The 227,149-nt window shown below is 46.7% G+C and overlaps 2 protein-coding genes and 1 long non-coding RNA gene across 7 annotated transcripts; 1 reads left to right on the top strand and 2 right to left on the bottom strand.

Annotated features, from left to right (window-relative positions):
• Nucleotides 1–1,698: 1,698 nt before the first annotated feature.
• On the bottom strand, nt 1,699–3,984 carry LOC125081648 (uncharacterized). Its single transcript, XR_007121767.1, has 3 exons — nt 3,727–3,984; nt 2,209–2,253; nt 1,699–2,042 (listed from the first exon to the last, which is right to left on the bottom strand). It is a non-coding gene; the product is annotated as an uncharacterized LOC125081648 (long non-coding RNA).
• Nucleotides 3,985–58,636: 54,652 nt separating this feature from the next.
• Nucleotides 58,637–217,506, top strand: ZNRF3 (zinc and ring finger 3). 4 transcript variants are annotated; one of them, XM_047697347.1, is made up of 9 exons: nt 58,637–59,178; nt 155,519–155,644; nt 204,848–204,922; nt 205,330–205,461; nt 207,088–207,198; nt 208,037–208,204; nt 210,000–210,102; nt 210,832–212,592; nt 213,983–217,506. In XM_047697347.1, the coding sequence occupies exons 1-9, from the start codon at nt 58,879–58,881 to the stop codon at nt 214,021–214,023; spliced, it is 2,817 nt and encodes a 938-aa protein (XP_047553303.1). In that variant the 5' UTR covers nt 58,637–58,878; the 3' UTR covers nt 214,024–217,506. The 4 variants fall into 4 exon arrangements, with proteins under 4 accessions (XP_047553303.1, XP_047553304.1, XP_047553305.1 ...); XM_047697348.1 differs by lacking the exon at nt 58,637–59,178 and adding an exon at nt 65,899–66,393; XM_047697349.1 differs by lacking the exon at nt 58,637–59,178 and adding an exon at nt 66,400–66,510.
• A 390-nt stretch (nt 217,507–217,896) lies between these two features.
• On the bottom strand, nt 217,897–220,640 carry C12H22orf31 (chromosome 12 C22orf31 homolog). 2 transcript variants are annotated; one of them, XM_047697352.1, is made up of 3 exons: nt 220,602–220,640; nt 219,385–219,831; nt 217,897–218,480 (listed from the first exon to the last, which is right to left on the bottom strand). In XM_047697352.1, exons 2-3 carry the CDS (start codon nt 219,700–219,702, stop codon nt 218,043–218,045), a joined length of 756 nt encoding a protein of 251 aa, XP_047553308.1. In that variant the 5' UTR covers nt 219,703–219,831; nt 220,602–220,640; the 3' UTR covers nt 217,897–218,042. The 2 variants fall into 2 exon arrangements, with proteins under 2 accessions (XP_047553308.1, XP_047553307.1); XM_047697351.1 differs by lacking the exon at nt 220,602–220,640 and adding an exon at nt 220,259–220,283.
• Between the last annotated feature and the right edge of the window lie 6,509 nt (nt 220,641–227,149).

Here is a 227,149-nt window from a genome sequence, read left to right as displayed (position 1 = left end):
AGCTGACTTTATACATTTAATAATCAGGTGGGAAAAGACTACAAACTACCATTTCTGTTCTCTTATAAACTTTTTTTTTTTTTTTTTCATGAAAACAGCCAAGATTTATGTGGTTCTAAGAGCCAGTTGGGTAAAATATAGATGAAACTCTGGTTTGGTGAATAAAGGGGAGATGAGAAAAGAAAAGCTTTAAGAGAGGAGGAAGACCTGGAATTGTGTTTGCTTCAGAGAACATCGGGACAGAGGCCAACCATCTTCCATTTCTAGACCCTGTGAGGATGGTCATGACAGCCTGGGGGACAGAAAGGGGGGACTGGGGGCCTTGGCTTGTGAAATGGATGGACATAGGGTAGGTTTTCAACTCTAACACATACTCGTTCTAACACATACGAACCCTCTGACCTTCAGTTTCCTTGTCGGTAAAATGAGAATCAAGTGTTGAACAAGTTAATGTCTTGAACACAGTGCATGACACAGGGAAAGCATGAACTGAGTGTGTGAAGTGTTACAGTTGCCAAGGGCCACCTCCCCTAATGTGTCTTGGCATTCCCATATTCTGTCTCGTCTACCATTCTTCTCATCCTTCCTCCATCTTTTGCTATTTGATAGCCAAGAAGTTTGACAGGTCCCAGAAGGCTAAGCAGAACAACTGAGAGTCCAAGTCTTTAAAATAAATGTCCAAGTATAAAATTTAGTCACTGGTCATAAGCTGCGACAGAGTCCACAAAGAGGAAAAATGGCACAGCAAGGAACACCAGGTGAGTTTTCCCCAGTTGCTCCCTCCCCCACCCTGAGAACAAAATGCCCACTTGACCCCTGGGTGGTCCAGACCTGGACAGGCTGCCGGTGATCTGCCCTGTTAACGTGACCTGGGATAACATTCCCAGCAGAGGGCTGCAAACATTTGCTGAGCACACACACCTGTGACCCATGGTGAGATTGGGGTTGAGTTTGGCTTACGCCATAACTGGGGGTTGGTGGCTTGTGGGGGCTGTTCTGCACAGAACAGGTGAGGAAAAGGAAGTTTGTTTTTATTTTTGTTCTTTTTAAGATTTTTATTGGGGTGCCTGAGTGGCTTGGTTGATTAAGCATCTGCCTTTGGTTCAGGTCATAATCCCAGTGCCCTGGGATGGAGCCACAAGTTGGGCTCCCTGCTCCATGGGGAACCAGCTTCTCCCTCTCCCTCTGCCTGCCGCTCCTCCTGTTTGTGCTCTGTCTCAAATAAATATATAAAGTCTTTTAAAAAGTTTTTTTTTTTTTTCCTTTGAGAGAGAGCATGAGGAAGAGCAGGGAAGAGGGAGAAGCAGAATCTTCACTGAGTAGGGATCCCAACAGGGGGCTCGATCCCAGGACCCGGAGATTATGACCTGATCCAAAGGTAGATGCCCAACCCACTGAGCCACCCAGGCTCCCCGAGGGGTCTTTTAGATTCACCTTCCAGGGGACCAGATGACTTTACAGCTCAAAGTGTCTGTGAGTCTAATTTTTCTTACCTTCTGGAAGAGATAAAGGAGTAAAGAAGATTGTCCTGGGTATAGCTCTGGATGGGGAATCACATTTTTCAATTGAAGTGTCCTGAAAAATCAGAATTGCTCAGGCTTACAGGAAGTGGATTGTCTGATTCTACGTTTTACTTGCATTTTGGGGGGGAAAAATTGACCACAAAGTTTTCTTAAAAGGATTCCCTTGGCTTTTTTTTTTAAAGATTTTATTTAAAATCAGACCAAAGGGAGCGGCTCAACCAACTGAGCCACCCAGGCATCCCAGGACTCTCTCGTCTTGATCAACCAAGTGTCCCCGCCCCATCCCAGTTTCCAGCAAGAAGAAATTGACAATTTGCCTTTGTATCGACTTGGGGTTCTCCTGGAAATCTTCACCCTACACCTGTGTTCAACCATTTGTATTCAATGATTTTTACTTGGTTTCCAGAAGTTGGGTGTCCACAGGCAATATACTGCTATTTCCACCATTATGATCAGATCCATTGCCAGAAAACCCAGGGGCTCTGGGCTACCTTTATGTTGCTCTCAATGGAACGGAACCTGGGAGAGCAAAGAGATAAGTAATTCATTCCACATTATTACTGCAGTCAGCCCTATGGTGGCACCGAGGAGCAAGGGCCATAAGGAAAGTCTTCATAAAGGAGATATTTGCATGGTCTTTGAAGGACGAATAGGAGTTTGCCCAAGATTTTAATTTTTCTTTTACCTTGGGCTCTTCTCCCTGCTAGAGAAGACAGATGCCACCTGGCCCCTGAGAGAGAAAAGCGGTAATAGTTCATCTGGTGCTAAAAAAGATCTGAAACTAACACAAAATAGATACTCAACCTTTAACATCTGCTAATATGCTCAAATCTAAGTGTATGAGGAGTTCCTTCTGAATTTCTGTGTACTCATTTTGACTCTCCCAGGACATCCCTTGTCCCTCCCATCCTCTTATCCTCAGCACTCTTGAAAATGTCCTTAATATTTCTTATTTAAACTACAACTTTTCGAATTTAAATATCTTAAAAAAAAAAAAAAACTACAACTTTTCTTTCAAACTAGAGGCAGGACTCTTCTCTCCTGCCATCCGCTCAGGTCATAGGGTCACAGTAATCCTTCCCCTAGTGCCCTCCAGCCTCCCAGCTAGCTCTTACTCGTGGTCCACAGTTCCAGGTCTCTGAGCTCTGACTTTAGCTACGACCCTTGCCAAAAGGATCAAAAACAAAATTGTTAGTCAGAATTTCCTCTCCTTCCCTGAATTTTTCTTTTTTTGATTGAGGGCCATCTTTACTGGAAGGAAATACTTTATACACTATTTCTTTCTCTTCCTTTCTTCTTTTCTTTCCTTCCTTCCTTCCTTTCTTTCCCTCCCTTCCTTCCTTTCCCTCCCTTCCTTCCTATCTCTCTCCCTTCCTTCCTATCTCTCTCCCCTTCTTCCTGCCTCCCTCTCTTCCTTCCTCTTTTTTTTTTTCTTTCCTTCCTTCCTTCCTTTCCCTCCCTTCCTTCCTTCCTATCTCTCTCCCTTCCTTCCTCTCTCTCCCCTTCTTCCTGCCTCCCTCTCTTCCTTCCTCTTTCTTTTTTTCTTTCTTTCCTTCCTTCCTTCTTTCTCCCTTCCCCTTCCCTAATTTCTGATTCTACTTCTGCAGTGGATGTGAAGGCATCTTACCACCATGGTGTTAAAATATATGTATTTGAAAACCTTAAAACAAAACTAAAGGTTTTCAACTGAGCCTGGGTGGCTCAGTTGGTTAAGTAGCTGACTTCGGTTCAGGGCATGATCCCAGGGTCCTGGGTTCGAGCCCAGCATCAGGCTCCCTGCTCAGTGGAGAGCCTGCTTCTCCCTCTCCCTCCGTCTGCTGCTCTGCCTACTTGTGTTCTCTATCTCTCTGTCAATTAAAATAAAAATCTAAACAAAAAAATAAAGACAAAACAAAACTCAAAAAAACTGGAGGCAGGAATATGAGAGAGAGAATGTGGGGGAGCCTTTCTTGCCTCCCCCACACTCAGCCTACCCTTGTTTGGCTTTAAATTCTGCAGTCACTCCCCCTCTCCCGGGTCCTGCTCTGCCTCTTTCTCTAAAGTAGCCAGAAGGGACCTGAGGGTGACTTTAGTCACTCTGTCTCTGAGTCCCAGAGAGAGGCTAACACTTGGGATCAGGAATTGGCACAGGAGCTCAGGATCCTGAGACTGTGCTGCCTGGATCCAGCCAGCCTCCTCGCTTTGCACAGCGGAGGTAGCTGACCTTTTCCATTTCATCCGCTTTTTTCTCAGCGCCCCACTTGGCTTGGCAACCACAAATCACCACGGTTTCCTCCTTGGCATTTCTTAAATGTGGCCCACTTAAATGAAAAGGTCAGAAGAGAGAGGCCCCGTGGACTTTGAAACGTTCAGCTTGCCTTCTGGCCTGGGCCACCGGCTTGACAGGTCCCGCGGGCTCCCCGGGGAGAGGGGGCAGCTGATGAAATCCGCCATCCGGAGGACGCCCTGCGCCCTCCCTCCCTCCTCCCCCCTCCCTCCTCCCCCCTCCCTCCTCCCCCCTCCCTCCTCCCCCCTCCCTCCTCCCCCCTCCCTTCCTGAAAGCGCCCTTGTTTGCGTATCCGGGTTCCAGAACAAGAACCTCCTGTTGCAAATCGATCTGGGAGGTAACATTACGGTTTGAGTGGATTTGCTTGGAGCTGTAGGCAGCCGCCTCCCTGAGAAAGACAGAACCTGTTTTTACTGATTAAAATCTCCCTTGTTTGTTCGCTTTCTACCTCTAAAAGTTCTTGGAACCTTTTTCCAGGAAGAAGCCAGGTGGTAGGAAACCAGAGTAGCCACGGACAGCAAGCCTTGTTTTTGTCCTTACGCTAAAGCTTCTTTTATTGTCAAGTAAACAAGTGCAAGGCTGTGCGGACTAAGGGACTAAGCCGATAGTAGGACTGACAGCCCATGAGTATGGGGCTCTGTGCCAGGCACTGCCATCCCTTCTGTCTCTCATTCCTGCATGGTAAGCCCTGGCTCCGTTTCTCAGAGGAGGAAGCTTGAGAGGTGAGGCCCAAGGTTACACCACTCACGGGTAGGAGAACTGGGATTTGACCCTCAATCCCTGCCAACTTCATATATGGCCTGATTCCTAGAGGTTGCACTGGTGGGAAAAGGACCCAGGCCTGGCTCACTGCTTGGAGGCCCTGAGGCTTCTGAGGCGACCCCCACTTTCAGTGATTTGCATTTTATTAGACAGAAACTGAAAACTGAAGTCAACAAGGTGTCTGAAACCAGCAAAAGAACGTTCCTTTCAGTGTTGGTTGCCATTCCTTTGTTGGGGAGTAGATTGGTGGGGCCGAGGTAATGTTTACTGGGCAAACAACAGACTGGGAGCCAGGCAGAGCCCACACCTAGCCCCGGGAGGCCCAGGCACAGCCTGCAAGGGCCCCAGTGAGGCCCTGCTTTGAGAGACAACCAGGAGAATGTGCCCCTAGAAGCCAGGAGCCCAGAGCCCTGGTCCTGGTGCTGCCATTATTATTATTATTATTATTATTTAAGATTGCATTTATTTATCTGTCAGAGAAAGCACAACCAGGGGGAATGGCAGGCAGAGCAGGCAGAAGGAGGAGGAGACCCAGCTGAGCAAGGAGCCTAATGTGGGGCTCGATCCAGAAACCCTGGGACCATGACCTGAGCTGAAGGCAGACGCTTAACCGACTGAGCCACCCAGGCGTCCTGGGGTGCTGCCATTATTATCACGTGTGCTTCTCAGTTCCTCAGCTTGATGAGGTCGAGCTCCAGTGTGGCTGCCGGGAACAGTTTGACCTGGGCAGTGTGGCTCAGCAGTTGGTTGGGGGGAGGTTAGAGTCCAGTCACAAACTCTGTGACTCTAGACAGGTCCTTAACTTTTTTTTTTTTTTTAAGATTTTATTTATTTATTTGACAGAGATCACAAGTAGGCAGAGAGGAAGGGAAGAAGGCTCCCTGCTGAGCAGAGAGCCCGATTTGGGGCTCGATCCCAGGACCCTGGGATCATGACCTGAAGACAGAGGCTTTAACCCACTGAGCCACCTAGGTGCCCTAGACAGGTCCTTAACTCAGAGACTCTGTTTTCCTATCATGCATCTAAGAATCATAATAGAACCCACCCCACAGGGTTGTCAAGACATTAAGTTAGAATGCCCAGCAGGGTTCTAGAATATATTGCCATGGCCACAAGGGTCCTTTCCTTTGATTTTGTTTTGGTGGGGAAATTGAAATTCAATTAAAACAAAAGTTAACAAACTAGAAGGAGGAGGACGAGGAGGTGCAGACAGAGGTGAAGGAGAAGTTAGAAGTTATAGCTAAAATCTAGGGGCACCTAGGTGGCTCAGTCAGTTGGGCGTCTGCCTTTGGCTCAGGTCAGGTCCTCGGTTTGAGCCCCTTGTGGAGGTCCCGGCTCAATGGGGAGCCTGTTTCTCCCTCCCTCTGCTCATGCTCTCTTTCTCTCTCAACTAAATTTTTTAGAAAAATCTTGGAAATTATAGTTAACATCTTCCAGTTAAAGCTTAGTTTAGTGCTCCTATATAGGAAACAACACATTGGGAATTATTAGCGATTCTCTAATTCTGCAAATATTCACTGAATGCTTGACACTAGTTCTGTGGATCATAAAAAGATATTTATGCAGGGACCTTTCCCCAAAGAACCCCCAGTCCAGAAGGAGACACACAAAAATAGCTATGACAGAGAAGTCATAGGGTCATGCAGGGATTAGGAATCTGCTGTGATGCCTCAGGAAATTCTCTGGAAGCCCAGACACAGCAAGACTCCTGGGACAATGTGGACCTTGGGGTCCATGTATAGCACACTTTCAGTCCCAACTTTGACTCTGATCAGCTGGACGATCTTGGACAATCGACTTCACGTCTCTGAGCAATTTCCTCCTCTCGTGATGATTAATTTTATGAGTCAACATAGCTCAGCTGTAATATCCAGGTATTCTTTTAAAGAGTAATCCAGGCTTTGCTCTGAGATATTTTGTAGATGCAGTTTAACGTTGACGAAAGGAGAGTATCTGATGGGGCCTCATCCAATCCAGGGGAAAGGCTTTAAAGCAAAACTAGGTATCTTTGAAGAAGAAGAAATTTCACCTATGTTTTTGTTTCATTTGTTTGTTTTTTAAGATTTTATTTATTTAATTGACAGAGAGAGTGAGAGAGGGAACACAAGCAGAAGGATTGAGAGGGGAGAAGCCGGCTTCCTGCTGAGCAGTGAGCCCGACGTGGGGCTTGATCCCAGGACCCCGGGGTCATGACCTGAGCCAAAGGCAGACGCTCAACCCACTGAGTCACCCAGGTGTCCCAAAATTTCACCTATGGATTGCTATGTTGACTCTTGCCCAAAGTGTCTGGCCTGCCAGGCTGTGCAAAAATTTCAAACATGCCAGACCCACAATCATATAAGCCAATTCCCTGAGATAAATCACATATATGTAGATCATACATCATATATATAGCGGGTAGATATGATATGTGATTATGTCATATATATACACATATGCTATATGATACATGCATCACATATCTATGATAATATGTAAAAATGTCCTACTGGTTCTCTTTCTCTGACCGTAGGCAAGCAGAAATGCTACTTCTCTTTCCGTTCCTTGACTGTTCCCAGCATTATCTGTCCTCTGCTCCTCTCCATTTCCCAACACCTCATCATGAAGGCACAGAACCTGGAGATGGAAGGGCCCCTAGGGGCTGTGTAATTCATCCTCCTTAGTGTAGAGGAAGATATTCAGATGGAGAAGCCAAGCGATTTGTCCCAGGTCTCAAAGACTATATTGGAGGCATGGGGCTAACATGTAGGGCTGACCTTGCAGGGTTGGCAGAGAGTAAGGCAAAAGAGGCACTTCCCTCGGGTGCAAAATTTAAGGAGTGCCCCAAAAGTCAGTAATCAAGATGAAACATATTTTTAAAAAATTATATAACTATTTATTTGACAGACAGAGATCACAAGTAGGCAGAGAGGCAGGCAGAGAGAGAGGAGGAAGCAGGGTCCCCACTGAGCAGAGAGCCCGATGCGGGGCTTGATCCTGGGACCCTGGGATCATGACCTGAGCTGAAGCCAGATGCTTTAACCCACTGAGCCACTCAGGTGCCCCAAGATGGAATATATTTTGATACAATATTTATTTTATGTATTTTTATGCAATTTTTAATGCAATATTTAAAAAACCTAAGTTAATGAAAAAAATCTGTGATGTACAAAGTATCACATTTTTTGTAAAGATTTTTTATTTATTTATTTGACAGAGAGAGATCCCAAGTAGACAGAGAGGCAGGCAGAGAGAGAGAGAGAGAGGGAAGCAGGCTCCCTGCTGAGCAGAGAGCCCGATGCGGGACTTGATCCCAGGACCCTGAGATCATGACCTGAGCCGAAGGCAGCGGCTTAACCCACTGAGCCACCCAGGCGCCCCAAGTATCACATTTTTTAAAGCCTTTTTTTTTTCTTAAGATTTTATTTATTCATTCATGAGAGACACAGAGAGAGAGGCAGAGGGGGAAGCAGGCTCCCCATGAGCAGAGAGCCCAATTCGGGACTCAGTCCCGGGACCTGGGGATCATGACCTGAGCTGAAGGCAGATGCCCAAACATTTGAGCCACCCAGGCACCCTTTTTTAAAGCTTTTTAAAAAGATTTTATTTATATGAGAGAGAGAGAGCACGCTCACAAGGGGGAAAGAAAAAGGGAGAGGGAGCAGATTCCCTGCTGAGCAGGGAACCTGACACAGGGTTTGATCCCAGGACCCCGAGATCATGACCTGAGCCGAAAGGCAGACCCTTAACTGTCTGAGCCACCCAAGCACCCTCACATTTTTTAAAAAGTAAACTCCATGCCCAACGTGGGGCTTGAACTCATAACCCTTAGATTAAGAGTCATATGCTCTACCAACTAAGCCAGTCAGGCGCCCCACAAACTATCATATTTTTAAATCAAGAAGGATCATTATTGGGGTGCCTGGGTGGCTCAGTGGGTTAAGGCCTCTGCTTTTGGCTCAGGTCTTGATCCCAGGGTCCTGGGATTGAGCCCCTCATCGGGCTCTCTGCTCAGCAGGGAGCCTGCTTCCTCCTCTCTCTCTGCCTGTCTCTCCGCCTATTTGTGATCTCTCTCTGTCAAATAAATAAAATCTTAAAAAAAAAAAAAAGGATCATTATTGTTGGGTTTTCCTTTTGCTGTAGGCGCTGACGTGGTTGGCACTTTATGGTTGCTCATGTCTGGTGGCGTCTCTATATTAGACCAGGCTTTACATGCTACCCCAGTGTTCGTGATAACTGTGCATGTGGTTTCCTCTGCCCGTCAAAACCTCTCATAGGTGGCCGCTGCCCTGGTGTGTCCAGGACTGAGTGGTTTCCCAGAACTCAGAACATTTAGTGGGATACATTGACATAGTCACAGGAAACCATTGTGGTTGGTTGTTCTGTCAGAGAAGGAAGCAGGGACCTGATCGTATGCACTTTTGTGCCCCTGAGCCATTGGGTTACACCGAGTAATATTGATCAAATTTGCCCTTTTTGGCAGCATACCTGGCAGGCACTCAGTACTTCCCTAATCAGTTGCTTATCTGAGGCACAGAAAGGCTGACAGTGACTGGGCCAGGACCCACTGGCAAATCCCTGGTGCTCCAGCCCCAAGCCTCTTGGCCTCCCCAGTGTCCTGCCTGCTGCTGCTCACCCATGACCATCCTCCGAGATTCCGGAGATATGAATCCAGTGGAGGCTTTTTTGCCTAAAATCTACCCAGGAAGCTGCACTCCCCTCCCCCCTCCATTTTTTTACAAGCAAATACTCTGCCTTTTGAAACTTTCTGTGCCTTAGACAAAAATAGGCATTTGGCTTCAAGGATCATTATATCGTGCCTTCAGCTAAGGACAGACATAGGAACATTCTAGGCAGGCCACTCGACAAGGTTAGCTCTGTCACCTGGAGCAAGACCCCTGATGGCTTTAGCTCTGAATGTCTTCAGTGACCAAATGAAAGGCTTGGACTCATTGTTCTGGGACATAGCAGGGTGCGTCTGTGACCATCAGTATTGCCATCTGTGAAGTCAGCACCGTATATTTTAAGGTATTTATGAGGATTCAGTAAAGTAATATATAGAAACCACCTTGCATGGTCCCTTGTGGGAGGACATTTGTTTTCTGTCTCTCATTCTCCTCTGAATCTAAAACACAGTAATTTTATGATTCCACTTTTATAGTTAGTAGGAAAGATATTTCACTCATTTATTCATTTATTCCAAAATGTCTAATTGTTCACCTACTATGTGCCAAGCATAACCCTAAGTATTAGGTGCTAAGGCTATTGTGGTGAGTAAGGACCCAGTTAAAAAACATCAGACATTATCTAAACATTGCATCTGCAATGCAAGACAAGACCTACCCCCCAAACCCACAAAAACCCGGTAATAAAGTGCACCCACACGTCAGAAATCATCCCTATGGACTGTTTCAAATGAGTTCTGAGTAGACGCTGTTTAGCAGGTGGTCAATGTTCTCCCAAGTGGCTGCTATTCTTGTGTTTCAAACACCTGCTGCTGTTTGCAGGTTGCTAACATTTACTTTGGTCTTTATGTCAATGCCATTTGCAGAAGGAGCCAGCTGTGGGGCTATTCTCTTTCAACATTGCCACTGAACTGGGCTTCGTCCATAGGAAAATAAACATCACTTGCGTAGATAAGGCTACCGCAACCTTCAAGACGGATTCGAGCAGGGACCTTCCGCTTAAGAGGAAGAGTAGGCTTCATCTCGCTGGCAGTGAGAAATGTCCTTCGTGGCTTAGTCATCTGGCTTGATTTTACTTTACCTAGCATTGGTTTTGTCTTTCTCCCCTCTTTTGGAGCCTTGTTTTGGTAACTCCTCTCTCCTTGTGAGGTTTTGCCAGACAGTTGCGAACTGATGAATCATAGATAGTAAAGGTTAGACGGAAAATGGACTAGTGGTTGCCAAGTGCTAGGGGTCGGAAGAACTGGAGAGTGAGTACGGAGTGGCGACGGGGTCTTCTCTCCCGCCAGTGATGTAAAAGTTTTGGAACTAGATAGGGGCGGGGGCTTCACAACATTGTGAATGTACTAACTGCCGCGGAATTGTGTACTTAAGGCAATGTGAATTTCAGCAAAATAAAAAACAAACAAAACATTATGTTAAGTGAAAGGAGCCAGATCCAAAGGAGTACAAGCTGTATGAATCGGTTTATATGAAGTTCAAGAATAGGCTAAACTGATCTATGGTGATAGAAAGCAGAAAAATGGTTGCCATGGGGCTCAGGGCACTTACTGGGGTGATGAAAATATGCTCTATTTTGTTTTGGACAGTGGTTACAGAGTGTATATGCTTGTCCCAAAGTGTCAAATTGTATGTTAAGATCTGTGCACTTTTTTTTTTTAAGATTTTATTTATTTGACAGAGATCGCAAGTAGGCAGAGAGACAGGCAGGTGGTGGGGGGGAGCAGACTCCCCACTGAGCAGAGAGCCCGATGCGGGGCTCAATCCCAGGATCCTGGGATCATGACCTGAGCCAAAGGCAGAGGCTTTAACCCACTGAGCCACCCAGGTGCCCTCTATGAACTTTTTAAAAGACTTTATTTGTTTAGAGAGAGAGAGCACAGGAGCAGGGGGAGGGGCAGAAGGAGAGGGAGAGAGAATCTTTTTTTTTTTTTTTTTAAGATTTTATTTATTTATTTGACAGAGATCACAAGCAGGCAGAGAGGCAGGCAGAGAGAGAGGAGGAAGCAGGCTCCCTGCCGAGCAGAGAGCCCGACTCGGGGCTCGATCCCAGGACCCTGAGATCATGACCTGAGCCGAAGGCAGCGGCTTAACCCACTGAGCCACCCAGGCGCCCCAAGGGAGAGAGAATCTTAAGCAGTTTCCTCGCTGAGCACAGACCCTGACACAGACCTTGATCTCACGACTCTGAGATCATAACCTGAGTTGAAATCAAGAGTCAGATGCTTAATGGACTGAGCCACCCCGGCACCCCAAAATCTGTGCATTTTATTGATGTTGATTCTACCTCATTTAAAAAATAAAAATGCGGGACACCTGGGTGGCTCACTCGGTTAAGTGTTTGCCTTTGGCTCAGGTCATGACCTCAGGGTCCTGGGATTGATTCCCAAATCAACCTCCTTGCTCAGCTGGGAGTCTGCCTCTCTCTCTGCCTGCTGTCCCCGCTGCATGAGCTTTCTCTCTCTCTGGCAAATAAATAAAATATTTTTTAAAAGAGAAAAAAATTTTTAAGTTGAAAAGGAAAGGTGAATATCCTAGGGAAAAAAAAAAAGGCAAAGGATCTGGCAGTAGCTGATTCAAGTTTCCCGGAGCCATTTCATTCATTTTTAAATATATTACACCGAAGAACTACCTTCTGTTACTTCGTTGTTTCTTTTAAGAATACAGTTTTTGGAGGGGAGGAGGTTGCGCTACTACTCATGGGCTTCTGGCTTTTGTACATTTTATTCCTGATAACTTCATGTACTTTGGGCTAAAGGAGCCTGGTCTCAGGCCATGACCAGGTGTTGTCATTCCTTGGTTCGGTGGTCACGTCCTCTTGCCTCGTACCTGGTTTGACTCTTGACTCATCTCTTTGCTTGGCCTCTTGGTAGTTGTGTGACTTGAGACAAGTTACTTAACCTCTCTCGAGGCAAGGCTTCCTCCTGGGGGAAAAGCAGTGATGCTGTCTCCCTCGAAGTGCTGTTGTGAGGGTGGGCTAAGCCAGTGCCCAGGGCCTGGCACAGGAAAGGGCAGAGACAGCATGGCTGGGTGAGTGGGATTGCCATGTAAAATGGAGCTTGTCTGGTTACCTTTGAATTTCAAATAAACAACAAGTAAATTTTAGTATACAATGGTTATGAATTGACTGTTGGTCCCCCACACACCCTCCAAATTCATATGTTGGAGCCCAAACCCTCAGTACGGCTGTGTTTGGAGGAAGTAATTAAGGTGAAATGAGGCCTACGATGAGGCCTTGATCCAACAGAATTAGTGTCTTCATGAGAAGAGACACCAGAGAACACTCACTTGTTCCCTCTGGGCCCCCACACCCTGCACAAAGAAGTCATAGGGACACACAATGAGAAAGTAGCTACATGCAATCCGGGAAAGCCCTCATCAGAAATTGAACTGGCTAGAACCTTGATCTTGGACTTCCCAGCCTCCAGACCTTTGAGACCCAGCCAAACCCACTAATCGAGTGTTAGGATGGAATAAAGATTTTCTTCAAACATTCGAGGACTCAAAAAATGTATCTTGAGGGTGCCTGGGTGGCTCAGTCAGTTAAGCGGTTGCCTTTAGCTTGGGTCATGATCCCGGGATCCTGGGATCAAGCCCCACATCGGGCTCCCTGCTCTGCAGGAAGCCTGCTTCTCTCTCTCCCACTCCCCCTGCCTGTGTTCCTTCTCACTGTGTCTCTCTCTGTCCAATAAATAAATAAAAAGACAACCCAACTAAAAGTAGGTAAAGGATCTGAGTATTGTTTCTCCAAAGAAGACATACAGATGGCCAAAAAGCACATGAAAAGATGCTCAACAGACTTTCAGGGAAATACAAGTCAAAAGCACAATGAGATACTACTTCACACCCACTATAATATAAAAGACATAATAACAAGTGCTGATGAGGATAGAAATTGGAACCAACCCTCACAACACGGCTAATAGGGGCAGTGTTTAAGGTGATGCAGCTGCTTCGGAAAACAGCTTGCCAGTTCCTCAAAACAAACAGTTATCATATGACCTAGGGATTCCACTCCTAGGTATATACCAAAGAGAAATGAAAATATGTCAAATTTTCTTTCTTAAGATTCTATTCTATTTAAAATTTTTATTTATTTATTTGATAGACACAGAGAGAGAGAGCATAAAGCAGGGGCAGTGGCAGGCAGAGGGAGAGGAAGAAGAAGGCTCCCGGCTGAGCAAGGAGGCTGATGTAGGACTCCATCCCAGGACACTTGGATCATGACTTGAACTGAAGGCAGATGCTTAACTGACTGAGCCACCCAGGTGCCCCTAAAGATTCTATTTTATTTTATATTTTAAAATAAGATTTAATTATTTAGAGAGAAAGAGCAGTGGGGAGGGACAGAGGCAAAGGGAGGGGGAGAGTCTTAAGCAAACTCCAAGCAGAGTGCAGAGCCTGACTTGGGGCTCGATCCCAGGATCAGGACCTTGAGCTGGACCAAAAGTCAGTTGCTCAACCAACTGAGCCACCCAGGCACCCCTAAAGGGTTTTAAGTAATTTCTACAGCAAATGCAGGGTTTGAACCCACAACCCCAAGATCCAAAGTGCAGGCTCCACCCAGTGAGCCAGCCAGGGGCCCCTGCACACACATTTTCATGGCAGCATTATTCGTAATAACCAAAAAGTAGAGACAACCCAATGTCCATCACACGATGAATGGATGAATAAAATGTAGCATATTCATACAATGGAATATTATTTGGCCATAAAAAGAATTGAAGGAGTGCCTGGGTGGCTCAGTGGGTTAAAGCCTCTGCCTTCTGCTCGGGTCACGATCCAAGGGTCCTGGGATCAAGCCCCACATCAGTCGGGTTCTCTGCTCCGCGGAAAGCCTGCTTCCTCCTCTCTCTCCCTGCCTGCTTTTCTGCCTACTTGTGATCTCTGTCAACTAAATAAATAAAATCTTAAAAAAAAAAATTGAAAACAGGGATTCGGGATGTTTGGACATGCATGTTCACAGCAGCATTATTCATAAATAGCCAAAAGGTGGAAGCAACCTGAGTGTGCACCAAAGGAAGAATGGATAAACAAAATGTGTCATATACATACAGTGGAATATCGTTCAGCCTTTATTTATTTTTTTTATTTATTTGACAGATAAAAATCACAACTAGGCAGAGAGGCAGGCAGAGAGAGAGGGGGAAGCAGGCTCCCCGCCGAGCAGAGAGCCCGATGCGGGGCTCGATCCCAGGACCCTGAGATCATGACCTGACCCGAAGGCAGAGGCTTTAACCCTTGAGCCACCCAGGCACCCCTCGTTCAGCCTTTAAAGGGAAAGAAATTCTGATACATCAAGAACGAACCTTGACATTGTGCTAAGTCCATCACAAGCCAGAATATGATTCCTCTGATGGGAGATACATAGAGTAGCCAAGGTCACAGAGGCAGAAAATAGAATGATGATTGCCTGGGCCTGAGGGGAGGGAGAATAGGGAGCTGTTTGATGAATACAGAGTTTCAGTTTTACAAGATGAAGAGAGTTCTGAGATGGATGGTGGTGATGGTCGCACCGTGATGCGAATGTACTTAGCATTACTAAACTGTACACTTAAAAAATGGTTAAGAAAGCGTTGCCTGGGTGGCTCAGTGGGTTAAGCCTCTGCCTTTGGCTCAGGTCATAATCTCAGGGTCTTGGAATCAAGCCCCATGTTGGGTTCTCTGCTTAGCAGGGAGCCTGCTTTCCCCCTTCCCCTCTCTCTGCTTGCCTCTCTGCCTACTTGTGATCTCTCACTGTCAAATAAATAAATCTTTAAAAAAATGGTTAAGACGGTGAATTTTATGTTATGGCTATTTCACAATGATTACAGATGAATGAATGTAGTACTGATACGTGCTACAGCACAGATGACTCTTGAACACTTTACGCTGAGTGAAGGAAGCTAGTCACAAAGGGCCACAGTCTATGATTTCATTTTTATGAAATGTCCATAACAAGCAGGTTTCTAGACAGAAAAGTGGTTGCCAGGGCCTGGGATGGTGGTATGGTAGGAGGGGTCAGGAGGGTAATTTTATATGTCAAGCCAGTTAATTGTATGGAATGTGATTATATCTAAATTAAGCTGTTAATAATGTATGTTGGATATGTTTAAAAAAGTGAAGGCCGGAAGTGCTTCATGAGAATAAGGAAGTATTCCAAGAAAGGAAGGCATGGGATCCAGGAAATGGGGGCTCCCACATAGGATGCGATTGGTTACAAGGGAATCTGAGGAGAAAGGTGGTGTCAGGCCAAGAGAGCAAGCAGTCTGCATTGGGGCAGGAGGGCTCTAGATAGGAAGTTAAAAAAAAAGATCTATTAAGTGTTTGGTAAAAAAAAAATCAACACACAAAACACAATAGATACACAGAAAAGTAAGGCAATGAAAAAAACAAGGCAGTTATCAATTACAGGAAAAACAGGTGTAAAATAAAAAGTTTAATTATCGCATACGATGCTCTTAGCTGTGAATAATGACATCATGGTAATAATGCACACCATTAATAAAAATGGTGACATAAAATAGATTGGGAGAAAAGGGGAAGTAGAAGTGGTTGTGAAAAGAGAATTAATTCCTCATGTGGAAGTCAGTTAATGAAGTCAAAGATTGATAATTGAGATAGAGCAATGGCTCAGTCGGTGGAGCATGAGTTGCTTGACCTTAAGGTTGTGAATTTAAGCCTCACATGGGGCAGAGATTATTTAAAGATAAAATCTTAAAAAAAAAAAAAAAAGAAAAATGAAGATGACAAAACAGGAAGTCATAGCAAAGAAGTTCCCTCTGAGGGGTAAGATTGGGGAGGAGGAGGGGGAGGGGGAGGATAGGCAACCTGGATTTTGTTGTAATCCTTTTAATGATTTTATCTATCTATTCATTTATTTTAGAAAGAGAGCCAGTGTGCGTGCATGTGTGGATGTGGCAGCGAGAGGAGGGGCAGAAGGAGAGGGAGAGAGAATCCCCAGCAGATTCTAGGCTGAGCCAGGAACCCGATGTGGAGCTCAGCTCAGGGGTCAGTCTCACAACCCCGAGCTCATTAGCTGAACTGAAATCAAGATTCGGTCACCCAACAGACTGAGCCACCGCAGTGCCCCTGTTGTAAGCCACTTAAATCTGCCTTGACTGAAAACAAAACAAGCTTTATGGACGTTTTTCAATATATTTGAACCAATCTCTACACCAACGTGGGGCATGAACTCACAACCCCAAAATCAAGAGTCGTGTGCTCTAGGGAGCCAGCCAGGTGCCCCTTAAATATATTTAAAAAAATGGAAACCTAGAACCTGTTGAACTCTTTGGCATGCCCATTTCCTATTCAGGAAACATGGGGTTAATTTTAGAGCTCAGAGCACCTAGAGGGAGGAGACAAATGAGAGAACTGGAAGACAGTTGTCCTAGTAGATAGAGGACATTCTCCTCCACCTTCCCAGCTGTGTCTAGTGCCTGGGGCCTTCTTCAGGAACCAGGACACTGGGCCTCTTTTCCTGCCCCCTTTCACCATCTGAGGTTATGGATTCCAGTGGCAACGCCCAGAATGCTCTTGCCCTCCAGTCCCTGTATTTCTGGGAATCTTTACAGCACTGCTCTCCAAACTTGCTGGCCCATCTTGCTTGCTCTCAGGTGCCCAGCCTTGGCTTCCCATCAGATTCTTGCCCAACTCCTACTTTCCTGAACTTGACACTTGGGACTTTCCCTGGTTTTCTCACTCGAGCTCAGGCTCTAATTCCTCTGACACTCCACCCACCACCCCAAAGCTGCAGGCCACCCCACCCTCAGCCCAGCCCTTGGAGCCCTGGCCTGGGCAGAACCCAGGATCTGCCTGCACAACCGAGAGGAAACGTCACGCTGAGGGAATTGTCACACGTGTCTGTAGTCTCAGGCTCCTCGCAGGTAACTTGGGAGAAATGATTCTTACTATGAAGATTCAAGATGTCTAGAAGTAAGAACCATGTCGGGCACAGGGTAGGTTTAAGGAGATTATTAGGTAAAGAAACACTGAAGTAGAATTTCGAGCAATGCCAGGAAACAGCAGCGGATAGGTGGCTTGGTGTGGGTGAGGGCAGCCACTCGGAGTGAGTGAAGATTTCTGGAAGCAAAAGGCAAGCAGAAACTTTTAGATTTCAACAGTTCTGAAAGAAAAAACACTACACAACAAAACATGGCTGGGTCTATAACTGAATGGTCTCCTACGCCCATCCCTGGGGCCCTGACACTTTTGACCACAGCCAGAGACATGGACACTCCTCATCTTTAAGTACAAAAGAAAAGACCGTATTTACCCAGGATTCCTCCTCTGTCTTGCTCTCCCTTCCATTTCAGAACATCCCCAGTCCCCTGTGGCAGGTCTGAGCTTTCTTGTGAACTCCTCAATTGTGCCTTGACCTTCAATGGGCTATACGACCTTTTGCTTTACTTTCTCTAGAACCGACGTCCTATATTTTGTGTCCTCCTCATGGTCCCATCATTTAAGAACTTGATGTCACTGTTTCCCTGGGGAAATTCCTACCGACTCAGAGCTTCCTTGATTTCAGGACTCTTTTATTAACATCTTTTCATTTCACTAACTATTTCACCAAAAAGAGCGTCTAAGTATAACGTGGATGACTGTATTTAACTTTTGCAGGCACTTTAGCTTGTTTATTTCCAGAAACGCTGCTCGGAGGGCTGGGGATCTTTAAACCACGTTAAGATATTTGACTTGGATCCGTTTTTCACGGGAAGCTGGTACTTTACTGATTCCAGACTTTCAGAATTCACAGTTGGGTATGATTTTTTTTTTTTTTTAAAGGTGGTGGTAGGGAAGGTTCCCCACGATAGGAACAATTGTCCGTTACCACCCAAAAAGAGTAGGAAGGACACATTCTCAGAATGTAGAATGACCTTTCAATTTAGTACATTAATCTTTTTTAAAAATGCTCTACATTGTGCTTATTTTTCTCATTTCTCTGCTCATCCTGTGGTTTGGCCACTAGGAGCAAACCAGCGAAGGCGGGTGGAGACGGCACCGCAAAGAGCTGCAGGGCCATCTAGTGGCCACATGTCCACACTGCAGTGCAAGTGACGCTGTTGCTGCCAATCCTGCCCCCAAATGGAGAACTCACACCTGGAGTTTCTGGCATTAAGGATCAACCCTTGGGGCGCCTGGGTGGCTCAGTGGGTTAAAGCCTCTGCTTTTGCATCGGATTCTCTGCTCAGCGGGGACCCTGCTTCCCTTCTTCTCTCTCCTCCTGCCTCTCTGCCTACTTGTAATTTCTGTCAAATAAATTTAAAAAAAATCTTTAAAAAAAAAAGGATCAACCCTTGCTACTTTACAGCATTTTTGAAATTCGTTTTATAAATGTTCCTACAGCCTTGGACTTCAAAGGATTGCCTCGCTGTAAATCTGAAGACTGAGCTTCCAGCCATTGAACGGTGATTCTGAGCGGTGTTTCCTGGTTCAGACAGGCCTGGGTTAGAATTTGCTGTCTGGGTGACTTTAGGCAAGTTATTTAAACTCTCTGACCTTCAGTTTCCTCTTGTACAATGGATATAGTGGGCAGGCTTGTTCTGAAGATAAAGAGAAGCATGCATGTCATGTAATTTTGGCTGTTCCTAACATGTAAATGTTGCTATTGGTTTATTCAACGCTTATGGAAAGACGGTGTAGCCCAGGAAAGGGACAGAAATTCACCCACCCAAATACGCCCACATAAAAGACTTCATAGGAGATTCCTGAGCAGTATCCCAAAAATCCTTCATTTCTTCTCAATAATGTTTTATAGGTTTGTTGGTGGTTTTTGTATAAAGATCATGCACAGCTTTTTTTTTTTTAAGATTTTATATTTAAGTAATCTCTACCCCCACTGTGAGGCTCGAACTCACAACCCTGAGATCAAGAGTCACACGCTCCACCAGTGAGTCAACCAAGAGCCCCATACACACATTTTTTTATATTGATTTCCAGATATTTTAATTTTTGATGCCATCTTATAAGCACCTTTTTACATTTCATTTTATAACTGGTGCTATGTGTAGAAGTCTGTTTTTTGTATTGATCTGTGTCTAGCAAACTTGCTAAAGTAACTTATTTATTCTGATACTTTATTCTTAGATTCATTTGGGTTTTCTCTGTGCACAATCATGTCACTGTTGAATAATAGCAGTTTTACTTCTTTCTGTCCAAGCTTTTTGTAATGATTGCCCTCTTGCATGGCCTGGGGCCTTTAGGACATTGGTGAACATCTGTGATGCAAGCGGGCATCTCTGTCCTGTGCCCTATCTCAGAAAGGAACCTTTGAAAATTAGCATTAACTCTGTTTGTAAGGGTTCTTAGTGGATCATATTTAATAAGATCTCCTCTGCTTTCTGGACCTTTCAAAACAATGATTTCCATAGCTAATACTGGAGGTAATATATTTCCAACTCTGAACAGTGATTATCAGGGGCTCCCTGGCTGGCTCAATCAGATCATGTGACTCTTGATCTCAGGTTTGTCAATTCAAGTCCCACGTTGAGTATAGAGATTACTTTAAAAAAAAAAATCTTAGGGGCACCTGGGTACCTCATTCAGTTGAGCACCTGACTCTTGATTTCAGCTCAGGTCATGATCTCAGGGTTTTGAGATTGAGCCCTGCGTGGGGCTCTGTGCTGGGTGTGGAGCCTGCTTAGGATTCTCTCGCCCCTTGCCCCCCCCAACCCCTCACTTCCTCTTAAATAAATAAATAAATAAATAAATAAATAAATAAAATAAACTCTTAAAACAGGAGTTATATCAGGATAGGAGTGTGGGGAGGGGTTGTATGATATTACAGGCAAGTTTTACTTTCTAAGAGAAATTATTTTAGCATCTGGATCATTTACAGTGAACATAGATTTTTCTTGTCATCAGCAAAAAGAAAACCACAGGACAATTCAATGAATCCAGTAAAAGGTAATGAGCATCACATAGTAAGATAGATGAATCCCAGATACGGCTTTGTGTCCAAGTACATCTTTTTCACTAATTTTTTTCTCATCGTCACGTCCCCAGTCCCTGCTGAGACTGTGTCTCCCGAATTCACACTCAATGGCAGCATATACTGAGAGCTGGTCTCTGAGGCCGATGGTCTTGGGGGCCCTGCCCGCCTGCAGAGGCGGGAGCACCTACCTTCCAGCTGCCCTGGGTGTTGGCTGCTAAAACCTCACGGCTCCATCCATCTTTGGAGGATTCTCTTAGCGAATGGGAGCTGCCCTGCCAGGAGATGCCTGGGAGGTGACACACACAGCCAGCTCGGGCGGGAGGCCAATGAATGACTAACAGGGTGGGGTACAAAGCCCGGCTCCCCGGCCTCAGGGCAGGACAAACCCCGCAGTGTAACAAATCCCCAGAGCTCCCCGCGGGGTCGGGCTACAGCTGGACCTCTCCAGAAAGCTCCTATCTACTTGGCTCCTTCCCCCGGCTCTGTCCAGCTTCCCTTGCTTCTCCACAGGCTTCTCCCTGGGGCCCTTGCTCCCTCAACCCCTTGCAGGCAAGTCCCCACCTGACTCAGTCTCTGCTTCTGGGGAGCCCAAATTTAAGGCCCCAAGAGTGGGCTCGCCTTGTCCAGAGCCCACCTGTCCCCTCGGCGATTGGGGGAGGGGACACAGAGCGCTGGGAAGGAACGGGGCCTCTGAGGCTGTCTCACTTCAAAGCCAGGATCCGGAGCTACGACTGTGTGCCACTCTTCACGCTGCCTGGAAAGTTTCTGCAGTTTTAAATTGCAACTTTTCTAAAAGCCAGAAGGGGGTGCGTGTGTGGGCTGGGGGCAGGGCATGCGACTCCTGATCTCAGGGTTGTTTGAGCCCCACAACAGGTGTGGGGATGACTTAAAAATAAATAAACAAGCGGGCACCTGGGTGGCTCAGTGGGTTAAAGCCTCTGCCTTCAGCTCAGGTCATGATCTCAGGGTCCTGGGATCGAACCCCATATCGGGCTCTCTGCTCAGCAGGGAGCCTGCTTCCCCCTCTCTCTCTGCCTGCCTCTCTGCCTACTTGTGATCTCTGTCAAATAAATAAATAAAATCTTTAAAAATAAATAAGTAGGCATCCAAATAAAAACATAAATAAATAAATAAATGCCGCAAGAGTTGTCTTCCTTCATCGACACAGCTTCTAGGAGGCTGCAAGGCCCATACTGAGCACCCAGGCGGGCGGCTTCCCTCACAGCCTTTCACGGAGTCTAAACCGTTCGCTTTGACTCAGCCCAGACCAGCAGGTCAGTGGTGAAGGGGTGGCAGCCGATTATTCATATGAAAAAAAGAATTGGTTCCCTAGGTCACACCAGACCATAAATGAATGTCAGATGTGTCAAAGCTGTCTAAATGGGAAAAAATGAGGGGCTCCTGGGTGGCTCAGTCGGTGAGGTGTCCGACTCTTGGTTTCGGCTCTGTTCGTGATCTTGGGGTCGTTCGATCCGCCTTGGTGTAGGGAATCCTCGCTTGACAAGGGGTCCGCTTGATTCTCTCCCTCTCCCTCCCTCTGCCCCTCCCGCCTTTCCTACTAGCGTACTCTCTAAAATAAGTAAATCTTAAAAAGGAAAGAAAGAAAGAAAAGAAAAGAAAAGACAAAGGAAAAGAAAAGAACATCAGGCTGGAAAGGCTCTCTTAAATAGGATGCAAAAACTGCAAGCCTTTGAGGAAAAAAAAATTTAATACGATTGTATCAAAATTAAAAGTATCTGTGTGACAGATGGCACCATAAAATGAAAAGCGAAAGGCTTGATGGTATCAGATGGGGGATTCCAACTTACTACGTACGTGATTCTCACTCATAGGCCTTCTGCCTGGAGGGCTGGCTCACCCGTGAGGCCATTTGCCACACTTACCCTCATCCCTGTGGTGTGACCACCCATAACGCGCAAGACCCTGAGCTAGGCGAGACCCCCAAAGGCTGGGCCAGGTAGGAGAACTGGTGAGGCAGCTGGCTTGGACCCCGTTGAAGTCATTTTCACTTTGCTTTTCTGCAGAACCTGCCAAAGAGCTGTGTTAAAGGAATATCTGACATGGAAGGTACCCTTGGCCTCGGTGTGCAGGAAGAAGTACACCTGAAGTCCCGTGTCCTCAGCTTTCTTAGGGGAGTGAGGAATGGGCCCCAGCCGAGGGGTCTAGAACGCTGAGGGGCCATTGTTGCTTTTTATTCTGGAAGAGGGTGTATGTCAACGCCTGTCTGACTTATAAATTCAAAACTCCTTGCTGTGCCACAGTTCCCTGTCATTTCTGTGTCTTTTTTTTTTTTTTTTTTTTTTGATAGAGAGCCACATCGAGAGAGGGAACACAAGCAGGGCAAGTGGGAGAGGGAGAAGCAGGCTTCCCAACAAGCAGGGAGCCCAATGCGGGGCTCGATCCCAGGACCCTGGGATCATGACCTGAGCCGAAGGCAGATGCTTAATGACTGAACCACCCCGGTGCCCCTCAAATCTGTGTCTTATTTCTCACTGCCCAAGAAGGCATTCCAGAGGTTTCCATTTAGCAGGACTGGCCTGGGCTACCACAGGCGATAGGTATTTTCTAACTGAACTGAAATCCTCCATTAGAATAAAAGGAAGCTGTTGTACTTCCTTTAGTCTGTGTTTCTCTGGGGTTGTTTTGGGCCTTACATAGAACACCCGAATAGTCAGCCCATGCTCTCTGCTTTTTGTGGGTCCACTTTCCAAATCCTCCAGCCTTCAAGAAAGGAGGGTGAGGTCTTAAGGCCAGTGATGACCATGACAGCATCCCTGATCTCTATTCGTTTTTGGTGCTAACTCTGATCAAAATACATTAAAAAACAACAACAACAACAAAACAACAACAAAAAAACTAATTTTTTAGAATACTTTTAGATATACAAAGAATAATTGCAAAGATAGTACAGATCGTTCCCACCCAGCCCACACCCAGTTTTCCTCTTTTTTAACATCTTATATTAGTTACAATTAATGAACCACTATCAAAACATTATTAGTAACAGAAGTCCATACTTTATTCATATTTCTTTAGTTTTTACTTAATGTCCTTTTCTGATCCAGGATTTTATACAGGATGCTGTATTACGATTAGTTGTCGGATCTCCTTGGGCTTCTCTTGGCAGAGACAGTTTCTCAGACTTTCCTTGTTTTTGAAAATCTTGATGGTTTTGAGGAGTAATGATCGGGTATTTTTTTCTGATGATTAGACCAGAGTTAGGAATTTTTAGGAGGAAGACCACAGAGGTAAAGTGCCATTTTCTTTCTTTTTTTTTTTAAGATTTTATTTTATGTATTTTAGAGAGAGTGTGTGCATGTGAGCAGGGGAAGGGGCAGAGGGAGGAAGAGAATCTCAAGCAGACTCCCCACTGAGCATGGAGCCCAACGTGGGGCTTGATCTTACATCCCCAAGATCATGACCTGAGCCAAAGTCAAGAGTCAGACACTTGGAATGCCTGGGTGGCTCAGTTGGTTAAGCAGCTGCCTTCGGCTCAGGTCATGATCCCAGCGTCCTGGGATAGAGTCCCGCATCGGGCTCCTTGCTCGGCAGGGAGCCTGCTTCTCCCTCTGCCTCTGCCTGCCATTCTGTCTGCCTGCACTCGCTCTCTCTCCCTCTCTCTCTGACAAAAAAAAAAAAAAAAAAAAAAAAAAAACTTAAAAAAAAAAAAAAAAGAGTCAGACACTTAACTGAGCAAGCCACCCAGGTGCCCCCAAAGTGCCATTTTCATCACAGTCTAACAAGACATGACTCATCTTTTTTTTTTTTTTTTAGGATTTTTATTTATTTGACAGCAAGAGATCACAAGTAGGCAGAGAGGCAGGCAGAGAGAGGGGGAAGCAGGCTCCCTGCTGAGCAGAGAGCTCAATGTGGGCCTAGATTCCAGGACCCTGAGATCATGACCTGAGCCGAAGGTAGAGGCTTAACCCACTGAGCCACCCAGGCGCCCAAGACTTGACTCATCTTAATGTCACCATTGATGGTGACCTTGATTACCTGGGTGAGGTGGTGCATGCCAGCTTTCTCCACTGTAAAAATTCTCTTTATGCCTGTCTTTCCATACTGTAATCTTTGGAAGGACGTCACCGTACACAGCCCACACTTAAGGAAGAAGGAGTTACACCCTCCCTGAGGACAGGGTAGCTACACATTATTTGGAATTCTACTGCATGGGAGATCTGTCTTGTTTCTTTTTTCAATCACTGTTTCAGTATCGACTCATTGGTATTTACATTATCCTTTGGGCTAGAATCTAACACTACTACTTTGTTTTATTGTTCAATTTATTGTTCCAGCTTTGATCATTTTGATCTGTGTCCCTTTGACATAGCTCCATCAGTGTACGATTGTTGCTAGGTCCTTCCTTATCCTGTCACTACAAGACATTTCAGGCCCATTTGTATATTTCTTGTCCCAGTCCTATAATCAGGTACTTCTCCAAGGGGCTCTGGTTCCTGTACTGGGATAATGGTATTAGAAACCAAAGTCTGGACTCAAAAGGTGCTCAGTCATGGTACTCTTTATTGTAGAGATCTTGGGGTTACATTTTGGAACTTTTAATTTTTGGGGGGGCAAAACCAAGTCATTTGTTACTAAAGATGATCCCTCTGTGCCTAATGAAAAAGTGCTTGTAAGCTCCCACGAAACTATAGTTGTATGGCTGCATTTTTCAGACATCAAAAATGAAGTATGTTTCTTTGCTTTTTTTTTTTTTTAGATTTTTATTTATTTATTTGACAGAGAGAAATCACAAGTAAGCAGAGAGGCAGGCAGAGAGAGAGGAGGAAGCAGGCTCCCTGCTGAGCAGAAAGCCCAATGTGGGGCTCGAACCCAGGACCTGGGATCATGACCTGAGCCGAAGGCAGCGGCTTAACCCACTGAGCCACCCAGGCGCCCCTGAAGTATGTTTCAAATCAACATGTTGTACACCTTAAACTTACACAATGTTACATGTCAATTATATCTCAGTAAAGCTAGAAACAAAAGTAAATAAGTAATAAATTTTTTAAAAATGAAGTGAATTCAGGAATTATTCACAGAGCATTTCTTTTTTAAAAATATTTGTTTATTTTTAAAGATTTTATCTACTTATTTGTTGGAGTGAGAGACAGAGCACAAGCAGGGGGAGTGGCAGGCAGAGGGAGAAGCAGACTCCCTGCTGAGCAAGGAGCCCAAGTGGGACTTGATCCCAGGACTGTGGGATCATGACCTGAGGCAATGGCAGATGCTTAATGGACTGAGCCACCCAGGTGTCCTTCTTCTTTTTCTTTTTCTTCTTCTTCTTCTTTTTTTAAGATTTTATTTATTTATTTGAGAAAGAGAGAGAGAACGAGAGAATGAGCAGGGGGAGGGGCAGAGGGAGAGGGAGAGAGAAAGCCCTTGCATAGACTTCCCACTGAGTGAGGAGGCCAATGTGGGGTTCAGTCCCAGGACCCACAGATCATGACCTGAGCCAAAGGCAGATGTTTAACTGACGGAGCCACCCAGGTGCCCCTTCACAGAGCGTTTCAGTTACTAACCTTCAAAAGGTGAAAGCAGGATGGAGGAATTAAAATATCAACCTCTATCCATCTAACAAGTATTTTTTTTTTTTATTTGACAGAGAGAAATCACAAGTAGGCAGAGAGGCAGGCAGAGAGAGAGGAGGAAGCAGGCTCCCTGCTGAGCAGAAAGCCCGATGTGGGGCTCGAACCCAGGACCTGGGATCATGACCTGAGCCGAAGGCAGCGGCTCAACCCACTGAGCCACCCAGGCGCCCCATCATCTAACAAGTATTTATGGATCCCTTACTCTGGGCTAAGCAGGAAAAATTCAGGATGAAAGGCTCAGTGTATCAGTTTGGATGATTTTGTTAACAAGTGACAGAACTCTACATAAGGTAGCTTAAACAAACAAGCAAAAAACAAACAGAAACAAACAAAGAAACATTAATGATTCACATTAACTAAAACTCTAGAAACGGATTTCAGACAGGAATGGTTCCAGGCCCTTGAAAGATCTCACAGTGGCTGACCCCATCCTTATTTACTTTCCCATGTGCATTGGCCTCATTCTTATCTATTCACAGATGGCTTTTCCCGTGTGGTCTGGGAAAATGGCAAGCAGCCCCAGTCCATATTGTCTTTATGACTTATGATCTTAGAGGAAGAGAAGTCCCTGTCTCCCAGTTTCCTTCCATCGAAGCTCAGGGAAGACTCTGACTGGCTCTCCTGGGCTCCCATAAGGAGGCCTAAACCATTCCTTGTGGCCATGGGGGTGGGTGTTCTCAGGGTCCACCCTAGATCACATGCTTGGCACTCGGTTGGGTGGTGGTGGGAGAGGGACAGAGCATTGTGAATGAGAGCCTTGCCTGGACCACAGGAGGTGGGAAAGGGTAGGCTGGCAGGGGAGAGCATTCCAGGCATTCAAAACAATAGCTGTCATCGGCTACAATAGCTTTGTAGCTCGCATGGGCTTTAAAATAATTCCTCTCCCCGCTGGCCCCAGCTTCATTACCTTGCTGTGCCCTCCCATGGGACTCTCTACTCCCCATTTCTTCCTTCCTTAACTCCTTCCTTCCGTCCTTTTTCTTTTTAAAAGATTTTATTTATTTATTTGACCTAGAGAGACACAGTGAGAGAGGAAACACAAGCAGGGGCAGAGGGAGAGGGAGAAGCAGGCTTCTGCCGAGCAGGGAGCCTGATGCGGGGCTCGATCCCAGGACCCTGGCCTCATGACCTGAGCCAAAGGCAGACACTTAACAACTGAGCCACACTGGTGCCCCTCTATTCCCCATTTCTGTATCTTTCCTGTTTTACTGTTCTCTTCCCCACCAGACCAGAAGCTTGGGTAGGGCAGGGATAGTATCCATTTCCTTTACCACAGAATGCCCAGTGCTCACCGGGATGAAAGAATGAGCGATGGCAACCCTATGCATGTAACTGAGGAGTTACAATGGGAAGATAAATCCGAGCGCTCGTCACCGGTAAGACCAAGGCCACGGTAAGGACATGGACCAGTTCTCCTAGGGAGCACAAGGAGAGAGTTGCCGCCATGTCTGGACAGGGGTCCTGTTCAGGAAAGGTAGAGGGGACATTTCTCTTTCTTTCCTTTTGTCCCCCTGCCTAGCACATGGACCACCCCCCTTTCTGTGTGTATGCAGTTCCTTACTATGTAAGCCTTGGAAGAACCCACTTTCCACCCCAGAAACTCCAGACCTCAGATACTGGCTTACCCTTGCCCCTAAGCATCCAGGCTTGGTCGCCCTATTGTAAGTGAGGCAATATCTGCTTCGCAGAATCCCTTCGATGACTACATAGGGCTCGAAAAGCACCCAAAACAATCCCGACAGACACTCGACCCTCAATGATTGTGACTCCCTATTCCATCCTGGGGAATGGATGCAGGGGAGAAGAGCACGGGACATTCAGGATGTGTGTTTGAACGTCAGACCTGTTTCTGTTGGTATTGCGAGGGGATCTAATATGTTGTGGGGGGGGTCACGAAATTGCATCACTTAGATCTTCTGCTGGGGGAGCAGGGTTGACTGGCAGACCCACGTGCTTCCCTTCTGAATTCACCCTGTGTTAGCTTTCCCACCAAGGCTTCCCAGCAGATGACCGAGCAGAGTGTGGATACTGCTGTCCATCCATAGGAGACATGGGATCCTTGCAACCCACCAGTTTGGCTCTAGGACTCCCTATGGGGCTGACTGAAACTGTACCAAAACTGGATAGTAATCTGAGACTCCTCTTACCCAGTCCTCCTCCCTCCCCCTTCTGTCACAGGTGTGAGACCTGCATCAAGGTCTAAAGGCTCTCCCTGCCTTCTCTAGTCCTGGCCCTTTATTGTCCACAGGTGTTTCTCCCATAAATCTAATCCCATCCTGGTGTCTGCTTTTTGGAGAAGATGAACTGATATACTTGTATTTTGGGAACTTTTTGTGATGGAAGCAGGCATTGTCCAGGACGTGGCAATCCTATTAATTAACTCAACTTCACCAGAGAAATGTCTCATCACCACCAGCAGGTAAGTGAACGTTTAGGGGCCATGGGACAGAGATCAGAGATCTTGCCGATGAGATGTGAACAGATGATGCTAAGAGGGGCTTTTGGATACATTTTTAAAAAGGGGGTAGACCAGGCTGGCATGTCTTTCATTCTTTGCCTTTGCCTGGAATGTAGAGGAGGTGCTGGAGATGGAGCAGCCATCTTGTGACCATGAGGGGATGAGCCCAAGTCTGACAGCCCACACACTTGGGGTGAGGAATAATGGAGTGGGAGATTCTGCGGGCATTGAGAACCCACCATTACAAGCGCTAAGCTCCCCACACCTCTGGACTTCTTATTACATGAGAGGAATAAGAGCCCTGTCTGGTTAACCCATTATAAGCTGGGTTTTCAGTTATATGGAGCCAAGGTGATTCCTAACTTGTACAAGGCTTGAGAAAGAAACGTGGGGAGATACAAGTTTGTCAGAGGAGTGAAGAGAAGGAAACAGAGTTGATGAGGCTGGAGGTACATACAGGGGCCAGATCACAAAGTCTTTGAAGACTTGCTTAGGAACTTGGGCTTTATCCCAGAGGCTTTTCCTTGAACCTGAATAATGTGTAAGTGGGCTTTTTTTTTTTTTTAAAGATTTTATTTATTTATTTGTCAGAGAGAGAGAGGGAGAGAGAGCAAGCACAGGCAGACAGAATGGCAGGCAGAGGCAGAGGGAGAAGCAGGCTCCCTGATGAGCAAGGAGCCCGATGTGGGACTCGATCCCAGGACACTGGGATCATGACCTGAGCCGAAGGCAGCTGCTTAACCAACTGAGCCACCCAGGCGTCCCAAAGTGGGCTTTTCTAAAGGGGGGATGGGAACCCTTCTTCCTGACCCTCTCTCCACCATAGTATTCACTGGAAGTACTTTTATTGTAATGTAGAAACGTAACACTAGATACAAACTCCTTACAGAACCATGGAAGCAAATTGACAAGTAAAAATTGCAGTTGTCCACCACTTAATGTGACAGGTGATGTTGTTTTGCTGAAACTAATTACCACTTAAAACAAGGGGAGGATGCCGGGTGCCATGGCGCAGTTCTTTGAGTTTAGCCTGTTTATAGGACTCAGGTCAGGCTGGCCCTGTTTGCCCACAGCTTTTCTCCATGTCAATATTTACAACAGCTCATCTTAGTAGTGTGGGCTCCGAGTCACCTGCTGTGGTAGACCACGGGGTCTGCCACTTACCAGCTGTGAGCTTTGAGCCGAAGACTTCACATCTCTGAGCCACGGTTTCTCAAAAGCAAAATGGTGGTGATAATACCTGTCTCACAGGGAGACGGCAATGAAGTAGTTCGTGTAAAATACTGAGCATGATGCCCTTGTCCTCGTGGTAGTGTAAATGCTAGAAGAAAGAGAGAGCGAGAGAGGAGGGGAAGGGGGTGTTTGGAACACTCCACAGTACACCATGCTGGGATGGCACCAGACTTCACTTAATGCAAATATAAATTTTAAATATTAAGTCTGACTCTGTTCTTTTTTTTTTTTTTAAAGATCTTATTTATTTGACAGAGAGAGAGACAGTGTGAGAGGGAACACGGGGAGTGGGAGAGGGAGAAGCAGACTCCATGCTGAGCAGGGAGCCCAATGCAGGGCTCAATCCCAGAACCCTGGGATCATGACCTGAGCCAAAGGCAGATGCTTAATGACTGAGCCACCCAGGTGCCCCGATTCTGTTCTTTTTTAATTAGCCCATGGTGATTAAAGTAGTGCTATCTCCTTGGGGCGCCTGGGTGGCTCAGGGGGTTAAAGCCTCTGCCTTTGGCTCAGGTCATGATCCCAGGCTCTGCTCAGGAGGAGCCTGCCTCCCTTCCTCTCTCTCTGCCTACCTCTCTGCCTACTTGTGATCTCTGTCTGTCAAATAAATAAATAAAAATCTTAAAAAAAAAAAAGGTAGTGCTATCTCCTCTCTATCATGATTGCAAACACCAACAAAAACTTGGGCATTGCAATGCTCATTAACTGTGTTCACCAAAATTTCTGCCTCTCTGTCTTCTGAGCACCCATGGGCTCAAAGTTGTGAGCTGGGCCAGACCATTTAAGGGCTGGTGTAAGATTTTTTTTTTTAAAGATTTTATTTATTTATTTGTTTGACAGAGAGAGAGTACAAGCAGAGGGAGCAGTAGAGGGAGAAGCAAGCTCCCCACTGAGCAGGGAGCCTGATGTGGGGCTAAATCCCAGGACCCTAAGATCATGACCTGAACTGAAGGCAGTCATTTAACAACTGAGCCACACAGGCTCCCTGGTGTGAGAACTATTTCCCTCTGTCATGGCAGCCAGAAGTATTCCAAATAGGGGCTACTTTGATAACATCCTGGCATTTGGAGGCAAGTGACATGGAGCAAAGCATCAGCCAACATAGAAAGGATGTGTAGCACGAGATAGCGGTAAACTTTGATTGTTACAAAACACCGAGTTTGGGAGCTGTTTGTTACTGAGGCATAATCTAGCCTATCCTGACTAATACAGACACCAACTTTGAATGGCAATACTGTCATTTATTGAGAATGTATATATCCTTTGGATGATCCAGAATGTGTTTAGATTAAGTTGTTTACATTATTAAAGCAAAACTCTTAAACATGCTTAAAATACTTTTAAACGTGACCTTGTAGGTATGGAAGAAAATATCCCTATTCCTAAGAGATGTATTTTTAAGGAAATGGGAGTAAAATGTTTTCATATTGGCAACTTACTTTCAAGTGGTTTGGCAAAAGTGAAACAGAAAGATAGGACAACCCTGAAAACGAATAATACACTCTGTGTTAACTAACTCAAATTTAAATTTAAAAAAGAGAGGGCAAAATGTTAACGATTTGCAATTCTAAATGAAAACTATATAAACTGCTCTTTCCACTTCTCTGTGGGTTTGAAATTTAAAAAAAATATAGAGAACTCAGGGAGTCCCCCAAAATATGTCATTAGCTCCAGGTTTGAGAAGCAGTTCTAGCCAGTGGGAGGACTAAAGCATTTTCACTAGAGAAGGGACAGCACCAGATTTTTGATCCAAAAGGTTAGTTTGGCAGCTGAAGAACCTTCTGGAATGGGCTGGGGCCTGGGGTGATCTAGGCAAGAGTTGAAGTGGGATGGGGAGGGGACAGTGGATCTGACACACCTTTGGGAAATAGAATAGACAGGGCTTGGTGACAGCTTATGAGTGGCAGAGCTGGGAGCCAATTGCCTTCTTCCAAAATCTGTTCTCATGGTAGCCACACCAACCACCAACCACATGGGGCTATTGAAATTTAATTAATTACAATTAAAGAAATTAAAAATTCTGTTCTTCAGCCACACGGGTCACATTTCAAGCACTCAGTGGCCATCCCTGGCTACTGGCAACAGTATTGGACAGTGCAAATACTGCCCATTTCCATCATCACAGAAATTCTATTGGAATAGGGTGGTCTACACCTTTCCCATTTTATTACACTGCTTCCCCTACCCATTCTCAAAGGAGTGATATGGTTCCCTGTTCTCTAGAAACTTCCAGACCACCAGGTAATCAAGTGACTTTAATACAATGTAGAATTGTGTCGAGATGCAATAACAGAATGTAGAGAGCTTTCTGTGGGAGTTCCGATGAGGAAACCAGTATTTCTGGGAGAAAGTAGCATTAATGGAGTCTTACAGGTGACAGGAAAACAGAGACGGTCACTTGAACCTGATGGAGCAGGGTCTTTCCCTGCCTCCTTGAAAGAAAGATTGCAGCTGGCCTCTTGCCTCTGTCAGTTCTCCCCAAATTGATCTATAGCATCAATATAATCCCGATCAAAATCCCAGCAGGGTGTGTGTGTGTGTATGTGTGTTTGTGTGAGTGAGTGAATTGGCAAACTGATCCTAAAATTTATACAGAGATGCAAAAGACCCAGAATAGCCAACATAATAGCAAAGAACAGAGCTGGAATACAGACACTACCGGATTTTGAGACTTTCTGAAAAGCCTCAACAAATTACACAATGTGGTACTGGGGCAAGGTGGGCAAACATATCAACACATAGAACACAGGATCCAGACCCCCACGTCAATTGTCAGCAGACTTTAACACAAGTGACCTTGCAGTGCAGTCGGGGGTGGGGGTCGGGGGAAGCTGGTCTTTTCAATAAATGATACGGGTAAATTTGAATTCTGTATGGAGGAAAATGAACCTTGACTCATACGTCATCCCATACAGAAAAATTAATTAGAGATAGATCATAAAGTTAAATCTGAAACAAGCATCCAGAATAGGAAAATATGTCATGAACTTGGGATAGGCAAAGATTCCTTAAATAGGACACAAGAAAGCACTAACTATCATAGATTAATGATTAGGCTATCATTAAAATTAAGATCTGCCATTTGTCAAAAAATAACATTAAGAGAGTGAAAAGCTAATACCTAGAGAACAGGAAAATATATCTGGAAAAAACCTCATATCCATATATAAAGAACACCTACAAATCAATAAGAAATGGCAGATAATCCTTTTTATTGTGGTAAAATATATATAAATATATATATTTTACATATAAAATATATAATATATTATAATATATATATATATAATTCACCAATGTAAATTTTTTGTTATCTTTTTTAAAGTTCTTACTTTTTTTTTTTTTTTTAAGTTCTTACATTTTGGGGCCGTGTGGGTGGCTCAGTGGGTTAAGCCTCTGCCTTCAGTTTAGGTCATGATCCCGGGGTTCAGGGATTGAGCCCCACATCGGGGGGAGGGTCTCTGCTCAGCAGGGGGCCTGCTTCCCCCTTCCCCTCTGCCTGCCTCTCTGCTTACTTGTGATCTCTCTGTCTCTCTCTCTGTCAAAAAAATAAAATCTTTAAAAAAATAAAAGATTTTACTTTTTATTTATTTTTTAACTACTTTTGTTTAAAGATTGTATTTATTTACTTGAAAGAGAGAGAGGGAAGCATGAGCAGGGACAGAGGGAGAAGCAGACTCCCCACTGAGCAGGGAGCCAGACAAGTGACTCGATCCCAAGACTCTGAGATCACAACCTGAGCCGAAGCTAGACGCTTAACAGACTGAGCCACCCAGGCGCCTCATACTTTTAAATTTTTTTTAAAGTAATCTCTTCTCTCAATGTAGGACTCGAAGTCACCACCCTGGGATCAAGAGTCTCATGATTTACCCACTGAACCAGCCAGGCACCCCACCATTGTAAATTTTAAAGTGTATAATTCAGTGTCATTAAATACATCCACAATGTTGTGCAACCATCACCTCTGTCTAATTCCAGAAGCTTTTCATCACCCCAAATAGAAACTCTGTATGTATTACCCTGTCACCCCCGTTCCTCCTCCCCTCATGCTCTGGTAACCACTAATTTGCTGTCTCTATGGATTTCCCTAGTCCAGATATTTCATATAAATGGAATCAAACAATAAGTGGCCTTTTGGAACTGGCTTCTTTAATTTAACATGATGTTTTCAAGGTTCAGTCATGTTGTGGTTCATTCCTTTTTTTTTTTTTTTTAAAGATTTATTTATTTATTTGATCAAGAGAGACACAGTGAGAGAGGGAACAAAAGCAGGGGGAGTGGGAGAGGGAGAACCAGGCTTCCTGTCGAGCAGGGAGCCTGATGCAGAGCTTGATCCCAGGACCCCAGAATCATGACCTGAGCCGAAGGCAGACGCTTAAAAACTGAGCCACCCAGGCTCCCCTAGCTCATTCCTTTTTATGGCCAAATAACATTCCATTATATGGATATGGTATATATATATACCCATTTGGTGTAGTCATTCATCAATTGATGGATGTTCAAGTTGTTTCCATATTTTGACTATTGTTTTTTTTTTAAGATTTTATTTATTTGTCAGAGAGAGAGGAGAGCGAGCGAGCACAGGCAGACAGAATGGCAGGCAGAGGCAGAGGGAGAAGCAGGCTCCCCGCAAAGCAAGGAGCCCGATGTGGAACTCGATCCCAAGACGCTGGGATCATGACCTGAGCCGAAGGCAGCTGCTCAACCAACTGAGCCACCCAGGCGTCCCTATTTTGACTATTGTTAATCGAGTTGTTATGAACGTTTGTATACAAGTTTTTTAAAAAGATTTTTTATTTATTTGACACAGAGAGAGATCACAAGTAGGCAGAGAAGCAGGTGGGGGTGTGGGGGGAAGCGAGCTCCCCGCTGAGCAGAGAGCCCGATGTGGGGCTTGATCCCAAGACGCTGAGACTATGACCCAAGCCGAAGGCAGAGGCTTAACCCACTGAGCCAACCAGGCGCCCCCGTATACAAGTTTTTATACAAATGTGGTTGTATGTTTTCAATTCTTTTGAGGATATACCCAGGAGTGGATTTGGTAATTCTATGTTTAACTTATTGAGGAACCACCAAAATGTTTTCCACGGTGGCTACACCATTATACCTTCCCACAATGTACAAGGGTTCCGATTTCTCTCTGTTCTCGACAGTTTTGTTATTTTCCCTTCTTTGTTTTAATGGGCATCCTAGTGGGTGTGAAGTGATATATCATTATGGGCTTGATTTGCATTTCCCTAATCACTAATGACATCAAACATCTTTTCATGTGCTTGGTGGCTATTTGTATATCTTCTCTGAAAAGACATCCATTCAAGTTTTTTGCCCATTTTATAGTTGGGTTGTTTGTCTTTTGTCATGGAGTTGCAGGAATTCTTTATACATTCTGGATACTAGGCTCTTACATATGATTCGCACCTATGTCCTCCCATTCGACAGGTAGATAATCCATGGTTTCAACATGGGCAGAAAAACTTGCACAGATATTTCACAGAAAAGAATATCAAAATGACCAATAAACTATATGAAATAACCAATAAAATATGAAAAGATGCTCAACATCTTTTTTTTTTCCATGACAGAAGTGTAAATAGAAACCATAAAAGGGTACCACGACAATCTCACCAGAATGGCTAAAACTAAAGAGACTGACTTACAAAGCATTGATGACGAACAACCAGAATTCTCTTATTTTGTTGATGGGAAGATATATTGATACCACCACTTCGAAGAAATATTTGGCAGTAGTTACCAAATCTAAATGTAAACTCTATGACCCAGCAATTCCACTCCTGGGCATATACCCAACAGAAGTGAATGTTATATTTACCAAAGGACATGCTCAAGAATGTTCTTTGCAGCGTTCTTCATAATAGCCTCAAACTGGAAACAGCCCAAGTGTCCATCAACACGTTATCAGATTCCACTGCTATAAAGTTCAGAAACAGATCAAATTAACCTGTACTGATGGAAGTCAGAATAATGGTTACCCTTAGGTGAGAACTAATTGGGGGCAGGGCATGAGGGAGCATGCTGGAAGTGTTTCAGATCTTGATCTGAATGGGTGTTATGTGAGTCTGATATACGTCAAATTCCTCGAGCTATACCCTGGCACCTTTTCTGTAACACTTTAGTGGAAGGACCGTATCCCCTCCCACTGTCCTGATGCCCCAACCCTGCCTTGTTTCTCTTCATGGTAATTATGACTACCCAGCTGGCTTAGTCAGCTCTGGCTGCCGTAACACAGTGCCATACACGAAGAGGCTTACACAAGAGAGAGCTACTTTCTCACAGTTCTGAAGGCTGGGAAGTCCAAGATCAAGGTTCTTGGCTGATTTTATCTCTGGTGAGAGCTCTCTCTGACTGTGTACTCACACGACCTCTTTGTGCACTTGGGGACAGAGAGAGCAAGTGAGTGCTCGCTGGTGTCTCTTCTTATAAGGATACTGATCCTATCAGATCAGGGCCGCACCTTTATGACCTCATTTAACCTTAATTAATCCCTTACAAGCCCTATCTCTGAACGCAGTCACACTGGGGCTTTGGGCCTCAACTTAGGGATTTGGGGTGGGGCAGGAGATGCAAACACTCAGTCTGCGAAGCCAACATATGTAGTATTGACTTGTTTAGCATTCATCTCCCCTCATTTGGAATCTAATCTCCCTGAGGGTAGAGATTCTGGTTTGGCTACTTTGGCATCCCCAGCACCAACAACAGTGCCCAGCAAGGAAGTTCTATGAGTGTTTGTTGGATGAATGAAAGAAGGTGGATAGGATTGTGGACATAGTGCCAAAGGCTACTAATCCGAGGGTCTGGCATGTGGGAATATACAATAAGTGATAAGGGACACCATGATCATCATCATGCCTTCTTAAGCCTTAGGGTACTCCGTATATTAGCCAAAGTTTCTGTCTTCAAATAATTTACATTCTAGAAGAAAGACTTGTTATGTGCATTTTGCTGTCTATTTTATAGCGTGTACTAGGTTGGGTCATTCTTTTTTTTTTATTTTTATTTTTTTTAAGATTTTATTTATTTATTTGACAGACAGAGATCACAAGTAGGCAGAGAGAGGAGGGGAAGCAGGCTCCCCGCTGAGCAGAGAGCCCGATGCGATGCGTGGCTAGATCCCAGGACCTTGGGATCATGACCTGAGCTGAATGCAGAGGCTTTAACCCACTGAGCCACCCAGGCGCCCCCATTCCTTTTTTTTTTTTTTTTAAGATTTTGTTTATTTATTTATCTGAGTGAGAGAGAGAGAGAGGGAAAGCACAATCAGTCAGGAGCAGCAGAGGGAGAGGGAGAAGCAGGTTCCCCACAGAGCAGGGAACCCAATGGGGGGCTCGATCCCAGGACCCTGGGATCATGACCTTAGCGGAAGGCAGACGCTTAACTGGCTGAGTAACTCAGGTGTCCCGGGGTCATTACTTCTTTCAAGAAAATTATTTCCTAGTTTATCATTCTGCTAAGCGGTCTGAACACCGAAGATAAAATTTAGGACTTGGTTCTAGTTTTGACTTCACCACTACATCGCCATATGTTCTGGTGATTCCCTTTCCTTCCTCAACTTCCTTACTAATCTGTTAGGATTAGTGTCCTTATAAGAACTTGAAATAAAGGGTTTTGATCGAATTAAGATCTCTGAGATCACTTTGCGGCTGGAAAATGTTACAACTCCCCTAGTGTGCTGTTTTTGTTTCCGCCACCAGGGGGCAATCCAACCAGAGCATTGGCACGCATTCTGCTATTACAGTTCCGGCTATTTGATAAAGGGGTTGATGCGGAAAACTGACTGCTCTCTGCTTTGGTTCCTCGACCTCTTCTAAAAATCTAAGCTGGCAAATCTAAGCCTTCAATGGCTGGCCAGAGACTCAACCTTCCATCAAAGGGAACAGAGCTGGATCACCCATGAAATCTTGGATCCATCATTTTTCTATCTGTCATGGTTCATGATTGTGGTTGGAGAGATGGCATTTGAGTAACGAATTGCCTGTAAATGGCAAACAGACATCCAGAAGAAGGAAAAACTGAGATATAGACTGAGATTTTCTTTGGAAAAGAGAAGGGTTGAGTAATACTGTCTTGCTATGATGTTTGGATGAGAACCCTCCAAGTGGTGGGAAGGTCTCCTGCATAGAGTCTGAATGCTAGGAGAACTGCAGTGAAGTCCCAGCTTGCCCCGTGACACACGGTGTGATCTTGGGCAGGTGGCTCCCCCTCTGAGTGTCAGTTTCTACGTGTTAAAGGAGAAAAGAGACATATAATAACAAATGCGTTTCCTGTATGCCTTCCCACCACCTCCTGTGTCTGGCAGGTAGCTCTCACAAGAGCCTTTTCCTAGTGAGTCTAGACATGGCTTCAGAATCTTTTTCTTTTTTTTTAAAGATTTTATTTATTTGACAGAGAGAGAGAGATCATAAGCAGGCAGAGAGGCAGGCAGAGAGACAGGGGGAAGCAGGTTCCTTGCTGAGCAGAGAACCCGATGGGGGCTCCATCTCAGGATCCTGAGACCATGACCTAAGTGGAAGGCTGAGGCTTAAATTGCTGGGCCACCCAGGGGCCCCTCAGAATCTTTTTCAGGAGTTGGCCTGTGAGGTAAAACATTTTTGCCTTGTCTGTTGACCTTAAATTATTTCTAAAAGTCCTTCCAGTGCCAGCATTTTATGGTAATGGGGTTTTAATAGCACAGACCTTTCTACATTGACCAGAAGGCTGGTTCTGGGTTGTTTGGGACAAAATTTCAATGACTTTTTATCCTGGGTGGAGACAGGAGAGTTTTTGCTTTACGGGACTATAATGCTTTGCAGGGGTTGAGGACTATGGTGCTTATCCCACTGACTTAGCAAAAAACTTTTACTTGTGTGGAGAGGTTGGCCAGCTCGTTTCAAAGCAATTAAGAAGTAGGGTGGGGGAAAGGGAAGGAGAGCATGTACTCATCTTTGCTTTGCCCTTGACCTTCAGAACTTTGCTTGGAATTTTCAGATCCAGGGGCAGAACGTGGTACATTTAGGCACAAAGATCAGGTTCTTCCAAATAAATTTGGAACTAACTTGGGCTTCATTCCTGGAAGATGTCTCCATTCTCTCATATAGCCATATCCACTTGAAAATGGGTACAAGATGGGGCATCTGTGTGGCTCAGTTGTTTAAGTGTCTGCCTTTGGCTCAGGTCATGATCTCCACATCCTGGAATCGAGTCCCACATCAGGCTCCTTCCTTAAGAGGGTGTCTGCTTCTCTCTCTCTCTCTCTCTCTCACCCTCTGTCCCCCCCACTCAGATAAATAAGTAAGTAAATAAATACATAAATAAAATCTTTTTAAAAAATGGGTACAAGAGGGGCCCCTGGGTGGCTCAGTGGGTTAAAGCCTCTGCCTTCAGCTCAGATCATGATCCCAGGGTCCTGGGATCGAGCCCCACATCGGGCTCTCTGCTCAGCAGGGAGCCTGCTTCCTCCTCTCTCTGCCTGCCTCTTTGCCTACTTGTGATCTCTGTCAAATAAATAAATAAAATCTTTAAAAAAAATCCGTTTTAAAAAAAAATGGATACAAGAAAATGTGTCCTCTTCATCCTTTTGCTGGACTAGAAGTCAGACCTGGGTTCTGTTCTCGGTCTCACCCTTTACAAGCTGAGTGACTAAACATCACAGAACCTCAGTCCTCCCACCTGTAAAATGGGGGTAATTATACCTGCTCTACCTATCTAATGGTAGGAGGGTCAAATGAGATCATAAAGCTAAAAGTACATTGCAAAAGGCAATGTAAGATACATGATATGGAATTTTATAGGGACCATCTGGGGACATTTTTATCATCTTGCACTCAGTCAAGGAACTCAAGATTTTGGAGATCCTATGCTAGGAGGAAGGTACATTAGGGCAACCTTCCAGAGGCAATATGAATCAAAAGCCTTAAAAACGTGTGTGGGGCTCAAACTTATAACCCAGAGATCAAGAGTTGCACGCTCTATCAACTGAGCCAGACAAATGCCCCCATAATGTTAAATTAAAAGTGCCATCTCGGGGGCAGCTGGGTGGCTCAGTCAGTTAAGCCTCTGCCTTCAGCTCAAGTCATGTTCTCAGGGTCCTAGGATCGATCCCCGTGTCAGGCTCCTTGCTCAGTGAGGGAGTCCACCTCTCCTTTCCCCTCTTGCATTGCTCTCTCCCTCTTTCTCTCTCTTCCTCTCCCTTCTCTCAAGTAAATAAATAAAATCTTAACTTGCTGAGCCACCCAGGGGCCCCTCAGAATCTTTTTCAGGAGTTGGCCTGTGAGGTAGAACATTTTTGCCTTGTCTATTGACCTTAAATTATTTCAGTTGGTAGCTCAGTTGGTAGAGCACATGACTTTTTTTTTTTTTGAGCATGTGATTCTTGATCTCAGAGTCTGAGTTTGAGCCCCATGTTGGATGTAGAGATGACTTTAAAAAAAAAATGCCACCTCAAAGACTATACCATCTAGAGTGCCTCGGTGGCTCAGTTGTTAAGCATCTGCCTTGGGCTCAGGTCATGATCCTGGGGTCCTGGGATTGAGCCCTGCATTGGGCTCCTTGCTCAGCAGAAAGCCTGCTTCTCCCTCTCCCACTCCCCCTGCTTGTGTTCCCTCTCTTGCTGCTCTCCCTCTGTCAAATAAATAAGTAAAATCTTAAAAAAAAAAAAAGACTATACCATCTAATTCCATTTGTATTTAGTTGAAAATTGGACAAAAGTCATTTGGGGTAACGAAAGCAAGATGCTGGTTACTCCTGGGGGGAGGTAGGGCAGGGAATAGGTATTAAGAGGGCTGCTGGGGGGCAAGATAATGTTCTGTTTCTTGATTTAATAGCAGGTTACCTAGATGTATTCATTTTGTAAAACATAATCTAGCTGTGTCCTCAGGATTTTTGCACTTCTTGGCAAGTATATTAATCTTCAATAAAAAGTTTACTAAATGATGGGCATGACACTGCCCCCAGAAACCTAACTTTCAAGGATTAATTTTTTTAGGGGCACCTGGCTGGCTCAGTTGGTGGAGCGTGCAACTCTTGGGCACAGGGTTGTAATTTCAAGCCCCACATTGGGTGTAGAGATAACTTAAAAAATCTTATTTTTTAAAAGATTTTATTTATTTATTTGACAGAGATCACAAGTAGGCAGAGAGGCAGGCAGAGAGAGTGAGAGGAGGAAGCAGGCTCCCCGTTGAGCAGAGAGCCCGATGCGGGACTCGATCCCAGGACCCTGAGATCATGACCTGAGCCGAAGGCAGCGGCTTAACCCACTGAGCCACCCAGGCGCCCCTAACTTAAAAAATCTTAAAAAAAAAAAAAAAGAGTTAAGCTTTTAAATTAAAATATTTGTTAAGCAAATACTGGTGATAACTAGTTTAGATTCAGAAGCGTGCCCCTTACCTATAGTGTCTTTTTTAAAAAAAGATTTTATTTATTTTTTTTAAAGATTTTTTTTTTTAAGATTTTATTTATTTATTTGACAGAGAGATCACAAGCAGGCAGAGAGGCAGGCAGAGAGAGAGGAGGAAGCAGGCTCCCCGCTGAGCGGAGAGCCTGACGCGGGGCTCGATCCCAGGACTCTGAGATCATGACCTGAGCCGAAGGCAGCGGCCTAACCCACTGAGCCACCCAGGCGCCCCTTTTTTTTAAAAGATTTTATTTATTTATTTGACAGAGAGAAATCACAAGTAGGCAGAGAGGCAGGCAGAGAGAGAGGAGGAAGCAGGCTCCCTGCTGAGCAGAAAGCCCGATGTGGGGCTCGAACCCACAACCTGGGATCATGACCTGAGCCGAAGGCAGCGGCTTAACCCACTGAGCCACCCAGGCGCCCCTAAAAAAAGATTTTAAAAAATGCATTCATTTGAGAATGAGAGAGCATGAGTGGGAGAGATGAGGCAGAGGGAGAGGGAGAAACAGAATCCCTGATGAGCAAGGAGCCTGATGTGGGGCTCTAATCCATGACCCTGGGATCATGACCTGAGCCAAAGGCAGATGCTTAACCCACTGAGCCACTCAGGTGCCCTTCTTTTATTTATTTATTTATTTATTTAGTTAGTTAGTTAGTTAATTAGTTAGTAGGCTCCACCCCCAGTGTGGAACCCAACACAGAGCTTGAGCTCATGACCCTGAGATCAAGACCTCAGCTGAAATCAAGAACCAGATGCTTAACTGACTGAGCCACCCAGGTACCCCTTTTGTTTTTTTTTTTTTTTTTTAGAGTTTTATTTATCTCTATACCCCATGTGGGCCTCAAACTCACAATCTTGAGATCAAGAGTCTCATGCTTTTCTGACTGAGCCAGCCATGTGCCCCTATAGTGTCTTTTTTTTTTTTTAAATACAGTCACTACAGTTTTCTTTTTATTAGAATTTACTTGGTAAATATTTTTTCCATCCTTTTATCTTTTTGATAATTTTTTAGGATAAAATTTACTGGTTTAACTATTTTGAGTGTGCAATTAGTTCAGTGACAGTAAGTACATTCACAGTGTTGCACAGCTATCATCGTTACAGTCCCCAGAAGTTATTTATTTATTTATTTATTTATTTATTTATTTATTTATTTATTTTAAAAGATTTTATTTACTTATTTGACAGAGAGATAGAGAGCACAAGTAAGCAGAGCGGCAGGCAGAGGGAGAGAGAGAAGCAGGCTCTCCGCTAAGCAGGGAGCCCGACATGGGGCTCGATCCGAGGACCCTGGAATCATGACCTGAGCCGAAGGCAGCTGCTTAACCAACTGAGCCACCCACGTGCCCCCCCAGAAGTTTTTTATTACCCCAAACAAAAACTTTGTACCCATTAGGGAATACTTCTTCAGCCCCTGGTAAACATTGTTCAATCTTCTGTCTCTGCAAATTTCTGTCTCCCATGTCTTTGCCTATTCTAGGCATCCAAATGGGACAACATAAAATGTGTCCATTTGTGCCTGGTTTATTTCACTCAGCATGATGTTTTCAAGGTTCATTCCCAGTTGCAGCACGTGTCAGTATTTCCTTTTTTTTTTTTTTTTAGACTGAATAATATTCCAGGGGCGCCTAGGTGGCTCAGTTGGTTAAGCAGCTGCCTTTGGCTCAGGTCATGATCTCAGGGTCCTGGGATCGAGTCCCACATCGGGCTCTTTGCTCAGCAGGGAGCCTGCTTCCCCCTCTCTCTCTGCCTGCCTCTCTGCCTACTTGTGATCTCTCTCTCTCTCTCTCTATGTCAAATAAATAAATAAAATCTTAAAAAAAAAAGACTGAATAATATTCCCTTGTGTGGCTAGATCACACTTTGTTGATCAATTCATCTGTTGATAAAGATTGGGTTGTTTCTGCTTTTTGGTTATTGTGAATAATGCTGCTGTGAATGCTGGTGTACAAGTTCCTGCCTTCAGTTCTTTGTGGGGATAGACCTCGAAGTGGAATTGCTGGATCATGTAGTAATTTTATGCTTTTTTTTTTTACATTTACCTTTTTTTTTTTTTTTTTAAGATTTTATTTATTTATTTGTCAGAGAGAGAGAGGGAGCGAGCATGAGCACAGGCAGACAGAGTGGTAGGCAGAGGCAGAGGGAGAAGCAGGCTCCCCGCTGAGCAAGGAGCCCGATGTGGGACTCGATCCCAGGACGCTGGGATCATGACCTGAGCCGAAGGCAGCCACTTAACCAACTGAGCCACCCAGGCGTCCCTACATTTAACTTTTTGAGAATCTGCCAAGCAGGTCCAATTTTACCTACCCCCCCCCCCCCCAAGCAGGGCAAGAATGTTTCAATTTATCTACATCCTCACTAACACTTGTTATGTTATAATTTTTGTTTTTGTTTGTCTTTGGATTTTTGTTTGTTTTTACAGCTATCCTATTGGGTATGAAGTAGTATCCCTTTGCGGTTTTGACTTGTGTTTCCATGATGTTACTAAAGACAGGGAGAATTGTTTCATGTGCTTGTTGACATTTGTGTATCTTCTTTGGTAGCTTCTCCTTTAAAAAAAAAAATTTTTTTTTTTTAAATTTATTTGACAGAGGTCACAAGTAGGCAGAGAGGCAGGCAGAGAGAGAGGAAGGAAAGCAGGCTCCCCGCTGAACAGAGAGCCCGACGCAGGGCTCCATCCCAGGACCCCGGGATCATGACCTGAGCCAAAAGCAGAGGCTTTAACCCACTGAGCCACCCAGGCGCCCCAGTAGCTTCTCCTTTTTAAAGTATAAAATATTTGACAGACCAGGTTGCCTGGCTGCCTCAGTCAGTAGGGCACATGACTCTTGATCTCTGGGTTGTAAGTTTAAGCCCCATGTTGGATGTGGAGGTTACTTTTACAAAGTAATTTAGATTTTTTAAAAAAGATTTTATTTATTTATTTGACAGAGAGAGACACAGTGAGAGAAGGAACAAAAGAAGGGGGAGTAGGAGAGACAGAGCAGGCTTCCCCCAAGCAGGGAGCCCGACGCGGGGCTCAATCCCAGGATCCTGGAATCATGACCTGAGATGAAGGCAGGCGCTTAACAACTGAGCCACCCAGGTGCCCCAAAGTAATTTAGATTTTTTTTTTAAGATTTTACTTATTTATTTGACAGATCAGATCACAAGTAGGCAGAGAGGCAGGTAGAGAGAGAGGGGAAAGCAGGCTTCCTGCTGAGCAGAGAGCCCAATGGCTCAATCCCAGGACCCTGAGATCATGACCTGAGCCGAAGGCAGAGGCTTAACCCACTGAGTCACCCAGGCACCCCAGTAATTTAGATTTCAATAAAGATTTTTTAAAAATCTTTTTTTAAAAGATTTTATTTATTTATTTGACATAGAGAGAGAGAGAGAGATAACAAGTTGGCAGAGAGGCAGGCAGAGAGAGAGGGGGAAGCAGGCTCCCCACTGTGCAGGGAGCCCAATGTGGGGCTCCATCCCAGGACCCTGAGACTATGACCTGAGCTGAAGGCAGAGACTTAACCCACTGAGCCGAAGGCAGAGACTTAACCCACTGAGCCACCCAGGTGCCCTTAGATTTTTAAACAATCTTTAAAATATATTTGACATGCCAAAAGATATAAGGAATAGTACAATAGACACCCATGTTCCCACCACATGGCTTAAGAAATAAAACATTCCTTGGGATGCCTTGGTGGCTTAGTCGGTTAAGCATCTGCCTTCAGCTCAGGTCATGGTCTCAGGGTCCTGGGATGGAGCCCCACATCCAGCTCCCTGCTCAGCGGGAAGCCTGCTTCTCTCTCTGCCTCTGCCACTCCCCTTGCTTGTGCTCTCTCCCTCTCTCTCTCTCTGACAAATAAATAAAATTATAAAAAATGAAATAAAACATCCCCCAAATTGCATAATCTTATCTGTACCCTTTCTACTCAGTTTTCCCTGATAAACTTTATCTCAAGTTTGATGGTTATTATACTCATGCGTATCTTTATAACCTTATTACACCTAAATATATGCCTCAACAAGAAATAGTATTGTTTTTGCACGTTTGTACAGCTTATTTAAATGAAATGCTATGGTGTGTGTCTTCTCCACCTTTTTATTTAGCAAATTATGAATCAACCAGGTTGGCACACTCTGTGTGCCCTGTGGTATTTCATGGTGACAATGCCACATCTATTCATTCTTCTCTCTCTCTCTCTCTTTCTAGATTTTGTTTGTTTGACACAGGAAGAGAGCACAAGCAGGGGCAGCAGTAGGCAGAGGGAGAGAGAGAAGCAGACTCCCCACTGAGCAGGGAGCCCAATGCAGGGCTCCATCCCAGGACCCTGGGATCATCACCAGAGCTGAGGGCAGAAGCTCAACCCACTGAGCCACCCAGGGACCCCTCCATTCTCCTTTAATGGTCCCCTTTCCCCCAATTTTTTGCCACTGCAAGCAGTGTTCCCTGAACATTTTTGTACCTGCCTCCTTGTGCGCATGAGCAGGATTTTTCGCAGCTGTGCCTGTAATTGAAGGGCTGTTGGAGATCCAGCATCTCTAGCTTTACCAGATCCTGCAAAGCTGCTCTCCAAACACACTGTGCCAACTTACACGCTCCCGGCAATGTGAGTGCCCATGACTCCACACTTGGTATTGTCAGATTTTTACATGTTTACCAATCTGATGGGGGGAAAATGGGTCCCGTTGTGGTTTTAACTTCTTCTTAACTGTTTGTGAGTTTCTCCACACATTTATTGATTGTTCAGGTCGCCTGTTCTATGGATTGCCAAGTTGCGTTTTGCCTCCTTTTCTATGGGGTTTATCTGTATCCTGATTATTTTTAAAGATTTTTTTAAATTTATTTATTCGACAGAGAGAGATCGCAAGTAGGCAGAGAGACAGGCAGAGAGAGAGGGGGAAAGCGGTCACCCTGCTGAGCAAAGAGCCCGATGTGGGGCTCGATCCTAGGACCCTGAAGATCATGACCTGAGCGGAAGGCAGAGGCTTAACCCACTGAGCCACCCAGGTGCCCCTATCCTGTTTATTTTTAGATGTTCTCTATGCACTCCTGCTATTGCAGGAATCTTCTTCCCATCTATGGTTCATGTTCCCTTTTTTTTTTTTTTTAATATTTTATTTATTTATTTGACAGACAGAGATCACAAGTAGGCAGAGAGGCAGGCAGAGAGAGAGGAAGAAGCAGGCTCCCTGCTGAGCAGAGAGCCCAATGCAGGACTCGATCCCAGGACCCTGAGATCATGACCTGAGCCGAAGGCAGAGGCTTTAACCCACTGAACCACCCAGGCGCCCTAAGATAAGTGTATTCTTTTTTCTTTTTAAAGATTTTTAAAAATCTTTTTAAATATTTTTAAAATCCTTTTTAAAAAGATTTTAAAAAAGATTTTAAAAATCTTTTTAAGATTTTTTAAGATTTTTATTCATTTATTTTTCAGAGCGAGAGAGAGCACACAAGCAGGGGGAGTGGCAGGCAGAACAGGGAGAGGGAGAAGCAGGCTCCCTGCTGAGCAAGGAGGCTGATGCGGGACTCCATCCCAGGACCCTGGGATCATGACCTGAGCCGAAGGCAGATGCTTAACCAGTACAGCCACCCAGGTGCCCCAAGATAAGTGTACTCTTAAAACAAACAAACAAAAAAAAGTCAAGTGTGTTCTTGATCCCCATCACCTATTTCCTCCATCCCCCTACCTACCTCCCTTCTGATAACTATCTGTTTGTTCTTGATAGTTAGGAGTCTGTGATTTGGTTTGTCTCTTTTTTTCCCTTTGTTCATTTGTTTTTATTTCTTAAATTCCACATCTGAGTGCAATCATATAGTACTTGTCTTTCTCTGACTGACTTCACTTAGCGTTACAGTCTCTAGATCCATCCATGTTGTTGCAAATGGCAAGACTTCATTCTTTTTAATGGCTGAGTAATATCCCATTATATACACACACACACACAGACACACACACAGACATACACACACACACCATATATGTGGTATATATGGTCTATATACCATATTATATTTATATATTAATTTATTTATATATAAATGAAATTTTATATATATACATACATATGTGTGTGTGTGTGTGTGTATATATATATATATATATATATATATATATACACACCACATCTTTGTCCTTTGTCTATCAATGGACACTTGGGTTACTTCCATAATTTGGCTGTTGTAGATAATGCTGCAACAAATGTAGGGGTACATATATCCTTTCGAATTAGTGTTTTCATATTTTTTGGGTAAATACCCAATAGTGTGATTACTGCGTCATAGGGTAGCTCTATTTTTTTTTAACTTTTTTTTTTAATATTTTATTCTTGATTTCTTTTTTTTTTTAAGATTTTATTTATCTTTTTGACAGAGATCACAAGTAGGCAGAGAGGCAGGCAGAGAGAGGAGGAAGCAGGCTCCCTGCTGAGCAGAGAGCCCGATGCGGGCTCAATCCCAGGACCCTGGGATCATGACCTGAGCCGAAGGCAGAGGCTTTAACCCACTGAGCCACTCAGGCGCCCCTTTTTTTTAACTTTTTGAGAAACCTCCATGCTGTTTTCCAGAGTGGCTGCACCAGTTTATATTCCCACCAACACTGTAGGAAGTTTCCTTTTTCTCCACATCCTTGCCAACATTTATTGTTTCTTGAGTTTTTTATTTTAGCCATTCTGACAGGTGTGAGGTGATGTCTCTTTGTAGTTTTGATTTGCCTTTTCTTGATGATGAGTGATGTTGAACATCTTTTCATGTGTCTGTTGGCCATTTGGATGTCTTCTTTGGAGAAATGTCTATTCATGGGTTCTGCCTATTTAAATGGGAATTTTTTTTTTTTTTTTTTGCATTGAGTTGTATAAGTTCCTTATGTATTTTGGATACTAATCCTTTAGCAGGAATGTCATTTGCAAAAATCTTCTCCCATTCAGTAGGTTGCCTTTCACTTTTGTTGATTGTTTCCTGGGCTGTGTAGAAGATTTTATTTTGATATAGTTTAAATGGTTTGTTTTTGCTTTGGTTTCCCTTGCATCAAGAACATATCTAGAAAAATCTCGTTACAGCCAATGTCAGAGAAATGACTGCCTATGCGCTCTCCTGGAATTTTTAAAAATGTGACCTTATTTGGAAAAAGGGTCTCAAGTTGAGATCATCCTGAATTACCTGGGGCAACCCTAAATCCAATGACAAGTGTCCTTATAAGAGACCGAAGATGAAAAGACACAGAGAGAGAAGAGGAAAAGGCCATGTGAAGAGGCAGGCAGAGATTGGAGGGATGCAGCTGCAAGCCAGGGAACTCTGGAAGCTACCAGAAGCTGGGAGAGTCAAGGAAGGATCCTCCCCTAGAGTCTTTGGGGGGGTGCATGGTCCTGGTGACCCCCTGATTTCAGATTTCTGCTTCCCACAATAGTGAGAGGATATAGTGCTGCCGTTGGAAGCCACCAAGTTTGTGGTAGTTTGTGATGGCAGCCCTAGGATGCTAATACAGGCAGGAAGCTGGAGGAGGAAGCCTGAAAAGCTGATGGACAGGGAGCCTAGATTGGAGGGCCAGAGAAGATGAGGTGCGTGGTGGGATGAAGCCTGTCCAAATCCCAAAGCCAGGAGGCCAGCCCACTCCTGCGGGTCTAGGAGGGAAGAAGGAAACCGTATGTAAACGACAGGGTCACACTGGAAGGACCCTGGGCTCCAGTCCTCAGTGGAATGAATAAATCCACTCCAGACACCTGAGGAGAGAGGCAGTAGGGGCCCCGAAGAGGCTCAAGGAGGCCTGGGCAGTGAGGGAGTGAGCATATCAGCTGCTGCAATGGACCAAAGACAGGTAGAATCACCTCAGAGAGAAGCTAAGGGCTAACCAGAGCATGACTAAAAGCGGGGCGGGTAAGGTCAAGGGGGCAACGAGGCAGGGGTAGGTGCCAGCAGGCTAAAGGACAGTTCTGGGACAGGGCAGTGGGAGGGCTCTCTGTGTCTTTGGGCTTCTTTGATCCCTGGGCCACTTTGGCAGGGACAGAGCCTTGAGCACCAATGGGGTCATGTCTGTTTAAACAAAACTAAACACTGGAGGTAAATTATTAACTCACTGAAAAAACAAAACAGGAGTGTGGACCATATCTCCAGCCCCAGGAGTCTCATGGAGGGTAAGAAGTCCGGCTTGCGAGGAGGGGTCCCCCTAGGCTAATGCAAGCATTTCCTGAGCAAGCGGGTTGTGATGCCGGGCACTGGGAGCACAGATGTATAAAGACAGTCAGAACCTGCCCTGGGCTCAGAGCTGGGGGAACTGGAACTCACAGCCATCATGAGCATCCACAGGTCTGTCACTGTGCCCTCCACGGCCCACGCCTCATCTCATGTCACCTTCATGCCAACCCTCTGAGTGCTACAAGGATTGCCTACATTTGTCAGACCCAGGAAACCCAAGCCCAGAGAGGGAGAGAAACTGCCTGTCTGCACAGCTTGTCGGTAGTGGACAACAAACAGAGCTGGCTTCAGCATAAAGGAGACCGAATTGTTGGGATTCAGAGTGGATTTAGGAACCTAAGGACCGTAAACAGAGTTGGGCTTCTGAGAAAATAGGGGGCAGGAGCAGCAAGGCCAAGGCAGCCACTGTGCCCTTGTCTCTCTCTTTCTGGGAGTGCAGAGTCCCTGTCCGATTTGTCACTGAACACTTATTTTATTCTTCCCTCTGTTTGGGGGATAAGAGCAAGGGTTCTGGTATCAGAGCTGGGTCCAGACCTGGCCTCATTATGTATTACATTTGTGACCTCAGGCAAGCCATTTCCTCTCCACTTCCTCACCTATAAAATGGGGATACTGTGGTCCCATGTGGGGATCCAAGGAGGAACAGACACAAAACCCTAGACACAGTGCCTGGTTCATAATAAATGTTCAATCAGGAGTCACTGTAATCACTTCATGTGGTAGGAAACAGCCTCTCTAGCCCTCTCGGCTCTAGCACTACCCATCAACTTACCAGTCCCCTGGCTCTGACTTCTTCAGCCAGAGAACCAAGCACAGCAAGGGAGAGTGGCAGGGTCCTTTTGTTCAAGCACAGTCTTGGGTATGTTTATCATGCGCCAACTGTATGGAAGGCCTTTTGCCAGGGATTTCCTACCTAAGTGAAAGGCATGGTCTTTACTCTCAAGGAGTTGAGTGGTTTGTAGGAGGAAACAGACACGGAAATGGATGAATGTTGGGCAACATGACCCAAATTCTAAAAGAGATCTGCTTAAGGTATGATAAGAAAGGGAAGGGGGCAGAGAAGCATCACCCCACCCCTGGGGAGCCTGGCAAGGAGAAAGCAGCTACTGCATCTGTTTCTGGTTTTGTGGGTTCTGCCTGCCCAGCATCCATTCAACCCTTCCTAAGGGGAACCAGTCATCAGCCAATCTCTGTCCATGTGGTTAAAAGGGACTGATCATGTTCCCTGCTCCAGAGAGGGGCAAAGGGCCCAGGTTTCGCCAATCAGCATATTCCATCCCACTGGCTACAGTGATTGGTTCAGTGAGGTGTGTCTACCAGCTCTGGCCAATGAGAGTCAACGCATGACTCGGGTTGCAGCCGAGAGGAAAAGAAGCTCTCTCTTCCCAGTGAGTGTTGGCAGCATAGATAATATGAGCCTGGAAGAGAGGGGCCAAGGTGCGGAAACCAAGAAAAATGACATCTCAGAGGAAAGCAGAGTGAAGAGCTAGAGAGAGAGAGAGAGAGAGAGAGAGAAGACAACTGATAACATTTTCTGAGCCCTTGAACCCAGCTATGTCTGGAACTAAAATTATCCTTGGACCTTGCAGTTGTGTGAATCATTAAATTCCCTTTTTTGCTTAAGGCAGTTGGAGTTGAATTTCTGTTATCATTAGAGAAAGGAGTCAGTCTCTTTTATCCCAGACTTCCAGTTTTCTTTTTTTCAAACAATTCTGATAACAGTGTCTTCTGTACATTCCTTATTGTTGTGTCATTGAAGTTCATTCCTTTTTTTTTTTTCTTGAGAGAGAGTGAGAAAGAGAGAGTGAACAGAAGAGGGGTAGAGGGACAGAGAAAGAATCCCAAGGAGGCTCCATGCCCACTGTAGAGCCCAATGCTGGGCTTGGTTTCATGACCCCGAGATCATGACCTGACTGAAATCAAGACTCAAATGCTTAACTGACTGAGCCACCCAGGCATCCCCATATCATAATTAAAAAAAAATTTTTAAAGATTTTATTTATTTATTTGACAGAAAGAGAGATAGAGAGAGAGGGATCACAAGCAGGGGGAGTGGGAGAGGGAGAAGCAGGGTTCCCATTGAGCAGGGAGCCCAATGCAGGGCTCCATCCCAGGACCCTGGGATCATGACCTGAGCCAAAGGCAGACACTTAATGGCTGAGCCACCCAGGTGCCCCCCCTTTTCCTAATTTAAATGTTTAAACATTTTATCATGGAAAATTTCAAATGTATATGAAAGAGAGAATGGTGTAATAGAGTTTTAAGTCTCCAACAGCCAGCTTCGGTAATTATCAACATCTGGCTAATCTAGGTTCATCTTTACACACACCCACACTCCCTCCCCCAGTGTATATTTTAAAGCAAATTTAGGCTCTTGTATGATTGTCCATAACTTGCGCTCTGTTGATGTTGGTTTCCACGCTTTGGCTTTTATGAATAGTGATAAAATGAAGGTCCCTTATAAATAAATCTTTGGGGGCACCTGAGTGTCTTATCTGGTTGAGTGTCCACCTTTGGCTCAGGTCATTATCCTGGAGTTCCAGAATTGAGCCCCATGTCGGGATCCCCACTCAGCGGGGAGTTGTCTTCTCCCTCTCCCTCTGGTCTCCCATCCCAGCTTGTGTTTTCTCTCTCTTGCTCACTCTCTCTCTCTCTCAAATAAATAAATAAAATCTTTTAAAAAAATAAATCTTTGCATGCAGGCATAAAAGTAGCTGAAGAATCCGTTTATATGAGTGAACTTGTTTGATCTAAAGGACAGAAAAAAAAAATTACCGGCAAAAAAAGGGTGGATGCAGTCCAAATGCTAATTGATTTTACCCAACTGTCTTCTGAAGGAGATGCCCCATTTCCCACTCTGTGTCACCAGGTTTTTTGGCAACTTTTAAACTGCATTTTTTAAAAAAGATTTTATTTATTTTTTGACAGACAGAGATCACAAGTAAGCAGAGAGGCAGGCAGAGAGAGAGGAAGGGAAGCAGGTTCTGTGCTGAGCAGAGAGCCCAATGTGGGGCTCCACCCCGGGACCCTGGGATCATGTCCTGAACCAAAGGCAGAGGCTTAACCCACTGAGCCACCCAGGCGCCCCTCTCATTTTTCTTGATTTGGAATATTTTGTGTGTGTGCTGTTGGGAGGGTGAAGTTCTGGAGATCTCAAGCTAAAACTGTGTTTGACTCAACTGCTTTGAGCAAAATTTGGGTTTCCTGACCTACTTCGACTTCAGAGTTTCTTTGGTTTTACGTTGTGTGTGTCTATTCCCTATTGTCACTGAAGCTATCACTGACAGAGTCTCCTTTACTGTTAAATTTGTCAGGAGTCTTTTGTTTTAAGGGTATATCCAGGGGTTCAAAGGATGAAGCCGGTGTCTTTACCCTTCTTATTTGTCTCCTCTTGGCTTGTCTCTGCTTCTCTTCTACAGCAGCAACACTTTCTATGTAGTTGTGGAAAACAGCTACAAACAGCTTAAATTTATCAAATCCTTGCATTTTGAGATCCCACAGAAGACAGATCTTCTCTCCCCAGTTTTCCAATGGATCATATTTCGGGGAAAATAGTGATTGGCCTGGCTTTGGTCACGTGCCTACTTCTGAGCCATCACTGTAACTAGGGCATGGAAAACTTTGATTGGCCATTCAGGGTCACGTGCCCACATATGCCCGGAAGCTGAGCTCTGTGATTGACAGCTGGGGAGAGATGAGGTGAGCCGGAAAGAGGTGGTTACCCATAGGAAGGGATGAGGTGTCAACAATTCCTGTTTGATACCATCTCCCTGCAAATGGGTGTTACTTTCCTCCTAGTGTAAATGGAGTGTACCTTTCTACACCCTCACTCAAACTCTCTCTTCTCTCTTGTTAACTCACCAATGTGCTAAGCCACCCTTTTGTCTACAGTTGGACAAAAGCAAGTGACTGGTCGTTAATTTCTTCCAGTGTTTTCTCTCAGTCCTTTTTTCCTTATTTTCAAATAGAGGTATAATCAATGCAACCTGTCTTATCTTTCAAAGCTCCAGTGACCCCTCATCCACTAACAGCCTTTCTTGGTCAAGTAGGCATGCGATTACATTTCCACTTCAGTTAAATATTGCATCCTGAAGACAGGTGCCTCTTGTGGCCTCTGGTGTTGCCCACACACACAACTGTCTCCTTTATATAGTGCAGTATTTATACTTCTAAGATCTAGGAATTGTTTTCCTCTTCCTCCGCCTTCACAATCTAGAAATGATAGTTTTATGACCTGGTCTAATCAGCATCTACATTGCCAGACTCCTCTTATGTGTCTTTTTCACCAAAAAAATGCCCTTGTAGGTGTGTTTATTTGACTCCACACAGCAATACAGTTTAAAAAAAAAAACTTTTAAAAACCAAGAAACACTAAAAAAAAATATATATATATATACATATTTTTAAATATATAAATATATATATATTTATATATATACATATTTTTAAATATATAAATATATATATTTATATATATATAAAATATAAAATATAAAATAAATAAATATATATTTTAAATATATAATGTATATATATATATATATTTTGCTTCTTTTGAACAAATCACAAGACCTGTGAATCCTGGGCCCACATTCCCCAGAGCAACAATGTGTGGTAATAACCCTCTGGATGGGCCATGTGTTCCTAGACCACCACTCCCAAGGGTATTCCTGCCTGAGGCCCCTTTGCCATTTACCATCTCGTTGCTAGTTATTTTTGCTTGCACCTGGCCCACCTCACTCAGTCACATTCCCGGCTGGGCCCCTGGAGCATTGTTTGAGTTTGTGACTCCTGGTTGGGTGGCCATTGCAAATCAGGGACAGGTTGAAGCAGGGTTTAAACCACTGATGAATCGGGGCCCAGATTGGCCTTCTGCCTCAAGGCTCAAAGTAGACATAGATTGATGGTATAACTTCAAAGGCGGAAGAGACACTTCTAAGAGTTTTGAACGAACTGCCGCTACTCGTCTGTATAACATCTATTGTACCTTTCAAGAGAATCATACGATGTTTAAATACAATAAATGAAAGTTTCCAGAAATAGATATAAATACTGTGGAAGAATGCTAGCAAGTCTTAAATTTGAATCACCTTAAAGAGGCAAGACGAGATTCAAACTCTTAGAATTACATGGTAAAATAAAGAGTACTTTATCATCACCCTTTATGATTTCTGTGTCCTGTATAGTAATAAACGTTTGCAGAAGGAGGGAAGGAGGGAAGAAAGGAAGAAAACTCCCTGACTGCAGGGATTGGCTCATCCAGTTTTTTTTTTTTAATTTAGTTTTTATTTGTAAATGATTAGAAGAAGCTGCAAAAGTCGTATGGAGAGGTCCTGTATTAGATGTTCCTAATGCTAGCATCTAACAAAACTCTCAGCCAATCCCTTTTCTTATTCCAGTGGCACATATTAGATGTTCAATAAAGTTTATTAAATGAATTCATTTGCATATAGAAAATGAATGTGATTTAGCAGGCTACTCTCTTTTATTTTATTTCCCTTGAATAGGTAGTATTTGCACATAGAGCTAATTAAATAAGTACAAAGGGGAGACAGGAAAAAATAGGTCTCCCTCCTTTACCAGCTTCCCAGTCACCCAGATGTATTTCCAGAGGCCACTGTTTATCCATTTCTTTCTTTCTTCCTTTCTTCTTATTTATTTATTTATTTATTTATTTATTATTTTAAAAAAAGACTTTATTTATTTGACAGAGAGAGAGAGATCACAAGTAGGCAGAGAGGCAGGCAGAGAGAGAGGGAGAAGCAGCTCCCCGCTGAGCAGAGAGCCCAATGTGGGGCTCCATCCCAGGACCCTGAGATCATGACCTGAGCCGAAGGCAGGAGGCTTATCCCACTGAGCCACCCAGGCAACCCTCTTTCTTTCTTTCTTTTTTAAAAGATTTTATTTATTTATTTGACAGTGATCACAAATAGGCAGAGCAGCAGGCAGAAAGAGAGGGGGAAGCCGGCTCCCTGCTGAGCAGAGAGCCTGATGCGGGGCTGGATCCCAGGACCCTGGGATCATGACCAGAGCCTAAGGCAGAGGCTTTAACCCACTGAGCCACCCAGGCATCCCATCTCTTTCTTTCTTTTTTAAAAATTTTAATTTATTTATTTAATTGACAGAGAGCGAGAGACAGCGAGAGAAGGAACGCAAGCAGGGGCAATGGGGAAGGGAGAGGCTGGCTTCCCAGAGAGCAAGGAGCCTGATGGCAGCTTGATCCCAGGACCCTGGGATCATGACCTGAGCTGAAGGCAGATGCTTAATGACTGAGCTACCCAGGCACCCTATTTATCCATTTCTTATGTCTCCTTCCACACAGAGTTAATGTTTGCAAACCCTCACGTACCTGTTGTCTACTTACCCAGCCCTGTTCATTGTACTATAACACATGCACATTTCTTTCACTTAGCAGTACATATTGAAGATCATTCTATAGAAGTTCATAGAGTGCTTGTTTATTTTTTAAACGGCTATTGAATATGAGTCCTATATATTAACTGAATGTACCATAATTTATTTAACTAATTCCCTATTGATGGGCATGTTGGTTGTTTCTTATCTTTTACTATTAAAAACAAGACTGCCATGAATATCCATGTCTGTTTTTACTTAGCACAGACGGAGTCTCTTTAGGTACTAAAGGATATGTTTATGGATTTGAAATCCCTATACTTCCCTCTTTGGTCATATAAATAGAACATTGATGGTGGAACATTTCCCAAAGCTTTGTGGGGTTTTTGGCCTAAGTCAGTGAGATTTGCCAAAGGTCTGGCAGCTTTAACTGATTCTGATGCACCCGTTCTTCGTTATTTTCATCTGACCTGCGTCTGATCAGTAGAGAAAAGAACAAGATAAGTTACACTCAGGATGGCCTAACTAGGGATGAGCCATTTAAAATAATGAATGGGTTTGACTTCTCTTCACTCCTATCACTCGATCCAGTCCTTGCTCCTAGCCAATGGGTCTTATCTCTTATTTGAAGTTATTTCCTATCTCCCCTCACTGCCCATCAGATTTTGGTAAAACTTCATTACTCAGGGGCGCCTGGGTGGCTCAGTGGGTTAAGCCTCTGCCTTCGGCTCAGGTCATGATCCCGGGGTCCTGGGATCGAGCCCCACGTCGGGCTCTCTGCTCTGCGGGGAGCCTGCTTCCTCCTCTCTCTCTCTGCTTGCCTCTCTGCCTACTTGTGATCTCTGTCTGTCAAATAAATAAATAAAAAACACACAAAAAAAAACTTCATTACTCAGTAAGTATCTCCATTCCTAAACAACTTTACAATGGGTGAGAGATGAATTGTGTTACCTTTGTGCCGCTGGCCTGTGTTTTATTGACCATGTATTTCTTTAAACAGAGTTTTAAAAATTGAACTCGGTTTCATTTTGACCCTTGTCTGGGTTTTCGTTGCAGAGGGGAAGGACTGTTGCTCTTCTCCACATTCAGAATTTATTTTGGTCCCAAGAAGTCCAGTGCTCCTAAGCAGCTGTTAGTTAACAGGCTGCCCCAAATGTCTGAAAAATGGGAGGGATACAAAAATGATGAGCTTATCACTCATTCATTTAGTCATTAATTCATGCAACAAATATGTATTCAGTGCCTACTCTGGGCCAGGCAGCCTTGGCCTAAGTCAGTGACCGAGACAAGATCCTTGCCAATATAGAGTTTGCTCTCTGGCATGTGTGTATTTGGGGCGTGGAAGAGAGACAAAAATAAGTAAGCAAATCATTTAGTATGTTAGAAGGTGATAAATGCCACAGGGGTGGGGAGCGGGGGTCAGGTCAAGGAAGATTGGGATTTGGGGAGAGGGGGCACCCTGTCATTTTAAATATAGCAGCCTGGGTCCTGAGGGTGTGATATTTGAACTAAGCCTTCAAAGGGCAGAGAATAGCCTTACACAGTAATCTGCGTATGTATGTATGTGTGTGTGTGTTTTCATGAAAATACCACTAATGACTTTGAAATTCTTTAAACAACTGTATTGAGATATAATTGACAAACCATTAAATTCATCCTTTTACAGTGTATAATTCAGTGGGTTTTAGTATATTTACAGACTTGTGCAACCATCAGCATTATCTAATTCCAGAACATTTTCATCACCCCCAAAAGAAACCCGTTAGCAGTCACTACCCATTCCTGCCTCCCTCCAGCCTCAGTCAGGCAACCACTAATTTACTTTCTTTCTCTGTAGATTTGCCTATTCTGGACATTGCATCTAAATGGAATCATACACCATGTGGTCCTTTGTGACTGGCTTCTTTCACTGACCAAAAGTTCTCAAGGTGCATTCATATTGTAGCCCAGTACCAGTGCTTTGTTCCACTGTAGGGATATACTGTTTTTGTTGACTCGTTCATCAGTTGATGGTGACTTTGAATTTCAAATACTGTGAAGTGTCATAGGTGGGCTGTAGTAATGGACTTCCCCCTTAATGACTGGACTGTTCCATCTAGGGGGAGTTTCCTGAGCAGAAACTCTGGGTGGTCCAAATGTGGCAATGCAGATTAGTGGATTTTTTTCGAGTGTATTTTCTATTCCACATTTTGCAAACTTTTTTTCTACTTTAAAATGTAACCTTGGTAAATTGTTTACCCAAGACAATACTCATTGAGTTTTCTTTTCGTCTTTTTAGTATTTTGGGTGTGGTAGCAAATAGAAGCAGATCATCCTAACCAAATTATTTGCGGATATCTGAAGAAAGCCATTTTGCTGAGAGGAGGAAAAGTCCACGGAGGAAGTGGGAATTGAATCTCAATTTTGAGGGAAGAGTTTGATTTTCATAGGACTAGAAGAGGACGGAAAAGGCACGTTCCAAAGGGGGGCGGGGACTTGAAAAGTTTATCTCCTGGGCGACTGGGGGCCCCCTGGACCCTGGAGCATGTATTTGCTACTTTAAATTTGCAGCCATCATTCTGTGCATAAAGACTGATGGTATTGTAATACTCTGGCCTTCTGCACACGGAGAGACTCAAAGTTCCAGAACCCTCTTGGGCGGGTGTTTGAGTTACAGCTTCTGGGCTGCAGAAGGATGAAGTCCATCAGAATCCCATGGTTAAAAGGCTCCCACCTCCGCCCCCCAAGTTGAGTAACTGTCTTAGCGACACTGGGGCAAGAATCAGACGGGTCTCGAGAGGCAGGGCTGAGCTGCAACCGGCTGTGACCCGCGGGGGCATCTGCCATTCGATCCCAGAGGCGGGGGGTGAGGGTCGAAAGCCGGGTGCGGGCTCCCGGGAACTGTGGATTGGGGCCGCAGAGTCGGGAAGGACAAGGCCCTAACTACTGCACGGGACCAGGAGGCGTGGAGCCTCCAGAGAGAACGCAGTCGCCTGGCAGCAAGATGCTGTCCGGGTTCCCGCCGAACTCTGGCAACCGCGACGAGAAATGTCTGCCGCTGGGGGCGGAGCGCGGATGAAGGGGTGGGGCTACAGCGTGGGGGCGGAGCGAGGATGAGGGGGCGGGGTACAGATGAAGGGGGAGGGGCGGAGAGAGGCCAATGGGGCGGAGCAAGACGGTAGGCGGAGCGAGAACAATGGGGTGGAGCGCAGGCGGTCGTCGAGGGGCGGGGCTGGGACGAGGGGGCGGAGCGATCCGGGGGCGTGCCCGGCCTTCGGGCCGTCCCCCGCCGCGCCCGCCCCGCCTTCCCGCTCCCCCTCGGCGGCCGCGGCGGTCGAGTGCGGGGAGGGAGGGGAGAGCGGGTCACGACGTTGCCGGGGCGGGGATAACCCCTCACGTGGAGCAGATGAAAGGGCCGCGGCGCGACGGCCGGGGGAGCCGAGCCGAGCCTGCGACCCACAAAGCCGCCGCCGCCGCCGCCGCGATGGGGCTGTGAGGCGTCCGCCCGCGCTCGGTCCTCCGCCGGCCCGCGACTATGCCCGGCCGCGCCCGCCCTCCGCGCCCTCCCGCCGCAGGACCATGAGGCCGCGCTCGGGCGGGCGCCCAGGGGCCCCGGGCCGCCGCCGCCGCCGCCTCCGCCGCCGCCCCCGCGGCCCCCGCGGCCGCCGCCTGCCGCCGCCGCCGCCGCTGCCGCTGCTGCTCGGGCTGCTGCTGGCGGCCGCGGGGCCCGGCGCGGCGCGGGCCAAGGAGACGGCGTTTGTGGAGGTGGTGCTGTTCGAGTCGAGCCCGAGCGGCGACTACACCACCTACACCACCGGCCTCACGGGCCGCTTCTCGCGGGCCGGGGCCACGCTCAGCGCGGAGGGCGAGATCGTGCAGGTAGCTGCCCGCCGCCCGGGCCCCGCGCCGCCGCAGCCACAAGATGGCTCCGGGGGCTGCGCCCGCCGACCCCGCCGCGGGCTGGCGGGCGGGCGGGCGGGAGGGGCGGCGAGGAGGTCGGCTGCATCCCTCCCCGGCCGGCGGGCGGGACGCGGCCTCCAGGGCGCCGCAGCGGGGGGCGAGTGCACGTGGGGACTCTGTCTCCTGTGGGTCCGGGGGGCGGGAGGGGGACCCCGGGTCCGGATACCCACGTTGGGGCGGCCCCCTTGGGCCGGTTGGGCATTTCGGTTTGCCTCAGGTGGAAGTCCTGGAACTACCTGTTGAATGCCAACTTTGGAAAGAAGAGTGATGAAGGATGGGGTGGCTTGTTTCAGGTCACAGGCTTTGCTTTCCATCCTTGCGTGTTCTTTTTGAGAGTAGTAGCCAGGTTTGTCCGCGGACTGCACATTAGGTTCTTTCCTGGAGCCTGCCGCCAGCTTCACCTGGGCGCTGACCCCCCTGCAGGGCTCTGGACAAGCAGCAGCAGGCAGGGAGGCAGGGGGAGCTGGCCGAGGAGTGGGGATCGCTAGTGCCCTGGAGTGGCCGGAGAAGGCAGCCTTCGCTGCGTGCCTCAGATTACAGAGGGTGGGAGGGAGACTGCCTGCCCGCTCCTGGGCCAAGGACTTCTGCGGAGGGCCTGGAAATCGGGAGACAGGGTCGCTCACTGACAGGGCCTCCCCACCTTGCTCCCAGTGAGAGAGGTCTGCATTCCAAAGGGAGCTGGCGAGGCAGAGCTTTTAAGCCGTGCCTACACTTTGGAGGAGGGACTGAGTTGAAGCCTCTGCGGTTGCTGAGCTGGGTAGATGCCTTCCCGCTTCCTTGGCTATGATTTTATCAACTTGTTAGTAGACTGCCAGCGCACTTATGGCGGTTAATATGCATGCCTCGGATGCGGGCGATTTGAAATGGTTGGCTTGATTGGAGCCTTTTTGGAGGTGATGGGATGGCTGCAGGGCTCTGAGCTTGGGGCCTTCTGTACTTTACTCTTGGATGACTTATGAATGAAAAGAGGGGAACTGTACGGATGATTGCATGGCAGCCTCTTCCTTTCCCCTGCGGTGGTGCATACTCAGCCCTGTGTGGATAGGACAGGGAGCTGTGCAGCTTGGCTCCTTAGAGGTGTGTCCTTACAAAGATGGGGGAGGCACCCTTGCCAGGCATTAATCAGCAGCATTGCCTCACAGGGCTCTTATCCCCATCTTAAACTTCTGCAGGGTAAATACAAGGGGAAACACATGTTTGAGTCCTGTGACACATATGTTAAAGGCTTTGGACTTTTTTCCTTGGTCTTGTTATAACTATGGTCTTTAATTTATAAGCTTTAGAGAAGATGGTCTACTGAAGATTCCTGCACGTTTTAGTGGCGGTCTTCAAGAATAGTTTGAATCTTAAAGCCTGCTCCTTGTAGCTCCTTGTTTCTCTTTGAGGCTTTCACTGTGCCCTGATGGCTTTAGAAATGTTTGATTTACAGCTTTCTAAGAGAAAAGATGTTTTAATGTGGCACTTCACTTTTTGAAGGAGACCTTTGAAGTTTGCGATTTTTATCTGCAGTGTTTTAACTTGTACTCTTTCTCCACTGTAGTTTGTCTGGCGGGTTATCCATTATGGTTAGTGCTGGGCTTTGAGATAATCCTGGGTTCACCGTTTAATTCAAAATTAGCAGTTTAAACACACCATTTGTAGCTATTTTATCCTTGTGAGTAGAGCGGGAATGTATGAATTTGGCAGAAGGAATCTGTTCTCTTTTGAATCTTTTTGAAGTGCTTATCTAACTCTTTTGCAGTCCATTAGCTTAGTGCCTCCCCAAATTAAGTCAACACTTGCTCAGTAAAGAAAAATGACTTAAATGGTATTTAATAAGTAGAACTGTTCAGCAATCACTAATAGGTGTCCTTAATTCCTTTACAACTGCACAGTGTGTTGGTGAGTTTGAGCTGTCTGAATAGTCATTTCTTGCTGTTCTTACTCCATATCTTTTTTTTTTTTTAAGATTTTATTTATTTATTTGACAGACAGAGATCACAAGTAGACAGAGAGGCAGGCAGAGAGAGAGAGGGAAGCAGGCTCCCTGCTGAGCAGAGAGCCCGACGCAGGACTCGATCCCAGGACCCTGAGATCATGACCTGAGCCGAAGGCAGCGGCCCAACCCACCGAGCCACCCAGGCGCCCCCTTACTCCATATCTTTAATAACTTTATTGTGGGGGCCTACTTGCCGAACCTCTCAAGTGCAGAAACGGAGCTCAGCGTGGCTCTCAGGGCCATGTGCGTACAGAGGCTGGCACGCTTTTATTAGTTCTTCGAATACTGCTCCAACTGAAGTAACTGGCGTGGTCCCTGTCAGCCCTGAAAAATGATTTTGTAAGGGAAGCTGGTGTTTCAGGACTGCTGGGAGGAAATGTAACATTTTGTATGAAAAATGACAATGTAGAAGAAACAAATTGATATTCAGCTTCAGATTAATCATGTTTTTTCGTAAGCACTTTATTGAACTTCTCAAACCTTTTATTTGCTATCTTAAAATAATCGTGCGTGATTTGCTCTTTAATCTCTTATGATCTTCAGAGCTGAGTTCATTTTCCGATAACTAAACCTAAACAGTGGCACTGAAGCATTGCTTTTGTTATTTCCAGTGGGGTTCGGTAGTGCTGTTGTTCATGGTTAAGGGGAGAAAAAGACCCGTTTGGGAGTTTCTTTACTTTAAGCGTTCTAAGATAGGAAATTGGTTTGCATGACTGTTTTTCCTCCCTCCCCATTATATACAGTGACAAAAGATACCTTATCACAGTCTGGTTTGCCCCAGATACTTCTAATTAGAGTACCTGTTGGTCATTTGCATGGATTAGGGGAAGGGAGGCCTGGTTGAGAGAGAGAGAGAGAGAGAGAGAGCGAGAGCGCGAGCGATAGTAATTCAAACCTTGGGATTAGTCACCAGGATTCTTGGTTCTCTCCTTGTGCATTTTAGGCTTAAATAACTTTTCCAAGGTCACCAGTGTGCTCTCTTAAGAAGAGAGATTTTTTTTTTTTCTTTTTTGACATCTTCATCTGTGAAAGTAGTGGAAACAGTGTGTGGATATGAAATGCTGTTAATTATCTTATTTATTCATGCAGCACTGAAGTCCATTTGCTCCTAAGTGTCAGGCATAGAGTGGGAGTGCTGGAGGAATTAATTACAGCTCTGTCATTCTGAAGTGTGGAACTTTAAAGCGCTCTTAGACATATTGATACATATTTCAGCTTTGAACCAATTTGTTGCTATTATGAGATCATTATCTGAAACTTGCAGACTTGGCTGCGAAACTCACATGGTTAGTGATGTTAAATAAAGGCCTGATTAAGCACTGGCCAGTGGTATGTGGATTGGTTAAACAAACAAAGAAAATTTGCATCGCTAGAGATGAAAGATTGGTTTAAAGTGGAAAAGCATTTTTCCCCCTTGAAGTCAAATATTTAGAAATGCTTAAAGAAATTCATTTGTAGAAGGACGCTGAATGATAGGTTTTGTATAACTTTAAAATTGGCCTTTCTATATCCTGGGATAAGTGTTGAATGGTCTTGAAAGCAGAGGAAAGTTGAGAACATTTAAGAACTAAGCCAGTGCCTTTAGCTGTGAGGGGTTGGTGGAAGCCGGGTGGCAGGTTAGAAGGGCTGAGGGCATCCTTAAATATCCAGTATTAACTAAGGGCATCACAGGGAATAATTTTAGGAAACTAATTCCTCTGCCTTGTTTCCCTGTCAGTGGGTTTCTGCAGTTCAGTATTTGATCAAACACTTTTCTTTTCATCTCCGTTTTAAGTTAAGGGGCCTGCCTCTAAAAATTGACTTGGCCTCATAGAACAATGTGTGCTGGCAGCTGACCTGGATTTACACAGAAAGAGATTGCCGACTGTCTTGTCAGAAGGGCCTTCATAGGTTAAAACAAGCATTTGATTTGGGAGAAAACATTAGGGCTGTGTTTTGTGACCTTATGAATTCTTAGGGTCTCTTATTTTCTGCCCTGTTCTCTAAGATCCCACGGGAGCTGTTAATGCAGCGCTGAATGGAGATGCAGATGGGAGTGGGAGGTTTAAGTGTGGAATCTGCAGATCAGAGGGGAGGTGGTGATGGCCTCCATTTATGGTGTACAGGGCACTGTGCCAAGCACATGTGTTTACTCATCGCCTCCTGACTTTAAATGGAATTAGCAACTACTGTTAACCCATTTTACAGATGAGGAAACTGAGGCTGAGAAAGGCGATTTGACTTATTCCAACCTCACCCAGCTAGCAAACAATAAAACCTGGGTCAAAACCCAAGTCTGTCTGCCCCCTTGCTCCTGTTTTTGCCAAATAAATAGAACTTGGCTGGTTAGGTTTGGGCATTAATTTGAGTCTAATTACTTTTCTTTTTCTTTTTTTTTTTTTTTAAGATTTTATTTATTTGACAGAGAAAGACACAGCGAGGGAGGGAACACAAGCAGGGGGAGTGGGAGAGGAAGAAGCAGGCTTCCTGCCGAGCAGGGAGCTCGATGCTGGGCCCGATCCCAGGGCCCTGGGATCATGACCTGAGCTGAAGGCAGACGTTTAACGACTGAGCCACCCAGGCGCCCTGAGTCTAATTTCTAAGAATCGAGTATAGGGGTTCTTAACCTGAGGGTCACAGACTTCCAGAGAGGGCCTCTGAGCCCTTGGAACTATATACACAGTTATACACACAATGCACTTGTGAATGTGCTCTTCTGTTTTCCTGAGAAGATACACAGTTTTGCCTCTTGGGAGTTCTCTGATGCCCCTTCTTCCCAAGAGGAAAAAGAGAAGCACTGATCTAATACCCATCATCAAAGAGTCCATTACTAAGAATCTGGAGTCACGTGGGGCTCTGGCTGGCGAGAGTTGTAGAGAAGTCTACAAGTTCGTGTGTCTCTATAGGGTATATTCATCTGATAAATGTTTACCAAAACCCTATTTTCAGACACTTTATTGCTGTTTTTTAGAGTCCACAGTCTCTTACAGAGACAGACATGTGTATGGATAAATGATAATCCTTCCCAAGAGGGTTTCCCTGTCGAACTGAGTCCTTAGTTCCCAAGACATCCATTGTCTATAATGAATTAACTTCTCTCCTGGGCATCCATCTGGTACTAGTTAAATGCATTATCCTTGGGTGAAGTGAGAAAATAGCCTCTCAAAGAATTTTTGCATTTAGTGCAAGAAGGTGGCGATCTGAAGGCAGCATCTGGGAGAACAGACTATAAATGTGTTCCTTTTCATCATTTCCTAGAAAATGAAATGGAGCATCTTTGGACGTTGAAATGCCTTAAAAACAACTCCTCACACTTTCTTTTGTGGACCATGGCCCCATGGTCATGGTCTGTTTGTTTTTGCTCTTCCCAGGATCCATCCCTGGGTCCCCAGTGTCTGCCACTTATCAGACACTTAAAAGTTGGTGAATGAATGATGGATTTAGAATGGACATCAGGCAGGCAAGGGGATTGGAGTAACTTCCTTTGACGTGGCAGATACATTCTTTGATGATCTTTCCTTTTTGGTTGATATTTCCAGAAAGTTGCTTCATTAGAGTGGACCTCTGTCTGGTTGTGGTGGCCCCACTGGTACCATAACTGCAGGCTGTGTGAGAGCAACCTGTGTGTGTGCATGTCAAGCGGCAGGACACCTGGCATTAATAAGGGTCTGTAGATGTCCTTTGCTTGATAAAACACAGAGTACTGGGAAAACTGTAACGTGGACAGCCGTTAACAGATGGACAGAAATGCACGAAGAACGGTTTACAGCCCAGCCCCAGTGTCCGTAGAAATGACAGTCAAGGCTTGGTATTCAGAACCCTCCTTAATCTGAGTCTATGCCATATGTGAAGACTTTGCTTCCTGTTGGTGTTTCCCAAGTCTGGAGAATGTGGCTTTACAGTTCATGACCAAAATGACATTTCAGTCAATCTTGATAATCAGATGAACAGATTCAGCCCTTTAATGTGTGAGATAAGGAGATCCAGAGAAGTGGAGTGCCTTGCCCAGGGCATGTGGTGAGTAGAGATGACCCTGATAACGGTTTGGGTCTCCAGACTCCCAGGCTTGGAGCCTTTCTGTCCTTTTCAGCGACACTTCAGCTGAGCGCAGAGATGCAGACATGCTTCAGAATCAGGTGTATTGTTGGGGAAAGCCAGGCCTTCTTACGCTCTACTTTGGGTTTAAATGGTTGCTTTTCTTTTCTTCTTTTTCTTCTTCTTTTAATTTTTATTTATTTGAGAGTGAGCACAGAAGCTGGGGGAGGGGAAGGGCAGAGGGAGAGGGACCCGGAGACTCTGGGAGTGGGGAGCTGGGCTGAGCAGGGAGCTTGACACGGGGCTCGATCCCAGGACCCCGGAATCAGGACCCAAGCCGAAGGCAGACGCTTAACTGACTGGGCCAGCCAGGTGCCCCTAAATGGTTGCTTTTCTCCTCTGGTTTAGATTTCGTGACTTACTCAGTCTTTCCCTCTGTCAGAGCTTTAGAAGATAGCTACTGCTATATATCTGTGCCACTCTGCTTCCCGCGTGTCAGGCTCTGGACTCAGGGCTGTGCTCACACTTAGTGGGAGAGCTAGACAGCCTGCCCCAGGTTTTCAGATGAGGAAACTAAGCTCCGAGAGTGAAGTTACTTCCGACGTCACTGAGCACATCTGGGGTAGGGCTGAGATGCAGACCCGAGTCTGGGTGATTCTAAGCCATTTCTGTTTTTACAAGACTGCTTCACCTGGAGCTTGCTTGGGATGAGATGATGGTAACTGATGGTGCGATTTGGAGTTGGGAATACCCAGGAACACTGACCAAGAAGTGAGTCTGTAACTTCAACTGAGAAGACGTTCTACGCTTACAGAGATTTATTGCCTGCCTTCCTTCTCTCGTTCTAACTCTTTTTTCCCATGAAGGGCCAATCTGCCAAGTTTGGGAAGAGGGACCAGTGACTTGAAGTATACAGCTGTCACTCGATGGCTCGTCCGTTGTTTTTTGGCTCTTGAGAAAGTTGGAGTGGCCATAAATGTTCTGGCCTTTAAGGGATTTCTGGGGTGAGACACATCTCCTCCCTGTGGCTGACTTTTTAGAGCAGTTCTGAAGTCCGCTTCGGTTTCTCCCACGTTCTGCACCTTTCTGACTTTGCACAGACTGCGCGCTCGTTTGATGTAAAAGATGGCAGGAACCTAAACGTGCGTATTCTCTCTACTCATCCCGTCCCCCTCGCTGTGAAAACTCACTGCAGGTGCTGTGCTCCTTCTGTCGACAGACATCCACTGCTGCCTTCTGTCCACCAGACCCTGGGTGAGGTGAGGTGGCAGGTGGGGCCGTGAGCAGGACCCTGTCCCCACCCACAGGCAGCTGAGTGTCGGGGGCAAGCCACACAAACCCCAGGTCTTCCGTGGCAGGACGCATCTACAGGAGACTGAGGGAGCAGCTGGAGTGGGGGGCAAAGTTTAGGTCTGGGCAGCTCATTCTGAAGAAACATGGATAGGAGGACATAGTATGTGGATTTGAGCCTTCTGGCCTTTTCCTAGGCGTTGTTAACTCCCTTTGAGGTTAAAGCTGATAACCTCTTTGTGGAGATGTGCCTTTTTATACCTGTCAAACAGGATAGGGAGGAGGTAAAGGGTAGAGGTTCTTTGTTCCATTTGTAGCCTGAATGAGATGTTTTAAAGTCTGTCTTCTAGCAGCTCTGTTGACTCATGTTAGTATGAAGAGAATGAGGTCAGCTGCCCTATTGTGGTTCAAGGGAGAGCATTTTATTTTTATTACCCTTAAGATGTGTTTTAAGACTTGGTATTTAAAAAAAAGAAAACACTTGGTATTAATCCCTTTCTCTCTCCGGCAGTCAGTGTGATATGGTTGTTCAGAAACTCAATGTGTAGACTTAATTTGGTGGAAATAGACTTGGAGGATCCTACCAGTTTCATGTAAAAGTGTATGTGGGAATGGGGATTTCCGTGGTGAAGCTGCTGCATTTTAAAAATAAAAGGGGGGGCAACCTGGGTGGCTCATTCAGTTGAACTTGCGTGGCTTTTGATTTTGGCTCGGGTCACAACCTCAGGGTTGTGAGATAAAGCCCCACCTCGGGCTTGCGCTGGGCATGGAGCCTGCTTAAGATTCTCTCTCCCTACCCCTACCCGCCCCCAGCCCTGCCTGCCTCTCCCCACTCTACAAATAAATAAATAAACAAGTAAATAAAATAAAGGGGATGCCTGGGTGGCTCAGTCAGTTAAGTGTCTGACTCTTGATCTCAGCTCAGGTCTTGCTCTTAGGGTCATGAGTTCAAGCCCTGGTGCCTACTTAATAAATAAATAAATAAATAAACCAAAAGTCACGCTCAATTGGGTGTGTGTAAGATCCTATCCAGTGCTGTAAGAATTTGATTAAAATTTGATTTTTTTACTTGAATTCGAATCCGGTAACTTGTCAGCAGACATTTATTGAGTTTCTCCTGTGGATACAATGTAGAGAAGAACATAGCCTTTTTTCCACCCATGATATAGCATGTGCTTTTCAGATGTTTCTGAGATTTCTCCCATACAAATTTGGACAGTTGAAATTTGCCCCAGAGGAAACTGAGGCTGAGAGGCAAAGTAAGCCACAGAGGCCACAGAGCTAGAATTGAACTTGGGTCACCTAGAGCCAAAGCTCACTGACCTGCTTGCCTGAGGACTTGGTGTATTCTGGTAGATAAGGCAAAGATGTTAGAATCTATTCATTTTACATTGCTTCCAGCCAGGGCCAAAATCTTCCTTAAAAAAAAAAAGAAATCTGTAACTTATAATTTTTTTAAGGTTTTATTTTTAAGTAATCTCTCCACCCAGTATGGGGCTTGAACTCACAACTCTGAGATCAAGAGTCACATGCTCTACCGACTGAGCCAGCCAGGTGCCCCTGTAACTTTTTAGTCATAAAAATCATACACACTTATTGCACAATACTTGGAAGATACGGAAAAGTATGAATGAAAAAAATGAGTCCCACTACCTAAAGATAGCCTCTGTTAACCTTGTGTGTTCTGGTGAAGCTTTCCTTTCATTTTCCTGCAGTCTTGGAGGTATTCTAAAAAAAACGGTGAGAGAATATTACGTGGTGCTTATAACCCTTCATTCGCCTTGAGTATTTTCCTGTGGCTAAATGCTCTGAAACCTTTTTAGTGTCTGTGTAACATACTCCTTATTTTCCATTATCCTAAGGAGTGGCTGTTCTCCATTTCTTGATAATTTTCTTAGGGTGAAGTTCTAGAATTAGGACTGTGGGGTCAAGTGGTATAAACATTTTGAATGTTCTGCAGAGGAGTGGTTTTAGTTTAGGTTCCGCTGCCGGGTTGGCATACAAGTTTCCACCTATTCCTGCTCATAACAGGTGTAGCATCTGTTTCTAACAAAAAAATCCAGAAGGGCAACTTCATCCATATGAAAATCTGTGCATTTCGTTAGTGAGTAGTAAAATACTGGCTTTTTTCCTCTGCCACGAGGATCTGAGTTATGACAAGTGTCTGTATCAAAGGGAAGGTCCCCGGTGTGGTCTCTGGGTCCTCCCTTGTAGGTGCATCTGAGCGTGATTCAGGAGCACCAGGCTGCGCATGTGCTTTGGGCAGGGAGAGGGCGGCTGTCCTCGCAGATGGCGGTGCTCAGAGGTCTTGAGAGCGCTCTTTTGTCCGCGCACCCTGCGGCCCCAGATTGTGGCCCAGGAGGGTGCTGCTCCTGCAGCCACTGTTTCGGGCCCTGCCACTTTCCTGTGGAGCAGGCTTTCTGCTTCTGAACAGGCTAGGTTCCCTATGAATCCGTCCTCTCACTCGGAGTGACGCTGTCGGTTTGCGGTGGGCAGAGATGCAAGTAGAGCCAAGAGCCAGGTCCGCAGACATGCATTCAGACAGCAGGACCAAGGCTGAAAATGGCTTCCTGGTATTTTCTTTGATCCCTGTTAAAAATCTAGACGTTTTACATAAAAATCCAGGGCTGTGGCTCTTCTTGCAAAATGAAAAGATCGGGCAACATTGGGTCCCCTTTTCTGCACGGCAACCGCCCAGCTTGCCCCGTGGAGTAGCAGCCGTGCCCTTCAGATAGGACACGGGCCCTCCCGTTCACCCGCTCTGTCGCGTCGCTTTGGTTTCCTTCACTCCCTGGGAATTACATTTACCTACGCCTGGCCCCAGTGGGCCCTGGAGTTTGCCATCCTTTCTCTGAAAGTTCTGAAGCTGAAAGCATTTTTTTTCTTTTTAAAGATGTTATTTATTTATTTATTTATTTGATTGTGTGGGGGGGTGTAGCTCGAGCATGGGGAAGGGCAGCAGGAGAAGCCGAGTCCCTGCTGAGCTGGGAGCAGATGTGGGGCTTGATCCTAGGACCCAGCGATCATGACCTGAGCTGAAGGCAGATGTTCAACTGACTGAACCACTCAGGCGTCCCAAAGCTGAAAGCGTCTATGTCGTGCTCTGAGTCTCCTTTCTTTCCCTCCTCAACCAGGCATGGTGTCTGATGCCCGTTTGGGGGAGTATGATGATGCCTCACGGGATCCCGTGAGCCTCTAGTTACATTGCTGGGGAAGGCTCAGTGGCTCTGTGTGACCAGAGTGCTCTTTTTGCCTTGGGACAGGGGCTTTCATTTTTTTCTTGTTCTTCTCGAAGGCTGATGTTGTTTGACCTGTGTTTCCATGAAGATCTTTGTTCCTCTTCTCTTTTTTTTTTTTTTTAAGATTTTATTTATTTATTTATTTATTTTTAAAAGATTTTATTTATTTATTTGTCATAGAGAGAGAAGCGAGAGTGAGCACAGGCAGACAGAGTGGCAGGCAGAGGCAGAGGGAGAAGCAGGCTCGCTGCCAAGCAAGGAGCCCGATGTGGGACTCGATCCCAGGACGCTGGGATCATGACCTGAGCCGAAGGCAGCTGCTTAACCAACTGAGCCACCCAGGCGTCCCTAGATTTTATTTATTTACCTGACAGACAGAGACCACAAGCAGGCAGAGAGACAGGCAGAGGGGGGGGGGGGGGGAAGCAGGCTCCCCGCCAAGCAGAGAGCCCGATGTAGGGCTCGATCCCAGGACCCTGGGATCATGACCCGAGCCGAAGGCAGAGGCTTTAACCACCCAGCCACCCAGGTGCCCCTCCTCTTCTCTTTTTGCTCCTTGGTTTCTTTTGATCTCTAGAGTTCCTGTTTGAGCTGGAAATGCTGTGGCTCAGCTGTCCTTTTACAGTGAGGGGACTGCGGGGCTTCCAGCCTTTGGTCACAAGAGAAGCTATGATTAGAAGTGTGGTCTTGGGGCTCCCCAGTGCTGGTCTTTCTCGGACAGCGTCCTACTCCGCTGGTTGAGTTCCAGAAAATCTTCCAGGTGCCTGGTGGGTTAGGGTCTGCGGTGTACTTTGACCTGTATTATTATCTTATTTCTTCTCTCAGCTGGGAGTGGCCTTCCCTGGATTCTGCCCCAGAAGGCCAACTGCCCTTCAGGTTGTCCCCATTGCCAAGGTTTGTCCCATACTTGGACATAGACTTCTTTTCTTTGTACCTAATTGTACACTTTTACTTAAGTGCCTATGACACATGTGTTCAGTGCTTTTATGCAATTTTAAGAAATGACACGAGGTACCCAGAGATTTTTCATCTTTTCAGAAAGTGCCTCAGTGTTGGAGTCGGTGGTAAGTAAGACAGCCAATGGCATGTAAAAAATGTTGCAATCTTGACTTGTAAAGTTTTTTCAAAATCATAATCAAGGTAGCCTGTGGCCAGGTCACAGGGAAATGGTGTGCTCCAGACAATGCTTGATTTCCTCTTTCCTTGCTGACCTTCCCTCTTCATGCCTCACATTCTCACTCTTCAAGTCAGTTCTTCCTCTCTCCACCAGATTCATTTTTCGATTGGTAACCTTGGATCTCATCACAGCCTTGATCCAAATCTTTCAGTTCCGTCCCACTGTTGACTACCTAGCTGAGCGTGCAGGTGACCTGGGCCTGAAGTCTCCCTCTCATTGTTGCCTCTGGGCTGCAGATCTGGGTCCTTTGCGTTCCACCTTTGTTCCCTGAGTGGGTGCTGGGTTTTCCTTTGTGCCTCTCATCCCGAGAGCCCCTCTACTATAATACATTTTTACGCCCCCACATTCCCGACCCCGCCTTTCCCTCTCCCAGGGCTCTCACCTGCACTGGGGTCACATGTCCAGGCCTTCCTATCACACGTTTCCTGTTCCACCAGTGTGTTCCTTTGAACCAAAATGCTCTGTCCTTCACTTGGCAGTAGGTCTTAAATTCCTCATCGTAGTTATTCTCTTGTTCATGTTTTCTTTTCCCCACGAGATCACAGCTCCCAGTAGCTAGGGATTATGTCTTACTCATCCCTTGCAATATGACTCAAATATTAGCTGAATTGAAATCCTTCTTCTAGATCATACTACTTAGTGATGGGGATATCAGTGTGGCCAGAAAAAGACTGGGCTTGTTTGAGGGAGAACTTTCTATGATTGTAGAAACAATTCACAAGCCACTTGCAGACATGGGTGTGTCCTAGGGCTATTCCAAATAGTTGGGATGGACCAGACTGGCACAGTAATTTCACCTTGCCCTTGCTCTTTGGGTCCGGAAAAGGAGGTGTGGCCCTGGGGATTATGCCATCTTTCATTCCTTCCAGCCTGGTGTGTGACTGCCTGGGTATGGTGTCCAAAGCATGCTGGAGAAGAGACTGTCTCAGCCTGATGGCCAGACTTCGAGGGAGTGTGTTTTATTTAAGTTTGGTTAATATCTTGGTGACACTTAGAAAACGGGTACTTTTGAGGAACAGCAAAACTTACATGTAGCTCCAGTATGTCCCGTCGGAAGCAGTGGTACATGGGTCTTTACTTAAATTTGTACCGTATCGTTAAACCTCATTTCTGCCCGCCTTGGGAAGCTCTGGCATGGGCCTTAATCCTGTGTTTTAAGCACTGGGTGGGAAGCAGAATTTTCAAGGACTACAGTAGTATTTCTAAAGAGGCCAGCAGGCTTCGTGTGGAAGAAATTCCAATTTTAATTTCACGAACATTTGATTTGCTGCTCTTTATGGGGCCCACTATGAACATCTGGAAATTATTCAGTTATTGCTTGGTTATGGACATGTTGGCATGTTGAGATTATTTTTTGGTTATCATTGCTGTTTTTGTGGGATAGTGGCTATCATCTGGGCCCTGGGACCTTCTGGAAGATTCTGGGGTCTATCTATGACATGTTATAGTTCACTTATACGAGAGGGTTTCCTTCCATGCCTCTTCAGGGCATATCCAGGGCATGTTCCAGTGTCCATCCGTAAATGCCATCCAGGGAGTTAAACAAACAGCTGATGTGTAGTTGTGGACTTTGGGTGTTACTAGGTTTACATCTCTGGGACACACATACACTGGCCTGTGGCATTAAATGTGCCATGTGGGTGATTTCAGGTTCCAGTGGCAGTGGGAATTTTTGCATTTCCTGACTCTTGTGTTTAAATCTGCCGTCTCAACATTGCATCACCATAAGTTTTCCCATTTAATGAATATTTATGTTGAGCCGAGTTCTATACGAATGCTCTGGTTTCTGCCTTGATTATAGCTTGCCGTGTACTGTGGCCAGGAGTGCCCTACAGACAACAGAGTTGGCACACGCCTCAGCATGCCAAGCCCTGGCGGATGTGGTTAGGGACCACGGTGACTGGTGCTTGGGTTGCCATGCCAACCTTGTTTTTGGAAGGGGGAGGCTCTAAAACGGCAGTGGGATGGGGGCAGAATGGTTTTGAATGCTCTAAGGAAAAGGATTTCCCATAGGTGCCCCTGCAGGAAGATGTCGTAGAAAACTCTAGAATTCTTACTACATGCTTAGAGAACGTTAATGAATTTTCTTAATTTACTTTTGCCAGGCTGTTTGTATCTTCCTCTTGCGAACTTGTGGATGTTATATGACAAATATGTGTATGTACGTATATATGTATCATATTTATAAATCTCATTGGCACATGTGTTCCCTACTTGCTGCAGGGTGAATAGGGAATCTCCTATCTCCCAATACTACCAGTCTCCTCCTCTCATGCCCTACCAACATCCCCTGCCCTCTCTGATAACTCTAACCTAGTGATAGCTGATTGGAGGAGGGGGAGGAAAAGAAGAATGAGGCAGGGAGGGTGGTTGGGGGACTGTCCCTCTCCCAGCTCTTTATCTTCATTCCCCTCTTTTCCCCATCCCAAGAAGGCCTATCCTCTCCCCTACTTATTCTCCTTATTCAGTAAAGACCCTCCTTGTGGGTGCCGTCACCCAGGGGTGGGACCTTCAGATGCCTAGCTCTCAAGTCTTGGCAGGCGGAGTTGGGGACAGGAGGAGGAGGAGGGTTGTGTCCCGGGCACCCCACACTAGAATGCTGTTTGCCCCTTTGCAGATGGTGCCCTGCGTGACTAATTCTGCGGTGCTTGGTCTTACACAGTGACATGGTCAGGAAGGGTCTAGTAAGCCAGATGGGGGCCCAGACTGGCAGAGCAGGGGGGGACTGGCGGGCACCATCAGCTGTCCTAGCATTTCCTGACAGGAGGAGGGCTGAGCTACCGGAGGCTGGGACCTTCACAGGCTCAACAGCTCAAGCAGTCTTCTGTTGGCCTTGCCTTCAAGGCTCAAAACAGGAAAACAACCCTCCTACCCCCACCCCTTTGAAAGGAAACTTACCATTTTGGAAGGGGAGGCTGATCGCACATTGCTTGCTGACTTGGGGTCAGCTGTGTGACTTCCATTAGATTGGATCCTCCTTCAGGGCAGGTCCGGTGTATCTATCATCTGACATTTCTCCCTGACTCCAGCCTGAAGGGTCTTATTGTGTGAATTAGGAAGAACTTTACTTCCTCAAGATACCTTATTTCTGTTTGCCCTAAATTGGTCCTAATGTGGGTCCAGCACGACCATGGTTATGAAGGCACCCCCTGGAGTTCAGTACACGAGGCCGTCTTGTGGGAGCTGATGTGGCACCTTTGTATATGTCCTTCCTTCTTTCTTCCTTGTTTCCTTCTCAGTAATTCTTATATGCTGCTTCTGATTTCTGTCATTTGTTCCTACAAAACGAGGGAACCATGTTTGTTAGAGCTGTGTGCAACATTAGGAAACAAGATACCAAAGGGACATAAGAGTTTAGTATGCAGATTCTTTTTTTTTTTTAAGATTTTATTTATTTATTTGACAGAGAGAGAGATCACAAGTAGGCAGAGCAGCAGGCAGAGAGAAAGGGGGAAGCAGGCTCCCCACTGAGCAGAGAGCCCGATGCGGGGCTTGATCCCAGGACCCTGAGATCATGACCTGGGCCGAAGGCAGAGGCATAACCCGCTGAGCCACTCGGGTGCCCCTAGTATGCAGATTCTTGACCTCTGCTCTGGCTGCTTTTCTGCTCTATATTAGTTCTTAAGAGATGAGCTGACCTGAGTGGGGTCCCTAAACCTTGGGTGCCTTAGTAATTACATGGGTAGGCTTTTTGTGGAGCAGAAATGACACCACCGTTTTATGGGCAAAGACACACATGTATTCCAAGAGTTAATTTTTGAACTCTAACCTGCTTTGGGTATAAGTTCCCCTTAGTTCTGTGTTACAGGGACGTCCTTGGGCCAGCTGCATTTGGGAGGATTGGAGAGGACACTTCTGTGTCATTGACCATTGACAGGGGTGTTAGGAGCAGCTGTTTTCAGCTTTGCTACTTAGGGTTCACCAGGTTCCTTAAAGCAAGTTACAAATTTTGCAGAAGGAGTGGTCCTGGATTTCCTTTGCTGGTAGGAGAGACTGCCTTGGGTTTGAACCCAGTCACCTGCTATGGAAACGTAGCTTTGCCTCTCTGGGTCTCAGTTTCTTCATCTGTCAAATGGAGGGAAATATTTCCTTGAGTTGTATTAAATGAGCTACTCACAGCATGTAGTTTTAGTGGTGGTGAGGCTGCTGACGGAGAAGATGCTAAACATTGTTTCAGGACGTTCCTTGTGCCTAACCTGCTGTAGTTCCCAAGTGGTTGAACATTTTTATTCTAAAGTGGTAGTTTAGCAAGGTTAAAGAATCTAGAGGTGCTACTTCATTGAGAAGAAGTCATAGCACGGCTATCTTTTCTAACGTGCTCTGTGTCTCACCACTTCGACGGTAGCTCTGCTCCCTAAGTGGGGGCCCATGGGCTCCCCAGAGTGGCATAGGTCAGCACTATGCAAGAGGCTCAGGAAGCTCGTTCCTCCCTGGTCCCCACTTCCCGGTTTCACCTCTGTTCCCTGGGAGGTGCACTTTGCTGCAGCTTCATCTGCTAACCCCTGCACCCTACACCTAGATCATTGTCCTGACCCTGAGCTCTGTCGGTTTGGGGCCTGTGGGCGCACACGCGTATGTGGGAGCTGCAAGGCCTGTGTACAGAAGGCTGGGTTTCTAGGCCAGCCTGCCTGTTGTTCCCAGGCCACATGGCCTACATATGGGCACGACTGCTCCGAAGGAACGCTGGGTGGTTGATTGCCCCTCTGGATCTGGCCAGGGCACATGGAATGTTGTGATACGCTAAGGCTGTGCTCTGGGGGCCTAATTATGTGGGGCCTGTGGCAAGCACAAGTGACTTCAGCACTTGGTTTGATCCAGTGTGCAATTTTGCCAAAGAAAATGCTTGATTAATCTTAACCCTCAAATTAGACACATTGACTTTTCTAAAAATGGGAATGATAGGAGTGCATTGTGGGGTTTTGTGTGTGTATGTGTTTTAAACTGCTCCCCCCCCCCCCCCCCCCCCCCCCCCGCCAAGACTGGGCTGTGCATTCCTCTCCTTGAATGGAGAAGGTAGTTTCCATCTCTGTCTACCCCCTTCTCTCACATTCCTGAGACTGGGTGCTGGAAAGATGCCCCTTCTCCTCTTGTGCAGGTGAGCTTTTCTCCTTGCTGTCTCTGAGGTTCCACATTTTTCTAGGTCAAGACCCAAGAATCTTGCTCCTGAAAGGATCTTCTGTCCTGATGGAACTTTCCTAACTGAGGACTCTTCCTGGTTTCCTGAGGCTTCTGATCCAGTATGGGTGCAGGGAAATCTCTGGGTGACTTCCTGGAGTGACCTTGAGCATGTCTCAGGAGGCTCAGCTGTAAAGTCTGGTGTGGCACGCGAGTGAAGGAGCACAGCTCGTAGATGAAGGGCTTCCCGCTCAACACTCTAAGAGTGTCGTGGCTAAAGGGCACACTCATAGGGTAGGATGAATCGGATGGTATTAGAAAGTGAGCCTGCTCTTATCTAGTCCAAGTAGAAAAAAAAATGCCTCTAAATAAGCAAGCAACCTAACCTCATCTCAGAAAACAATTCGGAGGTAGCCTTCTCTTTTCTCTCCACTCAGCCTCTGCCAGCGATCTGAGGGGACCTGGTGGGACTTACCGGCTTTGAAGTCCTAAGGTGCTATTTTAATACTTTTCTTTCACGTTGCAGGTTTTGAGGCTGATTTAACTAGATTCTGGAGGGAGCTTACTTTACACCGTTCTTAAGAGCCCGGACAATCTTGAAAGAGTTAAACCCTAATTAGTTCATTCCTCAGGTATTTAATGCCCTTATTAAAACTCAACTGCTCGCTCACTTTTTTCTTTAGTGAATCAGATTTCTTGAGGAGCTGAGCCCTCACTCCTCAGATCACAGGCTCACATGTTGAAGCTGGCAGTGCTAGAGGCTAGTTCCTATCTGTGTGACAGCATTTTTAATTTAACAGGACCGCCTTTGATGTTCCCAAATATTTATAGGCAGCTTTAGATCATTTCAGTGTGTGCTTTCTTTTTCTTTTCTTCTCTCTCTCTCTTTTTTTTTTTTAAACTGGAGCAAAAGTTCTTCCTCATGCAACAGGCTTCCTTTTATCCTGTTGGTTTATTTTTGTTTCCTTTGCAGCTTTGGCGAAAGTTCTCTGGCTGCATTCACACAAGGCTGACCCTTCCTTTAGCTTCTTTGGTAAAGGCCACCTCTCTGTATCATCCTGCCTGCTTGAGATTGCTTAAGGCACTTCTGTTCGCCCCTTGACTTTCTAGAGGCTGAGATTTTTCGGATTTGGCTCAGGAATCTGCTCTCTGGCTGACCCAGGAGCTTTCAGATCAGTGTGGAGACCCGGGCAATGTGTGTGGAGGTGTCTCTTAATGGATGACCAGGCTGCGATGTCCTACCCTACCCGTGCGTGTTGACCGGGCCTCCACAAGTTATGATTTATAATGGAACTTCAGCAGATTCTGTCGTCACTGGGCAGGGACCACAGCGAGGCAGAACTCTCTCCCGCTCTTTGCAGGCTTGCTCCATTTGGCTCTGCGCGACCTGTGGGCTGAAAGTAATAGAGAATTCTAGCCTTCAATCTTGGGGATGGGAAAAACAGAGTCGCGATGCAGGTCTGTCAGACCATTAAGAAAAAGGAAAAGAAAACTTTGTACCAATCAAAACAAATTACAGAACAGAGGACGGTGGATTCTCCGGCCTGGGCTCTGGGTAAACATTCCGCTTGTGAAACAATCCAAGTTATTGAACTCTCGGCTGCTGTTACTTACCTGGGCCTGTCCGACAGAAGCCTGGAACTTTCCATGGCTGCTGCCATCGTTGCTGGCTCTGCCTCCTACTACACAGGAGCCTTTTAGGGCTGAAGGTCACGTAGGTGGTTGGTGGAACGTTTGAACGAACGAATGCGTTGTTAGACCCTGCCCTTGGGGCCTGGCGCTGTGTGTCTCACTAGATCCTCGGGAGGATTCTGAGTTTCACCCCTCTTCTTTGAAATAAGGACGCCAAGGAGCAGAGAGGTTTTAGCACTGCTAGCGAATGGAGGGCTGGCCCGGAGCTCAGGAGTGTGTTTACAACCTCACCGTAAGGCATCTGAGACTGGCAGATCCAATGGCGTCCTGCGAACACCCCTTACAGCTAAGAAAACCTCTCGAGGCTGAAATCTACAGTGTGTTGCGTTCTGAGAGTTCAGAGCTGACCTGGCTGTTGCCAAGCAAGGGACACAGAGGTCGAGAGCCCTGGAGCCAGACAGGCCTACTGCCTTTGATCTTGGCCAGGTCACCCAACCTCCCCGAACCTGGTTCCTCATTTCTAACATGGGACACTAGCTTGTACCTCTCCCTCCAAAGGAGTGTGAGGATCCAGTGAGATAATACACGCGAATTACACAGTAAATGCTTCACACATGTTGGTGCTATAGGATCGCCACCCTTGAGGACTTCCCAGTCCTGCAGGAAAGAGAGTCCAGGAAACCAGATGTTAGACGGTCAGGTTCAGCAGGTAAACTTGGCAGCTATGGCGGAGAGCTGTGCTGCTGCTTAGCAGGGGCTCAGGGCAGAGCCACTGGCTCGGATTTTGACTCTTTCATCTTTTCATCCACGTACTGAGGGCTTACTCAGTGTTCGGCAGTCTTGGAGTTACCCCATTGCCTCCCTATCCCCTCCCCAAAGTTCCCTTTCCCTTGGGGGAATTTGAGTTAAAATGTTAATTGCCACCTGGAGAAGGATTTCCTGAAGTAATTTTCACATAAAACCCCCCAGATGCTAAATGGCACAGCCACACTCCATTTGACAATTTATCTTGCCTGGCTTTGTACTGTCCTTCAGCTATTATTTTAATCTTATCTAATTTTCCCCTAATTTTTCTGGTCTCTTGTACATGAGAACTTGACGGTCCTTGAGAATGTGTGAGCGACTTGCTGTGGGAGCAGGTGGTGATCTTTTGTTCCACACAGTGCCCAGATGGTGTCCGTGCCTTCCCGTGGTCTGGTTCCATGGGGATTTGTTGATAAGATTTTGCTTTGATTTGGTTTTCAAACTCAGCACCATGTTCAGATTTGGTTACGGACACCGTAGGGTTTTTTTCTCTGCAGGGAAGTTTCGTTGCTGTCATTGGCTGTCTTGAAACATAAGTCCCATTCTCCACACCCCCCCCACTCCTTTGAGAGCTGTGGGGACGATTATACAGGACACTTTTTAACTGTCCCTAGCACATGGTCCAGAGCGGACGTTAGCATACTTGAACTTGTTGAAATGGTTGATAGGATATTTAACAAAATATGTTATTTTAACAAAAATGACATGTGAACAAAAGATCCAATGAAAGTCTGTTGGCTGTTGTCCTTATAGACTTAAGGACCCAGGTAAACCTTTCTCTCAGGTAGATTTCAGGTCCTTTTTGTGTCTCTCTTGTTGAGTTAGTGGGTATTTGGTGGAAGTGGGTATTTTTTCAATACACTGTTGATTGGAAGCTAAGATGTTGCCTTAACTACTTTTGGACCTTGAAAATAACGTTAACTTTTTTTTATTTGGCTCTGAGGGCACCACGAGAGTGGGTCATTTTATATTTACCTTCGGTACCCACACTTTCTTTAAGCAGCGTGTTTAACTTCACATTAAAAGTAGCTTATATTTGGGGCGCCTAGATGGCTCAGTGGGTTAAAGCCTCTGCCTTCGGCTCAGGTCATGATCCCAGGGTTCTGGGATCGAGCCCCACATCGGGCTCTCTGCTCAGCAGGGAGCCTGCTTCCTCCTCTCTCTCTGCCTGCCTCTCTGCCTACTTGTGATCTCTGTCTGTCAAATAAATAAATAAAATCTTTAAAAAAAAAAAAGTAGCTTATATTCAAGCCTCTGCCTTCGGCTCAGGTCATGGTTTCAGGGTCCTGGGATAGAGCCCCACATTGGGCTTTCTGCTCAGCAGGGAGCCTGCTCCCCCCACTTCCTGCCTCTCTGACTACTTGTGATCTCTGTCAAATAAATAAATAAATAAAATCTAAAAAAAAAAAAGTAGCTTATATTCAGGGGCACCTGGGTGGCTCAGTGGGTTAAGCCTCTGTCTTCGGCTCAGGTCATGATCTCAAAGTCCTGGGATTGAGCCCTGCTCAGCAGGGAGCCTCCTTCCTCCTCTCTCTCTGCCTACTTGTGATCTCTCTCTCTGTGTCAAATAAATAAATAAAATCTTAAAAAAAAAAAGTAGCTTATATTAAGCTAAAACAACAATTGATTGAAAGGATAGTTCAGAAGAAGGGTAAATGAGAGAGAGAAGGCAACATGTCATTGCATTTGGCTGTAGGTCAGCTCCATAGAGTTAACTGAGAATTAATTGAAGCCCAGATTTCTTTCCTGAGACCCCTGAACAAGCTTATGTTTATTTGCCTTCTTTGGTCATCTTGGTGGCATCCTTCTGTCCCTGGGTCCACGGTGCATGCCGGCCATACTGTGGATAAGGCAGTTGTGCCTGGGAGCACATCTTGAAGTAGTATTAGGTACTGTGCAAATCACCTTTGGAGAGGGTAAGTGGGCTGTCATTAGCTAGTGAAATTTGGGCAGAAAGAAGTCTGAGACAGTTGAATTAGGATGCCCAAGGCCTGCACGGGGGTGATGTTTGCGTTTTCCAGCAATACTTACGGGGCATCAGTTTGCCCCATAAGTATGGGATGTTCTGCCCCACCCTCGATCAGAAGTAGGAATGGGAGCAAATCTGTTCTGCTTTCACGCTCCTTCCCCAGGCTTAGCTGGATTGCTAGATGAGTGGTCAGTCCCATGCAATCTGTTTTGCTCGAGAAAGGGAAAGCCTGCATTGATAATACAGTGATAGGACCCGTGATTGCAGTTTGGGTTTTTAAAATTGGTGATTAGATCTGTCTGGGTAGGGAGCAGAGATGAAGTTAATGGTCTAGTGGAGATCACTGGTTCCCAGGCAAGGGCCTAGTGGCTCCAATGGGTTTCTTAGGCATACTTTGTCTGAAGAACACTTTTTGGTTTTGAATCACTTCCCAAAACTCTGAAGTTCTCCCTGATCTTAACTCTTTGTGGAAACTTGCCCTCTGGGAATGGACAGCGACCAGGAGCCACCTGCCTTTGAGTATCGGCCTGTCCCGGGGGTTTCCTGTTGGGTTTGCTAACCAACCCTACCACTGGCTCTGCCATCAGACCAGGATGGTTTTCGCTGTACTAATTTTCTCAGAAAACAATCAAACTAAAATTTGCTCTTGCTGGTACAGAATGATTGTGCAAAGCAGGTCTATGTGCTTAGATTCCTAGAAATGTAGTTTAGTGAAAAGGAGAAGCCACCTTCTTTTTGGCTCATGTACTTTCCTCATTTACGCAACGAATTTGGTGAAATCTGGTTTTTATCTAGGAGCCTCAGTTTCTCCATTACACTTGGGATCTGCAAGGTCCTGAGGGAACACAGTGAAATAACTTCATGCTTTCTTCTCCCCTGTGGATTTGAGCTATCCCAGTCTCTTCTTTGTGGTCCGTCATGTTCCTGTATTCTTGGTATGAAGGCGAGGGAGTCTGCAGTAGGCTTTGGTTGCTTAAAGGTGTGTTTGGTCAGGCTTAATGCCCTCTTTATGTTTTGATGGATGTGGAGCATGATGTCTTCTGGGTAGTGTTCACAGAATCACTGCTGGCTCTCCTGTAGGGGTGGGCTCATGGGCAGCTGGGAGAGAGGAAATTTGTCCCAGAGCTGGTGGTATTGTAATGTGTATGGGCTGAGTACCCCGGTGCAGGGGCTGAGGGAAAGCGCCTCAGAATGTTGGGCAGCAGCCTGGGGGTGGGCCTTCATCTGGATTTAAAGAAGGCTGGGCTGGGATTTGCCCCTGCCTACACTTGGGTGGAAAGCACTCTTTGCTAAGACGAGCCTATGATGGCATCTGATGGGGCTTTCTCTAGTGGATCTGGAGGCGGCCTGGTGGGGAGTACACGTACTGTGGCACTGTGAGGAGTAAGGTGAGGCCGAGCGAGGCCGTGGCTGCAACATAGGGGACCTGACCTGCTCCCTGATATGCCACTGCAGTGGGACCGGGAGGAGCCAGCCTCTCTTGGAGCCTCAGCCCCACATCTGTAAACTGGGTGTGGGGGTTGGGTGAGATTCCTGGAGGCCGAGGGGAGGATCGGTATGGCCAGGGGCTTCCTGCAGGGCAGGAAGAGGATGGGGGGAATCACTCAAACTAGAGAATCGGGGAGGGAAGAGAACTTCAGAGGCCACTAGGGGTTGGACTGGGGGAGAGGCCCTGCATGCCAGGCAAAGGTGTTCGCCTTTTATTATAGAGACCTGGGGGCCTTACAGCCACCTGTGGTAGATGATGTCCATGTGGACGGCCAGATTTTTTTTTGATGACGGACCTCCTTGGCCCCCTGTTCCCCAGCAGCATGGTTTGTAATCACAGTAGCCCAGGGCCTCAGTCGGGGGCTGTGCTCTCCTATCCCTAGGGCAGCCTGGAATGTAAGGGAGTAAGTAACGTTCTAGTGACAACCTTGAATTCAATTTATTAAAGATAAATAAATTACATGCCAACTTTGGCCTTTCACTGTTATTAGTACAAATTGCTCTCCACCCATACATTCAACCATTCATGACACCTTGAGGAAATGTGCTGCTGTGGCCTCCCCACCCTCCCTGGGATTTTTATATACCATGAGTGTGTAGAAATTTGGGGAGTGATTCCCCAGCCGCTTTTCAGGTTCTGGCCATGACCCTTCAGCTGGGGCTCCATCTGTTGACAGTCCTGGGTTTCAGAAGGGAGATTTTGAGGTCCGTTAGAATTAGGCAACAGAGCAACTGGCCGGTTTGGGCATTTTTCTGGTTATTGACAGGGCTAACTGTGGCTTCTGATGAATGAGGAATATATTTTTCTAAATGCAGCCATTGAGCCAAATGAGCCACACTGGGATAAACTCTGTTTGTTTACAAATTATGTAAGAGAAAGGCCTGGCCATTAAATTCTTCTGGGCCAGACTTCTTACCCCTCTTCAAAGTTGTAATCAAATTTAACAAACCCTTTCCACAGGAACCTACTCCCTCCTGAGAAACAGGAGCAGATGCTCCTGGGAGACCTTTAGCAACTTTGGAATGTTTAATGTAGAGATATGTAACCAAGGTGAAGTGGTTCCAGAAACATTTGCTTACTCTAGCCAGGACCAAAGCACGAGTCAGCTTTTTTATTTAGGGCAAGAGGTGCAAAACGAACTGGGCCAGGCGGGATTTTCTTTAGAATGTTCAGTTTTCTGTTTTCATCTTCCCTGCCTCTCCTACTTTCAGCCCCTTGTGACCTTTATTCCTTTCTGCTCAGTAACTTTTTTTTTTTTTTAAGGCTTGATTCTTATCTCTCAGCTCTGCCAGATTACATCTGGGGATCAAGGAGCCCTCCTCTTAACCAAAGCATTCAATTACTGCTTCTCTGTCTCTAGGAAAGATGTCAGGTGCAGAGCAAACACTCCAGGGGAGGGAGGCTGAGGCTGCCTTGCCTTTGTTGTTGTTCCAGTAAGACAGTTCTTTTGGGGATTGACAAAGGCGATCTAGGCTCAGAGACACAGTTTCCTAGCTCTTGCTGACTCGAGTCTTCACTGGTGGTTTGATTTATTTGGCTTGGGAGTGTTGTGAATTTTTAGGATCCCGGGCACCCTTGTATTAGAGTAGAGATACAGTTTCTAAGACCAAGTGCAGATTTCTCTGGATTTTGCCTCAAGATGAGCTTTTCTCAAGGTGTCATCTGAACTCTCTCGCCCTACAGAATGCTTTAGAGAGGGTTCTGTGGTGAGCGGACTTTGACAGTGCTGCTTATTCCATCTTGGAGATGTAGATGGCATAGTAGTGAATTAATGGCTCTGAGAAATCCTGCTGAAAGGAAATCACCTGAACTCCTTTCCATCTGGCATTTCTCAAATATACTTGATCACAGGACTCCTTTTCTCAAATACCTTTGAGCTGGGGAAATTCCACTCTGGCTAGCTGGTATTAGGTTGGTTAGGGTCCGTGCTGGTCCAGTTGGTGTCCCGTTGGATGATGAGCTCGGAAGGCTAAGGGTACGTTAATTCATGACTTCCCACAGGGCCCTGGCACATGATCATCACCACCATGGCCTGAATGCCTTTCACCTGTGATAGGGCTGCTGCTTCTGTTTTAGCTCAGCAGGTTTGTAGTCTTCTCTGTACCTGGGTGAAGGGTAGGGAGTTGTATGATAGTCTAAAAGAACCAAGAAACACTGACTTTTTAAAAAGTATATTTATTTATTTGAGAGCAAGAGAGGGTAGGAGGTTGAGGGCAGAGGGAGAAGTAGACTCCCCACTGAGCGGGGAGCCTGAGTTGGGGCTCCATCCCAGGACCCTGACATCATGACCTGAGCCAAAGGCAGATGCTTAATCAGCTGAGCCACCCAGGATCCCAGTAACAGTGTGCCCCCCCCCCCCCCAAGGAATTTAGTCTACTGGGTTAGGGAGATTCATGGAGTTAAGCAGAAATACTTTGCAAGCCCAACATCTGTCCTCTGGGCATTTGTGGAGGGTCCGGGGAGGCATTTGGCAAGCTCTGGGGACCTTTTGCCATTTAGGAAGCCATGGGACCTGATGAGCAGTGGGGAGACAATATAGAGGTGTGCCCCGGCAGTCGGGAAGTCTCAAATGACTTTTCATTAAGCTTGCTCCTGTTTTTAACGCATGTTCACAGGTAACAGTCTCTTCAGTGCTCCCCACAGAGTTGGATGAAATGTGTTTTTAGGCCTCTGGGAGAACTCTCGCTGGCTGATCTGCCAGTGTTGTTAAAATCCTGGGTTTGGGGACGGCTGTCCTCCCCAACTCTGACCCTGAGGCTGTGAGGTTTGGCTGCGAGGTTTAGGGTGCCTTCTCCCTTGGGGATGTTGGTCTGAGTTGAATGGATGTAGATTTTTCAGATTTGTCTGCCTTGGTTAATGCACAAAAGACGGAATGTGCTCTTCAGGCTCTAGCTGCCTATAGGAAGAATGTGACATGACCAGGGCTCAGATAGTACCCCTGTGAGGTGCTAAGGGGAGGCTCCAAGATGAGGAGTTTAAATTTTTTTCCAAATATATGTCTTATTTTACGGAGTGTTACTTAGGGCTTTTCTTCCTTTCCTTTCTTTTTTCTTTCCATTCCTTTCTTTCCTATCCTTCTTTCCTCTTTCCTTCCTCCCTTCCTTCCTTCTCTTTTTAAATTGGGGTTGACCCACCTGATGGCTGTTGGCAGCAGCTAAGATCTCCCTAGCCTGGGGCACCCAGCGTTTTGCCTCAGTACCTTTTTTTTTTTTTTTTTTTTTTTAAGATTCTATTTATTTACTTGATAGGTAGAGATCACAAGTAGGCAGAGAGGCTGGCAGAGAGAGAGAGAGGAGGGAGCAGGCTCCCTGCTGAGCAGAGAGCCCTTCAGGGCTCGATCCCAGGACCCTGGAACCATGGGACCATCACCTGAGCCGAAGGCAGAGGCCTTAACCCACTGAGCCACTCAGGTGTCCCATCCTCAGTACCTTTTGATGAGATCCCAGGCTGTGCTGTGGGAAGGGTGGTGCTCAGCCTCTTCTCAGCCCAGTCCCCACCCCCCTTAAGGAGCCATCCTCTTCTTGGCACGGTGCTGTTGTCAGAAGACTTTTCCTTACACTGAACTAGACTGATGCTCCTTGCTTCCAGTTCTGCCTTCTAGAGCCTATCAGTGTCCTAGGGCTGCCAGAACAAAGTACCACCGACCTGCTGGTTTAAACAACAGGAATTTATTTCTCACAGGTCTGAGGCTAGAAGTCTGAGATCAAGGTGTCAGCAGGGTTGGTTTCTTCTGAGGCCTCTCTCTTTGGCTTGTAGATGGCCATCTTCTCGTGTATGGTCTTTCCTTTGTAACTGTGTTCAAATTGTCTCTTCTTATAAGGACACGTGTCAGATTAGGGCCCATCCTAATGACCTTGTTAACTTAATCACCTCTATTTTTTTTTCCTTTCTTTCTTTTAAAATTAACATATAATGTATCGTTAGTTTCAGAGGTAGAGGTCTGGTTCATCAGTCTTATATAACACCCAGTGCCCATTACATCACGTGCCCTCCTTAATGTCCATCACCCAGTTACACCACCCTCTCCCCTCCAGCAACGCTCAGTTTGTTTCCTATGATTAAGGGTCTCTTATAGTTTGTCTCCCTTTCTGCTTTCGTCTTGTTTTATTTTCCCTCCCTTCCCCCATGATCCCCAGCTTTGTTTCTTAAATTCCACATATGAGTGAGATCATATGATAATTGTCTTTCTCTGACTTATTTCTCTCAGCATAATCCCCTGTAATTTGATCCACGTCATTGCAAATGGCAAGATTTCATTTTTTTTTAAGATTTTATTTATTTGACAGAGAGAGAGAGAGCAGGCAAGCACAAAAAGGAGAGCAGCAGGCAGAGAGGGAGGGAGAGGCAGACTCGCAAGCAGGGAGCCCGACATGGGGTTCAATCCCAGGGCCCTGGGATCATGACCTGAGTCAAAGGCAGATGCTTAACGACTGAGCCACCCAGGTGCCCAAGATCATTTTTTTTGATGGCTGGGTAGTATTCCATTGGTTCTTAATCCCCTCTTTAAACCCCATCCCCAAATAGCCACACTCTGAGGTCCTAGAGGCTAGGACTTCAACATATGAATTTTGGGGTGACACATGCCAGTCTGTAACATAGAGTCCCCACCTAAGATATGATAGCCCTTCACATCTGTGAAGCTGGTTATCCTCTGTCACCTCCTACCTACACCAGGAAAACCAATAAAATTTGTTTTCTCCTTGCTGAGTACCCTTAGTTCTTTCTGTTCATCATATAAGATGGTTTTGGGGTCCCTTGTCCTCTTGGAGCCGTCTGGACTTGCTTTAGCTCAGGTGAGACAAAGCAGAGTATCTGGACTGCTTCTGATATTCCCAGATAGAATTCATTCTAGTATCTGCCCCAGCAAATGGTTTTGGTGATTTTCTGAAAAATTTTAAGAGGCTAAAAATAGGCCTGTAAAGTTTTAGTAGCAACTTTAAGAAATCCATCTTTAACTGTGACCGTTGACATGTGCGCACGTACACAAACATGAACACTCACGCGCAACCCTCCCCTCTTCTCCCTCCCCCCCGTGAAAGTGGTGCTAACCATAAGTCTTCTCTGACTCAGGCATTTTGGTTTAGAGTTAAGTGCCCAGGGTCTAAATTTATTTACCACTCTTTGCCCTTCCTCATACTTCCCCAGTTTTAGGAAAGCCAGCGGGGATAGTTATTTCAAAAGAACAAATGAACGTAGAGATGTATTTATTCTTTTGAAGTGTAATTACTGTCTGGAGAGCCTAGAAGTAACTCAGTCACTTGAATATAATTCCTTTTAGGTACACGCTCTTATGTCAAGCTGTAGTGTAATTAGATTTAAAATTATAAGGCACCCTCTTCACTTTTGGAAATTGTTTTCCTTTTATTGTCCATCTCCTGCGCTAGAAATTGCCGAAAAGTCTTATCTGTTTTGTTCTCTGTATTTTCAGCACTTAGGAGAGCAAAGTTTAAAAAAAAACACAAACAAACTGTTGAACAAGTAAACAAATCCTCTAGGTCGGTCATCTCCTGCTTGATCAGGAGGATCCTGTTGGGTCTCAGAGGCCTAAATATGGCAGAAATGGCATCTTGGGGTTTGGGGGTGACTCTGGCCGCTTCCCCTGCTGCTGAATTATCGAGCTTCCCGTGAAGAGACCCCTCAGTGCTGTTCACTTTTCTGCTAAACTGTGGTGTGTAAATCCTGATGGATCATTTTGACAGACTTTCTCCTCTCTAGATAGCGGGAGACCCTCTCAGAGTCCCTTTGAAGATGCTTTGCCCACACCACCCAGGATTTCCAAACTGTAGCCCTGAGATGGCCTGAGCTCTGGCCCCACACAGCTGTTATGTCCCCTCTGTTCTGGAGGCTCGACATTAAAAACACCAACTATTTATAGCATACTTTTCAGTGTCTGTAAATTACAGGATGCTCTTGCCAGTGGGACGGGGCGGACACCCACCTGCCTGCCACACTCTCATTGCCCAGAAGCTTGCAGCCAGGTGGTAGGAGCTGAGCCCCACCTGAGTGTTTCCGGGGCCTCACCTGGTGGAGGCCGGCTGGGATGCCGCAGCGTTTCCAGGAGAGCCCGTGGAGGACTCCAGTAGAGTCCTCCGAGGTGGAGTGGCTCAGGATTTAAAAAAACAAATACCCAAAGACACCGACGTCTGTGTGTTCTTGAGAGAAACCTATGCTGCTCTGACTGCCAGGTGCCCAGGTGGCTGTGCTGTCAGTGGTCTGTGCAAGGACACCTGTTGGGCTAGATCACTGGGCGGGGAGGAGGCGGGAGTGTCCCATGCAATGTACATGTCCTCTTACCTGGAAGGATCCCTCACATTTCAACAAGGTAACTGAAGAATGGTGACTCTGAATTTGGGATCCAGTTAATCTTTGCAGAGGGAAGAATTTTAGGAGTGTGGAGAAGCTCATAAAAAGCCCTGATAGAGTCTGGGGACTTCATTCTTCCCTCCGCTGCCCCTTGGGGGAAGATTTCCTTGTCTGCCATGCAGGCAGGGTGTGTGGGAAGGGGGGCCCCCCCCTCCTCAGGGCGCTGTGTAGAAAGGGCTCAGCGGCTAGAATGCCCCCCATCGCCACCCCCCCACCCCTGCCCTGGCTGCTAAGCCTGAAGGAGATGGACTTTCGGGGGGCAGGGTTTGTTGTGCTGGCCTTTGGGCCCTCCAGTTCCTCGCTTGGTTCAGGGAGGGACAGGGAGAAAGAGGCCTGTTCTGTTAGCTGGAGTTTCCATTGAAGTGCTAAGTGCTGGATCCTTTGAACCTCCAGCCGGGGAGGTATTTATAACTAGCTGTTTGCGTGCTTAGAGGAACTGAGGCCCTGCCTTTCTGTAGTGGTTTAAGAGCCGTGCCCTTGGTGTGGGCTGAAAGGGCAGGCCCGGCTGAGTGTGGGGACTCATGCTCAGCTCCCCACGACCTTGTTCTCCTCCCCCCTCCCCCCGTGAGGCCGGCAGCCCTTTCAGGGTTAACGTCTCTGCTTTGGAAGCAGCTGGCCAGTTTACACTCCTCCCTGAGCTGTACAAAAATACTTCCTTTGAAGTGTTGGGAGAAGCGGTGAAGGGTAAAACCTGGTGAAGAAGGAAACCTGGAGTGGGGCTCGAATGCACGTCTCTTCCCGGAGTCTCTTCCAGGGAGCTTGCTGTGGGCCTGAGGTCCCCCCACCTCCTCTGTAACCCACTCGGCTGGTTGGTTCTCCTCTCAGATCTCCCAGCTTCCAGCCTGGGTCACAGCTGGCTTTCTCTGTGGATATGTTTGCGTTTCAAGCCTCCACAAGAGGAGTATTTCTCAACAAGAGAGAGCTAGGATGCCGCTGCCCAGCTTGGCAGCAGGAATCCCTCCGACCACACGGCTCCCTGGGGCTGCACTGGGGTGGGGGTGGTGGTACCCCCAGGGTACGTGTGAAGCTGAAGTGTTTCCACTTGGTACTAAGGCACCCAGCCCTGCTCCTTGCCCCCTGCTGGCCTAGGGAGGCTGCCACTGATCCAGTTTCTGATTCCAGATCATAGCATTCCCGCTTTCCAGCGGAAAGTTCTGAGTTCTGACACTTGCCACTTACCGAGACCCAGCATGATGCTCTGACTTCCCTTAACCTCGGTTCCCTGGGAAAGCAGGGCTGGCTATTCCTGCCACAAATTTGCCGTAAGGATCAGTGGAAAGAAAGGGTTGGGGGCACCTTGAGAAAGTGCAAGACACTTCTCTAATGTAGGGCTTGCTGCTGAGCAGAAATGGCATTTGGGATAAAGGGGCCAAAGAGAAGAATGCCAGAGCAGAAATGAGACGGAACAAAGCTTGAATGTCTCCTTAATCCTTGAGTATTTGCAGCCGAGGAGGGGTCGGGGTGAGATGGGAGGAGAGGCAGCTGTTAGATTCTGGAGAAGAATGCCAACCTGTTTCTCCCCACAGATGGGGCCACACAAGTTCTCTCTAAACTGAGGTTTGCAGTCCCTCTTTGCTTGGAATGCCCTTATCATACGGATTTCTTACATCCTGTTCCACTACTCCCTAGCTCTCTTCGACAAGGGGTGAGGGTCACACCGTAAAAAAAGCACATACATGGTTAACATTTCTTGCTGACTTGTACCAGGCGTTATGTTAAGCACACAATGTGAACGATCTCCTTTATTCCTCATCACAGCCCTGTGCTGTGAAGTGCTGCGGCCTCCGTTTTATAGGCGAGGGGATGGAGGCTTGAAGATGTGAAATGACTTACCTAGGGTCTCACTACTTGCTGATGACAGGTACGGACATACAGACCCAGTCAGGCTGATTTTAGACCTCTTACCCTTAAAGGCTGTATGTTACAGTAAGTGATGGAAGATGACATTTACCTCTGTGTCTCAACCCTGGTGAGAAACTTTTTAAGGAAGGAAGTGGATCATGGAACTAAGTTTGTTGTGAGAGTATGTTCATGAGTTGACTCTTAGCTTATCGGTTATATTTGAATAGACATCAGTGGTTTTAGCCTTGCGGTTTCTGACGAGGAACTTTTCTAACTTTGAGCTTTTTGTGTTGTCTTTATAACATAAAGGCTTTTTTCTTTCCCTGGGAAGGAGGGAAGATGGTTGCAGAGCTCTGTAATCGTGGCTTTCTTGTAGTTGAAGATCTATATGTTGTTGATCAGTGGGCAGCTGGCGCCTCTAGGAATCCTTAGTTGTAGCCTTCAGTCTTTCCCCAGCCTGGATCCACACTTGGCACTTACTTCAAGGGACTTGACATCCTATCCTTGACCTTCCTCAGCCGGCAGGGGAGGGAGGGAGCAAGCTGGGAGAGCCTGAGTGGTCCCCCCGCCCAGCACCTTGCACATGGGGCCAGACCCCAGGGCCACACTGGCAGTCCACAATGCCTCTCCTTTTCACCTGAATTTCAAACAGGAGGGTAGATGAAAGGAATAGAAATGACAAGTCAGAGGAGTAGGAGGGTTCTCATTTGCAAATAGTTTCTTTTGATCTTCACCCCTTTGTTAAAACACACACATACACACCCCAAAAAACCCCACAACTGGTAGCCTGAGCACATGGTTTGCTCTAGTTCATCGAGGGGCAGTCATTTCTCCCTTAGCAGGGACCCCCCCCACCCCTGCGATCTGTTTCACTTAGGGCCCCATACCCTCTCTCCCATTGCAGCTTGGCTACCAGATGTCACGCTCCTCTTCACAAATCCTTAAGAGCTTTTTTTTTTTAAATTTAATTCTTTATAGGATGGAGTCTAAACCCTGTATGTATGTATGCATATATGTATTTAAACCCTGTTTATCCTAATATTCTACAACCTTTGGCATTTTGCTCGCAGTCCATCTTTGTAATTTGGTATCCTGCTGTTCAAGCCCTCACTTTCCAGTTCCATGGCTCCTTCAGACAGACTTTGGTCTTTATTTGCATCTTTGCCTATATTCTGTCTACCGCCTCCAGGAAGCTCTCCTGGACTGTTGCAGTGCTTAGTTAACTCTGCTGCCTCTGAACTTGATTGAAACAACCTGGTCTGGTCACTAATTTGGCTCTCATAATATGTCTTTTGTTGTTGTTGTTGTTGAATCCGTAGGTGTGTCTGTCTCCTTACTAGATTGTGAGCCTACTGAGGTCAGAGGCATGCCTTCTGAACTGCTTTATATCTCACCAGCACTCCATAGGGCCCAAGTCCGGCGCTATGTAAAGGAACGAAAGGACTTGATAAATGAGTTTCCAAAATGAAATGATTAGTAGGTTTGTATAGGGTCTGTTGCTATTGCTAGAATTTATGTACTTTTAAATCAGGAGTTGAATGAATCAGGAAATTTGTGTACATTTTTTTTTAAACTATGTGTGACCTTACAGGGAAATTGTCTCTAGAAGTGATTTCTGACCTAGACCCCTTTCAAGAGGAATGTTAACACATACATGGCTTTTAAACCTGCTATTCTTGATATTTTGTTCCCTAGTGAGCTGCCCTTTATTTTCAGGTTTTTATTTCAGCATTTAAAAACATGCAGCTCGTTTCTCGAATCTCTGCTCACATTGTTACAGCTGTGTTCTTAAGAACATCTCCAATCTTGTGAGCTATTACGATTTTGTTTCCTTGACCTCTTTTATGGTTTTGTGGTCATGCCCTCAACTCTGCTGGGTTTAGGTAGGTTGATGGTCTTCACTGGAATTTTTAGTCCTTCCCCTGCCAGGGTGGATCTACCTGCACAGGAAGGATTTTTTTTTCCCCCTCTCTACCCTCTCCCTGTCCTTTCTTCTTCCTTCTGGCCTTGAACACACCTAGCAGTCCTGGACCACGTCTCTTTCCCAGTTAACTCTTTGGTGGCCAATCAGTGTGTGGCGTGCTCAGCTGCCTCTGGGTGGAATCATGTTTGTATCCCCATATACCATTTCCTCCTTGGCTGTTTTTCCATTCTTGCTCCCCTGTTAAGTGTGCGGCAGAAGAGAGGTGGTGACATCACAAGGTTGCCGCTAGTATCTCTTTATTTTTAAAATATACGGACAGGGGACTTATCCAAGGTCACTGGGCCCTTATGGAGCTAAATTGGCCTTGTGAGGCCGCCCAGTGATGTGCCATGGCCCATGATGGCACCACACGGTGGCATTGGGAGTCTAGTGGCTGGTTAGGTGCCGCTAGTAATGAGGGAATGAGTTGTTCAAATGAAGCAAGCTGGAGTGCTTTTACTCTAGCAGCCATTTCTAATCTGATTACTGAGAGCAACAGATTTTGAGGGTGGGATATTTCCTCCAGGCTCTGCTGTGTGTGTATTTTTCTGGAGAGATGGGCTCTCTAATATTCATCTCTCTCTTAAAGGGGTCTGAGGTCCCCAGATGATGAAGCAACCCCTGCTGGGGGTAACACTGGATGCCCCTGCAGGGTTTGCCCTGAAGAAGCTGGCTCTTTGGGCCACAGCCTTCTTGGTAGGTCCAGTGACAGCCTCAGGGGCACAGTAGGAAAGTGAGTGTGCCCTTCCTTCACCTCATCCAGTGCCAGACTTTTTTTCCTTCATAAATTAAAAGTCTTTGAGGAGTATAACCTTTAAAAATAGCAAAGCGTTTGTTTCTTTTTCATAGTTCTTATTATAGAAAATGTTACATGTGTTCACAAGTAGAGAGAACCACGTCTGTGGTGTGCCTCTGCAGTCCCTGTCACCCAGTCACCGTCACTCTGAAAGTTGTCAACTCCTGGCCCCTCATTTCATCTGTGCCCTCACTCCCCCCACCACCACCATGGTATTTTGAAGGAAAGGCACCCATATCATTCTTTTTTCCTCTGAAGATTTCAGTACCTCTAAAAGACAGATTTTTCTTTCAAAATGTAATTCCAGTGCTCTTCCCACAAGAGGTTAATGCGAAGTTAAGGATGTCCCCTCCAAAGGGACAGCCCCCTCCCCCGCCAACATAAGCGTTGGAGTGTGTACTTGAGCACCAGGCAGGGGTTGGGGGCAGCCTGGTATGGGGGTTGGGTACTGGTGGAGCCGGAGCTGGTTGGGGTCCCAGCGGGCCCTGGCCGGGCGATCCAGCAGTGGATGGTGGATCCCCGCGTGGGCGCCGCGCTGGTTTCGTCTTTGCCTGGGGCGGGAACCACAGGATCAAAGGGCGCCGCACACTCGGCGCTTCAAAGCGCCCAAGCCGCCCGGATTGATGCAGAGAATGAGAGCGCTCTGCTGATGTAATCGTAGCTTGTGAGACAGGTTCTTTTTTTTTTTTTAATTTAAACAAAGACACCCCTGTTTGTTTAGAGAGGTGAAGCGTATGCTGCGGAGGACACGCGGCATCTGGAGGGTTCCACTCTGGGCTGATGGGTCTCTGTAGGGCAGGAATGTTGCAAGTGGCCGGTGTTTTACTAGATGGCCTTGCAGAGTTTCCTGGGAAAGACAGGCTGCTTCTGTTCAAGTAGCTGATTTTCTTAGGCTGGTGGGGTTTATTCCCCAGTGAGCCTCCCAGTGATTTTGAAAGCAGCATCCCCAGGTGGGGAGTCAGGCTTTGGAGCACATCTGGGTGAACCAGGTGAGGAGACAAACTACAAAGTAGGCAAGGGGTGTGTAGGCTGCCTTTTGTCATTCCTGTCTCTGACTCTAGGAAGGAAGCTCATCCATCCTTCATCAATGGGTGAGAGGGGCTTCGCTGAGGCTGGAGAGTAGGGCCGGCCCAGCTGGGGGCTCCCCAAGAATATGGTTGAATGTGCTGCACCTTACCTGAACATTCCTCAGCTTTTGTAAACATCACAGACACACCGGGCACTTGCCTGCCTCAGTCAGTAGAGCATGCAGGTCTTGATCTCAGGGTTAGAAGTTCAAGCCCATGTTGGGTATAGAGATTACTTTAAAAAAAAAAAAATCACAGGGGCACCTCGGTGGCTCAGTGTGTTGAGCCTCTGCCTTCCGCTCAGGTCGTGATCTCAGGGTCCTGAGATCGAGCCCCACATCGGGCTCTCTGCTCAGCAGGCATTCTGCTTCCCCTTCTCTCTGCCTGCCTCTCTGCCTACTTGTGATCTCTGTCTGCCAAATAAGATTTTATTTATTTAATTATTTAACAAAAACAAAAAAAACAAAAAAACCCAAAAATCACAGACATGTGGGAACATTCAGAAAATCAGCCAACTTAAGCCGGTGCCCCTGCCTTTAGTAGTTTTTTTGTATACACATTGGTGAAACCCTGTGCCATATTAACCTCCATGAGTAAAATCATAGCCACGTTCCATTTTCTTACTTAGAATTATAGACAAACAGCTACAGACAAAATAGCCCCCCAACCTGAGCCAGCTTGTTAGCCCCACACCAGAGTTTAGCATCAGTGGGATCCGAGGCACTTAACCAGACTAAGTCATGGTAACTAAAGTTTACTTTGGCATCTTAGGGCCATCCCAGCCAAATCCAACATGTGTAAAACCTGGTTTCTCTTTCTTCCCCCAAACCATTTCTTTTGGTTTGTCTGTTACTTAAGCTAAAAATTACCTGCTGTCGTTCTAAACTACCTGGCCTGGTCCCATGATGCCTCTGTCCATGCACATTGAATTGTCTGCAAGTTCCTTGAGGGCAAGACTGGGAGATTTTTCCTTTTAAAAAAATTACATAATCGATTGCCCCCATTTTCTACAAAAATGCTTCCCCTGTATTTTTTTTTTTAAGATTTTATTTATTTATTTGACAGACAGATCACAGGCAGGCAGAGAGGCAGGCAGAGAGAGGGGAGGGGAAGCAGGCTCCCTGCCGATCAGAGAGCCCAATGCGGGGCTTGATCCCAGGACCTTGGGATCATGACCTGAGCCAAAGGCAGAGACCCCAACCCACTGAGCCACCCAGGCACCCCTCCCCTGTATTTTTTTAAGAAAAACTTCAGACATGCAGGAAAAGTGAAGGGGTTTTACAGTGAATACCTATATTCCGCCATTAATATTTTACTAACTGTATCACATATCTGTCCTCTGTGCATGTGATTGATGTGTCTTTAATATTTGAAACCCGAGCACATGTATTTCCTGCACATGGTAGGCACTCAAGATGTTTCGATGAATGTGACAGTTTTTTGAGAATCCCTTTTTATTCTGTTTCTATCGCTTTTAGATCCAGCTCACTCACTGGGCTCCTTCCTGTGCTCTTGGGAGCTTGTGACTTTATTCAGGCACTCAAGGGAGAACTCAGGGGAATGCATGGCTACTGGACCACCTGGGGCACAGAGTTTGCTTTAGAGACCCTGTTGTGTTTCAATGACTTCCTCCCTCTTATTTCCTAGAGCAGAGCCCATTGCCCTTCCTTCATCTTGTCCCTCCTTTGCCTTCTGGCTGTGTGACCTGGCTGCAGTGAACACGGCCCATTTTGTTCACAGACTGCAGGATTTTGTATCGTAAGGAACTGCTGATGTGTTTTAAACAAGCTTGTCTGGAAAATCTGTAGTTTGAACAGTATTATGTTGGGGTTTTTTTCCTTTTTTCCCCCAATTGAATAAAACTAATAAGTCATATTTCTTTCTTTCTTTTCTTTTCTTTCTTTCTTTTTTTTTTTTTGAAGATTTTATTTATTTTGGAAAGAGAGAGCAGGAGGGGTAGGAGCAGAGGGAGAGGGAGAGACCGAATGTCAAGTAGACTCTGCTCAGCACCAAGCCAGACACAAGACTTGATCCCCCAACCCTGTGATTATAACCTGAGCTAAAATCAAGAGTCAGATGCTTAACTGACTGAGCCACCCAGGCATCTCAGCAAGTCATCTTTCTTGAAATATCAGCAATGAACTTGTGATTTGGGGGTAGTTTCACTGGATTTGGCAAAGTCAGCTTGTCCTCTGACCTTTTCATAGACAGGCTTTAGCTCTCTCTTGTGCATCTGCTCAAAGGATCCCAGAAACCTATATTTTGACTTCTGTGTAAAACAAATAGGTTTTGCAAAGTTGAGATGAACCACAAACTGTTGCACTTAAGCCGGCTTCCCATGGACTCTTCTTTTGCTTTGCTTTGTATATCCCCTTGTTAAGTTCATGTGTATGTGTAAAGGCTTTTTTTTTTTTTAAGATTTTATTTATTTATTTGACAGACAGGAATCACAAGTAGGCAGAGAGGCAGGCAGAGAGAGAGGGGGAAGCAGGCTCCCCGCTGAGCAGAGAGCCTGATGCGGGGCTCTATCCCAGGACCCTGAGATCATGACCTGAGCCGAAGGCAGAGGCTTTAACCCACTGAGCCACCCAGGCGCCCCAAGGTTTTTGTTTTTAATTAGGGGTGTGTGTGTGTGTGTGTGTGTGTGTGTATACACACACATATGTGTATGTATGTATATTTACATATATCTGTATACATAAACTCTATGCCCAGTGCCCTGAGATCAAGAGTCACATGCTCTACCTGCTGAGCCAGGCAGGCGCCCCTGTGTATAAAAACTTTTCAGAGTAGAAGCATTTTCTTCATTGTTGTAAACAGGAAATGGACAAGGCCTACAAACTTACCTGATTCTTATCTGAGTCTTTCTCTTCATAGAATAGGCGAGCTCTTCCTTCCTCAGGTGACAGTCATTCCTTCCCTGCTTAAGGGGTTTGGGCTCAGACAGGTGTGTGTGTGTGGTGTGTGTGTGTGTGTGTGTGTGTGTGTGTGTATGTGTGTATTTGGAGAGTGATCTGTCTCTGCAGTGCTCCCGTGGTCTCCAGGGTGCCAGGAGGCCTGTGATGTGGGTTGATAGTGGGCCTGCTGACTGACTGTGCCTTTGACGCTGCTGTCCTGTTTTATGTTGCTGTCACTGTAGAAGGCAGTGACATGGTTAACAGTGGAGCTAAGACCACCATCTCCAGTCTGATTCTGTTTAGAGACCTTTTTTTTGGTATTTGTATAGTCTACCTTCATGACCAAATGACAATTGTGAGTTGGTTTGTGTCTCCCTACCCCCTTATCTTGGTCTGTATTTCGTTTCTACAGCTCTTTTATTTTGAAGTCTTTAAGCCCATAGAAAAGTTGAATGAATAGGTCGGTGTGTGGCAATATATTGACAATTGCTCAATTTGTCCTCTCTCACACATTTGTGTGTGTGTGTGTGTGTGTGTATTTCTCTGTTTTGGCTGACCCTTTTTTTTTTTTAAGATTTATTTATTTGATAGAGAGAGACACAGCAAGAGAGAGCGCACAAGCAGGGGGAGTGAAAGAGGGAGAAGCAGACTTCCCACTGAGCAGGGAGCCTGATGATGCGGGGCTTGACTCCAGGACCCTGGGATCATGACCTGAGCCGAAGGCAGATGCTTAACAACTAAGCCACCCAGGTGCCCCTTGGCCGACCATTTTAAAATTGCCAGATCATGACATTCTATCCCTCAGTGCACCAGCGTACATCTGCTAAGACTGAGGACGTGCTTCTGACCACTATACTATCATATCTACGAACTTGACACATTTAAATTTCACATTTTAATTGTCTCAGAAATGTCTTTTATAGCTGGCTTTTAAAAATCCAGGCTCTGGGGCGCCTGGGTGGCTCAGTTGGTTAAGTGTCTGGCTTCGGCTTGGGTCATGATCCCAGGTCCTGGGATTGAGCCCCTCATCAAGCTCCCTTCTCAGAGGAGTCTGCTTTTCCCTCACCCTCTGCCTGCCATTTCCCTTGCTTGTGCTCTCTCTTGTGTCAAATAAATAAATAAAATATTCTTTAAAAATCCAGGATCTATTCTAAATTCTTCTCTAGTATTTAACATTTTTTTTTTTTTTTAGAAAAAAGATTTTATTTATTTATTTTAGGGAAAGAGCATGTATGCAAGTGTGGGGAGGGCAGAAGGAGAGGGAGAGGCAGAGAATCTCAAGCAGGTTCCCCACTGAGCACAGAGCCCAGTGTGGGGCTCAATTTCATGACCCTGAGAGGATGACCTGAGCTGAAACCAAGAGTTGGACACTTAACTGACCGAGCCACCCAGGCTCCCTGATACAGTATTTAACTTTTAAAATAGTTATGTTGTATAGGTGCACACAGTGTGGTGCTTAACCAGAAGCAAAAGAAAAAAAGTCTTATCCCACAGTCCTACTACCACAACAAACCAGTCTCACTCTTCCACCCCTTCTGGTGTTCTTTAAAAATGAAGCTTTGGACAGATTTTTTAGTTCATTTTTATAACCATCCATGAGGTAGTTGGAGGTATCATGGGAATGTGAAAGAAAAAAAAAACCAAAAACCCTGACCAATACCGTTGTGCTGTTTTACTCCATAAGCAAAAATTGTGGTCTTTGAAAATTCTTGCTTAGAGATTTGGAGTTTTATTAAGAATACCAGGAAGCCAGTGGCCTTTGAGTAATGTTTGAATCAAAGGGAAGAGATCAGCTCTTCCTTTTGTTTGTTCAAAGGCCGACTTTTTTTGAGGATGGAACAGCATCTGTAGGTCTCAAGACTCCTTTTTCCCAGGTGGTTTCTCCATCTTGGCACTATTTTCACTTGCAGCTGGGCCATTCTAGGTTGTGGGGGGCTGTCCTGTGCACTGGGCGATATAACAGCAGCCTAGGCACCTGCCCACTAGATGCCAGGAGCAAATTTCCCTCTCAGTTATGACAACCAGAAATGTGTCCAAACATTGTCAAATGTCCACGGGTTGAATGAGGTAAGGCAGGCTCAAAATTCCCCTTAGTTAAGAACCATTGCTCTAGAAACTCTTCAGGGTTAATTATTGAGTTGAGGTTGAATGTGCTTTCTCTGGAGGGATGTTTCCTTTTTTGACTGTTAAATTATTATAAGCCCTGTCCCAGTGTGAGAGCTCAGAAATTTCTAGATGTTCTTGGCCAAGGGATTGAAAATCAGTTGGTGGATGACAGTTGTCAGGGTGTATGTGCCTTTCATGATTTTCACACTTTAGTGGGGGTCTTGTTATCTGATATTGTTGGGACCTGCAGGTGGTTGGGTAATTGAAAAAGGTCAGTTAAGTTGAAGCAGGGAATGATTAAAAAGGAAAGATAGTTTAAAATTATGTTTTAGTTACAGCCCGTAAGTGGACATTCAAGCCCAGGCTATTGTGAATGGGACCACTCATTTGTGTTCCATAGAGTCTTGCTGTAGCCATACCCTTGATCTATCACTTAAAATTTGCAGGTTTTCTCCCCTTCTTCTTCCTATTCTTTTCCTTTTCCTCCTCCTCCTTCTAAAGATTTTAGTTATTATTTGACAGAGAGAAACACATTGAGAGAGGGAACACAAGCAGGGGGAGTGGGAGAGGGAAAAGCAGGCTTCCTGCTGAGCAAAGAGCCTGATGTGGGGTTCGAACCCAAGACTCTGGGATCATGACCTGAGCTGAAGGCAGATGCTTAATCAACTGAGCCACCCAGGCGCCCCATAATTCATTGTTGTCGTCTTTTTTTTTTTTTTTTTTTGCAGTTCTTCTTTCTTTTCTTTTTTTTTTTTTTAAGATTTTATTTATTTATTTGAAAGAGAGACAGTGAGAGAGAGCATGAGCGAGGAGAAGGTCAGAGAGAGAAGCAGACTCCCCGTGGAGCTGGGAGCCCGATGCGGGACTTGATCCCGGGACTCCGGGATCATGACCTGAGCCGAAGGCAGTCGTTCAACCAACTGAGCCACCCAGGCGTCCCACAGTTCTTCTTTCTTAAGTGATGTGAAAAACTTGTACAGCTATCAGTTCTAGAATTTTGCTTCTTTCCCCCCTTATCTAGTCTTCGAAAGTTGCATTTAGTTCTTAGCCATTTTTTTTTAAAGATTTTATTTATTTATTTGACAGAAATCACAAGTAAGCAGAGAGGCAGGCAGAGAGAGAGGAGGAAGCAGGCTCCCTGCTGAGCTGAAAGCCCGATGTGGGGCTCGAACCCAGGACCTGGGATCATGACCTGAGCCGAAGGCAGCAGCTTAACCCACTGAGCCACCCAGGCGCCCCAGTTCTTAGCCATTTTTTAAAGTCGTTTGCCTTCGTTGACTCTTTCTTTCCACAGTATTTGACTTAGTTTCCTAGGATAAAACTCTATTTATTTGTTTATTTATTTATTTATTTATTTTTAAAAAGATTTTATTTATTTATTTGACAGAGAGAGTTCACAAGTAGGCAGAGAGGCAGGCAGAGAGAGGAAGGGAAGCAGGCTCCCTGCCGAGCAGAGAGCCCGATGCGGGGCTTGATCCCAGGACCCTGGGATCACGACCTGAGCCGAAGGCAGAGGCTTTAACCCACTGAGCCACCCAGGCGCCCCTATTTATTTATTTTTGCATCATTTTAGATTTAGTCCAGTTAAATGCTTAGAGCAGATGGAGTTGGCATACACAGATCTAGGAACAGGCAGAGCTTAGCCAGTCAGAGCAGGGCTGTGTGGAGGTCCTAGACAGTGTTTTCCTGGCCAGGAGCCTTCAGTGGAAGCAGGCACCAGTTAGTGGTTCATTGGGCAGGTCTGTTCAGAACCCCAACGTTATTCTAAAGTGCACATAGAGGGGTGCCTGGGTGGCTTGGTGGGTTAAAGCCTCTGCCTTCGGCTCAGGTCATGATCCCCAGGGTCCTGGGATCGAGCCCCGCATCGGGCTCTCTGCTCAGCAGGGAGCCTGCTTCCTCCTCTCTCTCTCTCTGCCTGCCCTCTGTGCCTACTTGTGATCTTTGTCTGTCGAATAAATAAAATCTTTAAAAAAATAAATAAAAATAAAGTGCACGCAGAAGCTCCTGGAGGAGGGTGGTGGGCTTTCTGAGTGTGTGCTCTGTTAGGAGTCGGAGGATCCGGGGACAGACTCCTTAGTGGCCACAAACCTCAGGTTGCTCATTTGTCAAGTGGAAAATGATAGTCTTAAGTACCGGGCAGGTTATCCTGCAGGTCATACCCAGTCACATAACAGGACATGCCTATGTAAGTGTTCCACGTGACGCTGGTATGTTATTAATGAGCCAGCTACTGCTGACCCCGAGATCGGATCTCCGCTCTCTCTTGCTCTTTGATCGCAGACCACTTGGATCTCTACCGTGAGAACTTTTGGTCAGATTAGGAAACGGTGCATTTTGCTTAGTGCAAATTCACACTCATTCCCAGGGAAATGGCTTTGGGATTCTGCTAATGGGGAAGGCAGGTGACGAAGGTGACAAAAGACCCAGGTGCTGATGGCTGGGTCTTTGTCATGGGTCTTGCTTGAATGCAGGTTACTGGCTTCTCAGTGATGAACCCTCAGAGCAGGCCAGGCCGAGGGTGGGAGGACCAGGGACTTGGCTGAAGTATCAGGGGCAGCCTGGGTTCTCAGCACTGTGTGTTTGCCCCTGCTTCAGTGTGTTATGCAAAGTAAGTGATTTGGGGACTGCACCACCCTGGAGGGAGAGAAGTAATGTGCCACTTTATAGTGTCTTCTGGAAAGTAAGGCATTTTTCTTTCTTTTTGCCAGGATGCTCCTTTTATTCTTTCATCAGCAGGTGGTGGAACTGTCTGCCAGGGCCTTGTGCCATTGAATGGTTAGAAACATCTAGCACTGATGTTTTTACCTTGAAGGACCCTTTGACGTAGACTGCCCAGACAGACTGGGCCTGTGTGACGTGGAGCTAATCCGGTTGCTTTTTCCCCTATTCCCTTGCCGCTCCTGAGGAAGCCAGAGTTGGCCCAGTAGGGGAAGGTGTTACTTTGTGAGTTCTTATGTAACTTGAAGAAGACTGACGTGAAGGAGCAGTTTGCATCAGGGAAACCCTAGGGATTACTGCACACATTCTCCTTTTAGGCCAGCATTAGTGTTTCGGCATGGAAATTGACAAGGGGGAAACAATCACGGAGGCCACAGCTTTGTTAGGGAACCTCACCAATCCGTCCGTGCCCGGCACTGTGTTATGCAATAGGGATACCGCAGTGGAAAAGTCAAAAATTCGTGCCCTCACGGAGCCCACACTGTACTGGAAAACCTAGCTCCTAGCACATTGCCATTCTGGAATTCGGGGGGACTCTTCCTGCCCAGTTCTATGGAGCTAGACATGGGAAGAGAATGTGTGGTTGAGGAACAGCTAAGCTTTGGTCAAACGGCAAAATACCTGTGAGGCTTCTGTTGTCAGAGAAAGCAGAAGGTGTGAAGGGGACACACCGAGCTTGGTGGCACATCACTGCAGGCAGCCTGGGAAAACTAGGGTAAGGACAGTGCAGGTCGGTGGCCAGGCATGGGACTAGAACAAAGACCGTGAGAGGGACAGGTGTGGTGTGTGGTACCTATAGCTGGGACTCAGCTAAGAACCTTACCCTGCTCGAGTAGAGAGCCCTGTTCAGCTCTGCGCTCTCATAACTGAATGCCTGCTTGAAATCCGGGATGAAAGCAAAGAGACCTGGAGATCTGCCCGGGGCAGTGTGAGGTGGACGCGCTGATGCTTATCTTAGCTGGGAGAGGCCTGGCCCTTCTCCTGGGCTTGGTTTCCTCACCTGTAGAATGAAGCCTGCATCTCAGTGGTCTCTCCTGGTTTGAATTAAGCACGTGCGCCTGTGTGTGTGTGTGCGCGCGCGCACACACACACACACACACACACACACACACACACACACACCATTGTTGAATAAGAATGTAGCCAGTTGCCTCTTTGATCAGTGACCTGCATGAATGTCTGAGACCTGGCTCTTCGTGGTTCCTGCCACCTTTGGAGTGAATGCAGAATGTCTGTGCTGCAGATGACTGGGTCCCTCCTGGCTCTCGCAGACTCTCAGGCAGGGTGAGAGTGTAGTAGCCACTTGGTGACCCCAGGTCGTCGTGTGAGCACACTTGTAACTGTCTCCAAGCTGCTCTGTCCTGCTGTCACTCCAGCTGAGAGGCAGGACTGAACAGAGAAAAAGGGCTCTCGCATCTGGAACCCCTAAAGCCTGGGCAGGGCTGATGCTGTGTTTCCTTCGATCCTCTTGGGTGTTGCTGGCTATGATTGGTTCCCCTTACAGAACCCTCATGGAAGAAATTCACCGGATATCTTTCTGTTCATCAGGAGCTCTGCCGCCTTCTTTTTACCTGTCGTAAACTTCAGTATACATCCTCTCTGAGTTATGTTGTTCCTTCACCCCCCTTCTCCTCAACTTCTTTCCTGTCCCTCCCTCTGCCTTAAAGAAAGAGGCCAAAACTTTTAATTATATGGAGACAAAGATTGCCATGGTTTATTAGAATGAAGTGTGGTGGGTGTGAGTTCCGCAGCTAAATCTTCCAAAGTACGTCATTGGACAGTTTAGAATATAGACTTCCTTTTCACAGCAAAGCTGTATTCTCGTGGCTTGCTGCTTAAAAGATATTACTTAGTGCCCCCAAATAAATGCATTCTTCTCACCTATGCCCTAAATCTACCCTGACCTTTCCTTTCTTCCCCTTAATTTCTGTAGAAATTATTGGAACCCACTTATAAAAAAACTGGGAAGTTGTACATTATAGTTGTTCAAAAAATGAATCCATTCCAGTTTGAGCAGTAGTACAATAAGTAAAAGGAGTTTTAGGTGTCTTTCAGATTTTTTAAAAAGAACATTCCTGAGCCTAAATGAGGCAGTCAGCATTCTGGGCGAGCTCTGGGTCCATGAGCAAATGTCCGAGGCATCTGGTGGGCATTGTAACTCCGAAGGAGTTAATGTTACCCCTTCCATGTTTAAATATTAACCAGAGGGCTTCCTCTGCCCTTGTCTGTTATCAACAATTACTTGGAACATTTTCTGGCAGTTGGGCTTTGTTTTTCCTCCGAGGAGATGCTTAAACAGGATGAGAATAGACATTAGGCCTCAACAAAGGAAGATTCTTGATTATGTCCAAAGAAACTCTGGCCTTGTGGGCACATAGGGTTTGCCTTCTTAATATTAGGTAACCTCCTGTCAACACTCCCCACCCTCCTGAACACACATGCACGTGTGCGCGCGCGCGCACACACACACACACACACACACACACACACACACACATACAGTTACCTGGATTGGGGGAGAGAGCAGTAGTAATGAATTTATTGTGTAACAATGAATGGTACCTCTTCTGTTTGGGACACTCATTAAAGTCGCTTTGTGGAGACAGAGTGATGGCAAGGTGCAATTAAACACAGTCGAGTGCTTTCTGCCTAAGAAAACAGAGGTATTAACTCTCTCCAGGTCACTCATATTTGGGGGGAAAAATAAGGAGGGTACGCTGTACTGCAGATGTGTTCCTTTGGTTATTAACAAAAGGCCGGGTGACCCAGAAACTTAAACCCCGAGAAGAACAAAAGTACTTTCAGACTTACAAATGGGAAGATCTTGGAGGCTCTTGAATAGTTTCCCTGGAGAGCTTTCTTTGCTACCTCGCTGCTCGGGAGCTGTGGCGTCTAATAGCTTCTCAGCCTAGAGGGCCCCATAAAATTTTAGCCTGTTTCTATATAGAGTGCTTTGGAGTGGCCATTTCTCTCTGCCTCTTACTTACTCTCAAATACCCTCTGGAAAAAGAGCTGATGAGGTGCATTGAGACTTGGCATCAAAAGCCATTCATTGATAACTATCACTCACCCGTTCTGTACTGTTGGCCTTAAATGTTGTTTAAAAAAAAAAAAAAATCGTTTCTAGGAATTACTCCTGTAATGCAAGAAGACCTATGCGTGAAAGTCTGACCAGTGGAAAAGTATATAAATGAAAAAAGCCCTCCCACCCTCCTCTTCTTCCTGTAGATTCCCCTGTGGCGAGCTGGGTGTCTGGCTTGTCTTTTCTGTGCATTTATCTGTGCCCTCTTTTCCTGGACGGGCTGATCCAGGCTTCTCGGAGTGGAGCAGAGGACACTAGGTGCGCCCTAACCAAACCTCATTACGGCTTACAATGCTGATGATAATCACACTCCTGGGTGTGATTAGACGTGTGGGGTGCTCATCTTCAGCCCCTGGGTTTCAGGCCTAGTGCAAACTCCAGATATCACCCCACTTTCTGGATACGGCTGCCACGATTCTTGATTCTTCCCGTGTTGTTCTAACCGGGCTCTTCGAGAATGGAATTTGGGAATCTCTCCATTCCTTCAGCTTTGGACATGAGCGTGCCGCCCTTGCCCACGTGCCTACCCTCCGTCCCTAGAGGAGCCATTGTGAGAGCCCTAGTCCCATGACCTGCTCTGACTGCCCAGATGATGCCCACCTCTGCGACCTCCCATGTAACAAGGCCCCCTATTTTCGTTTCCAATCACTCTGCTTCGATCTTAGCTTTGCTTTTCCATGGCTTTGGGTTTTGGGTGCTCTCTCTGAGTCCTTGGTTCATCTCTGTTCATTCTGAGTTCTTCCCTGGAGTATACTCATCAGGCTCCACTTCTTGAGGTCAAGACTGCTGTCTTCATACTGTTGGAGACTGGCCCTGTGGGGTGCCCCAGGTCAGCCTGTCATTTCCTCCCATCTCCTCCAGGGTTTGTTGGATTCCAGTCTTCACTGGCTACAGAAAATTATTTTCTCCAGTTCCACCACTATGGCTTAGGATAGAATCTGCTTTCCTGAACTTAATATAGGGTTACTTCCATCAGCAGCAAAGTATTCTCTTAGGGTCTCCAAAGAGGCCATTCCCACCTGAATTCCCAGCCACCTCACCAAGGGGTTAGAGGGAAAGGGCCATTTGATCTTTTTTGCTTCAAGAAGCACTGCTCATGGGCCCAGTTGGTTGGATGTCTTACTCTTGATTTTGGCCCAGGTCATGATCTCAGGGTCCTGGGATCCTGGGGTGGTGAGCTCCCCCCACTCAGCAGGGAGTCTGCTTCTCTTCCTCTCCCTCTGCACCACCCCCAACTTGTGCTTATATGCACTTTCTCAAATAAATAAAATCTTAAAAAAATTTTTTTTTTAAAAAGCACCGCTTATACTTTCCATCCTTCACCATTCCTGTGCATAGAACCCCTTGGTATGAGGGGAGTTGGGGGGAGGGGCAAACCAAAGGCACAGAGGTGATTTGGGAAGCCAGACTCTGTTCTCTTCGGCACAGGTGTCTGCGCATCAGGCTGTCATTCCAAAGCACTGCTTCCATTCACCGTGTTGCCTTTATTGCCACTCCCTGATCACTGCTGCTCTTGAACTCACGCGGAAGTCTTTGAACTACAGGTCCCCAATCTGGGAGAACGGTCTCTTGTCTTCGCTCCAGTTTCATTCTCCTTGTCCTCCAGCTGCTGAGTCCTGACCTGGCAAAGCCATGACTCAGACTGAGACCCCCAGTGATCTTACTGGCCAGGTCCGTCTCTAACTGTCCATCCTGGGTTCCCGTGGCTGTCATGTTCCCTTACCTGCATGGTCTCTGTCTTGATGACATGCTGTCCCCTAGCCCAGGGGTATGTCAGTGGCAGGCCCTGATGCCTCGTCCCCTTTCTTGGGATCCCGAGGTCCATTCACCAGTTGCCCAGGCAGAGCAGTGGGCTTAGCATCTGGGAATGTGGCTCCCACTCCCTGGGCCCCCGGGGGTGCTCGGAGGAGCCCCTTGGTCATGGGTGGCTGACTTCTGATTGGTTTAGTTTTGCTCCTCCTCCTCCCCTTGGCTCTAGAAGGTAGTAATTTTTTTTTTTAGATTTATTTATTTATTTGACAGTAAGAGAGAGATCACAAGTAGGCAGAGAGGCAGGCAGAGAGAGAGGAGAAAGCAGGCTCCCCGCTGAGCAGAGAGCCCGATGTAGGGCTCGATCCCAGGACCCTTAGATCATACCTGAGCCGAATGCAGACTCTTAACAACTCAGCTACCCAGGTGCCCCTGAGGTGGTAATTTTTAAGGTGACTTGGGTCTCTGTGCTTTTCTTTACTGCGGTGTTCACAGAGCTCACTCAGCCGACAGGCAGCCCCTTGAGAGCTTCTGAAAGTAGAGCTGAAATGCAGACCTCATGGGTCTACTACACGAGGTCAAAGTCCTGCCCTTGGAAGGGAGGAAGCCAGCTGGGGATTATAAATACTCCTGGACCAAGGAAGAGGATCAGAGGAAGACGCGAGGGGCCATTCCAGAGGCAGGACTGGTGACCTAGTGTGGATCTTACTCATCTGAGCTGCTACCACATACAGATTTAACTTCTTTTTTTCTTTAATTGTGAAGATGAGTCTTTACCTCTTCAACTATTAGTTTTCATGCCCTGGCTGGTGCTATTAATGTAAAATTGAGACTGGAGGCCATAAATTTGGAAGATGAAGATGATAAACTGCCAACAAACTTTTCCCTTCCAATAAAATGGTGGGGTTTTTTTTGTTTTTTGTTTTTTGTTTTTTTTTTTAAAGAAATCTCACCATGTCAGGCTCATTTGTCTGAGGTTTGTCTCTGAAGGTATCCCAGAGGCCCCCACGGAAGCCGACTTGGGGAGCCGGGGGTTGGACAGAATAGGTCAGCTTGGGCTGGGCCTGGCCGGTGCCTGCATCCCAGTGCATGTATTGTGTGAGGGCTTGGGTCGGGTCCAAAAATCCTTTTCGTCCATCAGCCCACTGACCCCCTTTCCAAGTTCCATCGTTCTGTTGTTTTGACTGTAAAAGTGACACCTGTTACAAAACCAGTTTCTGTGATCTAGAACAGTGTTCTTGAACTTGTGTGTGCATCAGCAGCATCTGATCCCACCTCTGGAGTGTCTGATTCAGAGGCTCTGGGGTGGGGCCTAAGAATGTACATTTCCAGCAAGTTCTCAGATGCTGTGGCTGCTGCTGCTGATCTGGTAACCATCTTTTGAGAACCACTGATCTAGAATGTATAAGGAAATGAGCATCAGCTTCGGTCTTTCCTGTGGGAGCCATTGTTAACCCTCTAGAGTATAAGGAATATATAATTATATATATGGACATACCCTTTTCTTTTCTTTTCTTTTTTTTTAAGTAGGCTCCACGCCTGGCCTGGAGCCCAACATGATGCTTGAACTCCCAACCAGGAGAGCAAGACCTGAACCAAGACCAAGAGTCAGTTGTTCAACCAACTGAGCCACCCAAGCACACCCAGATGGATATATTCTTAAGAGCAAAGATCACTCTGTGCTACACATTGCTTTAAAAAAATAACCTTTTTATTTTAGAACTGTTCTAGATTTATAGATAAGTTGCAAAGGCAGAACAGAGAGTTCCCTGTATATCCTGCATCCACTTTCTCTAATTGTTCATCTTACTTAATAAGGTACACTTGTCACAACTCAGGAACCTTAATAAGGTACACTTGTCACAACTCAGGAACCCACACTGGTGTATTATATGAATGAAACTATATACTGTTATTACTTCTAATGAAAATGTATATTTTCATAAGATTCAAGTATCAGAACTGCACAGTGGCAGAAGTGAAAGACCTTTTCCCCTCCCGTCCTACTCCTTCTGTATTTCAACGTATTTTTCTAGACACCTGTGTACATGTAATTATATGCATGTACATGCACATGCACACAGACACACACACATCTTATTCCAGAACATGCTTTTTCATTTAAAAATGATGTCTTGGAAAGTTTTCTTATGTCAGTGTATCTAGATCTGCCCCACTGTGTTTTAATGGATAGCACATGTGGTTTTGTACCCTTCTAAAATTTAGTAATGTCTTACCAGTTTCCAGATTTTAAATCTAGTACATTAGAGGTGAAGTCTGGCATCCCTCCCTTTTATCTTCCATTTGAGGTTAGAGACGATTTGCCTACCTTTGTGGAGGACTTAGCATGTTCCAGGCGCTGGCGTGCATTTAGCACTTATCATCTGACACAGTTATCAAAACAACCTTAGGAAATAGGTATCCTTATTATCCCTATGAACAGGTGTGGAAGCTGAGGGTCAGGTAGGTTAAGTGAGCAAAACCCCTATGATGGCTTCCTGGCTAAAGTAGGCTCTCTGCGGTTCTGGGGGCCGCGAGACATGCACTCAGGGTGAACATTGCTTGTTTGTTCAGCTCTCCTGGGTGCCACACCCTGTGCTAGAATCTGAAGTGAGGATGTTCTTAAGGAACTCGATCTGGATGGGGAGACATGCATTTAAACCATTAAGTATGTAAGTATTACACTGGAGGTTTTAAGTTACTGGTGGGTTTTTGATGCCTTAAAAAAAAAATGCACGGGAGGAGGGTCCTGTGTGCCTGGAACTTCTGCAATGTGGATAGAACAATAGCGTCAGACTTGACAGTCGGACCCAAGTTCACGTTCTATGTCTTACGTGTTAGCTGAGTGACCTTCTAACCTCTCTGAGTTTTCATATTGAGTATCTTAAAAAAAAAAATCCTCTTTATGGCTCTTATTAAGGCTAAACAAATACACATTAAGAACTAGCTATTTTTATGGTTCACAAATAATAAATATATATATGAAGTATTTTACAGATTTAATGAGCTTGATAAATACACATGTGGTCACGCCCACCACATGAGTTTCTGGGTGGAAGCTCAGCTTTCAAAGTCCTTGGACAGTTCCAGGTAAAAATGAGGAAGAAACCAAAGCCCACAGTCTCTTTTATCTTCCAAGACCAAATCCTGGAGTCCTCCCGGAGCCCCTGAGGGTCCCCATCTTTGCCTCTCAGTCAGATTCTCTTGATGGGCTTTGCTCTTGGCATTTAACCCTCCCTACCGTCTACATTTTATTCTGTTCGCGCCTTCTGTCCTCTGTGTAGCTACAGTCTCTCTGGAGGGCAGAATCTGTGCTTTTCATCCTCGTGTCCCCTGCGGTTTAATGGAAACACATTAAATATGAGTTGCAGAACCAGATGCTAGAGAAAGGGCTCACATGCTACGTGCCAAGACGGGCTGAGCTTGAACATTATGGTTTTGGAAGAGTTTTTTTTCCTCTCCCAACCACCTCCCCCACCCCAAGGTTTTTAAAACCTTAGTCTTTTACACCCAAACTTGAATTTTTAACATAGAAGGGTCACTGAACATTTTGTTCAACGAGATTTTTAATGAGTTGTATCATGATATATGAGTAGTCTGCTTTATGAATTAACTTAATCCTCTGCTCTTTGACTGGGAAGAAAGATTTATGTTGATTTCTTCCCCCCACTTAGAAAAGCAGAACAAAATCTCAGCAGGCCTACAGCTTGTGTAGCCAGAACAATTCTGACCAGGCTGCCACAGGTTGGATAAAATGCAGTTTGCTCTTTTCCTTCCCTACGTATGCTTGGGGTGGAGAGCATCCTGGCAAGGATTCTGGGCCAGTGAAGCTGGAATAATACCATAAAAAAGTTTCGGTTGAGGATGAGACTAAGTAAGTTCAAGGAAAGACCTGTTTCTCTGCTGTGTAATGGCTTGGAGAAGTTTCTAAGTTTGTCCTGGGGGACTGGTAGTTTAAAAATGTTCCATGTCAACCTGAGCTGTCTAAGTAGTCTGGAGAAGACATATGGCAGTGTAATTTTTTTTCCTCCTTTCCTTGGAAAATCAGCTGAATGTCACACATTGGTCAGAAAGTAGGCTTGAGGGCGCCTGGGTGGCTCAGTGGGTTAGGCCGCTGCCTTCGGCTCAGGTCATGATCTCAGGGTCCTGGGATCGAGTCCCGCATCGGGCTCTCTGCTCAGCGGGGAGCCTGCTTCCTCCTCTCTCTCTCTGCCTGCCTCTCTGTCTACTTGTGATCTCTCTCTGTCAAATAAATAAATAAAATCTTTAAAAAAAAAAAAAAAAGAAAGAAAGAAAGAAAGTAGGCTTGACCTGTCGAGTATGTGAAACTCTACTCTCTTAGATCCAAAGAGCAGGATTCCTGTTTCTGAGGGGCAGTCACAGCCACACTAGGTCTCTGCCCATCTTTTTTTCTCTTGCTTTCTTTCTTTCTCTTGCTTTCGGAGTTTGCTCCCCCTAAAAGAGCCAACTATTCAGAAAACTTAATCATAGGGTCTTCTCCATTCAGACTTAATCTGGTCATTCAGAGGCCCTTACCCTCCCCATCAGAGGCTGACGGCCGCCTGGCCTGGGACCATGGAGGCCTTCCTCTCGGCCTTCGGAAGGCTCAGAGGGCAGGAGCGAGTCTGATTTGATGGGAAGGGGCTTGGGTTGGGTCTCTTAAACTTAATCTCTGGTTGTGAACTGGAAAGGACGCCATCCAGTAGCCACTTCACTATCCTCCTTCATTCACCATGGCCGCCAGAAGCTTCTAATGGTTTCAGCCAAAACAAATTTATAAATTATGATATACAACAGAAATTTATTTCACAGAGGTTATTCATTTTATGGATAGATGTTCCTTTCCGGGCATTTGAATCACCCTCGTGAATTCCCACCCCCTTTTTTTGGTCTTCAGTTCTCTCACGTGTTTTAGTGACAGAAGTGTCTTCAAGTAAAAAGTGTCTACATCTGTCCTCGCACTTTTGTTCTTCCTGTGACACTAATGGAACAAGTAGAGGTAGGGTTCTCAGAAACCTTGTCACCTCAAAAAAGCTTAGTTTGAGGTGGCGGCGGTGGGATGAGGAGGCCCTGGCCCACGGCTTTGGTGTACCCTCTTGTCTATTAGCTGTGTGGCAAAAACATGTCTGGAGGAGAGCAAGTTTATATTTTATTGATTTGAATTTAGGAGACTTTTTAATTTTTATTGTTTCAGTTTCATGTTTACTCTTTTCCCCTTGGCTGTGGATGTGTGCCGAGACAGTCTTGGCGTAGCGAAAGCGCCATTTAAATCTTGTTTGATTTTTGGTTTTCAGCCGGTGCATTTTACAGCTGCAAAATATGGTGAGGACAGATCCATTGAGAAAAACAGATTGCGCAAGTCTGCAAACTTGTGCGAGTGTGTAAGTGGGAAGAAATTACCCGTCCCGTTTTTAGCTTTGCCTTTCCCGTGAGAGATGGTTCTGTTACACAGCTTCATGCCTGAGCCTTTTGTGTGTGTACGCCAAGCCCCATAGAACCTCTCACCTGTTTCAGGAAGTCCTTTTGAGGGAACCGTACCTTCTTTGAGGGCCTGAGCACTTTCTCACCAGTGATACAGAGTGAGCAAGCTGGGGAGGAAATACTGGTGTGTCCACCTGCTCGGGGGCCTGACTCCTGTGATGAAGACCCACAGACACCGACAGACGGACAGCTCTTTGGAAGAGAAGAGAGACCCAGCGCTTTGATGGAGCGTGCCAAGCCATTTGGTGGCAGCCAGAACCTGAGTTAGGAATGAAGACCAAACTTTTAGCCCCTCTCCTTCCTGGCCCTGGATCGTGATGGTTGTCGCCCATCAGAGGAAGGAGCCTCAGGCTGGATTTGGGACACAGGGCTCTAGATAAGCTAGGTGACGTTGGGCAAGTCTCTTAATGTCCCAAGTTCTTTCTTCAGAGTGAAGGAATGGGACTTGATTCTCTAGCCGTCTCTTTCCTCCGAGTCCTATGTGATTCCCAGGGCCAGTGCTTCCCGTGGGGTTGGAGATCACAGATACAAAAGGGACTATTTGAGATGTCCTTTAGAGGCTGTGAAGTCTGTTAGCTCTTGTGTCTTTCACCTGGAAAAATGAGGGCAGCTTCTACCCAAATTAAGGGGTGCCCTCAGGTTCTTCTGTTCAGATTCCATGGACGAATGGTAGATTCCCTCTTCTGTATGGTAGCTGTTGCCCTGTTGGGAAAGAGGCATTTTAGACTAAATATTTAGAGATTTTTCTACCAGGAGGTGATCATATTTGTACTGAGATGGTGCTTCCTGCTGGTACTTGCCATTTTACTACTAATGGCTAGGTTTCTCTTTCCATAGCTGTGGCCTTTATTTGGCCATCTCTCAGGTATGCCAAGAGATTTGACTAGTGCTTAAAAAGGCAAGTTCAAAAAACGCTATTTTCTGTATCCCTTCTCCCCCCTGCTTTTCCCCTTGGTGAACAACAGAAAACTACCAGATTTTCTGTTCCACTGGGCAGCTGCCGCTGGTCTGATGTTTTTCTCTTCCCTTCCTCCTCCTCCTGTCCCCCCTCTCCCGGAGGCCCCCCTCCCGGCCATTCTTGCTCCTCTCGGAGGGGAGCTGTACCTTTGTGGTTCTTCTGCAGCTGCTGAACTTTGATGGGGACATGCTTGCTGCCTCTACACTTGCTTCCCGTAGCAACCGGTTCTTTGAAGATGACCTCTTGCTGTTTGCCTGTTGTCTCTCATGTTGGATTATAGATGAGAGATTTACCAGGCTGGGGGTAGGGGCCTGCTGTTAGCACATTTCTTTTAGGGTTCCCAGCATCCCTCAGCCTGTGTTTTCCCTTTCCAGGATATGAGGTTGGGGGGGGGTGGTTTGTATGTGAAGGGTATACTTGTGCTGAATCAAAGCAGTTTTAAGTTTGTAGGACGGTGCTCTTTGTGGGATAATTTGGAAATATATGCTGAAGTGATTCCTTACTGAAGCGGTGTGATGTATCTCTCCTTTTTAGTCTAATTTGATTACACGCATAGGAGGGGGAGAAGGACCATTTGTTCGTCTCCGTGCCCCCCAAGTGTTTGTGTGTTGGCATTAAACTTGCTTCGTGATGTAATCTGAGCTCTGGGAATTGCCAGATTGCTTAAATCTCCGCATATTTGCACACCCCAATTATCCCCCAAAGCATCGAGTTTTCTTTCTCTTTAAAGTAGCAAAATCCCCCCGATGTGTGGCTCCTATCCTGCAGGACAGTTCCTGGGGTGCCGTGCACAGCTAGCATGTGGATTTTCGTTTCCCTCAGTGCCCTTGCCTTGGACGGGGTGGGGACAAGGAGGGAATGACAACATTGTGGGACAGCAAGGATTCTGAAAGAACCCTTGATCAGAACAAACACTAGCCATTTTTTTTAACCTATCCCAAGTGGCAAAGGCTAAAATAATACCAGCAACCTTCGTAGTAAAAAGGTACAAGAAAATAGACACTTTTATGGACTGTTGGTGGAAGGGTTATTTGTAGTCATACATGTATCAAGGGTTTTAAAATATTTATTTGTTTAAAAGAATTTTTTTAAAGATTTTATTTATTTGACAGAGAGAGATCACAAGTAGGCAGAGGCAGGCAGGGGGTGGGGAGCAGGGAGCCCGATGTGGGGCTTGATCCCAGGACCCTGAGATCATGACTTGAGCTGAAGGCAGAGGCTTAACCCACTGAGCCACCAAGGTGCCCTAAGATTTTGTTTATTTGTTTTAGAGAGCACAGCAGGAGGGGCAGAGGGAGAGAGAGAGAATCTCAAGCAGACTCTGTGCTGAGTGCAGAGCCTGACACGGGGCTCGATCCCACGACCCCAAGGTTATGAGTTGAGCCAAAACCAAGAGTCAGATGCTCAATCAGCTGTGTCACCTAGGTGCCCCAAGAGCCTTAAAATATTTATGCTCCTTGACTCAACAGTTTTTCTTCTAGGAATTTATCCTAAAAAAATAATTAGAGGTACATATCAGGATTCGTGTGTGAGGATATTCACTAACAAGTTACTTATGATAGAAAATTGCCAACAGGGCACCTGGGGGCTCAGTCATTAAGTGTCTGCCTCCATCTCGGGTTGTGATCCCAGGGTCCTGGAATCGAGCTCTGTGTTGGGCTCCCTGCTCGGTGGGGAGTCTGCTTCTCCCTCTCCCGCTCCCCCTGCTTGTGTGGTCTCTCTCTCTTTCTCTTGCTGTCTCTCTATCAAATAATTAAATAAATAAATCTTTAGGGGGAAAAAAAAAGAAAATTGCCAACAATGAGAATATTTAACAATTAAAGGCTGACTGAGCAACAGTACTTTGGTCATATAATTAAGTACTATGCAAACATTAGTATTGTTTGAGAGTATTTAATGTCAAGGGAAAAGGTCATAAGTGAAAAAAGCAGAATATAATGTAATATGTCATATCCTACTTTTGTTTAATTAGAAAAATTAAGAAAAGTTGTATGGCATGCATTGGAAAAAGACTATCATGAAATCCACCCTCCCCTGCCATTTTTTCTCTAGTAATGAGATATTGTAGTATGTTATATTCCAGATTCTTCAGTGATCAGGTACTACTTTTATCAGCTGGGAAATTTTTTGAAAATGGATTCTTCACCCCTTCAAAGTACATTGTTTTCACTTACTTTATTTATTTTTAAAAAGATTTTATTTATTTATTTGAGAGAGAGTGAGAGAGATCACGAGCAGGTGGAAGGGTAGAGGAAGAAGCAGACTCCTGCTGAGCAGGGAGCCTGATGCGGGGCTCAATCCCAGGACCCTGGGATCCTGACTGGAGCCGAAGGCAGATGTTTAAGACTGAGCCACCCAGGCGCCCCTGTATGTGTGTGTGTTTAATGCTATCGTCACTTTTTGGTAGGAGAAATGGCTTTGTGCCTTTAAGAAGGTGCAGTTTTATCCAAAAGGAAGTTATATCCCTTAGCAGGAACTCAGTAAAACAATGTAAAACAATGTATCATCTTTTTGTTTGGATGTGATGATGCCTCAAAAAGAGGCATAATGTGTATGGCCATTGGTATTTGGATCAGTGGACTGTCCCATTTGCTAAAGGTGGATGAATGGCAGTAGGCTTTGGGAACCCTTCTGTTTGCTATGTTCAAAGCACTAGTTTGAGTTTTGAACCCTATCTTTATTTGGAAATGTTCATGGTTTGGGAAGAATGAGAAGCATTAGAAGATGATGGTTCTAATGAGCAGGATGTCTAGGGGTATCAGAATGGTGGAAGAGGATTTTGGGGAGTGAGGGGTGGGTTTCATTTGTCTTTAGTAGGAGTGAGTGATGGCTGCTGAGGGTAGAAAAGTCTGTACTGTCTGTACTGTCTGTTGAGGTGAACTTGAACCATGGAGACTGTTTGAGTTAGTGGATAAGTAGCAATGAAATCATGGGCTGTCAAGCCTTATGCTTCCTCAGCCCTCATTATCACCAATTACTTGGGAAACGCATAGGCTGGGTGGAAGATAAATACAGTGGCCATTCCCTGAGAAGGCTTTGAGAAGCCAGTCCAGAATGTTGGCATGTGGGCTAAACTAGCTTCTCTTGGGCTCATTAGGGCTGGGAGATCGTGACATGGGCCAAAGGCAGATGCTTAACCAACTGAGCTGTCCAGGAGCCCAGGACCACAAAGAGGTTTTCTTCATGTGGGTTGTATCTATTGACATTTGCCATGAAATGAAAACAGAAACTTTAAAAATATTTAATTTTTATGGGGTGCCTAGGTGACTCCATCAGTTGAGTGGACAACTCTTGGTTTCAGCTCAGGTCGTGATCTTGGGGTCCCAGGATCTAGCCTTATGTCGGGTTCCATACTTGGTGGAGAGTCTGCTTATGGATTCTCTCTCCCTCTGCTTCTACCCCACTCGTGTTTTCTCCCTCTTTTTCTCTCTAAAACAAGTAAACAAATCTTTAAAAATATTTAATTTTTAAATTAATTTTTGTAATTTTTAGATAGATTTATTTACTTTTGAGAGAGAGAGAGATCTTGAAAGCGCAAGAGCGAGTGGGGGAGGAGCAGAGGGGGAGAATCCTCCAGCAGACACACCACTTAGCACAGAGCCTGAGACAGGGCTGGATCTCACAACCCATGAGATCATGACCTGAACCAAAACCAAGAGTCAGATGCTTAACTGACCGAGCCACCCAGGTGCCCCAACTTTTAAATTAATTTTTTAAAATAGTGTATTACATATTAATTAAAATTTGTAAACACAACAATATTGTTTTGGATGATACATTGAAAAGAGTGGCCCCGTTTTAAATTTTTGTAAATCTCTTTAATGTCTGACTTAATAAGAAGGTTGGATTCTAATATCTACTTCCTCACACTGACTGTTGTAATATGCTTTGGTTGAAGTATATGAAGAAAATCTGGCCTTGCACAGATACGTAGTTGAAAAAGGGAGGGGTGTTTTATTGGTTCTTGAGATAATTTTGGATATTCTTTGATACTATATCAAAACTTGATGGGAGGTAGTTTTTTTTTTTTTTTAAGGTTTTATTTATTTATTTGACACAGAGAGCGAGAGGGAGAGAGGGAACACAAGCAGGGAGAGTGGGAGAGGCAGAAGCAGACTTCCTCCTCAATGCGGGGCTTGACCTCAGGATCCCTGGGATGATGACCTGAGCTGAAGGCAGACGCTTTTTTTTTTTTTTTAAAGATTTTATTTATTTATTTGACAGAGATCACAAGTAGGCAGAGAGGCAGGCAGAGAGAGAGGGGGAAGCAGGCTCCCTGCTGAGCAGAGAGCCCGATGCGGGGCTCTATCCCAGGACCCTGAGACCATGACCTGAGCTGAACGAAGGCAGAGGCTTAGCCCACTGAGCCACCCAGGCAGACGCTTAATGACTAAGCCACCCAGGCACCCCCAGGAGGTAGTTTCGTAAACGTTAGATGGAATGTGAAACCTGAAGCCATATCAGTGACCTCTTCCTATTCTTTTACATTGAAATCCCTTGGTCTCTCCTGTACTTTAAATGGACTTTTAAATGAAGTGATTTTGTTTTCTTGGTCATTGGTCATTTGGGAGATACTCATTCCCTGAGTCATGCAGGTCTTCCAGATGCTGACATATTGTGTAGTATTTAAAAAATTGCATTTGTTGATATCTCACCTATCTCGTTAGGAAAGTTTTTAAGTCAGTTTTTTCAGGCTCATGATGATAGATACAAATTTCTCAAAACCCTAATTTTGCTTGATAATTCAAATGTTATCATTGTTAACAAATACTATGAGTTGTTTTCCTTGAAATAACAGACTTACTCATTTTTGAAAAAATGTCTGCCCTGTACTCATCAATATAAGGGTACTTTTTCAGCTGTCTTAAGTAAAAACGCTCTTTTAATAAAGTGGCTAGTTTAGCTTGCAACTCCCAATTGTGCAAATGATTTTTCTTGAGGCAGCTGTCGTCATATTGATATACAGCAGAAGAGCTTTATGCCTGTTTCTCATTTTGTCACCCAGAATATTAAAAAGCATGTGCTTAGGGGGCGCCTGGGTGGCTCAGTGGGTTAAAGCCTTTGCCTTCAGCTTGGGTCATGATCCCAGGGTCCTGGGATCAAGCCCCGCATCAGGCTCTCTGCTCAGCAGGGAGCCTGCTTCCCCCTCTCTCTGCCTGCCTCTCTGCCTGCCTCTCTGCCTACTTGTGATCTCTCTCTCTCTGTCAAATTAAAAAAAAAAAAAAAAAGCATGTGCTTAGGAGTTGAGAGCTAATAAAATGAATAATTATTACTTCATCAGTGTTCTTCATGGACATTATTTTTTTTTTAAGATTTTATTGATTTATTTGACAGAGAGAGACAGAGAGACAGGGAGCAGAAGGCAGAGGAAGCAGACTTCCCGCCGAGCAGGGAGCCTGATGCAGGGCTTGATCCTGGGATCATGTCCTGAGCTGAAGGCAGACGGTTAACCAAGTGAGCTACCCAGACGCCCCTTCATGGACATTCTTTAGGAAACTTTTTTTTTTTTTATTATTACAAGTGTACAATAATCAAGAGTGCACTTTGGTACCACTGCTTTGATTCATGCAACAATAGCTCTTCCCACGTATCTTTCACACAATTAGGGCAAATGTCGGCATAACTCTAAAAGGCAGATAATGTGTTTTTTTTTTTTTTTTTTAAAGATTTATTTATTTTAGAGGGAGAGCATGTGAGCAGGCAGAGGGAGAGGGAGGGACACTCTCAAGAAGACTCCACACGGAGTCAGTATCATGACCCTGAGATCATGATCTGAGCCAAAATCAAGGGTTGGATGCTTAACCTGCTGAGTCGCCCAGGTGCCCCAGTATCTTAGTATTATTACAAAAATAGTTTTGTCTTCATAAGGTCTCTGAAAAGATTTAAAGATCTCACCAGGGGCTTGCAGACTAGACTTTGGGTACCACTGGCCTAGGTGGCATTTAATAGAAATTGGGATGAAATAGTTTTGCAGGTGCTTGCCTCTCTGTTATCTGAGAACATTAGCGCAGACCATTGTGATGGTCGCAATATATATTTTTAAAGTATTATACACCCGTGATTGCATCCTGAGCCTTTAACAATATTCAGAATCACAAAGCCATTACCATCGAGGCACCTTTGAAAATAAAACGCCTCCCCATTTTCTTCTTCCCTTTCTTTTTTTTTTGTCCATCATCACCCACCTTTGCCAAACACTGGTGTTCCTTATTCCATGGTTTGGGTTTGAAAAGGCTGTGGCTCTTGAGGGCCCTCGTCCATGTCTTTCTCAGGACACTGCTTACTCTGAAAACCCAAGCCTGGTGTCTAGTTCAAGCCCAGGCCAGGGGCAGGCAATGACCTGATCCTTGCCATGTAAATCCTCACTGAATGGCATGAGACTCAAACTTAGCAGCTCATGGAACTGTGAGGTGAGCCCCGTTTCCCGGCCAGTTATGACTCGCTCTAAAGCCATAGCCGGGCCATTAATGTATTTTGGGTCTTGTCCTCTTTTATATCTTGCCAGACTCTGAGAGTCTACCATACAGCTACTGGCCACAGGCCTCTGCCAAAATGTTCTATGAATGTATCATTTTACACCTCATTTTTCCTTGTTTCCCTCTGTGATGGCGCCTTGCCTGTGTTTCTCTCCCACCTCTTTCCACCCACTTAAAGAAAAATTATTCATTTAACTTACTCCTGCATTGTGATACGGACTTGCAGCTTCTGTGGTTACTCACTGTGAAAGAGATGCTGAGGAATGAAAATGCTCATATCTCCCTGTAGGGCCCTTCCTTTCTCAACCCCCAGGAATTCTCTTTAGGGCCCTTTTATGGGTTGAATTGTGTCACCTCCAAAATTCATATGTTGGAAGTCCTAACCCCTGGCACCCAGGGGGAGGGTGGGAATGTGATCTTATTTGGCGGTAAGGTCTTTATAGAGGTAATCAAGTCAGAATGAGATTATTGTGGGACCTGATCCAGTATGACCCGTGTCTTTATAAAATGGGGAAATCTGGACATAGACACATACACAGGGAGGACGCCGTGTACAGATGGGAGGCAGTTATAGTCGTGATGATTCTACAAACCAAGGAAGCCCCAAGATTGCCAGCAAGCCACTGGAAGCTAGGGGAGAGGCCTGGAACAGGTTTTCCCTCACCTTGATCCCCAACGTCTAGCCTTCCTGAACTATGGGACAATCAGTTTCTGTTGTTTAAGCCTCCCAGTGTGTGGTACTTTGTTCGGGCAGTGCTAGGAGACCAACATTGGCCCCAAGGCTGACTGCTTTCTCTCCAGGCCCCACAGTCCTGTTATTCACCTTGGACCTTTGTTCTCCAGATCGCAGCACAGACATCCTCCCAGAGTTACATGTGCCCCCTGCCTGCTCAGAGCAAGGGTCCCTTAGTCTCCCATGAATGAGGAACACAGGGTTGAGGGTGGCGTCTTCTGGAAGGATGGATGGAGATGGTGTGGGACTTCGCTGCCATCCCTTCTGCTCATTCCTCTTCCCCCAGCATTGATTCGAGATGTTGAAATCTAACTGGCCTCCACTTGCTCCTCAGTCCTGTGGTGCAAGGAGCGTTGAGCCAGCATGGGGACAGTTGGCTTTGTTTTCTCCAAGTGCTTTCTCCATGGGACCCTCCCGTGGGTTCCTAGCTGACCGCTTCTTTGCACCGCACAGCTGGGAAAGGTGGCCAAGAAAAGCGAGCTGCTGGAATGCTCGGGGCCCCAAAACATTGCCCTTCGTGGTAGTTTGGCTCTTGCCAAGATGTCCTTGTAAAACTTTTATGAAGATGTTGTTGTACTTGCATCGGAGGTTGAAAATTGCTGTTAACTCTGCTAAGTCCCGTGTCCACCAGGAATGTGGGACGCTGAGGAAATGCCTCTGGCCCTCCCTTCTGGATGGGCGCTCGACTGCAGCAGCTGCCTGCCCAGAAAGTTGAGCTGGATGGATGGATTAAGGGACATCAGCTAGGCCTTTGTTTAAAAATATTTAAAATATGTTTGAACCTCCCTTTTATCAACAAAGAACAGTTCCTTTCAGCAGAGAGAAGTTTTTCACTTCCACATTTTTTTGCGATTTTGTTTGGTTCTTTTGTATACTCGGGACTTCGGAAAAGTGTCCCCATTCACATTTTGAAAACCGAGTACAAAAGGCGTGCATAGTTATGTGCTATTTTGCTTAAGGGAAAAGAGCAGTTTACTTCTATTAAGAACATAATGTTTATGAAGATAATCTTCTCTGGCTTGCGTTAACTTTTTCTGGTGCTGAGTTTTGACATTTGAGAAAACGTGTTTGAGAATGTATGTATTTCATACTTCTTCGGGATTAGGTGTTCATGGGGATTAATTAGTACTAAGAGTGAACTTTGGAAGTTATCAAGAAATAAACAGAAAATAGGTTCCTATGTCCAAGTCTGCTGGGTCTTAGAACCAGGAGTGTTAACCCACTCAGAGTCCTTGACGAGTAGGCATTTGGAGTTAAGTGTCAGAATAAGGTAGCATTTTCCTAAAATAAGATCCAGTTTTTTTCCCCCTTCCTTCTTCTGTGATGATCACAGGTCTGTGTATCAGGTTTCTGCTTCACTTCAGATCTTCTCTGGGCATTTGCCCAGTGTTATTAGAAACCTGAGATGCTTCTCTGCATACATGCAGAAAGGGCCAACATGTTGCACAACTCCAGGGGCCCCATTCATCTGGAGAGTGCGTGGATTAGCCCAGGGTGTGAAGGGCTCCGGCTGGAGCCTGGCCCGGTGCAGGTCCGCTCACTGGTGCCACCGACAGGAAAGGCCTGGTGGGTGGAGGTCCCTGCTTCTCAGGCCAGTTAATATACCGTTGTTTTTAGAAGTGGACCCCAACCGCAACCCCTGATAATCTGTGTCCTTAAACCAAATCATTCATCTCAAGGAGGATTTGTCCAACTCTGGCTTATGGCTTTGCCCTCCGGCCACTATCTCAGCCACAGCTTGACAGGACCGAGGCCACAGCCCGTGAAAGATCAATCTGGAGAATTATTAGTTGTCTCTTAAGATTGCCTTAGACTTGCTGGAGGGCCAGCCCTCACGTTTAGATGAGTGTACTTGCATTTCTTCATTTTATACCCTTCTCCTACAAGTCATCCTCTCCTTCCATTGATTCTGGAGGCTGGCATCCGAGTGAAGACGATGAGGGGGGCTTGAGATAAGCATTCTAAAACATTTCCAAAGTTTCAGGACTTCAGATTGAGGTTAGTGATATGTCAGCAGTCACCGAAGTTCCACTCTATCCGGAAAGGATATTTCTCTCCAGCTAGTCACATGTCCTCTGATGATCAGACGTTGGACACGTGGCACCTCTGTCTGGAATCCAGTGAACTTGCCCTATTTGGAAGTGAGAAGTTCTGGGCGAATAATGGTGATTTCTCAGAGTCCTCCTCTGGAGAGGCTTGAGAAGCAGGGAGCTGGGATCCACTTGCCTTGTGCTGGAATTCTTGCCTTGGCACTTCCTGGTGTGTGACCTTGGGCAGGTCACCCACCCTCATCGGGCCACAGTTTACTGCTCTGAAAATGGGATGATGTCGGACCAAGCGGCAGGGTTGGTTTAAAGATCAAATATGTTCAGTGATATAATGCACTTAGAACAGGGCCTGGCGCTCTGTGTGTTTGTGTTACATAGTGTCCTTTGAACACCTTCACTCTCTGCCATGTCTATATTGTCATTTATGTTGTATATGTGTATATATATTTAAAGATTTTATTTATTTGACACAGAGAGAGAGAGAGACAGCAAGAGAGGGAACACACACAAGCAGGGGGAGTGTGAGAGGGAGAAGCAGGCTTCCCGCTGAGCAGGGAGCCTGATGTGGGGCTTGATTCTAGGACCCTGGGATCATGACCTGAGTCATAGGCAGATGCTTAACCAGGTGCCCCTATGTCGTTTATATATATATATATTTTTTTAAGTGACTGCAATTCTAAAAACCAAAGAAAGTGACTTATTTTGGTGATCCTTAGATTGTCTTTTTTTAATATCCTGTTATCTCTCAAATTGGAATGTCTTAAAATTCATGGCTTGTTCTGGGTTAATTTTTTTTTTCTTGTTCACTAAAAGATGTGATTGATAGTGTCTTAGATTTGGCGAGAAAGGTATTTTTTTAAAGGAAACTGTAGCAAGAGTTTGTGCTGGTTATCTTTTCTAATTCATGATAACACAAATAGATGTCTGTTGCTTCTAGAAGTCCACCTGTCTGCCACCTAGAATCTTCTATGGGTCAGTAGTGGCTCACGGCCTATGCTTTGGGAAATACCAAGGGCCATGAGTGAATGCCGTGAGCACGGTTTTCAGCTCACGTTCTGTGGAACAGCTTGGAGGCTCCTGCCAGGAGCAAAGAGCCACAAGAAGTTGCTTCAGATTCTCTTTACCTGGCATTGGCCCTGCTTTTGCCCATCTCAGAAATTGGAGTTTTGGTTACGGGTTGGTTTTCAGAAAGGGCTTCCATTACTGAACATGGTTTGAAACCCAGCAATAAGCCATCCTTCCATTTGCCTCGTGCTCAGTCTGCCCAGGTCCCACAGGCTGGACAGGATGGGGATAAAAAGGATTCTCTCCATCCCTAGGAGAGGGAGAGCACATTGGCCCCCTGGCCGAGGGGAGGCAGCTCTGTCCACCGCTAGAGCTGGTATTGAGTACCACCGAGATGGCTAGAGACAGGGATGTCTGGCCGCCAAATATCGCCCTCAAGGAGGAAGTGTGTGTTTTGCAGGCTGATTTCTGGGATGGAAGTGAGCTGGCAGACTGACGTGTGAGGCCTCTCCGGACATAGAAGGGATGGGACTGGAATGTAGTACGGAAAAGGGGAGGAGTGATAGATACTTCTTGCTAATACCTATAGAATGTACATCATCCTGGTAGATGGAAGTGTCTGATGGCACTTTTTAGATTTTTCTGAGCGGCCTTTTATTTCCATTTTCTTGATTTTCCTTCCTTCCTTCCCTTCCTCCCTCCTTCCCCTTCTTCTTTTTTTTTTTTTAGATTTATTTATTTATTAGAGCACCGTAGAGAGAAGAGGGAGAGGGAGAAGCAGGCTCCCTGGTGAGCAGGGAGCCTGATGTTGGGCTGGATCGTAGGACTCTGGGATCATGACCTGAGCGGAAGGCAGACACTCAGCTGACTGAACCACCCAAGTGCCCCAAGGGCTGTTGCTGTCTATGTAAGCTAGTGTGCAGAATGGAGAGTTTGGGGAAGCTAGTTTTTGCCTTTTCTCCTATAGCAAGCTTGTCTACAAAGTTTGTCTCTCAGTCCTTTATTATTTTTTTCAGTTTTTAAAAAAAGATGTTATTTGTTATTACTTATTATTTATTTGAGAGAAAGGAGCATGACTGGGGGAGGGGGATTGGGTAAAGGGAGAGGGAGAAGCAGGCTCCCTGCTGAGCAGGGATCCTGGGACCATGACCTGAGCCAAATGCTTAACAGACTGAGCCACCCAGGCACCCCTCTCTCAGTCCTTTAAAGTCTTTTAAAGTCTGACAGAGACAATTTCCCTGCTAGCTTCTTGAACCTTGAGCTGAGCAAAAAATTACTTAATTGCCCAAAGCAAATATACGAGGTTACTATGGGGGCTTGCCCGTATTCCCGCTTAAATTTTATCTGCGAGAGAGATGGGAACGAAGCGAGGCGTTCCTGCTTCTTTTTTTTTTTTTTTTAAAGATTTTATTTTTATTTATTTGACAGAGAGAAATCACAAGTAGGCAGAGAGGCAGGCAGAGAGAGAGGAGGAAGCAGGCTCCCTGCTGAGCAGAAAGCCCGATGTGGGGCTTGAACCCAGGACCTGGGATCATGACCTGAGCTGAAGGCAGCGGCTTAACCCACTGAGCCACCCAGGCGCCCCAGCGTTCCTGCTTCTTGATCCTTGCATTGTGTGGCATCCTGTGGGGGCTCCGTTGCTTCAGGCCTGGGTTGTAAGCTGTCTAAGGGGACGTGGGAATCAAGCTAGGTCAGTTCTGGAGGGAAAATAGGGCCCAACGGCCATGACCCCTTTCCACCCTAAAATGTGTTTAGCCATAAGGGTCTTGGCAACCAAGTGGGATCCTAGGGCACCAGGATTGACTTGGCTACTTCCTGCCTCCTGGCACATCTTGATTTGTTGCGAAGGTGGGTTTGAATTAGATCTAGAAGACAGAGTGTGCCTAGAGCAGTGTAGATTAACATGGAGCATCTTTGGGCTGTATGTTTTGGACCCAGGAGAGCGCTTTCCAAATTCTGTCTTTGCTGAGGGGCTTTGCAGTTTTAAGACTGTGCTTAAAGTGGTGGCACTGGTTACAAGATAAGACTCCCAGTTACAAAATTCCAAGCTGAGGATTATCATCTGCAGCCATTCTGCAGTGGGGTCCTTGGTGTGACTCCTCACTGTGTCGCTCACAACTCTGGTCACAGCGCATGTCGCTCAGAGGGTACCCAGTAAATTTATTGAACAGGTTCATAAACTTACAAGTGGCTTGCTGGTTAGGTTATAATGCTCAGTCTTTCTGAGATCTTGTCTGTTACATTGCGTCGGTGACATTGAACCCCGCATCCCCCTGAAACGGTGTCATGTGTAGCGGTGGGAAGCAGGCATTTGTTGTACTCGGTTTTGCAGTCTGGACAACTTTGGGGGCAGGAGGGGCAGTCAAGAAGGATGCCTTGAGAAGCAAATGGCTCTTCTCCCCAGTTGTTAATTAGAGCTGAGGTTACAATTCCTTGTGGTGAGTTTTGTTGTTGATGAAACATAATAACCAGATGACCTGTCAGCCACTCTCTGAGGGCTTACAGGCTGGCAGTAAATCAGCAGGCAATAAATCAGTGATTGATACATTTAGAGATGGATAAAACAGTCGGTTTTACTTTCGTTTCCCTGAAATCCAGAGAAGGGGGAAAAAGTAATTTATTTTTCCTCTTGGGAAAGACAGGTATATGACACAATGGTTAAGACTGACAAGTCGGGGTCGGGGCGGGGGGGGGGGTGCCCTGGTGGGGAGGAGGGGAGTCCCAGTGGGTTGTTTGAATGTGGGTCCAGCAGACGCTCTGTTTCTTTGAGTATGTCACCCCCTGAGCCCGGCTCCTCCTCATGGCATGAGGGGCAGTCATATCTGCCCAGCCCACTTCACAGTGGGGAAGCAGATGGGACCGTGTGACGAGTTGCAAGGGCTGTACCCCCAAAAGTGCTCACCGCTGCCAGGGCAGAGGATGTAAGAGTGGCCCACAGGGGGCTGCAAGGACACAAGGAGCCCTAGGCTTGTGACTGGCCCCATTCGCTTCTCCTCCCCTCCTTGGGTATTGATTCACCCAGTTCCCTTCGTTTGGCGTATTTCCCAGTTTGGCTTCTCTCTTAGTTCAAGGTAAACAAGTTACTGTGTTCAAAACTGAATGGGTTGTATCTGGTACATTCTGTCCTTGGATCTTATAGCAAGGACTAAATGGTACTCTGGGAGCTTGGCAAAGTGAGTACGGGCTTCATCACCAGAGAAGAACGTAGTCGCGTGGGAAGGCGAAGCCCTGGGGGAGAGTGCTGCTTTCTGGTCCCTAGTATCGCACTGATCACAAGCGCTAGTGAAAACTACCTTCTGGTACTCACTCTGCCATCCTTCCCAAGGGAAGGCTGAGTTGCTTCTCAAATTTCTCTTGTAACCACTGGGATGAGAGTTCTGGTTTGGTTGGGGAAAACAAAAAACAAAAATACAGGCTGATCTTTTCGGAGGAAGAAGGAAGCTCGTTTACATGAGCCTCTGGTCCAGCAGCTCGTGGCTCCCCACAGGGGCAGTGAGCCCCTAGCAGTGGACCGGACCGGTCAACGAACGCTTTGCTTTGCCCCCTGACGGCCACGCCCCTTAGCTGCCACCCTGTCGCCCCGTTTCCCTGTCCTGGAAGAGCAGCAGGGCAGTTCAGGATGGAGATACATCTTTGGCCTGCGTCGACCTCTTTCAAATAGGATTACACTCTTCTACAGCTAAGAAGTTACCCATTCTTCAAGGGGCGTGCTTACATCTAGAAGTAATGGCATCTTATTACCATAGTAATATTAGAGCCATATGCAAATGCCATTTCTGTAAATAAAAATAAGCAAATAGTGGCCATTTCATGCTGTTCCAGCATTTCTTGAGAGTTACAATTTCTGTCATATAGTGTCAATTGCAGATAGAAAGTGGGAATCCTAATTTGAGTATGTTCCTCGTGTATACCTGTTTTTATTTTTGGTCTAGGCAAGTAATTTTCATAGAGTTCTCAGAGGTTTGCCTTCATCAGAAGCACCTGGAAAACATGTTACAAAACCAGAGTCTGTGTCCCAGTCCCAGAGGTTCTGATTGGGGTTATGTGTGTGGCTGGACTGCACGTTTTCTCTGTGAGGTAAAATTTATATGGAGTGAAATGTACCAGTCTGAAGTATATTATCCTGCAGGTTTGGATAAATTTGTCCCCTTGTGTAATCCAACCTTATCTTTTTTGTGAAAAGAAATTTCACCCCAGAAATTTCCATTGTGTCCCTTCAAAGCCAATCTCCACTAGACTGCATTTTTAAAAAGATTTTATTTATTTATCTGAGAGAGAATGAGCAGTGGGGAGGGGTAGAGGGAGAAAGAGAGAAAGAGAGAGGGAGAGAGAGAAGCAGACTCCCCGATGAAGAGGGAGCCCGATGCGGGGCTCAAGCCTAGGACCCTGAGATCACGACCTGAGCTGAAGGCAGATGCTTAACCGACCGAGCCACAAAGCCGCCCCTAGACTGCATTTTTAACACTGCTCCAGGGCTTCTAATAAGCTGAAGCCAGAGGGCCACTATTAATTAATGAACAACAACAGCACAGCTTGGACGTTAAACCTTAGCAGAAAGGGTTAGGGATTGGGGTTGCCATCCTGAATTTAAGGTTATTGAATTCTATAGCTCTTGGATTGTACTGATAGGGACTATATTTTTATTATTTATTTATTTATTTCTGAAGTAAGCTCCACACCCAGTGTGGAGCCCAATGTGGGGCTTGAACTCACAACCCTCAGATCAAAACCTGAGTCAAGGGGTACCTGGGTGGCTCAGTTGGTTGGGCTTCTGCCTTTGGCTCAGGCTTTGATCCCAGGGTCCTGGAATTGAGCCCCGCATCAGGCTGTCTGCTTGGCGGGGAGCCTGCTTCCCCCTCTCTCTCTGCCTGCCTCTCTACCTACTTGTGATCTCTGTCAAATAAAATCTTAAAAAAAAACAACCACACCTGAGCCAAGATCAAGATTTGGTTGCTTAACTGTCTGAGCCACCCAGGCACCCTATGGGGACTGTTTTTTGTTTTTCTTAAAGATTTTATTTATTTATTTGAGAGCATGAGCATGAGAAGGGAGACGATCAGAGAGAGAAGCAGACTCCCTGCTGAGCAGGGAGTCAGATGTAGGACTCGAACATGGGACTCTAGGATCACAAACTGAGCCAAAGGCAGCCGCCCAACCAACTGAGCCACCCAGGCACCCGGGACTGTATTTTTAAAAGAGACCATTTGAGGGTTGGTTAAGCTTCTGCTTTTAGCTCAGATCATGATCCCAGGGTTCTGGGATCAAGACCCATGCTGGGCTCCCTGCCCAGCTGCGAGTCTGCTTCTTCCTCTCCCTCTCCCCCTCCCCCTGCCCCCCTCTCTCTCTTACTCACTTTCTCTCAAATAAATAAATAAAATCTTTAGAAAAGAGAGTTCGGTGACTTGGTTAGAAGGAAACTGCATAACAAAAATAACCACAGCCTGGATAGCTTATAAACAACAGAAATCAATTCCTTACAGCACTGGAGGTTGGACGGCTGAGATCAGGGTGCCACCATGGTCTGGTGTGCATCTTCAGGGTCACAGACTTCTGGTTGTGTCCTCACGTGGCAGAAAGGCTGGGGAGCTCTCTGGAACCTTGTTCATAAGGTGCTAAGTGTGTTCGTGAGGGTTCCACTCTCATGACCTGAGATCTGAATGCTCCCCTGGGAGTATTTTGGGGGTAAGCACCCCCCCAAAAGCCCTACCACTAATGCTGTCATCTTTGGGGGTGAGGAATACGACATTAAGTATGCTGGAGGGACACGGACATTCAGACCACAGCAGAGGCCATCGCCTGCCAGGCTCTTGTTTGCCCTGCCGCCTTCTTGGAGGGGGTCCCCTGTAGTTCCATGGTTAGAGTTTCCCAACTACCCATTCTTCTGTGGCTGTTCCAGTCATTCTAAGTGTGGGTGACCTCTCCATCCTTGGCTTCTGCCCAGTGACTCATGTGAGCGCACAGTCTCCCTTTATGATGCTGCCATTTATTTTTCGTAACTAAAGGTCTGTCCTCTGACATGCATGAACTCATTTGATCTAGGGCCAATGGTTGACGCCTCCGCCTCCCCTGGGGAGAGAAGGCACATGCCATAGTTCAGCCTAGAAGAGTCTGAGTGGAGTGGGCATTCACAGGGTAGGTGTTCAGAAGTGGTAGTGAGCTCAGGGATTCTGAGAATGGAAGGAGGCAGTGGGACTAGAGTCAGACCAGGAAGAGTGCATGAGGCCAGGAAACGGGCATAAGGACCTCCAAAGGACTTAGAGGAATTTATGATGACATCTTGCTTTTTATTCTAAGTAGCATTTGATACTCTTGGGCAGTCTTTGCCTTTTCTTTTCGTTTCTAGAAATTCTGTGTATTAGATGGGGCAGGTGGTTCAGTCCAGCTTCTTGTTGAAAATTGAGGTCCAGAGAGAAAAAGTGATTTGCTCACGAGTACATAGCAAGATTAGTGGCAACCTGAGTTTCCGACCCACGCAATCTCAAGTTACTGGTGTCACCTGACCACCCACCAGTCTCTGACCCCAGAACACCTTCATAGCTGGTTCCCTGCTGTGTTTGGTTTTGTTCTGCCCTGCATGACACTACTTAAACAAAATCTTTTTAAAACAACATTTTCCCTGTAACTGGTAGCATCAAACGTGTTTCTTTATCTTCTAGATTCAAGCTGGTCTTAACTTTTAATTTGATACTTTTAAGATAACTTGAGGAGGACAAGGGAAGAGGTTGCTTGAACTTTTGTTTTCTTTTTCTTTCTTGAGATTGAAGGGGAGCATTCAGATCTCAGAGTCTGAAGTTAATAGAGTAGTCACTAGCCAGACTAAATTAAAATTAACTAAAATTAAATAAAATTTAAAATTTACTTCTCCCCTTGCACTAGACACATTTCAGCTGCCCAGGGGTCACATGAAGCTCGTGGCTCCTACGTCAGTGCAGGACTAGAACGTTGCCATCATTCTAGAAGGTTCTTTTGGACAACGCTGGTCTCAAGCGGCAGTCTCAACTGAGTGAGTGACTTCTCCATAACCTCATCTCCAAACCTCCAACTCTGACTTCTCCATCACCTCTGACACGAGTGCAGAGAGAGGAGATGAAGTTGTCTGTGGAACTGACACATGACTCACGCCACGTTCTAACATTCTCTGGTTCATCTCCTGAAAAGACATGAGCAGTCTCTTGTTTTTCACAGAGATGGAAAACCTCTAACTTTAGCTGTTACTCTGACTCTTTATAGTGGTGCTCGAGGTACTCCTGTGTCTGGGCAGCGTGCTGTGGTAGGATCTAGAACCAGTTGGTATCATCTGTTGCATAGTTACACAGTTATGTGTGGCAAAAAATCCACACATTTTCAGCGTGGCGATAGCTGCCGGTGTTTGGGGAGGCCCCGCAGGGGAGGACAGCAGCAAAGACCTCGTATAGAGAGTGAGCTGCCATGTTGACACCTCTGCCCTTAAGAATGTTCTCTGTAGGGACGCCTGGGTGGCTCAGTTGGTTAAGCAGCTGCCTTCGGCTCAGGTCATGATCCCAGCGTCCTGGGATCGAGTCCCACATCGGGCTCCTTGCTCGTCAGGGAACCTGCTTCTCCCTCTGCCTCTGCCTGCCATTCTGTCTGCCTGTGCTCGCTCTCTCTCCCTCTCTCTCTCTGACAAATAAATAAATAAAATCTTTAAAAAAAAAAAAAAAAAAAGAATGTTCTCTGTAGGAGCGCCTGGATGGCTCAGTGGGTTAAGCCTCTGCCTTCGGCTCAGGTCATGATCTCAGGGTCCTGGGATGGAGCCCCGCATTGGACTCTCTGCTCAGCAGGGAGCCTGCTCCACCCCCCTCCACTGCCGCCACCCTCCCGCCCCCCACCCTGTCCCCCCTCCCCGCCTGCCTCTGCCTACTTATGATCTCTGTCTGTCAAATAAATAAATAAATAAATCTTTAAAAAGAATGTTCTCTGTGGCGGCTGCTGGTCTCTGACTGGAATGGGTGCGTGGGTTCTGTGAGTCTGCAAGAATAAAGCCCTCAGTGTGGAGTTACAGGAAAGATACTACTCTTCGAGGAGACGCGTTGAGCTAAGCTGTTTTATGTGAAATCGGCTTATGCTGTGACTATCCTTTAGGAGGGGCGAGCCAAGGAAGGTTCTTGTATACCTGAGTGTGCACACTGCCTCTGACTGGATGGCAAGACATCTCAAGGGCTCTGCTCTAGGTTTTAGTCTTTTTTCTGCCAAGATCCGGGTTTACAAAGCATGGAAAAGAACCACTTTCATCCTTGCTGTCAAGACAAGGCGCTCTCTCTTCCTGGGGTTTCCATGGCCCAGTTCTGAGCTAGACTAGAATCAGCAGAAGAGAGGTCCCTTTTCTCTCCACTAGGTCATCACGTACTTAGGAATTACAAGCCGTTCTTCCTGACTGCGGCTGTTGAATGTATTTATGTAGAATACTAACCGTTTAGAGACAGAGCATTTTCATTGCCTCTGAATGTGTCTTGTCCCAGCTTTCAATCCCTTCCTCCACGTTAGCCCCACACAGTCACTGATCTGCTTTCTGTCACAGTAGATGGGCTTACACGCTCCAGAATTCCAGTATGAATGGAACCATGTATTATGTACCCTTTAGTGAGGAAAGGGGAGGAATTCTAGGTGAGTTCATTCAGCATGATGATTTAGAGGTTCATGCGTTGTGGCATGTGTCCGGGTTTTTGTTGCTGAGTCGTAGTCCGTTCTCTGGATGTTCCCCATTCCATTTATTCATTTACTTGTTGGTAGACCTTGGGTAGTTTCCATTTTGGGGCCATTACAGATAAAGTTGCTGGGACTATTTGAGTACAAGATGTGCATGGGCAGATGTTTCCATTGCTCTTGTGTGTAAATATCTAGGAGCAGAATGGCCGGGGCAGCTGGTAGGTCTGTGTTTTACTACATAAGAAACTGACAGACTGTTTTCCAGAGTGACTATGCCACTTTGCATTCTCAGAAGCAGTGTATGAGGGTCCCCATTGCTGACGTCCTCGCCAACCCAGTCTTATTAGTGCTGAAATTTTAGCCATTCTAGGTGGTGTGTAGTAGTATCTCTTTGTGGTTTTATTTTGCATTTCTCTGATGACTGGTGGTGTTGAACATCTTTTCATGGACTTATTTGCCATTCTTCTTTCTTCTTTGTGAAATCTCTATTTAAATCTTTTACCCATTTTTAATTGTTAAGCTTTAAGAGTTCTTTATATATTCTGGATTAAGCTTTAAGAGTTCTTTATATATTCTGGATATTAGTCCTCATGCTTCTTTTGAGCTGTATAGTAATTTCTGTATCTTTGCAGTCAGGAAAGAGGGCTTAATCTTTTTCTTTTCTTTTCTTTTTTTTTTTTTTTTTTGAGGGCTTACTCTTCATATTAGTGTTTAAAACTGAACTCCCTCCTAAACAGCCCTATTCTGTCATTCTTCCTTGTCTCAGGTAATGGCAGTTCTTTTTTTTTTTTTTTAATTTTATTTATTTATTTGACAGAGAGAGATCATGAGTAGGCAGAGAGGCAGTCAGAGAGAGGGGGAAGCAGGCTCCCTGCTGAGCAGAAAGCCAGATTCGGAACTGGATCCCAGGACCCTAGGATCATGACCTGAGCTTAAGGCAGAGGCTTAACCCACTGAGCCACGCAGGGGCCTGGTAATGGCAGTTCTATTCCTTGCAGTCATCCTTGACTCCTCGCTTTCTCCCCCACCTGCCTCCAGTTCATCAGCCAGTTCTACTGGCTCTGTGTTCAGATTCCAGCCCCTTTCTCTTCCTTGTACTTCTCTACCCAGCCCACTATCATTTATCCTACCAATCACTGAGAGAGCCTCCTAACAACGTTCCAGCCACCCTTCCACTTCCTGCCCCTGTCCCCATTCCATCTTTCCCCAAATGTAGCAGGTAGAACAGTCCCGTGAAAGCATAAGTCAGACCTTGTTGCTACTCTGTTCAGAATTTACCACTAACTTATGAAGGCCTATGGAGTCCTTTGTGGTTTTGGCTTGCTGCAACCTCTCCCCTCTTCTCCTGCCTCTCTCCACTCGCCTTTGCTCACTCTGTTCCAGCCATGCTAGCCTTCTTGCTGCTCTTCAGGCATGCCAGGCCTGCCTCGGGTTTTTGCACTTGCTGGTCCCTCTGTCGGGGAGAATTTCCGGACCCCCAGCCGTGACCCTCCCCTTTACCTCTTTCAGTCTTGGTTTAAATATCGCCTTCTGCTCAGTGTATAAATTTAATTTTGGATCCCTTCCCTTTACCCCCTTGGCTCCAAACACCAAATATAAAAAGAAAATTAAAGATGTAATTATGCTCAGAAACATATCTGTGAAAAGAAATAGAACAGAAATACAAAGCAAAGATTGATGCCGAAGGCTAAGTCCTGCTCACTATGAGTCTGGTAGTAGGCGGTGATGTGCAGAGCGCCACTCTGGTGGGGCATTGGGAACTAAAAGTAGCCCATGTGGGGAGGGGACCGGAGCCAGACTCACTGCTTCAAACCAAGGTCTGGGCTGGCCTGCTCCAGCTTGAAAGGAGGCTAAAAATATCTAAGACAATTACTGCTCAGAATGAAGCCTAGGGCAGTGGGAAGAAACATACAGATAGAACCTTGAGCCTGCTCATGGGCAAGGTCACCTGGAGTCCTGATGACTGAAGCTTCCTAGTGTCGTTTATATCCTGGGGGGCCTAGTCTGTCAATGTAAGACCTGTTCCAGGCTTAGGGATCCTGGGAGATCCCTAACTTCCCCCAACCACAAAACCTTGGGAGAGGGTGGTACAGAGAGTGCCCCCTCATTCCCACTATACCCCAACCCATCCACTGGACGGCTGTATGGGTTGCAAACGAGAATTCCAAAACATCTAAGGAAAACCAACTCTGCTAAAGATAGCCAACACAATCAACAGTGAGATTAATTTGTTCAGGATTAAATGAAAAGAGAGCATTCTGACAACAACCCTAAAATGCATGTTTTGAATTATCAGAGATGAAAGAAGGAATTCCAGCTATAAGAAAATATGAAACACAATGGGCAGAAAGAAAGTATTAATAAGTGGGTAGAAAGTGAATAAATCACAAATGATGGAAATGAAAAATAGGCATTGAAATGTAAATCTTAATAAATGAAACTCCACACGGCACAAAGGTGCAGGTAGGATTAGTGAATTGGACCAAGGATTCTACCCAGGATGCTGTGAGGAAGATGAAAACTATTTTGACAGAGTAGTTGGGTGACCCTGAGCCTCTAACCCAGATCTGATAGGTGTTCAAGAGGAGGAGAGTCGGGGCAATGGCAGACAAGGACTACTCAGAGAGATGCAGCCTGAGAACTTTCCAGAAGCAAAATAGTCATTAGTTTTCAGATTGAAAACACACAGAAAATTGCTTTGCTTAACAAGATGAATTAAAATAAATCCACAGATCCACCCCCAGACACGTTGCAAAATAGACATAGGGATAAAGCAAAAACCTCCAAAATAACCCAAAAAAAGAAGACAGAAAACCTGTGAGGGAATAACAGTTTTAAGGTAGTCTTTGTCCTATCTAATGTTCTACTTTTACTTCACCACAAACCTTAATTCTAAATACTAAGGCAGTGGATTATTGTGTACACCCCAATTAAAAGGTTTGCTCTTGGGGCACCTGGGTGACTCAGTTAAGTGTCTGCCTTTGGCTCAGGCTATGATCCTGGGGTCCTGGGAGCGAGCCTCGGGGCTCCCTGCTCGGCAGGGACCTGCTTCTCCCTCCCCTTTTGCCCCTCCCCCACTACTTGGGCTCGTGTGTGTGCGCGCGTGCGCGCGCATTCTCTCTTTCTCAAATAAATAAATAAAATATTTAAAATAAGCTAAAGGTTTGCTGTCCGGCATCCTAAATTTAGTCTCACTAAGTGGCAAAGGGACCTGAGTTTGAGTGCCCACTGTCTGTAACACATGGTGTCGGAAATCTACAAGTTGGGATGTTTCTTCCGTGTCTTATAGATAGATGAAGCACCTTGAGGTTCAGAGGGGCTAAATGACATGCTCAGGGCCACGGCTGAGAGGGACCGAGGTCAGGCTGTGACCCAGAGCCCGTGTGTACTCTGTCCCCCTCTCCTCAGGGTGCTAAGTCAACTCAGCCGGCGCCGAGGGACCTGGAGTTTGTTCTTTAAGCTAAGGTGTAAGTTAAGGGTCTCTTGCTGGAGCTTCTGTTGTGGCAGCTGTTCTTTTTTGCTAGGACTGAGTGGTCCCCTAGCTTCTGGCTGCGGGTAAGCTGCATCCTGATGGCGATGGAGAAGACTATATGGTTGTTCTCCTATCCCCACAGACTAAACACCTGCTATACTCCCTAATTCTTTGGCCACCTTCCAGGGGTTTTTTGTTGTTGTTTTTTTAAGTGACCAATTTCCTTGCTGTTAACATGTTGCTAGACTGAGTTCGTGCACTTACAGATTGCTATTATGTATTCATTTTTTTTCTTCAGGTTAGGAAAACCCGCAGGGATTGGTAATTTTCTTCCTGCCAGGATGCGTTTTGGAACCTTGTTGAATTGCAAACATTTACTTTTTTATATCTTTTCCCATCAGTTAGACGAGGACAAGCTCTGCAGAGGTAGGAACCACACTTTTGCTAGTCAGGAGGTCGCAAATATATCTGAAAGTAGAGAGGCAACATATTCGAAGGATCACTGATTGATAGGGTAGGTAGACTGTGCTCCAGATGGGGATGCTGTGGGTGGATTGATTATGTAATAAAGTCATCAAGCTTTCTTAAGAAATCAAGGGATGGGGCGCCTGAGTGGCTCAGTGGGTTAAGCCTCTGCCTTCGGCTCAGGTCATGATCCCAAGGTCCTGGGAATCTCTGCTCAGCAGGGAGCCTGCTCCCCCGCCCCCCGCGCGGTCCCCCCCCCCCCGCCTCTCTGCCTACTTGTGATCTCTCTCTCTCTCTGTCAAATAAATAAATAAAAGCTTAAAAAAAAAGAAAAAAGAAATCAAGGGATGGGGATACAGAGCATTAATATATCTGATACTTGAGCATTTGCAAACTCGCCTAAGAAATAGCTGTTTTCCTTTCCTTTCCTGAGAGGTGTGACCACCACCCCTGACTTTGAAATTCCCTCCTTTCCTTCCTTCTCTCCTTCTCTCCTTTCCCCTTCCTTCCTTCCTTCCTTTCCACTTCCTTCTTTCCTTCCTCCTTTCCTTCCTTCCTTCCTTTCTTCTTTCCTTCCTCCCTCGCTCCCTCCCTCACTTTCTTCCCCTCCTTCTTCCTTCCCTTCCTCCCTCCCTTCCTTCCTTCATTCCTTTTTTAAAGATTTATCCATCTATTCTAGAGAAAGAGAGCAAGTGGGGAGGGGCAGAGGAAGAGAATCTTCAGGCAGGCTCCCCGCTGAGCACAGAGGCCCACACAGGGCTCCATCTCAGGAGCCTGAGATCATGGCCCCAGCTGAAACCAAGAGTCAGATGCCTAACCGACTGAGCCACCCAGGAGCCCCTGAATTTGTTATTTTTGTTTCATTTCTGTTGTCACATGTGTCTCAGTTGGTCTAGCTTTTGTCTGAATGTGTTACTTATGCTTGAATATTCCTGAATTTGGGCCTTTGCCCTGTGGAGGCAGGGTGTCCTAAAACTCAGTTTGTCCTCCTTAACTGTGAACTTGGTGTGTCTGTACTCTGAAGGCTGGGTCCCCCATTACTTCTGCTGGCCCTTGTTCTCTAGATAGCTGCCAGCCTCTTCTCTTTGTCTCAGTTTTATTTTTGTTTTCGTTTTTGTTTTTTTTTAACTCAAGCTCAGCCAAGTAACTAAGGCACTATTAGGACAGGAACCGTTCTTAACCTTTGGATTGGATGAAACATGTTCCTTTCATTTCAGCGGCACGAAAGTGATGGGACTGCATTTGCGGAGTGCCCCGGCTCATAGGCTGTCTGGGTTTAGATCCCAGCTCTGCCACTTGACTTGTGTGTGACCTTGCACAGACCACGGAATCTGACTTGGGTCCCTCGTCTATAAAATGAGAGTACTAAGAATGCCTGCCTCCGAGGTTGTTAGGATCGAATGAGTTCACACCTATGCAACTGGGATAGCAGTGCCTAACCCAGAACGGGGCAAGCACTCGACACATGTCAGCGGCCATTATTCTCACTGCCGATGCTTAGGTGCTAGGCACTGCTCTGGGAATTTAATGTGTGTCATCTCGAATCTTCACAACAACCTTATAATGTCAGTATTGGTATCCTTAGTGCGTGGATGACAAACGGAGGCAGAAAGCATAGGAAGTTCCCTCCGGAGGCCTCGGTCTGTGTGGGGCACCAGGCTTTGCTTTATTGCCCTGGACCCTGCTGCCTTGTCTTCTGACAGGCCCTGGAAAGCAGCCCTGTCCTCTTGACCTAAACTCCGGTGCAATCAGAGTGAGAGTCAGGTGCACACTCTTGTCAAACACACAAGACAAGACAAGGCCAAGGCCTGACTGATGCATTGGGTAAAGGTACAAGGAGCCACTTTTAAAGATTTTTTTTTTAAAAGATTTTTATTTATTTGACAGAGAGATCACAAGTAGGCAGAGAGGCAGGCAGAGAGAGAGAGGAGGAGGAGGCAGGCTCCCTGCTGAGCAGAGAGCCCGATGCGGGACTTGATCCCAGGACCCTGAGATCATGACCTGAGCTGAAGGCAGAGGCTTTAACCACTGAGCCGCCCAGGTGCCCCCCCGCTTTTTTTTTTAAAAGATTTTTTTTTTTAAAGATTTTTATATATTTGACAGAGAGATCACAAGTAGGCAGAGAGGCAGGCAGAGAGAGAGAGGAGAAGGAGGCAGGCTCCCTGCTGAGCAGAGAGCCCGATGTGAGGCTCGATCCCAGGACCCTGAGATCATGACCTGAGCCGAAGGGAGCCACTTTTAGATTCAAACAATGTATCACGTAGACAGCAAAAGGGAGGTAGTTCCCTGTGGTCTTGGTCCCACACCAAAAAAGTTCCCTGTGGTCTTGGTCCCACACCAAAAAAGTTCCCTGTGGTCTTGGTCCCACACCAAAAAAGTACTACCATGAAACAGAAGGAGCCGATAATCTCTCTGCTGCAGGGGCAGGGCAAGAATCTCATCCCCATCAGAACGCGGGAGGTGATGAGAAACTGTCTCTTGACAGCCTCCCAGGGAAGACAGGAGGCGATGGGAGATGGCCTTGAAGTGCACCTCACATTCTCCCACTCTCCGTGTCCTCTCTTGTTCATCAAGAATAACCGGTGTTCAGGCCTCTGTCTGTGGCCATGTCTGCAAGAGAGGCTAGGCTGAGCTGTTCCCTTCTCCTGTCTGGCCCAGAGGCCCACTCTCTCCTCCTCTGACCTGAAGTGTCTCGGCCCCTTTTTCTGCCTTCTCTCCCCACACGTACCAAGGCTAGTGAGCTTTCTAGGAATAAATGTCAAGTTCACCTAACTGGATAAAGACCCTTGAAGATGGAGACCCACCTCAAGTATAGTTTTTTTGTATCTGTTATAGGCACTCATGCAACATAGCCTTGCCCTCGCTTAGAAATACCATAGATACAGGTTTCTTTATTGTGAATGAAGACCCACCTGGTTTCTTTAGTTGGTAGCCTTGAAATCAGACACTGAGAAAGTCTGTCCATCAGTCAGACACCTAAGCACCGAGTAGTGGAAGACTCCAGAAGCCTGTCCCCATTGCCCCCCCGCCCCAGTCTGACAGTCACTTCCCTAGAGCCCTAGAACGTTGGGGTGGGGAGGTAGTAACCCAAAGCAAAGGATCTTGATTAAAAACAAAAAGTCCAGAGGGCCCTTTTCATCATCCATCTCTGGTATCAAATGCCCAGCACTGTGCTAAACTTTCAAGGTGTCCTGAGTGTGGGTTTAGGGAGTGGCTTTAACGAGATCGGCTAAGGGCAGACCCAGACTGGGTTATGACCCCCCTCGTCCACTCTTCCTTGAGCAAGAACTTTTATAGCAGGTTTATTTATTTATTTTTTTAAATATTTTATTTATTTATTTGACAGGGAGAGATCACAAGTAGACGGAGAGGCAGGCAGAGAGAGAGAGAGGGAAGCAGGCTTCTTGCTGAGCAGAGAGCCCGATGTGGGACTCAATCCCAGGACCCTGAGATCATGACCTGAGCCAAAGGCAGCGGCTTAACCCACTGAGCCACCCAGGCGCCCCTTTATAGCAGGTTTAATAGAGCATAGGTAGCTTAATGAGGTGAGGAATGGGCAAGAAACTGTCCTAGCTTGTGCTGATAATGCCTGATCTCCAAGGAGCCTGAAGCACAGCTTAGACATTATCTCCTGAATCCTCCCCAAACTCCCATGGGGTAGGCAAGTGGCAGGCATTCCTCTTGCTCTCGGACCAGAGAGAATGGAGCCCTTATGTGACTTGCCCGAAGTCATACAGGGTGGCAGAGCCCGGCGTATAATTTATTGCTTTTAACTCATGAGCCTGTGGTTTCCTCTGCTCCCTATCCCCACCTCCCCTGCTATTAACAGGCTACACAGGAATATTTAATCAGGTGATTTTCACCAAGTGGCCCTTCCTGGCTTGGAAACTCACCAGGGCAACTGGAGAGCAGCAGGGATGGAGTGGGGTGAATCTGCGGCCTATGGGTTTTGCTAGTGAGTCCTCAGGGAACCCAAGGCGCTCTTCCCCTCAGTGGGAGTTCTTGCCCACTCACTGGGGTCCTGCTTTCAGTGCATTCCTTTGATGGGTTTCTTGCTTCATTACATGGCCTTAGGGGTGTCAAATGGACTGGTTCCATTTTCCACCCACTCCCCTTGAGGGAGTTCTTATTCTGTTTTTTTGTTTTTTTTTTTTTTTAAGATTTTATTTGTTTATTTGACAGAGAGAGATCACAAGTAGGCAGAGAGGCAGGCAGAGAGAGAGAGAGGGAAGCAGGCTCCCTGCTGAGCAGAGAGCCCGATGCGGGGCTCGATCCCAGGACCCCGAGATCATGACCTGACCCGAAGGCAGCGGCTCAACCCACCGAGCCACCCAGGCGCCCCTCTTATTCTGTTTTTACTCTGTTCATGGTGGCCTTGGGTCTCTGGTGAGGGCCCTAATTTACCCCTTGACCTTGTAATCCTAATTTGTTAAATGTGTTTGCTTATCCATCTCGCTCAAGTGATGCAGGTGCCACCCTGCTTTATGGATGAGGAAACTGAACCTCAGGGCTGTGTTCTCATCACACCATGCCACTGATGGTAATTAGAGCCTTGCCCTACCTTTTTTTTTTTCCTTTTTTGACTTGTCCTTTATTTGCATAACTCTTTAATAACCGCTTTTATTGAAATAGAATTCATACACCATACAATTCACCTGTGGAAAGTGTACATTTCAGTGTTTTCCCAATATTCGCACAGTTACACACCATCACCACAATCCGCTTGAGAACATTTCCATCATCTCTGAAAGAAACCCTGTACCTTCTAGCTTCTGCCTCCCTGGCCTCTCATTCCCTTACCCTTAAGCAGCCACTAATCTACTTTCTGTCTTTCTGTCTTTATGGATTTCCCTATTCTGGACTTTCATATGAACAGAGTAGAAGGTGTGGACTTTTTTGACTGGTTTCTCTCACTGAGCGTGATGTGTTCAGGGTTCTTCCCACGCCGTAGCACACATCGGTACTCTGTTTCTCTTTTTGTGGCCAAATATTCCATCGTATGGGTGGATCACATTTTGTTTACCCATTCATCTGTTGATGGGCATTCAGGTTATTTCCACCTTTAGGCTCTTATAAATTACGTGACGATAAACACCCATGTGCAAGTTTTCGTGTGGACTTAGGTTTTCATTTCTCATGGGTATACAGCTAGGAGTGAAATTGCAGGGTCAGGTGGTAACTTTATAGGTTAATCGTTTGAGGAACTGCCTGACTGTTTTAAAATCAGCTTTACCGTTTTACCTTCTTCTTTTTTTTTTTTTAAGATTTTATTTATTTATTTGACAGAGACCACAAGTAGGCAGAGAGGCAGGCAGAGAGAGAGGAAGGGAAGCAGGCTCCCTGCTGAGCAGAGAGCCCGAAGTGGGGCTCGATCCCAGGACCCTAAGATATGACCTGAGCCAAAGGCAGAGGCTTTAACCCACTGAGCCACCCAGGCGCCCCCGTTTTACCTTCTTGCCAGCAGTGTAGGGAAGTTCTGATTCTTCCACCTTCTAGATAGCACTTGTTACTGTTTGTCTTATTATGGCCATCCTAGTGAATATGAAGCAGTCTCTCATTGTGGTTTTGATTCACATTGCCTTGATGGCTTGTGATTTTGAGCAGTTTTTCACGGGCTTATTGGCATTTGCATCTCTTTTTTGAGAGAAATATCCATTCGGGTCCTTTGCCCATTTTTTTATAAAGCGGACTAACTTGTCTTTTTATTCTTGAGTTGTAAGAGATTTCCTTCAGTATTCTAGTCCCTTCTCAGACATATGATCTGCATGTGTTTTCTTCCACTCCATGAGTTGTCTTCCTACGTTCTTGATGGTGTCTTTTGCAGTATAAAGAATATTAATTTTGTGGGAAGTTCAGTTGGTCCGTCTCTTTGGCTGCTTTTGCTTTTGATGTCCTTTCGGCCCACTTCCCACTTGCCAGGCACATAGGCCTGCTTAGCGTGTAATGTGCATGTATACACACATAGTGGCCATGATTAGCAATGGCCTTCACATGGGGAGACCAGGCTCAGGGGTTATGTAACTCTTCCAAGGCCACACAGAAATTAAGAGGCAGTGGTGGGATCCACCCTGGCCAGTGGCTTTAAGCCGATGTCTGACTCCACGCTTCTCTTCCATGGTGGCGTCAACACTGAATGTCAGGCTCCCCTCTAGGCTAGACAGTGGAGGGCCTGCCTGCTCTTAAAAAATGGGTTAAGAATCTTCTCAAAACAGTTGCTTGGTGAGTGTCGAATTATTCCTCCCATTTTATTTTCTATGTTTTTCCAATTAAAGAGACCTTCTGAATAAAACTGAACTTAGGATCTTGATTGGGAAGTAACGAACCTGCCTCTCAAAGGCCTGCCTAGCTTTGCATTCAGAAAACGACTCAAGATTACGGCAAGCTGGGCGCCTGGGTGGCTCAGTGGGTTAGGCCGCTGCCTTCGGCTCAGGTCATGATCCCAGGTCCTGGGTTTGAGCCCCACATCGGGCTTTCTGCTCAGCAGGGAGCCTGCTTCCTCCTCTCTCTCTGCCTGCCTCTCTGCTTACTTGTGATTTCTCTCTGTCAAAATAAATAAATAAAATCTTAAAAAAAAAAAAAGATTACGGCAAGCTGGTCTTATTCCTTCTACTGGTTTCTTGCAAGGAATTCCTCAGATCTCAGGAGTTACTGTCTTTATTTTATAAAGAACCCCCCCCTCCCCGGACTGACACTTTATTGTAATATTTGGGGATGTATATTTTTGGGCGTGAGGTGAAAGGATTTTTTGCCTTGGTTTTGGTTTGAGTCTTTTTGTCCACCTGTTTTGTGTGCATTGAAGAAAGGAAAAGGATTATTCTGGTGTAACTTTGTAAAGTTTTTTATGATCAGGTGTTCCCATTGAGCAAGCTTGAAGTATTGGGATGATCAGAGCTAAGCTGCTGTGTTTAGATGGATTAGAACAGTGCTTTTTATCTATTTCACCCTATGGGCCGGTTTACAGTAGGTTTCCCTTGTGTTTTCTTGCTGAGCCCTTGTAGGCACTCGTGGTGCCTGGCTTCCCAGCTCATGCGGAGACCTTTCTCCAGAGCGCTCTCACTTCTGCTGGACCAGCCCACTGGAGGCACGTTGTCATGGGAAAGCAACACATCTGTCTGAGCGCCCATTTCCGCTGAGCCCTGCTGTGTGTTACTTTGAAACTGTGTTACACATAGAGCTGATTTAGTGGAAAAGCCCTGGTGAGCTTGGATTTCACTCACCTGTTGTATCAGTGTTTGTAGATACATTTTCGATTTTTTTTTCCCCCAAACTGCTGATCAGACAACACTACAGCAAGGGAGGGCTCCGATCTTAATTGCCTTTTCCTGCCCCGTGTCCAGCCCAGGGTCAGTGCTCAGCAGATGTTGGTTTACATGAATACTGTTCCAGAATCTAAACAAGGAAAACCTCCCACTAGCCTTACTCTCTAATAACCCACCAACTTTTTCAACTCTGTTTGCTTTCAGTTTCTGCCCATTGGCAGGTGGTGCTTTCAATAGGCTTCCTTTTGCACACAAATTTTTCTTAAAATCTCACACATGATGCTTTTCATACTATGTTCTTGTCATCATCATCTTCTTGTGATTATGTAATTGCCCCATAAATTATGCATGTCATTTTGCTTGATTATATAGTATGGTCAGTTGAGCAATTTTTCTTCGAAGTGTTCACAGCTTGGAAGAGGACTGGCTTTAAGCTTTTACTGTGTAAAGTTTCTTCTTTGGTTTAGAATACAGCCTCAGGATCTATTCTAAAAAGGGGATTCTGGGGGAAAGAAGAACCTAAGGAGCTTGGGCTGTTTTGCATATTGCTAGACCGATGGGATTCCCCCCCCCCCCCCCCCCCCGCAAATTGAGCCAATCAACACTGTGGTCAGGTGTTCACATGTGTCTTTCCCTACAGTTCTGTCCTGTCATTTCTGTTTACTCTTTACTCTGTTGCCTAGCATATAGAAACACTTTAGGAATACATTGTTCTTTCCGTCCATTTTGTTGCTCATCTAGCTTGTTAATTGTCCTAAAGGAATTGCCCCAACTCCTGCTGCCTCATCATTTCTCAAAATAACTTATGATAGATCAAACTTCTCTCTGTATTGCTACCTACCTGCCCAGCAGAATTTAATTAAATGATTCCTTTATAGAGCCGGATGTTAGTCCTGGTTTGTATCATATTAAGATCTTACGAAAAATTTAAATGTGTTTTTGGAATTTTTTTTCCACTTGCTTTATTCTTCCGGTTTCAGACCAGCTTCATGTAGTCTTATTTTTTTTTTTAATTTTATGATTTTTTTTAAAAAAAGGTTTTATTTATTTATTTGACAGAGAAAGAGAGGGATCACAAGTAGGCAGAGAGGCAGGCAGAGGGAGAGGGGGAAGCAGATTCCCTGCTGAGCAGAGAGCTGAGGCGGGGCTTGATCCCAAGACCCTGAGATCATGACCTGAGCTGAAAGCAGAGGCTTAACCCACTGAGCCACCCAGGCACCCCAGCATCATGTAGTCTTAATGATTTGTTGTTTTCTAGTATTCTCTTCTCTTCTATTTATTTATTTAAGTAGCCTCCACACCCAACGTGGTACTTGAACTGATGACCCTGTGATCAAGAGTCGCACGTATGACTGAGCCCACCAGGTGCTCATATGGTATTCTGTTTCAGTCTGGAAGAATGAGAATTCCACTTTTACCCTTTCCTCTCCAACATCTTTCCTCTTGATTGGGTAACTGTTGTGTATAAGCATCTAATCCTTACCTTTTTATAATAACAATAATCAATGGGGCCCCTGGCCGGCTCAGTCAGTAAAGCATGAGACTCTTGATACTGGGTTGTGAGTTCGAGTTTTGTGTTGGGTGTAGAGAATATTAAAAATAAAATCTTTAAAAAAATAAAGTCTTTAAAAAAAAAAACAACACAAAAAAACAAGGAGCGCCTGGATGTTATAGTTGGCTGGGTGTCCAACTCGTGGTTTCTGCTCAGGTTGTGATCTCGGAGTCGTGAGATCGAGCCCTGTGTTGGGCGCCACCCTCAGCATGGAGTCTGCTTAGGACTCTCTCCCTCTCCCTCTGTCCCTTCCTCTCCCCCACCCCATTCTCTATCTCTTTAAAATAAATAAATAAATAAATAAATCTCTTAAAAAGCCAATCAAGGATCCTTTATTACATTGCCTTACAATTTAAAGTAAAACTATGTCCATGAATTTCTGTGTAGAGATTAATACCTGTCATCTGGTAGCCCTTTGATGAGTTACCACAAGTTACTTTAAGAATGGATGTAGAGGGGCTCCTGCCTGGCTCAGTCAGTAGAACATGGGACTTTTGACCTTGGGGTTGTGAGCTGGAGCCCCACATTGGGTGTAGAGATTACTTAAAAAAAAAAAAAAAAAGAAAAAACATGAAAACCACACAAAAAGAGTGGAAGTAGAATTAACTTTTCCTTAATGTTTTCAGATGTTTTCCTCTAGTCTCTTGGATATTTTTCTAAAACTTTAACTTGCAAAACATCTCTATTTGAAATTGGAAATGCAGTTCTAAGTGGAGGTTTGTAAAGTCAGACAGGAGATACACACAGAGCCATACCTACGTTTCAACATAATTCTCCAGTAGGGGGGAAGTTCTAGGGGGATACAGGATAGTCAAGTGAGAAAGGGACTTGAAATCCTTGTTGCCTTACCTGACTTCTTAAAGCAACTTCTCGGTTGTTCTTTCGGTACTACAGAACCTGATAGGATAGAGGCTGTTCTTGGTTTTTCTCTACAAAGTGACACCCACTGCAGGAGACTTGAGCTTAGTGATTTGAAAGCCAGAGCCCTCAGTGGAGAAGTGGGAGAAGGGCTCGTTTAATCCTCAAGCAGTTCCCAGTTGGGAAATTCCAGCAAACAGCAATAGCCAGCTCCTTTTTGGGTCTGGACAGGTTTCTGTCCCCATTGCTATGACCACATTGGGGCGGGGGGCATGCTGTATTCAGGTACTTCTGGATTCTAGATCCAGAAAAAAAGGCTTAAACTGGGTTTGTTCAGAAAGCAAAGAGAGTTGTCTCTTTGCACATAGAGCAGAAAAAATCATCCCTTTGATTCAAGAGAAAAATAGGTGGGGGCTGTCCTTTTCCATCCCCTCACATACATTCTAAGTCCTGATTCTAGCCACCACACCTTTTATGAAAAGGTCCAGGGGCTGTTGTATCAGGTAAACCTCTGTCCCACAGTGACACCCTACCCTGGCTGGCAGTGGCCAAAGGACAAAAGGAAGTAAGTTTCCCTTTTAAATCCCCAGGAATTTTTTTGATGAGATAATATTACAGAGTGAAATGTCTCTCCCGCTGTTAGTTCAGTGTTTGGCTCCTGTGTAACAGTAACCCACTTAGAAGCAGGCAGCCGTTTGGAAGTTATTTTAAACTTCGAGCGGAGTAGAGAGATATTGTAACCCTGGCTAAGAGCACCCCCCGCCCAGGTTTCAGTTTTGTCCTTTCAGACGTGTGGAAAGTGCACCAGTCTATCTCAAGGATTTTGTACTGAAAGCTTCTTAAAGAGTTGGTCTTGGTTTCAAAGCTTGGCTTGGTGTCCCATACTCAAGGGAACATAGTTCTCTTCCTCCAGATATTTAACCTTGTCTGGCATGGTGTTTTTGGCTTTGAAGTTCCCATAGATGCTTTGTCCATTAACAAAACCGGGAAACCATGATAGTTAGCCTCGTCGGGCTCTTGAGAAATTTGAAGATCGGTCCATCTTCATATTTCAACATAAAACCAGATGTTTGTTATCCGGCCCTGATGATGGTCAGGTACAGGCATTGTTTCTTGATAGTCATTCTGATTTAGCGGCTCCTTATTTGGAAACACAAGTAGGCTATTCATTGCCTCTTCTAAAGGTTATAGGATCTCTGTGTGTCTGGGGGAAGATCGGGGCTTCTCAAAACAGTCACCCTGGTTACTGTGTCTGCCATCTCTACAACACCCAGATCCACGTCACACTCTGGTGCCACCTGGGAGTTATTTTTGGTTGCGGGGGTGGTGATGGCTGCTGGTTCTTTCTGCACCATGTCTCCCTGAGTCATCCCTGTGCTGTGTTCCCAGCATCCTCAGCGCAGGCCCTGGATAGCTCCCAGAGCAGCCGTCCCAGTCCGAATCTTCCTCCGAGGACCCTCTGTCTTCTACAGGATGCTCCTGGGGTCTCTCTTCGGCCTGCTGGAATGCTTCCCCATCAGGACCCATAGAATCTGGGGGAACACGTGGAGGAAGGGTCTTCTGTCCAGCAGTGCATAAAGGTTTTTAATCAAAGCGTGTGTGTGTTTATATAAAGGCAAAGAGTACTTCATGACTTACGATAAAAAAAGAACATTGCTCTGTTCCACCCTTTGCCATCCCTGACTGCTCTTCTCAGGGGCAACTATTTTCAATTATTTAACTGGTTTCTTCTGCTAGTTGTCTCTGCAAGCATTTCTAAAATTCTGTGAATTATTTCTAAATAATGTGCTTATAACTGCTACCTCATACTTGGGGGTCCATTAAACAACAAGAACAACAAAATGTTTTTTACTTCCTACTATGGAAAGTGGGAGATTTTGTCCTCTTATCCCCTTCCTCTGTTCCCTTCCCTTCTCCTTTCTCCTTCCCCCTACATCCCATCTGTACATTTTTCCAGTGTAGCTGCATCGCAATTATGGTTTAGATCAGGGTTTCTGTTATTATGGCCGTCCCTCTCTTCAGGCAGGCCACGCAGACCATCCCCTGCTTAAGGTTTACAGTTCTGGTGTAACTTTTTACATTTTTTTCTGGAGTTAATAATTGTCCCACCATGTGCCATTACTTCAGTTTGCTATATGGTTATCACTTTTTGTTCTCTTATGCAGAATTGTAAAACTCTTGTCAGTATCATCAAGCCCATTGGGTAATGACTCAGGTTGTTGTTTGCTTTCTCTTTTGGGTGTGTGGGGAGGAGGCTCTCCTACAGCTGGTCTATGGCTGTCATCCTGGGGACATCATCATTCTCCATTTCTCTTCTCTTTTGGATTCCCCGTGCCCTGGAGCCCATGTCTAGCTGGAGCTTGGTTTATTCTTTTGTTTTGTTGGAGCGGACAGTGGCTTCTGAGATCAGATGCGGTTGGAAAAATTTATGGTTTTACTTTTGGGGAGGGGGGCACATCCTCTCTTCTTCCTTCTCCTCCACTGCCCTTACGAAGCACTGTCAAGAGCCTGCCTGAGTGAAGGACGGAAGCGTTATATTCTCTGTATGTAGGAAGCCTTAGCCACCTCTCCATGCTCAGCTACTGTCCATTGCCCAGAAATCTTTTTTTTTTTTTTTTTTTTTGTTCCGAGGATGTCTTTGGTGACCTGGTAATCAGTGACTGTGAAGAGTCAGGTGGTTTAAAGTTTACGCAGCATTTGATTAAATCCTGACCCGTTTGCCCTGGTCCCTCACTTTGCTGAGCACAGACCCAAGTGGCATACCAAAAAACAAAGCATGAGGCATGGCATCAGGCCTGCCTCCAGCCAAAGGCTGTTCTGCCAGCCGTCCTTTATTGAGGACCTTGTTGGGGTGGAAGGGGACCCCTGTAAGTCTCTCCTAGAAGCAGGTGCCTTTCTTAGAGGGGACTCTGAAAGAACTGTGGCAAGCACCAGACAAAGCTTTTGGGGGGACATGGTATTGGAAGCAGCGACCTATATTGGTGCATTCAAGAAAGCTGAATGGAAGGGGTAGAGTGAAGCCGGCCTCTAGAGTATTCTAGGCAAAGGCATAAAGCATGAGCAAACGTGACAAGTCTAGAGGAAGTGAAGAATATAAGGGCTTTTCTACTGACGGAGTATTTACTCTGTTACTCTGATTATATGTTTTATCTCCTTTAATCCTCTTAGCACCCTGTTAAGGCAGACCATACTGTCCCCATTTGACAGGTGAGGAAATCGAGGTTTATAGAAATTGAGTCATCTGCCCAAGTTGATGTGCCTCCGAAGAGGCAGGAGTGAGATTTAAACGCAAGATTGCCTGATTCCAAAGCTCTCATTCTTTCCACCCCAAAACACCTTTTGGAACAAAATCAGGAGTAAGAGAGCAAAGGCCATAACAACACAATGTTCCTGATAATGTCAGACCTCGTGTAAAGGATTAACTGGGCATTTTCCTTCAACTGACTTAAGCAAAAACATCAAGCATCCCAGAGTTATTGTTCTGAAGGCACGAAGCTACAGTTACAACGCAGGACACGTTTTCTTTTATGGTCTCACACTTTAATTGTAGCTGGTTGGTTATTTGCTCTGTTCTTCCATGGATCCATCCCAGGAATTTTGCTTATCTTCTCATTCCAGGCTGTTCTTCCCTTTCTACAGCATTCTCTGCCTAGTAGGGTCTTGGTCAATTCCACTCTGGGTTTCTGAGTCTAGTCGATTGTTTCTTTATGTTTTCATTAACAGTTCTTTGTGACATCCCTGAGTTCTTACACACAAGGCAGCCATTTTTGACTTTCTTAAAAATATTAAGGGGAAAACTTCTTACATTTCAAGCACCTGATCAGGTAAACCTCACACGTCCAAATATTTCAAGAAAATAAACTCAGAGGGGCACCTGGGTGTCTCAGTTGATTAAGTGTCCGATTCTTGGTTTTAGCTCTGGTCATGATCTCAGGATCACCAGATCAAGCCCCATGTTCAGGCTCTGTACTCAGTGAAGGAGTCTGCTTGAGACTCTCTCTCTCTCTTTCTCTCTCCCCCCTCCTGCCACTCCCCCCTCTAAAAAAAGGAAATACATCTTTTAAAAGAGAGAAAAACTCAGAAATCCCCATAATTTTTAAATGCTTGCTTGCCACGTTAAGTTCAAAGTTAACATGCTCAGACATCATTCACTGAAGTATCCTTAGGTTGATCTTGAATGATTAACGTTCAGGAGGGCACACAGGTTTCATATGTAGTCACTCACTGCCTGTGTGTCACTGGCTGGCGTCAACACGTACGAATTAACAAGCCTGGTTTTTACATGACGGGCGTCTGGAGTGACAGTGTGGAAGCGGCATTCGTCTGAATCTTCAGGAGAATATGTGCATTTCATATGTAGGACGCCCTTGTTCTCTGTATAGGATTGTTACCCGACATCGGACAAGGATCTTGTTAAATCAGGGTCTGATATTTCTTAGTAAATAGTGGAAAGAAATTATTTGGGGCTTTTTCTTGAAAAATGAAATGGAAAATAATAATTTATCTTTTAACTTTATAAGTTAAATTGTAACGGCTGCTATGTATCTCCATTTCTGGGCATAGTCAGAGCGAATCCCAGATGGGCCGCGTTGGGATGTTTTCAGCAAAACTGTATGAGAGTCTGGATGTAGCCTCTTTCTCCTACGTATCACTTTAGTAACAGGATCATCAAAAAGTAATTTTGATTGAGCCTCGGTGGCTCAGTGGGTTAAAGCCTCTGCCTTCGGCTCAGGTCATGATCCCGGGGTCCTGGGATCGAGCCCTGCATCAGGCTCTCTGCTCAGCGGGGAGTCTGCCTCCCCCCACCCCCCGCCTGCCTCTCTGCCTACTTGTGATCTCTCTGTCAAATAAATAAATAAAATCTTTTTTTTTTTAAGTAATTTTTGCTTTTTATCAGAGGACTCCCTTGTTTTTTCCAAAGTTCTGTCTTAATTCTTTGATCGTACTCCGTGGATCATCTCTCTTGTGGATTTCTTCTTTAATCCTTTGCTAGATTGTTGGGCTTTGAGTGGAAACCCTGTTATTGACCAATATGGCTTTTATGGGCTCCATTATACTCTGCCTCAGCTGCCAATTTGCACTTCTAGTTTGCAACTCACTTACCATGTCTGGTCACAATTGTTATTCCAACAGTTAGCAAGCGGTGGCCATAAGGATTAAATAAAATATATAAACATAATAGTCCAATAAATACTTAATTATGAGAAAACCCTCTCCTTTGCTACTCTTAGACATGGCATATTTGTTTGCATTTTATGCCTTTGCCTAGAATATTCCATCCTTAGAGACGGGTCAGTTCACAGAGAAGTATTTTCATGTTACCGCTGCTTGTGCTTCCCTAGAAAACATTCTGCTGAGCTCCTAAGTTCGAGCCCTTGGGAAAAGAGGACCCTAGGGTATAAATGGTTGGAGGCCTGGGGTGGGCTGACAGAGACCCCAATCATAACAGTATTTAGCAGATGGTTTGAGGAGGCCAGTTTTATAGATGTCGCTGAGGTTGAGTTCATAGGACCAGCAGTTGGGCACCTGAAGTAAAGACCTCGGAGGGAAAGCACAGAGGGTGGAGGTGGGAAGACGGCCGAGATAGTGAGGGAGGCCTTCAGCCCTCTGAGATGTGATTTTGATGGCCTCTTTACCCTCCACGGGGAAATAAACCAGCCACGCCAACAGATTGCACCCACTGGCACTTCAGAAAAATTCCTTTTGGTTTTTGAGTCTTTGATCCACGTTCAGAAGTCAACACCCTTGACAGTGGCTGCCATTTGGAGCTAACAGTCCCTGCAGTGTCAGTGGAAGATTTGATTGGGGCTTCTTAGAGGAGAACAGGAGGGTGTGTCCACAGAGGAGGCAGAGAGCGCCTGGCACGACGTGTGGCCCCGGGGCGCAGGGCCTGACCGCCTCCGAGGACCCAGACCAGCGGGTGTGTTTGAGGCTTACATAGTTCAGATTTCTACATGCCTGCGGACGCACTCTTGACATGCCTCTCCTGGCACGTGGTTCCTTCGCAGTCTAAACCCCCAGTCTGGTCGTGGCTGCTTCCTCTCACCAGGGCTGCGAAGGGCCAGGCTTGGGCATCTCCTTCTCCTGCGGTTCTCCGTTCCCTCCCTCTTCCTACATCCCACCTGCCCTCCCAGGACACCCCTTCTCTCCAGCTGCCTGTGACTGTCCCTCCATTCTTTCCTCCGTACCCTGCACCCTAAATGTATCCCCGTGAAACAGCGCAATCAGAGTATACACAACAGGCTTATCATCAAAGGGTTGGAAATGCTGGTGTTTGCAAAGTTTGAAAACCTTTTGTTTTTTAGACCTTACGCCTTCTGCAGAGCTCTAATTTCCGAAATCAAATCCTGAATCCCTAAGGAGTGTTCCTCAGTGTTAGTTACTTGTCCAAGAACCTGTTGGTAATCTCTCAGAGCTAGTGTCCTGCAGGACACGGTTTCCAGAAGGGTGGCTGTAATTGGTTGAGGCCCTAGGAGGGTGGGAAGGGGACCACATGGTCCTCCACTGTGGAGCCCCACGTTAGCTGAGTGCAGTTGTATCTGAGTAAGCGCTTGGGACATTTTTTTAGAACTTTTTTACTGTTGGAAAAGTTTATATAAAATTCACCATTTAAATCATTTTTTAAAATTTATTTTCTTGTCAGAGAGAGAGAGAGCGCACAAGCAGGCAGAGTGGCAGGCAGAGGCAGAGAGAGAAGCAGGCTCCCCACCAAGCAAGGAACCCTATGTGGGACTTGATCCCAGGACCTAGGATCATGACCTGAGCCGAAGGCAGCGGCTTAACCCACTGAGCCACTCAGGCATCCCTTAAATCATTTTTTTAAAAGATTTTGTTTGACAGAGAGAGAGATTACAAGTAGGCAGAGAGGTAGGCAGAGACAGGCTCCCCGCCAAGCAGAGAGCCTGACGCAGGGCTCAATCCCAGGACCCTGAGATCATGCATGACCTGAGCTGAACACAGAGGCCCAACCTACTGAGCCCACTCAGGCACCCTATCCATTTAAATCATTTTAAGGTACACAATTCAGAGGAATTTAGTATAATCACAATGTGCATCCATTATCATCCTCTGATTCCAGAACATTTTCGTTACCCTGAAAGGAAACCCTGGACCCATTGAGCAGTCACTCCCCAGCAACCACAAATCTGCCTTATTCCCACGGATTTGCCTATTCTGGACGATCTCCTGTCAGTGGAACCACAGATCCAAGGTCTTAGCCTGCTCCATACTTGAGCTCCCCCAGTGTAGCTCTCCTCCATTGGCCAAACCTCATTCATGTGTAAGTAACAAAAAGCAGCTCTCCACCTGGAAACCTCTAAGTCATGTAGCCAGGTTAAAAATACCACGGAAAAAATACTGCGGAAAACGGTCAGTGGTATGGTTGCCATGGCTATGGCCATAGCCATGCCTGGAGTTTCAGGAAACCAATCTGAGCTGGGCAGGAAGCCCCTTCTGGGTGGTGGAAGTAATGGCCTGTTGGTGCAATTGGCTTATCACCCTCTCCCATGTCCTCTCCAATCAGAGGTCTGCATTTCAGGCCACTCGTCATTTAATAAACCACCAAATATGTTAGAGTGGCCTGGGTTCTTGAGGGGCAGAATCTTCCATTTGTCCTTTAGGCACGATCATCGAGCCTAAGGACTCAGGCAAACATTGGATGTCCCAGGGTTCTCAGTCTCATGCACTGGAATTCGCAGGGGATGGGTTATTCCTCACCCACTGGAGAGACTGCTGGCCGCCCCCTTGTAGCACCCTGTGCCCATGTGCCTCACGGATTTGTGCAATCCCCTTCTGTTTGTCCATTGAATTCCCAAGATTCTCTGATCTCTGGGCTGCACCCTTCCTCGCCCCTCCACTCGATGCCTCTCAAGGCTGGGCACGCCACCACCAGGAGCTGTGCAGTCCATCTCCCTCAAGGAACTGTTTTCAGTGGGACACTCTTCCGCCCAAGAACTCGTGGTATTGTCTTAGTGTCCAAACACCTTTCTAGTTTTAGCCTGTGTCTCTCCCTCTCGATGTAGACCATGGTCCTTCACACTTACCAGACTGGTCTTGTTCCTCTTCCCTCTCCAGCCTTTAGCTCCTGCTCCCCATGCTTGGAACCACTGCCTGCTCTCTCTTCTTTTCCCAAGACCAACGTGACTCTTCCTCAAAGTTCATCTCACAGCTCAGCACTTGTGCAGGCTTCCCTGAACCTGCCAGCACTCTTGCTGCCCACACCACATTTGCATTGCAACTCTAGGACCACAGAATTTAGAGCTGGCAACATCTTTTCCTAAAGATTTAATCACTTGGTCTTTCCCTCCCAGTCAGATGACTGGATCTTGGAGGAAATATGGTAAAGTTAAGCAAGTGGAGTGGGAAGGCACTAGACTGTGAACACGAGGGCCAGGTTACCTGTGGGTGCGGCCACTCGTTGGCTCTGTTGTTTTGGAAAAGCTAGTTCTCTTGAACTTCAGTTCTCATCTATAAAATGAGTGGGGAAGAAGAAGAGTGCTATAGTTTTGTGTTTGCTGCTCAATGAAGTTATGGTAGGGTGCCTGGGTGGCTCAGTGGGTTAGGCCTCTGCCTTCGGCTAGAGTCGTAGTCTCGGGGTCCTGGGATCAAGCTCCACATCGGGCTGTCTGCTCGGCGGGGAGCAGCTTCCCCCTCTCTCTCTGCCTGCTTGTGATCTCTCTCTGTCAGGTAAATTAATAAAATCTTTAAAAAAAAAAAAAAAAGATATGGTAAACTCAGTGGCTTAAAGCCTCCCAGATTTATTCTCTTAGCGTTCTGGAGGTCAGAAGTTAAAAATGGATCTGTAGGTGACGTTCCTCCTGGAGGCTCTAGGGAGGACCTGTTTCTTCTCTTCTCCAGCTTATGGAGGCCAGCCTTGGAGGATATTTTTCCATCAACCACAACGGGTTCTTAGGTCTCTTGTGTCTCCACACATTTCTTCCAGTCATGTAAAGAGTTCAGCACTGTGCTAGACTCATTAATTTCTTGATAAGTTAGTTGATCTGTGAGGATTTCCTCTTCTCGGATTGTTGCTGGGGATCCCAGGGCCTGATAAGACTCAACCATAGAACTGTGAGCACAGACTTTAGGATTGGTCTTGGGCTTCTGCTGACTGCGCTTTCACTGGCAAACATTTGATGATGCTCTTCTTCCCCTTTTTTGATTTTCTGCTTTGCCCATTTCGAAAAAATCCTCAAAGAATTTCACCTGTTCCCCAGTAGCCAGGGGTGACCTTTTGAACAGCTTGTTAATTTCACTGGTGATTCTGTCCTATGTCTGGTGGTCTTTCCATAAATTCCTGAATGTGTTTTCAGGTCCTCCTGCATAACTTGCCATACATGTGTTGTTAAGGTTTAGAAGGCAAATCACCTAGGATAACTAACCTAGCTAGTTTCATCTGCGATTGCTATTAAATATTATGGTATTTCACGGGAATTTAGATAGGCATTTATATGGGAGTTAGGCAGTTTTTCTTGCCCTGCATCCTATCGGCTGGTGTCCCCCTTGGGTGACCACCACTTAGAAGGCAGTGAGAAAGTGGGGAGCTCAGCCGGCTCTGTCAGAGGAGTGTGTGCCCCTTGATCTCGGGGTCATGGGTTTGTGCCCCATGTTTGGTGTAGAGATTACTTAATAATTAAACTTTTTTTTAAAAAGGCAGTGAGAAAACATTTGTAAAATCCACCCACCATTTAATTTTAAGTTTTTTTTTTTTAAAGATTTTATTCATTTATCAGGGTGAGAGCGCACAAGCTGGGGGAATGGCAGGCAGAGGGAGAAGTGGGCTCCCCACTGAGCAGAGAGCCCAATTCGGGGCTTGATCCCAGGACCCTGGGATCATGACCTGAGTCGAAGGTAGATGCTCAACCGACTGAGCCACCCAGGCATTCCTAATTTCAAGTTTTGAGATTACTTTTCACTACTGAGGCTAAGACACACTTACAGGGTGGGTCTAGAACCTCTGAAGCCTGTGTGTTGAAGCTTTCTTTCTGTATGCCTCCTAGATGCACCCACTGGGCCTGTGTAATAACAACGATGAAGAGGACTTGTATGAATACGGCTGGGTAGGTGTGGTGAAGCTGGAACAGCCAGAATTGGACCCGAAACCATGCCTCACTGTCCTGGGCAAGGTAAGTGCCAGGCCCTCTGAATTGATCTGCTTCCAACTGGTGTTCTCTGCGTTCCCATTTCATCAGTTCCTCACCTAGCTGGTGAGCCACGCAGGCACAGCACAGCACTCCTTCCCAGCTGAATCGTGTGGGATGAGGATGGAGACATGTCTTGTGGCGGCCCCACCGTGGTGCTCCCGACCCTGGACTCTGGGAGAGCCTGCCGGCCTCAGAGTCGGCTCCCCCTCTTGGCACTCTGTGACTCTAGGCAAGTCACTTCCCCTCATGGAGTCTCAATTTCTTACCTGTGAAATGGGTTGATGATAGAGTTGCATAGTACCTTCCACCCTTGGGGACAGAGCTTTCAGAAAGCTGAGATTTGGGGAGTTTAGAAAGATATTAAGGCTGTACCTATTTTATATTAAGTGACCCCCCCCCCAGGAGGTCTAGGGCCCTTCTCAGTAACTAAACACACTCACACTTGTATAGCGAAGTATATGGATATTCACATTAAGTGGGATGACTAAAAGCTAGATAACCTCATGCTAGTTCCTGAACTAACTTTGCCTCTAAATGAGTTCAGGTCCATTGAATTTTGCTGCCAAGTAAGTTATGGAAAAACTTCTGGGCTTTAGAGCTTTTTTGGTTTCAGAATGGTAGACAGCAATTATGGTCCTATATTAGAACTTACCTCATAGGATGGTTAGGAGGTGAGAGGAGATGCAAACAGCCAGCAGAGTGAGCTCTCAAAAAATGTGTGCTGCCGCTGGCTGCTGTCATCCCATTTAGAAGTACTAAAAAAGACTCGTGAGCCAAAGAGGGGTCAGCATTATCTGTGGCTGCAGTGTTAAGATAGAAATAAATTTATTTTGGGAAACTATCCATCAATGATCTTAAAATATGACAGGTGACAGTCTGTTTTAAACTGGATCATTTTGTTAAAGGGAAAGGTTTGGAGAAAGGTATTAAGATTTTAGTTGGGAGAAAACGTGGTATCTCCTAAGGATAGTGTTATTGCCTGGATATATGTATATATTTTTTTATAATCTCAGAAGCTGCTGCCTAGGTACCATGGAGAGACAGCTGGGGAAAACAGAGGTGGCTTTGATGCAGGATGCTTACCAGGGAGTCTTTCTCAGACTTGAAGAAGTCCCAGTGAGTCTCCTGAAAGACTTTTGGTCCAGGAGACTGTTACGGGTCTAATCTGTGATTTTTTTTTTTTTTTTTTAAGATTTTGTTTATTTGACAGAGAGACACAGCGAGAGAGAGAACACAAGCAGGGGGAGTGGGAGAGGGAGAAGCGGCCTTCCTGCCGAGCAGGGAGCCCAATGCTGGGACCCTGGGATCATGACCCAGGCTGAAGGCAGACGCTTAACCACTGAGCCACCCAGGCGCTCCCTAATCTGTGGTTTTCATGTCCCACTTGTCTTCTGAAGCTTCTGAGTGCTTGTCAAGTTCTCCTGCTCTTTTATAGGCAAGGGGGAAAAAAAACCAACCCAGGAATTATTACCTGTTTGGTTTACAGTTGATGAAGTCAAATCAAGGTGTTTTAGGTGACCCAGGCCCTGATACTTCATCGTTTAGTCGGCCAGACCTGCTTATGATGCTAGGAGAGCAGCGACCCCTTTGAGAATACTTTAGTGTTTTCCTAGGAGAAATGCCAGCTACATCCAAAGGTTAGGAACACTGCTTTCCTTGTGGGTAGTACACTCCTTATATAATATTTTCTCCTCTGCTTAAGTTGCTGTTATGCGAGGCTCAGCAACTTGGCTGAATTTGCTTTGCCCCCCGCCCAGTGGAGTTCCGCCTCTGCATCTGTTGTGTCTGTAAGCGGGTTGGAACAGGGGTCCCAGGGTCACCCCATTGTTCTTCGATGGCTTAGTGGTGTTGAGGTCACTCAGAGAACCCTATTGTTTCTTCTTCCACCTGGAACAACCATGGAGTGGTTTTACTTGAAGAGTTCTGTATGGTTTGGCCTGCCAGCCTGCAAATCCAGGTGGTATAAAAACCCTAGACGTATCTTGAATCATTAAGTACTTCTTGGGTTTATTCATTCACCAAGTATTTATTGAATGCAGAAGCTAAGCGTGTGGTTCTACCTGCTTGCAAGCAACAGCCCTCTCCCTCCACCACGTTTCTATTTGGAAAGGCTCTGTCATGGCCAGGCGGTATTTACCTGTGGTTAGTTACTAAAATTTGGCTTCATACTTGAAAAAAATCATTAGCAAAAATGCTTGGGCCAGACGAAGCAAGATAGTTCCACATTTGTTTAGAGCCTGGGTCTGTACAGGAGGTGTGGTGACTCATGCACCTCTCTCTCTCTCTCTCTCTCTCTCTCCCCTCTTCCTTTTTTCCTTTCTCCCTTCCTTCCTTCCTTCTTCCTTTCTCTTTCTCATTCTAAAGTGTAACTGTTTTCAGCTTTGATTTTTTTTTTTTTTTAAGATTTTATTTATTTATTTGAAAGATAGCATGAGCGAGGAGAAGGTCAGAGAGAGAAGCAGACTCCCTGTGGAGCCGGGAGTCCGATGCGGGACTCGATCCCGGGACTCCAGGATCATGAGCTGAGCCGAAGGCAGTTGTCCAACCAACTGAGCCACCCAGGCGTCCCACAGCTTTGATTTTTTTTTAAGATTTTATTTATTTATTTGACAGACAGAGATCACAAGTAGGCAGAGAGGCAGGCAGAGAGAGAGGGGGAAGCAGGCTTCCTGCCAAGCAGAGAGCCCTATGCGGGACTCGATCCCAGGACCCTGGGATCATGACCTGAGCTGAAGGCAGAGGCTTTAACCCACTGAGCCACCCAGGCACCCCTCAACTTTGATTTTATTAAATTTGCTAACTGTGCTTCCCCCCGCCCCCTTTTCTTGAGTCCTTTTTTTTTTTTTTTTTTTTGAGAGACTAGGGTAAAGAAAAGCAAAGTGAGCCATGTGGGCAGCCCTGTCTCCTGCAGATAGCATGCTTTTCTCTCATTTCTTTGCTCTCGGTGGCTATGGCAAGAAGGTGGTGGGCAGTGGAGAGAAGCACAAAAGGAAGAAACTGCAGCCAAGTCACCGTGGGGGCAGGAGGAGGGACTGCTCCATATAGATGTTGAGACTTGCTGAAAACCCTCGAAGGGAGGACTCTGTCAGGCCTTCGGAAAAGCCTATGGGGGAATGGGGTGGGGGCAGGGCCAGACACAGACCCCTCTCCCTCCCCCACCCACCATGCTCTGTCACCTCCCCGCCCACAGAAAATGCCATGGGGTGAAATGTTGAAACAAGAGAGGAATGTCCTAAATTAAAAAACTGTAAATGCCTCTCCAGGAGTTCAAATAAAAGTTTCATTTTAAAAGCAAAAGACATAAACTCATCACCTTAGTTTATTACTGAATTCTTTTGAACTCCTCAGAAGGGAACACTATAAACTCATGAGAGAACAATGATTTATGATCCCCTCCTTATAATCTTTTCGATTCTGCAGGAGGCAGGGCAGACGGTAGGATCAGCTGGGGAGGCAGAGTTGGGGTGAGAGGGAGTCCCCCACAGGGACACAACCAGCCAGGGCACCGGGCCAGGCCCTGCATCATACCAGGCGCAGAACCAATCTCTCGGCTTTCTGGGCCTCTCTTTTTCACTTCATGTCAAGAGACTGTTACGGCCTCCTTACTCTTCCACTGTTTTCAGCTTCTGTGTCATTTAAGATCTTTTGAGATTCTAGTTTGGGGAGATTCTCTTTGCAGCTTTGAAAGGCATACTCGGTTGCCTGTGTCAGTTGAAGTGCTGGGAAATTAAAATAGAATAAAATTGCCATTTCTGAAGAGCTTGCTACTGAAAGTAAGGGGTCGTTTTTAAACCATCCCCAAAGTACAGGAATCTGTATTTATGCTCTGGACATCTTAACCCTTCAGTTCAAAGTGTTTATTAAGCATCTTATGGGATGGGGAAGAAGTTTGAAGGTCGACTTTACTAGCTTCGGTTCCTCTGGCGTCCATGTAATGGAGGGTCTCATGGCGGGAACACACAGGATGTGCTGGAGTTTCTAACAAAGCCTGCCTGGCCCAGATTCCATAAATGAAGGCAGAATACACCTCCTCTCCTCCTCTTCCCACGTTGGAGTGGAACCTTAGGGAGGGTTTGGAAAGACAGGCCGGCCAACAGGCGTGGACTGGCTCTTTCTGGTACTTAGGAGGACAGCGTGAGGAAATTCGTGGAAAGACAAGAAAGGCAAGGTCAAAGAGACCCAGCTCTGGCGGAGTGACCTCAAAAAGGTCCCTTCAGTTCAGGGACCCTTGGGCTCCTCCGTGGGCTGTGTGTTGCCCTTGTCATTGTGTTGTGGGTCCTGCGAGATGTCTGCAGAGAGCTTTCCACAGAGCTTGGCTAGTGGTAAAATGCCTCATGGGAACATAAAAGCAGCCATCGTGTTTTGGGTGCTTGCTGAGTGCTAGGAGCTTTCCAGGCGGCATCTTTCATTGTCAAACTGACTCTGAGATCGTGTCCCGATTCCCGTTTTACAATGAGGAAATTGAGTCCCGGAGAGACATTCTCTACGTGACCTAAGACCAGACAGCTCCCAAGTAGCCGACCTGAGATTGGAGATAAAGACCGGTCTATTGCCTCATCTGTGTTAGTTTCTTCCCTTTGCCCCTTTTTGTCTTCCCCAGTTTGTAGATAAAAATTGGATGCTTTTTCAGTAGCCACTGGCTTGGTTAGGACTTGGTTCCTCTTAATGGAGACCCAGCTTGAACCACGTTGAGCCAAAAGGGGATTTGCTCTCGAGGCTCCTGAGTGGCATCAGGGAACCCGTGAGAGGTGCTGCTGCTCTTCTAGAACACCCAACTCTGGGGCTCCATGCCAGCGGCTCTTCCCCAAGTCTTCTGTATATCTGCTTTCACTCCTCTCTCTCCACCTGCTTGGTAGGACACACAGCCCCCCCAGTATCCCTGGGCTTGACACTCCCTTGGTTTCAAGCCTGAAGGATTCCAGAAAAGGATTTGTTGGCCCATCTTGGATCTGGTGGTCACTTTTAATTTGGTCAGCTGTGATAGAGGGCTGGGAACACACAGAACTTAGCTTCCTGCCCAGCCATGTATGGGGAGTGGGAAGAGGAAGTGCTCGCCAGAGGAAAGCTGGTGGGGGACAGTGCTGGGCTACCCCCTTGCAGTCACCAACTCCGAGATGGGATCATTAGCCTATGGGTGATGTCCTCAGTTTATCCTGAGTCATTCAGACAGGCACTGATGGGAAGGGACTTCTCTGGTTCGTGTGTACTATGAAGCGTTCGTTCCTCCCCTTGCCCTGAGCTGAGGCCCAGTCCCTGGTACAGACCGTATTTGTGAGGAGAGGTGAGTCCATGGGGCTGGAGGGGTCAGATGGGTTTTATAGAGAGGGGCTCTATGTATGAGTCTGGGAGAGGTAGGGGAGTAAGCTCCAGGAACGGGACAGAAAGAAAGGAAGCAAGAAGTTCTTCAAGGGGCATTGAAAGTTGCTGGGGAAGGAAGGGGCTTTTCAGGTTAAGGAGGGAAGTCTTAATTCCCTAGGCTGGTTGGACAGGGAAGGATTGGGTTACTCTTTGCTGTTGGGTGTTTCTGGGAAATGAGTGGTGCCCAGACGTCAATTCTCTTCAATGGCTTGGAGACATTCAAGCCAGTAGCATTGCTGAGGACACCTTGTGTTTGCCTTCATATTTCCTGTCTGGTCACCTGCTCTTCTGTTTTCACATTTAGGTAAATGTGGTGTGTAGAGACAGTGTGGCCAATAGTGTGTGTCAGGGTGGAAAACTGCTCTGGCCTATAATCCCAGCTCTTCCGATAGGCAGTGGGACACCCAGAAGAGAGATTGGCAGAGGACTGAACCCTTAAGTTTGCTCCGCCAACCCACATCCAGCCCTCAGAGTATCTTGGGAACTGCTTCACAAAGAATGAATAAAGACCCTAGAAGCCAAAATGACTGGAAAGAAGAAGAAAGACTCAAAGGATCTTCATTTTCTCAAGATGTTTGGGAGGAGAGGGAGCCTAGAATGGTTAAGACTTGGGTTTAGGTATCAGACTAACTTGAATTTAAGCCCCAGTTCCAACCCTTTAATCCGTGTGACCTGGAACAGTCCGTGGGCCCTTCGGCATGCTTCCACCTCTTCTGTGGGAACAGCACCTAAAGGAGACAGTGCGTGTCAAGTGCTGGTCATGGTACAACTAGAAACACCAAGCAAAGTGTAAGCCCTCGTGGCCCATCCTCTCCCTCCTGTGTTCCCCTTCAGTTTCTTTTAGCACTCAAATTCCTATTACTTGAATAGTCTGCGGTGGTTGCCAGGAGCTATGGACAGGGGAGGATGGGGAGTTCGGTGGGGACAGAGTTTCATGAAGAAGATGAGAAAGTTCTAGAGATGGATGATGGTGACGGTTGCGCAGATCCGTGAATGCACTTCCTGCCCCTAAACTGCATGCTTAAGAAGTTAAAATGGTAAGTTTCATGTTATTTACATTTTCCCACAGTAAAGAAGTGGTATTACTTAATTACCTCCACAATAAGTGAAGTTTGATGGCAGTGGGTGTAGAGAAAGGAAGCATTTGGTTCCTGAAGCGATGGTGTGTGATCCCACCGTGAGTGATACTCGCGTCTGCTGGGTCCCGGCGGAAAGCAAACCCTGAAATCCTGTAAGGTGCATTCTAGAGAGGTTCCAGGAGCAGTGAGGACAGAGACCAAACCCCCTTTGTCCATTAGGCTACCCCCAGGAAAATGTCCTTCGTGGAGTGACTCCCACAATAGGGAGTTCGGGAAAAACAGAATTCTTTGTATTCTCTTTTCACGCCATAGCAGAAAACAGGAAAGTGACACTAACTGCCACCCACATATGTTTGAGTTTCTTCACCTAATACTAAGCAGAACCTGATGTATAATACAGTGATAGGTGGTAGCTGGTCCTTAATGGACAAGGAATCATCCAGAAAGGGGATCATCACTCCATGATGACGAATGGCCAAGCCTTTCTGCACTAGGGCTTTACTTTTCTGGCCATTGTTTCTCTGGGTTCTCTGATAAAAGTCAAAGCCAGTAAAATCATTGTGTAAGTGTTGATCTAGCATGGAAGTTCTCACAGTATGATCAGGGGACCCTTAGGTATTACCACCAATGGTCTCAGAAGACTGGAGCTGTTTTCATAATAACGCTATGATACCACCTGCTGAATCACTCATTCCTTCACAACTGTATGGTGGGCTTCTCCAGAGGCATCATTTTGTGTGGTGACTTCATTGTTCTGTTCACTAAGGGAACGTGTGCTCGAATATTCTATGTTTTAAGGATTTCTCAGTTTTGGGGTGCATGGCGGACTTAGTTTGTAGAGCATATGACTCTTGATCTCGGGGTGGTGAGTTTGAGCCCCACGTTGGGTATAGAGTTTCCTTAAAATTAAATAAATATTTCTTAGTTGTAATTCTTAATATGGCAAATATCAGTAGATATAACATGCAGAAACAGAAGTTCTTTGGGGTTCTTAATTTTCGAGACTATAAGAGATCAGAGATTTGAGTGCACTGAACTAGCATGACATCCCTACGGATTGATCATCTCCTAGAGCTTGGCTGAGGGAAAAGCCCTGATGAAAGGTTAGGAGAAGGGCACTTGGGTGGCTCAGTTAGGTAAGCCTCTGACTCTTTTTTTTTTTTTTTAAAGATTTTGTTTATTTATTTGACAGACAGAGATCACAAGTGTGCGGAGAGGCAGGCAGAGAGAGAGAGGGAAGCAGGCTCCCTGCTGAGCAGAGAGCCTGATGTGGGGCACCCTGGGATCATGACCTGAGCTGAAGACAGAGGCTTTAACCCACTGAGCCACTCCGGTGCCCCAGCCTCTGACTCTTGATTTCAGCTCAGGTCATGATCTTAGGGTCCTGGGACCAAGACCCCCATCAGGGTTGAAATTGAAATTGCTGCTTGAAATTCTGTCTTTCCTTTCCCTCTGCCTGTCCCCCACAGCACTCACTCTCTCAAAAAATAAAAAAAACAAAGTTAGCAGAAATGAGCAGAAACTAGGGGATGGTCGATGCAGGAACTAGAGATGAACGTGTTGTCATGAAATTATTCTGTTCTGTCATATCAGAGTCAAAGAGTGTTGGTTCTGAAGTTTAAATAATTGGAATAAAACCAATGGGTTGCTGTTTTCCATATTTAATAACAAATAACTGAACAATGAACTTGAAGAACTTAATAAGTAAAAAAGATCTTACTATTTTGAGACTTGCGTTGGGATATGACCTTCAGCCTTGACCTTCGATAACAGAGCTTAACTAGGTAGGCCATTCCTTAAGGCAAAAACTGGTGGCAACTTGGATCAGACTGCAGAGTTGTTTAAGAGCCTGTAGGTGTGAAGGGGGGGGTTGGGGTGGGGGGTTTCTTATCCCCTAGCCTTATCCTCTAGTTCCTATCTTCTCATTGGGGTTTTTGGGGTTTTTTTGGTTCTTTTTTTTAAAGCGATCTCTTTTTTTTTTTTTTTAAGATTTTATTTATTTATTTGACAGATAGAGATCACAAGTAGGCAGAGAGGCAGGCAGAGAGAGAGGAGGAAGCAGGCTCCCTGCCGAGCAGAGAACCCGATGCGGGGCTCAATCCCAGGACTCTGGCATCATGACCGGAGCTGAAGGCAGAAGCTTAACCCACTGAGCCACCCAGGCGCCCCCTCATTGGGGTTTTTGATCACAGAATGCATTTCCTTGGGTACTTGAGTGGCCTGGCCAAAACCCAGTTAGCACTCTTCAATATGAGATTCCCGTCTCCAGCAGGACGGTGGGACTGGAGTCTGACTCGCTGTGGGAGAGGGGAGAAGGCAGCTGACTTAGCAGGGTCTCAGAGGCAGCTGCCCCCCATCACAGGCATTGGCCTCCTCCATTCAGGGAAACATGGGGCACTGTGACTATACTGTGTTGCCAGGGTATTGCTGGGAGCACCATGTGCTTGTGGGCATTTACTTGTGTCAGACCTTCTCCGAGCATGTTATCTGAGTCCTTTATTGCTGTGGTTCTCACCTGGAGGTGTGCCCTCCCTCCCAGCCCTGGGGACATTTGGCCATATCTGGAGACATTTTGGTCTCCCTCCCTCCCAGGAGGGATTGGGGATAGTGATTGGGGGTCCCACTGGTACCTAGTGGTTAGAAGCCAGGGATCCTACCCAATATCCTAACAGTGCCCAGGACAGCCCCCCACAACAAAGAACCATCTGGCCCCAGATGTCAGTGGTGTCATAGATGAGGCACCCTGTCTTATGATGGACATATTTTCTCTCCCAAAGAAGACCTTAAATTCTACTTCTTCCTCTTTCCTTCTCTTCCCTGCCCCACTGCCCTCCAGTATAATGCCATGGTAGCCTTTGTGGTATGTTGTGGTGAAGTGCATGTTCAGTGTTCAAGCACATTCGTGTTTCCATGTGAGCAGTGCAGAGAGCCTGGATCTTGAAGCAAGCCGTGTGGTCTAAGAGTGAAGGGACTGCGACTTCCACTCCGGTAGTAGCTGGGTAACTTCAGGCCACTTAATCTCTCTTTGTCTCCATATCTCTGTCAAGATAGTTGTGATGATTAAAAAAATGACATATGTCAAGTTTTTGGAATGTGTGAATTCTCCACAAATATCAGTTTCCTTCCTTCTCTAAACTTGCTCCTACCAAGCGGATGAAAGTCCTTTTTCTAAGGTGAGCTGAGGTGGGTTTGTTGTTGGAGAGGAAGTTTGGAAGGCTCTTTGGATTTATTTTTAGGGAACACTTGGGTAAATACCTCCCATATTTGGTTAAAAAGGAAAGCAGGAAAGGAACTTAGTAAAGAAATCAGATCAGGAGGAAAAGATTGGCATGATATGAATGGAAAAAGGAAAAAACTCAGGGAATACCAACTTTTCTCCTAAGGTCACGTGTCTGATGTAAAAATCACAAACTCTTAATTTGATGCTTTTCTTCTCTACCTAAATCTTCCAGGAACCTCTTGGTTAAAAGGCTATATTAAGCACAATACCTTTTTTTTTTTTTGAGTAGATCCACAACATTTTTAGCTATAAAAGGCTAACCAAAACCATCATTTGAAATCCACTGAGAGGCTTAAGGGAATTTTGAAGATAGAGTGAGCGACGAGAACAAATGATGTGTCTGCCAATGCGAGGAGCACAGGCTGCTGGCCACCTCCCTGTACTGGGGGAAGCCTGGCTTGTGGACACTCCTTCTGGCCGTTGTCCCCTCCAGTTGAACCAGGCTCTCGCAAATGAGTCTGTCCTAGGAAACTGGGAGTGTTACAGGCCGGCAGAAAAGCGCATTGAATATAGCTCATGTTCTCGTCAACCTTTGAGAGGCCATTTTGAAGTATGAAGAAGTTAGAACCCAGCATTAGTCATTATAATATGTCTAATACCTTTCCCATGTCGGGTGACCTGAATCCCTCATACCTGGAGATATGCCCCAAAGTCCCATCTGTTCTCTGTTCTCAGAGGGGTCTTGCACATGCCCGGTCACATGTGTGAGTTAGCCCAAATAAGCAACAGTGGGCTGTCAGTCACTCAAAAGTGTTTATGGCCATGGCCATGGGCATCTCACATTTTGGGGGCTGTCTCAATAGTGGTTGCATGTCGTCAGCTTACAGTCTACCAGGCCCCTGGAAAACCTGCACACGTGGTTGGACCATTGCACATTTTAGAACATTTAGGTTGCACCTGTGCAGGAGAGCACCCCACTGCGTCTGGAAGCTGGAGGAATGGGGACGTTGACGAGATCCCGGCTGCTAATCTTGGTCACAAGACCATGGTAGGCTGCAGACAAAAGCAATTTCTTTTCCTTAATCTGTCTTTTGTGTTTTTCTTTCCCAAAAGTACCATGTTTTATTTGTTGAAAGGTACCATTTCTGTCTTGGCGCTCTGGTTTTCCAAATCAGACATTGGGTTGGGTGTTCTGACTAATGCTTTTTGTGCTTGGTTTGAAGCTGGAGGCAGTCTAAACAATTCCTTTGGGATACTGAAATACTTTAAATTCTGCATCATTTTTGCTAGTTATAAAAATAATAAGTGTTTCGGGCGCCTGGGTGGCTCAGTGGGTTAAGCCGCTGCCTTCGGCTCAGGTCATGATCTCAGGGTCCTGGGATCGAGTCCCGCATCGGGCTCTCTGCTCAGCAAGAAGCCTGCTTCCCTCTCTCTCTCTCTCTGCCTGCCTCTCCGTCTACTTGTGATCTCTCTCTGTCAAATAAATAAATAAAAAATCTTTAAAAAAAAAAAAAAAATAATAAGTGTTTCAACACATTCCAGTTGTCCTAAGCCTTGTTGGGTAAAATAAAAATCTAGTTAGTCTGAAGAATTCAAGACTATTTCTTGGGATGTATAAAGGCCCTGGGCTTCCATCATTACACATTAACCTAATGCTGATGGATTTTCACAAATATATCAACTCTTAAATGAATCTCAAAGAAAAGAATGTGAAATATGCAAGGAACGTTTGTTACCTTGGCTTGATTTTTAGAAACCAAATTTTAAAGTCTTGAGCTTGAAAAGCTTTCTTTCTCATCTCTTTATAAACATAGTAGTTTGGTTTTCTTTCTTTTTTTTTTTTTTTTTTAAAGATTTTATTTATTTATTTGACAGAGAGAAATCACAAGTAGGCAGAGAGGCAGGCAGAGAGAGAGGAGGAAGCAGGCTCCCTGCTGAGCAGAAAGCCCGATGTGGGGCTCGAACCCAGGACCTGGGATCATGACCTGAGCCGAAGGCAGCGGCTTAACCCACTGAGCCACCCAGGCGCCCCAGTAGTTTGGTTTTCAAAAGTGAGTTATTTTCTTAGTGTTTTTCCTTTTCTCAGAGTTTCAGTTGATAGGATTTTAACAGTTTTTATTGCCTCTAATTTTAAAAGCACACCCAAAATATAGCACTCATTCATTTCACTATTTCTCTAACTAACAGAATTTTCCGGTCCCTTTGTCCTTTTTTTTTTTTTAAGTATGTAAGCAGTATGATAATTTTGACCACCATTCTTATGTTCCTGGTGCCAAGAACAGTGCAAAGTAGATATAGTAAGCAGTCAGTAAATGTTTGTTGCATGAAATCATTAATTGTGGGGAATTTGAAAATAAAAGGGGGAAAAAACCCTTTGATTGTCTACTCTAACACACGTACTCTCACTTTTAGTTTATGCCCTTCCAGTGTTCTCCTCTGAGCCTGATTTCTAATGTAATTATTATGAAGGCACACATCTATTTGGCCTTTTGAACTTAATAATATAGTCATTTTACCAATTTGCTATTATTTTTATAACCTATCATTTTAATGGCTGCTTACTATGACAGACCATGATTTAGTTGACCATTTACCCCAGGATTCAATATCTAAATACCTTCTGTTTTATTTTTAATCCTTACAAATAAACCACACTGAAACCTTTCTTTATGTAGGGTTGGCTTTTTTTCCCCCCCATCTCCTTGAATTAGTCCCTTATGGTAGTATTCGAGGAGGAGATTACAGATCAAGGGATATGAACATTGTTTATGACTCTTGAGGCAAACACTTACAAAGTGCTCTCCAGGAAAGTTCCTCAGTTTATCCTACCAAAAAAAAAACAAAAACATTTTTCACATAAACAATGCTAATAACATTGACCATTATTATTAATCCATTTTTTTTTAGTAATTTGAAAGGTAAAAATAGTACTTTATTGTTTTTATTGGCATGTCCTTGATTATTGGCAAATGTTAAACTCTGAGTAAGCTTTTTTTCCATCTACTAATTAAATTTCCTGTCTTGTGAATTTTCTGTTCAGGCCCCTTGCCTCTTTATAAGGATGGATTTTAATGTAGATTTTTTTTTAGTTTTATTATTATTTTTTTAAGATTTTATTTATTTATTTGAGAGAGAGAGACAGAGACAGAACATGAGCAGGAGGGAAGAGGGAGAGGAAGAAGCAGGTTCCCCACCGAGCAGGGAGCCCGATATGGGACTCAATCCCAGAACCCTGGGATTGGGGCCCGAGCAGAAGGCAGACACTTAAACAGCTGAGCCACCCAGCCACCCTGATATTTTTTTTTTTTCCTAGTGGTGTATTCATTCCTTGTCTTTTGGAGTTTTTCTTATCTGTCCGTTTTATTTTATCTTTGTTTATTTGCTTAGCTTTCTTGGCATGCAGGAGTTTAAAAATTTTATGTGATCGTGATTCCTTAATGATTTCTTCTCTTGCTGCTAAACTTAATTATTCTATTCCCTCTCTTGCAAACTTAGTTATTTTTGCCTTTTCTACTTTTTCTGTGATCACTGTTTTCCTTTTAAGGTAGTACATCTTTAAATCACTCAAAATTTATTTTGATGTGTAATATCAGGAAGTGTCTGTGTCTCTCAGAGTTCTTCCAACCCCTTTTAAGTCATTTCCTTCATTTTATGTATCTTCCTTCTTGAAAAAAGTAATAGACTCTGTTCTCCTGAATTCTAGAGTAGGGTCATATTCTGTAGTACCTCCTGTCAAATAAACTCTGTGTCCCTTTTTGGGCCTGTACCATACTCTTTCCATTTTTTGTTGTTTTATTTTTTTAAGAGTTTAGCATTTTTGTTGTTTTCAAACGTATTTCCAGAGCTAAGTGGAATATGCTTGTGTGAACTCACTGGAAAGAATTCGTTGGTAAATCAACAAAGCAGATGCCTTTTTGTGCTGTTTAGACCAGGGAATCCTAATGAATCCTCATCCACTCTCACCCAGTGCATCATATCCCTGCCCCAACTGTCAGCCTGGAGAGTTGCTTTCACGTCCCATGTTCATTGTCACAATTGCCGTAACCAAGTTTCACTCCATTTCAGCATGCACACATAATTTTTTTTTTTTTTTTTAAAGTAGGCTCCACACCCAACACAGGGCTCGAACTCAGGATCCTGAGATAAGGAGTTGCATGCTGTATAGATTGAGCCAGCCGGGCACTCCAGTGTACACATAATTTTTTATTAGGAAATGTACGCTGTGGTTAAAACCAACTAAACAGCCTATTTCAACTTCAGGTTGTCCAAGATTGTTTTACCACCAAAACTTTCCTACCCAGTTCTGTCCTGGAAATATGCCTTCAGATGGACTCTGTACAGAAACAGAACAGAAATGGCTGATCAGGTTGTTGTCTTGTGAAGGTTTACTCATTTTTTTTAAGTGTACAGTTGTTTTTAGTGTATTCATGGAATTGCACAGCCATCACCCCCATCAGTTTTAGTATTTTCCTGTTCTTTGTCTCTCACAGATACAAGTCTATTATCAAATACGTGATTTTCCATCATTTCCAGAAGAAACCCCTTATCTTTTCACAGTCATTTCCCTTTCCTTCTGGACATTTCTTACCAGAGGAATCATTCAATATGTGCTCTTTGGTGTCTAGACATTCTTTTGTCCGGGTCCTTCCATGTTGCGGCATGCATCAGTATGTCATTTTTTCAAAAACGATTTTATTTATTTATTTAGAGAGAACGTGCACAGGCGGGGCTAAGCGCATTGGGAGAGGGAGGAGCAGACTCCCTGCTGAGAAGGGAGCCCCAACCAGGGCGATCCCAGGACCTGCTCAGATCATGACCCAAGCCAAAAGCAGACGCTCAATCGACTGAGCCACCCAGGCGCCCCCACTGTGTCATTTTTTTAATTGCCAAATAATATTCCATTGTATGTTGTTTATTGCTTGCTTATTTATCGGTGAATGGACATTTAGATTATTTCAACATTTCAATTATTAAGGATAATACGTTTGTGACCATTTGTTTACCAGAGTTTGTGTAGACATAGGTTTTCATTTCTCCCAGGGTAAACAACTAAGAGTGGAATTGCTGGGTCATGTGGTAACTATGTTTAACCTTCTGAGGAACTGCCAGACTGTTTCCCAAAGTGGCCACACATTCTACATTACCACCAGCAGTGTATGATTTCTCCACATCCTAGCCAAGCCTTGTTATTATCTGTCTTTTTGATTACAGGCATCCTAGTGGGTATGAAGCGGTATCTCATTGTGGTTTTGACTTGCATTTCCCCGGTGGTGAATGATGTTGAGCGTCTTTTCGTGTGCTTATTGGAAGTTTGTATATCTTCCTTGGAACTGTGTCTATTCAGCTCCCTTGTCCATTTTTTAAAATTCATGATTTATCTACCACTGAGTCATAAGAGTTCCCTGTATATCCTTATATATAAGGGATACACATCCCTTATCAGAGATATGATTTGTAAATATTTTCTCCCATTCTGTGAGTTTTCTTTTTACTTTCTTGATGATGGCCTTTACTGCCAAATTTTGTAAAAATTTTTGTAAAAAAATTTACAAAATTTTTGTAAAAAAATTTATAAAATTTTTAAATTCTGATGAAGTCCACCTGATCCATTTTTTTCTTTGGTTGCTTGTGCTTTTGTTATCATATCTTAGATATGAGACCTCATAGTTGTCCTTACTGTGGTATTTTACGTGGTCATATACTGAAGGACCTTCTAGGGTTTGTAATAAGAATTTATTCTCTCTGTGGAAGCTTAAACTTATCAGAGGGCCGGGAAGCATTGATCTCTCTATGTTACTGGTCCTGCTTTCCTGGATACTTTGATTTCACCTGGGACATCTGACCACAGCAGTCTCCACACATCCTATGGCAGGAGGATGAGAGACCACTAGGCATGCCAGTGGTCAGGACTTCAGTTCCAACTTAGTAGCTGAAATGGCTGGGTTGAAAATATGGAAAGACAGCAGAGCTACTGCCCAGCCTCCTCCTCCTCCTTTTTTTTTTTTTTTTTTTTTTTTTTTAAGATAATGGTTCTGGAAGATACTGGCCTGCCACTTCCTAAAATCCTAGCAAGTGCCCATGAATGTAGATGGTCCTGCTGACCAGCCCTAGGGGTCCCATTTCTTATGGCTTTAGGATTCTGTTCCACCAGGTCTAAGTGGAGAAGACGAGACAGTCTGTCAAAATAAAGGTAAGAGAGGTGCGGTTTTTGAAATACGAAAGAAAGGATGTAGGCTAGTGACAGCTGTCAGTAAGACTCCCACCCCCGCTGTGCTTTTTAGTGCCTTTGAAAAGATAACAGCTCAAAGGGCCCGTTTTAGAATGTTCAACATCTAGCAAGTGTTTCCAAAATAATTTTTCTCTCCAAGGTCTGCTGATGAGCACCAGACTGAAAATAATTCCTCTCACTAATGGCTGGTCTCTTGTTCTCAGAAGGGGGTGTAGGTGCCTTGGGGGTGGGGGGTGGTCATCGACTAGGATTCTGTGCTCCTAAAAACAGCACCCACGGGCACGCAACCCACGCAACTCAACCTTCTGTCGAGTTCTCCTCAGAAACCACAGCCTGTCTGGAAGGGCTTGATGCCAGAAGCACCAAGAAAAGGCAAAAAAAAAAGGGGGGGGAGTTATTCTGGGTCATTCATATCATCCGAAATACTCTTTGTTTGAGCACGGCGTGTTTCCTGTCATACAGTCTTCAGTCCTTCTGCTGGTATTACAGTGCTGTTGGCTTTTATAACATGATTGTGATTAAAAAAAAAAAAAAAAGTGTAGTTGGCTACCATACAGAATTTTTACTTGGCATGGAAATGGACTCTTCCCTAAAGGTCAAAATAGAATCAGTTTGTTTTGCAAAAGGATTACCTGTGGAATTGCTTTCAACTGTTCACGCTGCCCCAGAAACTCTACCCTGCCCGCCCCTCACACCCCACTGTACACCCGTCTCTTCAGAAGCAGTTCTGTTGTTCAAAGCTGCATCTCTGACCAGGCCCCGCGCTCGTTGTCTGTGCTGAGGTTGGGCTCTCTTCTGTGCAAGGAGAAAATAAGAAAATTGCCTGTTTTAGGCAATGCAGGTGTGTTTCAGAGATTTAGAGTTAAGAAGTCAAGTAAATATTTTGGCAGCCCAACAAAGGTAAGAAAGGGAGAATGCACCTAATGGGCTTCTCAAATTACAGGCCTGTCCAAACACTTGCCTTCCTCCAGAGACACTGGTCAGGGCCGGAGGCCCCCTTGTGGGGTGCCGGCTGCAAGGCCCAGCTGAGAAGCCGGATCGCTTCTGTCTCTGGTCCTGCCTGGCCCCGTGCCAGGTGGGACACTTGGGCTTTGATCCAGTCCCACCCGAGAGAAAGATACTCATCAGTAAGCAGGAGATCTGTCCTCCACAGATTCTAATCCTAACGCTTCCTCTTCCGGGCGGAAAAAATTCCCAGAGAGCTTTTTTTCCCCTTTTAAAAATCAGAACCATGAAGAAACAGGGCACAGAGTCTCAGAAACCAGCCTCAGTGTGACTTCGTCCACCTCTGGGCCTGGGAGGCTGACAGCTGTGGCAAGAGGGCCACGACCCAGCATGGCTCAGGGCCGCTAGTCTTCTGGGCTCGGGATCTGGGCATCCAAGCATGGCCCATGCCTGCCTGTCTAGGTGGCTTCCCGTTGCCTGGTTTAAGAACAGAGACATCCCAGAAGGAGGGAGCTCTGACCTGCTCGTGGCGTGTCTCCGTCAAGCTGTGCTTTGTGTCTCTTCTAACAGAAGGGCAGACATAGAAGCTGCCTCTCTTCCTTGCCCTCCCCCAGTGGCTTCCACCGGATCACCTTGGCAGGGCCTCATCCGAGAAGGCTGAGCAGGGGGGCAGGGAGGAGGGAGGAGGGTGGCGGCTACACTGGCGGCTCCTTTGATCACCTCCCGCCCCGGTTCCAGGCCCTGCCGCCAGCAGGCCAGCCAAAGGCCTGGCTCTACTGATCTGATGAGGTGCTGAATAGGACCCGAGGGGCAATGACGGGAGCGAGAAGAAAGCCTCGAATGAAAAGGAAACCCCGTGAACCTGCTCGGCTTCATTGGCCAGATTTTCCTACCAGGGAGCCGCTCAGTTCCTGCCAGCTCGGGCTGCCCGCCCCTCGCCCCGGCCCCTCCTGTCTCTGCTTTTCAGACCCTGTGTGTGTTTTGTGTTTGAATCACGGCTGCTCTCCCTGGTTCTCAGGCTGGGAACCCACTGTGCCTGTTTCCATGGTCACTGGGAAGCTCTTAGCGCCATGTGCTTCAAAGGGAACCTTTCCCCTCCCAGCGCTTGCTGCTGCCTGCCCCAGGCGGCCACACAATGAGTGGCTCCTCCGAGCCAGGCCTCTGACCCTTGCATGCCAGGAGGAAAACCTTGCCTTTGCCGACCGAGGCCATGTTACCTCCCAGAAGTCCCCCTCAGCAGACCGTGTGCTTGTGCACGCACCATGGCCCACGGGTCTCACGTGCACCTTCATAGGTTTAGATGGGATGTGGAGATTACAGTTAAGAGTTTGGGAGTCTTTCTGAAATTAAAGAAGAGAGCAGAGCCTAAGCCCCTGCGAGGAGAAGAGGCGGCCTCCTTCGGGATGGTAGAGGGGAAAGAAGAGGAAGGTTTGAATTGGGACAGGTAGTGGACCCCGGAAACCATGTGGAACTGTCTTAGCTGGCCCCGGGGTCTTCGGGGTCTGTGCTCACTCCTGCTGGGCCGCAGATGCCCACGAGGTTTTGCTCATTTATTGAACAGTGCAGAGGAATGAAGCCTCTCACATCTGAGTGGAGAGAATCGGTGGTTTCATGGTCTTGGGGGGCTGCTACATGTTGATGCTGGAATTAAAAGGTCAGTGTCCCGTGAAGAGCTGGTGTTTTAGATGCCAAGCCAGCCCCCCTCGCTTGGAGCTCAGGATGTTCACTTCTGCCTTGGGCTTATCGAGCTACAGAGAGCATTGTGGGAAATCAGAGGTTTCTTGAGCTGTCAGTTTCCTACCAATCTTTACCTTTTGTAATATTTTGGTCATATCTCCTCTTTTTCTTTGGCTCCCTTTGCCCTTCTACAAAAACTCTTTTTCTTTCCTTTTTTACAAAACTATCTGAAATTGCACCTCTCTCACTTGTATGCTCAGACAATGCGGGAGGGCCTGTGAGGATGACACAGTTTCTCTATATTAAAAAAATGTCCTCACCACCATGTCCCGTTTGGTGGGCAGAATCCATGCTCCAAATCGTATTCTTACTCGTGGGAATTAAAGATCCAAGACCGTTCAGAGCCTGGACATGGAATCTGGAGTTTGCTGATCATGCGTGGTCTCCGTGGAGATGATGACTCCCCCCACTCCATGTTCTGAGCTAACTCCTTCCAGATTCTTTCCCTGACTTGACATGCAGAAGTTAACAGTGGCATGATTAACTTTAGCTCTTTGAGGTGTCAGGCATGTGTCTTGAAGAAACTAGGAAAGAGGGATTAGGGTTCAGATTCACTTGAACCTTCTGGGTTTTATATACTTCCTTTTTCCCCACTGTCAAGCCTGTCTAACTTGGACATGGCTCTTCAAGGCTTAAAGAATGAGTACCTTTTTCTTTCTTTCTTTTTTTTTTAAAGGATTTTATTTATTTATTTGACAGACAGAGATCACAAGTAGGCAGAGAGGCAGGCAGAGAGAGATGGGGAAGCAGGCTCCCTGCTGAGCAGAGAGCCCGACACGGGGCTCGATCCCAGGATCCTGGGGTCATGACCTGAGCTGAAGGCAGAGGCTTTAACCCACTGAACCACCCAGGTACCCCTGCCTTTTTCTGTGTGTCCTTTCTGTGTGTCCTCGGGACAGAGCTAAATGGTGGAGGGGCGTGGGATTGACTGGGTACCACTGGAATCCATGCAGGTGAAGAGTGCATCGGTGATGACCCTTGGCTTGAATGTCCTGGCTCTTCAGAAGAAGATTATTGGTTTTTCATTGGTCACACCAACGACTGTTCTTGTTGGCAGCTTTACTAGAAGGATTAAGAAGTTGCATGTCTCTCACCACTCGCAATTGATTGTCCAGTCGAGTTCTGTGGCAGTGATAATCTAGGTGACCAGTTGATCTGTTCTGTTAACCAAGAAGGTTTATTCAGCTGTGGGGCCAGGGTTTGTAGTTTAAGATATGCATGTGTATAGGATATTGAATTTTCGCTACCCAAACCCTTCTTTGCCCTGGTTGCCCTGGTCCCTTGAGGTTCAGCACACAGCTCTGGAGTATCCAGTGGGGCTCCAACTGCCCTTTTAGGCATGGCAAGGCCATCATGGGGAGAGAAGTGGGAGGTCAGGTCTGGGCTTAGTCTGGAATTTTCTCTGGCCCAGTAGCATGTTTGCAAGGAAGGCTTCACCGAAGAGATGAAACTCAACTTTCAAGAATGGGTGGGCTTGGGGTAAGGAAGGGATGCAGGGGGAAATCAGAGGAGCAGGGCCAGCAGGAGCAGAAATAATGCATGATGTATCCCAGGGCCAGTCAGAGAGAGTGACTCAACGGGGCCTCCTGTTTTTATCAGAAGATCCCTTTGGCAGAGAAGGCATTTCCAGGGAATCTTTGAAGAGGTGTGCAGAATAGGAGCATGCTGTGGAGGGGAGGGGAACGTGTTCCCAGCAGAGGGAACAGGACGTGCTTAAGTCTAGAAATAGATTGCCAGTTTGGGCACTTCTGTGATGTTGCCGTAGATTGCTGTTCTATGGCAGTTTAAGTAAAAGGGATACAACTTAGCGTATTAGAGACCTTAAAATGTAAAATCCAAGAGAATTTTTACAGGAATGAGCTAAAGTGGTACTTGGTGGAACTTGCCCAGTCAACATAAAACATAAACAGGACTCCAATTTTCCTTCTCTGTGCGCGAATTCTTTTCATCCTGAATCCACTCCCTCCCCGCAAATTGCCATTCAGTGTAAATAACTAAAAGTGACCGTTTTAACCATTTTTTAAAAGATTTTATTTATTATTTGACAGAGTGAGAGAGATCACAAGTAGGCAGAGAAGCAGGCAGAGAGAGAGGGGCATCCCCGTTTTAACCATTTTTAAGTGTACATTTATTTCTGTGGCATTAAGTACATTCACACTGTTGTGCAACTATCCCCACCGTCCATCTCCTGGATCATTCATCTTCTCCAGCTGAAACTGTCTCATTAAACACTAACTCCCCACCCCCCCTCCCCAGCTCCTGGCACCCACCATTCTCCTTTCTGTCTCTATGAATTTGACTACTCTAGGTATGTCATATAGATTGGAATCATTTAAAATTTGTCCTTTTGTAAGCTTTCCATTTAGCATGGTGTCTTCAAGATCCATCCCTGTTATAGCATGTATCAGAATTTCCTTTTTGTGGTTGAATAATACTCCATTGTATGTATATACCGCATTTGTTTATGCGTTCATTTGTCGATGGACATGTAGGTTGTTTCCACCTTTTGGCTGTTGTGATGGTGGACACAGGTATACAGATGTCTCTTTAAGACTCTACTTTCCTGGGCGCCTGGGTGGCTCAGTAGGTTAAGTCTCTGCCTTCGGCTCAGGTCATGATTTCAGGGTCCTGGGATCGAGCCCCACATCGGGCTCTCTGTTCAGCAGGGAGCCTGCTTCCCCCCTCTCTCTCTGTCTGCCGCTCTGCCTATTTGTGATCTCTGCCTGTCAAATAAATAAAATATTAAAAAAAAAAAGACTCTACTTTCCTCTCTCTCTCTCTCACTGTCTCTCTTTTTTTAAAGATTATTTTAGAGAGAGGGCATGAGTTGGGGGAGGGGGAGAGAGAGTCCTCAGGCAGACTCCCTGCTGAGCGTGAAGCCATCATGGAGGCTCCTTCCCATGACCCATGAGATCACGACCTGAGCCAAAACCAAGAGTCATCCAGGCACCCCAAGGATTTCAATTCCTTTGGATATATATACCCAGAAATGGAATTGCTGGATCATACAGTATTCCATGCTTAATTCTTTGAGGAATCACCATAACATTTTCCATAATAGTTGCACCATTTCACATTCTCACCAGCAATATACAAGGATTTCAGTTTCTCCACATCCTGTCTGCACTTCTTGGTGTCTGATAGGGTTGTTTTTCGGTTTGGGTTTTGTTTTAATAATAGCCATCTTAAGAGGGGTATGAGGTGGTTTGTCATTGCAGTTTGATTTGCATATTCCTAATGACTAATGATGCTGAACATCTTTTCATGTGCTTGTTGGCTGTTTGTGTATCTTCCTCAGAGGCCTGTTCAAGCCCTTTGCTCAGTTTTTAATCAAGTTGGGTTTGTTGTTGTTGTTATTGTTATTGTTATTGTTGTTGAGTTGTAGGGGTTCTTTCTATATTCTAGCTGTTAACCCCTTCTCTGGTATACATGATTTGCAGATATTTTCTCCTACTCTTTGTGTCCCTTTTCACTCTGTAAAGTATCCTTTGATTAAAAGAAAAGTTTTTAATCTTGATCAAATCCACTTTTTTTTTCCCTTTTGTTGCCTGTGCCTTTGGTGTTTTCTCTCTTTGTTTGTTTGTTTTTTGGAACACGTAGAAAGTTATACAAACATGTCTCACTACTCACCCTTGGTCTGTGATGTACTCTTGTCCTGAGAATTCCAGAAAGGGAGAGAAATCTTTCTTCTTGGGCCAGACCCTCGATATGTTAGAGGATGTGCTATTGTAGATACAGAGAATGATAGGAACTGCCCAGAAGGTGCCCTAGGCTGGCCACAGGGGTCCGGCAAGCTGACTACACTATTCTGTGGTGAACCTCTTGCAAATGGGGATCTCCTGTCCGCCTCCATGGCCAGCTGCCACTAGCCCCACGGTGTGAATGGCAAGGAAGTGGGGGCTGGCGGCTGGCTGGACTCCAGGATGCAGCCTTTGCTGGCGGAGAACCAAGGCGGAGGGGGAAAAACACTCTTGTGTATGAGAGAAATAATGCTAGCTCCAAAACCTATAATTCCCAAGTTTAAAAAAAAAAAAAAAAAAGAAAAAAGATTTTTCGACCAAACTGTGCTTTTATCTTTGGATTCTGAATGGGAGATTGTTCACACAGCTAAGCTGGCTGCAGAAGCCAGGCCAGTTAACACAATACGCAGGCAGCTCTACTCCAAGTAACCAGAAACTGTTGGCTCAAAGGAGCCCGAACCGAGGAACCAACCTGCTGGGAGAGGTTTTCCAAGTAACTCCAAGCAACGGCCTGAATGTAAATCCTCCTGCTGGGGAATGGCACTTTGGCAAATGAAGACCCTAATTAGAGATGGAAGGGTTTCTATTTTGTTTTTCTTTAATCCTTACCCTGGGGCCTTTGCAGGGCCGCCATGTCTCTGCTTGTGTGCAAAGAAATTTCCAGCTTCTCTTTGTAACAAGATCCTCTTTTGGGAAAGAAGCAACAAGCCGACAGTGTGGGCCCACCACAGCCGGGGGACCCTGCCACCAGCTTAACCCAAAACAAAGAGCTTGGTCTGGGCCCGAGAGGCTGGGTCACCTGGATTGGCCGGTTGTTTGAAGTTCTTGGCCAAGTTGGATCTTATACCACCCCCCACCCTGTGAGACACTTAAATCCATGCTCAGACTGCACATGATGTGTCGTAAAGTCCCGGAGGAGAACAGAAGTGAGAACAAAATGCAAAGCAATTAAGGGAGAACTGCCGCTCTGAGACGCCAAGGCCAAGGTCAGATTTGAAATGGGTAGTGGGGCCCTCTTACCTCTTCAGCTTTCCACATGCTTCTTTGCCTGTTTGATCTGGGTGGAGGGAGGGGCTGTGCTCTTTTTCAGATTGATCACCTGTTAGTCTCCCGGATACGCACGGATATCATGTAGAGAAGCTGCACATGCCGGTTCTGTTTAGTTTAGGTCTGTGGTGGTGATATTGTTGACCCACCCAGGTCCCCTCAAGGGCTTAGAACTGATGGTCTCGCTCTTTTTTTAATGTCTCTTTGGTCCCAGAAAGGCAAATGAGCAGTGTTCTCTGGGTCCAGAATATCAGGCTGTCCGTAAACTATAGAACTGGTTTTAGACAATTCTGGATAAAAAATAAGTACAACTGAAGGCCCTTTTCAGCCTTTCAGGATAGTCGATCCTGGAGACAGTCATCGTCCTTCACGTTGCTAAGTGTGGGAAGGGCACGTGAGAATTTCATGCACCCACGAATCGAACGCATTCCCAGAGGGCTGTTAACTTCGTTGTTCAGTTCGCTGCTGCTTACAGGATGCTTGTGCCCAAGTGACTTCAGGATTGATGAGGGGAAGTTACACATGTTTGAGTCACATGTAGGAAAGGTGCTTCTCCTGAGCTTCTGCTCCTTGCTGAGCCCCAGGCTGGGCTCGTCCACAAAGAGTATTCTTTCTTCTTCTTTACTCTTCCCAAGTCTGTGAGCTGCTCGATACTCCACGTGAGATAAACGCACTGAGTCTCCGGAGGGGAAGAGACTTGGCTGTAGCCACCACACACAGAGCTCTGTCCAGGCCCCAAGCTAACTTCAGACCAGCTCGCTCTGGGCCACCTCAGTTCTTCACACATCAGTTCTGTCCTTTGAACTTTGAAGTTGAGCCTCCGGATGGTGGTTGTGCCGCTTCTGCATAGGTAAAAGGACAGACTGACAGATTCCTAACCGATAGTCTGTACCCAACCCTGCCCACCCCCCTCCACCACCGCCCCCCATTGGTAGGGAGCCCAGTACTGCCGGGGAACCCAGTGCTGCTGGGGAGCCACCCGTTCCTGGTTGGCACGTGCTGGACGGATGTGTCCGCTGCATTTAATTCCCAGAAGTCCCCAGCTTGCTCACACTGTCTAAAGTTAGGTTTCAGGGAATCCCAAGATGTTTCTTTTTCAACTCTATGCTTGTGGTTAGGCCACTGCAGCTCTTTGGAGATAAATGGCCCTATCCGTTTGCTGCCTGGCAAAACCAGGGCCGTGAAGTGCTGTGACCTCAGTGCTAGTCACTGTCCCTGTTCCAGCTTTTCCTTCTTGGTTTAATTTTCTGTGGTGTTTGTAGAAACTACAGAAAGTCATTGGGAAACAGGTAGACTGAGAAATAAAAAGAAAACTGAGGTTTTAAATGCCACCTTGATCCTTCTAAAAAGACAAGACAAAAGAAAATCTTATTTTGTGTCCATGATTTATTCTGTTGCTCTTTGGGAAGCATGGTGCTTAAATGGCAGAACGAGATAGCAACTCTACCCTTGTCATTATCGGAAATCTTCACTACGTTATACTGATAGCTAATTTAAAGCTGTATCAAACTAAAAGATGGGGTCAGGGGGAAAGTTGATCATTTCCATGTCACCTTTTAATTGTACATGTGGGTCAGTGGGTTAAGCCTCTGTCTTCAGCTCAGGTCATGATCTCAGGGTCCTGGTATCGAGCCCTGTGTCAGGCTCTCTGCTCAGCAGGGAAACTATTTCCTCCTCTCTCTCTGCCTGCCTCTCTGCCTACTTGTGATCTCTCTCTCTGTCAAATAAATAAATAAAATCTTTGAAAAAAAGAATCTACTAAGCTTATAATGATGATGGGTTTGAAAAGGGACTCAGACGTCAAGAACGGAGATCTGTTGCAGATTATTAGATTATTATTACCGCTATTATTATGTAGACCATAAGCATGATGATAGAGAGTAAACTTAACAATACTAGATGTATGACAATACTTTTTTACTACATTAGCATGAGGACCAGGGGGTTGGTGGGGAGGCATTGGGCCTGGGGGGGCCTGGGTTAAAGCACACACCATTCTCTTCCATAGGCAACCATGGGCATCGTGGAATACTGGTGGTAGTCTTCACCAGGACAGCCTAGCATTGTTAATGATGTTAAGATTCTCTCCGTGCTCTGAAAAAGACAGTGCAAAAGTCTTAATTTTTTGTTCCCTAAATATTGCTGCCCTGTATTTCTCCTTCTATGGTCATTTCCGTGTTGCTGTAAAGTCCTATAGACACCCCAGGTGCTGCTGTGACAACAGTGAGGATCCTAGCCCAGATCTTTCCTAGGAAGAGCTGAGAAATGTCACTCTAATTATCAGGTGTTTTCCTTGCTTTTGGATTCTGCTTCCTTCTTTTTAATATCCGTTGTTTTCATTTTTTTGAACAAGACAATTAGTAGTAGTAGCATCTTTGTTGCTACTCAGTTATCTGAAGTCATTTGCTACTGCTCGGCATGCCCTCAGCCACTTCCCTCCGTAGCAGTAGCCCCTGGGCTGCTTGAACTGTAAGGCTAGCTGGGGTGATGTGATTGCTGATGGGTATGGGATGCCCAGAACAGCCCAGGGTGGGGATGGGAGCTCGCAGGCCATCTTACTGCACCCCTGTCACTTGACAAGAAATGAAGATGCCCCAGGCTCCCACTTATGCTGAAAACAAACTTGAGTCTAAGCAGCCCCCTTTTGTAGCTCAGTGTAGAAGAACAGACTGCATCTCTGGAATTCACTAGTATGTTCATTAGTACCTCCTGTATCCCAGGCTGTGTGCTAGATGCTGCTGATACAGTGGTGACACTAGTAGATACATCTATGGCCTTGTGGGGCTCACGGTCAGTCATGCAGAGGCAACCAGCAAGTACGTACGTATGTACGTACATACACACACACACACACACACACACACACACACCCCAGACTAGCTGCAGACTGTGATGTGCATCTTTAGACCAGTAAACACGAGTGAGAGGCTGATTGGGGAGTCTCTCTTTTTCTCTGCATGGGCTGTCCAGAATCTAGGTTCCTAGAAGAAAAAAAGAGAGACATCCCCACACTCCTCACCACGTAGGAACTGGCCTGCCTCCGCACATCTACCAACTTCATCGTCTGGTCTTCAGCTCATCTGCTTCATGGGGTGTGCTCTCTCATTTCCTGTTACACCTGTCATTTTCCAACCATCAGACAGTACTTTGCTACCATATAAGTCTTATCTGTTAAGTGATAAAGTGGGGGCATTTGAGTCTTACAGAAAGTTAAGTGCTTATTTTAGGTATCTTATTAAATATTACCTACCTGACTATTTTTTGACAAATGCTTTTAAACCCTCTGAAAGTTATATAATATGCTGTGTGATGTAAAAAGGTGTATATGCAAAACTTTTATTCTAATAATTGCCTAAAACTTACCATTTGGTGGTTTTTTAAATGCTCAGTTATAGCCTAAGAAATCCGGAGGGGAGGAGGGAGGGAAAGAAGGAAGGAAAGGAAGGAAGGGAGGGAGGAAAGTGTAATCACAATTAGATTGTATTGCTTTCCGTTGATATCCTTCCTTCCAGAATGCCTTCCCTCTTCCAGTGACTTTAAGAAGGGAAGGAAGGGGGTAGGAAAGTAGGAAGAAGAAGGTAGGAAGAAGGAGGGGGTAAAACTGATTAAAACTAAAACTGGCTTGGCAGATAAGCGTTGTATCTTATACTCCAAACTAAATAATGTTGCAAGAGGTCAACTGATCATTACTAAATGATGTTTCTGTACTGGTAAAGGTCATTGTCATGGTTCGTGCAGAGCTTCCCAGTGCATTGACCTCATGTTTGCGTGAGAACTGAGAGACTAGACCAGGGAAGTATCCTCCCAGCCTATGACAGGTGCATTTGGGCCCGTGAGGTGGTATTTGACCACCTAAGGAAAATGAACACGTGGAGGGAGACAGGTTGCAATGTGTTAAAGAACTTTCTCTTTAGAAAAAAGTGAATGAGAAAACAAAGGTTTGCTAGGGCAAGAGGTGGGAGCTCTAGCAAATAAAAGGTTATACCAGAACCCACTTCCTTTATTTGTTCTACTAAGTAAAGTCTCGGTAACACTGAATAATTACAGTAGGAAAAGCCTGAATGAGGCCATCCTTTCACTTGTTCAGTGAAGGTTAATTTAAGGGACTTAAATTTAAGAGTTAATTTAATGAGACTTGAGATAGAGCTTGAATTTAGGGATTTTTGCAAATTACCTGTTAGAGGCGATAGAAACAGAAGTGCATTTGTTCCTTAAAATGAGAGTGACCTCTTAGTATTTAAGAGTGATTACTGATTAACCAGGGAGTTTCAAATGAGATGTTTACATATTCTGATTTAAAGAACTTGCTCCAGCTGAGTGAGTGCTGGCTTTGGTTCGGGTGAGCTATGAGTAGAGTGGGGCTGTTGTATCAGACAGAGCATTGTGACTTCAGCTGGAGCAGCCACTTCCCACGTGACTCTCTCCAGAGCATCCTAGGGGTTGTGCTCAGTGGGGGGCAGTAAAGTCACCTCTGCCACGTGTTTTCCTCTAAGAGACTTGTGAGGGGAAAGAAAGCTAACACCTAGAAAGAAAGGTTGTCTGACCTATGTATTCTAAAAAAACCCAGACAGTGGTACTTCCCCCCCACAAATGATCTTTGTAGCCCAGCTGATGAGTAGCAGAGACAGACATAGGCCACCTCTGGGGCCCACTCCTTTATTTCCATTCCTGAAGGTGGGGTGTTTTCCATGCAGAGATCTGAGGACTTGCTGAAGGCCAAAGATTTGAGCCTTTGGCCCCTCAGGGTACACCTACTCAGGGTTGTCTAAGTATAAATCAATTGCCAACACCTGAGTTGGCAGATTTAAAAATCCACATGTCCACCTTCTCTTGGAAAATTATCTGGCAATATTGGTACCCCGCCCCTCTGGTAAAGGTAGCCTAGGTGGTGGAAGTTTCCATCAGACAGGTGTCTACTGTCTCATCTGCCACAGACCCCCCCCTCCCCAACTCTGCTGTTTTCCTCACACTATGGCAGTACATCCATTGCCATCAGTCTCATACTTGGCCACTGTGGGCAGAGTTTGTGATCTCTGTTGTATGATCTTAAACTGCTGGGGGAATACCATCGAGGTTATCTGTACAAGGTTGAGTGAATCAAGTGTGAACACAGATCAGTGTTTTCTGACAGTCAGTAAATATGAAGAATGATCCAAGATGGGTTGGATTAGTGGACTTTTATGCCTCTAATTTGTGTCAGCCGCTGTAAGACCAATGTAGGGTAGCCCTATTATTTGTCATTCAAGCTAGGACATGTTTGAGAATGGAAGGGGCTTGCCATTATTTTTCATTATGGTGGAAAAACAAGTATAGGGTGGGACTGCTCTGGCCATGCTAGGGGCAAGACAAATGGCCATCCTAGGCCTATGGGACATGAAAACAGTCTGCTTACATTCCATTAACCAGGGCAAGTGAAGTAAAGGTTCATAAGAGGGGCTCACATGGAGGCTACAGTGGTATAGAGATGGTTCTGGGAAAATTGGGCAAGGCTTTGCAGAGGGGGAGGCTTTTAGGTGGGTCCTTGTTGAGTATGAGAATGACTTTGATAGGTAAAGAAGGCTCCAGGAGAGCAATTAAGGTAAAAGGCATAACCTAAAGTAAGAAAGTTATTTGTGTGTCTTAATTGTTCAGAGGTGGGCAACTGTGTGGCTGCAGCAGAGAGTGCTTGGAGGCCAACAGTGGGAGAGGGGTAGGCCAGGTAGACCTAGTCCAAACGATGTTGAGTCTCGAACATCAACTGTAAGGAACTAGGACTTGATTCGGAAAAGGGCAAGAAGATAACTCTTGGCGTTATGTATGAGATGGACTGGAAAAAAGAGTAGAGATAGGGAGGCAAAAGGAGAGATCCTACTTGAGTGATCCACTGTGGACGGATGTGGAACTGAGCAACCTGGGTGCGGAGAGAGGAAGAGGGGTCTGGGCTGCCACCAAGACCGCGCCATTAATCCGAGGCAAGAGGTGTGGGTTTGAGAGAAACTTGGTGACTGGTTTTGGCTGTGCTGAGTTGGAGCCCTGGAATTCAAGAAAAGGGTCAGGACTGGAGGTGAAGTTTAGGAAGCCATTAAGTGGGAGTGTCGGTTCAAACCAAGCGTCTGAATGGGCTTGTTAGGAAGAGAAAAGGGACCGGCACATGACTTCAAGGAAAACTTGGAACAAGGGGTGAGGAGGGGGGAAGTCCATAAAAGAGAGTGAGGAGGAATTGAGGAGAGAGGTGTCTATATAAACAGGATATTAGTGTCTGGAAATTGCCAGAGGCAAGCGGAGACCTTGTAAGAGTCAGCAAAGGAAACCTGAATTTAGAGAAGAGAAGCAGGCTCATGAGCAGGGTCGTGGAACAGCGCAGAGGACATCCCAGGTGAGGGGCGTGATCTCGTGCTGTTTTCATTTAGCACAGGTGTGTTGTTTGGGTTTTGCCGCCTAACAAACTGCCCTGAAACTTAGTTCTTAAATCATTGTCATTTGTTCTTGATTCTGTGGGTCAGCTGAGCAGTTCTGGGCAGAGGCAGCATGGTTGGTCTCTGGTCTGATGGTGGTTCCTTGGGGCCTCAGTTGGAACAGCTGCGCCCTCTTGACATGTAGTCTCTCCGCACCCAGGAGGCTAGCCCGGGCTTCTTCACAGGGTAGTCTCAGAGTTTCCAGCAGCAAAAGAGGGCCAGCCCCGCGCAAGGCACTTACCAAGCCTCTGCGTGGAGTGTTTGCTAATGAACCCATGGCAAGAGCAGATCACATCACCAAACCCCGATTCAAGGGCCATTGAAATAAGCTCTCGAATAGGAGAAGTGTTGTGGCCATTTTTTTTCAGTCTACCGGGACAGGGGTGAGTTTCTTGTAATGCTTGGTGGGAGGAGCTCTTTGATACTTGGGGTCAGTCGTGTAACTCTCCATCGAAGGATTGAAGATGGCAGTGGAGCACTTTAAGTTCTGATGACCTATCTAATTGTAGAGAAGATTGTTTCAGTTCTGCCCCAAATGAGAGCCCAAGTACAGGGGACAACAATGACACTCATATTCATGACAGTTCATATTCATTCAAGCTAACGCATTTACTAAAGACATCAATATGCCCAGTTCAAAACTCAGATGTGAGTTCCCAATCTCAGAGCAGCTTTGTCTGACTTGCAACAGTCAACACCTCTTGCTGCCATCACTCATCTAGGTCTGGATCAGTGGATAGTAATCACAGCTGCCATTAATTGGTGCCTACCTTGTGCCCAAACTATGCCAAGCACCAACCTAACAAAGCCCTATCACTGTCTCAGTTCTGCAGATGAGGAGGTGGAGGACTAGAGATGAAGAGGTTTGCCTAAGGGCCTCAATTTAGTAAGGGAACCAGGAATTAAAACAAAACAAAACACAAAAAAACACAAAAAAACATCAGGCCACTGGCTCTCCTGACTGCAGTAGTAGTAGCAAGTGCAGAGACAGCCACATGCACGTGCGTGTGCATACACACACACGCGCGCGTGTGCATCGGCCCCTCCATAGTCCCCATCATCTTTGTGTTGAAGACATATTCTTTCATGCCTACCGACCTGGGATCTGCCTGCTTCCCAGAGTCCACACGGGCACTGTGCTATTGGCCTCCGTTCGCCGTTCACCCAGATTCACTGAGAGTGCATTTGTTTTAGGATGTCAAAGACCGTTTTAGAGCATCAGAAGGAGATATTATCTGGCTCAATCTGGATAACTTTTTTTTTTTTTAAGATTTTATTTCTTTATTTGAGAGAGCGAGTGAGAGAGAGAACACACAAGCAAGGAAAGGGGTAGAGAGAGAAGGAGAAGCAGACACCCTGCTGAGCAGGGAGCCAGACACAGGGCTTGAAACCAGGACCCTGACATCATGACCTGAGCCAAAGGCCAGATGCTTAACTGACTGAGCCACCCAGGCACCCCCTGGATAATTTTTTTAGACTGGCTTTAGAATTTACCTATCTTAACTAAAAGTACCAGCATAACATGATAAAGCATTCTTTGTGTCAAAATTTCCTTTTAAGAAATTAGAGAGGGCGCCTGGGTGGCTCAGTGGGTTAAGCCGCTGCCTTCGGCTCAGGTCATGATCTCAGGGTCCTGGGATCGAGTCCCACATCGGGCTCTCTGCTCAGCAAGAAGCCTGCTTCCCTCTCTCTCTCTCTCTGCCTCCCTCTCCGTCTACTTGTGATCTCTCTCTGTCAAATAAATAAATAAAAATCTTTAAAAAAAAAAAAAAAGAAATTAGAGAAATAACAGGAAAAGAATATTTGTGGATTCTTCACCCCGCCCACCCCCATTTAAGTTCTATATTGAGTATAGTAAACATAGAATAAGCAGGACATATTTGAAGTGCACAGTGTGGCAAATTTTCACACACACCCACACCCCTCATGAAACCATCACCATAATCCGTGAACCTCCTATCATTCCAGAAAGCTCCTTCATGGCCCTTCGAGGCCCCTCCCATCCCTCCCCTCTCTTCCTTACCAGTCCCCAGATGACCGTTTATTCGCTTTCGCCTACTATAGATTAGTTTGAATTTTATAGTTTTGTATGAGTGAAATTATACACACGGGTCCTCTTTAACCTCGCTTCTTTCACTCAGCATAATTGCCCTGAGATTTATCTGCGTTGGTTGGGTATGTGGTTTATTCCTTTTTATCATTTTAAAAATTTTAAATAAGGAAAGGGAATGCTGCTTTTTCCTTTTTTCTTTTTTTTACACTCTGAACTTGGGCCAGGACTATTGAAGTTACCTACCAAATTGTACATTAACCAACCAATGCTAGTAATGAGTTAATCTGTAACTTCATCTGTTAGCTGTTAATGTGACACCCCCCACCCCCAACCTAATGTCCTCTTGACTGTCAGGCCATGATCCTGGCTACACTGTCTTTCCAGGCTAGAACCCCAAGTGGGGTTGGGGGCTCAGGGAGCCCGATATTTTTGAGTCTTACTTGGGCCCTGCCTATCATCAGACCATAAGGTAGCCTGTCTCCATGCCGTCAGGAGAATGGGGGGCTGTGGATGTGATGGCTGGGCCCCACATGATAGTGGGGGGTTGGGCTCTTTGTGCAACTCTGTGTTTCAGAAGTTTGAGTTATGCAATGTCCTAATCCCAGCATATACAGTAACGCTGGGGGCCTTCTGTCATTATGCAAAAGACTCACTTTATTATTTTTTAAGATTTTATTTATTTGACACAGAGAGAGCATAAGCTGGGGAGTAGCAGGCAGAAGGAGAGGGAGAAGCAGTCTCCCCACAGAGCAGGGGGAGCCCGATGTGGGACTGAATCCCAGGACCCCAGAATCATGACCTGAGCCTAAGGCAGTTGCTTAACCTACTGAGCCACCCAGGTGGCCAAAAGACTCACTTTAATAGTGAACTCAGTACATGTGAAATTATCTCAATTTACACTTCAAGACTCCACCTCCTTTCTGAACTGACGTACACCTGTCTGCTAACAAGTCCATTATAGTCCACCTCCTTCCTTTCACGGGTCAGTTGTTCAACAGTTCTCTCCTTAAGCGCCGGGCGTCAGATCTCCCAGTCCAGGAATGTTCTAGTAACTACTGCTTAAAATAATATGCAAAATATTTACATTCTTAGTAATGGGTGCTAGTTAAATATATCTTTCCGTTATTTTTGGAAAACTAACATTGGATTCCCCTCAGTTTTGATTTTTGCCCCCAAAGAAAAACTTGGACATGACAAAACCTAAAGGACTCAAAAAGTACGGGCCAGGGTTGCCAGGATGCAGTCGGCTCTGAACTGAACGCCCTCCCCTGCTGCCAGCATTCTCTGACCTCGGGAAGTCGCTGTATCCTTTGCAAGTCTAGGATGTGGGACTAGGTGCTCTTTAATCCCATTCCAGGACTGAGAGGCACTTAATCGATTCAGCTGGACCGTAGTCAAGGTCACTGTTGCCTAACAGGCCCCCTCTGTCCCTCTACAGGAGGACCGCAGGCACTCTTTGGGTGGGCCTCACCGGCTTCTGGGGCCAAGAAACAGGCTCTGTCTCTGTATTGGTTCACTGGTCCTTTCAGATGTCCCAGGCACCTGGAGGGTACGCACTTGGACTTGGTTAGCCTCAGAACGGTGCCAGCCAGTCCCCCCGTGCCTGCCATAGCTGGGTGCCTGTCAAGCCAACACTGGCATATTCTGCAACTATCTGGTTGTTTGGGGCGGGGTTGGGGGGGGGGCGGTTTACCCAGCACTTGCTGTTCCAGCTCTCTCCACTTACCCACAAACCAGACTGCCAGACTCCTGGATCATAAAACAAAGCGTAAGCACCTGGATCGTGACCCAGCTCTTTTCCTGTTCTTCTTTTGAGACTTCCCCAACAGGAAAGGCTCTGGGTAATTGATAGAGATTATCCCTGATTCTCTTAATGTAACCTTTTTACTCTTTCCTTTTCCTGGGATTAAGCTGTTCCTTTGCAAGAAGTCCTTTTCTTAATGACACAGTCACAGACCTGTTACTGACCAAAGGAAGTGATCCAGCCCAGCCCCACCTTCTGTGACTCCTGATCCCTTCGGTCTCTTTCATCCTAAGGGCTTTTAAAGTCATTAACTGGGTTTTCCAATTTTCTGCCCTGTTAAAGGTTATCAGACTATACTTTAAAATTAATCTGCCTTCTTGAAACAATAATTGCCCATACATTTGTAGTTGGATGCGAGCGTACGTATGGAGTAGATGTGCTGGCATTTGCTGAGTGAGCTCGGAGGCAGCAGCGCGCCCGCCCTGCTGAGGGCGTGATGAGTGGGGTCTGACATAAAGGGAAGACCCGAGGATTCTGTCAGCAGGCACCTTTTTTTCCTCCTCCTCCCTCTGTTTTCCTTCATTCAAGGAGTATTTTTTGCCGTGTGTGCAGGTCCCCAGCTACTTGAGAAGAAGAACTAGATCTTTTAGGATGGGTCTTTTCAGCCTACAATTGTACCGTCATGGTAGGTGTGCAGCAAATACATGTTATGTTCATAAACCCTAGGAAAGACAGTCACCTGAGGTGTTTTGTCTGGAAGTATGTAGCCATCTGAATGAACCTTATTCGCAGGTGTCAGAGAAAATGAAATTTTGGGTCGGTGATCCAGAAATGTCAGTAAACCATAGGGGCTGTGTGTGGATGCTGTGTTGTGTCCCAGAAACTAACCTGTGGCCTTGCTGACTGCCACTGAGAGAAAGACTAGTTAATAAATGTAGTTAGTGTTTATATAGTGTTTATACAATGGCCTTTGTAATGCATGGTTTCCATGGAATCATGCATCGCCTTTTATGAACCTCTTCCCTTCCTGGTGCTCAGTGTGTCTGCAGGCTCAGCCAGCCCTTTCTGTGCCCAGCTCCCGGCCGGCCTTGCCTTCTCCCTCATTTGGGCAGCTCAGTGTCCATGAAGCCCTTCCTAGCAGCCTGCAACATACACACCCCCACCCAAGTTCGTCTATCCCAGACTTGATTCGAGCACCCTTCAAGGCAGCCCCACACAGCTGAGCTCCAGATTCATTTGTTTCCCTTGCTAGAAATGGTCTAGCTCTGTTTCTCTAAGTCAGTTGAGTGCCACTCTGCGCGGGCAAGGATGCATCCCCCAACACACACGCACTCGCACGCGCACACACATACACACACAGCCACATTGCTCTGCAGCCCAGAGGGACGTGGATAGGACTGCAAACCACGAGCAGGAGGGGCTTAGCTGCAGCCCCTGGTGGGGATGCCCGCGAGCATCTTTATCCTTCACCTCTTGTCCTTTCTTGGCCTGGTGCCTAGTCACCCTTTCTCCTTCCCCTTCCATCTTCACCACCATCGTGATGACTGCGGAGTGCCAGGACTAGAAAACATTTGGGAGAAAAGAGAGTTTTAACGTGGCTTTCAGCTTGTTGGCCTATAGAAATGGGATTATAGGACTCGTTCTTTTATTTAGACATTAAAACAAGGCCTTTCTGGGTTTAACTTATGTTTTACAGCCTAGCCCATGACCTCAGCTGCTACATCTGGTGTCCCTTCACCACTACACCCGCAGGCCCCATCACTAGAATTGTTCCCGATGGCAGAAGCTGTCAGGACTCCTTGGCAGAGAAGGGGACGTTAGTTGGCACTTGGCATCCAAGTTCTGTGACTTGGTTGACTCTGTTCAGAGTGTGTTTTAGGGCTTACTTCAAGAAAGCATGTGTTGTGTCAAGAAAAATGGGACTTTAAGTTGAAAATGGCATCCTTGGGAATCACGTCTTTCAGAACTTGTATCATCCTGTTACCGCAGAAGACATTTCTAGAACTTGTGTTTTGTTGCCTTGTCCTGCTGGTGGGTAGAGGCCCCTGTCTGAGGCCCCGGGACCCAGGTAGAGTAGTCCCCAACGCCCTGGACCCAGGGAGCTAGGAGGATGACCTCTACGGTGAACCCCAAAAGCTTGCCCCCCATAGGATAGAGAATTGCTCTTGGGCCCACAGCCAACCTCCCCAACATCTGTGTCCCACAGCATTTGCTGCCTCTGGGTTCCAGGTGCCAGTGTAGGGGCCAGCGACCAAGGATGCTTGCCATAGTCACAGCCCCCGAGACCTTTGACTGTGAAGGACTCAGGCTTCTGCTCTGAGGGAGAGCGGTGTCATTCTCATAGCCAGAAATCACAAGAAGCTCAATTGCGTGTTGCCTTGAAGTACATTCTTCTCTTTAGCGAGGACTTTCCTTAAATCTGAGTTAAAATAGCCAAAGTGGGTTTCTAGAAACCAAATAGTGTAACCGAGAAAGGAATCTGGCAGTTCTGGGAGGGGAGGAACAAGGAAATCATGAGTTGGAGTTAAGAAGCCCGCTCCCTGCTCCCTGCTCCCCTCTCTCCTCTGACCTCCTTAGGGTCTTGGTCTCTGTGATCAACCCAGAGAGCTTTCAAACCTCTAACGGCCAGGTCCACCTCCAGCCCAGTGCCCCTCAGTCTCTAGGCAGGGGTCTGCCCCTGTAATTTTAAAAAGCTCCCCAGGACATTCCAGGCTGGGCTGACAGCCGCCGACCGCCTTCTGCTGTTTTGTGCCGTGGCATCATTTCTGGCCCTGAACTCTGATGTTCCCGTGTGTGTGATAGGTAGCAGGGTCACATCAGCTTCCAGAACCCTTCAGAAGGCAGGGTCACTGTGACTCTTGCGTGCCTGCTGCTCTGTGTGGGAACTGGGCCTGCGGGAGGCTCAGGCAGGGCACCCAGGAAACAGGAGAAGAATCCTGTTTGTAAGCAGTTAGGGGAAGGGCCAGGTGCCCAAAGGAGACACACACAGCGGATGTGTCCTGTCCAAGGAGGGAGATGGGGCCTGACCACCTACCATGTGCCAGGCATGTTCTCATCTAGACTCCCAACATCTTGCAATGACTGTGAGAATATGTCCTACTAGCATTATCCACATTGAACAGATGGAAGCAGGGAAAGGCTGTTAAGTCTGCTCACAGTCACAGAGCTGGTAAGGTGAGCCAGGATTTCAGCCCAGGTTGCATGAAGTGACAGTGCCTCCCCCTGCCCCCAAGCAGTGCTAAAAAGAACTGGTTGGCAGGTCCCCTTCAGGCTGTGTTCTTCCTCAAGGCCCCCTTGGCTGGGGGTATCATCAGACTGCACCCAGATAAGAATAGTGTGGGGGGGGGCGGGGGGGTGCTTGGGACTTTGCCCTTCTCTAGAGAAAGGGAGAGATTTGGTTCTCTTGCTATTGTAAATGATTCTGCTGTGAAGTTAAGAGATAATGAAACTGTATCATTCTGAAATGCTAATACAAAGTCACCGATTCAAGGACATGATACAATAGGGCCCATGGGGGGCCATTTGAAACCACCTTGGTAGATCCTTAGGAAGCGTACGCAGTGAAAGTTGTATTGTTGGTGAACTTGGCATTGGCTAGAATGGCAGTAGACAGAACTCCCTTGAATGAACTTGCGCCTCTGACAAAAACAAACCTGAGCTTTCAAGCAAGAAACCCCATACGAGGGTAGGATTGTGCACCCTGCCACCCCACTTTCTGTTGGCTGTAGGAGCCACATGACATTTTGTAAAGGGAGTTTCAAAAATGAGGGAGTCCGCGTGGGTTAGGATAAGAGCTATCTGGAATTCCTTGTGGGACTGGGAAGTGCAACACATAAGCTGTTAATGCAGTCCTGGGAGTTTCAGCATTCCTGCTGATACATGCGCACCACATCTCTCTCACACTTGATGAAGGAAACCCCTAGCATAACCAGAGTATTTCTGTAGCCTGGGATTACCAAGAGAGGATGAGGTCATATGTCAGCTCTTGACTTCATGACTTTGGGAGGTAACCTCTGAGCCTCCAGCTGTAAAATGGGAGCCAACAGCCCCTTGGTTGTGGAGTTGCTGGGCAGACTCAGTGGGCCATTTGAAAGCACCTACTGGCCTTTGTCTGGTGCATAATAGGAACTTTGCTTCCTTTGCCACATTGGATATGATGCTTTGGGCCAGTGCTGTCCTGAGACCAGGCAAGAAAGACCCTGCTTCTGAAGCTTCTGGGCCCCGGGTGAGGAGTCCAAGGGGAAGCCCCCTTTTGAGCTATTCTCGGGATCCTGAATTCCCCCTGCACGAGCCAATGCTGGCTTCCACACCTCTTCTCCAAGACCGTACTCCTGGGGGCAGACTGCCCTGGGAGCACACCCCTCTTCCCAAGGAGGGGAGATGGACCTTGGCCATAGGCTGGGGCATTTACTCACAATGTGTACAAGCCCCCTCAAAAGGCAGGGTGGGTCAAGAGGCAGCATTCTCCACAATGACACATTCAGATGAGGAGCTCTCGGGAGTTAGAGAAATCGCAGTTGAACGTGACCCTTCAGGTCTTTATGGAGGCGTACATAAAGATAGAAGGGTAGCATATAATTTATTGCATGGTTCGTGGGCTCTTGTCCAAAGCTCCTACAAATGTTAGGAGCAAGCCTGCCTCAGACATGCAAGAAATCTTTCATCCAGATTCTCTTCCTCTTAATATAAATAAGAAAAGTTTATAATCAGAATAATCTCAGTTTTTCAGTTTACCACCTAACACAGTAATTCTCAGACACTTTTCCTTTGCCCCATCGTAAGCATCGCCCCCAAGCTGGTGAGAAAGCTTCTGGACCTTCACCAGTCCACCCAAACCAGGAGAGGGGCCCCAGAATGTGCGTTTGACGGTCATCCCAGAGGCTTCCTGCAGCTTGGGCTCCGTGGTTCTCAGCCCTACCTGGATTTTAAGACTAACTGGGAAACTTTTAGAAAAATATTGCTGCTAGGGTTCCATTCCACAGAGATGAAGTCATCATCTCTAGGGGCGGGGCTGAGGCATATGGGTATTTTTTCAGTCTCCCCTGTTGCCTCCTCAGTGGGCCACGGGTGGGAACCGAGTCTCCGTGGCTTGACGGCTGCAGTGGCCAGGAGCTCAGCCCTCATCCTGAGAGCCTGTCCTCCACCTCTCATGGCGGAAGGGAGGCTGTAGGGTCTTCAGACTTTGTAGGCACTGTTGTTTCTGGTGCAGCCCAAGAACGCCACCCAATTAACACTTGTTTTGATTATAAAACAAGTGTTAACCTGTCCTATGCAGAGAAGGGGGAGGTCCCTTTTAAAATTTCTGGTTGCTGACTTTGGCCCTGAAGTGGGACTTCTGGAAACTCAACCCAAGATAGCAGCTAACAAGTTCTTCCAAAAGTTTCTGTGCCAGCCAGAGACATCTCATGAAACGACCCAACTGTGGACGTTTTTCCATAACATCCCTTCACCCAGCGTGGCCAGGGGAAGGAGGGTGTGGACAGGCTTCCCTGGTTTTTGGTGCTCCTTGTCAGGTGTTAAAACAAAGAAGATCATTGTGTTTCTTGGAACTGACCTAAATGTCTATGTTTAAGATTAAGATCTGGGGAAATGCATTTCCGTTTGAACCCAGTATTTTCTGATTGTGAAAAGGGTACCAACCTGTGCAAAGGCGCCGTCACACGGCCACGGACTCCAGCCTCTTCTGTCGGTTCCTTTAATTAGGAGAAATTAAGTGGGGCTGCTACATATTTTGAGAATAAATAACACTATTTAAACTTAGGCAGCCTTAACCACTAACTTAACCGCTGAGTTCTCGCTGCTACATGCCTCCTAAATAGATCAGCATACTCTTAACTAGGACTTAAAATGCATCATCATTCTGGAGCTCAGAACCTGCAGCAGACGGGAGGCTTTGGAGGCTTAATGACTTTAATTATGGCAAGAAATACCTTCTCCCGGTGGGGAGGGGCGCGGCCTGGCTGGGTAGGGTCAGCGAAGGCCGGATGGGAGCCCGCCCCCCTAAGGCCGGCCCTCACTGGGTGGGGAGAGGGACTGGAGTGGGGCGTGGGGAAGCGGAGAGGGAGGGACCCTGAGGGAGGGCGGGGACAAGCAGGGCTGCAGCGGGGTGGGGATTGAAGCTCGAGGGTGGAAGGGGAGGAGGGACCCTGGGGGGAGGCCGCGGGGGCCTCGGAGTTCTGAGCTGTGTTTGTGGTTTCGGCACTTTGATCTCCTGCCAGCGAAACCTGGAAGGTCAGGCCGGGCTGCAGCCAAGCCCTGGAGCGAGAAGCCGGGTGGAGCGGGCAGAGCTGCCACCACCCACCCGTACCCCCACCCCCCTCCTCTCCCACTCCCAGAGAGTGAGCCTGCGTGGCTGCCCAGGCGCCCCCTTCCCCGCCAGTTGGGCCGTTTTGTGTGCCGATCAGGAGCTCCAAATCATGAAAGTAAATTAGCTAAACGCTCCACAAGTTTGGTTTGGTACAATCATTTATGTTGTGTATGCCCTAAAGAAAGCAGGTTATTTTTTAAGCTAGGGGCACCCCTTCCTCTCTGCCCTTTCCCAGAGCAGCAGGCGATTGGTCTGGTGGTTTTGCGGGTGTTGGGGTCGTTTCTTTCGACACTTCTGACACTTTCGACACTTCTTGGCACCAGCATTTTCTCACCGGTTACCCATGTGCTCTGGTGTGTGACCTCATTTCCTATGGAATGAAAGGTTTCTGTAGGAAAACAGGGCGCTAGTGAGATCGGCCTTGCCAGCCCCCTTGCCTGGCAGAGTCTCCCCTGTCGGAGCAGTGACTCATGCTTCAGGGAACAGCAGCTGACCAGAGTGATCAAGAGCCCGGTGCCTGGGTGGTCACTACTCAGTGAAGAACACGGGGAGGAGGAAAGGAAAAAGTGAGGAGGGAGGGTTTAAAAGCCACTCTCCGGCCTCCAGAGGGCGGGACCTAAAGGGACCCAGTCCGTCGGTGCCTGTTTGGACTACCCCAGGCCTGGCCAAGAGAGTCTGGTGTGTGTCTGGCCGGGTGGTGGGTCTCTGGGACTGGCTGGTTGGTCTCCATCCACACTCACAGTCCCTGTCCCTCCCCGACCACAGAGCAGGCCTTGTGGCAGTGGTGACAGACTCAGGGCTTGTACCTGGCCCCCTGTATTCCTAGCAGTGATATGCCCGAGGCTCAAGCCTGAGGCAGATGTGCCTCTCAAGCTTGTGTTTTAGTCTCATTGCCCCAACCAAGGCTAAGGCTATCACTGAGTTTGGGAATTCGGACTCTGCCACCAGTTCCCTGGGAAGGCCAAGCTTCGGGTCTTCACACCAGCTGGGGAAGGCCCACTGGTGTCCACTCGCTTTCCTGGGACAGGCCCCCGTGGGTTGCAGGCCCACTTTCTCCACAGTTTAGAAGGTGTTCCATGGGCCCCACCAGTCTCTGAGGCTGAAGTCCCCGAATGATAATGGGAGGAAACTGTAAAAATCAGCATCTAGTGCCAACTGTTCTGTGGATTTGCCCAAGGGTAGTCATTTGGTGAGAGTTTGCCTTTGGTCAGAGTTCTAAAAGGAGCTCGCATTCCTCCAGAGAGTGGAAGGAACGAACACTGCAGGTGCATGGTCTTGTTTTCTAAGAGCTTTGGTATCAGAGATGTGCTCACACGGAGGCCTGGGGCCTCATGAAGATCCCCAGTGGGGCAGAGCCACTAGGAGTGCCTGGGGTCGGGGTTGCCCAGAGACAGCATGGCGGCGGTAGAACCAACCACCGAGGGCCCATCAGCAAAGCCGCCGCTGCAGATGGGCCTGCGGTTAATACACCAAATCCTGAAAGCCTCAGATCAGCAGAATTGAGTTCCAAGAAGATCTGGTAGAGAACAGTCCTTTCTCAATGTAAGAGTCAAAGGGAACAGGAGATGAGGTGGCCAGGAACAAGCTATAGTCTGCGCTTGGAGTAACAGGGGCCCAAGTGTTTGATGCTAACCCCGAGGGCAAAAGCTGATCTTTTTGGGTTAATGAACAAACATTTCTTGGCCATTTACCCTGTGCCAGGCCCTTGATTGGATTCTGGGAACTGGGCAGGAAAGAAGTCTGACACCTGGGCCGCCCTCTAGTGAGGAGGCACCTTGAGTAAACAATGACACTGTGATGTCATAAGAGCTGCGATGGTGGGGCAGAGTCAGGCCCCGGCGGGGGGTCGGCGGAGCGGGGAGACAGTGTGGAGGCCGCTAACACCTAAGTTAACCAGAGTTAGAAGAGGTAAAGGCTAGCAGATGTGGGGGAGATAGTGTGTTCCTCAGCAGCAAGGCTGCAGGCCGTCAGGGAACTAGTAGAAGGTCAGTCCCATTAGACTCAGGTTGGAGGTTTGGAGTGTGGAGTTTGCCATAAGCCCCGTGGAGGTCACGGCTTATGCCAGGAGCAGCACAGTTGTTCGAGGACGGTGGTGCAGGTCAGAGCTGTGATTCAGAAAGGTCCCTCTGCTGCAGAGTAGAGACCCCACTGGGGGGCAGCTGGGATGGGCTAGGAAATACCTAAGGGAAAATGTTACTGTGACTCACGTTGGGCGTCCTGGACAGAGGGGGCAGCAGTGGGGAAGAAAAAACAGTGGCTGGATTTGGAAGATGGAATCAGCAAATCTTGATGAGCAGTTGAGTGTAGGGCTGAAGGCAAAAGTTTAGCTCCGCCCCTGTAAGCCTTGGTTATAGGAGGGTACAGACTGGATGAAGGGTAGGCCCATGGCAAGACCCCATGCATCCATATCAGCCTGAGCAAGAAAGGACCCACAGATGCCCAGGACAGTGTGCTCTGCTTTGGGCATGGCCAAAGAAGGAACTTGGGGACCCAGGTTGAAGCAGAATGCTGATACCAAGTCATAGGAACCAAGTGCTGGTCCCATTTTGGAATCTCTGCAATAATGGTTTCTGCCACTTTGGGTCACACTGCTCTATAAGTTTATCAGAAGAGAGCTACAGGTGAACACTCTTCTTGGGCAAAAAGAGATCTCCACACCCTCATCCTGCTCCTTTCTAAGCAAGATCTCTTTGGCCAGGATCGCAGCAAGTGTGTCATGATAGGCACTTCTAGAAGGTCCCAGATTGTATCTTTCTTGGGATGTCTGGCACAGCTGGACCTCTTGAGTAGTTGTCAAATTGAACTACATAGTGGAATGTTTTCATACCAAAAACCGTCTCATTTAGGTTGCAGTGCCTGCGGTCTCTACTTGTTCTCCAGCTCAAAATGTAGATCTCTGATGGGACGCCTGGGTGGCTCAGTTGGTTAAGCAGCTGCCTTCGGCTCAGGTCATGATCCCAGCGTCCTGGGATCGAGTCCCGCATCGGGCTCCTTGCTCGTCAGGGAACCTGCCTCTCCCTCTGCCTCTGCCTGCCATTCTGTCTGCCTGTGCTCACTCTCTCTCCCTCGCTCTCTCTGACAAATAAATAAATAAAATCTTTAAAAAAAAAAAATGTAGATCTCTGTCATATCCCTCAGCCTTCTCCCCCTATACCTTAGAGCAGGGCAGTGAACGAGGGGTTGGCCTACCACACACCATGGAGCAGTGGGTTCCAAAATGTCTTCCAGAGAAGGGAGGGTATTGACAGGAGTTGCTGCAGAAAGTTTCTGCATCTCCCAAAATGGGGGATCCCAGATAGATAAGAGCCTCTAGCATTTTACTAGTGTGCTCCGTAGATGTCAAGGGTCACTCTAGAATGTGCAGCATTTCTCAAAGGACACAAACCAAGACCGTCTCATCCTGTGATACGTACTTGGGGAAAAACTGCAGTAGAGACACGAAATAACTGAGCCCATATTCATCATTTCTTACCCATTTGCCCTTGGAATAACCATTCCTTGTGACTCCCCTGCCCTCTTCAGAGAGGGCCACGCCTGCATTGCTTGCAGAATGTATGCTCTGCCTGCTGCTGCTTCCTGCTGTAGGTATCCCCAGGGCCTAGCACACACCGGAACTGGTTAAATTACTACTGTTAACAAATAAATGAATAAATGGCACTGCGAATAGAAATGAAACTCTCTTCCCACCTACTGTGTTCATTTTGTTGAGCATGGACCATGCCCAGGGCATTCTGCTTTGTTAGGCTCTATGGGGCACACAGACTGGTCGGTAAGATCTTCCTCCTGGCTCCTTTAGACTCTGAGGGCAGGTCAGCCCAGCACCCAGGCCAGCCATCTACATGTAAGATGTCTCTGCCCTCTGACTAGGCAGGACCCACTTGTAGCTGTTTCACAATAGATGCTGCCAGGATGTGAGTATGAGACTAGAAATATGGCACTGTTTATGAAAAAGAAAATGTAGAAATCTGCTAAATGCCTGTCAGGGGGACAGGCTTAAGCTCAGGTACAACCATATAATGGAATAATATGTGTAGCTGATAAGACGAATGACTTTTTTAAATATAAATGCATATAGTATTGTTCAGTAAATGGTTGCATTAAGGTGGGGGAGGTGCAGGATAGTGTATACACACAATTTATTTGTGTTTTTTTTGTAAGTGTATTTTGATATGTGAGTGTATACGTGCATTTTATTCCTGCTAATATATGGGTTTTTAAAAAACAACATGGAGATATATAAACCACACTGTTGATGTTATAAAGCCTGGGACATAGGGGGTAAGAGGTGAGATATTTTTTGCTTTCAGTTTCTAAATTATTTCAAAGTATTCACATTAAGCACATGTTACTTTTTTTTTTTAAGATTTTTATTTATTTATTTGACAGAGAGAGATATCACAAGTAGGCATAGAGGCAGGCAGAGAGAGAGGGGGAAGCAGGCTCCCTGCTGAGCAGAGAGCCCGATGCGGGGCTCGATCCCAGGACCCTGAGACCATGACCTGAGCCGAAAGCAGAGGCTTAACTCACTGAGCCACCCAGGCGCCCCAAGCACATGTTACTTTTATAAATAGCAAAAACACAAAAAATGGTTATACTTGAGGGGAAAATGCATCGTTAGAAAGTGGTAAGCAACAGAAGAGAAATCTTAGAAAGATTAGGGCCCAGAGAGGGATAAGAACTGCCTTAGGCTGTAGAGAAGAACTTGTCAAACTTATGCGAGGCAAGGCACATGAACTTGACCTTGAAGAACCAGTAGGTATGATCAGCACATGGTAGTTCACACTGGAGTATCTTTCTGCATATGAAGAATATGCAAATTGTAGCTCTCAAACTGACTTCCTTCTCCTAGCCAGCTCACCACAGGCCACTTTACCCAGAAGTTGTGTTTTCAAATTTGTCTTGTAATATCTGCGCCATCCTATTTTGTCATTACAGAGAAATTAAAAGTCGAGTGGGTTTATAAGGAGGGGATTGTATTAGGACTCTTACAATAATCTTCCTATCCTTTGGCCCTGGGCCTCCCTTCTAAGGAAATTGGAAATGTAAGCCACAATTAGTTCATTGTAGCATTAATTATTATAATAAAAAACTAGAATTAAGTCTAATAACAAAAATACATGAGTGAGTGGAGTATGCGAGTGGATATTTCACAGCCTTAAAGGTGTCTACAAGGACTTCTTAATGACTTGTTGGAAGCTTATGATAAGTATAAAAAAAGAAAAAAACTCAGCCACAAAACCAAAATGGGGGGGGAAAAAGTCTGCTTGGAGCCTCCATATGCCAGAACTTCCTGTAAGAGGTTGAAGACATAGATCTTCATATCAGCACTAACAGTCCAACTTCCTTGATTATTGTATGATCAGGAGTTTGGGACAGAGGAGATCTTTAGTCATCTTTTGGGTTGTCTCTGATTAAGATGGTGTTCTGTCAAAGATTTCCTGAAACAAATACTGGGCACTAGGGCCACCACCTTTAGCGCCAGACAGACAGATAAACAACAGGGAAAGATGGAGTCTGTTCCCCGGGGGCTGCTGGGAGTAACCAAGTCTGGGTGTCACCACACACACTGGGGAGAGTGCCAGACCCGTTCCTGATCGGAGTTCCAGAATTTAATAGAAACTAAAGCAACCTGGAGGCATTGAGCTCTCCCACCCACTAGGTGGTAGTGGGGCTCATCAGAACGCTTCATTCCCATCCGGAAATTCGGGACTCAGACACACTGGTAGAAAGAAGCGCTTTCCTTCAGGGAAAACCACGTCCATATTCAGGGAGCAGCAACCCAAGAGTATGGTCCCAGGCAGACCACAGAGTAAACGTTTATGGAATAACAAGGGAGACTCGCATCATAGTAAGTGCCAACCTCATAAGACCCTGTCTCCTGGGGCTTGAAATTTTGTACTTTGCACAGCAGAAGTGTGCAGATGTTTGCATTTTTGATACCTGTCAGTGGTTATGGACATCGCCTAGCCTTGGGTCTTAAAGCCCTGGAAAGGTGAATAAAGGACCATGACAGCCTTTTGTTCCACATTTTTACTGCTGGGCTTCCTGCTGGTTGACCTGCCCACCTGCCCTTGCTGGACTAAGGCAGCAAAGGTGATGAAGGTTGTGTGGGAGGCCTGGGGGTGGGGGCATGCAGAGAGAAGGAAAGGCAGGGAGGGCCTTGGGCTGCTTTGAGACTTCCTACCCGTTTCCTGCTCTTCACACCCTTCTCATGCCCTTCTTTCCATGACAGTCTGTGCACAGTTCAAGGGCATCTGCCTTCTGCAGCTGTGGCCCAGTTTACCCGTGACCTTCATTGAGCCACATCCACCAGGCTGCATCTTTTCCATTCTTTCTTTGAAACAGCCCTATCTTGAGAGTTTTGTGACTTTATAAAGATAGGGTTTCTGACGATCACAAGACCACTCATCTCCCAACTGCGTAATCTCCCAATCTGTGGTTTAGATTTGTTTTGAAACAGTATTCGGCCCGGGTTGGGGGGGATTCCTGGGTGGCTCAGTCAGTTAAGCAGTGGACTCTTGATCTCAGCTCAGGTCTTGATCTCAGAGTTGTGCGTTCAAGCCCTGCATTGGGCTCCACGCTGGGCATGGAGCCTACTTAAGAAAAACAAAAGAAAGAAACAATATTTGGGCCCAAGCTTGACTAGGTAAAACGACAAAATGATCTCAGATGTGGAGATTGGTTCAGGAATATGCCTTGTCTATTTTTAAACTGAAAATGTGAGGTGAGGGGGAAAGTGTGACCAAGAAGTGTTCTGTGTTTTTTAATTTGCTTTGGGAATAGTATAATAAATGTGTCATTTTCTAAATCTGGATTATTCATGGCCTATTTTAAATCCCGGTCTGGCTCCTGACAGTCCAGTTCTCAGCAAGACCCTGGGTTGACTCCCCTCCTGTCTTGTCCTGGTATGGGCAGAAAATATAACCTTATTTAATAGCAGCTTCCATTGATTTTTAAAGTAAGTCAGCTGTGAGAATTCTCATTTTCTCAAACAAACTATTTGTACTTAGATCCTGTGTATTAGCCGGGTTGTGTCTGAGTCCATTAAATGGGAGCGGTAAATGGGTTTTGGCCTGCTGTTTTTACTAGGGAAACCAGGAGAAACCCTTCAACCATCCTAGATTTTAAAATGCCTTTTAAAAAGTGCCTGTCCCGAGTGGGTCATGCCTCACCTCCAGATCCTGGTGACCTCCACATTCCTGTGGAGACAGGAAGCCTGGAAGCGTGAACAGCCACATGGCTGAAGACCCCGTGACCCCAGGTCCTGCGGCCTTTCATCTGGGGCCATCAGGCTCTCCAGGTGCGCCAGCCCCGAAGCGGGAGGCTCTAGGTGCTCCTAATCGGGTCTGGTCTGAATGCGCAGTTCCCCGAGGTGCTGGGTGATGATGGAATGAAAGCCAAATAAAGGAACAAGAGGTCCTGTTGATTGCCTCATCTTCAGTGCTATTCCTCAGGGCCCTTCTAGATCTAGGGAGGATTTGGGAAGACTGCGGTAATCACCTGAGGAGAAGACACAGCCCCTACTTCCTGTTAACTCTGGGCCCACAGACTGTTGGCCTCCGGCAAGGGAGTCTGTGCCCCTAAGGGCCTTTTGGAGCAAGGCCACGCCACCTGGCCTCAAGCTTCCTCCCTGGGCCATCGTGTCCTCTCCCTCTGGAGGCAGGTAATAGGGCTACCATGGCCCTTTCTTCATTGCTCCAGACAGCCCCCTGCCTCTCCATTGAGGGGCCAGGATTGGGAACTGGAAGGGACCTGAGTGGTAATAACATAGGCTTCCTCCTCCTCCTCTCAGGTGGGGAAACTGAGACTGGAACTCAGATTCGGTGACTTGCCCACCCTTGGTAGCTTGTCCCTCCCGACTGCAGCTTCCTGGTGAGGCAGTGGGGTGGGATGGACAAGCGGTTAGAAGGGGCTTGAAATTGAGTCTCAGTTCAACAAGAAAAAAGTCCCAGGGGAAGAAGGAGAGCTTCGGCAGCAAGCACTGGGTTCCCCGGGCTCATTAAGTTGCTGGGGACTTTGTAGCATCCCCCAGGATTTCTCAGTCCTGCTTCTTTGGTACACGGCGCTGGGAATGGTCTGGTAAAAGCTGTGGGATAAGACTGCCCTCTAGTGGGCTGGTGAAGCCATTGGTCCAGCCACTTTCCCGTCTCTCTAGGCTCAGTGCTGCCTTCTTTTGCTGAAGCCCCATAGTGATTATTCCCTCAGTAGGAATGCCTTCAATTCAAATTTTATTCTTTGTCAAACATTCTGGCTCACAGAGTTGATCTCTGAACACCAGCCATTATTTGCCCATCTTATAGGAGGTTTGGGGTTTTATTTTTGTCATTGTTGTTTTCCCCCCACCGTAGAGGTATCTTATTTCTCTAATAAGATTCAGGTCCCTAAAAGCAAGGGTGATGTTTTATGTCTTGTTCTTCCCCAGCTGCCATCCCGTTGTCTTCTTAGCTGGACGTGAAATTAGAAGTTTCGCTGGGATAGAAAAGAATCCTCCCGCAAAAAAGAATTCCACCCCTTCACATTTGTTCCTAAAACATTCTCAGCTCTCTGATCTATAGTTCCCCAAGTGGTTGAATCATCTGAATCCCTCAGAAAACTTCCAGAACTCAGTTTCCTGGGCCTTCCTCCAACCCCACTGAATCAGTCTCTGTGGTTTGAGCCAGGAAATCTGCTTTACAAACTTCCCAAGTGGTTTTGGAAGTGGAGCCAGGTTTGGCAGCCAACTGCTCTAAATCCCCATTTACGATTTTTTTTTTCATGGCTTTTTCCCTCTGACAGCATCTCTAAAGGTCTTCAGCTTATGTCAGTTATTAAAATTGACCATTCTGAAACTCCTTTGGAAATACTCGGTGTGTTGTTCTAACTACAGTCCTGGCTGACATGGGAAGGAAGAAGGACCACAAGAGAAGGACCAAAGGCGTTTACTTTGGTTGCCAGTGGCTCTGTGTTCATAGCAGAAAATACTGAAACCAATACCTTCATGCTGACTGGGCAGGTCATTGATGTGTTTTTCATGTTTGACCGGACAGGGAGACAAAGGTTAACCGAGTACCCAGTTATAAACGTTCACCGGTTCTAACTCCTCTGGTTCTCAGATCAGCCGTACAATGTAGGTGGCATTGTCCCATTTTTTACAGATGGAAAAGTTGAGGCTTTGGGAAATTAGTAAGTTGCCCCAAGTCATGAAGTTGCTGACTGTCAGATTCTGCATTCAAATACAGGTCTGATTGCTAAGACCAGCTTTGGAAAGGTAAGAGGACCAAGAGTGCCAACCTATTCTTTTTAACTCTGCCAGGCCAAGCGGGCAGTGCAGCGAGGAGCCACTGCGGTCATCTTTGACGTGTCCGAAAACCCAGAAGCTATCGATCAGGTAAACTCCATGGGCCACGGGGCATGGCTATCTCCCTGAGAGAGGCGCTTTTAGTTAGCTGGGCTTGTCGCAGGGGCATCCCCCTCACTTCAGGGCTCCGCACTTGTCTGCTGACACTAGAAACCCGTGTTTAGACGTCATTCCTACTTGGAGGAGAGGATATCGAGTAGGCGTGAAGAGCCAGGAAGTTGGTGGTTGGGGGCATTTTCAAAGACCCTTCCACCCTGCCCAGTCCGTCCTAAAAGCATCATTCTGCGCCTTGTCCTTCAGAAGCTCCAAGGCTGTAATGCTTGAGGTCTTTGAGGATTTTCAAATGGTTTTTACTCTTCTTTTCCTTCAACTTCTCTCCCTCTCTTGCTTCTTAAAGCAAGAGCATCTTTTAACCAGACCTGTCTCTTCATCCTCAGCTAAACCAGGGCTCAGAAGACCCGCTCAAGAGGCCAGTGGTGTACGTGAAGGGTGCAGATGCCATCAAGTTGATGAACATTGTCAACAAGCAGAAAGTAGCTCGAGCAAGGATTCAGCACCGCCCACCTCGAGTGAGCCTCCATTGGCCTTGGCCAGCCTCGCCCTGTGCCCTCTCTGCTGCTCCCCGAGCCTTTATTCCCTTTGGGCTTCAGGCTTTTGTTCCAGTCTTCTTTCCGTGTAAAATGCTAATGCAGCCTAGGTGCCTACAGTTTAGATTAGACTTCAGGTTGGAGGCCAAGGAGAAATAGTACTCCTGTTTCTTTATTAGTATTATTTTTTAAGATTTTATTTATTTGAGAGAGAGTGCGAGCGAGCATGCACACAAATGGGAGGTGGGGGTCAGAGAGGGAGAGAGAGTCTCAAGCCGACTCCGCACGGAGCGCTTAGCCCCATGTGGAGCTCAGTGTCACCACCTGAGATCATGACCTGAACCAAAATCAAGAGTCAGACGTTTAACCAACTAAGCCTGCCACAAACTCCCCCCACAACCCGTGTTCCTTTAGAGAAGATTCGAGAAGACCTTCCAGAAATAGATTTTGTGCTAAGGGGTCTCTGGTATCTTCCGCCCAGCACTCCCTCTTGGTAGCTCCTGCCCTTCTTTCTCTTCCATCCCACCTCCCTCTGAAAGGCTGGGGAGGAGTGAAGGAAGGAGTACCTGGTTTCCTGTGTCCCCCTCCTTCCATTTGGCCCAGACTAGAGAAAAAGGCTGGTACTATAGTTCTTTCTTCCCAGAGGGTAAATTGCATTATTAAAAAGCCCTAACTTGTATTTGAGTCTGGAGCACTTAGCTTTCAATTGGGATTGAAGTTTATGCCTTGTAGGCGTTTGTTGAATAGCACGGTGGCTTCTCTGGAGCGTGTCGAAGGGACACTGCTGCCCAGTGACTCTTAAAAGGCATCCTCTGCCCAAACCTCAGGCTGAAGGTTCTGGGAACCTGGGACAGGATATAGACAGATAGAGAGATATGTACATACACACACATACATATATATGGTTTATTTCCTTATCACAAATATTCACGTATAGGATGACTTTTCATACACACAAAACATCTAGATGCCCATAGCATTCAATTAGCAAAACTCTAATCCTCTTGGCTAACTGCGTGTCCTAGACAAGGTGGCTTCAAGGTTTCTGGAAGCAGTGTGCCCTGAGGAAAAGGTAAGGACTCAAAGTGGAAGGGATTTGCAGAAGAACCACCTCTGGTGGCTTCTTTTTAAAGGAAAAACGAGCACTTTGCTGAATGTGACTCACCGTAGTGGAAGCTGATATTGTGGAAGCAGCATACAATTTTCTGAGTTGTTGTAAACCGTTAATTATATGGTTAGTAATCACTGTTCCCTCAAAACATGACACTCACTCCTTTGTCCCATAAATATGATATTTGTGTTTATTTGGATGGGCCTCTCCTACCGGTTACGGCGAACTTTGCGCTCTTCCACGGGAAGCTGGGCATTCCAACGGGCGTGCTCTTGGCCAGGACTGTGGCAGGCTGCCCCCGCCACACCGAGGGGGGCTGTCTGGGCCCGGGGAGCACAGCACGTGTGCAGGTTAGCAGAACCCCAGGTGTTGCTTGCAAATGAGGGGAGAGACACACCTGAGTCACTCAGCCCTATCCCAGCCGGGGCTGACACGACCATGCACCAATCCCCAGTCTGAAGAGACCTGTGACTCATCAGGTGTGTATTCTGTTCCAGCAACCCACAGAGTACTTCGACATGGGGATTTTCCTGGCGTTCTTCGTCGTGGTCTCCTTGGTCTGCCTCATCCTTCTCGTCAAAATCAAGCTGAAACAGCGGCGCAGTCAGGTAAGAGCCCCAAGCAGCCCGTGAGCGCAGGTGCCCGCCGCCCTGACCCAGGTGGGAACTGGGGGGCGAGGGCCTGAGGGAGCGGCAGAAATGGAGCAAAATGAGAGCAAAGCTTGTCACCCTGTGTCTTCTCTATTCCAGAAGGGCCAGAACCACAAAGGCCAAGCACTGGGAGGGCTTCCAGCTGGGAGGTTTTCTCATGAAATGCCTAAGTGTTCACGCAGAGCCCTAGAGCCTTGCTCCTCAGATAGAATCTGGGCACCAGCAGCATCCCCTGGGAGCTTGGCAGAAATGCAGACCCTCAGGCCGTACCCCAGACCTGCTTAGCCGGAAGCTACATCTTCCAAGCCCTCCAGACGATTCCCAGTGAACAGAGTAGCCACTTTCCCGCTCCATCTGACACATCACCGTGCTCGTAGAAACGCAGGATTTGGGGGGCAGAGGTTGATGGAGAGGGTAAGCGGGAATCTAGACCATCCCATGTGTAGTGACCTCTCAGGAGAGACAGTGGATGCTGGCAGGCAGTCTGCGCGAGACTCACCTACTACTCACCAAGCGAGAGTGGTCATCAGCCCAACAATGACTCAGGGTCTTACAGAGTTGACCAACTAACTGAAGTCGACCTCTGCTGGGACTGCCACTTGGGAGAAGCCTGGGTTCAAGTCGCTGAACCTCAGGAGTCTGGATATCCCATGTCATGGCAGTCTGAATTTTTAGCGCCCTCTCAGAAGCCTGTAACGTTGTGCCCGTCCCCGGGCACTGGTTGCCATAGCTCCAGGGGTGACTACCACTGTTAGTACATCCTGGACCCTAACACGGACCACGTTCCGCCACACAGAATTCCATGAACAGGCTGGCTGTGCAGGCTCTGGAGAAGATGGAAACCAGGAAGTTCAACTCCAAGAGCAAGGGGCGCCGGGAGGGGAGCTGTGGGGCGCTGGACACGCTCAGCAGCAGCTCAACGTCCGACTGCGCCATCTGCCTGGAGAAGTATATCGACGGGGAGGTAAGGACAGAGGCAGGGTCCATCCTGGCTGGGAACAAGGTAGACAGGTCAGCAGAGGCGAACACAACCTGGAAGGATGGAGCCCTAGGTCTTTGCCCACAGCTTTGCAGGAGCAGAAGGGTGATGCCTAGGCCCCAGGGGCGTGGCCGGAGGCATCCTAATTGCTCTTCACCCTGGGAAATGGGTGGCCACAACTCAGAGATACTCTCTCCAGAGAGTGTCTTCCACCAGCTTCCACCCATGGCATTTCAGAAGTTGATCAGAAACTTATGGTAGGCCAGAAAAAGTCTGGTGTTAAGAACATTGACATGTATTGACTTAATTTTAGAATCACTCTTCTGAAAACGGACACTTAACTCAAAGCAAACCTCTCTGTACAAAGCTGCATGGAACACTGGGTGTTTTGACTTGGGAGGCAAGGGGATGTGATGGCCCCTTTTTTCTTCTAACTTTTTTTTTTTTTAAGATATTTACTTATCTATTTGACAGAGAGAAACACTGAGAGAGGGAACACAAGCAGGGGGAGTGGGAGAGGGAGAAGCAAGCTTCCCGCAGAGCGGGGAGCCCAATGTGAGGCTTGATCCCAGGATCCTGGGATCATGGCCTTAGCCAAAGGTAGACGCTTAACGGTTGAGCCACCCAGGCGCCCCTTCTTCTAGCTTTTTATCCTGAAAATGTCAGACGTTCCGGAAAGCTGCAGGAGTCCTACAGTGAATGACGTGTCATTCGCCCGCAGTCACCCTTTGCTAACATTGTGCCACGCTTGCTTAATCTCCTCACAGGCAGAGGCGTGCATCCACACATATTTTGGGGAACAGGGAGCAAACCACTTCAGAATCAGCTGCAGGCATCCGATGCATTCTGTTCCCGTGTAGCCTGTGGGGTGAACATGAGTTTTTGCAGAGGCCTTGAAATTAAGAGAGTCCTGAATGGGCTTTAGGTGCAGACTTCCCATATTCCAGTCCTGGCCCAGGCAGGTTGTAGCTTTGTGATCTTGGGCGGGTGATTTCATTCTCTGTGCCCACGCTTGGGACATGGGCCCAAGAGTGACATGGGCTTCAGGTGATCATGGAGGTTACATGAGAAAATACAGGTAGAACTCTCCCACAGTCAGGAACAACGTTAGGTATTAGGTTGAGCGTTATTCTGTTGAGCTGGTCAGAGCATGAAAAAGCAGAGTCACGTTCGCAAACTTGGGCGAGGGGTGCTTTGGCTCAGGAACTCCATAGCTAGTTATGCCTCAGAAAACCCCATCACCTTCTTCCTACATAGGCTACTGTGTTATAAACCATATTCTCTTGGGTGAGTACTCAGGGTCCAGCAAAGGAGAGCTTTGCCCCTTTGCTGCCGCACCTGTCAATTCCAAGTCCTGGACACCTTCCTTTCTATTCACCCCCAGTTGGAGGGACCGGAGGGAGCCACCATCCCAGAGATGCATAAGGTCTTGGGGGCCCGGGGCTGCGGAAGCCATTGGCTTTGGTCTTCCCTCGTGTGTGGCATGAATGTGAATGCCCTCCTTGGGCAACAGAAAAGGACCCCGCTTCAGTGTGCTCCCTTCCTGAACGCTGAGGACTGTGGATGGGGCTTCCTCCTAGAAGCCAGACATGGGTGCTGACTCTGGGGCATGGTGTCCACCTACAGCCAGAGACCAGGAGGGGCCTGAAGAGGAAGCCTTTGGTACTGGCTTCTCGGGCCATCCTGGACTCCTCAAGAGGAAGCACGCATGGGGCTGAAGGCAGGTCCACTGTCCACCCGGGCCCTGCCTTCAGGCTGCATGTCCTCTCTCCCTTCCCAGGAGCTGCGGGTTATCCCCTGTACTCACCGCTTTCACAGGAAGTGCGTGGACCCGTGGCTGCTGCAGCACCACACCTGCCCCCACTGTCGGCACAACATCATAGGTAATTGTCACCATCTCCCCTCTTGTGGCACAGTCGCTTTCCCTTCCAAGTGCTCAGCAGGAGTCTGGCATGTGCTATAGACAGTGAGCGAGCATTGCCCTCCAGACCTGGAGGTGGGGTAGGAGGGCCCAGGGTGTTGGAACTCACCTGGCCCCAAACCCTCAGGAGAGCCTGACCTGAAGAATCGCCCCATGTTCACATTTTGGCTTTCACATGAGCCAGCTTCCTGACCTTGAGCAAAGCGGCTGACCTCTGTACGCCCGAGGTCAGCACTCCCATGCCCTTTACCTGGCGCTGTTTCCGTGCCACAGGAGGTGAGCGTGAGGGGCCAGGGTCGTGGTATTGCTCCTGCCCCCCGGCGGTAGCAGCAGACCAGGCCCGGAGTGCAGGCTGTGTCAGGATAGCTGTTGTCCCCGAGAGGGAAAGTGCCTTTTGTCTTGGTGTCTTTGTGGCTGTCTGCACGCTCTGTGAGCGTCTTCCTCATTCCGAGCCAAGGGCAGGCAGGAGATGGGCCCTACCAGGTGTGACCATCCTGCAGAGGGGGGCGTGGGCCGGCCTCTGCCTGTGTGGCCAGGTCTGGAGACAGCCGGCAGGGACCCGAGTCCTGACCCCAGCCACGTGAGCGCAGGACTAAGCCCGCTGCCTTGTGCCCCGCCCTCACTGATCCCTCCAGCCCGTGGCACGAGGGTCCCCAGCTCTGCTGACTTTGTGTCCCCTGCCTTTCCCCAGAGCAAAAGGGCAACCCGACCGCCGTGTGCGTGGAGACCAGCAGCCTCGCACGTGGCCGGCAGCAGAGGGTGATCCTGCCGGTGCACTATCCCGGCCGCGTGCACAGGACCAACGGCATCCCGGCCTACCCCACCCGCACGAGCATGGACTCCCACGGGAACCCCGTCACGCTGCTGACCGTGGACCGGCACGGGGAGCAGAGCCTCTATTCCCCACAGACCCCCACCTACATCCGTGGCTACCCGCCCCTCCACCTGGACCCCAGCCTGGCCCCTCACCGCTGTGGCCTGGAGCACCGGGCCTACTCCCCAGCCCACCCCTTCCGCAGGCCCAAGTTCGGCGGCCGCGGCTTCTCCAAGGCAGCTTGCTTCTCCCAGTATGAGACCATGTACCAGCACTACTACTTCCGGGGCCTCAGCTACCCGGAGCAGGAGGGCCAGGCGCCGGCTGGCCTTGCACCCCGGGGCCCAGCCCGTGCCTTTGCGGCAAGCAGCGGCAGCAGCCTGCTCTTCCCCACCGTGGTGCACATGGCCCCACCGTCGCACCTGGAGAGCGGCAGCACGTCCAGCTTCAGCTGCTACCATGGCCACCGCTCGGTGTGCAGCGGCTACCTGGCCGACGGCCCGGGCAGTGACAGCAGCAGCAGCAGCAGCAGCAGCAGCAGCTCCGGCCAGTGCCACTGCTCCTCCAGTGACTCGGTGGTGGACTGCACCGAGGTCAGCAACCAGGGGGTGTACGGGAGCTGCTCCACCTTCCGCAGCTCCCTCAGCAGCGACTACGACCCCTTCATCTACCGCAGCCGGAGCCCCTGCCGCACCAGCGAGGTGGGGGCCGTGGGTGGCTCGGCCCGGGGGCCCGTGCTAGGCCTCGAGGGCTCCCCGCCACCCGAGGACCTCTCGGCGGCCCACAGTCAAGGTGCTGGGCGAGGAGAGCCTTGGCACGGCCCCTCCTCACCCTCCGGGGACCAGCTGTCCACCTGCAGCCTGGAGATGAACTACAGCAGCAACTCCTCCCCGGAGCCCAGGGGGCCCGCTAGCTCTACCTCAGAAGTGGGGCTCGAGGCTTCTCCTGGGGCGGCCCCAGACCTCAGGAGGACCTGGAAGGGGGCCCGCGAGGGGCTGTCATGTGCCTGCTGCTGCGAGCCCCAGCCCTCCGCCCTGGAGCCCAGCGGCGGAGTGGCCGGGGGCAGCACATTGTTCCTGGGCCCACCGCTCTGTGAGGCCTGTGGCCCCACGGGCAGGGAGGCACAGCCGGGAAGCTCCCAGGGCCTGTACGGCCTTCACCCGGACCATTTGCCCAGGACAGATGGGGTGAAATATGAGGGCCTTCCCTGCTGCTTCTATGAAGAGAAGCAGGTGGCCCATGGCAGCGGCGGGGGCCGCGGCTGCTGCGTGGAGGACTGCTCGGTCAGTGTGCAGTACACGCTCGCCCAGGAGCCCCCGCCTGGCTGCCCCCCAGGAGCCTGGGACTTGAGCCAGCGCATCCCCATCATTCCGGAGGATGTGGACTGTAACTTAGGCCTGCCCTCGGACTGCCAAGGGACCCATGGCCTCGGCCCTTGGGGTGGGCTGGGCCCAGATGTCCTGCGACCCCACTGCAGCCTAGGAGCCACCCAGGAAGAAGAGCCGATTCTGTGCCACCAGGCCAGGGCTCCACTCTCGCCCGGCTGCCCTCCGGAGGGTGCAGAGGCCCCCGGGGCCAGCTTCCTTGGTGCCCCCCAGGACACTCAGGAGTCCAGTGCCACCGCCCCTGAGGCTGCAGGTGAGAGCAGGAGGGGACCGGAGGTCAGAGTCGGGGTCCTCCTCTTTCCGCTGCTTGTTTTCTAAGTGACTTCTCTGTGCCCTTGACCTCAGAGGCCGTCTGTACCTGATGACTTCCAAAGTAGTCCGTCCCCACCCCAACCCTCCTCTGCGTTCCAGACCCATTAGGCCTTCTGTTCCCCTGGTCCTCACAAGCATCCCGCCCAGTCTTGTCCACTGCCGCCCTCTCAAACTCCTGCCTCTTCGTGCCCCCCCCTTCCTCCAGGCTCCCCACCCAGATGCTCGGGGCCCAAACCCACACTCTCCCAGAGCACCCCCTGCCTTCCATACTGCAGTGTCCTGGGCTTCTCAGCCTGCTGTGGGGACCACGTGGTCTGGTTTCACCACCACCCCCCGCCCTGTTCAGAAAATCAAATCCCCAGAAAAGTGAAACTTAGCAAAGGACGTGCAGAATCCAACTCCAGGATTTTCATTCCATTCAGCAGACCTCATCAAGTTGCTATAAAGTTTCCAAACATTTTGTGTCGGTCATAAACAGTCCAGCACCTTGGAGTAGCACTACGACACGTTCCCCTTCCAAGGCATATCCCTAATTTCTTCTGTGTCCCCACCTGCCGTCTCCTTGGGTAGGCCCGTCTCCTCTCTCTGCGGCCAAAGCAGTGGCCTAACTGGTCCCTCACTGCTCTTGGCCTTCTGTTCTGCATGGGAGCCATGGGGGTCTTTTTTAAAAATGTGTCTTTACACTGTTGACTTGCCACTACCTCTAAATTTTAAAAAGGTGAACTCCTTACCGCATTTTGTATGATCTGCCCCTCAGACCACCACCTGCTTCACTCACCTCCTTGCCCCTTGAACCTTCTGTGGCCTCTGACCTGCTTCCCCAACAAGCCAAGTACATCCCAGCTTCCAGACTTCTCAGCCGCTTCTCCAGATCTTGGCTGAAATCGTGCCCTCCACCCTCCAGGGTCACTGTCACAAGCCCTGTTCACTTCCCAGGCTATCGCAGTCTGAGGTTACTTTGTTCTGAGGCTTGTGGGCTCTGGGAAGGGGTCTTCTCCTCTTCCTGGTGCCTGCAGTGGTGCCTGATGGCACATCTTCAGTATGTTGTAAGTTCATGCTACCTAACGGCTTCCAGAAGTCTCTGCCCATCCAGATGAGGGAGACTGGCTGTCTGCGAGGCACCCGTGCCTTTCTGCCTTTGCCATATACACGGTCTGTCTGGTGTTCTGAGCTGTCATTCCCTAAGAGCCTGTGACACCAGGGATGGGCACCCAAGTCCCCCACCTGGACCCCTGTGTGTTGTGCCCAGGGCTTCCAGTTCCACCCAGGGCTTCCAGTGCCAGTTCTGTCCCCTTGATGATTTATTTGTATGTGTGTGTCTCTCTCTCTAGGACAGAGATCTCGCCCAGCAGACAGTGGCACAGGAGCCTGAGCTCAGAAGGAACTCTTACGTGGAAATGGGGACAATATGGAGACTCCAAGCTCTGACTTCCTTCAGAAAAAAATCTTTTTTTTTTTTTTAGCTTTGACAAACACACAAAAGTGGTAATAAAGAGAGCCCTCCTTCTCAACCCAAAATGTGAGCCACCTGTGGCAAACTGCCCCCCACCTCCCATTAACAAACCAACAGACAAAATTCTCTGAGTCTTCTGCCTCTTTTGATAATATGGTATATTCTGTTTTGTAAAGTGTGTGTGCTTGGGGTCCCAAGGTGTGTGGGATTGAATTCTCTGCTTTGTTTTTTAAGATATTATATGTAAATGTAAAAAGTTATTTAAATATATATTTTAAAGAGCCCTAACCGCCAACTTTTGCTGAAAAAAAAAAAAAAAAAAGAAATCACTGCTGCATTAATTGAACCATATCATGTGTAGATACTGTTGTCTCCCTGGAGGGAGCTCAGGCCTTTGAAAAGCTCAGGGCTACACCTGCCTTAGAAAATGAACCAGAAACTTGAAGTAAAGCTAGTTGATATGGGTACAAACTCTGAGGAACAATGCAATGCTGCCTCTTTCTTTCTTGTGGCAAATCCCAACTTACAGTTTCGGGTCTTCTCAGAAGCCATGCCCTCTCCAGCCCACACCTGTAGGCAGCTGATGGGAACAGCTAGGGATAGGGCGGAAGGTCTGCAGCTCTGAGGAGCTGGGACAAGCCATCACTACGCCAGCCCCAGGGTGACAGGGACAGTTCAGCCCAGTGTTCTTTGGTCTGTCCCTTTGGGTCATTGTCTTAGGTCAGAGGACAAGAGTTCACAATCCTGAACTCGGGCTTCCTGTGCCCCTGGCTGCAGAAATGGTTTGAAGGGCTGTGTGGGGACAGACACCCGGAAGGAATGTAGTTTTGAGACCTTAGTGTCTAGGGGGTGGAAAGTGCTCTCAGTAACCCAGAAGAGGGACAGAGGGCGCTAGAGCATGCCTGCGCCCAGGCGTCTGTGTGGGCGCAGCCAGTGTCCTTGGGCTGCCTTCCTGCGGACCTCGCAGGGTCGGCACTAAGTTCTGTTTGAATGATACGTTTCCCATCCCATTTCCCTCTGGAAGCACTGCTTCGGGGTTATTCAGCCCTCTGCCTCATGGCCGAAATGGCCCATCTCGCCTGCAAATGTCTACTATCCTTTCTACGTAATGCACTATTATGTATTGATTCTCCAGGAGACAGAGAAAGAGACTATCAGATAGTTTAGCCCCAAAGGGTAGGTTTTTGTATATTTTTCCAGCCGTTTGCTGTTCTTGTTTTCAAGAGAGAGGGAGAGTTTTAAAACCCAAACCATTAAAAAAAAAAAAAAAATGTTTCCATTGTAAAAGGGAGAATCTATTTAAAGCTATTTCAGATCAGGGACTGTCATCTTTTTTGTCCAATGTACTTCTTGTTCTTCCAAGTCTTTTTTAGAAGAAACCAATCGCATTAGCCCCTGTGTTCACTAACTCCTTCGGCCACTTTCATTCATTTTTATTCAGTTATCGTCATCTGATATGCTCATCTGCAGAACAGAAACCTTGCGGCCTCACGGCCCCCCCCAACCCCACCCCCCAAGTATAGTGGGGAAGTAAGAGACCGCCCAGGGTTGCCATCGACGTCAGTGATGACCCCTTCTCCAGTCAGGCCAGGGTCCAGACAAGAATACTTTTGACTGAGAATCTCACTGTATCCCAATCTTTTTTGCCCTTTTTTTGTTTTCTTTTTTAATCCAGCCCGTGATGAGGAAATTTACCTCCTCCTAGCCAGGCTTTGACAGAAAGAAATTCCAGCCTCAAACAATCGAACCAGTTGCCATTTAGGAGCTCAGTACGGTGAGCTTTGTCCTCCAGCCTCTGAGGTACAGTCCCCTCGGGGCTGCTTCCTGCCCCCCACCCTCGGGTCTATGCCCAGCACACCTGTTGGCGAGGGTGTGAGAAGGGCCTAAGCTGTTGACATGTGATCCGGCCCGCCTTGATTTCTCGGGCCAGGAGTAGCAGCTGCTGAGGACAACGGCTCGGCTCGCATTCCGTGGTTTTAGGGAAGGGGTGGGGGATGGCTTCTAACAGGAACTGCAAAAAAAAAAAAAAAAAGCAGTTTCTCATTGTTGAGATTTTTGTTGTTGTTCGTGGTTTTGTGTTTTGTTTTGTTTTGTTTTTAATGCCTTTGAGTGCTTGTTCTCTCCTTTGTCTGAAACCATACCCCCAAAGTGTCTTTCTTTAGCCTGGTCTGGGAAACTACTCCTCAACAGCCTTAAGCAATAAATAGAGGAGTAGGTAATGTGGCTTCCACGGGGCTTATTAAAATAAATGTGTCCAATTTTCGTTGGAAAGAGCAATAATTAGGGATGGCAAAAAGAAACACATTTTTCTGTAGTTTACAGGGCAGGAGAAGCAGAAAAATGAAAATGTTAAAACTTTAAATATCAACCATTGTTTCGAGTTTGTATTGGCCCACCAGATGGGGAGGTCACCGGAGTATAGTGACCAGCTATATTCCTGCCTCACCATTCGAATTGAAAGAAATGTCTTCTTTGAAGTTGCAAGACTCCAGTAATGGCCTCTCAGGGGTGTGTTGGGGTCATATAGTCTTGGAGCATCACATTTTCCATGGAGAATTATCGCCCTCCACCCCCACCCCAAGCCAGAGTGTGACTGTTAGGCCTGGTCCCATGGCCCAGCCCTGGGTATAGGACAGCCATGTAAACTAAAGCGTACTGGAACCAGTTAAAAAAATGGGTGTTTGGGAGTTCTGATCAACAAGGTACCTCTTTACGCTGGCTCTCTCTCAATCTCCCACCTCTCTCGAACCCAAGCCATTTTTATAAAGCCCGATCTGCTGTCCCACCACTCAGACCCTCCCTTATGTGCTGCTAGTTTCTACTCAAAGCTCATGCAGGACTAATGCTTTTAATAAAAAATGAGGTCTAAAAAATAATTACTAATCGGAGTATTATTTTTTAAACAGACCTGCCTTTTTCTATTCTTTATATGAACTCTATTGTGTTGGTCTAACAAGACACTATTTTGAAATGTTTTTTTTAATTGCTCCCATAGCACTTAAAAGATATTTTGTAAAGACTTTGCTGTAAAGATTTTGTAATAAAATGGTCTAAGGGCTCCTTCTCCAACATTACCATTTTTTTTTAATGTTTTAAAGGCTAGAAAACAACTTATGTATATTCTGTATATGTATAGCAGCACATTTCATTTATGGAAATATGTTCTCAGAATATTTATTTACTAATATATTTATCTTAAGCCATGTCTTATGTTGAGAGTGTGACATTGTTGGAATAATCATTGAAAATGACTAACATGAGGCCCTGTAAATACATGATAATTGCACACAGATTTTGCATATTTGCCGACCAAAAATGATTTCAAACAAGTTGTAGTCTTCTATGGTTTTGTAACAAATTGTACAAATGACTGTAAAAAAAAATACAATTTTATCAAGTATGTGTTACATGTTGTCATTCCTCTGTTCGGTAAAGGTTTATAGATCCCACCTAGGACAGAGTGCCTTTAACTTCCTCCTTGTTCATGTATGCATCTGTAGGATCTCTTCTCTTGGTAACATAGAGTTCATGTTGTTGGGGCCCGGGATGGTTTCATGAGAGAGCCTCTGATAGCGTGTGGGATAATGTCCTTGGGGTGGTGGTGGTTGTTTTGCTAAGCCCTATGTGGAAGCAGTGAGGGAAACAATAGTCCACTTTCAAAAATAAGAAACGTGGGCTGTTGACTTCGTCAGCTGGCCTTTTCCTACCTCGGAAGGCCAAGAGACTCCAAAGCACTGAGCCCTCGACGTGACCTAGTTATGAGAGTGGAGAAGGGCCATCAGTATGAAATGAATCTCATACCCATTTGTCTTACCTCCCAGGGCGGGAGTTACTAATTTGTAAAGCACTCTGAGATTATGTGGAAGGTGCAAAGTGGTGTTTATTTTTCAGACATCTAGCAGAGAATAGCAATATCCTAAGCCTGTGAGCTCCTGTTCCTATTTCTCTCTCTTGAATTTGGGCCACTTCTTGGGCACAGGCTCCTCGTGGACCCCCAGCTGCTTCCTGCCAGGCAGCGGGCCCTGAGCCCCTGGAGGAGTGGCAGCCTGGCTGTACAGAGCCTCCCAGAGCTTTTGTTTGACGGCCTTGCCCAGCTCCAAGCTGTACCTCTTGGGGGTTCCGGAAGGATTCCACAGCATCGGCTCAACCACCGAGTGGTACAGAGCCCTGTAACCCTCTGCGGGGAGGCCATGGATGGTTAGCTTGTCCTCCGACAACTGCTCTCTCTCTCTGGTTTCGGGAAGCAATGCCTGGCCCTTCCAGGCGGCTGTCCCAGTGTCCCCGGGCCGTGCTTGGGTGACAGCCACATGTTCAGCATATCTGCTCTCAAGATCTTGGCGGGCGGTTACTTTTTTCTCCTTTGAACTTTCTTTACTCTAGCCAGGAAGAAAGCAGAGAAGTCAAAGCTAAAACTTGAGAAGGGAGCTCAGAATAATTATCTGGGATTTGTGTCCCCGAGTCTTGGTTCCAGCCACCACCAACATTTGTCTAGCGTGTTCTGGTTTCCCGAATTCCTTCATGTACGCCACTGCATGCATTGCCCATAAACCCCATAAGGTCAGCAGGAGACCATTCTAAAGGCAAGGAAACAAATTGGTTGGCCGAAGCTGGCACGGTGAGAAGGTTCCTAACCACAGTGTCCTTTGCTGAATGCCACACAGGATATTAGGCGTTTACTCTGTGCCAGGCTCCGTTCAAAAACTTTGTGCATTATTATATTAGCTCAATCCTCATGAAACCCTATGGGGGGGGGGGGTGTTTTCCACATTTTGTAGGTGACAGAGACCAAAGAGGCTAAACCCACAGTTGTCCTCAATTATAGTTAGAGCTGGGATTTGAGGCGGGACGGCCTCACTCTGAGGTGCCCTCTGAGCTCTGTCGGCCCCGTGGAGTGATGGGCCTCTCTGGACATCAGGTTCCCCAGGTGGAAGTTCATGGCAAGATCTATTGCTCACCTCCAGTGTTTGGATGTGCGTACCTAAGGGCACCACCCATCTCCAGGCCTTTCCCTCCCTTATTTTCCCTTCATGTCAAGTGTTTACGAAAGCTACGCCATCCTCCTGTAGAACTAGGCAGAGTGTAAAAGGCAGAAGCCCAGATCTGGTACTCTCTCCACTGTCTCGTGCAGCTGCCCCCAGTTCCACCTCCACAATCCTGTCTTTAACTTTAAGATTTCCTTCCCCCGGGATAAATCACATAAGCATTAAGCACTCCCTCCCTTGCATTTCCCTGTTCCCAGGCCATCAGTTTCTGTCCACCCCCAGCCATCCTAACAGGTACCTTGTTGATGCCTCCTGTCTTCCTGAGCCTTGGGGAGCCAGGACGCTGCCCTACTGGCCGCCTGCCCTTGGAACCAATCGAGTGTCTTATTCTGCCCCGCGGCGTGGCTCTTACTGCCGAATTGTCCTTGGACTTTAATCTCCTTGAAGGCTTTGCTTCTCCAAACCTGCTTGGTCCTGGGCAACATTTATCCTTCAGTTGTCGCCTGAGCACCAACTTAATCAGGGAGAAGGAACTAGCCACCAGGGGAGTCTTTACAACTTCCCAAGAGGTGGTGGTCCTGGCTGCTGGGGTATTGATGTTCTGCTTTGCACACATTCTGGCCGTCCAGATGTTGGTGAGGGTCGGTGAGTCCACATAGCAGTCCTGAAGCCTGGTGTTCAGTAGGATAGACTGACGGAGCCCATAGGCAGGGATCCCGGGGTCTCGTCTCACATAGATGGGATGCTAGAATCATAAGGGGAGAGAAAGGAATAAGAAAAAGGACCAGTTCTCAAGCACAGATTAGGCCTAATATGAACTGCATTTTACACCTGGTTCCTTCTACACAGCTCTCAGAAATCTATCCATCGGATCTCCTGCTCACCAGAGCCTTTTGTACCAAGTAGGGAAACCAAGCCACGATGATATTCAGGCTCTCAAAGAACATGGCAATGCTTGAGCTGGAAGCAGAGGTTTGGGGAGCATTTATAAGGAATCCATGACAATTCCTGTCTGCTACAAGGCTTAGGGAACGGTAACAGGAAAGGAATGGGGATGGGATCACTTGAGATTCCTATAGGAGCTGCAGTCACCCCTCGACCAGGCTGCAAGACAGAAATGACACCACGTAAAAGTTCTGTCAAGCCCTGAACACACTTCCTAGCCAGACCACCATGAGCCAAGAAAGGCTGCTCCACGGGGAAATACTGGGATCCTTAAAGGCAAAAGTCCAACGTAAGTAATACGGACCTCTGTTTCCTGGGAGCAGCAGAGAACAAGAGAACAATTTGGACAGAATTAGAATCACACCCTTAAAGAGACCTGGCCTTCTAAGAAATGTCATCTATAAAAAAAATAAAATTACCTTACCATATTTCGGTTGCCTTAAATTTTATTTTAGCTAGCTTAGTAGGGGGAAGAAATATGTATTTTCTTTTCCCTTTTTTTCTTTTGCTTTTTTTGGTTGTTGCTGTTGTTTTGCTTTTTTTTTTTTTTTTTTAAATATTTCTAGTCACCTGTCTTTCTCTGCCTCAGTCATGTATGAACAAATTGCAGTTTGTTTAGATTTTTGGCTCACAGGGAGGCAGTTTTGAACTATGGTCTCTAGTATTTGTGATGTCACTTTGGTTTGTGATGTGGGGGTGGGTGGGTGTTACATCATCAGATTTTATAGTTAAATTAGGCCGGAAGAAGTTCTATTTTGTGGTGCTTGCAGCCTCAGGAGCTGGTGAAGCGCTCATTCCCCCCCAGAAGGGCTTGGGTGAATTAGGAAGGTCCTAACGTTCTTAAGAAGCATTGCTTCGCACTCAAGGGGAGTCAAAGACCAAGACTGTATTTGTGGATACAGGTAGTGAGATAGATCCTTACATGTGCAAAAGTGGCCTTCTCCGTGCACATAAAGAAGGTACTGTTACATTCTCAGAAGAGCTGCCAAGGTTAGGGACCAGAAATGAAAGAACATGTTCCTGCCGCCCTGGGCACCTCTCCCTCCATGTCTCTCCCCGGGAGAACTACATGGTTTCTGGAATGCGGTTTTATTTTACATCCCATGGCAAATTCAGTAATTAGAGCTGTTAGCAGTGTCAAGGGCTTGAAACAGGAACAAAGACACTTCTTGCTCGTAACTCTTGGGCAATGCCTCGCTCCTTATCAGGGGCTTTGGTCCTGTTGGTGGTTTTGAGTTTTTAGACACAAAATGCCAAAGGAGGCTCCCTCCTGAGGGGGAGGAGAGGGAAGGGATGGAAAAACAGAGTATGAGTCTGGCAGGAGCTCCTGGAATCGTATGTGTTGCCTGTTTGATTTTTTTCTGAGTGTTGTCCCAGGAGTGAATCAAAGTCTGCAGGCCGACCGCACGGCAGGCCACGGTGGAACCACCTCCAGGCCAAAGGCATCTGGACCCACAGACGCGGGAGGACAATGGGGCCCATTCAGTGGGAAGCCCGGGCCTCACCTCCTGAGAGGTGGGTCAATTTTAGAGCAGGGTGTTGGAAAAGGGTTTGTCTCTGGGAAAACTTTGTTAATGTCTGGAGACGGGGCAGGCAAGCATCCTTTCAAAGCTGGTGAATCCCGGAGAGGTGGCACCAGGCTCTTGGGCCACTGTCTGCCTTGGCTCTGCAGGAGCAGGGACAGAAGGGAACTGTTGGGCAAGAAAGGAATTCTGGGAGTAGCTCTTTGGTTTCTCTTCTCTCCTTCCCCGTCTCAAGGTTGGCCTTCCCACACTTCCTCTTTCCAGATACTCATCTGTTGTATTTACTTTCCTAGGCCTTTACTCAGTGCCTGGCCAGGTGACCCCGCTCAGACTCGGAGGAACGTGCTGCCTCTCCCTCTTCTGGCTACAGTTCACCCTCTAACTTCAATCAAAATCTGCCTCCTCTCCCTGCAGGGTAACTCACGCCCAGTAGGTAACCCTCATGCTCCTTGGAACTAACCCAAAGATAACATGGCTTGTGCTATTATTCCTCCTACATTGGTAAAATTTGTATTTATCAGATGTTTGCCATAGGCCAAGCACTGTCCCAGGCACTTCCCAAGCATCATCTCATGAAATGCCACCAACGGTCATGAGTTTGGGCACTTTTGCCAGCCCTACTTTACAGATGAAGAAACTGAGGCACAAGCTGCTCGAGAACCATGCCCCAGATCCCAAAGCCAGTCTCAACCAAGGTCTACACCACCACTCAGAGCTATCTGATGCTTTGCCTGTTATCAGGTCAGCCCATCCCCATACCATCCATGGGTCCAGTTCTAGTCCTACCCCTTGACGTGAGACCTTCTCTGGGTGCACAAGTTGATCAGCCCGAGGTGACATCCCAGATCATCTTTCGAAGGGCAAGTGAATTCACGTATCTGAACCTTACTCTCCTCATCTGTGAAATGGGGATAGCAACAGTGCCTTCCCCAGGATCTGTGAGGACAAAATAGGACAGAGCATGGGAGGCACTTGGTAGGGCACCTGGCACATAGGAAACACTCAATAAATAATGTTCTTATTAATATGATTATTATTGTGGCCCATTCAATCATCTGACCCTTTCTTGAACCCTTATTGCCCACAGTCTGAGTGACGTAACTCAACATTTGGTATGAGCTTTGTCTCGAGTCTTTCTTTTCTTTTTTTTTTTTTTAAAGATTTTATTTATTTATTTGACAGAGAGAAATCACAAGCAAGCAGAGAGGCAGGCAGAGAGAGAGGAGGAAGCAGGCTCCCCGCTGAGCAGAAAGCCCGATGCGGGGCTCGAACCCAGGACCTGGGATCATGACCTGAGCAGAAGGCAGCGGCTTAACCCACTGAGCCACCCAGGCGCCCCTGTCTCGAGTCTTTCATGAGGCCAAGCAAGGAGACTCTTGAAGCAGGGAATGATCTGGTCTGACTTGGGGAGCATGACATTTCTTTTCCCAGGATCTACCTCCCCTAAACATTTGTCAGTTTTCTTGATCTCACAGAACTGCTCTATTTACAGGAGCCAAATGTCCCCGTGGTCATGGGAGTTGCCGGGAATATCTCATGCTTTCTGAGATGGCAAGGAGGGTAGACTAAGGAAAGTGACTGGTCTTGGACAGAGATTGTTCAGAATTATAAAGTCAAGATGGAAAGACTCTACTTGGTCCAGGGTTCTGAAACTATGGCAAGAGTTCCCACCGTTGCTGTGAACACCTGGTCCAGAGCACCTGGGGTTGACGCTGTAGAGCTTCTGTGTAGTGGAAAGGCCTATTCCTCCGTGGGATTCTCCAATGAGCCTTTTTATTCTGCTGAGCTCAGTCTAAATAGCCTTTATTTTCCACCGATCCTTTGGAGCCGTACTTCCTGACATATCTAAACCACCACATCTGCCCTTCTTTGATGCTTGGCCAAGCTCTCCTCACCATATTTTTAGCTCCTATAATCTTTCTTCTTTCTTTCTTTCCTTGACTACTACCTTTCTTCTCTTTGATTCCTCTTTGCTCCCATCCTCTTTCTAGAAGGTCCGTTGATAAAAAGGAAATTGAGCCAATTCATAATCATTCTTCCCCCTTCATGCCCTGCCTCCAAATCTAGTGGCATATAGTTGTTTTTAATTTCCACGGAAGATGTTTTCATTTTAACACCCAAGCAGCAAACTGCCATGCCCAGATAGGAACATATCTGAGGTTCGTGATGTAGAAGGTTTAGGAAAGAAGAGAAAAACTTTGGATGAGAGAATTTGAGAAGATTCCTGAACCATGATGCAAACTCAGAGGACCAGTGATTTAAACCACATGTGCTGGACGCGGACCTATCACGGGCCAAATATGCAAAATAAGGGTGCCCTGCCCACACCGGCACCCCTTCCCCACCCCAGACTCAGTTCTCTGACGGGGCCACCTGGATGCCCCACAGACACCTCTAATACATTACGTTCAAAGCCAGATTGCTTCGTTCCCCTTATCCCCATCAGAACAAGCCAAACCACTACTTCTCCTGAGTTTCCCGTCACTAGCTTTTGGACTCAGAAATCTGAACAGGATTGGTAACAGTACAGTGTTGAGCTGAATCAGAGGCTGGAGATCCTCTTTTTTTTTTTTTTTTTTTTTGAGATCCTCTTTTCATTTAAAATTTTGATACTTCCTGCAGTGTGAATTTTGGGGGACATGCCTTTATCTTCTTAAAGCTATTACACTGAGGGGCATCTGGATGGCTCCGTCGTTTAAGCCTGTGCCTTCCACTCCGGTCATGATCCCAGGGTGCTGGGACTGAGCCCCGAATCCAGCTCCCTGCTCAGCGGGAAGCCTGCTTCCCCCTCTTCCTTTGACCACCCCCCCCCCGCTTGTGTTCTCTCTCTTTCTACCTTACTCCCTGTCAAAAAAGAAAAAAAAAAAAAAAGCTATTGCATTGAAATAATGTTTATGAAATATGTTTAATATATTTTTACAACTTATTTAAAGAATATTTATTTCTTGGGGTGGGTTAAGCCTCTGCCTTCGGCTCAGGTCATGATCCCAGGGTCCTGGGATCGAGCCCCGCATGGAGCTCTCTGCTCAGCGGGAAGCCTGCTTCCTCTTCTCTCTCTGCCTGCCTCTCTGCCTACTTGTGATCTCTGTCTGTCAAATAAATAAATAAATAAATATTTTTTAAAAATAAATAAATAATATTTATTTCTTTATCTTGATTACCGAGTTTTTTGGGCCTAAAGTCGTGTGCCTGACATGAATGTCTCACTTGCCTCACCCTAATTGTGCCCCTGGACCACTCGGTAAGTATTTGTTGCCAGAACTCCAGAAGGACAGACAGGCAATTCACCTACCTAAGGTAGGTGTTTTCCACCTAAGGTGTAATTCCACCTAGGTAGGCAGAATTCCACCTAAGGTAGGAATCTAGTCCTGGAGTCCAACTGCCTGGGTTCAAAGCCCAGCTCCACCACTGGGCCACGTTTGGGCAAGCCATTCAACCTCTCTGTCTGAGGGGGGTAGTGAGGGTGCCTCTCTCACAGCGCCACTGGAAACATTGTGTGAAGTGTGATGACAAGCATCCTACCCTGCCTAGAGTTTAAGAAAGTCCTTGTAAATGTTTGCTCTTGTTGTTACTAGAATCGGGCTCCTTATCTAGGACTCTCTCCACAACATGGTGCCTTCTGAGCACAAATTATTCCAACTGGAGTCTCAAAGATACCAGGAGCCCCTCAACTCCATCCGCTGAGCTCTCCCAGCTTCTTGGCAATTCCTGCTGTCCTCAGAGGAACTGAAGGGCTCCACTGCAGAGCACAAGCAGGCAAACAGACAGACACCAACATTTTCCTGGAGGCCCAGGGACTGCAGTCAATGTCCTCACTCTTTCCATGAAATAAATCTGCTAAGCGACTGAGGCATGTGAAGCATTGAAATGAGTATCTTGGGCTTCTTCTTGCCAGTGGCCGGGACCACGTAACTGAGCAAAAGACCTTGAGCTGTTAAGTGCCCTGACCTAGACCTGCTGGGCTGTATTTTTAGCCTCTGTGCACTGTTTCCATCACCTGTGCTAGGCTTTAAGCTAGAAGAGAGGGGAGGGAGGCCTAGGGAAGGCTCTAGAGGGATGTTTCTCATAGCAGCTAGTGGGGGCGGGGGCTTGCACACTCTGAGTTCTGTTGTACAAGCCAGCTTCATGGGGTGCGTCACCTGTGTAGTGTCCCCAAACTTAGAAGGGCCCTGCACTTGGTTTAACGCTCTCTCATAGCCACCTTGAAATTCTTAATCATTTTGACCAAGGGGCCCCACAGCTTCGCTTCTCACCGGGCCCTGCAAACTACATAGCCCATTCTGGTTGTACACAAGGCAGAGAGAACCAACCCAAGGGAGGGGCTGGTACCCACTCAGCAGGAGTGATTTCCTGCAGCGGAGCCCAACAGGCTGAGGCTACTATCATGAGGCCCAAATCCCCAGACTTGGCCACATAAACCCTGTTTTGAACCTCTTGTCTGCGCCTTCCTATCTCCTCCTCAGAAACCAGGATGAGATGCCAAAGGACCTTGTAAATTGTAGAGAGCTGTGTCCTGCTTTACAAAAATGTTTCCCTGCACTCTATTTCAAAACAGTTCACAGACCATTCTCTGCGAACACCATTTCTTGTCTCTGTAGAACTTTTTGCTCTCTGAAATTCACATTATTTCTAGGAGGAAAGGACCAGCTTGTTGTGCTCTGGGTATATTCTTCACTGAATATTTGTCGAATGGGGGAAGTTTCACCTTTATTGTCTGCTTTGGGCCCATGGTTTCACCTGCTGTTCTCATTTCATTCTCCTTCAAGGCGCTCCTGCTGCCTCCATCTTCAAGGACCCATGTTACAGGTGAGGAGTTCATGGGTCCTACTGGAAGAAGCTGGTTTTGGAGATGGGAAGGGTTCTGGATGGTGGAGAGGAGAGGATAAGTTGGAGACACCGGGTGAGATGTGGAAGATTGGGGGGGTGGGCACTGGGTGAGGGGTGTCCTCTTGAACCAATAAGGCTCCCAGAGGATCCCTGAACTCGGGAAAGGCTGAAAACAATGAGAGAACAAGACTCTTCTTGCCGCGGCTCTGGGTCGTGTGGGTGGAGAGGGACCAAGATTGGGAGGCCTCGTGGGAGGTATCTGTACCTTTGGGGCCTGGCCCTGGAAACAGCTGGGGAGCAGGTTGTGCAGAGGCAGACCTTGGGAGTGGGCAAGGGGGCGCAAGGGTCGGCTTACCGAAGTCGGGCCCCGGAGCCTGCCAGTGGGGAGAGGGGACCGGCCCAGCCCCGCTCTGGGCGCGGCGAGTCTGCACACGAGGGCAGAAGCTCCCGCCGCCACGCCGGGCGCAGGCCGGTACTTGCAAGCCCGGGACCAGGGACTTGAAAGCGGCCGGCGCGCCGCCCAGACCTGCCCCGAGGGGCGTCACCGCGGCGCTTTAGGCGGGAGCAGAAGGAAAATCTCCTCTGCCTGGGGGAGTGCGGGGGAGGAGGGAGGCCCGGGACAGACCCAGAGTGCAGCCAGGGAAGACCTTGGGAGCGGGGACAAAAGACCTGCCACGCGGGGGCCCGAGAGTTTCAGTCACGCGCACTCTGAGCCTCGGTATCCCAGTCTGCAAGAAAGCATCATTCCCCGGGCCACCTCGGGCTCTG

The sequence above is a fragment of the Lutra lutra genome, chromosome 12, assembly GCF_902655055.1.
Source record: "Lutra lutra chromosome 12, mLutLut1.2, whole genome shotgun sequence".
Lineage (NCBI taxonomy): Eukaryota > Metazoa > Chordata > Mammalia > Carnivora > Mustelidae > Lutra > Lutra lutra.
Note: the sequence above shows the minus strand (reverse complement) of the source record. Positions and strands in the feature narration are given on the sequence as shown.

What these genes read in the sequence shown, in the direction of transcription:
- ZNRF3 (XM_047697347.1), top strand. Translation starts at nt 58,879, where the DNA reads ATGAGGCCGCGCTCGGGCGGGCGCCCAGGGGCCCCGGGCCGCCGCCGC. An exon ending in CGGAGGGCGAGATCGTGCAG is followed by an intron (nt 59,179 to 155,518) that starts GTAGCTGCCCGC and finishes TATGCCTCCTAG; the next exon opens with ATGCACCCACTGGGCCTGTG. An exon ending in ACCCAGAAGCTATCGATCAG is followed by an intron (nt 204,923 to 205,329) that starts GTAAACTCCATG and finishes CTTCATCCTCAG; the next exon opens with CTAAACCAGGGCTCAGAAGA.
- C12H22orf31 (XM_047697351.1), bottom strand. An exon ending in AGACAGGAGGCATCAACAAG is followed by an intron (nt 218,481 to 219,384) that starts GTACCTGTTAGG and finishes CTTCCTGGCTAG; the next exon opens with AGTAAAGAAAGTTCAAAGGA.